This window comes from Thalassophryne amazonica, chromosome 18 (assembly GCF_902500255.1).
Source record: "Thalassophryne amazonica chromosome 18, fThaAma1.1, whole genome shotgun sequence".
Classification (NCBI taxonomy): domain Eukaryota; kingdom Metazoa; phylum Chordata; class Actinopteri; order Batrachoidiformes; family Batrachoididae; genus Thalassophryne; species Thalassophryne amazonica.
Genome location: NC_047120.1, coordinates 74,228,295 through 74,490,794, shown reverse-complemented (window position 1 = coordinate 74,490,794; position 262,500 = coordinate 74,228,295). Strand labels below are relative to the sequence as shown.

Sequence of the window (262,500 nt, the reverse complement as noted above, 5' to 3'; positions counted from 1 at the left end):
GTTAAATGACTCTGTTTTTGAGCCGCACCACACCATGCAGTAGAGAACAGAGCGCACTTCCATAGAGGCAGAAAATAGCACTGAACCGGTGCAGCATGGCACACGCGACTGTGTGCAAGCATTAAAACGCAAACACATGCAGTTGCAAGTATGAATGAACACTGTTAACGGCTGAGTACGCGCGTATTTAAATGAAACACAACACTGCAATGAGCAGCTCTACGAATACGCCACTGTGACAGGGGCTTTAGGGTGAATTTTGTCCAAAAGAACAAAATTGTGAGTACAAGCGGCCGAGATGAGTTTCCTAGGCAGGGTGGCTGGACGCTCCCTTAGAGATAGGGTGAGGAGCTCTGTCACTCAGGAGGAGCTCGGAGTCGAGCTGCTGCTCCTCCACATCGAAAGGAGCCAGTTGAGGTGGCTCGGGCATCTTTTCCAGATGCCCCCTGGACGCCTCGCTGGAGAGGTATTCCGGGCACATCCCATCAGGAGGAGGCCCCGGGGAAGACCCAGATCACACTGGAGGGACTACGTCTCTCAGCTGGCTTGGGAATGCCTCGGGGTTCCCCCGGAGGAGCTGGGGGAGGTGTGTGTGGATCGGGAGGTCTGGGCGGCTTTGCTTGAGCTGCTGCCCCCGCGACCAGACCTCGGATGAAGCGGAAGAAAATGGATGGATGGATGGAGTTTTTCCATATATCTGTTTGAGTGACTTTGCCCATATGTACATTTTTGTAAATGGCACGACTGAATGAAATGGTCTCAAAAGTGGGTAGTTAGCAGTGGTGGACACAGCTAACCAAAAGGTTAGCTTCGATAACAGTTAATCCACTAACTGAAAAGTTATCTCTTTAAAAGCTAAACCGATAAATCCCTAAAAAAAAAAATTGCGGATGTTACAGATAAAAGATAAACCAATACCTTTCAGTATTGATTTCAGTACACTAGCAGCTACTGACACAACAAAAAGTCAGCACTTCTGTGTCAGATCAGCCTTCTCTCAGCAAAAGAGACCTGGTGACCAAGGAGGAGGAGGGAGAATAAAGACAATTTATCTTTATACCATACAGACTCGCCAGCGTATCACGCAAGACATCCACAGGCATACAGTTTTAACTTATGGTTAAAATTTAGCCAAACTAATTCCAGACAAGTTATTTAAATTAACGTCACGTCTGAGTTTTATAAAGTGAAAATATCAGCTATATCATTTAGTTTTAAAGTAATGCACTAATTTTGAACATTTTAGCATTTGCACACATATTCAGCAGTGCATTATGGGTGAAGTTTCACGACAAATGTATTGTAGCTGACAGACAGCTCCTCTGCCTGAAGAGGATAGAGCTGTCTGTCAGCTACAATACATTTAACAAGAAGGCACTAAAATCTTTGATTTCAGACTTCACAAATGTTTTTAACTGTTAAGCTTTATTCACTATGCCTGCCAAAATATGTTGGCGGTCTAAAACGTATCTGACCTACATTTATCGGAAGTTAATTGGTCTGCTGATGGTTTTCAAAGTTATCAGAAAAGCTAATCCGCTAATGAGAACGTTAGCTTTGATAATTAGCGGTTAGCGGATTAGTGGAACTGTGCCCACCACTGGTATTTAGCCACTGGAATCAAGACCCTTCCCTCTAAGTGAGCATCAGTAACATTGCTTTTTTTTTTCATCTGTGTTCTGACAGACTTGAAGAGTCCAGCATGGCTCTGTGCACCCAGTTGGAGCGTTTGGAACAAGAGATGGAGCAGGAAAGGAAGAAGCAATGCATGCTGGAAATCAAACTGCGAAACTCTGAACGAGCGCGGGAGGATGCCGAGAACCGTAACCGGCTTTTAGAGGAAGAAATGGAGGATTTCTTTTCCACGTTGGGAGATCTGGCACTTGACACAAGGACTAGTGACATTTAACAGTTGTTGACATCAGGGTTTTATATTTCAGGGTAGCTGCTTTTTTTATATCCATTCTCCTTAGTGCATTACAGCATTCTGTTACAAGAAAATGAAAAAGGAACAGGCCATATCTGTACAATCAGGACAAGTGCAGTAGAACGGTGGCTTAGTGGTGAGCATTGGTTCCCTCACAGCAAGAAGGACCTATGTCCTTTCTGTGTGGAGTTTGCATGTTCTTCCCGTGTTTATGTGGGTTTCATCCGAGTGCTCCGGTTTCCTCCCACATTTAAAGACATGCAGGTTAGGTGAATTGGAAACTTTAGAATTGTTCTGGTCTCCCTTGAAAAAGAGGTCTTGATCTCAGTAGAACTAACCTGGTTAAATTACAGGACATGTCGCACTGAAAGGGGAGGTGATGGTCTAGTGGTTAAGGTGTTGGGCTTGAGTCCAGAAGATCATGGGTTCAAATCCCTGCCTGACTGGAAAATCACTAAAGGCCCTTGGGCAAGGTCTTTAATCCCCTATTGCTCCCGGTGTGTAATGAGCACCTTGTATGGAAGCACCCTGACATTGGGGTGAATGTGAGGCATAATTGTAAAGCTCTTTGAGCGTCTGATGCAGATGGAAAAGCGCTATATAAATGCAGTCCATTTACCATTCATAACAATTTACATTTAGGTTGTTAGTGACCATCCGATGATCCACCAGGATTACTTTGTGCACTTCCGTGACCGGTTTCAAAGTGTACGGCATTTGCAGCAAACAGCTATGGAGACGTCTGAAAACAAAGTACTCGTGAGTACAAGGGTGTTTCCGACAAGTGATGTTGCTACTAGAAGTGTCCCAGCGTGCGCTTCAATGGAATGTAGCTGCTAACGCTAAGAAGGGAGGCACAGAATAATTACAAAGTTGACATAAGTGTGCTATTGTGTTATGACGACTCATTTTTAAGTGAAAACTGCTCATTTTGATGCAGTCATGGTAGAAGCTGCAGCTCCAAGAAGGTTTAGTGCACCTGCACGACCACGAGTCATAAACGCAACCTGTCAATAACCATCTCTGCTCCAGGATCAGTTTTGTGCATGATTAATTATGAGTGTTGTTATCAATAAAATGTAAAAAAATACATCTGCTGCTGGGGGAAAACTAGTGTCTCAACAGCTGCACAGCACGCGCCCGCACACACATACAGAGTGAGCTTCGCAGCACACACACATTCCAGCTCAAAATGTACACTCTGTCAAAGTAAAATAAAAAAAATCTTGCCCCAAAACACAAAAAGTGTAAAATCCTGAACATGCCAGACTCACAGTTGTTACTGATTTATTTCCAAATGTAAACTCCACACAATCAAAAACATTCGCGCGAATGAGATTGTTGCCTGCAGCTCCCTTTAGTTCTCTAACGGTTGAGGCATGTAAAATAACGGCCATTAACTCATGGAAATAATGTATAGTGACTTTTTCCAATGTAACAAATCCATCTCCATGTCCAGGAAGTCTGTTAAAAATAGTGTCAGATGTCTCCCCGTCCATGTCCACAGCTTCAGTGAACCAGCATCCACACAAACAGCGCGTCAATACACTTTAGGTTACAAAGTCCGACTCTGAAAAAATTACGAGTTCCGGGGTGAAGCGTGTCGTCTCCTGTCTGTAAATCTGAGCTATCACTTTGAAACGGTAGCTCAGAAGCTTTGTTTTTGGACAGAGCAGGTTCTTTCCCTCTGTTAGTCAGTCATCGGGATGTTTCTGTTTTGCTAATAAGTGCGTCACACACTAAAAAAATGCAAAGAATTGGCGAGTGAGACGTTTTCTGGAAATGCACCTGCTAACGCTCAGAGTGAAAGGAATAAAATACATAAGAGATCACTAAGTATTAAGCAATATCCGGTTTGACGGTGGCTGGAGAGGACGGTGGTGCTGACCTGACCTGGTCTGGGCAAACTGAGCTAACGCTGCTGCTGGCTGCTATTCCAGTGGCTCTGCGATGTCCGCTCATCCTCCACAGACACCGTGGCTCCTCCACATTTAACTGGATGAGTACACATGGTCTGCCGGTCTGCCATCCCTGTGGAAGCTGTGGATCATCCTCCTGGCAGGTCTAGCCATCATCGATTGCTACTCGCCGGCTAACAACAATTAGCACCAGTGCTACCTCTCTCATCATGCTGACCGACACATGACGCAGACTTGGTGGCTATATGACGGCGAATCACCGCTACCACCAACACTGGATTTACCGCACAGCCCTCGCTATATCCACAGGGGATTGGGCTGCCGGTTTACTTTACTGAAACACAGCGGTGAGAGCTCCATCTCGTTCCTCTGGTCTGCAGCACGTCCCGTCGCACGACATCTGCATCATCATCCGTGACGTCATCAGAGCACTGCCACACTGGGTACTGATATTGCAGGGAAATGCCGGAATGTCAGAAAACCCAGAGAATGTCAGAAAACTACAGTGTTCTTTGCCCAATAAACAAGCTGGACTCTCAAAAACCGATCACACTTGAACAACTAAATGTTCAATCACTGTCTAACAAAGCTGGACTCATCCACGACCACATTTTGGAAAAGAGGATAGATATTATGTGCCTCAGTGAGACATGGCAACAGCCTGATGTTTACTCTGCCCTCAATGAGGCCTGCCCCCTGGGTATTCGTACCTAGAAAAGGCCCGCACAACTGGCCCTGGGGGGCCCTTGCTGTTTAATATCGCAGCAACATCAATCTATCTCCTCTACCTGTCCCCTCTGTTTGCTCATTTGAAAGCCTGGTTTTCAACTGCAAACACCCATTCTCTGCCACAATAGCCCTCATCTATCGCCCCCCCAAACCACAGCCATCTTTCATTTCAGCTCCCCGTTCACCTCCGTATCGAATACAAGGTCCTTCTGCAAACCCACCACTGTCTCTATGGTGATGCCCCCACCTACTTCACAGACCTGCTCACTCTACACATCTCAGGTAGAACCCAGTCAGGCCAACAGTACCGTCTTCTCCTGCCCAGGACACGGCTTAAGACCATGGGGGACTGAGCCTTCGAGGCTGCTGCTCTCCATCCGTGGAATGCTCTACCAGACCACCTCAGGGCCCCACAGATGGTCGATGCTTTAAAGAAAGGACTAAAAACGTATCTTTTTAGGAAAGCTTACACCCAATGTTATTAACTGATCTGTATATTTTATGATGTTTTTAATGTTATTTTTTTTGTCTCTGTAGCACTTGGAGACTTGGAATCAGATGTAAAGTGCACTATAAATATTTTTTATTATTATTGTTATTAAGTATTAGCATATGTGTGCGGAGAGACTTACATGAGTACTTTTATGTTGTCTTGCTAAATGGGATGTTAAAAACTGTGTGACATGAATCCAGTGAATACAGTGAATCCGGAATGTATTGACAGCGCTTCACTTTATCCACATATTTTATTGGGGGGGGGTCTTTTTTTTTAGGGTTTTTGCAAATTTATTAAAAATAAAAAACTAAGACATCTCATGGACATAAGTTTTCACAGTCTTTGCTATGAAGCTCAAAATTGAGCTCAGGTGTCTCCTGTTTCCACTGATCATCCTTGAGATGTTTCTACAGCTTAATTGCTACAGCGTAATAACATATAAGGTCCCACAGTTGACAATCAGAGCACAAACCAAGCATGAAGTCAAAGGAATTGTCTGTAGACCTCAGAGACAGGATTGTCTGGAGACACAAATCTGGGGAAGGGAACAGAAACATTTCTGCTGCTTTGAAGATCCCAATGAGCACAGTGGCCTCCATCATCTGTAAATGGAAGAAGTTCAGATCTACCAGGACTCCTCCTAGAGCTGGCCGCCTGTCTAAACTGATCAATTGGGAGAAGGGCCTTTGACAGAGTAACCATCGGGTTCTCGGTCACCTCCATGACTGAGCTCCAATATTCCTCTGTGGAGAGAGGAGAACCTTCCAGAAGCACAACCATCTCTGCAGCAATCCACCAATCAGGCCTGTATGGTAGAGTGGCCACAGTGGCCATAGACACATGACAGCCCACCTGGAGTTTGACAAAAGGCACCTGAAGGACTCTCAGACCAGGAGAAACAAACTTCTCTGGTCTGATGAGACAAAGATTGAACTGTTTGGCGTCATGTTTGGAGGAAACCAGGCACCATCCCTACAGTGAAGCGTGGTGGCAGCGCGCTCTTGACCTCAGACTGGGGCGACGGTTCATCTTTCAGCAGGACAATGACCCTAAGCACACAGCCAAGATATCAAAGGAGTGGCTTCAGGACAACTCTGTGAATGGCCTTGAGTGGCCCAGCCAGAGCCCAGACCTGAATCTGACTGAACATCTCTGGAGAGATCTGAAAATGTCTGTGCACCGACGCTCCCTGTCCAACCCGATGGAGCTTGAGAGGTGCTGCAAAGAGGAATGGACAAAACTGGCCAAAGACAGGTGCACCAAGCTTGTGGCATCATATTCAAGAAGACTTGAGGCTGGACTTGCTGCCAAAGGTGCATCAACAAAGTACTGCGCAAAGGCTGTGAATACTTATGTACACATGACTTCTTATTTTTTTTTTATTTTGAATAAATTTGCAAAAAAAAAAAAAAACTTTCATGTTGTCATTATGGGGTGTTGTGAGTAGAATTTTGAGGGGAAAAAAAATAATTTACTCCATTTTGGAATAAGGCTGTAACATAACAAAATGTAGAAATGTTTATCACAGTCCAGCATTAGGGCTCTCCAATTGGTTCAAAATGCTGCAGCCAGACTTTTGACACGAAGCAGAAAGTTTGACCACATTACACCTATTTTGGCGTCTCTTCACTGGCTTCCTGTCCCAGTGAGATCAGATTTTAAGGTTCTACTACTAACCTATAAAATTATTCATGGACTGGCACCTCCCTACCTAGCTGACCTAATTAAACCTTATGTACCGGCCCGGGCTTTATGTTCTCAGGGTGCAGGACTACTTTGTGTCCCTAAGGTGAATAAGAAGTCTGCGGGTCACAGAGCTTTCTCTTATTGTGTCCCTGTTCTGTGGAATGATCTCCCTGCATCAATAAAACAGTCAGATTCTGTGGAGACTTTCAAGTCCAGACTTAAGACGCACTTATTTTCCCTTTCATATGGCTAGCATACTGGTACAGTTTTGTTTTACGCTTTTACTCTTTTAATTCATTTATTAGTAATTGGGTCTTTTAGTGAAGTTTAGGGCTAGTGGCCGGCGATCACCTTAGTATCTCTCTGTGTTTCTTGTTGTTTAATGCTGACAAATTATACTGTATTTTTTTGTCTTTCTGATGCCTGATTCTGTTTTTTCTCTCTGTTTAAGGTGCAGCTCCATCCAGAGATGGGAGTTGTATTTGTGTTGGCGATCCTCCTGTCCTGTGCGCCAATAGCATTTCCTGTATATTCGTTTTGTGAATTGTTCTGTGAATTGTTCTGTAATTTGTGTCTGTATCATGGCCCAAGCAGAGGGTCACCCCTTTGAGTCTGGTCTGCTTGAGGTTTCTTCCTCAGAGGGAGTTTTTTCTTTCCACTGTTGCTCTGGGGGTTAGTAAGGTTAGACCTTACCAGTGTGAAGTGCCTTGAGGCAACTCTGTTGTGATTTGGTGCTATATAAATGAAAATAAATTGAATTGAATTGTAAAATAGAAAAACAATAAAGCACTGTGATTACTTTCCGGATGCAGTGTGACTCCAAAAAAATAAAATCAACAAAGTATGTGGCAATAGAAATTAACAGGGAAGCATTTATCTTGTTGTTGGTGACATGATCTTGGTCAGAATTATGTCCAGTAGGTGCTGCTGTGATATAGACCTTTCCTAATGTACGTGCTTGAATATTGACAAGAAGAAGATACCATGAGAAGCTTTCAACACTTATGCAGTGGTGGGCACGGTTCCGCTAACCGCTAATTTGCGAAGCTAACTCTTTTGTTAACTGATTAGCTTTTCACCTAATTTTGAAAACCGTCAGCGGACTACTTAGCTTCTGCTAAATTTAGTTCTGCTAACTTTCAGTATGCTAACTTTTTTTTTTTTTTTTTTGCTGGCATAGTGAACAAAAGTTAATGGTTAAAACCATACATATTAGTACCTATCTGTTGCGTGTTTTGCAATAGTCAGACAGCTGTGAGCTCAGTCCTCCCCCAGCAAAAGAGAGCAGGCCAGCGGGCTGACTGGTGCTGCCACAAAAAAAAGTCATTACATTCCACATGCAAAAAGACAGACAGCAGGCAGGAGACATGAAACCTAACACTTTTCACTCATGGTCTAACTCATAAACAACTAATTCCAGACAGTTTATTGATATTAACAGTACATGCCATTTTTACAGAGAAAATATCACACATATGACATATATTTTAAAGGAATGCACTAAATTCCTAAGGTTTGAGCTTTTAACAGACACTTGCCAAAAGTCATGATGGGAAATGCAAATGTCACCCCACCCCCTGTCAAATAAATAAACCAACCAACCAGTGAAGGAGACCCATTTTTCCCATAATGACTTTCGGCAAGTGTGTTTGTTAAAGCTCAAACCTTCAGAATTTAGTGCATTACTTTAAAAGATATGTCATATGTGTGATATTTTCTCTGTAAAAATGGCAGCCAGCCCACTCTGCTCTTTTCTGCTGAGGGAGGTCTGAGCTCACAGCCGTCTGACTGCGTCAGACAGAAGCTCTCGCTCGTTCTTCATTTTTGGGTTTGTGGTTGCTTTTGATTTTACTCAGAAGCTTCAGAAGCCTCAGCTTAAACTCAAAACTGGCTTATCAGTAGCTGACAATACTAAAAGTTAGCAGTTAGCTTTAATTTTCTTTTTGCGGTTTATCGGTCTAGCGTCATAAAAGTTAACTTTTCAGTTAGTGGATTAGCATTTATCGAATCTAATTTTTTGGTTAGCTGTGTCCACCCCTGCTCTTATGAAACTTTGAACAGGTGAGGTACCTGTGGGCAGTTGTTGAAGATGTCTTACTGACTCTGAACTGGAGATGAGACTGATGATGAAGGGGCATTTTGTAATGGATTTCAGTTGATCTATATTATAATAGCCAAGTGGCATCTGTGTGCGTGGCATCTGTGTGCGTGTATGGTTTCGATCACAGAGAAACCAGGGAGAGCTGACATTTGCCGTTTGGCATGCTTATGTATTTTGGGACAAGGATAAACACTGTGAAAACGGACAGTTCATAGGACAAATGTTTTTCGAGAAATTAACAATTTTAGCTAACCAATAAACAATGGATGCTGCGCTGCAATGCGCCATGGGAGTTTTGGGTTTGTGGTTTTAAATGTTGCTATTGTGGTTTGTGAAAACAATTATTTCCATTGTGGACCATTTAAAAATCAAATGACAAAATATAAGTAATAAAACAAAAATAAAAATAATTATAATAATAATAATCAATCAATCAATTTTTTTTAATATAGCGCCAAATCACAACAAACAGTTGCCCCAAGGCGCCTTATATTGTAAGGCAAGGCCATACAATAATTATGTAAAACCCCAACGGTCAAAACGACCCCCTGTGAGCAAGCACTTGGCTACAGTGGGAAGGAAAAACTCCCTTTTAACAGGAAGAAACCTCCAGCAGAACCAGGCTCAGGGAGGGGCAGTCTTCTGCTGGGACTGGTTGGGGCTGAGGGAGAGAACCAGGAAAAAGACATGCTGTGGAGGGGAGCAGAGATCGATCACTAATGATTAAATGCAGAGTGGTGCATACAGAGCAAAAAGAGAAAGAAACAGTGCATCATGGGAACCCCCAAGCAGTCTACGTCTATAGCAGCATAACTAAGGGATGGTTCAGGGTCACCTGATCCAGCCCTAACTATAAGCTTTCGCAAAAAGGAAAGTTTTAAGCCTAATCTTAAAAGTAGAGAGGGTGTCTGTCTCCCTGATCTGAATTGGGAGCTGGTTCCACAGGAGAGGAGCCTGAAAGCTGAAGGCTCTGCCTCCCATTCTACTCTTACAAACCCTAGGAACTACAAGTAAGCCTGCAGTCTGAGATATGCTCTCTCCTTCTAGTCCCCGCTAGTACTCTAGCTGCAGCATTTTGAATGAACTGAAGGCTTTTTAGGGAACTTTTAGGACAACCTGATAATAATGAATTACAATAGTCCAGCCTAGAGGAAATAAATGCATGAATTAGTTTTTCAGCATCACTCTGAGACAAGACCTTTCTAATTTTAGAGATATTGCGTAAATGCAAAAAAGCAGTCCTACATATTTGTTTAATATGCGCTTTGAATGACATATCCTGATCAAAAATGACTCCAAGATTTCTCACAGTATTACTAGAGGTCAGGGTAATGCCATCCAGAGTAAGGATCTGGTTAGACACCATGTTTCTAAGATTTGTGGGGCCAAGTACAATAACTTCAGTTTTATCTGAGTTTAAAAGCAGGAAATTAGAGGTCATCCATGTCTTTATGTCTGTAAGACAATCCTGCAGTTTAGCTAATTGGTGTGTGTCCTCTGGCTTCATGGATAGATAAAGCTGGGTATCATCTGCGTAACAATGAAAATTTAAGCAGTACCGTCTAATAATACTGCCTAAGGGAAGCATGTATAAAGTGAATAAAATTGGTCCTAGCACAGAACCTTGTGGAACTCCATAATTAACTTTAGTCTGTGAAGAAGATTCCCCATTTACATGAACAAATTGTAATCTATTAGACAAATATGATTCAAACCACCACAGCGCAGTGCCTTTAATACCTATGGCATGCTCTAATCTCTGTAATAAAAGTTTATGGTCAACAGTATCAAAAGCAGCACTGAGGTCTAACAGAACAAGCACAGAGATGAGTCCACTGTCCGAGGCCATAAGAAGATCATTTGTAACCTTCACTAATGCTGTTTCTGTACTATGATGAATTCTAAAACCTGACTGAAACTCTTCAAATAGACCATTCCTCTGCAGATGATCAGTTAGCTGTTTTACAACTACCCTTTCAAGAATTTTTGAGAGAAAAGGAAGGTTGGAGATTGGCCTATAATTAGCTAAGATAGCTGGGTCAAGTGATGGCTTTTTAAGTAATGGTTTAATTACTGCCACCTTAAAAGCCTGTGGTACATAGCCAACTAACAAAGATAGATTGATCATATTTAAGATCGAAGCATTAAATAATGGTAGGGCTTCCTTGAGCAGCCTGGTAGGAATGGGGTCTAATAAACATGTTGATGGTTTGGATGAAGTAACTAATGAAAATAACTCAGACAGAACAATCGGAGAGAAAGAGTCTAACCAAATACCGGCATCACTGAAAGCAGCCAAAGATAACGATACGTCTTTGGGATGGTTATGAGTAATTTTTTCTCTAATAGTTAAAATTTTGTTAGCAAAGAAAGTCATGAAGTCATTACTAGTTAAAGTTAATGGAATACTCAGCTCAATAGAGCTCTGACTCTTTGTCAGCCTGGCTACAGTGCTGAAAAGAAACCTGGGGTTGTTCTTATTTTCTTCAATTAGTGATGAGTAGAAAGATGTCCTAGCTTTACGGAGGGCTTTTTTATAGAGCAACAGACTCTTTTTCCAGGCTAAGTGAAGATCTTCTAAATTAGTGAGACGCCATTTCCTCTCCAACTTACGGGTTATCTGCTTTAAGCTACGAGTTTGTGAGTTATACCACGGAGTCAGGCACTTCTGATTTAAAGCTCTCTTTTTCAGAGGAGCTACAGCATCCAAAGTTGTCTTCAATGAGGATGTAAAACTATTGACGAGATGCTCTATCTCACTTACAGAGTTTAGGTAGCTACTCTGCACTGTGTTGGTATATGGCATTAGAGAACATAAAGAAGGAATCATATCCTTAAACCTAGTTACAGCGCTTTCTGAAAGACTTCTAGTGTAATGAAACTTATTCCCCACTGCTGGGTAGTCCATCAGAGTAAATGTAAATGTTATTAAGAAATGATCAGACAGAAGGGAGTTTTCAGGGAATACTGTTAAGTCTTCTATTTCCATACCATAAGTCAGAACAAGATCTAAGATATGATTAAAGTGGTGGGTGGACTCATTTACTTTTTGAGCAAAGCCAATAGAGTCTAATAATAGATTAAATGCAGTGTTGAGGCTGTCATTCTCAGCATCTGTGTGGATGTTAAAATCGCCCACTATAATTATCTTATCTGAGCTAAGCACTAAGTCAGACAAAAGGTCTGAAAATTCACAGAGAAACTCACAATTACGACCAGGTGGACGATAGATAATAACAAATAAAACTGGTTTTTGGGACTTCCAATTTGGATGGACAAGACTAAGAGTCAAGCTTTCAAATGAATTAAAGCTCTGTCTGGGTTTTTGATTAATTAATAAGCTGGAATGGAAGATTGCTGCTAATCCTCCGCCTCGGCCCGTGCTACGAGCATTCTGACAGTTAGTGTGACTCGGGGGTGTTGACTCATTTAAACTAACATATTCATCCTGCTGTAACCAGGTTTCTGTAAGGCAGAATAAATCAATATGTTGATCAATTATTATATCATTTACCAACAGGGACTTAGAAGAGAGAGACCTAATGTTTAATAGACCACATTTAACTGTTTTAGTCTGTGGTGCAGTTGAAGGTGCTATATTATTTTTTCTTTTTGAATTTTTATGCTTAAATAGATTTTTGCTGGTTATTGGTGGTCTAGGAGCAGGCACCGTCTCTACGGGGATGGGGTAATGAGGGGATGGCAGGGGGAGAGAAGCTGCAGAGAGGTGTGTAAGACTACAACTCTGCTTCCTGGTCCCAACCCTGGATAGTCACGGTTTGGAGGATCTAAGAAAATTGGCCAGATTTCTAGAAATGAGAGCTGCTCTCATTTCTAGAAATGAGAGCAGTCTCTCCTAACAAGACCAGGTTTTCCCCAGAAGCTTTGCCAATTATCTATGAAGCCCACCTCATTTTTTGGACACCACTCAGACAGCCAGCAATTCAAGGAGAACATGCGGCTAATGATGATAATGTTAATGATAATAATAGTGTGTATATGATAACAACAACCTAAACAATTTAGAAATACATTAACACAGTAAATTAACAAACAAGTACATAATTAACAGGAAATAAAAGGGTTGGGTTTCTCTTCTAAAAGTGGTTGAGGTCTAAGGTTCTAACATTTTGGACTCACACACCATTCCAACTCATTGCTTCATTTATTACCACTCTTGAAAAATGTCAGCTACTGATTTTTATAAACACGACCCAATCTAGAGTCCGTGGATCCCCATGGGCAACATGCTAGTTTTTCTGTAATTTGCCGCAATCTGTGAATTTGCATACTGTAGCATTTCGCAAGGAGGTGATATACTCACTCAAGTAGCCTGAGCTGACAGTACATGTTGAATTCAATACAAACTTTGAGTTGCTGGTTTCTGTTAATGCCTTATAAAAAGCCCTCCAACTTTTAAATACATGCAAGGAGACTGAACCCAAAATGGCCAAAGTTGTTGTTATATTGGCTAGCTGGTTTGCATAATTAAAAATAAAAAAAAACTGCCAAAGTGTAGGGATACTTCTCGCAACATCATGAATCTGCTCATGTGAGTTTGTTGACTTCTGCGGTTGGCAGAAAGCCGGAGCTCACCATAGTTTTTTTCCAGTGTCACAGGGTTGTGTCATAATGCCAGTCAGTTGCTGCATTATTAACTGCACCAATCATTTCCTGAAGGCTTCAGGGATACGTTTCTTGACATGTCCTGACTGGGAACCAAAAAGATCTGCATGGATTGTTGCAGTTTGATGCAACAACTAGGTGCGGTTGGCTCACTCCTGTTTGTGAGATCCACTTCCTGTCAGATAAGTTGTGAGTACATTTAAATCATCTGAAATGTCAAAGGAATAATTCTCTGTTTTAGTTTGGCGCATCAGTTCAATAAAAGTTCCTCACTTTCCACCGAGCAGTAACTTATTTACACCATATATTTGCATCCATTGTTGGAAAATGTATGTGGTCTGTTCAAGGGGATGATGAGCTCGCCTGTCTGTTCAGACAATTACATTTCTGTCCAACTTTAAATTTACACTTAAATCCATCAAAAGCCCAGATATCCCAGTTTTACACCATCTTTCTTTAACTTCTGGATCTGTTCTTAAATGTTTCAAATCTGCAGTGATTAAACCATTACTTAAGAAACTTAATCTTGACCCTAGTGTATTGAAAAACTATCGGCTGAAAATATCATTCCACAGAGACGGCTCTCACTAAAGTGGTGAATGATCTTCTGCTTACAATGGATTCGGACACCACTACAGTTTTGGTGCTGTTAGATCTCAGTGCTGCATTTGATACAGTGGATCATCATATTCTACTTGATAGGCTGGAAAATCATTTTGGGGTTACCTTTCACTGCTATGCTGATGATTACCAGCAGTTATATATGCTGATAACTGCTGCTAATCTCATCCACATAAAATCCTTAGAAGATTGCCTTGCAGCAGTGAGAAGCTGGATGTCTAGAAACTTCCTACTTTTAAACTCTGATAAGACTGAAATGGTGGTTCTTGGTCCAATGAGACATCGGCATCAATTTGACCGGTTAATGCTCAGCCTCGGCTCATGTGTCATACATCACACTGACAAAGTGAGGAACCTTGGGGTAATTTTTGATCCTACGTTGTCCTTTGACCTCCACATTAGAAATATTACGAGGACTGCTTTCTTCCACCTGCGAAATATAGCAAAGATTTGTCCCATCCTGCCTATGGCTGATGCTGAGACTCTGATCAATGCGTTTACCTCTTGGACAACTACTGGATTGGACGACTGCAATGTTCTATTTTCTGGTTTACCGCAGTCCAGCATTAGGGCTCTCCAATTGGTTCAAAATGCTGAGCCAGAAAGTACAACCACATTACACTCATTTTGGCGTCCCTTCACTGGCTTCCTGTCCCAGTGAGATCAGATTTTAAGGTTCTGCTATTAGTCTGTAAAATTGTTCATGGACTGGCACCTCCCTACCTAGCTGACCTAATTACACCTTACGTACCGGCCCGGGCTTTGCGTTCTCAGGGTGCAGGACTATTTTGTGTCCCTAGGGTAAAGACGTCTGCAAGTCATAGAGCTTTCTCTTATCGTGCCCCTGTTCTGTGGATTGGTCTCCTTGTGTCAATAAAACAGTCAGATTCTATGGAGACTTTCAAGTCCAGACTTAAGACGCACTTATTTTCCCTTTTGTGTGGCTAGCATACTGGTACAGTTTTGTTTTACACTTTTTACTCTTTTAATTCATTTTATTAGTAAATGGAGCGGGCCGCGACCTCAACTGTACCTAATTCTGGGTCTTTTAGTGAAGCTTAGGGCTAGTGGCCGGTGATCACCTTAGTATTTCCTGTTTTTCTTGTTGTTTAATGCTGACAAATTAAAGATAAAGATAAACTTTATTGATCTCACAGATAGGCGATGGGCCAGGACCTGAATTTTTGGCCATTTGGCCCAACTGAGGGGACGATGTCTCACTATGATTTTTTGGTAGCTATATATCCCTAGTTTTGGAAAATATATGAAGCAGTGCTAGAGCGGTAGCTTTCAGTGTGATATCGCAAGAAGTTTAGACCCCCCTTAAAAATGTCAAAATTTTCATGTGACATGTTCCTTGCCTAACCTTCACATAATCTTATATTGCTTTCATTTCTGACATTTTTAAAAGGGCAAATAACTAAATAATTGTGTTTTACAAGAAAATAATTTACATAATTAAGCAAACAAATGGGTAATAAATGATAAAAGTGGTGAAGATACATTTATTTTAATGCAATATAGTGAATGCAATATTCACATTTTGTCTGTGTGGCTATATTTAGTTTGTTATTGAAACTTGTACAATCTAATTGCAAAGTTAAAAATACCAAATAGAATATTTAGGTAAAGAGAATTCTTACTTATAAACAATATATTGCAAGATATCATGTTATTGTACATTTGCTTAAAGCTTATAACTAATTAACAGTATAGTCATAATGGTACCAATTACTACCAAAGTGTCATGTTTTAATAAACTTTTTTTTAGAGACTTTAGTGATAACTTGAAATTTAACACAAAGATTTGGTGCCATGTTTTTTATTAAGGCTTGAACATATGTTACCAGAACAAAAACAATAATACATACATACATACACAATACTTCACTTTTGTATGTAAAATTCCCCAGAAGTTTTTGCCTTAATTATATCAACTATACAACCACAATAAGGATAAATTGGACTGGTGATCAAAAAGTCTTTCATCAATATATTGTATAACTGTTGTGAAAGTGTAGGAACACGGACCCACAACAGGGGGCGCAATGAACGGACAATGGAGAAGGTAAATAACAAGATTTACTTCTGTGAAACAAGCACAATTAATATAACAAACACAATTTGGGGTCGAATCCGCTGGTGTCGTGTGGGCAGGCTCGAAGGTAGGAGACGTCCGTCTCAGTCGAACCGGAACCACCCAGATCTCCTCTGCCACCGAACCCTGGAAATACTGGAACCGCCAAGTCCCGAATTCCCAGGTGGCCACTGCCTCCGCTCGTCGGATCCGGTACTGCTGGCAGGAGAGAGCAACAACACACAGGCGTGGATGACCGCACCCAGTAACGGAGAGGGGAGAAGCCGCCTCCACCTCTTGTCAAAGAACAGCAGGAAGGTGAGTACTTATCCAAACAATGAAGCTATCTGTAGTCACCAGTCCTGAAAAGGTTGAACAGGTTTAGCTGGTTATGCAATATATAAATGCAGAGAATACTACCTTAGTCTTAGGCGATATCTCGGCACTGAGGTGGAGACGCCGTCCTCCTGATATACCTCTGTGCTGAGTGGAACAGCTGTGTCTGGTGATGGGTGACAGCTGTCACCCAGGCTACTCCCATGATGCGGCAGCGCCCTCTGGTGCCTGGAGCCCGCACTCCAGGCAGGGCGCCCTCTGGTGGTGGTGGGCCAGCAGTACCTCCTCTTCAGCGGCCCACACAACAATAACTAGTCCTCCTCTGTGTCTTCATCAGAGTCAGCATCAGAAATTTCACTATCATCCACAGAACATATAGCCTGGTTTGTACAGTCCACTAGTCTACACATATCTGTGCATCTGAGTCCACTTTTCATGCACTCACATTGAGGGAGCTCACATTTTCTTTTGCAGGTACACACAAGAAGGTCAAGAACTGCTTTTGGAGCAGGCTGGCCTTCCATCCGCTGGACAAGGAGTTCATCTTTCCCTTCAATCTTTTCTTTCCTCCATCCTTTTCCTGTTGGGCATGGTGTTTCTGGGTTGTTCTCAAGGCACCTGAAAACACACAGAAAATACGTTTAGTTGTTTGTACAATTATTTATAGAATTTATTTTAATGCCACTGTTTCCATTTATAAATTTTAATAAATCACCTTTTCCATATGGCAGCTTGATAATTTGCTCTTTTGGCATGCTGAGTCAAGCAATCTTTGCACGGTGGAAGCTGATGACTTTCTATCTCTCCCTTCTTTGCACAGAACAAATTGTATCTCAGTGTATTAACTGAATCTGTGTCAGTTCCAGCAGCATAAAGGTTGCATGTGAATGTCTCTAGCTGTGTCATTAGTGATGGTGATAGTGTTGTGTGGCTGGGGGGCCTGGCTGCCTTTTGTTTCTGTTTTCTGTCCTGTCTTTTGTTTTTCCTTCCAAGTGGTGCACATTTGGGACTGAGTGGCTGTGTAGCTGAGTTTATCAGGACCTCACCCTGATCACCTGCGGCTCGTCAGGACTCACAGCTGTGGTGCATCTACATGGATTGGAACACGGTGGCATTTAAGACTGGAGTACACAGTGTGTATTTGCCAGAGACTCGACCTTGTGACCAGACAGGTGAGATCGTCGCCTCAAGAGCCATCTCATCATCAGTGGATCAATCAATCAATCAATCAATTTTTTTATATAGCGCCAAATCACAACAAACAGTTGCCCCAAGGCGCTTTATATTGTAAGGCAAGGCCATACAATAATTATGTAAAACCCCAACGGTCAAAACGACCCCCTGTGAGCAAGCACTTGGCTACAGTGGGAAGGAAAAACTCCCTTTTAACAGGAAGAAACCTCCAGCAGAACCAGGCTCAGGGAGGGGCAGTCTTCTGCTGGGACTGGTTGGGGCTGAGGGAGAGAACCAGGAAAAAGACATGCTGTGGAGGGGAGCAGAGATCGATCACTAATGATTAAATGCAGAGTGGTGCATACAGAGCAAAAAGAGAAAGAAACAGTGCATCATGGGAACCCCCCAGCAGTTTACGTCTATAGCAGCATAACTAAGGGATGGTTCAGGGTCACCTGATCCAGCCCTAACTATAAGCTTTAGCAAAAAGGAAAGTTTTAAGCCTAATCTTAAAAGTAGAGAGGGTGTCTGTCTCCCTGATCTGAATTGGGAGCTGGTTCCACAGGAGAGGAGCCTGAAAGCTGAAGGCTCTGCCTCCCATTCTACTCTTACAAACCCTAGGAACTACAAGTAAGCCTGCAGTCTGAGAGCGAAGCGCTCTATTGGGGTGATATGGTACTACGAGGTCCCTAAGATAAGATGGGACCTGATTATTCAAAACCTTATAAGTAAGAAGAAGAATTTTAAATTCTATTCTAGAATTAACAGGAAGCCAATGAAGAGAGGCCAATATGGGTGAGATATGCTCTCTCCTTCTAGTCCCCGTCAGTACTCTAGCTGCAGCATTTTGAATTAACTGAAGGCTTTTTAGGGAACTTTTAGGACAACCTGATAATAATGAATTGCAATAGTCCAGCCTAGAGGAAATAAATGCATGAATTAGTTTTTCAGCATCACTCTGAGACAAGACCTTTCTGATTTTAGAGATATTGCGTAAATGCAAAAAAGCAGTCCTACATATTTGTTTAATATGCGCTTTGAATGACATATCCTGATCAAAAATGACTCCAAGATTTCTCACAGTATTACTAGAGGTCAGGGTAATGCCATCCAGAGTAAGGATCTGGTTAGACACCATGTTTCTAAGATTTGTGGGGCCAAGTACAATAACTTCAGTTTTATCTGAGTTTAAAAACAGGAAATTAGAGGTCATCCATGTCTTTATGTCTGTAAGACAATCCTGCAGTTTAGCTAATTGGTGTGTGTCCTCTGGCTTCATGGATAGATAAAGCTGGGTATCATCTGCGTAACAATGAAAATTTAAGCAATACCGTCTAATAATACTGCCTAAGGGAAGCATGTATAAAGTGAATAAAATTGGTCCTAGCACAGAACCTTGTGGAACTCCATAATTAACTTTAGTCTGTGAAGAAGATTCCCCATTTACATGAACAAATTGTAATCTATTAGACAAATATGATTCAAACCACCGCAGCGCAGTGCCTTTAATACCTATGGCATGCTCTAATCTCTGTAATAAAATTTTATGGTCAACAGTATCAAAAGCAGCACTGAGGTCCAACAGAACAAGCACAGAGACAAGTCCACTGTCCGAGGCCATAAGAAGATCATTTGTAACCTTCACTAATGCTGTTTCTGTACTATGATGAATTCTAAAACCTGACTGAAACTCTTCAAATAGACCATTCCTCTGCAGATGATCAGTTAGCTGTTTTACAACTACCCTTTAAAGAATTTTTGAGAGAAAAGGAAGGTTGGAGATTGGCCTATAATTAGCTAAGATAGCTGGGTCAAGTGATGGCTTTTTAAGTAATGGTTTAATTACTGCCACCTTAAAAGCCTGTAGTACATAGCCAACTAACAAAGATAGATTGATCATATTTAAGATCGAAGCATTAAATAATGGTAGGGCTTCCTTGAGCAGCCTGGTAGGAATGGGGTCTAATAAACATGTTGATGGTTTGGATGAAGTAACTAATGAAAATAACTCAGACAGAACAATCGGAGAGAAAGAGTCTAACCAAATACCGGCATCACTGAAAGCAGCCAAAGATAACGATACATCTTTGGGATGGTTATGAGTAATTTTTTCTCTAATAGTTAAAATTTTGTTAGCAAAGAAAGTCATGAAGTCATTACTAGTTAAAGTTAATGGAATACTCAGCTCAATAGAGCTCTGACTCTTTGTCAGCCTGGCTACAGTGCTGAAAAGAAACCTGGGGTTGTTCTTATTTTCTTCAATTAGTGATGAGTAGAAAGATGTCCTAGCTTTACGGAGGGCTTTTTTATAGAGCAACAGACTCTTTTTCCAGGCTAAGTGAAGATCTTCTAAATTAGTGAGACACCATTTCCTCTCCAACTTACGGATTATCTGCTTTAAGCTGCGAGTTTGTGAGTTATACCACGGAGTCAGGCACTTCTGATTTAAAGCTCTCTTTTTCAGAGGAGCTACAGCATCCAGTTGTCTTCAATGAGGATGTAAAACTATTGACGAGATACTCTATCTCCCTTACAGAGTTTAGGTAGCTACTCTGCACTGTGTTGGTATATGGCATTAGAGAACATAAAGAAGGAATCATATCCTTAAACCTAGTTACAGCGCTTTCTGAAAGACTTCTAGTGTAATGAAACTTATTCCCCACTGCTGGGTAGTCCATCAGAGTAAATGTAAATGTTATTAAGAAATGATCAGACAGAAGGGAGTTTTCAGGGAATACTGTTAAGTCTTCTATTTCCATACCATAAGTCAGAACAAGATCTAAGATATGATTAAAGTGGTGGGTGGACTCATTTACTTTTTGAGCAAAGCCAATAGAGTCTAATAATAGATTAAATGCAGTGTTGAGGCTGTCATTCTCAGCATCTGTGTGGATGTTAAAATCGCCCACTATAATTATCTTATCTGAGCTAAGCACTAAGTCAGACAAAAGGTCTGAAAATTCACAGAGAAACTCACAGTAACGACCTTGAGCGCCTTGGGGCAACTGTTTGTTGTGATTTGGCGCTATACAAGAAAAAAGTTGATTGATTGATTGCAGGTGGACGATAGATAATAACAAATAAAACTGGTTTTTGGGACTTCCAATTTGGATGGACAAGACTAATAGACAAGCTTTCAAATGAATTAAAGCTCTGTCTGGGTTTTTGATTAATTAATAAGCTGGAATGGAAGATTGCTGCTAATCCTCCGCCCCGGCCCGTGCTACGAGCATTCTGACAGTTAGTGTGACTCGGGGGTGTTGACTCATTTAAACTAACATATTCATCCTGCTGTAACCAGGTTTCTGTTAGGCAGAATAAATCAATATGTTGATCAATTATTATATCATTTACCAACAGGGACTTAGAAGAGAGAGACCTAATGTTTAATAGACCACATTTAACTGTTTTAGTCTGTGGTGCAGTTGAAGGTGCTATATTATTTTTTCTTTTTGAATTTTTATGCTTAAATAGATTTTTGCTGGTTGTTGGTGGTCTGGGAGCAGGCACCGTCTCTACGGGGATGGGGTAATGAGGGGATGGCAGGGGGAGAGAAGCTGCAGAGAGGTGTGTAAGACTACAACTCTGCTTCCTGGTCCCAACCCTGGATAGTCACGGTTTGGAGGATTTAAGAAAATTGGCCAGATTTCTAGAAATGAGAGCTGCTCCATCCAAAGTGGGATGGATGCCGTCTCTCCTAACAAGACCAGGTTTTCCCCAGAAGCTTTGCCAATTATCTATGAAGCCCACCTCATTTTTTGGACACCACTCAGACAGCCAGCAATTCAAGGAGAACAGGCGGCTAAACATGTCACTCCCGGTCTGATTGGGGAGGGGCCCAGAGAAAACTACAGAGTCCGACATTGTTTTTGCAAAGTTAAACACCGATTTAATGTTAATTTTAGTGACCTCCAATTGGCGTAACCGGGTGTCATTACTGCCGACGTGAATTACAATCTTACCAAATTTACGCTTAGCCTTAGCCAGCAGTTTCAAATTTCCTTCAATGTCGCCTGCTCTGGCCCCCGGAAGACAATTGACTATGGTTGCTGGTGTCGCTAACTTCACATTTCTCAAAATAGAGTCGCCAATAACCAGAGTTTGATCCTTGGCGGGTGTGTCGTCGAGTGGGGAAAAACGGTTAGAAATGTGAACGGGTTGGCGGTGTACACGGGGCTTCTGTTTAGAACTACGCTTCCTCCTCACAGTCACCCAGTCAGCCTGCTTGGGATCTGCCAGGGGGGAACTAACGGCGGCTAAGCTACCTTGGTCCGCACCGACTACAGGGGCCTGGCTAGCTGTAGAATTTTCCACGGTGCGGAGCCGAGTCTCCAATTCGCCCAGCCTGGCCTCCAAAGCTACGAATAAGCTACACTTATTACAAGTACCATTACTGCTAAAGGAGGCCGAGGAACAACTAAACATTTCACACCCAGAGCAGAAAAGTGTGGGAGAGACAGGAGAAGCCGCCCTGCTAAATCGGCTAAGAGCTAGTAGCTACGCTAACCTAGCGGATTCCTAAAAACACGCAAAGTGAATAATTTAGAGGTGATTCAGCAGAAGGAGTGCTTTAGTTAAGGCACGTAAAGATTACACTGGGAAACAAATCGTAATCTAGATAACTAGATCAATCTAACTGCGCAGATTAAACAGCTAACAGATACAGAAAAACACCGCTGTGCTCCGGAACAGGAAGTGATACAATACCGCAGTGAGAGCCAACCACCAGTAGAGGATGGATGCAGAGAACGTCCAGGTTTGATGCATGGTCTGTGAAAGAGGAGGGGGTGAGGTCTCACGCTCATCAGCACACTTCCTGAGGTACGTTAGATTTTGTGACTAACATTTATACAGTCAGTAAATGTGGTGTCCCTCACACCTTATTATATTGAGCTGTATGTTGGTCGTTTAAATCAGCTTCCACTGCAGTGGAGTTTTGTGAACAGGGTGTTCTATGCCTGCAGGGTGGGAAGCTGATTTGCAATTAAGTCAGGAAGTGTTTGCTGTTTGTACACCTTTGAGTGGTCTCTCTGTGTGTTGAGTGTGGACTCCCATAATGATTTCTTCTTTCACAGACTCGGTTTGTCGCGGCCACCTGGGGGGTGTCGGCGGGGTCCTTGGGTCCGAATCGGTTCTGGCTCCGGACCGTTAGCGCTGCTGGGAGCGCACCGCAATCCACCACGCCAGACCGCACACTTTTACATTTTTCACATCACTGTTATGTTTATTAAACTCTGTTATCCTTTGTACCGTGCTCTGCTTATTTTATACTGGGTCCTTCAAACGCTGGTCAGTTCTCCGGGCTGCATCCGACTCATAACAGTAGTCTCTGGCCAAACATCACGGACCCAGCGGTAGCAGAGACGGTAACGCGCCGGGAAGGCGGCAGCAGACGTTCAGAAGTTATCCGGATCAGTTGCGGGTGCTCTCCGCCCGGATGGTGCGCGTTGGAGAACCCATTACTGAATACTGATTTGAGCGCTCATGCAGCCGTGTTCCTGTGTGTGCCTTATCCGTGGGTCATGGTGGAGTGTGACTGGCGACGGCTTCGCGTCACACTTCGACCGGATAAGAGGTTTGAACGGGAGCTGCAGGAGTGGGTCTGTAATGGGTGAACGCGCACGGCGGAGCTCTGTGGCACGGGTCGCGGTGCTTCGTGTGTTACAGTCGTAGCCCCGTTTCCCCGGGTAATGATAGCTACTGCGTCTGTTGTGTCAGCTCCGGTGTTATTTAGTTGAATCACATTTTTGGTTGTGTGTTGCACACAGCTGTGCACAGAAAAGCAGCTCGTTTGTTTTCTCTGTCACCAAAGAGGGTTTTTCATTTTTAGCACTCTGGCTCCCTCTTGTGGTGACTGAGTCACATTACCGTTAAGCTCTTAAGTTGGAACAGGTGTGTTCGATTTGTTTGAGCTTGACGGTATAAACCACTGATTAGTTTTGTGTTGGTTCATTTCTTGTGGGTGTTTTTTGAGTTGGTTTTTGTGTGGGATTTTACTTTTTTGTTTTCCACTATTAGTGTCTGGGGTTGTGACCCTGTAGCCTGTTTGGAGCAACAAAAAAGGACCCAAGCAACTTTATGTTAGTCTGTTAGTCTTTCTTTTTATTTCTTTTAGTTTCACCTCCCCAGGGTTTGATGGGACGGTCCCCTGGGGGGTGATGGGGGGTAATTGGGTTGTTTTTTCTTTTTTCTTTTTTTTTGTTTTGTTTTTTGTTATGCCCTCTCTTCTCCTCTGACTCCAGCCGGGTGAGCCGTAGAGTCGGCGTTGCTGGAGTGGTGCAGTTTGGTTATGCTGGGCGTTTCCCAGGTAACCTCTGCACCCGGGAGGGGAGGGGGGGTTTGGGGTATTTTCTTTTTGTTCCCTCTCTTCTCCTCTGGCTCCAGCCGTGTGAGCCGTAGTGTCGGCATTGCTGGAGTGGTGCAGTTTGGTTATGCTGGGCATTTCCCAGGTAACCTCTGCACCTGGGGGGGGGGGGGGGTGTTTTTGTTTGTTGATTCCCTGTCCCACCTCCGGCTTCAGCGCGCCTTTGAGCTGTCTGCCATCGGCGTGGCTGAGGTTTGGGGCAGTGGGATATACCCGCAGCTGGTGGCTGGTTTAGAAGTCAGAGGAGTGGTGCCGTTTTGTGCCGTCTGCCATAACCGCTGTTCCACTCCTCCCGGTTGGCTTCTGGGGTATAGTCACGGTTGGTGACACTGGACGTGCTTCCAGTTTCCACTGCGCCAAGGGGGTGGGGTTGGGGTTGTTTTGTTTGTATGTTTTTTTTTTTCTCCTTTTGTTTTTCCCCCCAGTTTCCGCCCTCAGGGTTTGACTGTGGTGTCCTCTGGGGGGTAAAGGGCTGTGGGTCCATCTAGCCATAGACGGCCGGGGCTGGGTCCGTTGGTCATGAGGGGAGGCGTCTCTTGGGGTTGATGGAATGGTCCTCTGGGAGGCGCTGGGAGTCCCCGTGGGTGACATTGGATCCCAGAGGGACCTCGGCTGTGGTTATTACTCCTGGAGCTGGCGGGATGTCCTCTGGGGGGTGTTGGTCCCTACATGTCGTTGGGGGGGGGGGGTTAGTGTTTTTATTTGCTAGCTTAAGTTTGGGTTGTTTTTCTTTTCTCCCCTTCCCGGGGTTTGATGGAACGGTCCTCTGGGGAGGGGGGGGGGGGTGTTAGCATTTTTGTTTGTAAGCTTAAGCTTAAGTTTGGGTTTTTCTTTTCTCCCCTTCCCGGGGTTTGATGGAACGGTCCCCTGGGGAGGGGGGGGTGGTTTGGTTGTTTATGTTTGTCTTTTTTGTTTTATGACTAATCAGACTGAACATGGTTGGACAAAGGCTGACCGCACAGGTTTAAGAACTCCTGGCCACACCTGTGCTAAGTGACTGACAGAAACAAAGGCAAAGATGCAGCCAGAGGAGAAGACATCAACCATTCTGTTGGAAGACGAATGCAGATATGGTTTCCAGCCATGGCCCCTGGAGGGGGGTGTTTCTCCTGGGCCGGGTTTGTGTGGTCGCCGGGAGGCTTCCCGTGAGGGTGGGGTGCTGTTGTGTGGCTGGGGGGGCCTGGCTGCCTTTTGTTTCTGTTTTCTGTCCTGTCTTTTGTTTTTCCTTCCAGGTGGTGCGCATTTGGGACTGAGTGGCTGTGTAGCTGAGTTTATCAGGACCTCACCCTGATCACCTGCGGCTCGTCAGGACTCACAGCTGTGGTGCATCTACATGGATTGGAACATGGTGGCATTTAAGACTGGAGTACACAGTGTGTATTTGCCAGAGACTCGACCTTGTGACCAGACGGGTGAGATCGTCGTCTCAAGGGCCATCTCATCATCAGTGGATGCAGAGAACGTCCAGGTTTGATGCATGGTCTGTGAAAGAGGAGGGGGTGAGGTCTCACGCTCGTCAGCACACTTCCTGAGGTACGTTAGATTTTGTGACTAACATTTATACAGTCAGTAAATGTGGTGTCCCTCACACCTTATTATATTGAGCTGTATGTTGGTCGTTTAAATCAGCTTCCACTGCAGTGGAGTTTTGTGAACAGGGTGTTCTATGCCTGCAGGGTGGGAAGCTGATTTGCAATTAAGCCAGGAAGTGTTTGCTGTTTGTACACCTTTGAGTGGTCTCTCTGTGTGTTGAGTGTGGACTCCCATAATGATTTCTTCTTTCACAGACTCGGTTTGTCGCGGCCACCTGGGGGGTGTCGGCGGGGTCCTTGGGTCCGAACCGGTTCTGGCTCCGGACCGTTAGCGCTGCTGGGAGCGCACCGCAATCCACCACGCCAGACCGCGCACTTTTATATTTTTCACATCACTGTTATGTTTATTAAACTCTGTTATCCTTTGTACCGTGCTCTGCTTATTTTATACTGGGTCCTTCAAACGCTGGTCGGTTCTCCGGGCTGCGTCCGACTCATAACAGATAGTTCCCATTCATCTGCAAGTTGTGCTTTGTGTACTCTTGTTTCTTCTCAACAACCTGAGTGCACTTGCTTTTCCTTTTCCTGCAAAGGCGCTCACAGTACCACAGCCAGTAAAAGCATGAAGGCCAATTAGTGCCTTGCAGACATCGCTACCTTCTGTTTCTGCTATGCTTTTAATGTTCCATACATGAACTTGTGTCCCTGCTGCACACCTTTGGAATAGTGGCTTTGGAATCTGGTCCTGAACAGCCAAGGCCATAATGAAGACATCTGTATCTTCAGCACACAGAATTACTGCTTGATAGCCTTCTCTGGCAGCATGAGCTGCATGCAAAAGGAGTCTTCCATCAGCCTCTTCCTGGTTGCAACATAAATCTTGAACTTCTTCATTTGGAGCAAATGTCCTGATCTTAAAGCACTTATCTCTGACTGTAGCAAAGAATTGCCTGCCTCTGAGTTTTGCTTCATAATGAGGTTTGCCCCATTCATCGACCAAGAATGCAATCAGACTGGTCTTGTTTGACACCTTGCTTAGAAATGCTTTCCATTGCCGAACTATTTGTGATGATGAAATGCTCTGTAACTGATGACTTTCTTGGTCTTCACCTCTTTGGCAACGCTCTGTGTTCTTTATAGATAGCTCTCTGTAGGTGTCAAACACCACATCAATCCTAGTACTTGTGCCAGATACATGCAGAGCCATAGACATGACAGATTTTGCAACGTCGCCAAAGGTTTCCTCATTGCCTTTCACTTTTTGAACAAGGCTCATTCCATCAATCACAGATGCTGAATTGTCAGGAATTCTGTTTGCTGGAGCAGTGTTCTTCTGAAGATTAGCTGCTAGTTTGGCTTTGTTTGTTTTCCTTAAGCCCCGTTTACACATGGACGGTAAGAGCTCCCGGAAGCGTCCCGGAAGAGTTTTTGGCCGTCTTAAGGATCAAACGCCGTTGTGAACGCCGGCACTACGGGGTGTGGCTTAGTTCCGGCTTTACCGGGAATCGGCGAAAAAATTATTCAACATGTCGAATAATTCCGGGATCGCTCCCGGAGAATTTGCGTGACAACGGAGACAACGCGAACAACGGCATTTGATACTTTTTAATCGCTGTTTCATCCTGCTCCTTCCTGTAGTGCCGCAGTTTACACCGCCGTAATTGGCGGCCGGCGTTGTATCCCTAACCAACGGCGTGTAAAACGGCGATAGAACCCACATCGGCGTCCTCAAAGGCGTTTTAACCGGCGACAGAGGCAGACAAAACGGCGGCGCTAGCAGACAGTACGCCGTTCTAAATGCCACCTCCTGGTTAACGGTGTTCCAAACGGCCGATAGGCGGCGGACAGTATAAAAACACTAGCGCGCTGCATGCAGGCCTCTCACTCACGGCCAGCTCCAGATGTTTTTGCATACTCTTTTAGGAGTATGTCTCCTAAAAGAAAATTGGCAGCGGCAAGGACTTACCAAGAGGTCTGGTTCAGAAGCAGAGGGTAGCCCTGTGGTGGAGATGAGCAACACATTGAGGAGGGGGAAAAAGGAAGGAGAAGAAAAGGTTGAGAGATGAGCTCCCTCCCCTGCAGTGACAGCTACTTCAGCCTATTATACTCTGGGGGCAGTGCCTATATACAAAAGTTCCTGGAGTAGTGCAGGATTTGCCTGGATAAATCCAGCGGTACACAGGGCATTATCGGCGGCAGCAGAACACCGCCGTTCTCACGTGCGTCTTAACCTGCGATTGTAAAGGATAGAACTGGGTATTAACCCCCGTTGCCTGACGTGTGCCGGCTGCTACGGCGTCAAAATGGCACTTTATTCGGCGGATTTAGCGACATTTTATCTGCGTATTTGTGGCTAGTACGGTGCTCAAAACGCCGGCGAAATACTCCGCCCCTTTACACAGCGAAAACAGCCGGAACTACCGCGAACTTCGGTCTGCGTACTACCCGCCGACAAAACTGTCTATGTGTAACCTGGGCTTTAGGGTGCCATCTGGTGGGCCCAAGGCAATGGCTCAAGTGGGTGACTGAAAATATCCATCATGTGCAGGTCCCTGTTCTGTGCCATTACTATTATCCGTCCGAACAGAGTCCTGTCAGCCTTTAGAATAATTGTCCTACCATTGCTTTTGACTTCCTTCTTCTTCACCAAGCTGCTGAATGTTTTGAGCTTCAACATTTTCATAGGAACGTGAAAATTCTTGGCAGGGGAGGCATTCTCAAGTCTCTCTTCTTTGAATTTGGCATAATTCTCTTCAACTTTCTCATAAGCTGTCTTCAGATGAACAGTAACATCATCTGGTGCTAGTTTTGCAGTTGAGATACACATGATGTCTTGTCGTTCAGTGAAAGGATTTTTCCAGTTTTTGAACAAGTTCATCACATTTGCTACTGCCTCTTCATCTTTTTGAAGTCTTGGAGTTCTGCATGCTAAACAGAATCAGACTGGGAAGGCCGGGTCATTTCTCTTAGCTGCCTCAAGAATGCGCTCCTGTGCTCTGCTGTAATATAGTATCGCTTTACAGCAGATGACTTGAGGCTAAACCTTGAAGTTCCTCCAGGGGTTTGTGTGTCCTTGTTAATGGTAACTTCGGTAGTTTAGTCCACTGGCAGTCTACCAAAGGGGTTGCTTCCAGACAGCTGCACAGAAATGTACCCCTTCAAGAATTCTTCATGGACTTCTGGGTGTTGTTGAGGAAGGTCCATCATCTCTGCATAATAGACTGGTAGGTATCTTGCATAATTTAACCTATCGTATGCAAAACAGTGGCCAGTTGTCCTCTCTTGATGCACGAATGAGTCCAAGCAAAATGTCTTCTACAAAATCCACATAAGACATCCAGTAGCTGGATAAGTCTCCATTGTTGTAACGGAGATGTTCAAGGAAGGCATTCCATAGTTTTTGCATGGCCTCAAACTCTTCACTTTGAAGAACCTTGTCAAGCATCTTTTTTGATGAGTCATCAACAAGCTCATTAATAATTTCTGTTACCTTGTTCACACATTCCACCTTGTCTGTATGGTTCTCTGTAATCCAAATGAGAAATTAATTCCATGCCAATCTCATCAGACTTTCATACACACACTTGTGAATGCGAACAGCTCGGTTGTACATTTTTCCATCGAGTACACCAGCAACAGAACCTTCAGCTACTATTCCTGATTCTATGAGGATATCCCAAAACCCTGCATCCTAGAACCTTTTCCCTAATATAGCAAGAGCATTGCATACTGTATGGAATGCACCCATGCGAAGAACTATGTTAGTGTATTGTGCTTTGTTCCTCCACACAATATCTGCAGCTTTGGAGTAGAGAGCTTGATCCATGACAACAACAATTGTCTGTAAATGTAGTGTTTCTCATATAAGTTCTGACTGGTTTAAGATCTCAAAAACAGTGGTCATATCTGTGGCAGGGCTGTTTATTGTTGGAAGGTATCCAACAGTATTCTCTGTCACTGGAACAGTGTCTCTAGTTTTGATGTTGAAACCAGTCCAACTGGCAATGGTTTGTTTGTCCTCATCAGATTGCCTTGCTAGTACCCATACCAATGTTTTGCCCCTTGCAATGGCAGCCTCTTCTTTAGATTGTTCCAAGCCAACATTTGATGTATACAGTGGGTGAGGGCCAGTTCTTTCTCCTGAAATGTATGTCCTAAGGTTAGGGTCTTCCAGACTCACAGATCTTTGTTTTGTTTTCTTTATACCTGGCAGGGATACTTGTGGCAGATCTGGTCCATAGACTTTAGGCTGAACAAATCAAATCAAATCAATTTTATTTATATAGCACCAAATCACAACAAACAGTTGCCCCAAGGCGCTTTATATTGTAAGGCAAAGCCATACAATAATTACAGAAAAACCCCAACGGTAAAAACGACCCCCTGTGAGCAAGCACTTGGCGACAGTGGGAAGGAAAAACTCCCTCTTAACAGGAAGAAACCTCCAGCAGAACCAGGCTCAGGGAGGGGCAGTCTTCTGCTGGGACTGGTTGGGACTGAGGGAGAGAACCAGGAAAAAGACATGCTGTGGAGGGGAGCAGAGATCAATCACTAATGATTAAATGCAGAGTGGTGCATACAGAGCAAAAAGAGAAAGAAACACTCAGTGCATCATGGGAACCCCCCAGCAGTCTAAGTCTATAGCAGCATAACTAAGGGATGGTTAAGGGTCACCTGATCCAGCCCTAATTATAAGCTTTAGCAAAAAGGAAACTTTTAAGCCTAATCTTAAAAGTAGAGAGGGTGTCTGTCTCCCTGATCCGAATTGGGAGCTGGTTCCACAGGAGAGGAGCCTGAAAGCTGAAGGCTCTGCCTCCCATTCTACTCTTAAAAACCCTAGGAACTACAAGTAAGCCTGCAGTCTGAGAGGGAAGCGCTCTATTGGGGTGATATGGTACTATGAGGTCCCTAAGACCTAAGATAAGATGGGACCTGATTATTCAAAACCTTATAAGTAAGAAGAAGAATTTTAAATTCTATTCTAGAATTAACAGGACGCCAATGAAGAGAGGCCAATATGGGTGAAATATGCTCTCTCCTTCTAGTCCCCATCAGTACTCTAGCTGCAGCATTTTGAATTAACTGAAGGCTTTTCAGGGAACTTTTAGGACAACCTGATAATAATGAATTACAATAGTCCAGCCTAGAGGAAATAAATGCATGAATTAGTTTTTCAGCATCACTCTGAGACAAGACCTTTCTAATTTTAGAGATATTGCGCAAATGCAAAAAAGCAGTCCTACATATTTGCTTAATATGCACATTGAAGGACATATCCTGATCAAAAATGACTCCAAGATTTCCCACAGTATTACTAGAGGTCAGGGTAATGCCATCCAGAGTAAGGATCTGGTAAGACACCATGTTTCTAAGATATGTGGGGCCAAGTACAATAACTTCAGTTTTATCTGAGTTTAAAAGCAGGAAATTAGAGGTCATCCATGTCTTTATATCTGTAAGACAATCCTGCAGTTTAGCTAATTAGTGTGTGTCCTCTGGCTTCATGGATAGATAAAGCTGGGTATCATCTGCGTAACAATGAAAATTTAAGCAATGCTTTCTAATAATACTGCCTAAGGGAAGCATGTATAAAGTGAATAAAATTGGTCCTAGCACAGAACCTTGTGGAACTCCATAATTAACCTTAGTCTGTGAAGAAGATTCCCCATTTACATGAACAAATTGTAATCTATTAGATAAATATGATTCAAACCACCTCAGCACAGTGCCTTTAATACCTATGGTGTTGTGAAAGTGTCGTGACACGGACCCACAACAGGGGGCGTTAATGAACGGACAATGGATAAGCCAAAAAGTAACAATTTAATGTTGTGAATCGCACAACGAAGTACAGACAATAACAATATGGTGGAATGTCAATTACACACAAGGTGACATGTGGGCAGGCTCGACGATAGAAGACGTCTGGCGAGAGAAGAGCCGGATCCCACACAGCTTCCACCACCAACGGAGCTGAAGAACACCGGAGCCACCAAGCCCTGCGCCCCAGGTGGCCACTGTCTTCAGCAGTCAGACCCGGTACTGCTGGCAGAGAACAGAGACAGTACTGATGAGTGTGAGTTTGCACACTCAGTAATCCCACAGTCAGTGTTTAGTTAGGAGGGAGAACCTCCACCTCCGAATCACACACTCGTGCAGCTCCTGAGACAACCACTTATCTGGGTGGGGTGGGAGGCGAAGCCGTCGCAGTCCACACCAAACGCCAACTCAACAGACAGGGTATCCGTCCCAGGAAAACGGCTGCAAAAGAGATCAGACTAATGCTCAAATTAAGGATCAGCAGAGAATTACCTGAATGGTAGCTGATTTCTCGGCGGGGAGGTGGAGTTGCAGTCCGGCCTTTATGGTGGTGGTGATGTGTAGTGGATGAGTGACAGCTGGTACGGATGATGAGTGACAGCTGTCACTCCCGGTCGCTCTGACGCCCTCTCGTGCTTGAAGCCCGCACTTCAAGCAGGGCGCCATCTTGTGGTGGTGGGCCAGCAGTACCTCCTCTTCAGCAGCCCACACAACAGGACCCCCCCTCAACGGGCGCCTCCTGGCGCCCGACCAGGCTTGTCCGGGTGACGGGTGTAGAAGTCGGCCAGGAGGGCCGGGTCCAGGATGAAGCTCCTCTTCACCCAGGAGCGCTCATCGGGGCCATAACCCTCCCAGTCCACCAGATACTGGAACCCCCGGCCCTTTCGACGGACGTCCAGGAGCCGGCGTACTGTCCACGCGGGCTCCCCGTCGATGATCCAGGCAGGAGGCGGCGCTGGTCCCGGGGCACACAGTGGTGAGGTATGGCAGGGCTTGAGTCTGGACACATGAAAAACGGGGTGTATCCACAGTGAAGTTATTGTACTTGCCCCCACAAATCTTAGAAACATGGTGTCTAACCAGATCCTTACTCTGGATGGCATTACCCTGACCTCTAGTAATACTGTTAGAAATCTTGGAGTCATTTTTGATCAGGATATGTCATTCAAAGCGCATATTAAACAAATATGTAAGACTGCTTTTTTGCATTTACGCAATATCTCTAAAATTAGAAAGGTCTTGTCTCAGAGTGATGCTGAAAAACTAATTCATGCATTTATTTCCTCTAGGCTGGACTATTGTAATTCATTATTATCAGGTTGTCCTAAATGTTCCCTGAAAAGCCTTCAGTTAATTCAAAATGCTGCAGCTGGAGTACTGACGGGGACTAGAAGGAGAGAGCATATCTCACCCATATTGGCCTCTCTTCATTGGCTTCCTGTTAATTCTAGAATAGAATTTAAAATTCTTCTTCTTACTTATAAGGTTTTGAATAATCAGGTCCCATCTTATCTTAGGGACCTCATAATACCATATCACCCCAATAGAGCGCTTCGCTCTCAGACTGCAGGCTTACTTGTAGTTCCTAGGGTTTGTAAGAGTAGAATGGGAGGCAGAGCCTTCAACTTTCAGGCTCCTCTCCTGTGGAACCACCTCCCAATTCGGATCAGGGAGACAGACACCCTCTCTACTTTTAAGATTAGGCTTAAAACTTTCCTTTTTGCTAAAGCTTATAGTTAGGGCTGGATCAGGTGACCCTGAACCATCCCTTAGTTATGCTGCTATAGACGTAGACTGCTGGGGGGTTCCCATGATGCACTGTTTCTTTCTCTTTTTGCTCTGTATGCACCACTCTGCATTTAATCATTAGTGATCGATCTCTGCTCCCCTCCACAGCATGTCTTTTTCCTGGTTCTCTCCCTCAGCCCCAACCAGTCCCAGCAGAAGACTGCCCCTCCCTGAGCCTGGTTCTGCTGGAGGTTTCTTCCTGTTAAAAGGGAGTTTTTCCTTCCCACTGTAGCCAAGTGCTTGCTCACAGGGGGTCGTTTTGACCGTTGGGGTTTTACATCATTATTGTATGGCCTTGCCTTACAATATAAAGCGCCTTGGGGCAACTGTTTGTTGTGATTTGGTGCTATATAAAAAAAAAAATTGATTGATTGATTGAATTGATACAGAAACATTGGATTGGATTGCCTACAGGCACATTGGAAGAAACACATACACACTGCTGTCATGCAGAAGAAGTCTTAAAGCAGAAAAAGACAAGAAACAGCGACAAAGGAGTGTATGTAGCACATGGAGATGATGAAATATATTACCAGCAGGGTAACTTAAGACAGCAGAAGCAGTGCAAACGCCCCAAAAAGCCATGGCAAAATAGACAAGGTGGACAGCCACAACGTCAAGGACCATGGCAACCACAACAGCAGCACAGACAGGGAGGGCCACCACGTGGTCCCCTGATTTGTTGGAACTGTGGAAGAGAGGGACATATGTATAGAAATTGTCCGAATCCACCTACTGAGGGAGCAGCAGGGAGAATTCCACAACGGAATAATCCTCCGCAGCCACAGTATCCACAATGACTAGAATCCATAATCCATGATTCCACATCAGATAGGCAGTCTGATTGTGATATGGATCTGTGTGCCTTGCTGGGAAATCCGGTACCAAAACCAGAAGTGACTTTGTTGGTAAATGGACGACCAGTGACATTCCTTTGTGATACAGGAGCATGTAGAACCACATGTAATGACAACATACCTGTCCATCAATTAAGCAACGAAATCTTTAGGGTTCGCTCTGCAAATGGACAAACATCAGACGTCCCTATCACCAAACCCATAACGTTGACAGATCCACTTGGCCTGACGTGTACTATGTCAGTGTTGAGCATGCCACAATGTCCAGTTAACCTCCTAGGACGAGACGGATTGACTGCATTGGGCTTGTCCATAATTGTGGAACAAGGGAAATTAGTTGTTGAACGCACAGGAGGCATTAACATGGTAAGAGAAGAAAGCGCTGACCCCACATTCCACTATTACTATACATTTGACATTTCAGAAGAAGATGCTGCAGGATGGGGTAAAGATGTCGTCTTGCAAGCGACAGCCCTACTAAAAAATCCTGAACAACAGATGTCACCACCTGACCTGCATGTCACAATGTGGCATAAAGATCCTCCAGGTCCGGATGGTGACTATGAAACTAAATTGAAAAATGTTTCACCTGTGAAACTGACAATGACCGATTTGATTCATGATGGCAACTCAACAGCTGTCATAACAGTAACAGGTGCCACTGAAGATGTTTTAAAATTGAGATTCACAGGTATGCCATTACATATGTCACTTTGTAAGCCATATTCGACAGAATGGCAAGAATTGGGACTGACAGTCATAACAGCTTTGTCAGCCTCTGATTGGAGTAGAGTTGGCCCACGAACGGAGTTCAGTCCATCAACCAAGTTGTATAAAGTGCCAGTTAATGTCTCATTGGTGCTGACAGCTGGAACACACATTGATGCGTCCACTTCACAATCCTGAGTGTTTCAGTTGAGTCCTGAAGAGGATGCTCTTCTCTCTTCAGTACCGTCAGGATTGTGGACAACAGGTCCTTCAGACGTAGGACTGATTAAAAATGCACAACCTGTAGTTATAAGGCCAAAAACAGAATACAGACCATGTGTAAGACAGTATCCATTGAAACCTGATGCAATTGACGGAATCAGGCCAGTAATAGAGGATTTATTAACAGCAGGAGTAATAGTGCCATGTCCAGATTCACCAAGTAACACACCCATATTTCCGGTAAAAAAGGCTCCGCCCTCAGTGGGGTGGAGAATGATTCAAGATCTGCAGGCAGTAAATGCTGCTGTGATTAAAAGAGCACCATGTGTCCCAGATCCACACACCTTGTTAAATTCGCTGAGACCAAATTCTAATAGTTTCTCAGTAATTGACATAAGTAATGCATTTTTCTCTGTGCCAGTACATCCAGATAGTCAATTCTGGTTTGCTTTTACCTTTAAAGGACAACGATATACATTCACCAGATTACCGCAGGGTTACGCAGAGAGCCCAACTATTTATTCTCAAGTCATGTCAGCATGTTTAGCCAATTTCGTTCCACCGGCAGATAGCCAACTGTTAGTGTATGTTGATGACATTTTGATTGCCTCTGACACACGAGAAAACTGCATAACTGACACAGTAGCATTATTATGTTTCTTATTTGACAATGGCCACAGAGTGAGTAGAAACAAAGTTCAGTTGTGTAGGGATAAAGTAAAATATTTAGGACATGAGTTATCAGCCACAGGGCGCACGATCCTGTCTGACAGGAAGGAAGCAATTTTGCACGCTCCAAAACCACAAACCAAAAAGCAGATGATGTCATTTCTTGGATTGACAAATTACTGCAGGGCATGGATTCCTTGCTATGCAGAGTTGACTAGTCCACTTTCTGATTTGATGTACAAAGATGATATTTCAATGTCAACCGTGTTGGAATGGAACAAAGATGCTGAGGAAGCTTTTGTAAAAGTAAAACAAACATTAGTGTCATCCACAGTTTTGGCACTACCAGATTATAGTAAACCATTCATTCAAACAGTTGATTGTAAGAATAAGTTCATGACTAGTGTTTTGGTTCAAGTGTATGGCTCAAAATTGAGGCCAGTTGCCTACTACTCATCTAAATTGGATGCAGTAGCAAGTGCTCTACCACCATGCGTACAGGCTGTTGTTGCAGCCTCTATGGCTGTTCAAAGTAGCAGTAATGTTGTTCTATTCCATCAGTTGACACTGAAAGTTCCACATGCAGTCTCTGCACTTCTGTTGCAGACAAACATGAGCCTTCTGTCCCCAGCAAGACATCTTTCGTGTATGTCCTTGCTATTATCACAACCACATCTTACGGTAGAGCGCTGTACAACATTGAATCCATCCACATTGATACCCTTACCTGAGGATGGTGAGCCGCACAATTGTCTTGATGTAGCTACGGTCTGTACGAAAGCACGCCCAGACCTCTGGGACACACCCATCCCAAACAGTACAATTGTGTATGTGGATGGTTCTTCCACTAAAAACGCTTATGGACAAACACAATCTGGATATGCTGTTGTCACAAATTCAGAAGTATTGGATTCTGCTTCATTGCCATCCTCATTTTCAGCACAAGCAGCTGAATTAGTTGCTTTAACTGCAGCTTGCTATCTGTTTAAAGGTACGGCTGTAACAATTTATACAGACAGCCAGTACGCTTTCAGCACAGTGCATGTGTTTGCAAAACTGTGGGAAGAGCGTGGAATGGTGACATCATCTGGAAAGCCAGTGACTCATGCCACTCTCCTAACTGCACTACTGAAAGCTGTGAAATTGCCTAAACAAATTGCTATATGCAAATGTGCGGCTCACACCAAAGGCTCTGACAGTATTTCAAAAGGAAATGATTTTGCTGACAGAGCAGCAAAAGAGGCAGCAGCAGCTTCTTCTATTTTTGTTGTACAGGAAACTACTCCAGATTTGCATTTAGGTCATACACTGCTTGCTGACATGCAACAGCAGGCAACTGACAGAGAAAAACAAATGTGGATAGCTAAAGGAGCTACGTATGCAAATGATTTGTACGTATGACCACAAAAGAAACCCATATGGCCAAAAAATATGTTTAAATGGGCAGCTATTATGAGCCATGGCGTGACGCATGTCTCATCAGGGGGTATGATATCGCAATTGCAATCTATTTTTTGTCTTTATGGGTTCGATGCATATGCAAAACAGCATTGTAGAGCATGCATGACATGTGCAAAACACAATTCACAAGGCAATTTGAGACCCCAAAGAGGCAAATTTCCAACACCACAATATCCCTTTCAATTGATTCATATGGATTATATACAGCTGAGTAAACATGAAGGGAAGGAATTTTGTTTAGTCATAATTGATGCCTTCTCAAAATGGGTAGAATTGTTCCCTACAAAACATGCAGATGCACTTACAGTGGCTAAAGCACTGTGCAAAGACATCATTCCACGATTTGGAATACCAGAAACAGTCTATTCAGATAATGGAGCGCATTTTGTTAATACAATAGTGCAATACGTAGGAGAAGCGCTACAGGTCAATCTCAAAAATCATTGTGCTTATCAACCACACAGTGCCGGATTAGTGGAAAGGACAAAGGGCACAATAAAAATAAGATTAAGGAAATGTATAGAAGAGACAAAACGAACCTGGATTGAATGTTGGACCTAGTAAAATTGTATATGAGAATAACACCAACACCATCAGGGTTAACACCATTTGAGATACTTTATGGACGACCATATCGTCTACCAATTTTGACATGGATACTAAAACAGCAGATGAGGAACAAACATTAGCAAATTTTATGAAAAAGACATTAACACAGAAAGAGATAACTTAAACACATTTACTGCCGAATAATTTTGATCTTCCACAGGACGGCCTTCCAGTAGTCTAGCCAGGAGACTGGGTGTTCATCAGAGTGATTAAGAGGAAGAACTGGTCCAGTCCTCGTTGGGAAGGTCTATACCAAGTGCTGTTAACAACACCAACTGCAGTAAAGATAGCGGAGAGATCAACGTGGATACATCACTGTAAGATACAGCGTGTGTTGGCGGCCTCCACAGTGTAAGGGGAAGTCTGGCTACAAAGGGAGTCTATTTAATTAGCAATAGATTGTCTCAATGCCAGTGAAGCAGGGAGATCCTTGCACTATTAGGTGAGGTGGTTAACAACACTGTATCCTAGCAATCATGACTGAACTACAGCAGACCCCGGAGCGGCGTGCTCAGCGCCGCCGCTGCCGGACTGTTGGTAGGGCAGCCGGTTGCGTTGTGATCTTAGTGTGTTTCGTGCTCCTCGGATTCCTGGCCTGGTGGTTGACCCAAGAATTGCAGCTCACTGTGGACCGAGCCAGAGAACAACGCAAGCAACGTCAGAAGAGGTTTATTCATAATGTGAATGAGACAGATGGACACCCTCATATATACCATACTAATATGTGGTACAGATATGTTCATTTATTGGCTATGGAATTACGTTACTAATTGTTATGTTTGTTCGCAAATACCTATATCCTCAACACACCCAGCTCTGACGGCTAAACCGTACCCTGCTAGGGTGACAGAATGTCTTATCATACGGATGCATAATCAAACTGTATTTCGGGGGCAGCAGTTCTCAGCAAATCTGATAAGATGTAACACCACTTGCCTCAGTGCAACCACTTATATGATAGGGATTTCAACAGAGGACGTACAAGCGTGCCCAAGTGCTGCTCCATTGACTAGACTGAAGGGAAACGCAAAATATCATCACGTTAAATTGTCATCACAACGGCCATTCCCAATTTGCTTTTACGGGACAGGGAATAAAAATGTAGGTAAAATTAAGAAACGTCTGTGTACCCAAACGTATGTTTTATCAAATAATTTAAGCCTAACCAAAACATAATATGTGGATGGTACTTATCTTCATCACATTGGACGGGGATGTAATTATACAGGCTCCTGTCCATGGGGAACGGATGAATCATGTGCTTATGTTAGTAAGTTTTTGCTACCACCTGTAAATGGTACTCCGGTGTATGATGACATCTATTGGCTTTGTGGTTCCAGACTGTACATGAGTCTCCCACCAAATTGGGGTGGTGTGTGTGCACCTACCCAGGTGACTGACCATACATATGTGGACCTCCACAGAGAAGAATGGCAGCACCAGACGGAGGAGATTGATATACCCAGATGTGTTACCACATAATCACATGTGGGGCTCGGATGTACTAAAGGACCAAAAAATTGTGGTCTGTAGGAGATAAAATAGCACATTCATTGTTCCCCTGGATAGGAGTGGAAAAAAATTCATTAATGATTGAAACTCTGAATTATCGATTGGGTCTGTTTATGAATGTAACTAAAAAAATAGTAGCAGCTCAAAACACTGAAATAGATGCTTTACGTACCATGGTGATGCAAAATCGCATGGTTTTAGACTTGCTTACTGGTTCACAGGGAGGAATTTGTGTTCTGCTGAACACAACATGCTGTACTTTCATCCCAGACTCCATTCATTCAGTGGATATGCAGGACGCATTGGAAGAGCTGAATAAACTTCGTGATGCAATGCATAAAGATACCCTAGCCGTGAACCGGTGGGATCCCTGGTCCTGGTTGACTTCAGGACCATGTTGGCAGTTACTATTGAAAATGGTGACACCAGTTATTATAGTCCTAATTCTGATTGGACTTTGCATGTGTTGTGTGATCCCTTATATCAAAACAATGGTTGGCAAAATGGTGTCAAATACATTTGTACAGTGTAATCTGGCCTTCCAACAAACTATGCCAAAATATCAAGCATTGAAACAGTCAGACCTTAGTGGAGAAAACTGTAATGACTGTACTGAGAATTATGATGATATTGAAAAGCTCACAACTCCAGTTCAAGCTTGAACTGTTGATGTGATGAGTTAACACACTCTTAGCCTATGAAGCTTTAGCTGAAAAAGTAATAAGACAAGTGGTGTAGTCGAATAATACAGAAAAACGGTTCATTTATACCAGTCAGCCGAAGTGATGTATGGTGGTGGTGTGGTGATAACAGAATCTTTGACAGACTGCCACGAAATGTGTCAGGTTATTGTGCATTAATATCATTATTGTTACCCATGACCCCTGAAGACGTTACGACATATGCAGCCTCTCTTATTCCTGAGGATTGGCACAAAGGCATAGCCAGACATAGAGTAAAAAGAGATTGGAAAGGAGTAGGAAATCCAACATATATTGACGCAATAGGAGTCCCCAGAGGAGTGCCTGACGAGTATAAACTGGTTGATCAAATAGCAGCTGGATTCGAATCTTCCATCTGTTGGTGGTGTTCAATTAATAAAAACGTGGACAGAATAAACTAAGTTAATAAACTAACTAACTAAGCTGGGTGATGCCTACTATATGTTTAACAGGTGATAAACAGGTGGGAAATGTTAAGGATTTTATATATATATATATATATGTTATCACTGTTAAACATTTGTACCTTCGTCTTCTTTCTTATGAAAACGGTGTTGTGCTGTTTGCACCTAACATCGAGAATGTATGTGTTATTCAACCTTGTTTTAGCATGCTGGGGTCAATCTGAACTGGGAATGAAGAGCTGGATATACTTATTATTATTATTATACAACTTGTTTTTGTAGCCGCTAACGACTGGGAGTGAAGCATGACGGGGTCAGTCATGAACTGGGAGTAATAGACCTGAAGGTTGTTTTTGACTGTTGTGACGTAATGCTTAGTGTGAAGACCAGGACACTCCAGGCAGATGCACAACAGCTGATAACTGCAACAGACGAACGAGATGTGCTGACCTCCGACGATAAGAGTAAAAGAAAGAAACTGTTTGTCCTTACAGCTGCGCTTATTGACGTATGTGTTTATGTTACGGGAAGAAACTTGTCTCGCGTTGTCCCCCCCCCCCCTTAGGACAAGTTTTATGATGTAATGAGGGCATCTCTAATAAAAAGAGCGGGAGCACAGGCCAGACTTGAGTGTAGCTTTGGTGTACAGCCTGGCCGCACTCCGCGCGTGATTAATTTGACTTTCTGTCTCACTGGTGTTTCTTGACTCTGTTTGTCTTATCAAAGGTTTTAAGAATGTTTGGAGGAGAAAATACCCAACACCCTTCCCAGTAGGCATGGTCTAGCGTGACCCGCGCCTCCGAAGCCATTACTTCTTCTGCCCTCCAGCCGCCGCTGTAGCTTGGCGGACTTCCTGGAGGGCTTTCCTTTGTTCTGGAGTTAATTTGTCATACTCCTCTTTAGGGAGATAGCCACCACTACGAGGTGCAGGTGTAGGTCGCGATTGTGGTGGTGGAGGTGGTGGACCTCTCGGCCGAGAGCTCCATTGTCCAACTGGAGGCCTTTGATTATTCCTCTGTGGTGTTTGATGTGACTGAGGAGGTGGTGGTTTAGGCACTGAATTTCTTTTCTCCACTCCCACCGGTTTTTGTCCTGATCTCGGTGTGCTCTCCTTCTTCCTCTTTTCTTCATAGAACTGCTGCTCCAGATCCCAGCTCTTTACCACCGCGTCCATTTGTGGGACTGTAGTGCCGTCTATGGGCATTTTTACAAAAGTTATCTCCCCTCTTCTTCCTTTAGCTACCTCTCTCAGTGCCCTAACATAGCGTTGTGGCAAAATCGTCTGTTTCAGCCCATGCCAAACTTGAACCAATGTTTGACCTTTGTCTAGTCCAGCTTTAGCTCGAGCAACATGGGAATCTTCATCGTTGGGATCTTCCAACACTAACCTGGCATAATGGTTTCGTGCTGGTTCACCCCGACTGATGGGTTGACTGGTAACTTGGGCTAGCCGCATAGATTTACCCTCTTCACTGTTCGATGCTCTGTCAATAAGGGGCCACACTTCTTTCAAATAGTCCTTTAGGTCTTCATTTGGTTCTTTCTCTCTCACCAGCATTTTTAATTTCTTGAATTCACGGAATTCCCTGCCCTCTGCTTGAATTTCTGTGCCTTGATGTTGCACTCCTTTTGTTTTTTAATCACTTCACGCACTTGCTTCCATTTTCTTTGCACTTCAGGAGAGTAGTCCTGGTCAAAATAAACTCTGTTCCCCTGAAACTGTATGTCTCGTTGATTCCATACCTGCTGGAGCACCGCTGCTTGTTTGATATTGAAGTCCAGAAAGAGAACTATTATGGATCTCGGAGGCTGTCGGCCTTGGTTTTGGGATTGTTGCTCTGTGAACCCTCTCAATGCGAATGTCTAAGTCATCAGGCAACTTTAGAGAAGATCTGAAAAAGCCAGTGATGAACGGGATCATCTCTCTTCCTTTAGACTCCTCACCTATCCTGTATAGTCTGATGTTGTTTCTGCGCATTCTGTTCTCGAGATCATCTTGTTTGCCAGTTAGCTTTGCTTCTTTTTTAAGTAAGTATGCTAACACTCTCTGTTGCCGTATACCTCGGTCTTCAGTGTTACTCACTCTGGTTTCTGCAGTGGTCAGTGTCTCCTCGAGCAAGTCAATTCTTCTCTTAATTTCCCCAACTAAAGCCTCCATCCGTGTCTGAGACTCAGTTATCCCTCATTGTGCTTTTCCAGGTTCTTCTCAAAACGTACAGAGCTCCGTTAGCATTAGCATCTCACTTCCAGCGTCACTTTGAACTAAGTTAGCATCTAGCGTTAGCTGTTTTTGAACAGTCTTCATATTGTCACATATTGTCATTGTGTTCTTAATTGACCCAGTGACCCACTTTTGGGTTGTGGGCGGGGCCACACACCGGTGCGCAAGTTACAATAAATGGCCGCCTCTCATTGAGAAAATCTGTTGCATGCAGGCCAAACGCAATGACTGTGTGTTGAGTTTTTCCTCCGTGTTTACTGGCATGGTTATGGGCCCAGTAAAGACTTTGGGAGCTGATGCAACCATTTATGTTTTGAAAGCCATCACTTGACCCAGCTATTTTAGCTAATTATAGGCCAATCTCCAACCTTCCTTTTCTCTCATAAATTCTTGAAAGGGTAGTTGTAAAACAGCTAACTGATCATCTGCAGAGGAATGGTCTATTTGAAGAGTTTCAGTCAGGTTTTAGAATTCATCATAGTACAGAAACAGCATTAGTGAAGGTTACAAATGATCTTCTTATGGCCTCAGACAGTGGACTCATCTCTGTGCTTGTTCTGTTAGACAACAGTGCTGCTTTTGATACTGTTGACCATAAAATTTTATTACAGAGATTAGAGCATGCCATAGGTATTAAAGGCACTGCACTGCGGTGGTTTGAATCATATTTATCTAATAGATTACAATTTGTTCATGTAAATGGGGAATCTTCTTCACAGACTAAGGTTAATTATGGAGTTCCACAAGGTTCTGTGCTAGGACCAATTTTATTCACTTTATACACGCTTCCCTTAGGCAGTATTATTAGACGGCATTGCTTAAATTTTCATTGTTACGCAGATGATACCCAGCTTTATCTATCCATGAAGCCAGAGGACACACACCAATTAGCTAAACTGCAGGATTGTCTTACAGACATAAAGACATGGATGACCTCTAATTTCCTGCTTTTAAACTCAGATAAAACTGAAGTTATTGTACTTGGCCCCACAAATCTTAGAAACATGGTGTCTAACCAGATCCTTACTCTGTATGGCATTACCCTGACCTCTAGTAATACTGTGAGAAATCTTGGAGTCATTTTTGATCAGGATATGTCATTCAAAGCGCATATTAAACAAATATGTAGGACTGCTTTTTTGCATTTACGCAATATCTCTAAAATTAGAAAGGTCTTGTCTCAGAGTGATGCTGAAAAACTAATTCATGCATTTATTTCCTCTAGGCTGGACTATTGTAATTCATTATTATCAGGTTGTCCTAAAAGTTCCCTGAAAAGCCTTCAGTTAATTCAAAATGCTGCAGCTAGAGTACTAGCGGGGACTAGAAGGAGAGAGCATATTTCACCCATATTGGCCTCTCTTCATTGGTTTCCTGCTAATTCTAGAATAGAATTTAAAATTCTTCTTCTTACTTATAAGGTTTTGAATAATCAGGTCCCATCTTATCTTAGGGACCTCATAGTACCATATCACCCCAATAGAGCGCTTCGCTCTCAGACTGCAGGCTTACTTGTAGTTCCTAGGGTTTGTAAGAGTAGAATGGGAGGCAGAGCCTTCAGCTTTCAGGCTCCTCTCCTGTGGAACCAGCTCCCAATTCAGATCAGGGAGACAGACACCCTCTCTACTTTTAAGATTAGGCTTAAAACATTCCTTTTTGCTAAAGCTTATAGTTAGGGCTGGATCAGGTGTCCCTGAACCCTGAGCCTGGTTCTGCTGGAGGTTTCTTCCTGTTAAAAGGGAGTTTTTCCTTCCCACTGTAGCCAAGTGCTTGCTCACAGGGGGTCGTTTTGACCGTTGGGGTTTTACATAATTATTGTATGGCCTTGCCTTACAATATAAAGCGCCTTGGGGCAACTGTTTGTTGTGATTTGGCGCTATATAAAAAAATTGATTGATTGATTGATTGATTGATTGATTGATTGATTGATTGATCTCTGCTCCCCTCCACAGCATGTCTTTTTCCTGGTTCTCTCACTCAGCCCCAACCAGTCCCAGCAGAAGACTGCCCCTCCCTGAGCCTGGTTCTGCTGGAGGTTTCTTCCTGTTAAAAGGGAGTTTTTCCTTCCCACTGTCTCCAAGTGCTTGCTCACAGGGGGTCGTTTTGACCGTTGGGGTTTTTACGTAATTATTGTATGGCTTTGCCTTACAATATAAAGCGCCTTGGGGCAACTGTTTGTTGTGATTTGGCGCTATATAAATAAAATTGATTGATTGATTGATTGATGGAGACGAAAAGAATTATGAACTGTGGTAAACCAAGTTCCTGGCACATTTGCGTCTGCTTGACTTAAAGACTACCATCCTAAGTGAAGCCCCCGATCCAGACGCTGAAGGTGCTGAGGCTGACACCAGTAAAAATGAAGAGGCGTATGCAGTTCTAATTTAGGTGTTGGATGATAAAAGTTTGTCCTTTGAGAGACGCTGCTGATGATGGCAGGAGGGCACTCCAGATCCTGCGCAATCATTATGCAGGGAAGAGGAAGCCACGCGCAATCAGTCTGTACATCGAGTTGACTTCTCTCCAAAAAGGTGTGAATGAGAGCGTCACATACTATATTATTCGTGCAGAGACTGCCATCACAGCGCTGTGTAATGCAGGAGAGACACTGAGTGATGGTTTATTGACCTGCTTCACCTGCGGTCAGAAAGGCCACAAAGCTGCAGAGTGCACGTCCGGTGGAGAGCGCATGAACACACCAGGTGCAGAGCACATGGAGCAGAGACAGTGGTGTAATTTTTGTAAAAGCGCCACGTGCAAAGATGCAAACTGTCGGCGGAGAAAGCAGGACAAGGTGAAACAAGCTGTGGATGAAGAGGAACACATGTTCACATTCAAGGTGCAGGTGGATGTTGCCGCGCTCAGCACAGTGAAAGTGAAAGGCCTCATGGTTGACTCCGGAGCCACAAAACACATCATCACAGACATTGGGAGATTCACGGAGTTTGATTCAGGCTTTAAACCACAGAGCCATGTTTTGGAATTGGCTGATGGAGAACGGGACAGCCAGAGTGCGCATGAGAGACAGTAAATGATGTGGACATGATGCTGAAAGAGGCGCTCTATGTCCCGTCATTTTCCCAGGACATCTTTTCGGTGAAAGCGGCTACAGCGCAAGGAGCAACTGTCATCTTCAAAGAAGGACAGAATCGACTTAGCCACAAAAATGGTACGACTTTTGATATTAACACACAAGACAGACTATTTTATGTAAGTACTCTTCAAAGTGAGACTGATGACTGCAATGTGTGTTATGACGACCAAACATGGCATGACATTTTAGGTCATTGTAATTATGACGACGTGTTAAAATTAGAAAATGTGACAAAAGGTCTGAAAATTAAAGGGAAAAGTGACAAGTCTAATCTAAAATGTGAAGTGTGTATCAAAGGAAAATTTGCACAGAGCAGAAATACTGATCCAGATGGAAAAGCTAAAGATGTATTGGATCTTGTTCATGTAGATCACCTGGGGCATAGCGCTTAATGATGGCCTATAAGAGACACTGGAGTTTAGTAAAGATGCGGGCGGCATCCTGAGATGTGAGGCTGGAGAACAGGAGCTACACCGACATCGACACCACTGGGCCCAGCTGCATTACTGTCCGGGAAGAGCACCACAATGTGGATCACACGCAGCGGCAGCGGAGAACCCTGCCGTGTCCATGAGTACACGTTATGTGTTTGTGTAGTGGTGCTCGCAAAGTTAGAGTCTTTAGCTCGAGGGACGGTTTGCAGGGAGGTGGTGGCGTAACAGCTTGCACGTTGGACTGGGATGCCAGCAACTCGGGTTCGCTTCCCGATGGCAACCACGCTCCCGACTGGCACTCTTAACATCAGTGCTGGGGGGAGGAGTGACACATGTCGTGGGCCCTTCTGGAAGTCGTAGACGTTCGTTGGCTACCCACGTTAAATAAGCTCTTCTCTTCTTCTTCTTGCTGTTCGTTCGCTGGCCTTGGTGTGCGTGTGTGTGTGTGTCTGACAGGTGTACGGGAAAAGAGACGCTGGAGATGAGCGCTGCAAAGTTAATGACTCGCAGTGGCAGGGGAGGGACCCTGCCCCGCTCGTCAGTCTTGGTGAATGAAGTGCGTCTGGTGTTGGCGACGTTGTACTGGCTTTGCTTTTTGTGTTCCTCAGGGAAGATGCACACATGCTGGATGTTAGGAGGACCCTCCCCAAACAAGCTGACACCTTGAGGACGCCCACGGACTGGCCTGATTGGCAGATGCTTAGCCGGAGCCGGCCTGCTTGCTCCCTGCCCACTGGCGTGATTACTTTATTTTAGAGCAGTGGTGTCCAAACTATTCCAGAAAGGGCCGAGAGGGTGCAGGTTTTCTTTGCAGCCACTGACTCCAGCAGGTGATTTCACTGATGAACTCATCCCACCTGTTCAAAGGGATGTTAATCAATGAAATCACCTGCTAGAGTCAGTGGCTGCAAAGAAAACCTGCACCCTCTCGGCCCTTTCTGGAATAGTTTGGACATCTCTGTTTTAGAGACTCTGCGTCTTAATTTTTGTTCTGAGTATTTTAATAGTTGTTAATAAACTGAGTGTTTTTGCCTTGTTTGGTCGCTCCAGCTACTCCTGTTAAATTGGTCACTTCATTTATTAAATCCATTTTCCCAAAAATTACAATATCTACTCAAAATCGTCCTTGCATATTTTTGGCGTTGTCAACAGGATTCATTTTTCTGAGAGTTGGTGTTTCCAAACAAGAGCAAATATGATACACACAAGCAAAATACTGACACACCTTGGATCACTAAGGGACTGCTGAATACATGTAAAAAGAAAAAGTTTGTACAAGCAATTGAGGCTGAGTGTAAATGTAACACATATAACTAGAGACATTCATCATGAAATGCCCCGCACGCAGTATTATTTTCCATGCAAAGTGCAGTGATATGTACTTGTATGGGGAGGATATTTGGTTGAAGCCTTATGTGTTTGATGTAAACTGGGATATACAATGAAAAAGTTGGAGATTGGCATAATATTTATTTAGAGGACGTGACAAACAGTGACCACAAAAAGTCAGTCAGCAGCCTTCAAAACAAATGCAACCACTGATGACCTTGAAATGGAGGTCAAGGTCACCAGCCATCAAATCCATGCATGTACCCACCAAGTATGAAGTTTTTGCTAGCAATACAGTAATGTTCAGCATAATAGTAGTGCTCTGTGACTAAAAAGATTAATCCAGGTTTTGAGTATATTTCTTATTGTTACATGGGAAACAAGGTACCAGTAGATTCAGTAGATTCTCACAAATCCAACAAGACCAAGCATTCATGATATGCACACTCTTAAGGCTATGAAATTGGGCTATTAGTAAAAAAAGTAGAAAAGGGGGTGTTCACAATAATAGTAGCATCTGCTGTTGACGCTACAAACTCAAAACTATTATGTTCAAACTGCTTTTTTAGCAATCCTGTGAATCACTAGAATCAGAATCAGAATGCCTTTTATTGTCATTATACATTGGTACAACGAGATTAGGGCCATCCAGTTGCAGTGCAATAAAATAGAATAAAAATAGTGCAAGAAATAAAATAGTGCAAGAATATATACCAAAAAGATAAAAAAGAAAATCAACAATGTAAGGAAAAATATATATACAATTGACACTAATGGAAGGTGCGGCTTAGGATATAAATATATAAATATATTGCACAGAAATGTATGTTGTCCATGGTTGATTGGGTTATTGCACATGGTTAGGATTGCACGAGGAGGATCAGTGCATATAAGAGTTCAATGTGGTTATGGCTTTGGGGAAGAAACTGTTTTTCAGTCTGTTTGTTTTTGAAGAATTTAAAATTCTTCTTCTTACTTATAAGGTTTTGAATAATCAGGTCCCATCTTATCTTAGGGACCTCATAGTACCATATCACCCCAATAGAGCGCTTCGCTCTCAGACTGCAGGCTTATTTGTAGTTCCTAGGGTTTGTAAGAGTAGAATGGGAGGCAGAGCCTTCAGCTTTCAGGCTCCTCTCCTGTGGAACCAGCTCCCAATTCAGATCAGGGAGACAGACACCCTCTCTACTTTTAAGATTAGGCTTAAAACTTTCCTTTTTGCTAAAGCTTATAGTTAGGGCTGGATCAGGTGACCCTGAACCATCCCTTAGTTATGCTGCTATAGACTTAGACTGCTGGGGGGTTCCCATGATGCACTGAGTGTTTCTTTCTCTTTTTGCTCTGTATGCACCACTCTGCATTTAATCATTAGTGATTGATCTCTGCTCCCCTCCACAGCATGTCTTTTTCCTGGTTCTCTCCCTCAGCCCCAACCAGTCCCAGCAGAAGACTGCCCCTCCCTGAGCCTGGTTCTGCTGGAGGTTTCTTCCTGTTAAAAGGGAGTTTTTCCTTCCCACTGTCGCCAAGTGCTTGCTCACAGGGTGTCGTTTTGACCGTTGGGGTTTTTCCGTAATTATTGTATGGCTTTGCCTTGCAATATAAAGCGCCTTGGGGCAACTGTTTGTTGTGATTTGGCGCTATATAAATAAAATTGATTTGATTTGATTTGTCCTAGTGAGCCTGTAGCGCCTCCATGAGGGCATCAGGTCAAACAGGGCAGAGCCAGGGTGAGAGCAGTCTTTGGAGATCGCTTTGGCTCTACTGAGGCAGCGGGCAGTGTAAATGTCCATCAGGGAGGGGAGAGGGCGGCCGATGATCTTCTGTGCTGCCTTAACAACCCTCTGCATTCTCTCCCTGTCAGCAGCGGTGGAACTGCCAAACCATACTGTGATGCAGTATGTCAACAGGCTCTCGATGGATGAGTGGTAGAAGGCCAGCAGCAGGTCGGTGTTGAGGTTGTACTTCCTGAGGACTCTCAGGAAGTGTAGCCACTGCTGAGCCTTCTTGAGGACAGAGGAGATGTTGTCGGACTAGGAGATGCAGTCTGAGAGGAGAACGCCGAGATACCTGAAGGTGTGGACCCTTTCAACACGCTCGCCGTTGATGAGAAGGGGGGCAGGGTCGGTGCAGTGTTTCCTGAAGTCAATGATGATCTCTCTGGTCTTCCTAGTGTTCAGAGCGAGGTTGTTCTCTGAGCACCAGGCTGACAGCTGCCGGATCTCCTCTCTGTAGGCAGCCTCATCACCTCCGGAGATGAGACCGACCACTGTGGTATCGTCTGCAAACTTGACGATAAGGTTGTTCTTGTGGGCCAGTCTGCAGTCGTAGGTGTAGAGGCAGTAGAGGAGGGGCTCAGCACGCAGCCCTGTGGAGAGCCGATGCTCAGCGTGTGGGTGGAGGAGAGGTGGGGGCCGAGTCTCACAGTCTGGGGACGGTTGGAAAGAAAGTCTTTAATCCAGGCGCATGTGAGAGAGTGGAAGCCGAGAGTGTCCAGTTTTATGGTGAGTCTGTCCGGGATTATTGTGTTAAAGGCAGAACTATAATCAATCAATCAATCAATCAATCAATTTTTTTTTTATATAGCGCCAAATCACAACAAACAGTTGCCCCAAGGCGCTTTATATTGTAAGGCAAGGCCATACAATAATGATGTAAAACCCCAACGGTCAAAACGACCCCCTGTGAGCAAGCACTTGGCTACAGTGGGAAGGAAAAACTCCCTTTTAACAGGAAGAAACCTCCAGCAGAACCAGGCTCAGGGAGGGGCAGTCTTCTGCTGGGACTGGTTGGGGCTGAGGGAGAGAACCAGGAAAAAGACATGCTGTGGAGGGGAGCAGAGATCGATCACTAATGATTAAATGCAGAGTGGTGCATACAGAGCAAAAAGAGAAAGAAACAGTGCATCATGGGAACCCCCCAGCAGTCTACGTCTATAGCAGCATAACTAAGGGATGGTTCAGGGTCACCTGATCCAGCCCTAACTATAAGCTTTAGCAAAAAGGAAAGTTTTAAGCCTAATCTTAAAAGTAGAGAGGGTGTCTGTCTCCATGATCTGAATTGGGAGCTGGTTCCACAGGAGAGGAGCCTGAAAGCTGAAGGCTCTGCCTCCCATTCTACTCTTACAAACCCTAGGAACTACAAGTAAGCCTGCAGTCTGAGAGCGAAGCGCTCTATTGGGGTGATATGGTACTACGAGGTCCCTAAGATAAGATGGGACCTGATTATTCAAAACCTTATAAGTAAGAAGAAGAATTTTAAATTCTATTCTAGAATTAACAGGAAGCCAATGAAGAGAGGCCAATATGGGTGAGATATGCTCTCTCCTTCTAGTCCCCGTCAGCACTCTAGCTGCAGCATTTTGAATTAACTGAAGGCTTTTTAGGGAACTTTTAGGACAACCTGATAATAATGAATTACAATAGTCCAGCCTAGAGGAAATAAATGCATGAATTAGTTTTTCAGCATCACTCTGAGACAAGACCTTTCTGATTTTAGAGATATTGCGTAAATGCAAAAAAGCAGTCCTACATATTTGTTTAATATGCGCTTTGAATGACATATCCTGATCAAAAATGACTCCAAGATTTCTCACAGTATTACTAGAGGTCAGGGTAATGCCATCCAGAGTAAGGATCTGGTTAGACACCATGTTTCTAAGATTTGTGGGGCCAAGTACAATAACTTCAGTTTTATCTGAGTTTAAAAGCAGGAAATTAGAGGTCATCCATGTCTTTATGTCTGTAAGACAATCCTGCAGTTTAACTAATTGGTGTGTGTCGTCTGGCTTCATGGATAGATAAAGCTGGGTATCATCTGCATAACAATGAAAATTTAAGCAATACCGTCTAATAATACTGCCTAAGGGAAGCATATATAAAGTGAATAAAATTGGTCCTAGCACAGAACCTTGTGGAACTCCATAATTAACTTTAGTCTGTGAAGAAGATTCCCCATTTACATGAACAAATTGTAATCTATTAGACAAATATGATTCAAACCACCGCAGCGCAGAGCCTTTAATACCTATGGCATGCTCTAATCTCTGTAATAAAATTTTATGGTCAACAGTATCAAAAGCAGCACTGAGGTCTAACAGAACAAGCACAGAGATGAGTCCACTGTCCGAGGCCATAAGAAGATCATTTGTAACCTTCACTAATGCTGTTTCTGTACTATGATGAATTCTAAAACCTGACTGAAACTCTTCAAATAGACCATTCCTCTGCAGATGATCAGTTAGCTGTTTTACAACTACCCTTTCAAGAATTTTTGAGAGAAAAGGAAGGTTGGAGATTGGCCTATAATTAGCTAAGATAGCTGGGTCAAGTGATGGCTTTTTAAGTAATGGTTTAATTACTGCCACCTTAAAAGCCTGTGGTACATAGCCAACTAACAAAGATAGATTGATCATATTTAAGATCGAAGCATTAAATAATGGTAGGGCTTCCTTGAGCAGCCTGGTAGGAATGGGGTCTAATAAACATGTTGATGGTTTGGATGAAGTAACTAATGAAAATAACTCAGACAGAACAATCGGAGAGAAAGAGTCTAACCAAATACCGGCATCACTGAAAGCAGCCAAAGATAACGATACGTCTTTGGGATGGTTATGAGTAATTTTTTCTCTAATAGTTAAAATTTTGTTAGCAAAGAAAGTCATGAACTCATTACTAGTTAAAGTTAATGGAATACTCAGCTCAATAGAGCTCTGACTCTTTGTCAGCCTGGCTACAGTGCTGAAAAGAAACCTGGGGTTGTTCTTATTTTCTTCAATTAGTGATGAGTAGAAAGATGTCCTAGCTTTACGGAGGGCTTTTTTATAGAGCAACAGACTCTTTTTCCAGGCTAAGTGAAGATCTTCTAAATTAGTGAGACACCATTTCCTCTCCAACTTACGGGTTATCTGCTTTAAGCTACGAGTTTGAGAGTTATACCATGGAGTCAGACACTTCTGATTTAAAGCTCTCTTTTTCAGAGGAGCTACAGCATCCAAAGCTGTCTTCAATGAGGATGTAAAACTATTGACAAGATACTCTATCTCCCTTACAGAGTTTAGGTAGCTACTCTGCACTGTGTTGTTATATGGCATTAGAGAACATAAAGAAGGAATCATATCCTTAAACCTAGTTACAGCGCTTTCTGAAAGACTTCTAGTGTAATGAAACTTATTCCCTACTGCTGGGTAGTCCATCAGAGTAAATGTAAATGTTATTAAAAAATGATCAGACAGAAGGGAGTTTTCAGGGAATACTGTTAAGTCTTCTATTTCCATACCATAAGTCAGAACAAGATCTAAGATATGATTAAAGTGGTGGGTGGACTCATTTACTTTTTGAGCAAAGCCAACAGAGTCTAATAATAGATTAAATGCAGTGTTGAGGCTGTCATTCTCAGCATCTGTGTGGATGTTAAAATCGCCCACTATAATTATCTTATCTGAGCTAAGCACTAAGTCAGACAAAAGGTCTGAAAATTCACAGAGAAACTCACAGTAACGACCAGGTGGACGATAGATAATAACAAATAAAACTGGTTTTTGGGACTTCCAATTTGGATGGACAAGACTAAGAGACAAGCTTTCAAATGAATTAAAGCTCTGTCTGGGTTTTTGATTAATTAATAAGCTGGAATGGAAGATTGCTGCTAATCCACCGCCCCGGCCCGTGCTACGAGCATTCTGACAGTTAGTGTGACTCGGGGGTGTTGACTCATTTAAACTAACATATTCATCCTGCTGTAACCAGGTTTCTGTTAGGCAGAATAAATCAATATGTTGATCAATTATTATATCATTTACCAACAGGGACTTAGAAGAGAGAGACCTAATGTTTAATAGACCACATTTAACTGTTTTAGTCTGTGGTGCAGTTGAAGGTGCTATATTATTTTTTCTTTTTGAATTTTTATGCTTAAATAGATTTTTGCTGGTTATTGGTAGTCTGGGAGCAGGCACCGTCTCTACGGGGATGGGGTAATGAGGGGATGGCAGGGGGAGAGAAGCTGCAGAGAGGTGTGTAAGACTACAACTCTGCTTCCTGGTCCCAACCCTGGATAGTCACGGTTTGGAGGATTTAAGAAAATTGGCCAGATTTCTAGAAATGAGAGCTGCTCCATCCAAAGTGGGATGGATGCCGTCTCTCCTAACAAGACCAGGTTTTCCCCAGAAGCTTTGCCAATTATCTATGAAGCCCACCTCATTTTTTGGACACCACTCAGACAGCCAGCAATTCAAGGAGAACATGCGGCTAAACATGTCACTCCCGGTCTGATTGGGGAGGGGCCCAGAGAAAACTACAGAGTCCGACATTGTTTTTGCAAAGTTACACACCGATTTAATGTTAATTTTAGTGACCTCCGATTGGCGTAACCGGGTGTCATTACTGCCGACGTGAATTACAATCTTACCAAATTTACGCTTAGCCTTAACCAGCAGTTTCAAATTTCCTTCAATGTCGCCTGCTCTGGCCCCCGGAAGACAATTGACTATGGTTGCTGGTGTCGCTAACTTCACATTTCTCAAAACAGAGTCGCCAATAACCAGAGTTTGATCCTCGGCGGGTGTGTCGTCGAGTGGGGAAAAACGGTTAGAAATGTGAACGGGTTGGCGGTGTACACGGGGCTTCTGTTTAGGGCTACGCTTCCTCCTCACAGTCACCCAGTCAGCCTGCTTTCCCGGCTGCTCGGGATCTGCCAGGGGGGAACTAACGGCGGCTAAGCTACCTTGGTCCGCACCGACTACAGGGGCCTGGCTAGCTGTAGAATTTTCCACGGTGCGGAGCCGAGTCTCCAATTCGCCCAGCCTGGCCTCCAAAGCTACGAATAAGCTACACTTATTACAAGTACCATTACTGCTAAAGGAGGCCGAGGAACAACTAAACATTTCACACCCAGAGCAGAAAAGTGCGGGAGAGACAGGAGAAGCCGCCATGCTAAATCGGCTAAGAGCTAGTAGCTACGCTAAGCTAGCGAATTCCTAAAAACACGCAAAGTGAATAATGTGTAAATAATTTAGAGGTGATTCAGCAGAAGGAGTGCTTTAGTTAAGGCACGTAAAGATTACACTGGGAAACAAATCGTAATCTAGATAACTAGATCAATCTAACTGCGCAGATTAAACAGCTAACAGATACAGAAAAACACCGCTGTGCTCCGGAACAGGAAGTGATACAATACCGCAGTGAGAGCCAACCACCAGTAGAGGCCAATCCACAAAGAGCATTCGGACGTAGCTCTGCGGCTGCTCCAGGTGGTTTAGAGCAGAGTGGAGAGCTACGGCGATGGCGTCGTCTGTGGATCTGTTTGCCTTGTATGCAAACTGGTCAGGGTCGAGGTCTGGGGAGAGGTGGTCCTTAATGTGCTGAAGAACCAGTCTCTCAAAGCACTTCATGATTACTGGAGTGAGGGCCACCGGGCGGTAATCATTCAGGCTGGTGATGGGAGACCGGGATTATGGTGGAGGTTTTCAGGCAGGACGGGATGACTGCTTGGTCCAGGGAGAGGTTGAAGATCCTGGTGAAGGTGCAGGCGAGCTGGTTGGCACACGCTCTGAGCACCTTGCCAGGTACTCCGTCTGGGCCAGCAGCTTTCCTGGGGTTCACTGCGAGGAGCACTCGCCTGACATGCTCCTTTACAGTGAGTGGAGTGGTGCGGGGACCAGGTGGGGGCAGGGGGAGGGCAGGAGCAGATGAGTGCAGCTGGGAAGATCCAAACCGAGCAAAGAAACTGTTTAGCTTCTCTACCAGTGGTGCACTCAGGTCTGCTGTTGGAGTATCACAACCCCAGAAGTTTGTGATGTCATGTATTCCCTGCCACACCCTCCGTGCGTTGTTGCTAGACAGATGGGACTCTATCTGCATCCTGTGGTCCACCTTTGCTCTTTTTACTCCTCTCTTCAGGTCAGCTCTGGCAGCACTATACCAAGCTCTGTCTCCTGACCTGAAGGCAGTGTCACGGGCCCTGAGGAGTGAGCGGACCTGGCTGGTCATCCAGGGTTTCTGATTTGGGAAACTAGTATTTAGTTGTATAACCACAGTTTTTTATGATTTCTTCACATCTGCGAGGCATTCATTTTGTTGGTTTGGAACCAAGATTTGCTGGTTTACTAGTGTGCTTGGGGTCATTGTCTTGTTGAAACACCCATTTCAAGGGCATGTCCTCTTCAGCATAAGGCAACATGACCTCTTCAAGTATTTTGACATATCCAAACTGATCCATGATACCTGGTATGCGATATATAGGCCCAACACCATAGTAGGAGAAACATGCCCATATCATGATGCTTGCACCACCATGCTTCAGTGTCTTCACTGTGAACTGTGGCTTGAATTCAGAGTTTGGGGGTTGTCTCACAAACTGTCTGCGGCCCTTGGACCCAAAAAGAACTATTTTACTCACATCGGTCCACAAAATATTCCTCCATTTCTCTTTAGGCCAGTTGATGTGTTCTTTGGCAAATTGTAACCTCTTCTGCACGTCTTTTATTTAACAGAGGGACTTTGCGGGGGATTCTTGCAAATAAATTAGCTTCACACAGGCCTCTTCTAACTGTCACAGCACTTACAGGTAACTCCAGACTGTCTTTGATCATCCTGGAGCTGATCAATGGGTGAGCCTTTGCCATTCTGGTTATTCTTCTATCCATTTTGATGGTTGTTTTCCGTTTTCTTCCACGTCTCTGTTTTTTTTCTTTTTGTCCATTTTAAAGCATTGGAGATCATTGTAGATGAACAGCCTATAATTTTTTGCACCTGCGTGTAAGTTTTCCCCTCTCCAATCAACTTTTTAATCAAACTATGCTGTTCTTCTAAACAATGTCTTGAACGTCCCATTTTCAGGCTTTCAAAGAGAAAAGCATGTTCAACAGGTGCTGGCTTCATTCTTAAATAGGGGACACCTGATTCACACCTGTTTGTTCCACAAAACTGACGAACTCACTGAGTGAATGCCACACTACTGTTATTGTGAACACCCACTTTTCTACTTTTTTTTACTAATAGCCCAATTTCATAGCCTTAAGAGTGTGCATATCATGAATGCTTGGTCATGTTGGAGTTGTGAGAATCTACTGGTACCTTGTTTCCCATGTAACAATAAGAAATATACTCAAAACCTGGATTAATCTTTTTAGTCACATAGCACTACTATTATTCTGAACACTACTGTACTCGTATGTGCTGAGCTATGTTGCGGCGAATGAATTGCAGCCGGACAGACAGACGGACGGACGGACAACCCGGGTGCTATATGCCTATAAGTTGACTAATATGTGATCTTGCAAAAGGTAATATTATAGTGATTTGTTGGGAAAAACAAAACAAATATCAAGGGTACTTGAAAGCTCTTAAATGAAATCAAAAATAAAAAAGTAATCAAAGATTATTTAATATGCATATATGTCGCGAACATGAATGAGCGAAGCTCGTCAACATCTCACCATGTCATTTACAGTTGTGCTCAAAAGTTACCCTGGCAGAATTTTTGCTTTTTTGGCCATTTTTCAGATAATATGAATGATAACACAAAAACTTTTTTCACTCATGGTTAGTGGTTGGGTGAAGATATTTATTGTGAAAAAACTGTTTCCTCTTTTTAAATCAAAATGACAAAACAACTACCCAAATGGCCCTGATCAAAGTTTACATACGCCTTTTCTTAATACTGTGTGTTGCCCCCTTTAACATCACTGACAGTTTGGAGTCTTTTGTGGTAGTTTTGGACGAGGCTCTCTGATGGTGAAGCTGCCACTGAATATGTTTCAGACTTTATTTACATCAATTACAAAGAAATACAAACAGTATGACACTTTATGGTAAATCTGCATGGAGTAGATAGTTCTCAAAAACTCAGTGACTGTGCAAGAAGGAGAAGAGTGAGGAAAGCCACAAAGACACCCAGACAACCCAGAAGTTACAGGCTTACGTGGCTGTGATTGGAGAAATTGTGCACAGTGCAAGCTTTGCATTTTGTATCACCAGTTATCCATCTTCATGATGAAGTGGTATAGAGGAGGATTTTCTTAAAAAGAAGACCTGAAAGTTTAGCTACAAATTGCCAGAAGGTACATCTGAGCTGCAAGCCTGGATTTGATCTGTTTTGGTGAAAGAAAATCCTTCTCTGCTCTACTCCACTATGAAGCTAAGACTAGTGATGCAAAAGGAATCTATGGCCGATGAAAACATCGCCGAGCTCAATACAAATACATGTAATTTGGTCACTTTTCAAAGGAGTCAGACTCGTCAATAAAGTCAATTTAATGTACAATGGTTCATTTCAGGTCAGCTTGGTGTATAAATCTCATTGTTTCAGGCAGTGAGAGCCATCAACTGGCTGTTAGAAGCAAGTTAGAGACAAAAGAAAACCAGCAATGCAGCCCGAGGTGGTTTTCGTCGGGCGGCCAGTCACGCAAGTACGAATTCTCGCCTTTGAATTGGCCACATCGCTGGAAGTAACATGGCTCAGCGGCAACCCATAACCCTGTTGTGTCTGATGATAGGCGGACGTTCATGCTGGGTTATACGGTTGAACATACAGCATGTCACCAGTAAGTAGTAGTTTTACGGCAACGCGTTAGCGGAGCCATAAAACGGGTATGTTCGACTGTATATCAGCATAAACATCCGCACATCATCAGACACAAGGGGGTTATTCCCATTCTAATCCAATTACATCATTTGCACTTTTTATTTTTCTGTCCATCAAACATGAAACAGTAATTCTGTATCAGAATCCACTTCAATACTTTCGTATGGTAGCTTAAATTCACCCATTTCAGTGGTGGCATGCGACTTTCTCTCACTGGGCTAACAGCAAGCAGCGCGCACGGCCGGTGTTCTGCAGAATTGCGCCTTGAAAGTTCCGCGTCCTGACAATACTCCACATGCACGCACAACTGCACAGTTGCATGTGGAGGACAGGAATGTCATTCCACAGGAATCACATCTCGTCAAAAGTAAAACATCTTTTGCCACCATTGTTGCAAAAACTGCACGTTATATAAGATATTATATGGTCTGCGCTCTCACACGATTAACCAGTCAGATTCGTGGAAAAAAATGTAATTGGATTAGAATTAAATTTATACCAAGTTGTAGCGATTTGCTATCAGTTTGAGTTTAAGATTCAAGAGAATTTTATTGTCATATGCACATAGGAACATGTTCCCTGCACAATGAAATGTGTCTTCTGCACTTAACACATCCTAATTGCCAGTTAGGAGCAGAAGTCGCCTTTAGGCGCCCGGGGACCAGCTCCAGATGTACATCCCTGCCTTGGTCAACAGCAGGGCTGAGCAAACCATGACCGGCCTCATGACAACAGACGATACACACGTAACACATAACACACATAAGCCGGCCTGGTACATGAACATATATAAAACCACACACAAGGTAAACTTGGGCGAGAAAAGCCTTCATAGCTGCTGCGTTGCACCACACAGCAGCGATGAAGGAAAAAAAAAACATTCAGCACAATAAACAATGATCACACAACAACAACAAGATGAGAGACGACGACCGAGATTTGGATGAGTCCAGTTATCAAACAGAACACTCCGGAGGCAGCCTTAGGCGTCCGTCCATCCTGGAGGGAGGAGGGGCCCAGCCCTGAACAGTCCACTGTCCACAGTCAACGTCAGAGCTGGAGAAGCTGAGGGCGGGGGAGAGACCAGGGAGTGAGGCATGAGTTTTGTTCTTCTTCAGGAGGTTTTTATCACAGCGGCCTTGAAGTGCAGCTGTGTTTGGAGAGTCGAATAGATATCCAGATTAGCAGACGCCTGAAAGATTCCACAGTCTGAAACAGAGTGGCTTTCAATACATCTGAATAGAGGAGATGTGGTCAATACTGACGATCAAAGCGGTTTTCCAGTGCAGCCATTCTCCCAGAATTGGTTTCCAACGTGCGGTTAACACCCGCCGACTGAGCTGACACTGCCCTTCCAATCGAATCAATCGTGGGGCAGCCTGGACGGGCCAATTATTGCTGCTTCCACCTTCTTAATTTTCCGGTAAACCAGCGCTATGCCCGCTCCACACAGCAGAAACCCGGTCACCACCGTGCCGAATATATAAACATCTTCAACGTCCTCCACAGACAGCGTGTACAGGCACATGACCTCCCATTTCCTCCAACTGTCCATCACGTAACCCATCACGTGTCCCGGCAGGACAGGTCGGGTCCTCCGCTCCCGAGTGTCTTGTAGAAAAAAGTGTCAATTGTGTTCAGAGACCACTTGATCAGATCCATTTTTGCTGTTTCCAGAAGAGCAAAGCTGGCAGCCTCACAGACGTCCTCCACGGTTGTTTACTCACCAATATAACTAGGAATTCATGGTTCAGATGATGTGTTCAGCTTCAAATTTGAAACATTCTTTTTCTACTAAGGTGGATTAGAACTTTTTTGTGGAACACAGTGCCAACTACTGTACAGGAGGGACCAAGAAGTCTGTGTCACTGATTTCAAAATGGCTCTTTTCAACTCGACGTGTGGTGCTGTGACATGTCAATCATCCGGGTGGCATCTGGGTGACCAATCAGATTTTAGGGGAGTCCAGTACAACCCAGCTACACTCATGACAGGAAGTGTTCAACATTTGAAATTTCCTGTTTCACTGTGGGCTCAAGATTTGGCACTTCCTGTTTCAGTCTCAACTTGTCATTAAATTCCCACAATGTCCCACAAGATAAGTGTTCAACATTTTAAAAAAATTATTATTATGTAATCACAAAAAGTTACACAGAAACCAGAGGATTAAATATAACAGCAAAAACAACATACCAAAGAACAGGTTAATTTAAAAAAGCAGATCAAAACTAGGGGGGAATTATAAAACAACAAAAAACTTTCCAAAGTTATTTGACATTTCCTGTTTCACTGTGGGCTCAAAATTTGGCACTTCCTGTTTCAGTGTTAACTTGCCACTGTATTCCCACGAGATCTCGTCTGTCAATCCAGGAAGTGTAGATCCAGGAAGTGGTCAACATTTGACTTTTTCTGTTTCACCGTAGACTCAAAATTTGGCACTTCCTGTTTGGAACTAAGTGTACCATGAGCGAGCATTCTTTTGACATGACATGAAATTGCAAGCTAGCCAGGAAAGGAAGAGACAAAACAACCCAAAATCAAAGTGTATTTCTTTTATTTGCTGTACATACCAATTTTATTTTTTAAGAGGTGGCATCATCAGATCCCAGTGCATGTTTTCTCGTAGTGCACTTTGTTTACGGTTTTTGGGATGCGCAGATCCAGGAATTCTTAAAACTACTAGCATGGCTGATTCACTAGCAAACGTTACCAACCAGCACCATACATATGAGTTTTTGCAGCTATTTTGCCTTTTATGTTTATTAACAATGGTGTCCTTACCACGTCTCGAATGCTAAATCTGTTAGCCATTTGTTTGTTTCTGCATCAATCTCTGGCCAAAAGATTTGTGGAATACATGACATCATTACTATAAACAAGTCAAAGAAATAACAGATCTTATTCATTAAAAAAAGGAAAACATGGATTGACAGTACCAAACATCTTCTTTACCTTCAGGCGACAGCTAACCAAGGCTAGGCCCATCACATACTTACACAGTTTCTGAAGGTATTGCACATTTAATTTAAAACAAAACATATAACTCTTTTACTTCTAGGTGAAGTATGTATAATGTACAAAACTAGAAGTCTGTTGAAACCAACAAATAGTACACTTTCAAATAAATAAATAATGGAATCTGTTATTCACACATCCTCCATGGCTAATTCTGCAGGCGACTACGTATATGCAAGAACTGGCAGAAGTTCAGCGTGAGGTAGTTCATCAAAGCCGATGTAAATGAGAATGACAGCATTTTGCAGAAATAAAATTTATAAACCTAAAAAACAAACAAACAAACTATTAAGTCCCAAATGTGGAGTTAAGAAAATTAAGAGCACTTTTGACAAAGTGTTTGATCTGTATATTTAGAAACTAACTGATGAATAAAGCAGACTATGCACTGCTAATGTCTTCGCTTGCTAAAATACAATTGCACATTTACTATGGGATGTAAAACATTTTGCTCTTAGAAACCTTTTTAAACCTGTACTGATACAGCTCTGATTTATTTTAGTGTTGTAAGACAAACAAGGGCATAAACACATAAAATGCAGTGGTTGACTTTTGCATTCGTTATGGCTAATGCTTGCTTCAATTGCCCTGATGTTATATCATCTCAGACTGTCCCTTTGTGTCACAACAAAGCAGAACGACAATTCTGCTGAAAAACCACAGCAGTACTTAAAAAAAAAAAAAAAAAAAAAAAAAGATCAAACTGCTACACTACATTTTTGACCAACAGGGTGACTGATTATAAAACTGTGGCCTTTAATCAAAGAAAACAAGATCTCGCTGAAGTCACATTTCAATCTTGAATAATAAAACTGAATGAGTTTTGGCTGTTTATCTTGGACACATTTAAAATCAGAAAGTGAGTCACTTCTGAGAAAATGAACAATTCTCTGCTCCCTGTCACTTAAAAAAAAACTTCATGAACAAATGTTCTTACAGTTTGGGAAGAATGCAAGAAAATCCATTCATAAATATGTCACCACCGCCACCACATGGAATGGGACCCATAACACCATCTAAGCAAATCAGTAAGTTTTTGGTTGACATTTGGCATTTTGTGGGATAGGAGTTGGACCACCAAATTGTACACTGGGGTTCAAATCCAGGTGTGTCTCTCAAACCTGTCTCTCTGAACAAGACACTTCAACTGCATCATCCCAGTTCACCAGTAAATGGGTACCGCTCCCCTCTCATCCTCTTCGCACTACAGTATTCAGGGATCAGCACTGGCCGGATGGATTTCAGGGCCTGTAAAGAATTCACTTCTTTTCTCCATTGCAAAGATTTGGGTATCTTCCGGAGATGCATCCCTGCAGTAATCTGCATGAGCTTGCAGAGTGCTGATGCTTTTTGGAGAAAAGAAAGAACAGTCAAAACTACAGAGGCCTTCTGCAAGTGATGCACATCTTGTGATGCTCCTGGACTCTTTATCAGTAGGTTTACTTGGGAGCTTCAGAGATCTATCAACTAGCACTCAGGTGACCCAACTGCAAACCTAAGCCTGTGTCCAGAAGGTACATTCTACCATGGGCCTCCTCACTGTATCCACAACCACTGTGATGCTGCTTCAGCAGTATTCGTGATGGACTTCTGATTGGGTGACCTATTAGGCCCAATCCCAACACTTATTTAGGTGAAGGTTGGGTATCGGGATTAGGCCTTGATATCCAGTTTGTAGGAGTGACCAGTGAGTCCTCTACAGCCCACTTCAACTGGCACCTTACAGACCATCCATTTCTCTGGCACAGATCTACACACTCTATGTTTTTGTCCTTTTCATCTGACTAGCAGCCACAATCCTTTCCTGTTATGGCTCGGCCCCAAGGACAGCCTGCTTCAAGTAAAGTGATGGCAGAATGCAGACGTACTCCATATGGACATTATGGATAAGTACTGAAGTATCACCATGGTCTATTCTGCCAAAGAGACTCCGTGTCAAACTCAAGATCTGAGGTGGGAAGCCAACAAGAGAAGCTTTTTTGGGTGGAACAAAGCTGCAATCTGTAGGTCCACAGTCGATACTCTTTGCCAGGAAGGAGGACTGATTCAAATTCACCAAAGATCTGATTTGGCACCTTTGGCCATCTGTTCCCCAACACTAAAGAGCACAGACATCAATATTCTGCAATTACTGGGATCGTCAGTGATCCTGTGCAACTTTCTGGATCCACGAGGGCAATTTAACACAGAAGAGCAAGCACCAAGTGTAAGCTCAAAAAGTAGAGTTGCACATAAATGTCAAACATTGTGTGCTGCTCTCTGGGCAAATTACAAAGGGGGACTGATGAGCTAAGCTAAAGATTTTACACAGAGACAGAAATCCAAAAAGTTACATTGATGTAGTCTGCAAAGGGTGTCGTCATGCAAACAGTTTTGTGGTGCAAAAAATTAACTGCACATAGCATCACAAAGAGTAGCAAAAATTAAAACCACTTAAAATACAAATAGTTTTCTTGTGCGCATGTACGATCTTGCTGCTTGGTTAAACAGTAACAACCAATGAAGTTTGAACTTGGATAATAATAATCATAATCTAGGATAATGAGCTCCAAAGGCTTTGTCAGTTTGTCTAATGAATGTTTGCTGGTGTTATATTTACTGTCTTCTCTGTTAACTGGATCTTAGCCTGAATGACTCTATCTCCACTGAGATGTCAATGTTTTTTTTCTGTACATTCCTGGAAAAAAAAAATCTGCCCAGCTTCTGATGCTTGGTATTCTCCAATATTACCAAAAAGTACTGACAGTAATGCAAATGCATATTTTATTTTCCACAGTTTTCTTAGACCCACTATTTAAATCCTGTTTGTTCTCCTGCCAAACAGTTAATTCAAAGCAAAAAAGCTAAATTAATCTTTATCCTGTTTCAGTTGCTGTTGCTTTTTTGACTTTGATGAAAGACCTTTAAAAAAAAAAAAACTGCCTGAAGCACCTCAAAGTTCCACATCATGACCTTCATACACTGCCAGTCTCCTGCTAAGAGCTCAGAATCCAAATCAAAATAAGTAGAAAAATATACATTTGTGAAAAGCGACACTCCAGCATACGTTATTGGTTTGATATTGTTAAAAACCGACATGTGACGAATACACGGCTGTTCACATACTCAGGAATGAATGCATGACACCAACAGGCACTTTTCCTTTCAATATAAAACCAAAAACACTCAAAAAAATTAAAAAAAGGGCACTATTATTGCATACGTTAAGAATCAATATTACGTGACTCACGGGGCGTTTGTGCTGTTTTCAATTTTTGATGCAACTGCGGGTGTATTTCAATCAATCAATTTTATTTATATAGCGCCAAATCACAACAAACAGTTGCCCCAAGGCGCTTTATATTGTAAGGCAAGGCCATACAATAATTACGTAAAAACCTGACCTAACCTAAAAAACGTGTATTTGCTACACCTGAGTTTGGCCAGCTCTTAGAAAATCACTTTCAAACATCCAACTATACAAATGTACTTTGTTACATTACTAATCACAGGATTTGTTTGAAAAACTAACAAAAAACCTTACTGTTCCACCAGGCTACACAATCCCTGCAACACACCAAACCAGCACATTCACATGCGTCCTTAATGTCACAATTTCCTACTTGACCGAAGCACGTTCTACTTACAACCTTGTACGATCACACATCCCAAAAACCTGTCAAAGCATTAAAAAACATAGCTTTAAGTGTCAAGACCTCACTGCAATGGAGAACATGCACGAGCTACGTGCTGTTCCACGTCCGACCTCCAGGCTCCACCAAAGTAACTCCACCAGTCTGCTTCCTTAATGTCACAAATCCTGTTACACAGAGAAGAACTTCCAGAACTGTGCAAGTTTTAATTCCTGCATCTTAACTTAATGTGGAGGAGAAGCGTGAAGAAGAAGAAGAAAAAAATCCCAGAGTTTGGAAATCACATCGTAACTTCACAGCAACTGAAGGAAGAGCAAATCATGATGCTTTGGTGAAGCTGAAATATTACAAAGGAAAATGTAGCAGTGACTGTTTTTTTATATATTATACAAATAAATCTAGATGATTTCAGTTCAAATAAATGGATTTCATATGCACTTAATAAAATTAAAAGAGACATGTAGTAGTAGTGGAATACTAAGACCAGACATTATTATGTTATAAAATTATGTTTCAATGGCTCACTGCAAGTCTGTACTGCAGGTATAACTATCTCTACAATAAAATCTGTACAGACTTGTTCTACATTTATATGGCAAATTGGGAAAGCAGTCGCTTACAAATGAAAAAACGTACTTTAAAACATAACCCAAACAACAACAACAAAAAAAGCTTTTTTGATCACATAAAATTTTATACGGGTATTTGTTTAAATTCTCACCGCTGGTGAATATAAACCGAAACAGAAATCATTTTAAAAAATCTCATCTTAGGTTTCCAAAAATTAAGAAATGCCAGAATAAATTACAGAGGACTCAGACACAACTAAAGAAGAAAACAAGTTACTGTAAAAAACAAAGCAAAACAACAACAAAAAAAAGTCCTTTCAGAAAGAAAAAAAAAATCCTCAAACAGCTAGCTGGCTAAATGCTACGCCACTGAAGACAAGCACAGAGAGGAGGGGGGGGGGGGGGGGGGGGGGGGGAGAAGAGAAATGCAGGAGGCAGAGCCAAGAGCCAGTGTTGGGCTTTTGGTCTTGATTCTGACCAGGGGGCGTGACCCAGCCCACGACCAGAGCAAGTTGTCCATGATAGTCATCTGCAGCAACCCAGACAGCCACTGCTCGGACCAGCAGTGGCGGAGGTGATGGCAGCATTGCTGGCCATCTTCAGGCTGCTGTCTGTGTCAGTCAGGGTCGGGGTCAGTGGACATGGAGGAGACGTCCTTGACGGAGGCGGAGGATGACGTGGAGGGGTGGTGCTGGTGCTGCATGCTGCTGCTCACTGTTGCACCTGTGCTATGGGAAACAAGAAAATGTGTGTGGTCAGCCATCGCACCACAAGCTGCAGCAGGAGGTTTTATTGTTGATTGTTGTGTTGTCAGCCTGACTGACCAATAAACAAAAGAGGTCTGCATGGATATCAGTCAGGTACAAAATTTGTCTTTTTGGTTGCTAAAATTACTTTTCTCTCTCTCTCTCTCTTTTTTTAAGACTGTGAAAAATCTGCCAGAAACATTTTGCTGGTTTTAGACACACGGGGAGCTCCACTAACCTATGGAGGCTGGCTGACCCCTGATGACTCCATTCTTCGTCCTTTCTTCCCAATCCAACACTTCTTTGTATATCAACTCTGCAAAAAGAAGACTAAAGTAAGACAGGATGAGAGAGAAGATGGTATAAAATGACACGGTGAAACTAAAGGACATCACGTAACTGCTTTTATGTATGTGGTGTTTATGACCGACTTGTCAATATTCAAAGCCTACACTAAGAACTTTCATCATTTTTTTAAGTTAAAATTGTAAAATATGGGCATCTTTCAGGCACATTTTTATTATGGTTCCACCCAGCAGCCCGTTTGGCCATGGTTTATGGTTTCATCATATGTTTGGGTGAATTCTCTAAGTATTACTATATTCTGTTTGTATTCAGTTGTTTCATTCTTTACGTATTATTATTTTGTGTATGTGTTCATTTACTCGTATTTTCTGTTCGGGTTCATCTGGTCATCCCTGTCTATGTCCTGGTGGTTTGGGTCCCTTTTTTTTCACCCATGTGGACTCAAAACGTGGCACTTCCTGTTTCAGTGTGACCCTGCCACTGAGTTTCCTGAGATTCCATGGGATCTCGTCTGTCAATCCAGGAAGCGTCGATCGAGGAAGTGTTTGACATTTGACATGTCCTGTTTCACTGTGGATTCAAAATTTGGCACTTCCGCTTTGGGACTCCCTGTACCATAGAGCAAGCTTTGCAGCGCTTCGCTCATATTATTAGTCTTTTGAGTGTTGTTCACTTCCTTATATCATTATATTACTTCTTTCACTCTTGCACTTTATTAACTCCTGAGTTCTATGTTGGTTTGCGGTTTTATGATTTCTCCTCTTGTTCCATGATGGTTGATTATTGTAGTTTATTTTATTTCCCTCCTGTTGTTCTTTTATTGTCATGATTATTTGCACCGGGTCTGGTTTGTTCAGTGATTATTTCCCTGCACATTGTTTCACCCTGTGAGTTTAAGTCCCACCTCCTTGTTTGCGACTCACATGTTGTCAATGTCACCCAGGTTATTTAAGCACTTCATTGTCTTTCAGTCAGTACCGGTTCATTGTCTATGTTACTCTCTGGTTGACCTTTGTTCTTGCTCACTGAGTTTGATTCCCTCTGTGATGGGTTAATTCAATTCAATTCAATTTTATTTATATAGCGCCAAATCACAACAAACAGTTGCCCCAAGGCGCTTTCTATTGTAAGGCAAGGCCATACAATAATTACATAAAAACCCCAATGGTCAAAACGACCCCCTGTGAGCAAGCACTTGGCGACAGTGGGAAGGAAAAACTCCCTTTTAACAGGAAGAAACCTCCAGCAGAACCAGGCTCAGGGAGGGGCAGTCTTCTGCTGGGACTGGTTGGGGCTAAGGGAGAGAACCAGGAAAAAGACATGCTGTGGAGGGGAGCAGAGATCAATCACTAATGATTAAATGCAGAGTGGTGCATACAGAGCAAAAAGAGAAAGAAACACTCAGTGCATTATGTGAACCCCCCAGCAGTCTACGTCTATAGCAGCATAACTAAGGGATGGTTCAGGGTCACCTGATCCAGCCCCTAACTATAAGCTTTAGCAAAAAGGAAAATTTTAAGCCTAATCTTAAAAGTAGAGAGGGTGTCTGTCTCCCTGATCCAAATTGGGAGCTGGTTCCACAGGAGAGGAGCCTAAAAGCTGAAGGCTCTGCCTCCCATTCTACTCTTACAAACCCTAGGAACTACAAGTAAGCCTGCAGTCTGAGAGCGAAGCGCTCTATTGGGGTAATATGGTACTATGAGGTCCCTAAGATAAGATGGGACATGATTATTCAAAACCTTATAAGTAAGAAGAAGAATTTTAAATTATATTCTAGAATTAACAGGAAGCCAATGAAGAGAGGCCAATATGAGTGAGATATGCTCTCTCCTTCTAGTCCCCGTCAGTACTCTAGCTGCAGCAACCTGATAATAATGAATTACAATAGTCCAGCCTAGAGGAAATAAATGCATGAATTAGTTTTTCAGCATCACTCTGAGACAAGACCTTTCTAATTTTAGAGATATTGCGTAAATGCAAAAAAGCAGTCTTACATATTTGTTTAATATGCGCTTTGAATGACATATCCTGATCAAAAATGACTCCAAGATTTCTCACAGTATTACTAGAGGTCAGGGTAATGCCATCCAGAGTAAGGATCTGGTTAGACACCACGTTTCTAAGATTTGTGGGGCCAAGTACAATAACTTCAGTTTTATCTGAGTTTAAAAGCAGGAAATTAGAGGTCATCCATGTCCTTATGTCTGTAAGACAATCCTGCAGTTTAGCTAATTGGTGTGTGTCCTCTGGCTTCATGGATAGATAAAGCTGGGTATCATCTGCGTAACAATGAAAATTTAAGCAATGCCGTCTAATAATACTGCCTAAGGGAAGAATGTATAAAGTGAATAAAATTGGTCCTAGCACAGAACCTTGTGGAACTCCATAATTAACCTTAGTCTGTGAAGAAGATTCCCCATTTACATGAACAAATTGTAATCTATTAGATAAATATGATTCAAACCACTGCAGCGCAGTGCCTTTAATACCTATGGCATGCTCTAATCTCTGTAATAAAATTTTATGGTCAACAGTATCAAAAGCAGCACTGTTGTCTAACAGAACAAGCACAGAGATGAGTCCACTGTCTGAGGCCATAAGAAGATCATTTGTAACCTTCATTAATGCTGTTTCTGTACTATGATGAATTCTAAAACCTGACTGAAACTCTTCAAATAGACCATTCCTCTGCAGATGATCAGTTAGCTGTTTTACAACTACCCTTTCAAGAATTTTTGAGAGAAAAGGAAGGTTGGAGATTGGCCTATAATTAGCTAAGATAGCTGGGTCAAGTGATGGCTTTTTAAGTAATGGTTTAATTACTGCCACCTTAAAAGCCTGTGGTACATAGCCAACTAATAAAGATAGATTGATCATATTTAAGATTGAAGCATTAAATAATGGTAGGGCTTCCTTGAGCAGCCTGGTAGGAATGGGGTCTAATAGACATGTTGATGGTTTGGATGAAGTAACTAATGAAAATAACTCAGACAGAACAATCTGAGAGAAAGAGTCTAACCAAATACCGGCATCACTGAAAGCAGCCAAAGATAACGATACGTCTTTGGGATGGTTATGAGTAATTTTTTCTCTAATAGTTAAAATTTTTTTAGCAAAGAAAGTCATGAAGTCATTACTAGTTAAAGTTAAAGGAATACTCGGCTCAATAGAGCTCTGACTCTTTGTCAGCCTGGCTACAGTGCTGAAAAGAAACCTGGGGTTGTTCTTATTTTCTTCAATTAGTGATGAGTAGTAAGATGTCCTAGCTTTACGGAGGGCTTTTTTTATAGAGCAACAGACTCTTTTTCCAGGCTAAGTGAAGATCTTCTAAATTAGTGAGACGCCATTTCCTCTCCAACTTACGGGTTATCTGCTTTAAGCTGCGAGTTTGTGAGTTATACCACGGAGTCAGGCACTTCTGATTTAAAGCTCTCTTTTTCAGAGGAGCTACAGCATCCAAAGTTGTCTTCAATGAGGATGTATGAATGAATGAATGAATGAATGAATGAATGAAAACTGTTTATTTCGAACATTTGATACAACAACAATTACAAGATAGATCAGTAAAGACAACAACAAAAAAGTTCCTACTGTGTACCCAACATGTCCGAAAAGGGGTAGGGTGAAGCATCAGCTTATTTATCCCTACCCCTTCTTCCCCACAACCAGTAATACCCTTTGCCACATATACACATAGATTCCTACACACCTAAACCGATATCAATATATATATATATATACATATATATACACATACACATACATATATACATACACACATCAACATACATACATATATACACATATACACATATATATACACAAACATAAATATACACCTACACATACCTACTTACATACAAAATACTATATATTTACAAGCCGAAGCAAAAAACAAAAACACCCTAACCCTCATTACCCTTCCTCCTCCCTATACCTAGAAAAAACCATATTTTTGTACCGCTGTTTGAACTGGTTCATGCTTGGACATTGCTTGAGCCCCACTCCCAATCTGTTCCACATCCTCACCCCACAGACAGAAATACAGAAACCTTTTAATGTTGTTCGTGCCCACTGATGCTTTAAATTAAATTTCCCCCTCAGACTGTAATCCCCTGATCTGTTAAAAAACATATTTTTAATATTTGCTGGAAGTAAATTGTTTATTGCTTTATACACAATTTGTACTGTTTGAAAATGAACCAAGTCTGTGAATTTTAAGAATTTGGATTGTAAAAATAGTGGATTTGTATGATCTCTATAGCCAGTATTATGAAAAATTCTTATAGCTCTTTTCTGCATTACTGATAGTGATTGTGTTGTACCTTTATAAGTATTACCCCATACCTCTGCACAGTACTGTAAATATGGTAAAACCAGTGAGCAGTAAAGAATGCGGAGTGAGTTGTGGTCCAGAATATGTTTCGCTTTGTTTAGAACTGAAATGCTTCTTGACAGTTTACTTTGTATATGTTTTATATGAGTCTTCCAGTTTATCTTATCATCTATTATCACCCCCAGAAACTTATTTTCATGTACCCTTTCAATATCTACCCCCTCGACTTGTAACTGAACCTGTATGTCTGTATTACAATAGCCAAATAACATGTATTTTGTTTTACTTAAGTTTAATGATAATTTGTTTCTGTCAAACCATATTTTCAATTTTCCCATTTCTATACTGATCCTCCTCAGTAACTCCTGCAAATCCCCCCCTGAACAAAAAATGCTTGTGTCATCTGCAAATAATACTAATTTTAATATTTTGGAAACATTGACAATATCATTTCTATAAATTAGAAACAGTTTTGGACCCAATACTGACCCCTGTGGGACGCCACAAGCATTGTCCAAGCATGATGATGTATATTCCCCCAACTTCACAAACTGTTTTCTGTTACTTAAGTAGCTTCTCACCCAGTGCAACACCAACCCCCTAATCCCATACTGTTCAAGTTTATTGATTAATATGTCATAATTAATTGTATCAAAAGCCTTTTTAAGGTCTATAAATATTCCAACTGAATGTAATTTGTGGTCTATGGCGTTTGTAATCTCCTCAACTGATTCTATTAATGCAAGTGATGTTGAACTATGTGCTCTGAATCCATATTGACTATCAGTAAGTAATTTATGTTTATTTATGAATTTGTCTAATCTATTATTGAATAACTTTTCTAATAATTTGGAAAATTGTGGAAGCAAAGAAACAGGTCTATAATTTGTGAAGTGGTGTCTATCCCCAGTCTTATACAGCGGCACAACCTTAGCTATTTTCATTTGATTGGGAAATTTACCGGTTTGAAATGATAAGTTACAGATGTATGTTAATGGTTCTACAATCCATTCAATGACCTGTTTTACCACCACCATATCAATTTCATTTAAATCGGTAGATGTTTTATATTTACAATTATTCACAATGTCTATAATTTCATTTCCATCCACTGCTGTGGGGAACATTGAACAGGGATTTCTTTCTATGAGATTATTATCCCAATCCTCAGGTTGGGAATCGGGAATTTTTTCTGCCAAGCTTGGTCCAATATTTACAAAAAAATTATTAAAACCGTTGACTACCTCATCCTTATTTTCCTTCTTGACATTATTATCAATGAAATACTGAGGGTAACTCTGTTTTTTATTACCATTTTTGATAATGCTATTTAATATATCCCATATTCCTTTAATATTGTTTTTGTTATTATATAATATGTTACTATAATATTCCTTCCTACATACCCGTATAATATTAGTTAATCTATTTTTGTATTTCTTATATCTATTTTCTGCCTCTTTAGTCTTTAGTTTTATGAATTCTCTATACAGTGTATTTTTCTTACTACATGCATTTCGTAACCCTTTCGTCATCCATGGTCGAGCTTGGATTTTTTGTTTTCTGTAGTCTTGTTTAATTGGACAATTTTTATCATATAATGATGTAAATATTTGTAAAAAAGTTTCATATGCACTATCAACATCACTTTCACTGTATACCTTTTCCCAGTTTTGCTCCTGTAAATCCTTCTTTAGTGTGTTCATGTTTTCCTCTGTCCGCACTCGCCTGTATTTTATTTTCTCCTCTGGCTGATTCCGCCGATGGTTTCTATTATAAACAATGAAAACTGGTAGATGATCACTAATGTCATTGATTAATAATCCACTCACAGTGTTATTCTCAATATCATTGCTGAATATATTATCAATTAAGGTGGCACTATGGGATGTAATTCTGCTTGGCCTGGTGATTTTTGGATATAAACTCATACTGTACATTATACTGATAAATTCATCTGTTATTTTATGCTTATTTGGATTGAGCAGATCAATATTTAAGTCACCACAAATGAACACAGTTTTTTGATTAGTTTTTGAGAACATTTTTCCCATACAGTCAGTGAATGTTTCAATACTAGATCCTGGTGCTCTATATATACAGCTGACTAATACATTTTTGCTTTTTTCTTCACATATTTCAATAGTTATACATTCTAATAAGTTGTCAATCACAGTTGTCATATTGTCTACTATTTTATAATCCATGTTCTTATCCACATACACAGCCACTTCTCCTCCACTCTTATTTTTTCTGTTTACACAGTTAAATTCATATCCATCCAGTTCAAAATCCATTCCTTTATCTTCATTGATCCATGTTTCTGATATAGCAATTATGTTAAATATTTTTTTAAACTGACTTAAATATTCTTTAATGTTGTTAAAGTTTGCATATAGACTTCTGCTGTTGAAATGGATTATTGATAATTTGTTATCCGTTTTAATGATCCGATTAAACTGTTCATCTGTATAATAGCAACAACTGTCATTGATATTTGAGAAGAAATTATTGTCCGGGTCTATATCGTGCTCCAAGTCCAGTACATTGTGGTCTGTGTATTTAAATGTTCTCAGTTCTACTTTTCCATGATCAGCAATCCTTTGAGTTATATCCTTCTTGTCTCCAGATGTAGATGAATAGGTAGTAGATGAATAGGTTCCTCTGGTCTGTGTCATGGTGTTGTGATGTGTTTGTGTCCTCATACCTTATTGGTCATATTTGTCCAGATCCTCGCTTTAAGAAACACTATTGTTCATATTTGTCCAGCTCCTCGATGTTCCTTATTGCCATGACTTTTGCTTGTTCTGGTGATCCGTTCAGTTTGATGAATATTTTACAGTTTGAAGTCCATGTGTGCTGGATTTTTCCCTGTTTCTTCAAGAAGCGTGCTTTCCTGGCGATGTCGACATTCCGTTTGGTGAGATGTTCATTGATGAATACGTTTGTCCCTTTCAGTTTTCTTCCTTGTTTTAACAGTGCTGTTTTGTGTTTTCTGTTGATGAATCTCATGATGACGGTTCGTTTATCACCGTCATTTCTCCGGGGCAGAGGGTGGCACGCTTCAATGTTATTTAAATCCATTTCTATACCTTTAGATAGGAGGAAATCAGCAACCTGTTTTTCCACAGAGCTGACCTCCTGTTCACTGGGCTCCCCTCCGCTCTCATCTGTTACCGCCCGTGCGTAGGACCGTGGTTTGATGTGAAGACCTGTGATGATGACGTCGTTAATTCTGGTGTACTGCTCCAATTCAGCCACTCTATTTTCCAGCTGCACCAGATGCCGGTCTTTCTCGGCGTTCTGGAGCCGTAATGCCTTCACCTCCTCCACCAGATCCATGATTGATTTCTGTTGCTGCTTCACAACAGAAATCTCCTCTGATAGAAAGTCCAGAGATTTTTTAATATCGTCACCTTCCTCCGCTGTCAGAACCTTCTTAGGCCCCATGGTCGGCTTATGAGCAGCTTGTCGATCGCCGATGTTAACAGCCTGCGTTGTTTGTCACCGGGATGGATCTGCACTGCGCTGGTGCCGCGCGGCCTCGGTGTTTCCGCGCTGATGGATCCGCGGTGGCTGCACGAGGCCTCGGGGAAGCGGCACTCGTGACGCGCGGCTCTAATGACGCAGCGCGCGGCCTCAGTGAATTCACCACGTTGGGCCGCGGACTTTGTTGCTGTCCAGTCGTGGGGCTAAGTTGCCGGTTGAGGTGGTATTCCCACTGTCCGGGTTGGCAAACACCGGCGTGGCAGATGGCAACTACAAACACCACCTCTGAAAACTCAGGTACAAACTTTTTGCAGCTCGCTTTGACGACACGCAGCTCTGACTGACTGTGACTGACGCAGCTCTGACTCTCAGATAATTACAACTGTAGTGTTCTCATTCCCTTCCCTATTGACGAGATACTCTATCTCACTTACAGAGTTTAGGCAGCTACTCTGCACTGTGTTGGTATATGGCATTAGGGAACATAAAGAAGGAAACATATCCTTAAACCTAGTTACAGCGCTTTCTGAAAGACTTCTAGTGTAATGAAACCTATTCCCCACTGCTGGGTAGTCCATCAGAGTAAATGTAAATGTTATTAAGAAATGATCAGACAGAAGGGAGTTTTCAGGGAATACTGTTAAGTCTTCAATTTCCATACCATAAGTCAGAACAAGATCTAAGATATGATTAAAGTGGTGGGTGGACTCATTTACCTCTACTGGTGGTTGGCTCTCACTGCGGTATTGTATCACTTCCTGTTCCGGAGCACAGCGGTGTTTTGCTGTATCTGTTAGCTGTTTAATTCTGCGCAGTTAGATTGATCTAGTTATCTAGATATGGATTTGTTTCACAGTGTAATCTTGACGTGCCTTAACTAAAGCACTCCTTCTGCTGAATCACCTCTAAATTATTTACACATTATTCACTTTGCGTGTTTTTAGGAATCGCAGCTACTAGCTCTTAGCCGGTTTAGCATGGCGGCTTCTCTTGTCTCTCCCGCACTTTTCTGCTCTGGGTGTGAAATGTTTAGTTATTCCTCAGCCTCCTTTAGCAGTAACGGTACTTGTAATAAGTGTAGCTTATTCATAGCTTTGGAGGCCAGGCTGGGCGAATTGGAGACTCGGCTCAGCACCGTGGAAAATTCTACAGCTAGCCAGGCCCCTGTAGTCGGTGCGGACCAAGGTAGCTTAGCCGCCGTTAGTTCCCCTCTGGCAGATCCCAAGCAGCCGGGAAAGCAGGCCGACTGGGTGACTGTGAGGAAGAAGCGTAGTTCTAAACAGAAGCCCCGTGTACACCGCCAACCCGTTCACATTTCTAACCGTTTTTCCCCACTCGGCGACACACCCGCTGAGGATCAAACTCTGGTTATTGGCGACTCTGTTTTGAGAAATGTGAAGTTAGCGACACCAGCAACCATAGTCAATTGTCTTCCGGGGGCCAGAGCAGGCGACATTGAAGGAAATTTGAAACTGCTGGCTAAGGCTAAGCGTAAATTTGGTAAGATTGTAATTCACGTCGGCAGTAATGACACCCGGTTACGCCAATCGGAGGTCACTAAAATTAACATTAAATCGGTGTGTAACTTTGCAAAAACAATGTCGGACTCTGTAGTTTTCTCTGGGCCCCTCCCCAATCGGACCGGGAGTGACGTGTTTAGCCGCTTGTTCTCCTTGAATTGCTGGCTGTCTGAGTGGTGTCCAAAAAATGAGGTGGGCTTCATAGATAATTGGCAAAGCTTCTGGGGAAAACCTGGTCTTGTTAGGAGAGACGGCATCCATCCCACTTTGGATGGAGCAGCTCTCATTTCTAGAAATCTGGCCAATTTTCTTAAATCCTCCAAACCGTGACTATCCAGGGTTGGGACCAGGAAGCAGAGTTGTAGTCTTACACACCTCTCTGCAGCTTCTCTCCCCCTGCCATCCCCTCATTACCCCATCCCCGTAGAGACGGTGTCTGCTCCCAGACCACCAATAACCAGCAAAAATCTATTTAAGCATAAAAATTCAAAAAGAAAAAATAATATAGCACCTTCAACTGCACCACAGACTAAAACAGTTAAATGTGGTCTATTAAACATTAGGTCTCTCTCTTCTAAGTCCCTGTTGGTAAATGATATAATAATTGATCAACATATTGATTTATTCTGCCTTACAGAAACCTGGTTACAGCAGGATGAATATGTTAGTTTAAATGAGTCAACACCCCCGAGTCACACTAACTGTCAGAATGCTCGTAGCACGGGCCGAGGCGGAGGATTAGCAGCAATCTTCCATTCCAGCTTATTAATTAATCAAAAACCCAGACAGAGCTTTAATTAATTTGAAAGCTTGACTCTTAGTCTTGTCCATCCAAATTGGAAGTCCCAAAAACCAGTTTTATTTGTTATTATCTATCGTTCACCTGGTCGTTACTGTGAGTTTCTCTGTGAATTTTCAGACCTTTTGTCTGACTTAGTGCTTAGCTCAGATAAGATAATTATAGTGGGCGATTTTAACATCCACACAGATGCTGAGAATGACAGCCTCAACACTGCATTTAATCTATTATTAGACTCTATTGGCTTTGCTCAAAATGTAAATGAGTCCACCCACTACTTTAATCATATCTTAGATCTTGTTCTGACTTATGGTATGGAAATAGAAGACTTAACAGTATTCCCTGAAAACTCCCTTCTGTCTGATCATTTCTTAATAATATTTACATTTACTCTGATGGACTACTCAGCAGTGGGGAATAAGTTTCATTACACTAGAAGTCTTTCAGAAAGCGCTGTAACTAGGTTTAAGGATATGATTCCTTCTTTATGTTCTCTAATGCCATATACCAACACAGTGCAGAGTAGCTACCTAAACTCTGTAAGTGAGATAGAGTATCTCGTCAATAGTTTTACATCCTCATTGAAGACAACTTTGGATGCTGTAGCTCCTCTGAAAAAGAGAGCTTTAAATCAGAAGTGCCTGACTCCGTGGTATAACTCACAAACTCGTAGCTTAAAGCAGATAACCCGTAAGTTGGAGAGGAAATGGCGTCTCACTAATTTAGAAGATCTTCACTTAGCCTGGAAAAAGAGTCTGTTGCTCTATAAAAAAGCCCTCCGTAAAGCTAGGACATCTTTCTACTCATCACTAATTGAAGAAAATAAGAACCCCAGGTTTCTTTTCAGCACTGTAGCCAGGCTGACAAAGAGTCAGAGCTCTATGAGCTGAGTATTCCATTAACTTTAACTAGTAATGACTTCATGACTTTCTTTGCTAACAAAATTTTAACTATTAGAGAAAAAATTACTCATAACCATCCCAAAGACGTATCGTTATCTTTGGCTGCTTTCAGTGATGCCGGTATTTGGTTAGACTCTTTCTCTCCGATTGTCCTGTCTGAGTTATTTTCATTAGTTACTTCATCCAAACCATCAACATGTTTATTAGACCCCATTCCTACCAGGCTGCTCAAGGAAGCCCTACCATTATTTAATGCTTCGATCTTAAATATGATCAATCTATCTTTGTTAGTTGGCTATGTACCACAGGCTTTTAAGGTGGCAGTAATTAAACCATTACTTAAAAAGCCATCACTTGACCCAGCTATCTTAGCTAATTATAGGCCAATCTCCAACCTTCCTTTTCTCTCAAAAATTCTTTAAAGGGTAGTTGTAAAACAGCTAACTGATCATCTGCAGAGGAATGGTCTATTTGAAGAGTTTCAGTCAGGTTTTAGAATTCATCATAGTACAGAAACAGCATTAGTGAAGGTTACAAATTATCTTCTTATGGCCTCGGACAGTGGACTCATCTCTGTGCTTGTTCTGTTAGACCTCAGTGCTGCTTTTGATACTGTTGACCATAAAATTTTATTACAGAGATTAGAGCATGCCATAGGTATTAAAGGCACTGCGCTGCGGTGGTTTGAATCATATTTGTCTAATAGATTACAATTTGTTCATGTAAATGGTGTTGGGAAAGTGTAGGTACAAGGACCGACAACAGGGGGCGCAAATGAACGGACAATGGAGTAGGTCAAATAACAACACTTTACTGTTGTGAATGTGCACAATAAATACAACAGATTACAACAATAGACAAGTGTCAATTCACAAAGGTGTCGTGTGGGCAGGCTCGAAGATAGGAGACGCCTGTCCAAAGCAGAACCGGAACCACACGATTTCCTCCGCCACCAGACCCCAGGAATACTGGAGCCGCCAAGTCCCGAACTCCCAGGTGGCCACTGCCTCCGCGTGTCGGACCTGGTACTGCTGGCGAGGAACAAAAAGCAATTAAAGGAGGGCGCGTTTGCACCCAGGAATCCGTACGGCAGGAAAAGCTACCTCCACCTCTCGTTGGAAAAGTAGTCCACACTACAACGCACAAAGTCACAAAAAGAATACTGTTAATCAGTCAGCTGAGGTACGTTACCTTCCAGGTAGAACGATATCTCGGCAAAGAGGTGGAGACGTCGTCCTGCTGATGTACCCCTGCCGATCAGATGATTGGTAACAGCTGTTGCAGGTGATGCGTGACAGCTGTCACCCTGGCTGCTCCTGTGAGACGGCTGCGCCCTGTGGTGCCTGGAGCCCGCACTCCAGACAGGGCGCCCTCTGGTGGTGGGCCAGCAGTACCTCCTCTTCTGGCGGCCCACACAACAAATGGGGAATCTTCTTCACAGACTAAAGTTAATTATGGAGTTCCACAAGGTTCTGAGCTAGGACCAATTTTATTCACTTTATACATGCTTCCCTTAGGCAGTATTATTAGACGGTATTGCTTAAATTTTCATTGTTACGCAGATGATACCCAGCTTTATCTATCCATGAAGCCAGAGGACACACACCAATTAGCTAAACTGCAGGATTGTCTTACAGACATAAATACATGGATGACCTCTAATTTCCTGCTTTTAAACTCAGATAAAACTGAAGTTATTGTACTTGGCCCCACAAATCTTAGAAACATGGTGTCTAACCAGATCCTTACTCTGGATGGCATTACCCTGACTTCTAGTAATACTGTGAGAAATCTTGGAGTCATTTTTGATCAGAATATGTCATTCAAAGCGCATATTAAACAAATATGTAGGACTGCTTTTTTGCATTTACGCAATATCTCTAAAATTAGAAAGGTCTTGTCTCAGAGTGATGCTGAAAAACTAATTCATGCATTTATTTCCTCTAGGCTGGACTATTGTAATTCATTATCATCAGGTTGTCCTAAAAGTTCCCTAAAAAGCCTTCAGTTAATTCAAAATGCTGCAGCTAGAGTACTAACGGGGACTAGAAGGAGAGAGCATATCTCACCCATATTGGCCTCTCTTCATTGGCTTCCTGTTAATTCTAGAATAGAATTTAAAATTCTTCTTCTTACTTATAAGGTTTTGAATAATCAGGTCCCATCTTATCTTAGGGACCTCGTAGTACCATATCACCCCAATAGAGTGCTTCGCTCTCAGACTGCAGGCTTACTTGTAGTTCCTAGGGTTTGTAAGAGTAGAATGGGAGGCAGAGCCTTCAGCTTTCAGGCTCCTCTCCTGTGGAACCAGCTCCCAATTCAGATCAGGGAGACAGACACCCTCTCTACTTTTAAGATTAGGCTTAAAACTTTCCTTTTTGCTAAAGCTTATAGTTAGGGCTGGATCAGGTGACCCTGAACCATCCCTTAGTTATGCTGCTATAGACGTAGACTGCTGGGGGGTTCCCATGATGCACTGTTTCTTTCTCTTTTTGCTCTGTATGCACCACTCTGCATTTAATCATTAGTGATCGATCTCTGCTTCCCTCCACAGCATGTCTTTTTCCTGGTTCTCTCCCTCAGCCCCAACCAGTCCCAGCAGAAGACTGCCCCTCCCTGAGCCTGGTTCTGCTGGAGGTTTCTTCCTGTTAAAAGGGAGTTTTTCCTTCCCACTGTAGCCAAGTGCTTGCTCACAGGGGGTCGTTTTGACCATTGGGGTTTTACATAATTATTGTATGGCCTTGCCTTACAATATAAAGCACCTTGTGTTGTGTGTTGGGGGGTGTGGCTGGATGTTTTGGTGTTCTTTTCTTTTCTTTGCTCTTCAGGTGGCATGGAAACTGATTCTTCTGTGGAGAAGGTGCTGGCTGAAGAGTCCTCACCCTCATCAACATCATGTGAAGCACCTGTGACTGGTGCTCACATGCAACCTTAAAGACTTTCAGCTGAAGCAGATAATTGGATGGTGTTCTGCATTTAAGGCATGTGTGATTCAAGCAGAACTGCCGGGAACTCGACCTTGTGATGTTCGTTTGTGAGACGCTGAGGACCGCGCCTGGGTTTGACACATCGAGCCCGTGAAGCAAGGAAGGGTGAGGACACATGCTGTCAGCACACATCAAAGGTGATTAAGTGTTTGTCTAATTGTTGATAGTAACTTGGTGTTTTGTTACACAGTATACTTGAATTGTGATGAGAATTGTGCAGCTTGCTTCTCACTGCTGTGGCATGCGGATAAGTGATCCTCCACCTGTTGTGAGAAGCTGCTCATTTGCATAAAGTTAAAAAGATACAGACCTGAATGTGTTGCTGATAGCGTGTGTCTTTTGAAAGTTATTGTTGTAACTGCTGACTTCTGTCTTGACTCTCTCATTCTTCTCTACAAGAGTCACGACAGAAGTCAGACTACCAGAGCAAGAATCTTAGCTGAGGAAGCTTCTGTGATTTGAAGCGAAACGTCCTCACGTCAAGCAACCCAGTCCAGTCGAAGATTCAAGCTTCTCTACTATGGAAACCACCTGGACAACTGAGAGCCTACACAGAAACACCTCTGAGCGGGTTTTCCCGAGGCATTCCTAGGCCAGTGTGGAAATATAATCTCTCCACCTAGTCCTGGGTCTTCCCCGGGGTCTCCTCCCAGATGGACGTGCCTGGAACACCTCCCTAGGGAGGCGCCCAGGAGGCATCCTTACCAGATGCTCGAACCACTTCAGCTGGTTCCTTTCAACATGAAGGAGCAGCGGCTCTACTTCCCCACAGATGACTGAACTTCTCACCATATCGCTAAGGGAGACACCAGCCACCCTCCTAAGGAAGCCCATTTTGGCCGCTTGTATCAGTGATCTAGTTCTTTCAGTCATAACCCAACCCTCATGCCCATAGGTGAGAGTAGGAACAAAGACTAACCAGTAGATCCAGACAAAGTTTATTCTATTTTATCTACTTTTGTACAGCACTTTGGCCAGTGGAAGCTGTGTTGAAATGTGCTTTATAAATTAAATTTACTTCCTAAACTAAACATAGTCTTTCAACTAATTAACATTTATTGATGTCACCCTTTACAACAGCCAGACGGTGTCCAAAGGGCTTTACAATAAAATCAAAGTTCAAGAATTCACAAAAATAAAACAAACATACAATAGAGTTAAAAAAAAGGCACATACAAACATAATGTGTCACAGCGCCACCAGGTGTTAAAAGCCAGTTTAAATAAGTAAGTCTTACATTTTAATTTAAAAAGTGTTGGGTCAGAAATAGTGTGCAAATCAGGAGGTAACTTGTTCCACAGTCTGGGCTCAGCGACCACAAAAACACGATCACCCCAGAGTTTGTATTTTGACCTCGGAACATCTCAGTAAAGTCGACCAGATGCCCGTAATATCCTACTGTAAGTGAAGAGAGTTAAAACTTCAGACAAGTAAGAGGGTGCAAGGCCATTAATAGCTTTAAAAACAAACAATGAAATCTTAAAATCAATTCTAAAATGAACTGCAAGCCAGTTGAGTGAGTCAAGTACAGGCCTAATATGCTCACTTCTGGAAGTGTTCATTAAAAGATGAGCAGCAGTATTTTGTAGGCATGCAAGAGAAGACTGGTTAACACCACCATAAAGCGCATTACCGTCATCAAGCCTGAACTTTAACAAATGCACAACAGCAGCTGACACTTTGCTGTTTAAATGGAGAACTCTGAAGAGAGAGGGTTTCTGGCAAGGAAACTATTCTATGATCAAAGTGTGTGAGTGTAGTCTGACGCACCAACGTGCATCGCTGGGTCTACATTCAAGCAGAGTGTGCATGTGTTGTGAACCCATCAACATAATACTATACCATGTAAATGGCAGAGAAACTCCGTGGTCAACTCCAGACCAGGTTTCTGATGGTCTGCGGTACTATCAGTTACTGCTTTGTCACAATAGCAACCAAACTCCTATGTGTACACAGATGAGCAGAATTACACTTGCTATTTAAAGAAGGTGGGCCTTCTGGTTGTGAACATAACAGTTTGGTGCACATGTAGGACAGGACCCACACAGTCGGGGAGAATGCACAAAGGAAAACATGAAAGACAACAAAAGCACTTATGGCAGGTGGACAGCATACAGTAGACAGACGTGAAGATCTTTCGTACCTTTCCACTCCTCCACTGTGTGCTCTCTCTCATCCAGTTGCTTGTCTGTGATCTCAGGTGGAGGCTGGAAAAAAGATATTTTTTATTTCATTTTAACAGAAATTAAAAACAAAACAAAAAAACAAACTCCAAATCCTACGACATAGTTCTGGAGGTACTCAGTGAGCTGAGTAACACGTTCACATTTTCCTTTATTACATTAGTCAGGATTCTAGCTGCATCATAACTATTATTTTACTTTACAAATGACAGAGATTCTTACCGCTTCCACTTCAGTGGGGTCATACCACACATTGATATACGGGTGCTGCAGAGCCTCGTCAACAGAGATCCGTTTTGACGCATCGATTACCAGCATCTTGGCTAATAAGTCACGTGCTTGGCTCGCTGAAAAGCAAATGTCAGGAAAAAAAAAAGCGAAATGCAGCATTCCAATTGATATCAGAATGATAAACCACCTGAAATGAATTGTGTAGAGGCTGACCGATATAGATGTTTGAGGGCTGACACTAAATACTGATACTGGAGAATTAAAAAAAAATTAAGATACCAATACGCTGATATACATTATAAAAATGGCAATAATTCCTTCCAAACCCTTCTGACAAAGAAATGTCACTGAGGCTTGATGTTTTACCATTTAAACATGAACTTTATTATAACGATTAATCAAACAACCAGTGCATCCGGAAAGCATTCAGTGCTTCACTTTTTACACATTTTGTTACATTACAGCCTTATTCCAAAATGGAGTAAATTCATGTTTTCTGTCAAAATTCTACTCACATCACCCCACAAAGACATGAAAAGTTTTTTTTTCCTGAAATTTTGGCAAATTAATTAAGAAATCACATTTACATACGTATTCACTGCTTTTGCTCAATAAGATTAAGATAAACTATTTGTTGTGTGTTGGGGGGGCGTGGCTGGATGTTTTGGTGTTCTTTTCTTTTCTTTGCTCTCCAGGTGGCATGAGGGCTGATTTGTCTGTGAAGAAGGTGCTGGCTGAAGAGTCTTCACCCTCATCAACATCATGGAAAGCACCTGTGATTGGTGCTCACGTGCAACCTGGACGACTTGCAGCTGAAGCAGATAATTGGATGGCGTTCTGCATTTAAGTCATGTGTGATTTGAGCAGAACTGCCGGGAACTCGACCTTGTGACGTTCGTTTGTGAGACGCTGAGGACCGCGCCTGGGTTTTGACACATCGAGCCCGTGAAGCAGGGAGGGGTGAGGACACATGCTGTCAGCACACACTAAAGGTAATTAAGTGTTTAAGTAATTGTTGATAGTAACTTGGTGTTTTGTTACACAGTATACTGGAATTGTGAAGAGAATTGTGCAGTTTGCTTCTCACTGCTGTGGCGTGAAGGATAAGTGATCCTCCACTTGTTGTGAGAAGCTGCTCATTTGCATAAAGTAAAAAAAAGGACACTGACCTGAGTGTGTTGCTGATAGCGTGTGTTTATTGGAAGATATAGTTGTATCTGTTGACTTACCTCACCTTCTCTTTGCTTCACAGAGAATCAGTTTGTCGTGTCCACCTGGGGGGTGTTTGGTGGTGGTAGGAAGTCCAGGAGCGCCGGCTTTAATCCTTGCGGGCGCTGGAGAGCAAGCCACGAATCACTCCACCAGAGGGACGTTGTTTTTATGTTTTTACACTTTTAAGCACAGGTGAATAATAAATAGTTTGTTTGGAACCGCTTTCTGGTTATTTTTAGCGCTGGGTCCTGTCTGACGCAGGTCCGCTCCTCAACCCGCGTCGACACATAACACTATTGATCTCACAGAGCAGAAATTCACAATACTGTTTATGCACCTTTGGCAGCAATTCCAGCCTCATGTCTTCTTGAATATGATGCCACAAGCTTGGTGCACCTATCTTTGGGCCGTTTGGTCCATTCCTCTTTGCAGCACCTCTCAAGCTCCATCAGGTTGGATGGGGAGTGTCAGTGCACAGACATTTTCAGATCTCTCCAGAGATGTTCAGTTGGATTCAGGTCTGGGCTCTGGCTGGGCCACTCAAGGACATTCACAGAGTTGTCCTGAAGCCACTCCTTTGATATCTTGGCTGTGTGCTTAGGGTCACTGTCCAGCTGAAAGATGAACCGTCGCCCCAGTCTGAGGTCAAGAGCGCTCTGAAGCAGGTTTTCATCCAGGATGTCTCTGTACATTGCTGCATTCATTTTTCTCCAAACATGACATCTGACATTATTGTCAAAGAGTTCAATCTTTGTCTCATCAGACCAGAGAATTTTGTTTCTTATGGTCTGAGAGTCCTTAAGGTGCCTTTTGTCAAACTCCAGGTGGGCTGCCATGTGCCTTTTACTAAGGAGTGGCTTCTGTTTGGCCACTCTACCATACAGGCCTGATAGCTGGATTGCTGCAGAAATGGTTGTCCTTCTGGACGGTTCTCCTCTCTCCACGATGGTTACTCTGTCAAAGACCCTTCTCTCCCAATCGCTCAGTTTAGATGGGCGGCCAGCTCTAAGAAGAGTCCTGGTGGATCTGAACTTCTTCCAGTTACAGATGGAGGCCACTATGCTCATTGGGACCTTCAAAGCAGCAGAAATGTTTCTGTACCCTTCTCCAGTTTTGTGCCTTCAGACAATCCTGTCTCGTAGGTCTACAGACAATTCCTTTGACTTCATGCTTGGTTTGTGCTCTGTCAACTGTGGGACCTTATATTTGGATAGGTGTGAGTCTTTCAAAATCATGTCCAATCAGCTGAATTTACCCCAGGTGGACTCCAATTAAGCTGTAGAAACATCTCAAGGATGATCAGTGGAAACAGGAGGGACCTGAGCTCAATTTTGAGATTCATGGCAAAGTCCTGAGTCCTCCATGTCTGACTGAGTGTTCCTGGCGCTTGAGTTCCTGCATGGCGCATCGTACTGATCACGTTTTCTTTTGCCCCCCAGTTAGCACTGTGTTCTCTTATGTTCTGTGTTGATTTTGTACTTCGGTTCTGTTCGCATCCCCTTTTCCTGTAGATTCACTGCGGTACCTGCGTTGAGTATTCCATTGTTGCCAGTTACTTCCATTGTTCCATGTTCTTCCTGTCATGTGTGTTGCTCAGTAGCTTCCTGCTGCTGCTGGTGTGTTTGTGTCATTTTCTTTCCATTTAAGCCTGCAGACATGCTTAAGGTGAATTCCTCACTGTGAACTGTCAGTTTATGACATAAGTGCTTAACCTAAATCTCAGCGGAAGTTTGTAAGACTGAAACACAAATTGATGGTGTACAGAGTAAATATAACTGTTCTCTAAATATGAGCAAAACTGGTCCTCTGATCTATGGATAAAACCAAAGCTGAAAACGTATGTGTTGATCATTGATACAGTCTCGCCTGAAAAATATGTAACGCTACCTCTTACACGGCCCCAGAGGTCTCTGTGTGCCCAGGTTAGAGCTGGGATTCTACCTTTGTCTATTGAAACGGGCCGATACCGTGCTATTCCAGAAGAAGACAGAATTTGCTTGTGTGACTAACATGAAATAGAGAAATAGGCTCACTTTATATTTTACTGCCCATTCTATGATAACCTATGTCACACTCGTTTTGTTAAAATGTAAAATAAGAGACCAGATATCATCTGGGAAAGAGATGAAATTAAAGTTAAATGGTTATTTATAGAGGGTGTGTTTGAAATTGTGTCATTTTTACAGCAGGCGTGGAAAAGACGTAAATATTCCAATTATGTATAAGAGAAAGTGATTCTATATTGTGGAAATATGTAATGTTTCTCCAATCATCACGAATGACAGTTTGTTCAAGCAAAGACATTAAAAAGAACTTTGTTTCAATTTAAAGTGATAAAATGTAACTTAGGGCCTGTCCCACTGGGGAGAGGATTAATTGCGCATGAACTGAGTACACAAATTACGGGCGTCCGTTGTCGTCCGTAACAAAAATGGCCAAAAATGACAAATGTCCCAGTATGAATTACGGATATATTAATAATATATAGCGAATATATGATGAACAATCACGGTTATATAACGCATGTACTGAGGAAACTGATCCGACACATTGAGATTATCACGGCAGTATTACGGGTGTATTATGAATGCATCGCGCATGTGTTGCGCGTGCATGGCATCTGCATTGCGGTCATAAAAGAAGCGCACTCACTCCTTTCAGCATCACTATTCACACCAACAATACAGTCTCTGGAGCATTTGCTGGACTTGGACAAGTTGATCACAGAGTTAATGTTCATGTTGTCATGCGAGGGTTAACTGTTCATTAGTTTGGGGAGCAGAAGGGGGGAAGCCGCTCGGGTGTGAGACGTTTTTTTTTTTTTGTTTTGTTTTTTGAGAGTGTCACAGAAAACAGACTTCAGAGTGAGTTGTGGCTAAATAGCAACTCTTCCTTTTGTTGGTGTTAAATAAAAGTCCTGGATTGCAGCAGCTATTATGTCTTTGTGGATCTACACAGCCGGACCGGCACTGACTGGCAGATATGTCGCTTTCTGCCCTATATAGTACTTTGGGTTAACATGACGTGTTTGTTATGCATTCACAGATTGTCCGCAAATCAGCTGCAAAGCAGATGTAATAAAAACACTTTATTCGTGGCCAATCTGTATGCATTCGCTACAACATATTTTAGTTTGTGATGTGGACATGATGGGCACAATATATATCTGTTTTACACACTGTCCCGGTTCGCTGCCAAGCCGCAAATCCCCAACAGTTGCGGATATCAGCGGTTAACGGCAGATATACAGCGCATAGAGTGAGTATGTATTGTGTATGAATTGAGTATGTATATGGAGTATGTAAGGCGGATGTTATCCACATCCAGATTTTTGAGCAGCTCAAAAATCCTGGCTGTGGATATGCGTGCCTCTGCAGATGATCACGGGCGTGTTCGGATGACGGCCGACTCATACAGGCATGTTACACGGATACTGTGGATGTTTGCCAAATATGGGCCAATTTTGTGCGCAATCCATACGCAAATCCTCCTAAACGCCAGTGGGACAGGGCCCTTAAGCAAACCCTTACACACAGTTTTCATACAGCAGACAAGAAGAGAAATTGTTATTTTTTACCTTTGAGTTTGTTGTGTTCAGAGTCTGCAGGGAACAAGACATCAGGGAAAAGCTTTTCAAAGCTGTAGCCAGCGTAACGTGGCCGGTTTTCCACATAGGTCCTCACCGACTGGTTGAGCTTTATGAGGAACTCCTGAGATGGCGTTCCCAACTGCTCGATCACCTTATTCCACTGATCGATATCTTCATGTGACATTAATTAAGAAAAGCACAGGGCTGATTTTGGACAAAAGGAGTTAGCTGGACTTTTAACTCCATGAATTAAAACTCCCCAAAAAACTGCAAAAATGATTTCACAAGTGGAAGTGTGTGAACACTGAATATAAAATGAAGTGTGTCGTGCTCGCAGGTACATGCTGACAATATGTATGTGAATTGTTTTTATAGGTGTTTCTCCCATCTATGGGGCATCAAACTCTGACATACGAGGTCTGTTAGAAAACTACCCGAGCTTTTTATTTTTTGCAATAACCTTATGGATTTGAATCACGTGTGATTGCATCAGCCAAGCTTGAACCTTCGTGCGCATGCGTGAGTTTTTTCACGCCTGTCGGTTGCGTCATTCGCCTGTGAGCAGGCTTTGTGTGAGCAGTGGTCCACCCCCCTTGTCGGATTTTTATTGCGAGTAAAATGTCTGAACGATTTGGAGCTTTGCTGCATCAAATTTTTCCAGAAACTGTGAGAGACCTCCAGGTGGACACCATTCGGAAAATTCAGATGGCTTTCAGGGATGATTTTATGGGGATCACACAGATTAAGGAGTGTTACAGCCGGTTTAAAGACCGCTGGACATGCCAGAACATGTCCTGTGAGGCTTCATCACGGCGTTGCTTTGCGCCATGCGTCTCCGTCCCGACGCGCAAATTCCTTCGCACGTCTGTCTCAATGCGCCGAAAAAGTACTGATGTCCACGTCTTCTGCAATTTCTCTGGTAGTCAGACGACGTCCCGGATCAACACAGCGTTCAGTTTGGAAATGAACGCCACATTCCACTGTTACAGGAGTTTTTGTCATGGAAAGAGGAGCGGAGGAATTCGCACGTCGGGACGGAGCCGCATGGTGCAAAGCAACGCCGTGATGAAGCCTCACAGGACATGGTGTGGCATGTCCAGCTCATCCACAATTTCTCGGATAGTCACACGACTGAAAAGCCACCGAAAGCCGTCTGAAAGCCATCCTGTGAGACCAACACGGAGGTGCTTTTGTCCCGCGCCATTCGCGGCTCTGTGGCGCATTCCTCCGCTCCTCTTTCCATGACAAAAACTCCTGTAACAGTGGAATGTGCCGAAAAAGTGCTGATGTCCACGTCTTCTGCCATTTCTCTGGTAGTCAGACGACGTCCCGGATCAACACAGCCTTCACTTTGGAAATGATCTGTTCGTTTCAGCCTGTCGATCGCCGCTCGGAGTGCGGCGCGCTCTCTGCCGCTGTGGGCGGTCTTTAAACCAGCTGTAACACTCCTTAATCTGTGTGATCACCATAAAATCGTCCCTGAAAGCCACCCTGCTGAGGAAACTCATCTCGGCCGCTTGTACTCGCGATCTCGTTCTTTTGGTCATAAGCAAAATCTCATGACCATAGGTGAGGATCGGAATGTAGATCGATCGGTAAATCGAGAGCTTTGCCCCCCTACTCAGCTCTCTCTTCACCACGACGGTCCGATACAGCGACCGCATCACTGCAGATGCTGCACCGATCCATCTATCGATCTCACGCTCCATCCGTCCCTCACTCGTGAACAAGACCCCGAGATACTTAAACTCCTCCACTTGAGGCAAGGACACTCCACCAACCTGAAGAGGGCAAAGCACCTTTTTCCAGTCGAGAACCATGGCCTCGGATTTGGAGGTGCTGATTTTCATCCCGGACGCTTCACACTCTGCTGCAAACCGCCCCAGCGCACGCTGAAGGTCCTGATTTGACGAAGCCAACAGAACCACATCGTCCGCAAACAGCAGAGACGAGATTCTGTGGTTCCCAAACCAGACCCCCTCTACACCTTGGCTGCACCTAGAAATTCTGTCCATAAAATAATGACAAAGGGTAGCCCTGACTGAGGCCAACATGCACTGGAAACAGGTTTGACTTACTACCGGCAATGCGAACCAAGCTCCTGCTGCGGTTGTACAGGGACCGGACAGCCCTTACTAAAGGACCCCGGACCCCATACTCCCAGAGCACCCCCCACAGGGTGCCCCGAGGGACACGGTCGAACGCCTTCTCCAGATCCACGAAACACGTGGACTGGTTGGGTGAACTCCCATGAACCCTCGAGCACCCCCGATGGAGCATGTAGAGCTGGTCCAGTGTGCCGCGACCAGGACGAAAACCACACTGCTCCTCCTGAATCCGAGGTTCAACCATCGGTCAAATTCTCCTCTCCAGTACTCTGGAATAGACCTTACCGGGGAGGCTGAGGAGTGTGATCCCCCTATAGTTGGAACATACTCTCCGGTCCCCCTTCTTAAACAGAGGGACCACCACCCCAGTCTGCCAATCCAGAGGCATTGTCCCCGATCGCCACGCGATGTTGCAGAGGAGTGTCAGCCAAGACAGTCCCACAACATCCAGAGACTTAAGGTACTCAGGACGGATTTCATCCACCCCAGGAGCCTTGCCACCGAGGAGCTTTCTAACCACCTCTGTGACTTCGGCCTGGGTAATAGATGAGTCCGCCTCTGAGTCCCCAGTCTCTGCTTCCTCTTTGGAAGACGTGACAATGGGATTGAGGAGATCCTCGAAGTATTCCTTCCACCGCCCGACAACATCCCCAGTCAGGGTCAACAGCTCCCCACCCGCACCGTAAACAGTGCCGGTGGAGAGCTGCTTCCGCCTCCTGAGGCGCCGGACGGTTTGCCAGAATCTCTTCGAGGCTGACCAATAGTTCTCCTCCATGGCCTCCCCGAACTCCTCCCAGACCCGCATTTTTGCCTCTGCGACCGCACGGGCTGCAGCACGCTTGGCCTGCCGGTACCTGTCAGCTGCCTGCAGGGTCCCACCTACCAACAAAGATAAGTAGGACTCTTTCTTCAGCTTGACGGCATCCCTTACTTCCGGCGTCCACCACCGGGTTCAAGGACAATGAAGGTGGAGAACATGGTCCACTCGGACTCCATGTCTCCAACCTCCCCCGGGATCTGGTAGAAGCTCTCCCGGAGGTGGGAGTTGAAGACCTCGCTGACAGAAGGTTCCGCTAGTCGTTCCCAGCAGACCCTCACAATACGTTTGGGCCTGCCAAGTCTTCCTCCACTCCCAGCGGATCCAACTCACCACCAGGTGGTGATCGGTCGACAGCTCTGCCCCTCTCTTCACTCGAGTGTCCGAGACGCGTGGCCAAAGGTCAGATGATACGACTACAAAGTCGATCATCGACCTCCGGCTCAGGGTGTCCTGGTACCACGTGCACTTATGGAAACCCTTGTGCTTGAACATGGTGTTCGTGATGGACAAACTGTGACTAGCACAGACGTCCAACAACTGAACACCACTCGGGTTCAGATCGGGGAGGCCGTGCTTCCCGATCACCTCCCTCCAGGTCTCACTGTCGCCGTCCAAGTGGGCATTGAAATCCCCCAGGACAACAATGGAGTCCCCAGTCGGAGCGCTATCTAGTACCCCTCCCAGGGACTCCAAGAAGGTCGGGTACTCTGCACTGCCACTCGGCCCATAGGCCGAGACAACGGTGAGAGACCTGTCCCTGACCCGAAGGCGTACGGACGCAACCCCCTCGTTCAATGGAGTAAACTCCAACACACGGCGACTGAGCTGGGGAGCAATAAGCAATGCGACCCCAGTTCTCCGCCTCTCCCCGTGGGCAATGCCAGAAAAATGAAGCGTCCAGCCCCTCTCCAGGAGCTGGGTACCAGAGCCCAAGCTGTGAGTGGAGGTGAGCCCGACTATCTCTAGTCAGTATCTCTCAACCTCCCGCACAAGCTCAGGCTCCTTCCTCCCCAGCGAGGTGACATTCCACGTCCCAACAGCCAGGGGCTGTGAGCACGGACCGGGCCGCCGGGCCACCCGCCCTCGACCGCCACCCAATCCTCTCTGCACCCAACCCCCATGGCCCCCTCTGCAGGTGGTGAACCCACAGGAGGGCGGGCCCACGTCGCTCTTTCGGGCTGAGCCCAGCTGTGCCCCATGGGCTAAGGCCCGACCACCAGGCGCTCGCTCGCCCCAACCCCAGGCCTGGCTCCAGGGTGGGGCCCCGGCTCCACCATACCGGACGCCGTCTCGGTCCTTGATTTTTTACTGGTCATGGAGGTTCTGAACTGCGCTTAGTCTGACCCGTCACCTAGGACCCATTTGCCTTGGGAGACCCTACAAGGGGGCACAAAGCCCCCGACAACATAGCTCCTAGGATCATCCGGGTACGCAAACTCCCCCACCACGATAAGGTGGCAGCTAGAGTCCCAGCAGAAGACTGCCCCTCCCTGAGCCTGGTTCTGCTGGAGGTTTCTTCCTGTTAAAAGGGAGTTTTTCCTTCCCACTGTAGCCAAGTGCTTGCTCACAGGGGGTCGTTTTGACCGTTGGGGTTTTACATCATTATTGTATGGCCTTGCCTTACAATATAAAGCGCCTTGGGGCAACTGTTTGTTGTGATTTAGCGCTATATAAAAAAAAAATTGATTGATTGATTGATAGAGGGAGAGGAATGTGAATTTTTTTTGTTATATAATTCACACCAAAGTATAAGTCGCAGGACCTCCCAAACTAGTAAAAATATGTGACTTATACTCTGGAAAATATAGTATTCACACTGAAGTTATTACTTACATAAGCATAAAAATAAAAATTCAGTTTAAATGTCCCAAACAGTACAATAGGAATGGATATTATGAAAATGTGCAGATGAGGTTTTCACAAGCCGTGTTTTGAACATCCTTCTCTCAATTTCAATGACTGAACTGAAACTCCACCAAAGATGAGACCAATGCATTCTTCTCTGTTGTCGATAGGGGATGGAGGAAACTGGCAGAAACAGGTGCAGGTGCTCTTTCCCCAGACACTGCAGCATTTGTGCAGCAGATAAGAGAAAATTTACAGAGATATCCTTCAAATGGTGATGCAAGCACCAAATTTGGCACAAATACTCCTTAGACGTTACTCTTTTGAAAAAGCAGTGTGTCCACATGAATTTTCAATAGGCAGCCAGGTAGGGGTTAATTGAAGAATTACACAGGGGTCAAAATTTAAAAATGCGCCAACCATATATTATTTGTCTGATCATAAAGATTCCAAAAAGGTATAGTTTAAACTATCTATGACTGGAGTTATGAGGTAAAAATATCAAAAATGGTGAGAAAGGTCAATTTCAGTTTGAACTGGGGTCAAAAGTTAAAGTTGCTAAATCTTCGTAAAACAAGTGGTGAAAATTATTAGTTGAGCTAACAGGGTTGATAAATGGAATAGTTTTGACTGTGTTCAGTGCTTGTTTTGCAAGGTAAAGGCCCCATCACACATGGCAAGAATCAAGCCAACCCAGGAGGAATGTCAAAAAAAAAATTGTGCCACATCTGGGAGGCAATAAGGATTGTGGAAGACAGCCGTTCGACCACTCAGACTGTGCCTTGACCCTCCCTGAATGATTTGTACACATGCCGTGTGCATCAAGCCTCCGAACACAGGACAAATGTATGTGGAACACATTAAGATGACCTAGACAGTTGTCAGAATGCAGTAAGATTCTAACGAATGCTCTTACATTGCCGTACAAGTGAGGTCCAATTTTGGATGGAGGAAATATATTCCAGCAGTACTCATGATGTGTTCATGTACAGTCAGGACATTCGGTGCATGGCGGATCATGTCGAACTACCACACAAACGCAATCAGACTGCTTCAAATGCCATTTTTATGGTGTACAAATATTTAGATTCCAGTCAGATTGTTCAATATATTTCCACCTCGACATGGGCAGAACTAGAGGGGAGGCCAAGGTGGCACTGGACGCCCTGAAATCTGACTGGACACCCCAGGTGCCACCTTGGGTGATTGACATGTCAAGGTACAGCATGTCTGACTGAAAAGAGCCAGCTGCATTTTGTAACTGGTGACACATATTGCCTGCTAGGTCCCTCCTTTACAGTAGTTGGCACTGTGTACTATAAAAGGTTCTAATCCACCTTAGTAGAAGAAAAATCTTCAGGCCAGATCTGAACCTGAGTAGTGAACATGTCATCCGAGCCGTGGACTCTTAATGACACCAACGTTATATCGGTGAGCAAACGACCGTATTTTAAGCCATAAATGAGGTCCAGGTTGTGAAAAGAGGCATTTCTCCTTTAATTCAGGTTTCTTTATATATACGTTTCTCCGGTGATTTTAGATTAATGAAACTAACAGACAGCTAGCTGATTCATGCTCTGTTGGCTTATATGAACTGTAACCTGAAGATGCTCGGGCTGAATGAAATACAGCTACTTTATTCCTCCTCTGTTCTGTATAAAAGCTCTGGACTTCACCACGGTGCTGTTGTGTAGCTGTGGTGGAGCGAGGTGAGAGCTGTGACCACAAGAAAGCCGGTGAATTACATCAATAACACCTCAACTGTTTAACAGCGGTTATGTTCAACAGCACAACACATCTAGAAGCTGAGTCTTTTACTGATGAGTAAAGACAGTAAGTTTAGTAATTTGAGGAAACCACAGACTAAAACAGTTAAATGTGGTCTATTAAACATTAGGTCTCTCTCTTCTAAGTCCCTGTTGGTAAATGATATAATAATTGATCAACATATTGATTTATTCTGCCTTACAGAAACCTGGTTACAGCAGGATGAATATGTTAGTTTAAATGAGTCAACACCCCCGAGTCACACTAACTGTCAGAATGCTCGTAGCACGGGCCGGGGCGGAGGATTAGCAGCAATCTTCCATTCCAGCTTATTAATTAATCAAAAACCCAGACAGAGCTTTAATTCATTTGAAAGCTTGACTCTTAGTCTTGTCCATCCAAATTGGAAGTCCCAAAAACCAGTTTTATTTGTTATTATCTATCGTCCACCTGGTCGTTACTGTGAGTTTCTCTGTGAATTTTCAGACCTTTTGTCTGACTTAGTGCTTAGCTCAGATAAGATAATTATAGTGGGCGATTTTAACATCCACACAGATGCTGAGAATGACAGCCTCAACACTGCATTTAATCTATTATTAGACTCTATTGGCTTTGCTCAAAAAGTAAATGAGTCCACCCACCACTTTAATCATATCTTAGATCTTGTTCTGACTTATGGTATGGAAATAGAAGACTTAACAGTATTCCCTGAAAACTCCCTTCTGTCTGATCATTTCTTAATAACATTTACATTTACTCTGATGGACTACCCAGCAGTGGGGAATAAGTTTCATTACACTAGAAGTCTTTCAGAAAGCGCTGTAACTAGGTTTAAGGATATGATTCCTTCTTTATGTTCTCTAATGCCATATACCAACACAGTGCAGAGTAGCTACCTAAACTCTGTAAGTGAGATAGAGTATCTCGTCAATAGTTTTACATCCTCATTGAAGACAACTTTGGATGCTGTAGCTCCTCTGAAAAAGAGAGCTTTAAATCAGAAGTGCCTGACTCCGTGGTATAACTCACAAACTCGTAGCTTAAAGCAGATAACCCGTAAGTTGGAGAGGAAATGGCGTCTCACTAATTTAGAAGATCTTCACTTAGCCTGGAAAAAGAGTCTGTTGCTCTATAAAAAAGCCCTCCGTAAAGCTAGGACATCTTTCTACTCATCACTAATTTAAGAAAATAAGAACAACCCCAGGTTTCTTTTCAGCACTGTAGCCAGGCTGACAAAGAGTCAGAGCTCTATTGAGCTGAGTATTCCATTAACTTTAACTAGTAATGACTTCATGACTTTCTTTGCTAACAAAATTTTAACTATTAGAGAAAAAATTACTCATAACCATCCCAAAGACGTATCGTTATCTTTGGCTGCTTTCAGTGATGCCGGTATTTGGTTAGACTCTTTCTCTCCGATTGTTCTGTCTGAGTTATTTTCATTAGTTACTTCATCCAAACCATCAACATGTTTATTAGACCCCATTCCTACCAGGCTGCTCAAGGAAGCCCTACCATTATTTAATGCTTCGATCTTAAATATGATCAATCTATCTTTGTTAGTTGGCTATGTACCACAGGCTTTTAAGGTGGCAGTAATTAAACCATTACTTAAAAAGCCATCACTTGACCCAGCTATCTTAGCTAATTATAGGCCAATCTCCAACCTTCCTTTTCTCTCAAAAATTCTTTAAAGGGTAGTTGTAAAACAGCTAACTGATCATCTGCAGAGGAATGGTCTATTTGAAGAGTTTCAGTCAGGTTTTAGAATTCATCATAGTACAGAAACAGCATTAGTGAAGGTTACAAATGATCTTATGGCCTCAGACAGTGGACTCATCTCTGTGCTTGTTCTGTTAGACCTCAGTGCTGCTTTTGATACTGTTGACCATAAAATTTTATTACAGGGATTAGAGCATGCCATAGGTACTAAAGGCACTGCGCTGCGGTGGTTTGAATCATATTTGTCTAATAGATTACAATTTGTTCATGTAAATGGGGAATCTTCTTCACAGACTAAAGTTAATTATGGAGTTCCACAAGGTTCTGTGCTAGGACCAATTTTATTCACTTTATACATGCTTCCCTTAGGCAGTATTATTAGACGGTATTGCTTAAACTTTCATTGTTACGCAGATGATACCCAGCTTTATCTATCCATGAAGCCAGAGGACACACACCAATCAGCTAAACTGCAGGATTGTCTTACAGACATAAGGACATGGATGACCTCTAATTTCCTGCTTTTAAACTCAGATAAAACTGAAGTTATTGTACTTGGCCCCACAAATCTTAGAAACATGGTGTCTAACCAGATCCTTACTCTGGATGGCATTACCCTGACCTCTAGTAATACTGTGAGAAATCTTGGAGTCATTTTTGATCAGGATATGTCATTCAAAGTGCATATTAAACAAATATGTAGGACTGCTTTTTTGCATTTACGCAATATCTCTAAAATCAGAATGGTCTTGTCTCAGAGTGATGCTGAAAAACTAATTCATGCATTTATTTCCTCTAGGCTGGACTATTGTAATTCATTATTATCAGGTTGTCCTAAAAGTTCCCTAAAAAGCCTTCAGTTAATTCAAAATGCTGCAGCTAGAGTACTGACGGGGACTAGAAGGAGAGAGCATATCTCACCCATATTGGCCTCTCTTCATTGGCTTCCTGTTAATTCTAGAATAGAATTTAAAATTCTTCTTCTTACTTATAAGGTTTTGAATAATCAGGTCCCATCTTATCTTAGGGACCTCGTAGTACCATATCACCCCAATAGAGCGCTTCGCTCTCAGACTACAGGCTTACTTGTAGTTCCTAGGGTTTGTAAGAGTAGAATGGGAGGCAGAGCCTTCAGCTTTCAGGCTCCTCTCCTGTGGAACCAGCTCCCAATTCAGATCAGGGAGACAGACACCCTCTCTACTTTTAAGATTAGGCTTAAAACTTTCCTTTTTGCTAAAGCTTATAGTTAGGGCTGGATCAGGTGACCCTGAACCATCCCTTAGTTATGCTGCTATAGACGTAGACTGCTGGGGGGTTCCCATGATGCATTGTTTCTTTCTCTTTTTGCTCTGTATGCACCACTCTGCATTTAATCATTAGTGATCGATCTCTGCTCCCCTCCACAGCATGTCTTTTTCCTGGTTCTCTCCCTCAGCCCCAACCAGTCCCAGCAGAAGACTGCCCCTCCCTGAGCCTGGTTCTGCTGGAGGTTTCTTCCTGTTAAAAGGGAGTTTTTCCTTCCCACTGTAGCCAAGTGCTTGCTCACAGGGGGTCGTTTTGACCGTTGGGGTTTTACATAATTATTGTATGGCCTTGCCTTACAATATAAAGCGCCTTGGGGCAACTGTTTGTTGTGATTTGGCGCTATATAAAAAAATTGATTGATTGATTGATTGAAACAAGATCTAGAATAATATGTTTAGTGTAATAAGTCCAATAAGCAGTGATGAAATTGGGCCATGTAAAAAAAACCCTGAAAATGTTTGGCAAAGGCTGAAGGCCTGAAGCCCCTGGCAGGGGATCTGTGTGTTCTCCTCCATAAAAATTTGAAATCTCAGATGCATTCTGGTGTCAAAAAATAAATAAATAAAAACCCTCCAAAAAAAGTCATTTTTTGTTGGGTCAGGTCAATTTTTCTACCTGTCTTTTCACACAACTTGTGTTGTGCTACCAGCCTTTAATCCAAAAAAAAAAAAAAACATACATTGTGGCTCAAAAAAGAAATTACAATTCAAGGATCTCAAAAATAAAAACAACAAGTCTCAGTATGGATTCAAATGGAACAATACAAGTATTTATATCAACTTGTTAAACCTTCACTCACTTCTGAGTTTTCCTAGTTTTGGCAGGGGCTTTGGAACTATTGATGATCTTTCTTTTCAAATTTTTGGCCAACTTATGTACAGATGGCTGGGTTTCCAGTTGTTTTCACTGGGACAATCACAGTTCCTGGCTGCGATCATCTTTCTTTTTTTTTTTTAAATACAAATATTCTTATATTGAAAGGTACTAAAGTCATTTATTCTTTTCACTTCATGTAAAAAATAGAGGTGAGGGCTCTAGGAAAATCACTGCTTGTCTGTCTAGAACCTGACAACAAATATTATAAAAAGTACATTAATGCCAACATTTTTTATGTTATGCATAATGATGGCAATAATAAAATAAAAATATCTTCTTACTTTCCTGTTTGTTTTCCTGAGAGTTAAACTCTCATCTGTATGCTCATGCCCTTAGCATTGTCAGCAGCACTGGGTTACTGAACGTTTTAAAATGCAGCTCACAACTTTTAATGTTCACACCAAAGTAAACCATTAGGAGGACCACCGCGCAGTCCGCAAAAATATGTTTTAATAAACATTGAAATAACCCTTCTTTCGAGATTTATCAGCAGCTATCAAACCAACACGGCGCACTACCACCACCAACTGTTTGGGCGTGGAACTGAATGTAACTGTATAAATGGATTCTGACATATATCAAAAATAATGCAGAAACATTCACCACATTAGTAAAACCCCATATTTCCAGATGCATTTCACTTAAAAATACACCTGCCCCTGAGTGTTTCTCAATTGCCCTCAAAAGTATTGGAACACTTGGTATTTCACACATTTTAATTTGTTTATGCCATTTCAAACACAAACAAGAATTCTAAAATGATCTAAACTCAAACTGAAAGCAAATCACTACAATTCGATCTAAATTGATTAAAAATATAAAATACAGCTTCCTGATGAAGTGGTGTTGAGGAGGATTTTCTCAAAAAGAAGACCTGAAAGGTCAGCTACAATTTACCAGAAAGTACATCTGAGATGCAAGCCTAGATTTTGGTGAAAGAAAATTTTACCAAATGGTGCTCCGACGATGACTGGGGAATGCAAAGGAATGGCACTGATGTTGTGCACCAAGATAAAAGACAGCTGAGGTGAGGCTGTTCGAATGCACTGTACGAGTATAATCCACTAAGAAGCACTGTGTGCCAAGACTGTCCAGCTGGACAGCAAGCAGTCCCCTCTAAAAATTGGTCCGCCCTGCCTGAATGTTCTGGAGTTATGGGGTAAAAACTGGAAGAATGGTGACAAAGGTCAATTTCAGTTTGTACAGCAGTCAAAAGTTAAAGTTGATAAAGTTGTTAAAGTTGGAAAAAATGAATGCAAAATATTGGTTGAGTTACTAGGGTTTTAAAAATTAGTATTTTGCATTATATGTCATGCTTGGTTATCATGTTAAAGCGTAACATATGTCACATGTTGTAGAATCGAATGGATGTCATGTCGACACTGTTTAACCCAGGGGTGTCCAAAGTTTTTACAGTGAGGGCCAAATACAGAAAAATAAACAAAGGGCCAGTGTCGCCAACCAAACGGTCCCCCCTAAAAAATCAGTCCGCATTGCTTTCACAGCGCATGCGTCACTTCTGAGCATCAGCAGTGTCATTTCGGAGCGTCAGCAGCAATTCACCGATTATCACTTTTCAATATGACTGGAGTATCTTTTAATTTTGACCCCTGTGTAATTCTTCAATTGACCTTGACCTGGCTGCCTATTGAAAATTGAAGTGGACACCCTGCCTTTTCAAAAAGGTAATGTCTAAGGTGTATTTGTGCCAAATTTGATGCTTGCATCACCATTTGAAGGATTTTTTTTTTCCAGTTATCTGCTGCACTACATGAAGTGCATGAGAGTTTACAGCTTCACCTGAATGGGATGCCAGCCCATCACAACTTACTTCCCCTGCTACGACCAGTCCCCATTTACAGCTGGGTGGATTGGAACAATGCAGATGGAGTGTCTGTCTTAATCACCTGTGGGTCAATAAATGAGTTCCTTACCACTGTCGCAAGTGTTCTTGCTCTGGGGGTTGGTAAAGTTAGACCTTACTTGTGTGAAGCGCCTTGAGGCAGCTTTGCTGCTATATAAAATTTAAATGAATTGAAACTGAGTTTGTTGCTACCATCACATGAGGGATTTTCATTTGGATTCTTTACTCATGTAGGAGGATCAGGTTCACTGTTTTGGCATATCAGGCTATACATCAGTGTGGTGTCTTGCAGATAAACCACAGGTTTAGATAGTGACATATATTGAATGAATTTTGCTTACTGCTGGGGAGTTCCTATAAATGGGAATCGAATTGTGGAACATGAAACCACAACCACAGACTAAAAACCTGAAGCGACTTCTGGTCTCTGATGGTGTACAGCGATATGGATAAGATGTTTAGACAAAAGATGCAAGAAGATGAGGTTTAGGCTTTGGATGGCGGTTTGACTTAAGGATACGATCAGTGCCTGGAAACAACACACTACCCCGGACCATTTCAGCCATGATGCAGCCAACAGACCAGACATCAACTGAAAAAAATGAAATGACAGTCACCAAATTAGCATGCAGGACATGAAGAAACAAAGCAAAAAAGGTGATAAACAGAAAACATGACATGCACAGAGAGTGAGTGAGACCAAAAAGAACTATAAAAGAAAAGAAAATACGTGCATGCATTGGAGAGGATCCTCAAACCTGGTTCAGCAATAAAAGGTATTGGCTAAACATTTCAGCCAAATTACGATCCAAAAAAAGAACAGTTAAAATTATTTCTGCTTCTGAGCATCAGAAACATAAGGCAAATTTTGAAGTTACATTTACAAAACTGGATTATAATGATCTTCAGGGACAAAATTTGACACTTCTGGATTCTGGTTTGCCTCATTCTTATGTGTGACACTGTAGATTAAGAAATGTTGAAACAGTTTTAATATTTCTGTGACTTATTCAGTAATTATTCTGCAGCAAACCCTAGTGATTTGTCTTTATATAGCTGCAGCTCTGCAGGCTCCAAGCACATGTGGCTGTGCAGTTAGAGGACAGAGGACAGCAGTTTGTGCACTTCAGTTCCCAGCAAAATAACAGAAAAACTCTATTTTTTCATGTGTTTGAAATGGTGAGCAGCATGAGGATGTGCGGAGCTGTGCGTGACTGGAGGACACACAGGTGGGTTGGTGTCAAACACCTCAAATAAACAGAATTTCTACAGTTGCTCATTGAAGATAAGTTTCAAGGCAATGCACAGACTTGTTTTTTTTGCAAAATGCAGGACACCGCTGTAAGCAGCTCAAGGATACAATCCCTTCCTGGAAAAAGGATTTTGTGGCGAACCATTTCTGCCATAATGCAGCCCACAGCCCAAATGTCCACTACGCATGTGCAGCGTAAAAGGAAAGAGAAGAGAATAAGCAAAAAAAAAAAAAAAAAAAAGCAACAACTCAGCAAGGGGGAGGAGGAGGATCAGGTTCACTGTTTTAGACAAGATCAGAGCAAGACTGCATGAAGCATTATATTTTCTGAAGTAACAGGAGCTTTGTCTTTAAAGTCTGAATTCAGTAAGGTGGTGTATGATAAATGCAACTAGTGAGGGAAGCCACCAAGACCTTTCTGAAGGAGTTATAGGCTGCTATGGCTGTGATTGGAAAAACTTTGTATAGAGCAACTTTTGAGTGTTACATCACCAATCAGTTTCACAGCACACCATGTTTTTTTTTTTAAAACATGGCATTTTAGATACAGTTTGCTACAAGGCACAAGTGAGACACAAGTCTAGCTATCATGTGCTTTGTTGTGTTAAAATCCTTCTCTGCTCCACTCTACCATGAAGCTGACTGATGATACAACAGGTAAAAGTTGCACTAGTGCTGGATAAAAAAAATATCCATACTCACAATATTTAATTTTACAATATGTAAATCGATTTTTAAGTCCAGAATCAATACATTTCAAATTCAATTGCTGTGTTACTCTGGTATTGCATAAATTAAAATTGGAACAACACAGAGAAGATGAGCATGGTCCCTTACGCAAAGATGACATGCAAATTCAACTAATGGTTGAAATAAGGTGGAAATGCCGTACTGTATGCATTCACAATATATTGTAATACAAAACTGCAATACTTTTTCAAGTCATATTTCTTATGTACCATGATAAGTGTTGAATCCGGCTACCAAGTCTTGTGATACAAATTGTATTGTCCCAGCCCCACCATGCAGTTTCTTAAATTACTTTCACAGAAGCGTAACTCCTTGAAAGATGTACAGGTGTCTTGGTGGCTTCCCTCACTAGTCTACTTCTTACTAAGTTTTGGAGAACTACCTACTCCTGACAGATTTTTCCATACACGTGATGATTTGCATCTAAAATAATACTTATATGTAGTTTGTCCAATTATGTGCAGCCTCTGAAAATGGAGCACCTGTAGTTAAAAATGGCTGTAAATGGTTAAAAAAAAGTATTTCTGATACACCTCATCAATCAAAGCTAAAAATGCCCACTACAAGAACACCTTAACTGTTTCATTTAGACTCCACTGTGGTCATGTACAGGGACAAAATAAAAAAGTCTTACTATCCAAATACCTATCTGGCTGCACATGGAGAGATAATCGACAGCAAGGAAATACAAAGTTAACATTAATTCTAACATCCAAATTTCATGTTGACTTTTCCAGAGACCAACTGGTTATTTAAACAGCAGCTCTGAACTGCAGATTAACATCAGCTGCATTGAAGCTTTTGTTTCAGTGTTTATCCTGTCAAGTAATCAATCTGCAAGGCTCAAGTCAGCTTGCAAACAATTGGTGGTCATTATGACTTGAGACTTGACTTGAGACTTGCTAATTCATGACTTGAGAGTGACTTGATGGTGACTTTGTCCCGCCTCTGGTGTTTATATCTTAAACTCTACTGAAATGATATAATAATGAACATCTCATCACGTCTCCATTAAGATCTTCCTGAAGATACTGCAGGATGTTGAAACATGTACACATTTGAACTGAAACAAATCTGTCCTGCCCATGCTGTTGGAAAGTCCTGAAACAGGAAGTTTCCTAGAAAGCACCATAGCCAGATACGCCTACTTCATCCCGATTGTAACTTTGAGAGGAGCAGTGAGGGAAGAGCAAGCATGTGTGTGTGGGGGAGGTACTGTGGAAACATCCCAGTGGGGAGGTTCATGCAGGCAAAAGCTAGCAGTGCCTCACTGGCCTGTCGCTCTCTGCACTCACCGTTGGCCTGGTAGCCCATGCCTAGAATGACTTCAGGTGCACGGTAGTAGCGTGTCACCACATAGGGTGTCATGAGAAGGCCGGTCGCAGCAGTCCTGGCCAGGCCAAAGTCCAGGATCTTCAGAGTGCAGTCAGACTTCACCACAATGTTACTGGGCTTCAGGTCCTGCAGGAAAAATCACAGCAGTTGTTATCATGATCCAGGCAGTGCAGGCGGGTTAACGCAACTTCAGCCGGTCGAAATATCGGTTGGTTGATAATATCGGCTGATATGAGCCTTTTTCAAACATATCTGTAGTAGAATTATTTTTGCGAACATGAAAACATTTTAATGAAAAAACAAAGCAGAAAAATTGGCAGTTGGAAAATAGTATCATTACATCAGGGATGAGAATGGGCAAAGAAAAAACTGATAATCAGAGGGGTAGGCCATAGGCTCCCAGCAGGGTCCAGTGGTAGTGCACTGGTTGGGGCCCACAGGTTTTGAGCATTTTAGAGGCATTTCGGGGTCACTAGAGAGACCTAATTTCCTGAATTTCCATTTGACATTTTTTGTATGTTGGGGTATGTGGAAACCTGACTGTAATAAAAGAATCTGTCTATGTAGACCTTCTTTCAATGATACCAGCCTAGTGCCATAGTACTTACTATAAATGCAATAGCACTGGACAGATATCACAGAACTTGGCAAAAGTTTCTTTAACCTTGTAAACCCTAGAGTCCCCAAATTTGGGGACTTGCCCTGTTTTAGAACATTTGATCACTCATAACTAACCAATGCTGACACCAACTTACACTTATTATACATCAAAATGTCTTTCCTTAACTTGCAATGAACTCTGAAATATACTGAAACTTCATGCAAGTATGTGTAAACCATTTTAAGAGATTAAAACCTATCAAAACATTTGTGGTATAAAACAGTGACTTTATTAATACTTACACGTGAAATGTATGCTTACAAATTATTGCCCTATAATAAATTCTGAAACCACACTAGGGATGGGTATTGATAAGATTTTATCAGTATCGAGCCCATTATCGATTCCGCTTATCAACCCGATTCCTTATCGATTCCCTAATAACTGCTGTGAATTTTCTGTGTACTAAAAGTAGGCTTTACAGGTTTTCTATGTCAACAACACTGAATCTTAAAGTAAATAAATATGAAATAAATAAATATGAAATAAATATGAAATTGGTCACTGGATTCTTGATCTACTCTACATGGTGGATCTTTGATCTCTGAAAGGAAATGCTTTTGACAAAAAAGTACAGATTTTGTTTATGTCTATTTATGTCCAGACATTTTGGCATGAACGTCACCCCATACCTCTGAGCTGAGCTCAGCCGGCTGCTGCATGTTAGCACAGGACGTCTCATTTTGGAAAAAAACAAAAGAGGTGTTATTTGATTTAAATGGCGATTTACTTTGAAGTTATTAATTCCGACCGGACTCTATCTTTCTAACTTGACTAGGCAGAGAGCCGTGCAGCGTTTGAAGCTGTGCGAACGGAACAGAGGACGAATCTGATTTCTTTCTTGCAACAAGACAAGAGTCCCAGTTAGTGACTTTAATCCGCACAAAAGTGGCTCACGATTGACATATTTTAGTGGCTTTGAGAGGAGTTAAGAAGCGGATTTGCCACTTCTGTAAAGCAGCAAAGCAAAGAACCAACGAAGCAATGGGTCGGAGCACTGCCTCACTGCTTCAAGCTTCAAAGCAGAGCTGCGCTGCAGAAGCAGTTGATTACAAACCCGCTGCAGGGTCTGCAATCACCGTAGAGAAATGATCATTTTCCCAACAAACACCTTCAAAAACAATGACCGCTCTGAAGGACCAATAAGGGAATCGTTAAGCATTAAGGCTATTGATGTCGGTGGATCGAATCAGTTCTTAACAATTCTCGAAAAGAACCGGTTCCCGATACCCAACCCTAAATCACACCATGTGAATTTGCACCAGACTACTTATGCCAGTCACTAGAAAAACCCCAAAAGCACATACAGCATAGTATCATTAAAAAGCACACATCTTGTGCACCAGCTGTACCGCAGTCTATGAAATTCACCAAAATAAAAATAAAATTGATGCAGGCTGATTTCGGCATGCAAGCAAAATTTATTTAGTCATTTTGAATGGTTTATCTATTACAGAGTAAAAACTGAAGGAATTCAATTGGAAGGCCTGAAAGAAGCTTCTGTCGAAAGTATTTTAGCCACAAGGTCAAGTGAGAGGGGAAGTTTTGACTTTTAAATACTTGAAAGACACTGGACTCATCAAGAGGATTTAGTGCTGCTATAATGGACTGATGCAGAAGGTGGCAGTAATGTAACAATAAGGACGCTGGCTGCCTTGTAATCTGAAATTTACTATGGTATATGATGCACATAAAATGAACTTTCTTGATATTCTGGTCTCTAGACAAGGTAATAGACTGAGCTCTACCCTGTATAGGAAGAGCACTGATCGGAATTCTATTCTGCATGGAAAGTCATTTCATCCAGTGTCTCTTAAGAAAAGTTCACCTATTTCACAATTTAATCCTATACGTCGTATTTGTAGTTCAGATTCTGATTATCAAGTGCAAGCGGATGACCTTGCTCATCGTTTTCAACAGACCGAATATAATCCTACAGTATGTGGATCACTGAAGCCTGTAATATATTTAATATCATCACTCAAAATGAATGTTTGCACTACAAATGAAATAAAACTTTGACTACTAGTATGAACTGCATCACACAATATTCGCCGCTGAATAGGGAATTTGACAAAGTTTTAAAAAACATTGGCATATTATCAAAACTGACCCACATTTGAAAGATTTAAAAGCATTTTCTTCACCACCCAGGATTGTACACAAGAGATCACCTAATTTGAACAGTATGTTGGTACCCTCTAATCTGTTGCCTTTCACTGATTCATGCCCCTCACCCAAGATACCGGATGGTAACTACAGATGTGGTCATTGCAGTCAATGAAATATCAAACAGAAATTTTTCAACACCCCAGGATGGGCAAGATGTTTAAAATCAAGGGAGTTATCACATGTGAGACTTCCAATGTCATTTGCATGTTGAAATGTCCGTGTGAACTAGCCTATATTGGAAAAACTACAAGGCCTTTAAAAACAAGAATTTCAGAGCATAGATCCAAAATTCGTAATCATGATAAAGTCATGTAGCTGTTCACTTTTCTGTAAAACAGCATAATGTGAGTGACTTCAGATGACTTTATTGATCCCAAAAAAAAGGGCAATTACCTCAGACAAGATACAGCAATTAATCCACAATTATTACTTGTTTACCGTAATAATGGCACACATCAAAATTAAAGACAACACATATACATTTGACATTGTTTATATGTGTACTACGACTTGAAGCAGTCCGTCATCCGAATTGAGGTAAAGTGGGTGAAGGCTGCTGCAACTGGAGTCGCACCGGCACCGGCTTTGGGGGGAACGGGGACCTGCCGCAGCTAAAAAAAATGCGCAGCCCCTGGAGGGGGGAAGGGGTGGCGTGAGCGGTGGCCGGGATGGGGTGTGGGATGGGGGAGCAGGAAGAGAGGTAACAGGGAGAAAACTGGAGCATGCTTCAGTCTTTTGTCCATGTGTAAATCTGTCAGTTTATTGTTCTTGTGGGTTGAGATAGAATGGAGCCGAATTATCTCACCAGAGCCTGGATAAATTCCTCTGGAGGGTAAACAGTGGGCAATTGACCTTGATGCTAGATAGCCTGTAGTGTTGCGGCCGTGCAGTAAAAAACACTTTTCAGTTCCACTCGCACAGCCAAATCCCAATTATGAATTAAGAATATTCCCAATTAAGAATTAAGTGCACTTGGGCATTGAGCATGTACAACGTAACAATCGTGGTGGTGATATTAATAGGGAGGGGTGTTATTTCAAAGAATTTGGAAATCTATATATGTTTGCACGAAATATGGAAATATACACGGAATAAACCGTAGCAGGATAAATTTTGGGTGATTTGGTTCCAAAAACCCATATGGATGGAGCCAGTGAAGATATTGGGTTCAAAAATTGCCAAAAATATCGACAAAAGTGTCATATCTTGAGAACTGCTGCACCTAGAGACTTGAAATTTGGCTCCAAATATTGCTTGACCCCAAGTTTATATTCAGCTTCTAAAGTAACAATAAGCCTATCTGGTGTTTTTTTAAGAGTAATTGACAAAAACAAACCTAATTTCAGTATATATGTTACGATCAATTGTAACAAACAAAATCTATGTAGTTTTTATTTCAGGAACATCAGATGAGTATAATAATCACATGTAAAGAATGATATGGCCACAATAAACTAATTATAAGCAACAGAGTGGTTTTCTACGTCAACAGCACATATACGATACACGCGTTACTTGAATTTTTGAAGTGCTCCGTCCATATGGGTTTTTGGAACCAAATGGCCCAAAATGAATCCTGCTATGGTTTATTCCGTGTATATTTCCATATTCCATGCAAACATTTAAAATGAAATAACACCCCTCCCTAATATTAACAATGTGCTTCTGAAAAGGGAGACTTTTGGATTTATGCTCTCAGTACACTTTCTCCCTGCGGCTTAAATAAGGATTTCAATCTTAGACCATTTTTATAATATATTTCTTTATGATTCTTTGTCCACCATGTAATTTTTTTATGGAATTTGTTTTCAATTATGAAGTTGTTTTATGATGTATTTTTCTCTGCAGGACGTGTCTTCTCTGTACTTTTGCCATTACTTTCGTCATCTTGTTTTTTATTTAGATATTTGGCCTGTATTTATATTAGGGTCTTTGTTTTGCTTGATGTCTTTGTCAGCTGGGGTGCTTATTTATCTGTTTGTGAGTTTGATTGTACCCGATAAGATGTTTTTAATTTTGGTTTGATTAGTCTTCAGGTGAGTTTGTATTTAGAAAGGTGTTTCACATTGAGCATGCTGTCTGATGAAGGGCTGGTAACCCCAAACTTTACATTTATGTCTTGTTAAATAAAGTGTTTTTTGTATTGGAGCGCTGTGGCTGTGCAGATCATTCAGTTTCAATCTCATGTCAAAATAAAGCCATAAAATACACATGTATATATTTTTTTAAGTTAGCGGTTTTATATGATGAAATAAATGGAACATGGAAACAAATTTTGACAAAAATTCATATACAAATGCTGGTTCTGCAGCACTGAATTGCACTTCAGTATGTGCACAGTAAAAATAACTGCACCACACTTAAAAATTTAATTGACTGCAAACACATTTTAATTGCATGACTAGAATTATTGGACACATATGATAAACAGAACCCAGTAATTTCAATACTTGAATTGAGGCATTAATATAAATGGGGTCACCACAATCCAGAATGGGTAAAAAATGTTGCAGCTACAAGTTTCTTTTTTGCATTGAAGGAAAAACATAGCCTATTTCTGAAGTAAAAACCAATTTTCAGCCTCAATTTCCTAACCAAACATGTTTAACATGTCCTTTAAAGCTAAGATTGTCATCAATTAAAATACCTAAATATTTTTAAAAAATTAACTCTTTCGATTTCTGCCCCTTGAAGAGTGACAATTGGAGGACGTATGTGCAGACTGCTCTTTGTTTTTGAAAATAACATCAACTTGCTCTTATTTGCATTTAAAGAAAGATCCAGTTGTAGAAACATGTTTTGAACTATGTTAAAAGCATTTTGTAATGTAAAGACACTAGCACTAAGAGTTTTTGCAAAACTATTGATAACCGTATCATCAGCATAAAAATGGTAATTGGTGTCCACAAGATCCTGGCCAACATTGTTCACATAGATAGTGAATAGGAGTGGCCCCAAAACAGAGCCTTGGGGCACTCCTTTAGTTAATGAAAGAATATTAGAACAAATATTATCTGATTTAACACACTGGGACCTGTCAGTGAGATAATTACAGATCCCATGCATATGAGGAAATATTTGACCTGTGATGCAAAAAAAAAAAAAAAAAAAAAAAAATCTTAATGGATTTAGACTGATCTCAGAAATGGCCCAGAAACCAAGAAAAACTCTGAAATTCGCAGATCCACGGAAAATTCTCATCCCCCGCTACATAGCTTGTCCAGCAGAGAGCGGTCTGATGGCAGTGTTTACAAAGCTGTCAAGCATGGCTGAGACTCCACCCACCCCCTTGGTCACATTTACTACAAAAGAGAAAGTGGACAGCTGCTATTCATTTTCAATCAGAGTGGGTATTTTACAGCAACAACAGACAGGAAATCACTATGCCGCCAGCTAGGTGGGGCCAAAATACATCAGAAGTCTGTTTCATGCAAATGCTGAGGATTCGACACACATTAGTGGAAATACCCTGGATTTGGTTCTTGTACGCCTCTTGCATCAGTGGTCACTGAGCCTCGGAGGATGTTCATTCAGTTTGTTTTTTGTAGAAAAAAAGCAGATCACAGACATGACACAAAACTAAAGTCATTTCAAATGGCAACTTTCTGGCTTTAAGAAACACTATAAGAAATCAGGAAAAAAAAATTGTGGCAGTCAGTAACGGTTACTTTTTTAGACCAAGCAGAGGGAAAAAAAAATATGGAATCACTCAATTCTGAGGAAAAAATTATGGAATCATGAAAAACAAATCTGTTGCCAGATCAGCTTTGCAGGTTGGAGCCTTGTCATGGACCATTTTCTTCAACTTCCACCAAAGATTTTCAATTGGATTAAGATCCGGACTTGCAGGCCATGACATTGACCCTATGTATCTTTTTGCAAGGAATGTTTTCACAGTTTTTGCTCTATGGCAAGATGCATTATCATCTTGCAAAATGATTTCATCATCCCCAAACATCCTTTCAATTGATGGGATAAGAAAAGTGGCCAAAATATCAACGTAAACTTGTGCATTTATTGATGATGTAATGACAGCCATCTCCCCAGTGCCTTTACCTGACATGCAGCCCCATATCATCAATGACTGTGGAAATTTACATGTTCTCTTCAGGCAGTCATCTTTATAAATCTCATTGGAACGGCACCAAACAATAGTTCCAGCATCATCACCTTGCCCAATGCAGATTCGAGATTCATCACTGAATATGACTTTCATCCAGTCATCCACAGTCCACGATTGCTTTTCCTTAGCCCACTGTAACATTGTTTTTTTCTGTTTAGCAGTTAATGATGGCTTTCGTTTAGCTTTTCTGTATGTAAATCCCATTTCCTTTAGGTGGTTTCTTACAGTTCGGTCACAGACGTTGACTCCAGTTTCCTCCCATTCATTCCTCATGTGTTTTGTTGTGCATTTTCGATTTTTGAGACATACTGCTTTAAGTTTTCTGTCTTGACGCTTGGATGTCTTCCTTGGTCTACCAGTATGTTTGCCTTTAACAACCTTCCCATGTTGTTTGTATTTGGTCCAGAGTTTAGACACAGCTGACTGTGAACAACCAACATCTTTTGCAACATTGCGTGATGATTTACCCTCTTTTAAGAGTTTGATAATCCTCTCCTTTGTTTCAATTGACATCTCTCGTGTTGGAGCCATGATTCATGTCAGTCCACTTGGTGCAACAGCTCTCCAAGGTGTGATCACTCCTTTTTAGATGCAGACTAATGAGCAGATCTGATTTGATGCAGGTGTTAGTTTTGGGAATGAAAATTTACAGGGTGATTCCATAATTTATTCCTCAGAATTGAGTGAGTCCATATTTTTTTCCCTCTGCTTGGTCTAAAAAAGTAACTGTTACTGACTGCCACAATTTTTTTTTCTTGATTTCTTATAGTGTTTCTTAAAGCCAGAAAGTTGCCATTTGAAATGACTTTAGTTTTGTGTCATGTCTGTGATCTGCTTTTTTTCTACAAAATTAAACAACTGAATGAATATCCTCCGAGGCCGGTGATTCCATAATTATTGCCAGGGGTTGTATAAGCATGCACTACTGGCTACAAAGCGGACCTACTACTCTGATTTGATCAACAAAAACAAGTTTCTGTGTAGGCTCTCAGTTGTCCAGGTGGTTTCCATAGTAGAGAAGCTTGAATCTTCGACTGGACTGGGTTGCTTGACTCGAGGACGTTTCGCTTCAAATCGCAGAAGCTTCCTCAGCTAAAATTCTTGCCTTGGTAGTCTGACTTCTGTCTTGACTCTTGTAGAGAAGAACAAACAGAAGCCACAAAAGCTGGAGTTTTAAACCTAACAATACCCCTCCTACCGAGAGGCAGACTGCTACTGGCTAGTGACTAACAATAGCTTTAATTAGCACCCATTGTGCTCTAGTTAGCACCCTCCTAATGACAGGGCAGCTGTCCCTCCTAATGATGGGAATGATTTAGTCAAAATGAATGTCATCCATTTTGAAATAAGGCTATAACAACAAAATATGTAAAACGTGAAGTGCTGTGAATACATTCCGGATGCACTGTATTTTTTGGCGTTGCACAAGTTGCACCTGTTCTAAAATGCCTCTTGAAGAGGAACAACTCATATATAAGTTGCACCTTTTTTCTGTATTATCAGCTCTTTTATTTGGGATTTTTATGGATTATTGTACTGTACTTTTATTTATTTATTATTAGACTTTATTTTGTTTAGTGCTTTGATTCCTGGGAAAGTTCATTCATTCATCTGCTACCGCTTAGTCCAATCAAGGGTCGCGGGGGGCTGGAGCCTATCCCAGCAGTCATAGAGCGTAAGGCGGGGTACACCCAGGACAGGACACCAGTCTGTCGCAGGGCCACAAATAGACAAACAAACACAGACACACCCACACACACACACCTACGGACAATTTTAAAGAGTCCAATCCACCTAACCCGCATGTCTTTGGATGTGGGAGGAAACCGGAGCACCCGGAGGAAACCCACACAAACACGGGGAGAACATGCAAACTCCACACAGAAAGGCCCCGGGAATTGAATCCACGACCTTCTCACTGTGAGGCAACAGTGCTAACCACTAAGCCACCGTGTTGATTCCTGGGAAAGTCTGATATAAATTTTCATCATTATTATTATTATTATTAATAACACACGTGATTTTTCAGTATATATGGACGATTTGTATATAGTGCTTTTCCTTTTTCATCTATATCAAGCTCAAAGTGCTTTACACTGATGCCTTGCATTCAGCCATTCACGCACACACTCACACACTGATGTCAGGGTGCTGCCATGCAAAGGCGCTCACTACACACAGGGGCAACTTGGGGATCAAGGACCTTGTCGAAGGGCCCTTAGTGATTTTCCAGCCAGATGGGGGTTTGAACGGAGGATCCCCTGGTCTCAAGCCATTTGCTTAACCACTAGACCATCACCCCCCCCCCCCCCCCCCCAAAAAAAAAACACAACTTATACACCAGAAAATACGGTCTATATATTATTGTCAACTATTTGCTGTTCACCCAATTTGGAAATAAACACACTCAAAATAAACTTAGACTTTAAGCTCATGTTATTAATTTGCCTTCAACTAACATACTGTGGTTAACAGCTGATATAATAAGTTTGCCGGTGGTCAAATATTTGTGCACTTGTCCACGCCTCATATAAACAAAGCCCCACACAGTACAGCTTGCATGCCAAACTGGCCCAATGCGGCTCTGCTGGCTGGTTAGTTCTGGGTGGCCAAGCAAGAAGAGCCTGTGCTGCTTCTTTCAGCCCATGTGACTGACACAGTGCCACCAATACATGAGTGAGTGACTCCATGTCTGAGTCTGCATACATTGGATTGTACTGCTGCTGCAGCAGGGTGTGAGTTTGTCAACTTGTCAGGTGCATAAAAGCACTTTAAAGCTACAGTGTGCAGGATTTAGGGGTGTTTGCTAGCAGAAATAGAATATAGCTTTCATAACCACCTTTTCATAATGACCTGCAACAGTGAATCAATGTTTTTGTGAGCTCAGACTGAGGCCTTCATATCTACAAGGGTTCGAACCCCTCATGGAGGGCGCCATGTTGCAGTGCCACACTCACACAGGATCGCAAATGGGACTTACTCCTTCTTTCACATTTTCCAGCATGGGGGCAGAAGACTGAAGAACAAAGCAGAAGAAGAAACATTGGTTGCTCCACTATCCACTGTCTACTAGTTGCTAGTGCAGACTAACAAGTTTGACAAGTACGTCGGGATGGTATGTATTGTTTATCACAAGAGAAGGCACTGGAACATGACTCCCGCCGCCAAAAAAGCAAAAACATAAATGGAAACAATGCTGTGACCAGTGTCACCGACCGAATGGCCCCCCTTAAAAATCAGTCCCCCATGCCTTCACTGCGCATGCGACAACGCATGCGCAGTGATGTGCATGCGACAACGTTCCTGTGCCGCATGCGCATCCTGCTTAAAACTGCACTCCAGTCATCATCTATCTCAGCAACAGATATCTGAAGCTTTTGTACAACAATCATTTCCACATCAAAGATGGGAGAGCGACCACAGTGCAACAGCAGCACGTCTGAGTCTGACTCTCTGAGTCTGACTCTCTACACCCAAAGTGATCAAACTGAACAATGTGATTATTAACCATCAGATGACAAAGTTAAACCTTTTAAATCATTCTAAAGTCAATTTAAAGAAGAAACTAGGCGATAATCGCTGAATCGCTGCTGACACTCCGAAATGACACATGCGCAGTGAAGGCAGGGGAGACTGATTTTTAGGGGTGGACCGTCGCAACATCGGCACGGCACAATTCAATGTGCAACCTCACCACCACATGACACTAAACCCTAAACACGGTTGCTGTAAATTAATAATTTTTGTTTTTTTTTACATGAGTACAGTAAATGTACCTCAAGAATCTCAATCTCAAAAATCTGATTATTCAAATGTAGGCTGCAACTGATCTCATACATCCCAACTTCACCTCGTGGGCCGAGGGACAACTACAGCTGTGGCTTCTGATTGTCAAGGTATCCTTTGGCAAGATAATGTGCTGCAAAACAGCTCAAACTTTGGTCACACATCTCGTACAAAAACACGGGAAAAGATGCACAGACAGAAGATGGTGTCCATGCAGACTGCCCCCCCGAAAAAAATGTGCTTAGTCTAATGTGCTAATGACGAACTTGTAATGTAATAAATAAGTAAATTTGATACTGAAACCAATTTACACAGACTAAAAAGTACTTATGCCTTCCTTCTTGCAAGAATGGAAAAATGGGATTGAAAAACCCAAAAAATGATTCTTTAGATCTAAAAAATAAGCCACAAACAAGTACAAAAACAAGGACATGTCACACGTTATTTAACATCACAGGTAGCAACACAACATCAAGGAGCAGGCTGCAGCCTCAACTTTACCTAAATTCTGGGTCTTTTAGTGAAGTTTAGGGCTAGTGGCCGGCGATCACCTTAGTATTTCTCTGTTTTTTGTTGTGTGGGCCGCTGAAGAGGAGGTACTGCTGGCCCACCACCACCAGAGGGCGCCCTGCTTGGAGTGCGGGCTCCAAGCACGAGAGGGCGCCAGACCCAGAAGAAGTGACAGCTGTCACTCATCCTCTGCACCAGCTGTCACTCGTTCATCATCACCACCATAAAAGCCGGACTGCAACTCCACCTCCCCGCCGAGAAATCGACTACCATTACCAAGGTAATTTCTCTGTGAACTTAAGACTGTGTATCTGTCTAAACTCTTCTTTGCAGCCGTTTTCCTGTCGGTGAGACTCGTCTGTGGAGGTAGGTTTGAGGTGTTCAGCGACGGCTTCGCAACACCTCCCACCCAGATAAGTGCTCAAACAGGAGCTGCACGAGTGTGTGCTTGGAGGTGGAGGCGCTTCCTCCCTCGTTAACTGTGGATTTACTGAGTGTGCGGACTCACACTCACTCATCATATTTCTGCTTTCTGCCAGCAGTACCAGGGTCGACAGCCGAAGAGGCCACCTGGGGACTCGGGACTTGGCGGCTCCGGTGTTCTTCAGACCGTTGGTGGTGGAAGCCGTGTGGGACGCAGCTTCTCTCTCGTCGGGGGTCTTCTATCTTCGAGCCTGCCCACACGTCACCTGGTGTTAAATTGACTGTGCAGATTACAGTACGTTTCGTTGTGTATTATCGCAACATTAAATTGTTACCTTTTTGGCTTATTCATTGTCCGTTCATTTGTGCCCCCTGTTGTGGGTCCGTGCTACGACACCTTCCCAACATTTTTCTTGTTGTTTAATGCTGACAAATTATACAGTATTTTTTGTCTTTCTGATGCCTGATTCTGTTTTTTCTCTCTGTTTAAGGTGCAGCTCCATCTAGAGATGGGAGTTGTATTCGTGTTGGCGATCCTGTGCGCCAATAGCATTTCTTGTATGTTCGTCCGTGAATTGTTCTGTGAATTGTTCTGTAATTTATGTTTGTAGCATGGCCCAAGCAGAGGGTCACCCCTTTGAGTCTGGTCTACTTGAGGTTTCTTCCTCAGAGGGAGTTTTTCCTTACCACTGTTGCGCTGGGGGTTGGTAAGATTAGACCTTACCTGTGTGAAGCACTTTGAGGCAACTCTGTTGTGATTTGGCGCTATATAAATGAAAATAAACTGAAATAAATTGAAGGTATTCATGATTGTAAGTCCCTTCGTGCAAGTGTGTTAATTAGTGGTCACTGATGATCACATTATCCCTCTCGCTCAGCCAATCAGCAGGTGCATTTCTGGAAAATGTCTTCCTCAGCATTTCTTGGCATGTGACGTACATTTTAGGAAAAGCAGAAACATCTTGATGGCCGTCAGACAGAGTGAAACGAATGCTGCTATGTCCAATAACGAAGCTTCTGAGCTTTCATTTGAAAGTGATGGCTTGGATTTACAAAGAATGTACAGACAGGAGGCGACAGACTTCACCCTGAAACTCTTAACCTTTTCAGTGTCTATCGGATTTTGGATGGTAATGTGTGCTGATGCTGCTGTGTTTTACCGCTGCAGTGAATGCACACGTGGAAAGTGTCCATGATGCTATTTTTTACAGGCGGCCTGAATATGCAGATGTATTTCTTATGCTGTATTTACACATAACGACAAGTCACGAATGTCACGAAGTATACATTCTTGGCCACCGAGCACAAATGTGATGATTCAGGGCAGAGGCGTCTGGAGTCCTCAGTAACTGTCGCGGCCTGTTACAATGCATTACGATTAATGGTGATTAATTATGTTCACAGTGGTGAGCATATATAAAAGATCATACAGTCAAATACATATAAAATGCAGCAACACAGCACGGGGTCAGTTTGGACGAGAATGCTTGATGAAACATCCACTGAGGCCAGAGAGCATAGGTCTAAAGGAAGTGCGTTCCAAAGGTGGGGCGCGGTGGCTTTGAAGGATTGGTCTTATCGACTTTTAAAGCATGTTCGTGGAGCCATCAGGAGGATCTGCCCAGATGATGCCCTCTCTCACTGTGCCTCTACTGGTGGTTGGCTCTCACTTCCTGTTCACGGAGCACAGCGATATTTTGCTGTATCTGTTAGCTGTTTAATCTACGTAGTTGATTGATCTAGATAACTAGATAACGATTTATTTTACAGTGCAATCTTCACATGCCTTAATTAAAGTACCCTCTCTGCTGAATCACCTCTAAATTATTCACATATTATTCACTTTGTGTGTTTTTAGGAATCCGCTAGCTTAGCGCAGCTACTAGCTCTTAGCCAGTTTAGCATGGCGGCTTCTCCCGTCTCTCCCGCACTTTTCTGCGCTGGGTGTGAAATGTTTAGTTATTCCTCAGCCTCCTTTAGCAGTAACGGTACTTGTAATAAGTGTAGCTTGTTCGTAGCTTTGGAGGCCAGGCTGGGCGAATTGGAAAATCCTACAGCTAGCCAGGCCCCTGTAGTTGGTGCGGACCAAGGTAGCTTAGCCGCCGTTAGCTGTCCCCCAGCAGATTCCGAGCAGCCGGGAAAGCAGGCCGGCTGGGTGACTGTGAGGAAGAAGCATAGTCCTAAACAGAAGCCCCCTGTACACCACCAACCCGTTCACATCTCTAATCGTTTTTCCCCACTCGGCGACACACCCGACGAGGAACAAACTCTGGTTATTGGCGACTCTGTTTTGAGAAATGTGAAGTTAGCGACACCAGCAACCACAGTCAAATGTCTTCCGGGGGCCAGAGCAGGCGACACTGAAGGAAATTTGAAACTGCTGGCTAAGGCTAAGTGTAAATTTGGTAAGATTGTAATGGTAATGACAGCAGTAATGACACCCGGTTACGCCAATTGGAGGTCACTAAAATTATTATTGAATCGGTATGTAACTTTGCACATGTCAGACTCTGTAGTTTTCTCTGGGCCCCTCCCCAATCGGACCGGGAGTGAGATGTTTAGCCGCATGTTCTCCTTGAATTGCTGGCTGTCTGAGTGGTGTCCAAAAAATGAGGTGGGCTTCATAGATAATTGGCAAAGCTTCTTTGGAAAACCTGGTCTTGTTAGGAGAGACGGCATCCATCCCACTTTGGATGGAGCAGCTCTCATCTCTAGAAATCTGGCCAATTTTATTAAACCCTCCAAATTGTGACTATCCAGGGTTGGGACCAGGAAGCAGAGTTGTAGTCTTACACACCTCTCTGCAGCTTCTCTCCCCTTGCCATCCCCTCAATACCCCATCCCGCTAGAGACGGTGCCTGCTCCCAGACCACCAATAACCAGTAAAAATCTATTTAAGCATAAAAATTCAAAAAGAAAAAATAATATAGCACCTTCAACTGCACCACAGACTAAAACAGTTAAATGTGGTTTATTAAACATTAGGTCTCTCTCTTCTAAGTCCCTGTTAGTAAGTGATATAATAATTGATCAACATATTGATTTATTCTGCCTTACAGAAACCTGGTTACAGCAGGATGATTATGTTAGTTTAAATGAGTCAACACCCCCGAGTCACACTAACTGTCAGAAAGCTCGAAGCACGGGCCGAGGAGGAGGATTAGCAGCAATCTTCCACTCCAGCTTATTAATTAATCAAAGACCCAGACAGAGCTTTAATTCATTTGAAAGTTTGACTCTTAGTCTTGTCCATCCAAATTGGAAGTCTCAAAAACCAGTTTTATTTGTTATTATCTATCGTCCACCTGGTCGTTACTGTGAGTTTCTCTGTGAATTTTCAGACCATTTGTCTGACTTAGTGCTTAGCTCAGATAAGATAATTATAGTGGGTGATTTTAACATCCACATAGATGCTGAGAATGACAGCCTCAACACTGCATTTAATCTATTATTAGATTCAGTTGGCTTCGCTCAAAATGTAAATGAGCCCACCCACCATTTTAACCGCACTTTAGCTCTTGTTCTGACATATGGCATAAAAATTGAAGACTTAACAGTATTCCCTGAAAACCCCTTTTTGTCTTATCATTTCTTAATAACATTGACATTTACTTTAATGGACTACCCAGCAGTGGGGAATAAGTTTCATTACAGTAGAAGTCTTTCTGAAAGCGCTGTAGCTAGGTTTAAGGATATGATTCCTTCTTTATGTTCTTCAATGCCATATACCAACACAGTACAGAGTAGCTACCTAAACTCTGTGAGTGAGATAGATTATCTCATCAATAGCTTTACATCCTCACTGAGCACAACTTTGGATGCTGTAGCTCCTCTGAAAAAGAGAGCCTTAAATCCGTGGTATAACCCACAAACTCGCAGCTTAAAGCAGATAACCCGTAAGCTGGAGAGGAAATGGCGTCTCACTAATTTAGAAGATCTTCATTTAGCCTGGAAAAAGAGTCTGTTGCTCTATAAAAAAGCCCTCCGTAAAGCTAGGACATCTTACTATTCATCACTAATTGAAGAAAATAAGAACAACCCCAGGTTTCTTTTCAGCACTGTAGCCAGGCTGGCAAAGAGTCAGAACTCTATTGAGCCGAGTATTCCTTTAACTTTAACTAGTAATGACTTCATGACTTTGTTTGCAAATAAAATTTTAACTATTAGAGAAAAAATTATTCATAACCATCCCAAAGACATATCTTTATGTTCAGCTGCCTTCAGTAATGCTGGTATTTGGCTAGACTCTTTCTCTCCGATTGTTCTGTCTGAGTTATTTTCATTAGTCACTTCCTCCAAACCATCAAAATGTCTATTAGACCCCATTCCTACCAGGCTGCTCAAGGAAGCCCAACCATTAATTAATGCTTCGATCTTAAATATGATCAATCTATCTTTATTAGTTGGCTATGTACCACAGGTTTTTAAGGTGGCAGTAATTAAACCATTACTTAAAAAGCCATCACTTGACCCAGCTATCTTAGCTAATTATAGGCCAATCTCCAACCTTCCTTTTCTCTCAAACATTCTTGAAAGGGTAGTTGTAAAACAGCTAACTGATCATCTGCAGAGGAATGGTCTATTTGAAGAGTTTCAGTCAGGTTTCAGAATTCATCATAGTACAGAAACAGCATTAGTGAAGGTTACAAATGATCTTCTTATGGCCTCAGACAGTGGACTCATCTCTGTGCTTGTCCTGTTAAACCTCAGTGCAGCTTTTGATACTGTTGACCATAAAATTTTATTACAGAGATTAGAGCATGCCATAGGTATTAAAGGCACTGCACTGCAGTGCTTTGAATCATATTTATCTAATAGATTACAATTTGTTCATGTAAATGGGGAGTCTTCTTCACAGACTAAGGTTAATTACGGAGTTCCACAAGGTTCTGTGCTAGGACCAATTTTATTCACTTTATACATGCTTCCCTTAGGCAGTATTATTAGAAAGCAATGCTTAAATTTTCATTGTTACGCAGATGATACCCAGCTTTATCTATCCATGAAGCCAGAGGACACACGCCAATTAGTTAAACTGCAGGAATGTCTTACAGACATAAAAACATGGATGACCTCTAATTTCCTGATTTTAAATTCAGATAAAACTGAAGTTATTGTACTTGGCCCCACAAATCTTAGAAACATGGTGTCTAACCAGATCCTTACTCTGGATGGCATTACCCTGACCTCTAGTAATACTGTGAGAAATCTTGGAGTCATTTTGATCAGGATATGTCCTTCAATGCGCATATTAAGCAAATATGTAGGAGCTTTTTTGCATTTGCGCAATATCTCTAAAATTAGAAAGGTCTTGTCTCAGAGTGATGCTGAAAAGCTAATTCATGCATTTATTTCTTCTAGGCTGGACTATTGTAATTCATTATTATCAGGTTGTCCTAAAAGTTCCCTGAAAAGCCTTCAGTTAATTCAAAATGCTGCAGCTAGAGTACTGACAGGGACTAGAAGGAGAGAGCATATTTCACCCATATTGGCCTCTCTTCATTGGCTCCCTGTTAATTCCAGAATAGAATTTCTTCTTACTTATAAGGTTTTGAATAATCAGGTCCCATCTTATCTTAGGGACCTCTTAGTACCATATCACCCCAATAGAGCGCTTCGCTCTCAGACTGCAGGCTTACATGTAGTTCCTAGGGTTTGTAAGAGTAGAATGGGAGGCAGAGCCTTCAGCTTTCAGGCTCCTCTCCTGTGGAACCAGCTCCCAATTCGGATTAGGGAGACAGACACCCTCTCTACTTTTAAGATTAAGCTTAAAACTTTCCTTTTTGCTAAAGCTTATAGTTAGGGCTGGATCGGGTGACCCTGAACCATCCCTTAGTTATGCTGCTATAGACTTAGACTGCCTGGGGGGTTACCCATGATGCACCCAGTGTTTCTTTTTATTCACCTCTTTTTGCTCTGTATGCACCACTCTGCTTTTAATCATTGGTAATTGATCACTGCTCTATTCCACAGCATGTCTTTTTCCTGATTCTCTCCCCTCTGCCCCAACCAGTCCCAGCAGAAGACTGCCCCTCCCTGAGACTGGTTCTGCTGGAGGTTACTTCCTATTAAAAGGGAGTTTTTCCTTCCCACTGTCGCCAAGTGCTTGCTCATAGGGGGTCGTTTGACCGTTGGGGTTTTTCTGTAATTATTGTATGGCTTTTGCCTTACAATATAAAGCGCCTTGGGGCAACTGTTTGTTGTAAGTGCTGCTTGATGGTGGGAATGGCACTATCCAGGGCAATAATGAGCATCTCTGTTTTTTCTGGGTTGAGTTTAAGGCTGTTGTTACTTAACTACTGCTTAGTTTCTGTCAAGCAGTTGGTCAAGGAACTCAGTTTGTGAACTCCAGAAGCCTTAATCAAACAGTACAACTGAAGGTCATCAGCAAATAGATGGTAGGACACTTCACTGAACTGCTGAATTATCCAACCAAGAGGAAGAACATACAGCAAAAACAGGAGGGAACCCAGAACAGAGCCCTGGGGCATGCCACACAGCGGGTTTCCTGGCTTGGACATAATGTGGTTGATAAACATACTAAAACTCGTACCAGCCAGGTATGAGGAGAACCACTGGAGCAATGGACAGGACAACCCAATCAGATCCCGCAGCTTGTTTATCAGGATCTGGTGGTTGACCGTGTCGAAGGCCGAGGACAGATCCAACAACACCAACACTGTTCTTCTCCCTGAATCGGTAGACATCATGATGTCACTGTACACTTTCAATAGCACAGTTTCCGTGGAATGGTGTTTACGGAATCCTGATTGAAACGTGTTGCAGATGTTGTGTGACTCAGAGACCACTTTTTCCAACATTCTGGCCAAGAAGGGAAGTTTAGATATTAAATGGACTGCATTTATATAGCGCTTTTCCATCTGCATCAGACGCTCAACAATGCCTCACATTCACTCCAATGTCAGGGTGCTGCCATACAAGGCGCTCACTACACACCAGGAGCAATAGGGGATTAAAGGCCTTGCCCAAGGGCCCTTAGTAATTTTCCAGTCAGGCGGGGATTTGAACCCATGATATTGTGGACTCAAGCCCAACACCTTAACCACTAGACCATCACCTCCCCTATATTAGCCTAAAGTTCTTAAGTTCTGTTTAGTCCAAGTTTAGTTTCTTAAGTTTTGGTTCTACAACTGCATGTTTGAAGGTGTTACAACCCCAATTCCAATGAAGTTGGGACATTGTGTGAAATGTAAATAAAAACAGAATACAATGATTTTCAAATCCTCTTCCACCTATATTCAATTGAATACACCACAAAGAGAAGATATTTAATGTTCAAACTGATAAACTTTGATGTTTTTGTGCAAATATTTGCTCATTTTGTAATGGATGGTTTCAAAAAAGCTGGGACAGTGGTATGTTTACCACTGTGTTACATCACCTTTCCTTCTAACAACACTCAATAAGCGTTTGGGAACTGAGGACACTAATTGTTGAAGCTTTGTAGGTGGAATTCTTTCCCATTCTTGCTTGATGTACGACTGCAGTTGTTCAACAGTCTGGGGTCTCCGTTGTCGCATTTTGCGCTTCATAATGCGCCACACATTTTCAATGGGCAACAGGTCTGGACTGCAGGCAGGCCAGTCTAGTTCCCAAACTCTTTTACTACGAAGCCATGCTGTTGTAACACGTGCAGAATGTGGCTTGGCACTGTCTTGCTGAAATAAGCAGGGCCACCTGGGGGTGGGCTGAGTGTAGGCTTAAAGAGCAGTCTAACCTTAATGTTGGGGCTCTTGTACACAACAGTGCATGTGACATTTTGTTCCAAGATTGTAGCACTGTCATAGTTGACTCTGTTATTCGGTGTAAGCATCTTTTTAATACATCTGTTTTTGAAGTCCGTCTCCTGTCAGTCTTTGAGTTCGCTCACCACATAAAACTCTCTTTGACTCTTTATCCACATTTTATGCTCATTTGACATAGAAACTCTGACTTGGTCAAATTTACTTGATTAGTTTCATTACTGTTACCCTCAGTTCTGGACAGAGTGGATTACTCATTTTAACACTGATCACACTCATTGTAAGCAGTTTAGCAAGTTTTCAGGGTTAGAGTTAGGGTTCGTTTCTTATTAACACGAAAGGCATAGTATAATGTTCATTTGCAACTGTCGTCTTGTGGTTTCTCAATGTTGTTTAGATTGCAGCGACTTTCGCACGCAAGGGATTATGGGATATCTCAATAGGGCAAATACATACAGTCGTGTTCAGAATAATAGTAGGGCTATGTGACTAAAAAGATTAATCCAGGTTTTGAGTATATTTCTTATTGTTATGTGAGAAACAAGGTACCAGGAGATTCAGTAGATTCTCACAAATCCAACAAAACCAAGCATTCATGATATGCACACTCTTAAGGCTATGAAATTGGGCTATTAGTAAAAAAAAAAAGTAGAAAAGGGGGTGTTCACAATAATAGTAGCATCTGCTGTTGACGCTACAAACTCAAAACTATTATGTTCAAACTGCTTTTTTAGCAATCCTGTGAATCACTAAACTAGTATTTAGTTGTATAACCACAGTTTTTCAGGATTTCTTCACATCTGCGAGGCATTAATTTTGTTGGTTTGGAACCAAGATTTTGCTGGTTTACTTGTGTGCTTGGAGTCATTGTCTTGTTGAAACACCCATTTCAAGGGCATGACCTCTTCAGCATAAGGGAACATGACCTCTTCAAGTATTTTGACATATCCAAACTGATACATGATACCTGGTATGCGATATACGAGGTCTATTAGAAAAGTATCCAACCTTATTATTTTTTTCAAAAACCATATGGATTTGAATCACGTGTGATTACATCAGACATGCTTGAACCCTCGTGGGCATGAGAGAGTTTTTTCACGCCTGTCGGTTACGTCATTCGCCTGTGGGCCCACCCTCTCGTCATTTTTTCATTGTTTAGGAATGGCTCAGAGACTGCTGCTTTGTTTGATCAAATTTTTTTCAAAACTGTAAGGCACAACTGAGTGGACACCATTTGATAAATTCAGCTGGTTTTCGGTAAAAATTTTAACGGCTGATGAGAGATTTTGGTCTGGTAGTGTCGCCGTAAGGATGGCCCACGGTGCCTGACGGCGATCTGCGCTTCGAGGCGGCAGCGTCTCGCCGTTTCAAGTTGAAAACTTCCACATTTCAGGCTCTGTTGACCCTGTAAGTCGTCAGAGAACAGAGAACTTTCAGAAGTCGGCATGAGGAGTTTATTCGTACATTCCATTGTTAACGGACATTTTGTAATGAAAGAACGTGCGGGCAGAGTCGCATGTCGGGCCGGACCCGACCGCAGGGGGTCGCGACAGGAAAAACACCTCCGTTGGAAACCTTAACGGGCAAGATGGAACATGCCCAAGCTGTTAAACAATTTCTCAGTTACTCACTTGTTGAAAGCCATCAAAAGCCGCCTGAATTTTACAAATGGTTTTCAACACGGAGGTGTTTTTCCTGTCGCAGCGCACACAGATTTGCCGAGTCGTCACGGAAATGACTCGGCGAATTTGCGCGCACGTCTTTCATTAAAAAATGTCCTTAAACAGTGGAATGTCCGCATAAAGTCCTCATGCCGGCCTCTTCTGAATCTTCTCTGTTCTCTCACGACGTCCTGGGTGAATTAAGCCTTAAATTAGGATGTTTTCAGGTCGAAACAGGCCGACGACGGCGCCTGGAAGCGCTGCACGACGTCCTGCTCTGTGGGAAGTCCTTACAGCGACAGAAACACCCCATAATCTCTCATCAGCCGTTAAACTTTTCACCGAAAACCAGCTTAATTTCTCGAATAGTGTCCACTCGGATATTCCTCACAGGTCCAGAAAAAATGTTGATAAAGCAACGCGCGCCGTCTCGAGCAGCGTGTGAAACAAAGGAATTCAGCCGAGAGGGCGGGACCACATCTCACTCAAGGCCTGCCCACAGGGAAATGACGTCACCGACACGCGTGAAAAAACCCACGCATGCGCACGAGGGTTCAAGCATGATTGGTGTAATCGCATGTCATTCAAATCCATATAGTTAAAAAATAAATAAATAAAAGGGTCGGTTTATTATCTAATAGACCTCGTATAGGCCCAGCACCATAGTAGGAGAAACATGCCCATATCATGATGCTTGCACCACGATGCTACACTGTCTTCACTGTGAACTGTGGCTTGAATTCAGAGTTTGGGGGTCGTCTCACAAACTGTCTGCGGCCCTTGGACCCAAAAAGAACAATTTTACTCTCATCAGTCCACAAAATATTCCTCCATTTCTCTTTAGGCCAGTTGATGTGTTCTTTGGCAAATTGTAACCTCTTCTGCACGTCTTTTATTTAACAGAGGGACTTTGCGGGGAATTCTTGCAAATAAATTAGCTTCACACAGGCGTCTTCTAACTGTCACAGCACTTACAGGTAACTCCAGACTGTCTTTGATCATCCTGGAGCTGATCAATGGGTGAGCCTTTGCCATTCTGGTTATTCTTCTAGCCATTTTGATGGTTGTTTTCCGTTTTCTTGTCCATTTTAAAGCATTGGAGATCACTGTAGATGAACAGCCTATAATTTTTTGCACCTGCATATAGATTTTCCCCTCTCCAATCAACTTTTTAATCAAACTACGCTGTTCTTCTGAACAATGTCTTGAACGTCCCATTTTCCTCAGGCTTTCAAAGAGAAAAGCATGTTCAATAGGTGCTGGCTTCATCCTTAAATAGGGGACACCTGATTCACACCTGTTTGTTCCACAAAACTGACAAACTCACTGACTGAATGCCACACTACTATTATTGTGAACACCCCCTTTTCTACTTTTTTTTTTTTACTAATAGCCCAATTTCATAGCCTTAAGAGTGTGCATATCATGAATGCTTGGTCTTGTTGGATTTGTGAGAATCTACTGAATCTACTGGTACCTTGTTTCCCATGTAACATAAGAGAAATATACTCAAAACCTGGATTAATCTTTTTTGTCACATAGCACTACTATTATTCTGAACACTACTGTAATCATAACCATGCATTGATTTAACACTGGACTTCAGTTTTACGAGCCAAAGCCTGGCAGAAATTTAAGAAAAGGTTTTCTGCTTACCTTGGTTGTGGCCACGGAGTCCAGCCTCAGAGAATTAACCATCAGATTTGGTAAAAACGTAGTGGAGTTTGCAGAATTTTGCTCAAAACCACATCAGGATCACGGCGCCATATTTGTTGGGGTTTTTCTGCCTGTGTGACATTATTCTCCAGCGGGTTATTGATCTCACAGTGGAGAAATTATGTTTATGTTGATAGCGTGTGCTCTGTGCATTACGTCTTGTTGAAGTGGACCTGGACCTTGTTCTGTGTCTGACGATCACTCGTGAGGACTTCTTTGATGGTGTGGACTTTACATATTTAATCTTGGAAATCAGTCTACATGTGGGTAAGTGCCCTGTTCAGTTTTTCCCTCCTCAGTGGAGCTGGCAGGCTTTGTTATTTTTATTTTACTTTGAGAGAGTCTGTCGGATTTCAGATCTTGATGTGTGCGGAGTCTGTTCTCTGCTGTTTTAAGCCCGTTATAGCTCCCACCGTGAATGTGCACGTGTAACTCTCCGCTGTTTTTCAGGCTGTCTGATCACACAGATGTATTTTAGATTTTTCAGTTCCATCGATGACAACACATATAAGCATGCACAAAGCTGAGCCTCAAGCAGAGACTGTTTTAACAGGCTCTGTTCATGATGGACGTGAGAGAGAAAGCTGACCCACCTTTTGTCAAAAAGTGATTAATGACCCTGTCAGCCAATCAGAATCGACTACGTCACTAAGCCCCGCCCCCTTATGACATCACAGCCAATCAGAATCGATGGCGCCACTATGTCCCTCCCCTAAGCCCCGCCCCTAACCTTCCCCTAATCCCGCCCCTTATGACGTCACATCCAGAGTCGATGACGTCAGTATGTCCCGCCCCTAAGCCCCGCCTCCAAGCCCCCGCCCCTTATGACGTCACATCCAATCAGAGTCGATGACGTCAGTATGTCCCGCCCCTAAGCCCCGCCCCCTCCAAGCCATACCTCCCCTCCCACCCGGGGTCTAATATTTTAATGTCATTTTATTTCATGAATTAAAGAATGATTAAAAATACCTGGATCTTTTTAATGTATTAAAGAATTAACTAATTCTGAAATAATTAAACATAAATCAGTGTCTATTATTTAATGACCCTTTAATATTTTTAATTCTTAAATTAAAGCGCCTCCTTTTATGGTTTTTTAATGCCTCAATTAAAGAAGGAATAAAAAATACCGTATCTTATGCATAATTATGGGAGGTTTTCTTCAATTTAGTGATTAAACACGAATATTTTAATACGCCTTTAATATTTCTTAATTCTTAAATTATTACGTTTCCTTTTCTGTTTTTTAATTCGTAAATTAAAGAAGGGAAACAAATAGCCGTCTCTCGGCTGTAAGTCTTTGCAGCAAGACGGTCAAATACCCACGCATAGAGCTGCTCGCGGAAACATGACCCCACGGCTGTAATACCTGTTGCAGACGCTAGCTGTGTCTGTGTGTGTGTGCTCGCGTGTGTGTGTGTGTGGCAGGACACCCGCTGAGCAGAGATGCTGCCCCGAGGTGATGAACCCAGACAATCAACAAAGCTCCTTCTCACTCACGCCAGATGCAATTTATTTTAAGATATTAGCCGATCGATCATGGTGCGCGGGACACCCGCTGAGCCGAGATGCTGCCCCGAGGTGATGAACCCGGACAATCAACAAACTCTGGGCTCGCTCACGTCCCTGGGAACGAGTCAGCGAGCATTTCCACTACGACCGGTGAAGAGTGAAGATGCCTGGACCCCCAGCTATGGGTATAAAATAGAATAAATTTGCGGAAAAAATCCTGAAAAACCATGTTGTTTAATTAAGTTTTCTTGTCTTCGAGCAGAGTGCGAAAACCGCATCAGCTTTCAGGGTAAGTGATTTAAGTAATCTGTTTTGATAGAAATGAGTGTTTTTAAATGATGCACGCCGTCTGAAACTGTCTTTTTTTTTTTTTTTTTTTAGACAAAACCACGCAGACGGTCCAGAGCGCGTTCGGACCCGTCCTCGGTAATATATTTGAAATATTACAGAATATCCGCTTGCGAGGGTGCTGCTTTGTATTCATTTATTTATGTTAATTCTAGAAATCAAGTCAGAGCCCCCTGAAGAAGTTCGAAGGCTGGAAGCCCCGACTTCACCACGCAGATGTAAGTACAGCGATCGAGATTAAATCACGGTTAAAACTCTGGAATAACCCGATTTTTTCTGTCACAGCCCATGGAGAAGCGGGTCAGCGGGAGAGACCCGTAAAACGATCCGCGGATGTACACGGTAAGGAGTCGGAGTTTATGTATTTATTTATTTTAAATATTTAATAACTAACGATTTTCTCTTTTTTCAGCACGCGGTGGAGGGAGACCGTCTATTTTCCACCGACACGCAAGGCTCGAAGATATTCTGAGCTGGGATTAACCTCATCTCGCAACTTTCTTGAAAATGTGTAGTCTGTTTTTATTTTTTTATTTTTTCTCTTATTCCGATGGAACGGGAGAATTCATTTTGAAGAGGTATATTAATTGAATTTCTTGAGGTAGATTCTTCCTGCTACAGATTTTAAAAGATGGAAGGAGAGAATTCACATCGGGAAAATAACTTCGGACGTGTATTGGATTTAAACGCTTCAATAATCGACTCAGCGGGGAGCGCTCCTGGAGCAGATGGCCCATTACCCGAGGCGTTAAATTCGCTGCCTCGAAATAACATCGACTCCGGAGAGAGATTTTTAAGCCGTGTTCGTTTAACACCGTTAAATGAGGCTCTTAACAATTTGGCGGCTGAACGAAAATCGGAAGAAATTAACCCCTACATCATTTCTGCGCTTAACGCTATAAATTCGATGGTCCAGTCTGATACTGAAGAGCCCCCTGACCCCCCGCACACCCGCCTCCAGACGAGTCCGGTCCCGCGGCGTTGAACCAGGTACGCCTGACTCCGCTAAATAATGCCGTAAACCTCCTCGCGTGTGAAGTTAATCCTCACGTCCAATCCGCGGTGGATGAATTAAATCAAACGCCTAACGACGCTCACGCTTTTTCACCTTTAAGAAGTCCCTCCCCGCGCAATACCCCCGGAGAAGATATTTTAAACAGAGCTCGTTTAACCCCAATAAACGCGGCGATCTCTGTTTTGATGGAAGACGGGGATGATGCACGCCCGGGGCCCAGCCGACACTCTCCCATGACGGGTGGTGGGGCTGCTAACGTCATCAGGAGACCTGCTTTTAACAATATCGAAATCAGGCTGCCTCTAAATTTCCAGCGCGCCGACGAAATTCCCGACTACGCGGAATTTTACCGTAACGTCGTAGGGGCTCTTCATAACTCGGTCAAAAAGGCTTTAACACACGCCAGGGCCGGGGACTTTATCCAAATGGAGATTCGTGGGGACTCAGTCTACAACGAGGCCGCTTTGACCAGCTCATATAACGACGCTGGCGATGTGACGGGCTTCCAAAATCTGTTAGAACGATTGATACAATCGAATTCCAACGTTTTATCCGACGAGTCTCTGGAATTAGTGGTCCAAGTCATCTGCAACCAGAACGGCGCAGGGAAGCGCAGAATAGATGACCTCCTCCATCACGAGGTTCTGAGGAAAAAATCCAAATGCCTTAATATCGTGTATAATCCTGACAACAGTTTATGTTTCGCGATAAACCTCGTTCAGTTATTGAATCCTCATCTGAGTACGCACGAGGCGGAGCAGCGCGGACTGGTGTTACAAAATAGCGTCGGATTAACGGAAGCTACGCCGGTATCGTTAGAGCAGGTGGGAAAATTTGAAAACGCTCTGGGTTGTAAAATTGTGGTGTTTTTCAGAGCCGAAGGGGAGAGAAAGCTGACAAAATTCCAGACAGGAATACCGGCGCAGCAGAAAACTCTTTTCGTTTTTCTGTTTAATAATCATTTTTACGGAATCATCGATTTAAAGAGATTTTTGGGAGTGAAATATGTATGTAAGTTTTGCTTTGAGGGCTACAATAACCATGCCTCCCATAATTGTCCGTCATATTGTAAAATTTGTGAATCCACGCAGTGTTACGAGAAAAATAACCCTGTATTCTGCAGCGAATGTAACAAGAAGTGTCGCTCTCCCACCTGTTACAGCCTGCATAAACAGCCGAAGTATCGTCCTTCCGCCGGTAAGTTCGTTAATGTGTGTGATAACAGAAAACAATGCTCTCGATGTAAACGCAAGTATTACATAGCGTTTTCTAAAAACAGCGCTCCGCACGTGTGTAAACAGAAGAGGTGTCATATATGCGGCGAGGCTCTCCAGGAGCCGAGCGAGGGTCACCTCTGCTATATGACCCCGCTCAAAGCTGAAGAGACGCATTCAGAGAAATATGTTTTTTATGATTTTGAAACGTATTTCGATAATAACGGGGAACACGTACCGTTTTACGTCAGCGCTGTAACAAAGACGGGTGATTTTTGGAGCGCATGGGGGACAGACTGCGTAGCCCGCTTCTTTAAACATTTTAGAACGAGAAAATTCAAAGAATACGTGTTCATCGCTCACAACTCAAAAGGTTTTGACGGCTATTTGCTTCTAAAGTATTTAGTCCAGCAGGGCGTAACCCCCGCTGTGATTATGACCGGGAGTAAACTATTACTCATGACAGACGCCGCCTTTAAACAGAAATATATAGATTCGTTATCTTTCCTTATAATGCTCTTATCTCAGATGCCTAAAGCCCTGGGAATCCGGCTGAAAGACGAAATCGTCCGCAAAGGCTACTTTCCGCACCTGTTCAGTTCAGAAAAAAATCTGAACTATGTCGGCCCGTACCCTGACTCAGCGGCTTACGGGGTCGCAAATATGTCAGAGGGAGAAAGAGAGGAATTTAACGCGTGGTACGTGCGGAAAAAAAACGCAATTTTCGATTTTAAAGCCGAGGCCGTTATGTATTGTGATAACGATACAAAAATCCTGGCTGCAGCCTGCTCCAAATTTATGTCTGAATTCATCGCTGAAACACGCGTGGATCCTTTTACCTGCGTTACAATCGCCTCGGCGTGTATGAAAGTCTTCCAAACTAACTTTCTTGCTCCAAAAACGCTGGCGATCCCCTCCGCCGACAATTATAGAACGAAGCATAAAAAATATTCGGATGTGGCCGTGCAGTGGTTAGAATGGGTTGCTGAGACGCAAAACATTATCATCAATCACGCTCTAAACAGGGGCGACAAAAAAATAGGAGGTTATTATGTTGATGGGTATGCCCAGATTGACGGCCGGATAAAAGTGTGGGAGTTTCTCGGGTGTTTTTACCACGGGTGTGCAAGGTGTTTTACACAGCACGAAATAAACCCTCTCACAAACACCTCATTTGGAGAGCTCCACGCAGCGTGTCAGAAAAAAATAGCCTTTCTGCGGGCTATGCCGGGCGTCACCCTCAGCGTAATTTGGGAGCATCAATGGCTTGAAATGAGGCTGAGGGATGAGAGCGTTCGGTGTTTCCTCGCCCGCAGGGGGTTACCGGCGTCCCTTGAACCTCGCGATGCTTTATACGGCGGTCGGACTTGCGCGGCCCGTCTGAGGTACACGGCTAAGCAAGATGAGAGGGTCTATTACGTCGACGTGACCTCGCTGTATCCTTACGTTAACGTAAATTTCACATATCCCACGGGGCATCCGGAAATTATCGAGAGAAATTTCTGAGACCCCAGGACTTATTTCGGGCTCATCAAAGCCATTGTGTACCCGCCCCGGGGGCTAAAATTCCCTGTCCTCCCACACAGAACTCCTCACGGTAAACTGGTGTTTACTCTGTGTCGCACCTGCGCTGATGAAAATAATCAAGCTGGAGCGTGCACACACAGTCAGCAGCAGAGAGCTCTGTCTGGGACTTGGACGACCCCGGAATTCCACAAAGGTCTGGATACAGGCTATGCTGTAGCTAAGATTTTTGAAGTCTGGCATTTTGAGGAAAAAAGTGATAAAATCTTTGAGGGGTACATAAACACCTTCTTAAAACACAAGCAGGAAGCCTCTGGTTTCCCTCCCGAATTTGATAAAGACCCCGAGAGCAGAGAAAAATATATCACGGACTACTGGCTGAATCAGAAGATTCGTTTAGACCCAGAAAAAATCAGTCACAATCCGGCAAAACGACAGATGGCTAAGATCTGCCTCAACTCCTTCTGGGGGAAATTCGCCCAGAGGGCAAATCTGACGCAGACCGCGCTCGTTAAAAACGCTGACGATCTGTTCAGGTATCTGTTTTCTGAAGAGTACAAGGTCGCATATCTAACATTCCTCAGCAGTCAGGTGGCTATGGTTCAATGGAGGTACGCCCCGCGGTACGTCAACCGACCGGGTAAAGCCGTCAATATTTTCATCGCAGCGTTTACAACGGCGTACGCGCGTTTGACCTTGTACGGTTTTATGGAGGCTGTGGCAAATCCTGTATTATGATACCGATAGCCTGATTTACGTTTGTAGGCAGGGAGAAACCCCGGTGCCTACCGGTAATTATCTGGGGCAGCTCACCGACGAGTTGAATGGCGACGTCATCACAGAGTTTGCAGCAGCGGGGCCTAAAAGTTACGCATATAAAACCGCACAAGGTAAAACGGTCATGCGTGTGAAGGGGATCACTCAAACCCACGAAAGCTGTCAGAAAATAAACTTTGACAGCGTCAAAGATCTGGTCGAGGGTTATATAAAAGATCCCGCCCTCGCTGCATCTATCAAAACGCCGCAGCAGGGAATTAAACGTCATAAAAGCAGTTTCAGTTTGACAAACGTGTCATTTCAAAAATCCTTCAGGGTGGTGTATGACAAGCGGGGTCTTTTAAAGGACGGGGAAACCGAACCGTTCGGATTTTGAAGCATGTCTCACTCGGGAAATACGGTGGAGTTTGACCCCAGACTTCAGCCCCCATTCTCCTGTCTCATCGTTGGACCGAGTGGTTCGGGAAAGACTGTGTTTGTGAAAACATTGCTGGAAAATTGTAGCCACGCTATGAGACGTGTGCCTGACAACATTGTATGGCTGTATACGTCTGAACAACCTCTGTATTCTGAACTGAAGAATAAAAATATTAAATTTGTAAGAGGACTCCCTGACTCATTTCTGGACGACAGCCTTTTCCCTGAAGGTCAGAGCCATATGGTTATTTTGGACGATCTCATCTTTCAAGCAGCGGATCATCCTGAAGTTGTAAGAATTTTCACCCAGTACAGACATCACTGGAATATGAGCGTCATCATGATCACACAGAATGTGTTTCATAAAGGGAAATACAGTCGAACCATCAGTTTGAATTGTAATTATATGGTGCTGTTTAAAAACCCCAGAGACAAGTTACAGATGAACATTCTGGCTCAGCAAATGTTTCCCGGCAGAAAACAATTTTTTATGGAGGCTCTTGATGATGCTACGAGCGTACCTTACGGGTATTTATTACTGGATTGCACGCAGGAGTGTCCAGATCAGTTCAGACTGAGATCGGGATTACTCCCGCACGAGTGGCCCACAGTTTATTTGCAGAAAGATAAACGGACATGAGCTCTCTTTTAAAAACGAACGCCCCCGCTCTTAAAGCGCTAATCAGAGCCGGCGCGAGGGAGCGTCACCACAGCCTGAGGACCTGCAGGCCGGAGCTTCTGAAAACTTTATCCGAGATCGCTTTGAATATATTAAAGGGGAATATCGCCTTGAGCGACTCTCAATTCCGGGCCTTGAAAAAACGAAAAAGAGTTTTACGTCTTCTGGCTGACAGAAAAACCAGTTATAAAAAGAAGCGGGGAGCGTTGATTCAGACGGGTGGCTTTCTCCTGCCTCTGCTCGCCGCGGCCCTGCCCGTTATAACGAGTCTAATAGTACCCAGAGGATAATGGCGTTCAAAGCGGCGCAAAAGATGTTTTTACTCACTCCACAGCAGATGCTTCAACTCGATCATTCCGTTCCGCCGAGCGGAAATAACATCAGACAAACGGCGGAAAATGATTTAGACTCGCGAATGCGAGGTATACTGGAAGACCGTACTCACTCTCCTTATGAAAAAATTAAAAAGTATGAGGCTCTGCTACAGCGCTATTTAACCCTGATCAAACAGGGGGAACTCGAATCACGTGTTTCACCCCCGCAAGAGACTCGCGTCGCTAAGCAACCTGAGGAGGAGGGGGTGGGGGAGGAGGAGGAGGTAGATGAGACTGTCACAGAGGTCCTGAAGAATATCCCCTCCAGAGAGTGTAGAAACGCTGAATATATTATGACGAAATTATCGAAGGGTGATACGCGCTGGAGTCCGTCGGGGGAATTTATTTACAAGGGGAAAGTCGTGAGGGGGTCTCACGCCATAGATCTTATGAAACATCTCGGATCCTCGTTCAAGAAATCGAGCCCCCCTACAGGTTGGTTGAAGTTCCTCAATATTTTACAGGAGCGGAACATTCCGGTGGCGTGCGTATCAAACCCGCAAGCCCGCGAGCAGTTTCAGAAGCTTAAAAAAGGCCGGAGCAGCTCGCCGGATGAATCCCTTCTTTTAACCGATTCGCCAGCCAGGAAGAAACTTAAGAAAAAAAAAAGACTTCCAACGCTGGGAAGGTTTCTCACCATAAAAGGAGGGTATCGAATTAAAAACTGACTGGATATTATGATCAAGAGTCTTTAAAAATACATCGCAGTCAGTCACGTTTTTGTATATTGGTACTAATAAAACACCGACTGAAACTCATCTCCGGTCTTCATCACTTTTATTCAGCATATGGTTTAAAAACAACTTTCAACACTTCTTTACTTAATAACAACGATGCAAAAAAAAAAAAAAAAAAGAAAAACATTAAAGGTATGATCGGGGTGCATTTTCTACACATCCGGAACATTTTTCACAAAAAAAAAAACAAAGGTCAAAGGTCAAAGCTTCTTTCTACGTTTAAAAACGGGGGTTTACATTATGCAAACGCGATAAAACTTTAAAGGTATGATCGGAAGGCCGCTCTCACACATCCATCCCATTTTCAGGCGAAAAAAACACACAAAAAAAATCAAAGGTCAAAGCTTCTTTCTACGTTTAAAAACGGGGGTTTACATTATGCAAACGCGATAAAACTTTAAAGGTATGATCGGAAGGCCGCTTTCACACATCCATCCCGTTTTCAGGCGAAAAAAACACATAAAAAAATCAAAGGTCAAAGCTTCTTTCTACGTTTAAAAACGGGGGTTTACATTATGCAAACGCGATAAAACTTTAAAGGTATGATCGGAAGGCCGCTCTCACACATCCATCCTGTTTTCAGGCGAAAAAAAACACATAAAAAAAATCAAAGGTCAAAGCTTCTTTCTACGTTTAAAAACGGGGGTTTACATTATGCAAACGCGATAAAACTTTAAAGGTATGATCGGAAGGCCGCTCTCACACATCCATCCCGTTTTCAGGCGAAAAAAACACATAAAAAAATCAAAGGTCAAAGCTTCTTTCTACGTTTAAAAACGGGGGTTTACATTATGCAAACGCGATAAAACTTTAAAGGTATGATCGGAAGGCCGCTCTCACACATCCATCCTGTTTTCAGGCGAAAAAAACACATAAAAAAAATCAAAGGTCAAAGGTCAAAGCTTCTTTCTACGTTTAAAAACGGGGGTTTACATTATGCAAACGCGATAAAACTTTAAAGGTATGATCGGAAGGCCGCTCTCACACATCCATCCCGTTTTCAGGCGAAAAAAAACCATAAAAAAATCAAAGGTCAAAGCTTCTTTCTACGTTTAAAAACGGGGGTTTAAATTATGCAAACGCGATAAAACTTTAAAGGTATGATCGGGAGAGCGTTCTAAGACGGGGGTTACATTTTCACACGGAAAAACATAAAAAAAATAGGAACGCCGGTTAACACAAGCCGTGACAATATTTAAACTCATGCAGAGGCCCTGCTAGCTGGTTACAGGAGGTACTGCAGCTTTTCTTAAGGCAATAACGATATCTTTTCACAAAATCAGAAACCAAATCATCGTTCGCGATAGTATTTTCGGAGTATAAAGACACCACGTCCTGGTACGACTTCCCACTGGCTCTGTTATACAGATAATACACGCAGTGTTGTCCGCATACGTCGGATAACTCGTGCTGAAGCTGCTTGTTGTGATACAGAATGTTTTTAACATCTGGGAGATTCTCCAGATATCGCAGGATGCTTTTAGGGTAGTAATCAAAGTCAGGGCTGAGGCCGAACGAGTCAAAAAATGTGGCTCGACCATTTTTTTCAACGGTGAGCGCTAACCAGTGTTCCTCCGGTAAATGTCTAGGGTGGGTGTTTACAATGAAATATATGGGAGGGCCCGGCTTGATCCGGAATAACTCGTCAGACGCAAAAACACAGGCAAACAGGTCTCCTATTAAGCCCCTCATAACAGCGTCCAATTCCAGGGTGTTCATCAGTAAAAATCCACAAGGACCTGTCGCTTGGAATTAATCTCCAGGAGAGAATCGTAACACGCGCACACTATCAGCGTGGTGGTATGCGGAGTCGCGACTCTGAATCTCATCTCAAGTCGCAGGGTGCCTGTGGAGACGGGGCTCAGAGCGCCGCTGTCCTCCTCCAGGTTTAAATTGAAGACGTACAGCGCGTAGCCGTGCGCAAAATCCTCCCGGTCTATACAAAGAGGCTGGTCTTTGAGGTGTCGTCCGGTCGCGGTGTAGAGATTGTAAAACTCCCTGACAGAGAGTTCGTTGTTAAATTCAGGCTGGAAAGCTTTAGCCGGCAGCTGTCTCCCGTTTTGACTGAGTGCGAGGTACTCCAGGTCATAGTGTGCAAATTCAAACGGGGACAGATCTCTTCTCCCACTGAATGCATTGTGATTCACCATACCCAGAACCACATATTTGGGCATGGTTCCTAAAAACAGGTTCTCCTGGTTGCATATCCTGGAATGGCTGGGGATCACGTAAGTCTTAACGTTGATTCGTGATAACGGGTACACAGCGTTCCCTTTCATGAGAGCCGCGGAGTGACCCAATCTCACTGCAGGGGATACGGTGACTTTCTTAACGAATAGGGACGCACCCAGAATTTTCAGCTTGAAAGTGGAGGCCGCCAGCCCCATCAGGCAGAAAGCATCGCTGGCTCGAATTAATTTAACTCTTAGATCAACGTTATTCAGAAGAAGCCTCTCGCAGAAAAATATGTCCGCGTGCAGCGGACCCTGAACTTGAAATTCACGCGATTCGGCGCTAAAGCGCGCTCTGCTCACGAGGCCTTTATTCGGGCCCGCGTCATCCACAGCGGTCGAATTGTGCTGACCCGGGGTGTCCTTGTAAAACAAACCGCCCGTGAACTGCGATTTCAATGAAGCGGGGGAAAAGTTCAGCAGCGTCTCAATCAGCGCCCTGTACGGGTGCGTCGCGCTGGACTGGGAAATCAGCCGGTCACCCAGAGTCACGTCGACTTGCGAGAAAATCGTATTGAGAGGATAATTTATGACGCCCACGCGGGCGTCATTAGCCAGGTCAGTCCCGTCGGCATTTGTAATTTTCATTCGCAGATAAAGCAGCGTATTATTGAGGTCTAAATACCTCTCACCGTCTCCGGGGATAAAAAACTCGATAGGGCCCATGTCCGTCAGGGCTGATAACGGGCTGACTTCAATGTATTGGCTTTGCTCGATGGACAACTGGGTCCCGGGGACGGCGAATAAATCCAATTCGCTCATGGTGCATTCGGGGGAATTATTTCGCAAAAGAGACATTGTTTAAGAGAAAATATCCCCGGACAACCTCCTCTTCTTATGCTTCCTTCGAACTGTTCTGCTTTTTCCGGGGGTCTTTCGCTTTTTAACCATTTTGACCCGTTTCCCCGGGGGGCGTTTCCGGGGCCTTCTTGAGAGCACCATGATCCCGGACCCCTGCTGCTGCTCGGGTTCCTGACTCCGTCCGGCCCTCTCAACAACGCGGCTCACTACGTCGGAAGCGATGCTTCAGGCCGCGTTTTTCAGGTGAGGTTTGCGATCGTGTATCCTTGTTTAATCAGCGGCGACACAAATTTGAACAGTTTCGAAAATATGTTCCCGAGCCCGTGTCCGTACATAACAGGAGCGCCGTGGAAGCCGTGAAGGCCGTTCCCGACTTGATTTTCATAGTAAGGCACAAATCTATAAATGTCGGCTTTGTGCGCTGCCCCAGCCATTTTTTTTATCCCGCCGGTTTAAAATGTAATGTCACAACCACTTTACCGTATCTGAAATCCACTGATCGATCTTGATCGCTTTTGATTTCGATGCGTATTGTCTCAATATGTCTTTTGGAGACCGGGATGTAATAAGCGGGGTTGAATTTCTTTGTAATTATTTCCCCAAAACGACCCTCAATTTCGAACGCTCGGAGGAGAGGAGCAAAAGCGTCGCCCACCGCCTGAGGCTGTACAACGTCTGTATAACAGAACAGGTGATACATGCCCGCTTTTATATCGGGGTAGCGGGGACAGCTCGTGACCCCGGGTCCGCATCTCAGCCATTGATTAGGCTGCATCCCCAGCATGTACGCTGTCGGGGCTTCAAAATATACCTGGCTGGTACCGTCTCCTTCCCACAGAAACTTTTTCTGGATACCGTCATATTTTAAAGTCAGATTCGGTTCTATAGTCTTCAAACGAGGGTTTATCAGCCCTGCAATAACCTCAAAGTTATCATAATATCCCGTGTCAAAATATCGCGAGTGAACGGCGAGTTTGTTCTTGCCCGTAATTTTCATCACCTGGAACGTACAGGAAGGCTTTTCCGGGATATTTAACCAGGTGTGCGGATAAGAAATTTCCGTCAGCGCCACATCCCAGTCACCCTCTAGATCCAGGTGTCGAGCCAAGTCCACCTGGTAGCATGAAATTGTGTTGTCCGGGAATACTTTTAGGCTGGCGTTTTAAGAGCGAGGCAAAGGCCTGTGAGACTTCGCGCCCTTGCTTTGACTTCAGTGGTCTGGCATACGCTTTTTTTGAGAAGATATCGATAACAGTCAGCAGGTACTTGTACCCGTCGTTAAAATCTGATAACCCCTGCATGTCGCATAAATCCGCCTGAAATTGGTTAAGCGGGTTTGTGACAAATACTCTATTTCTTGGAAAATGCGTCCTGGCAGGTTTGTGTAATGTGTATGCATGTTCCCCCGACAGGAAATCTCTGATATGCTTCATACGAATTTTAGAGCCGTGTTGATCGGTCATAGCCCTGCGTAAACGCTCCGGCCCTCCAAAACTCCCCGGATTTACCGGACTATAATATATATCCTTCATTAAACCCTCATCACCCGTCTTTTAAGACGGAATGATGAACCGGATAGTCCTTTTGCATTTTTATATGTTTTAGCGACCATAAATATTAGTCTTTTGTTTTAAATAGGCGCTCTTGGAAACGTTAAATTGAACTCTGATTCAGCACCGCGGAGAGCGCTCACAGAGCAGCCTCGAGCTTTTAATAAGACCGTGTTAAAACCCCTCATTAATTCATACGAGCACCTTTTTTTTTCCACCAAAACCTCGTTTGTATGACTCTGTCTTGCTATATGAAGCGCCTTGGGGCAACTGTTTTGTTGTGGTTTTGGCGCTATAGAAATTTGATTTGTAAAACATTTCACCCTTTTTCAACAATATTATAGGAAAGAACACTGACCGTATGAGTTTTAGAATGCATGCTTTATTACATTCATTAAAGTCACACACAGAGAAAAAAGCAATTGTTCATGTTTATTAAACACAACATGCATGAAGGAAAAAAGTATACATTCACGTACAAAACTGGAAAACTCTCAGTAATACATCTCCCCCGCATTTACGGTTTATTTCAGTATTCAGCTGTAAAAGTGGAGGAACAATCACTTCTCTGGAGAGCCCCATCTGTTTCACCCGGCACGCTATCACATCCACAAACAGAGTGTATAATGTAAGCAGATGCATCGGATTACACCGTGTAAAATCGTCAGTGGTCAAAACAGAGATTTTCAGTAATACGTTGTACAGAGATTTTTCAGATGAATGGAGAGCCGCGCTGTAGATATGATCTGTCCAGACTCTGGGCCCGGGGCGACGTCTGATAACGTCGAAGACCCTCTCCAAAGCGCATGAAGGCGGGGCGTCTGGGATCTCCAGCCTGCGAATGACTACCCGCTCCAGCTTATACGAGAGTCCACGTATAATATAAACTTCCCGCAAGCTTTGAAAGAGAGTCATCACACAATTACCCATGACTGTAAAACAATATAATGATATTTAAAAAAAAAAAAAAAGCAGGTTTTTTTCTTCAGTCGTCTGGGTTATAGACGGCTACCATCCCCTCCAGGTCGAGATCTGCGTCTTCACCGAAACATGTGTACAGTTCGTTGATCTTTGCTTCAAAATTATCAGTGTATTTCAGCTCAGTGAGGATGTTTTCTACCGCCCCCTGCACCCTTGCAGCCGATGGGTTGAGGAAGCGCTGGGCTAGGAGCTTTACCACAGCCGGGATGAAGGTCGGTGTCCAGAGTCTCACCATTAATCTCTCAAAATGCCCGGTAAAGAAATATTCATTTAACAGGTCCAGGCACTCGTGCTGGCGCTGGCTGGGGTGATCGATCTCACACCCGTAACAGAGTTTTTGTCTGTAACTTTTGATCACAGCCAAAAGTAAGTGGGCCACGCCGACTTTCACCGTTTTCAGGAATTCCTCTGACAGGAACCCGTCTGGCCGGTCAGATGCGAAAGATGTGGCGTATTTCTCAGCCGGCTCGAGGTCTTGTACCTCCCGCGGACTCGCGGCCTCCGTGACAGCGGGAAGAGACCCCACGCCTCCCGGGCTGGAAAGCGCGTGAGAAGGACGGATCTCGCCCCAGACCGGCTCGAGCTGAACTCCCCACAGGCTCTCGTACCCGCCGCGGGTCCGTGAAGTCTGCCCCAGGGATGCCGGCTCTCTTCCACAGTCGAGCGCGCAGTCACAAGCGATGTCGTCGGTCACTGCAATGGGAGAGGTTGAGGAGCTCATGCTGGTTCGTTGTCCGATGCTTGAATGAGATGGGGTCCCCTGGTTTTTATAGAAATCCCCGTGCATGCGGGGAGGAGCTACGTCAGAGTTTTTTTTTTTGTTGTTTTTTTTTTTAAGTAAAAAGAGGGGCCAAGTTTTTTCGGACTTCGATAACGTCCCTCCAGGCCAGGGACCTTGTAAAGAGGCCCGTAATCCTGTCGTTGCAGGTGTTGAACAACTCATGCCAGCTCTCAGCCGCAGCTGTGACGCTTCTGACGCGGCCGCTGGCACTAAGCCGCTCCAACTTAATTTCACCCTCAGAGACAGTGTCAGGAGGTCCCCGCTGAAATATCACCCTATAGCGCGGCCCCTGGGTGCTGAGCCAGGTGAGTTGGAAGCGTGTCTTCTTCTTTTCCGGCGTCCGATCTCCTGGAGGTTCAGGGTTGACTGTGTCGCGAATCATCGAACCCGCAGCCGCGGAGAAGACACCCCAATCGGCGGAAGTAAGCGCCACCCGTGGGGTTCCTCGAGTGGCAGTCTCACCCTCAGCCAGAGTGAAGAAACTCACTTGGGCATAATACGGGTTGAACGTGTAAGTTAAACGTTCGCACCCCTCCAGGCTGTACGTCAGATCTTCCTCCGGTATCGACTGGCTCAGACGGCTGACGTACATCCTCGCTTTTTTTGGAGCGAGCGAGCCTTCTGTTGTCATGGTGATGTTAACCGGGGTCTCGCAGATGTAGCGGAGGATCGGAGTTCGTCTCGCCATGGTGAATGCTGTATGTCACTCTGTCGTCGGAAAGGGGATTTTTAAACCCTTCTTCGTCCGCGGGGCGTAATTCCTCACCTTTTGCTCTGAAAAACATCATTTCACGTGAGTGAGAAGGAGCTTTGTTGATTGTCCGGGTTCATCACCTCGGGGCAGCATCTCGGCTCAGCGGGTGTCCCGCGCACCATGATCGATCGGCTAATATCTTAAAATAAATTGCATCTGGCGTGAGTGAGAAGGAGCTTTGTTGATTGTCCGGGTTCATCACCTCGGGGCAGCATCTCCGCTCAGCGGGTGTCCTGCCACACACACACACACACACACACACACACACACACGCGAGCACACACGCAAGCACACACACGCAAGCACACACACACACACACAGCTAGCGTCTGCAACAGGTATTACAGCCGTGGGGTCATGTTTCCGCGAGCAGCTCTATGCGTGGGTATTTGACCGTCTTGCTGCAAAGACTTACAGCCGAGAGACGGCTATTTGTTTCCCTTCTTTAATCTACGAATTAAAAAACAGAAAAGGAAACATAATAATTTAAGAATTAAGAAATATTAAAGGCGTATTAAAATATTCGTGTTTAATCACTAAATTGAAGAAACCCTCCCATAATTATGCATAAGATACGGTATTTTTTATTCCTTCTTTAATTGAGGCATTAAAAAACCATAAAAGGAGGCGCTTTAATTTAAGAATTAAAAATATTAAAGGGTCATTAAATAACAGACACTGATTTATGTTTAATTATTTCAGAATTAGTTAATTCTTTAATACATTAAAAAGATCTAGGTATTTTTAATCATTCTTTAATTCATGAAATAAAATGACATTAAAATATTAGACCCTGGGTGGGAGGGGAGGTATGGCTTGGAGGAGCCGGGGGCGGGGCTTAAAGGCGGGACATACTGACGTCATTGACTCTGATTGGATGTGGCGTCATAAGGGGCGGGGGCTTGGAGGCGGGACTAGGGGCGGGGCTTAGGGGCGGGACATACTGACGTCATCGACTCTGATTGGATGTGACGTCATAAGGGGCGGGATTGGGGGAGGGTTAGGGCGGGGCTTAGGGGCGGGACATAGTGACATCATCGATTCTGATTGGCTGTGATGTCATAAGGGGCGGGGCTTAGTGACGTAGTCGATTCTGATTGGCTGACAGGGTCATTAATCACTTTTTGACAAAAGGTGGGTCAGCTTTCTCTCTGACGTGCATGAGCACCAAGTCTTCTCACAGTGGAGTGCGGTTGCTGCTTTTACCGTGACTGCATCAAAATGAAGTTATCACTTAAAAAGTTGTCTTACAAGTACTTTGTTTTCGGCAGTCCCCGTAGCTGTTTATTGCGAATGCTGTATGCTTTCAGACTGGTGAGGGAAGTGTACAAAGTAATCATCAGATGGTCACTAACAGCCTAAATTTAAGTTGTTATGATTTTGGTGCGACATGCCCTTTAAAACATAGAAGAATGGAAATAATGCATGCTGCTATCCAGCACCAAAATCTCAAAGAATGAATGTATGTCTCAATACCTCAAGAATTTCGATTTCCGTTCAGCCTCCCTGTTCACTGTCACAGGGGTCACAGCATTGCTGTTAGCCTTCAATCTGGTTGATCCCGCAGCAGACAGTGTCAATCGAGTCAGTTGTCGGCCTCTGTGACGCCCAGCGCCGACGTACCCCCCCTCCCCGGACGGACCCTCGATTGCAGCACCCCACACCTTGGGACGTTTTTCTAGCTGCTCCTCCTCGGCTACACGGGCTGTGGTCACGGCCAAAGACAAAAAAAAAAAAAAAATACAGAGATCGCTCTCTGATCTTCAGGCTTAGTGTAACACTTGCGTTTTATCATGGTTTGTGTCATCTGCATGTAAACAAGGATGAAGAGGATAAAATATAGTGCCAAAGTTGTTTATGTGAAATTTCACCACAAAAATGGGTTTGCGTGCGATCAGATTCCCACAAGTCTCGTGTTGAAAAATTGCAAGATGACGCCACTCAGTATAATGGTGCTGCAATAGCAGTATAGCGGCATGGAGCCGTTATTCCACTGCAAGTGGATGTTTGCACACCCTCAGACACACAAATGAGAAGTTGGATGTACCAAGTCAACAATTAGATTCATTCAGACAAGCTGCACTGCACCTGACACCCTAATGTGTGAAAAGAGAAGGCTGACCTGGTGCTCAAACACTTAAATGACCCATTTAGCTGTTTTTCACTGCTAGCCACGAGGATACAGTGCAGATATCAGAGTTTGTGCTAGACTGCTGTACCACCACAATGACAGCGATTTGACCTGTGTAGTATTTTCCATTGATGGATTACATATGCATTTTTATTGGCTGAACTCTGTTAACCAATCAGCAGCTTTACAGTTATGCAACAACATCAACTCTAGTAAACGTTTTGTAGAAAGTTGGTTAGTGGCTCCAAAATGGTTTGGAGCTACTGTTTGTGTTCATACTCGTGTGGAAGCTGACTGGGATGATTTTCCTGAACCACATAGTTGGTTACTGGCTCCATCCCAACTATGTATTTTTTTTTTGTGTGGGTGTGTGTGTGTGTCACGAAAATCTGCCAAATCTTCTTACCTAGATTCAACAAGTAAATGGCTACAATATCTGTCAACCAACATAGGAAGGGATAAGGTTTTGAGATCACCACTGTCTGTTTAAACAGTTTGCAGCACGATGGTGCGACTCACCCTGTGAATAATGCCAGCAGCATGCAGGTGTTTGATGCCACATAGCATCTGGTAAAGCAGGTAGGACAGCCTCTCGTGGTCCAGCTCCATCTGAATCACCTGACAGAGGTTGGCATCCATCAGCTCCATCACCAGATACCTGCAGGAACAGAACGTGCCTCAGATGGAAACACTGACACATCAGGTGAAGACTGTAAAAATGACAGCACTTTTTGTGCCTGGCTCATTTGGACAATTGGTGTCTTCAGAGATCCCCATTTCTCTAATGACGAAGGACTTAAAAACAGACTCAATTTTAACCAGAACTTTGGACTTGCTTCACCCTTACTACACACATGAAAGGATGTTTTCTTGAATCTGGTATGCAGCAATTTGTTCTTTTGCCATTATAAACCATACAATGTGGCGCTATGCCACACCACAAGTGCACACACTCACTGAAGAGTTTCAGCTCATATACTATACGGAGACACATTTTTTTTATCACTATTATTACAGGAGCTTTCACTGCTCTGACAACCCTAAAATCTGCAGAGATTAGGGGATGATCAGCAAACTGCATCTGACATTAAGATTGTTCAGTGGGTTTTTACTTGAATACTCAGGGAAAGTACAAGCAACCTGGAGTGAATAGACATATTGTTAAAACATGACAATTCATAGGTACGTATATAATGCACTTCATTCAGAGCTATATATGATGACTGACTTTCATCTGTGTGCTCCTGCGTGTGTGCACCATAGTGTAGCATCACACTGCATCCAGTGCAATGCGAAAACATTGAATAATACAGTGTTTTAGCTTGTAACCCAGACAGTAGGGTCTTGTTGCCGTGGCAAGCAGAAAAACAGGAACATATTGACTTTTTTTAGTGCTGCATGTGGTGTGTGGCTGCTGCTCCCACAGTCATTGGTGGTGGAATTTTCCATTGTAGTCTGTTTAAAAACATCTAGTTTACAGTCTACCTACATGTGAGTGAAGTGTCAGAAGTACTTTCTGAGGATCGTCTGTATCATATTTACAGAAAGTAGAGCTACACGAATAAGGTATCAAACCTAACAATGATGATGAGCAGGGCATTTCATTTCCTCCATCCGAACCTACCAGCGGGTTTTCAGAAGATGCTAAATGGCTGAGTACCTGTTTCACAGCAAAGAATGTGTTATTACCTCTGCTGACCTACAGAGAGGACATGTGTTCAACCCCATCAGACAGTACATATTAACTCAAGAAGCACAAAAAAAAGTTGAGGGTTCCAGTGACGTCACCACACCGAATGGCAGCCTAAAGTAACCTCTCCACAAGGAATCATTAATCTCGCCTCATATAATAGCCAAATAGGACATTTTCGACAAATACTAGAAAGTGTTGGCGAGGTGAAGATGGGGGAAAAGGATGGACAAAAGAAAAACCCGGCTGCCGAGTCTAACAACGGACAAAATACAGTGAGCAGCTCCCCTGCACAGGTACACAATAAAGAAGCTAATGCCAAGTCACACGTGGCTAGTTTAGCAAAGGTTTTGGAAGAGATACAGAACTTTCGTAAAGACGTGAGACAGCAACTGGACGAAATCAAATCTGAACTCACCAACGTCAGTGTTAAAATAGCAGAGGTGGAGATGCGAACTGAAAATGTGGAAGACTGTGTTCAAAATATTGAACAAGTACTAAGCAAGGTAATAAAGGTGATGAATCAGCAAGAAGATAAACTGCTCGAACATGAAGGAAGATCCAGGCGGGAGAATATACGACTGTATAATGTTCCTGAGGGAGCTGAGGGGCCGTCGATGGTGGACTATGTTGAGAAGATATTATGAGAGACCCTGGAGGTCCCCGCCACCACGGAGCATGGCATTGAGAGCCCACTGGGCGCTTGCCCGAGACCCTCTGGAGATACGCATAATCCGCGGTCAATAATAATCAAGTTTCTCCGCTACACAACTAAAGAGGACATTCTGCAGAAGGCATGGGGGAAAAGGTGTTTTTGAATGGGAGTCAGCTATATTTTGATCAGGATTACGCCCCAGCAGTTCTGCAGAACCGAGGCAAAGTGAGTGTTAAAGCATAAAAACATCCACTTCCAGACCCGCGTTCCCTGCTAAACTACGAGTATTCTATGAGGACGAGACAAGACTATACCAGACAGCGGTGGAAGCAACCAAGGCCATGAAGGACAGAGGACTGCCCGTCTCTTTCGTCACACCGAGAGAGACCCTGGCCGAGCAGCTGTCCCGCACTGTGTGGGACACAGTGGAAGTCACGAACAGAGGGAGACGGGGGAGGAGCGTGAGAAGAATATCAGAGAGAAACTGCGTGCCTTCAGGAGACAAGTCCCACCCTCATAGGAGAAAAATCATAAACTCTGATTTAAGTGGGTGGAAAATTATAAGCTCTGAGTAAGAGGGTGAGCTGGACAGAATCAGATTTAGACTGTATTAAGTTAAACTTGCTAAAATGCATGGATCAGTGTGAACTGTATTATTGGTACATCTATCCCTCATCCAAATGAGAATATATACAGGGGCCAAATATAATATAATTATAATAAATAATATTATAATATATATTCTTTTCATGTGTGTTTTTTTTTCTGAACTGTTCAGGGAGTAGACTTATTAATTTTTGTTTTGATAATATTAACGTTACATAGGCAGATGAACTTATATGACTACTGACACAGTGAAATTCATCTCATATAATGTCAATGGGCTGTTGAATCCAATTAAACGTAGTAAAATTCTGTCAAAAATGAAGAAGGAACAAGCCCATGTAGTATACCTACAGGAAACTCACTTAAATGACAATGAACATAGAAAACTGACACGCATGGGTTTCACTAATTTATTTTTGTAATTTATTTTTATTTTCCTTGTAGGAAAGTCCCTTCATAAAAAAAGGTAAAGGCACTGTTCGAGGATGTTGGACTAATAAATATATGGAGAAACTTCTTCCCCATCAGAAGAGACTACCACACATTATTCTGCCCCACACTTTTCACATACAAGAATACATTATTTTCTAACATTTGGAAAAGATAAAGATAAGATAAAAGCTCGTGGAATTGGGACAATGGATCTAAGTGACCAGCACCTATTTACTTAAATGTTGACTTTAGCCTGCATGTGAATAATACTACATGGAAACTAAATTAAAGTTTATTAAACGATTCTCAGTTTAAGGAAAAAATCAAAAAGGAAATCAGCCTATATTTGGAATACAATGATAATAGTGAGGTCTCGCCACCCCCAAAAATCGAAAATGCACAACAAAACAAATGAGGAACGAATGGGAGGAAACTGGAGTCAACGTCTGTGACCGAACTGTAAGAAACTGCCTAAAGGAAATGGGATTTACATACAGAAAAGCTACATGAAAGCCACCATTAACACCTAAACAGAAAAAACAAGGTTACAATGGGCTAAGGAAAAGCAATCGTGGACTGTGGATGACTGGATGAAAGTCATATTCAGTGATGAATCTCGACTCTGCATTGGGCAAGGTGATGATGCTGGAACTTTTGTTTGGTGTCGTTCCAATGAGATTTATAAAGATGACTGCCTGAAGAGAACATGTAAATTTCCACAGTCATTGTAGAGAAGCTTGAATCTTCGAATGGACTGGGTTGCTTCACGCGAGGACGTTTCGCTTCAAATCGCAGAAGCTTCCTCAGCTAAAATTCTTGCTCTGGTGGTCTGACTTCTGTCTTGACTCTTGTAGAGAAGAATAATACTTAATAACATTCCTTGCAAAAAGACACATAGGGTTAATGTCATGGCCTGCAAATAGTCCGGATCTTAATCCAATTGAAAATCTTTGGTGGAACTTGAAGAAAATGGTCCATGACAAGGCTCCAACCTGCAAAGCTGATCTGGCAACAGCAATCAGAGAAAGTTGGAGCCAGATTCTCTGCTTGATCTAAAAAAGTAACCGTTACTGACTGCCACAATTTTTTTTCCTGATTTCTTATAGTGTTTCTTAAAGCCAGAAAGTTGCCATTTGAAATGACTTTAGTTTTGTGTCATGCCTGTGATCTGCTTTTTTTCTACAAAATTAAACAACTGAATGAACATCCTCCGAGGCCAGTGATTCCATAATTTTTGCCAGGGGTTGTACTTACCACATTGAATTGGGTTTTAAAAAAGGCTGAAACACTGCCCAGTTGGAAAGAGGCAATCATATCGGCTATACCAAAAGAAGGAAAAGATAAAATGGAGTGTGGATCCTATCGACCAATATCCGTTCTTAACACAGATTATCGATTATTCACCTCTATTATGGCCAGACGAGTAGAGAAGTTCCTACCTACAATAATATATAATGACCAGACAGGTTTTATACGTCAAATACAAGATAAATAAATGGATATTTATCAAAGAGCTTTACTCTGGAAAGAGGCTCCAGACAGGGCTGTGCATGGTCACCTCTACTTTTTGAATTATATTTGTAACCGTTGGCTTAGCACATTAGACAAAACAATAATATTAAGGGAATATTTATAAAAGGTGAAGGGAATATTTTGAAGAGCTGATGAATAAAGAAAATGAGCGAGAGAAAAGGCTGGGAGTAAATCAGGAAGCACAAGAGATTAGTAAGGAAGAAGTGAGGGCTGCTATGAAGTGGATGAAGAGTGGAAAGGCAGTTGGTCCAGATGACATTCCAGTGGAGGCATGGAAATGTCTAGGAGAGATGGCAGTAGAGTTTCTAACCAGGAGTGACGGCAGTGGCGTGTCTAACCAGATTGTTTAATAAAATCTTGGAAAGTGAGTGGATGCCCGAGGAGTGGAGATGAAGTGTGCTGGTTCCTATTTTCAAGAACAAGGGTGATGTGCAGAGCTGCAGTAACTACAGAGGCATAAAGCTGATCAGCCACAGCACGAAGTTATGGGAAAGAGTAGTAGAAGTTAGGCTTAGAAAACAGGTGAAGATCTGTGAGCAGCAATATGGTTTCATGCCGAGAAAGAGGACTACAGATCCAATGTTTGCTCTGAGAATACTGTTGGAGAAGTACAGAGAAGGCCAGAAAGAGTTACATTGTGTGTTTGTGGACTTAGAAAAAGCTTATGACAGGGTGCCAAGAGAAGAGCTGTGGTATTGTATGAGGAAGTCTGGAGTGGCAGAGAAGTATGTTAGGGTAGTGCAGGACATGTACAAGAATAGTGTGACAGCGGTGAGATGTGCAGTCGGAATGACAGACTCATTCAAGGTGGAGGTGGGATTACACCAAGGATCAGCTCTGAGTCCTTTCTTATTTGCAGTGGTGATGGACAGGTTGACAGATGAGATCAGACAGGAGTCCCCATGGACTATGATGTTTGCAGATGACATTGTGATCTGGAGTGAGAGTAGAGAGCAAGTTGAGTCTAGTCTGGAGAGGTGGAGATATGCTTTGGAGAGAAGGGGAATGAAAGTCAGTAGAAGCAAGACTGAGTACATGTGTGTGAATGGGAGGGAGCCCAGTGGAATAGTGCAGTTACAAGGAGTAGAAGTGGTGAAAGTAGATGAGTTTAAATATTTGGGGTCAACTGTTCAAAGTAATGGAGAGTGTGGTAGAGAGGTGAAGAAGAGAGTGCAGGCAGGGTGGAGTGGATGGATAAAGGTGGCAGGAGTGATTTGTGACGAAGAATATCAGCAAGAGTGAAGGGGAAAGTTTACAAGACAGCAGTGAGACCAGCTATGTTGTACGGTTTAGAGACGGTGGCACTAACAAAAAGACAGGAGGCAGAGCTGAAGATGTTGAGATTCTCTTTGGGAGTGACAGGAATGGACAAGATTAGGAATGAACATATCAGAGGGACAGCTCAGGTGGGACGGTTTGGAGACAAAGTCACAGAGGCGAGATTGAGATGGTTTGGACATGTGCAGAGGAGGGACCCAGGGTATATAGGGAGAAGGATGCTGAGGATGGAGCCACCAGGCAGGAGGAGAAGAGGGAGGACATGCAGGTGGTTGGTGTGACAGAGGAAGATACAGAGGACAGGGTGAGATGGAAACGAATGATCTGCTGTGGCGCCCCCTAACGGGAACAGCCGAAAGAGAAAGAAGAAGAGCATAAATTGGCCTGCTATGCGGATGATATTTTAGTGTACTTAGGACAACCAACATATGCTTTACCTGAATAGAACAAATCATTTGAGCAATATGAAAATTATCAGGATACAAAGTTAATATAGGTAAGACTCAATTACTTGCATATAATTTCAACCCACCAGATGTAATTAAGAATGAATACCCATTGATATGGCAAACAAAATCCATCAGATATTTAGCCATAAACATCCCACAAGATTTATCAAAATTATTTGAATGCAATTATGTTCCTGTATACAAACAAAAATAAGGAAGATATAACCAAGTGGAGCCTAACTTCTTTTCTCAATTTTTCTTCAAGAATTTAATCTATTAAAATGAATATTTTACTTCGATTTTTATATTTATTCCACACCCAACCAATATAAATCAATCAATGACATTTTATTGAATGGGAAAAAATGTTATCAAGACATATATGGCGAGGCAAGAGACCAAGGGTCCATCTCAAAACTTTACAGCTGACCAAGGGGGGGGGGGGGGGGGTGTCTACCTTCTCTCGGAGATTATTTTCTCGCAACACAGATAAGAACAATTATATGCTGGTGCAATCCATCATATAATTGTTATATATATATTTATAATGTAATATATATTTATAATATAATTCCATTGAGGATTATATAATCCTCAATGGAAAAGTATAGAAGAGAAAATATGTTCCACTCCCATACAGGCAATTATAGCTGACAATAATCTACAAAATTATATAAAAAGTATTGACAATCCACGGGTGAAATGTACTCTTAAAATGTATAAAACTATCATAAAAGAACATAAATTAGCGTCTGCAGTGATGCGGTCGCTGTATCGGACCGTCGTGGTGAAGAGAGAGCTGAGTGGGGGGGAAAAGCTCTCGATTTACCGATCGATCTACGTTCCGATCCTCACCTATGGTCATGAGATTTGACTCATGACCGAAAGAACGAGAACGCGAGTACAAGCGGCCGAGATGAGTTTCCTCCGCAGGGTGGCTGGGCGCTCCCTTAGAGATAGGGTGAGGAGCTCTGTCACTCGGGAGGAGCTCGGAGTCAAGCCGCTGCTCCTCCACGTCGAAAGGAGCCAGTTGAGGTGGCTCGGGCATCTTTTCCGGATGCCCCCTGGACGCCTCGCTGGAGAGGTGTTCTGGGCACGTCCCATTGGGAGGAGGCCCCGGGGAAGACCCAGGACACGCTGGAGGGACTATGTCTCTCGGCTGGCTTGGGAACGCCTCGGGGTTCCCCCGGAGGAGCTGGGGGAGGTGTGCGTGGATTGGGAGGTCTGGGCGGCTTTGCATGAGCTGCTGCCCCCGCGACCCGACTCCGGATAAAGCGGAAGAAAATGGATGGATGGATGGATGGTGTGCATATGACTCAGACTTCATTCCTAATAGATTGGATACTAGGTTTAAGGACTGGACATTTAAGGGTTTGATAGCTTTATGTAAACTACTGAAAGGGGGAACAATGCTTAGTTTTGATACAATTAAAGAAAGATACCTTTTAGAAAAACAGGATTTCTACCGCTATCTGCAGATATGACACTATAATAATATGAAAATGAAAAATGTCTCAGAAGCAAAGGTGAGTTTTATAGAAATGTTTAGGAAAGCATAATTCTGATACTAATGGTAGAATTATATCATGTGCATACAAAGGCTTGTCCAATCTTAAAACACAGTCAACTACATACAGTGGGGAAAATAAGTATTTGACCCCCTGTCAGTTTTGCAGGTTTTCTCACCTACAAAGAATGGAGAGGTCTGTAATTTTTATTATAGGTTCACTTCAACTGTGAGAGACAGAATCTAAAAAAAATCCAGAAAATCACTTATAATTTTTTAAATAATTAATTTGCATTTTATTGCATAAAATAAGTATTTGACCCCCTAGAAAAACAGAGCTTTACAAATGGTACAGAAACATTTGTCTGCCGTTAGAGAGGTCAGACATTTCCTGTAGTTTTTTTTTTACCAGGTTTTCACACATTGCAGCAGGGATTTTGGTCCACTCCTCCATACAGATCTTCTCTAGATCTTTCAGGTTTGGAGTTTCAGCTCCCTCCAAAGATTTTCTATTGAGGTCAGGTCTGGAGACTGGCCAGGCCACTCCAGGACCTTGAAATGCTTCTTATGGAGCCCCTCCTTAGTTGCACTGGCTGTGTGTTTGGGGTCATTGTCATGCTGGAAGACCCAGCCATGACCCATCTTCAATGCTTTTACTGAGGGAAGGAGGTTGTTTGCCAAAATCTCGCAATACATGACCCCATCCATCCTCCCTTCAATACGGTGCAGTCGTCCTGTCCCCTTTGCAGAAGAGCACCCCCAGAGTATGATGTTTCCACCCCCATGCTTCACGGTTGGGATGGTTTTCTTGGGGTTGTTCTCTTCTTCTAAACATGGTAAGTGGAGTTGATTCCAAAAAGCTCTATTCTGGTCTCATCTGACCACATGACCTTCTCCCATGCCTCCTCTGGATCATCCAGATGGTCACTGGTGAACTTCAAACGGGCCTGGACATGTGCTGGCTTGAGCAGGGGGACCTTGCTGCCCTGCAGGATTTCAAACTATGACAGCATCATGTGTTACTAATGTAATCTTTGTGACTGTGGTCCCAGCTCTCTTCAGGTCATTGACCAGGTCCTCCTGTGTAGTTCTGAGCTTTCTCAGAATCATCCTTACCCCACAAAGTGAGATCTTGCATGGAATCCCAGACCGAGGGAGACTGACAGTCATCTTGTGTTTTTTCCACTTTCTAATAAATAATCATAACAGATGTTGTCTTCTACCACGCTGCTTGCCTGTTGTCCTGTAGTCCATCCCAGCCTTGTGCAGGTCTACAGTTTTGTCCCTGGTGTCCTTAGACAGCTCTTTGGTCTTGGCTATGGTGGACAGGTTGGAGTGTGATTGATTGAGTGTGTGAACAGTTATCTTTTATACAGGTAACAAGTTCAAACAGGTGCAATTAATACAGGTAAAGAGTGCAGAATATGAGGGCTTCTTAAAGAAAAATTAACAGGTCTGTGTGAGCCAGAATTCTTGCTGGTCAAATACTTATTTTATGCAATAAAATGCAAATTAATTATTTAAAAATAATACAATGTGATTTTCTGGATTTTTTTTTAGATTCTGTCTCTCACAGTTGAAGTATACATATGATAAAAATTACAGACCTCAACATTCTTTGTAGGTGGGAAAACCTGCAAAACTGACAGGGGATCAAATACTTATTTTCCCCACTGTATTCGACACAAAATGCTAATTAAAAAATAAATTACAAAAAAAGAAGCACATAAAGTTGATGTGTATCTGACTCAAGAATGCTTTTTCATTTTTTTCATTCCTAGAATTCCATTAAAAAAAAAATGCTTTTAAGTTCTTGCATAATCCTGCCACGCACATACACAAACAAAGAGGACGTGTTTTACTCGACATTTAGGAACTGGTATGGAGGGTTTCCCTGATTTATTATCTGAAAGCTGTTACATCAGACGCTACAGTGAAGCAACATCTGAGACATTCTGGAGGATTTCGATTGTGTAACACTGAAGTTTTTAATACCTCTAAATTAACGTTTTACTCAAAAAATGAAATCAGATTGAAATGGGGCAGTCAGAACGTTTTTGTGCAAGAACATCCACATGTTAACCTTTTGAGAAATGCTTGAAATAATCACTGTAATATGACACTGTCATAAAAGTATCCACATACGTGCCGAGACACGGAAAATTAATGTCCTCTTTTATCCTGCAAGTGTGTTTTGTCCCTCAAGCCTCTGGCTACGATTTGTCCATTTTCTTTTTTAGCTTAAATCAGGCAGGCACAGCACTCCATGCACACACATGTGCACACAAACACACCCCCTGAGATTGTAGAGGACAGCATTATTCAGGCTCGTTCCTGTCATATACTAAGATGGTAAATGGACTGCATTTATATAGCGCTTTTCCATCTGCATAAGACGCTCAAAGCGCTCAAAGACGTACAAAGCCATCACTTCTTCCGCATCTTACGCCACGTTCACACCGGGCGCGATCAGACGCCAAAGATTCATGGGGGTCGCATGGCGACGGACGCGCCACCATCGCCCGGTGTGTAGCTCTGCTTTTGCTGCGAAAATTCGCCCAGTACGTCATCAAATAGGAGGAGCTTCCATTCCGCTCGCCGGCTCCGGTTGTCAGTTAAGTTAACATGACAGACCTTGATCACATGGAGCGAGTTGTTGTGGAAAGCTGACAAATCATTATTTGCTGCAGGAGCTGCGTCTGGATGACGGCTGCTTTCAGCGGCCCTTCCGCCTCTGCGGGACCCAGTCTGAGGACGTCCTGTCCCGTTCACACGCGCACATGTAAACAATTAAAAAAAAAGAAAAAAAAGAAAAAGTAAAAAAGAAACTCCACTGCTTGCTGCGGGGCTGCAGCTCGCTCTTCCCCAAAAAACTCTGTCATAATTCTGTTTAGAAATCAGTCACCATTTGTTTTATTATACATCTGTGTAGTTAATTAATAAAATAATCTCCACAGACGATTCGCTCACGTGCACGTAAAAAAAAAAAAAAAAAAAAAGAAACTCCGCTCCCCCTCCTGCGGGGCTGCAGCTCACTCCAAAAACTCTCTAATTGTGAAATAAAGGCCAAAAGAGACATAAGTCCTGCTCACAGGCTGGTTTCCAGAGACAGGACATGTTCACATCTTCAGTCAAACTCCAGACATCTCCACGTCACTACATATTCAGTCCCTGATTGGTCATCGCGGCTTGACAAGATGAAAAAGTTCAGATTTTTCAACTTGGGGAGGAGGGCAACGCGACGTGATGCCACGCAACATCACGCCACAAACGCACCAAACGCTCAAAATCGCTTCACTCGCATTGCTTCACTCACGTCCATCGCGTCGTGCTGCGCGGCTTGGCCCCAAAACGCGTCCTTACATAGGGATTACATGGCAACCTGTCGCTGCTGTCGCTCGCATCGCGCCCGGTGTGAACGCCCCTTTACTACAATATTTTCCCCCTGCATGATCTACAGCCAGTTTCCACTCTTGGGGGCAACTTGTCAACTTCGACACTCATCCAGGATGCTACAGAAAGGATGAAAGTTTTTTATGCCAAGAAATGGGACTCGGTATTACAAAAGAATTGTGTGTCTACCAGCAGTGATCGGTTATTTTTTTATTCAATGCTACTGTTCATGCTGCAATTTAAAACAACAGTTAAGTATTTTATTTTCATTACTCATTAATTTATTTTGTAAAGAAAAAACAAAGCTTTTTTAGCTGGTCTGAAAAACGATCCAATCCATGGCTTTAAAAAAAAAAACAGTATCCGATCCAAACTCTGGCTTTTGTGAACTATAATTGATTACTGTATTGCAGATTTTTTACTAATTTATAGGGGTGTAACGATACACAAAAATCACAGTTCGATACGTACCTCGGTTTTTAGGTCACGGTTCAGTTCATTTTCGGTACAATATGGGAACAAAATGCAAAACGTAAATTTGCTTGTTGTTTAAACCAACAATTTATTGTAACATTATACAAACAGGAAAATAAAATAATTGCAAAGTGCTACCTGGTAATAAGTTAAATAAAATGTTCTCAAATAAACAACAAATATGTCAATTGATGCTGTCAACTGATTTCTCTTCATGCTGTGTGAATTCACACAGACAGTGTAAATATAAAGTCTTACCTGTGTGATTTAGTGAAGAAAAGTCGCTCTGCGGCACTTTGCGCCGTCAGATCAGTCAGCGGAGCGGAGCCCCCCCCCACCAGTTCTCTGTCTTTTCAAAAGTTGAAAAAGTCAAAGCGTCTCAATAATGTCTCATCTACCACAGCCTCCATCCAATCCTGGCTGACACGTGATGAAATCTCAAGAAAAAATTATAAAATTACTCAGTTCTCCATGTGGAGCAGGGACACCGAAAAAAAAAAAAAAACATTTACAGTACATATTTAATTAAAAGTAAAATAACATCTTTCTGTCTAAATATCTCATGTTACAACGTGGAGACCCGCGGCTTATAGACAAGTGTGGCTTATTTATGTATAATTTCTTTTTCTTTTTAAAATTGGTGGGTGCGACAAATATTCAGGTGCGCTCTATCGTCCAGAAATTACAGTAAACACACGCAACGCCAACTCACCCGTGCACAGCCCTGTACCAAACCGAACGTCCCATACCAAAACGGTTCAATACAAATACATGTATCATTACACCTTCACTAGTTTAGGAGGCCCTGTGACTTATGCTCCGTTGCAACTTATATCTGGCCTTTTCCTCTTCAAGAGGCCTTTTTTTAAACAGGTGGGACTTACATGCTGAAAAATACGGTATGATTGCATATCTTATTAAGATGCGTGACTTTGATTTATCAGGCGGCTTGAGCTACATTTTCCACTTTCTGAATGGCTGATTGATTTGTAAAATGATGAATACACTTCAAACGTATGCCCACATACTGTGGACATACTGAAAAACAAGATTCAGGTTTCCCTATTGTCTTCATCTTTTCAAGCAGTTCAACATTCAAAGTTAACATCACACCAAGTTGGCAGATTATTTGTGCACCCAGAAATCCATATCCTGTATTGATTTTACAAATACAGTGACGTTTGGTAATACTCACACGTCTTGAAATTCTTCCAGCGTCTTCTGAGGTGTGAATACATTCAATAAGCCAATAATCTGCAACAGTAAAAAGCAAGCATTATGCGAGACCAGAGAAGAAATGAAGAGCTGTAACGGACAACAGTGCTGTCAACATCGGCACCTCTGCATCCCTGAAACAATAACGAGGAACAGCAGGACGTCCGCTAAGTCAAAAAATATTCATACAGCAGAGACAAGCACTGTGGGAATCCACAACATTTATTTTTTACTTCAGAAAACACTCCTTGCCATGTTGTACGGTATAACTTTTTTTCAGAGAAAAGTATGTTTTTTTTAAGTATGTTTTTCTTAAATTTTCACTTTGTGTTTGCTCGGCAATGTTGACCATTGCTGCTGAAGCCAGCACCAAATTTTGGCTTCCTCATTCTCAAATGGAACAGCAAAACATCAGTTTGGGTGTCAGATAATTCATGTTTTGAACAGCAAATAAATTTTTTAAAAAGTGCTGTAAACATTTTGCTTTTGAGATGGCTAAAATGGCAAGATAGTGGCAGGCTGCAGAAGATGAAAACAGCATGGATGAAGGTAGAAAAGGAGATGTGTTCACCCTTCCAACCTATAGAAGTATTATCACAAAGGTCGTCTAACATTACAAACCCAATACTTTTACATTCAAGGGATGTTTGGACCAAAGTACATAAAATGTTTAAACTCACACACACTCTACAAAGATATTCATCATTGTGGAATAATCCAGATGTTTGTCTTGAGAAGAAGCCTGTGTATTGGAAACACTGACATGCTAAGGGTTTGAGCACCATTAAAGATCTATTTGAAGATGGGGTGTTTTTCTCATATGACAAGCTGTTGCAGAAATTTGATCTGGTGGGAGAAGAAAATTTTTGGAAATTCTTGCAAATGAGGAGTTGCATTACCTCAAAGCCATGTAATATTACTGATAATGTGATAATTGATTATATGAAACTTCCACTTGGTAAATGAAAAGCCTCACAATGTTATAAAAGTGCTAATTCTTCCCTCAGTACTGACTCTGATCAGTTAAAGATGATTTGGCAGAGGTTAACGGTGATAGATGGGCAGTAATTGTGGCTGATTGTGGTAAATATGTGAGAGAGGCGAGGCGTAAACTCACACAATATAAAGTATTACATAGATACTATTACACACCATCCAGACTGTACAGGATGAAATTTTTGGGTGATGATTTGTGTTGGAAATGCAAGAAAGAAACTGGTGCCTTCCTCCACTGTGTGTGGGAATGTGTCTTGATTAGACCCTTCTGGACTCAGGTTCTAAATATTTTAAGTGACTGGCTTGGAGAGATTCCCTCAAGTCCAGAGCTCTGTTTGCTGGGGGATAGGTCCCAGTTACCCAATATAACCAAATGTAACTTTTCTGTAATTTCGGTGGGTACAACAGCAGCTTGTCGAGTCATCTTAAGACATTGGAAGGCACCAGAAACTCCACAAGTGGAAGAATGGGTGTGTGCAATGACTGCAACTGCATCCTATGAATGTATGCTTAGTAGATTGAGTGATGACAGGGAGGAGGGGGTGACCCTTTGGGACAGGTTTTGGAATTACATAAAGGTGAAGAATGACCCCCACTAGGATTTTGGTTCTGGTGTGTTTCCCCCAAGTTGGATTCTGTAATATGGTATACCTTAGCAACATGTCTAGATGATGTACATAGAGGTATTTTAGGTATGGGGGGGTTGTGCAGGTAAGTATATGTGACGGTGGGTCAAATGTGTGGAGTCTCTTACTGGAGCCAATTTTTTAAGCATATACTACTCGTTCCTGTATGACAAAACTTGTTTAATTTGCCATGCACCAAGCCTAAGAAAAGTTCAATAAAAACTTGAATTATAAAAAAAAAAAGTGCTGTAAACTTGATATATTCTGGATCATTACTAATCCTGTGCTAAAAAATTTGCATCCCAAATCAACTGTGTGCATAAAAATCAGCAATGAGACGTGCAGAAACGTCCACAGCACACCAAAAAGAATAGAAAATAGTGGAAAACTGGAGTGCTTACATTCTTGTGGTTGACACATTTCATAAGAACCAGTTCTCTGTAGGCCCGTTTTGCATGGGTCTGATTCTGAAATGGACGGCTCAGCTTCTTAATGGCGACGTTCCGCTCCAAGTTGTGGTCATACGCTGAACTGGAGTGAAGAACAAAAACAATGAGGCGATCAAAACTAATTAATGTAACACACGTCTGACTCGGTTCATCATCTGAGTTTTTCACACATACAGTTGAACGCTGACAGTTAACCCCTTGTACCCTTTAGAGAGTGAAAAGTATATCCCAGAGTCATTTCAGTCACAGAGTGAAGACTGTGCACAGCATTCACAGCTTCCACCAACATTTCCACCTGTTTTTATAAGTTTTGGTCCATCTTAATTACTCACTTTACCTTTTCATAAACACCAAGAACGTGACTGCTCTGCTTTTCCATCCAAGCATGATGGATTCTGACTTTATCTATGGCTGCAGAGCCACATCTACACTGTAAAAAATAAATACATTCTGTACAATTTACTGTACAAAATACTGGCAGCTGTAGTTCTTAGAAGTTCACCATAAAAAAGAAATGATGGCAATGTATCAGGCATTATAATGTACTTTTTTGGAACCCATAAATTTGGAACTGTTGCTTGTTTATGGTAAGTTCAATTTAATTGAATTTATTTCATTTATATAGTGGCAAATCACAACAAAGTTGCCTCAAGGCGCTTCACACAATTAAGGTCTAACCTGAGCAAGCACACAGCCGACAGTGGTACGGAAGAACTCTCTGATGATTTGAGGAAGAAACCTCAAGCAGACCAGACACAAAGGCGCGACCCTCTGCTTGGGCCATGCTACTGACACAAATCAATCAATCAATTTTTTTATATAGCGCCAAATCACAACAAACAGTTGCCCCAAGGCGCTTTATATTGTAAGGCAAGGCCATACAATAATTATGTAAAACCCCAACGGTCAAAAACGACCCCCTGTGAGCAAGCACTTGGCTACAGTGGGAAGGAAAAACACCCTTTTAACAGGAAGAAACCTCCAGCAGAACCAGGCCCAGGGAGGGGCAGTCCTCTGCTGGGACTGGTTGGGGCTGAGGGAGAGAACCAGGAAAAAGACATGCTGTAGAGGGGAGCAGAGATCGATCACTAATGATTAAATGCAGAGTGGTGCATACAGAGCAAAAAGAGAAAGAAACAGTGCATCATGGGAACCCCCCAGCAGTCTACGTCTATAGCAGCATAACTAAGGGATGGTTCAGGGTCACCTGATCCAGCCCTAACTATAAGCTTTAGCAAAAAGGAAAGTTTTAAGCCTAATCTTAAAAGTAGAGAGGGTGTCTGTCTCCCTGATCTGAATTGGGAGCTGGTTCCACAGGAGAGGAGCCTGAAAGCTGAAGGCTCTGCCTCCCATTCTACTCTTACAAACCCTAGGAACTACAAGTAAGCCTGCAGTCTGAGAGCGAAGCGCTCTATTGGGGTGATATGGTACTACGAGGTCCCTAAGATAAGATGGGACCTGATTATTCAAAACCTTATAAGTAAGAAGAAGAATTTTAAATTCTATTCTAGAATTAACAGGAAGCCAATGAAGAGAGGCCAATATGGGTGAGATATGCTCTCTCCTTCTAGTCCCCGTCAGTACTCTAGCTGCAGCATTTTGAATTAACTGAAGGCTTTTTAGGGAACTTTTAGGACAACCTGATAATAATGAATTACAATAGTCCAGCCTAGAGGAAATAAATGCATGAATTAGTTTTTCAGCATCACTCTGAGACAAGACCTTTCTGATTTTAGAGATATTGCGTAAATGCAAAAAAGCAGTCCTACATATTTGTTTAATATGCGCTTTGAATGACATATCCTGATCAAAAATGACTCCAAGATTTCTCACAGTATTACTAGAGGTCAGGGTAATGCCATCCACAGTAAGGATCTGGTTAGACACCATGTTTCTAAGATTTGTGGGGCCAAGTACAATAACTTCAGTTTTATCTGAGTTTAAAAGCAGGAAATTAGAGGTCATCCATGTCTTTATGTCTGTAAGACAATCCTGCAGTTTAGTTAATTGGTGTGTGTCCTCTGGCTTCATGGATAGATAAAGCTGGGTATCATCTGCGTAACAATGAAAATTTAAGCAATACCGTCTAATAATACTGCCTAAGGGAAGCATGTATAAAGTGAATAAAATTGGTCCTAGCACAGAACCTTGTGGAACTCCATAATTAACTTTAGTCTGTGAAGAAGATTCCCCATTTACATGAACAAATTGTAATCTATTAGACAGTTAGCTGTTTTACAACTACCCTTTCAAGAATTTTTGAGAGAAAAGGAAGGTTGGAGATTGGCCTATAATTAGCTAAGATAGCTGGGTCAAGTGACGGCTTTTTAAGTAATGGTTTAATTACTGCCACCTTAAAAGCCTGTGGTACATAGCCAACTAACAAAGATAGATTGATCATATTTAAGATCGAAGCATTAAATAATGGTAGGGCTTCCTTGAGCAGCCTGGTAGGAATGGGGTCTAATAAACATGTTGATGGTTTGGATGAAGTAACTAATGAAAATAACTCAGACAGAACAATCTGAGAGAAAGAGTCTAACCAAATACCGGCATCACTGAAAGCAGCCAAAGATAACGATACGTCTTTGGGATGGTTATGAGTAATTTTTTCTCTAATAGTTAAAATTTTGTTAGCAAAGAAAGTCATGAAGTCATTACTAGTTAAAGTTAATGGAATACTCAGCTCAATAGAGCTCTGACTCTTTGTCAGCCTGGCTACAGTGCTGAAAAGAAACCTGGGGTTGTTCTTATTTTCTTCAATTAGTGATGAGTAGAAAGATGTCCTAGCTTTACGGAGGGCTTTTTTATAGAGCAACAGACTCTTTTTCCAGGCTAAGTGAAGATCTTCTAAGTTAGTGAGACGCCATTTCCTCTCCAACTTACGGGTTATCTGCTTTAAGCTACGAGTTTGTGAGTTATACCACGGAGTCAGGCACTTCTGATTTAAAGCTCTCTTTTTTAGAGGAGCTACAGCATCCAAAGTTGTCTTCAATGAGGATGTAAAACTATTGACGAGATACTCTATCTCCCTTACAGAGTTTAGGTAGCTACTCTGCACTGTGTTGGTATATGGCATTAGAGAACATAAAGAAGGAATCATATCCTTAAACCTAGTTACAGCGCTTTCTGAAAGACTTCTAGTGTAATGAAACTTATTCCCCACTGCTGGGTAGTCCATCAGAGTAAATGTAAATGTTATTAAGAAATGATCAGACAGAAGGGAGTTTTCAGGGAATACTGTTAAGTCTTCTATTTCCATACCATAAGTCAGAACAAGATCTAAGATATGATTAAAGTGGTGGGTGGACTCATTTACTTTTTGAGCAAAGCCAATAGAGTCTAATAATAGATTAAATGCAGTGTTGAGGCTGTCATTCTCAGCATCTGTGTGGATGTTAAAATCGCCCACTATAATTATCTTATCTGAGCTAAGCACTAAGTCAGACAAAAGGTCTGAAAATTCACAGAGAAACTCACAGTAACGACCAGGTGGACGATAGATAATAACAAATAAAACTGTTTTTTGGGACTTCCAATTTGGATGGACAAGACTAAGAGTCAAGCTTTCAAATGAATTAAAGCTCTGTCTGGGTTTTTGATTAATTAATAAGCTGGAATGGAAGATTGCTGCTAATCCTCCGCCCCGGCCCGTGCTACGAGCATTCTGACAGTTAGTGTGACTCGGGGGTGTTGACTCATTTAAACTAACATATTCATCCTGCTGTAACCAGGTTTCTGTAAGGCAGAATAAATCAATATGTTGATCAATTATTATATCATTTACCAACAGGGACTTAGAAGAGAGAGACCTAATGTTTAATAGACCACATTTAACTGTTTTAGTCTGTGGTGCAGTTGAAGGTGCTATATTATTTTTTCTTTTTGAATTTTTATGCTTAAATAGATTTTTGCTGGTTATTGGTGGTCTGGGAGCAGGCACCCTCTCTACGGGGATGGGGTAATGAGGGAATGGCAGGGGGAGAGAAGCTGCAGAGAGGTGTGTAAGACTACAACTCTGCTTCCTGGTCCCAACCCTGGATAGTCACGGTTTGGAGGATTTAAGAAAATTGGTCAGATTTCTAGAAATGAGAGCTGCTCCATCCAAAGTGGGATGGATGCCGTCTCTCCTAACAAGACCAGGTTTTCCCCAGAAGCTTTGCCAATTATCTATGAAGCCCACCTCATTTTTTGGACACCACTCAGACAGCCAGCAATTCAAGGAGAACATGCGGCTAAACATGTCACTCCCGGTCTGATTGGGGAGGGGCCCAGAGAAAACTACAGAGTCCGACATTGTTTTTGCAAAGTTACACACCGATTTAATGTTAATTTTAGTGACCTCCGATTGGCGTAACCGGGTGTCATTACTGCCGACGTGAATTACAATCTTACCAAATTTACGCTTAGCCTTAGCCAGCAGTTTCAAATTTCCTTCAATGTCGCCTGCTCTGGCCCCCGGAAGACAACTGACTATGGTTGCTGGTGTCGCTAACTTCACATTTCGCAAAACAGAGTCGCCAATAACCAGAGTTTGATCCTCGGCGGGTGTGTCGTCGAGTGGGGAAAAACGGTTAGAGATGTGAACGGGTTGGCGGTGTACACGGGGCTTCTGTTTAGGGCTACGCTTCCTCCTCACAGTCACCCAGCTGCTCGGGATCTGCCAGGGGGGAACTAACGGCGGCTAAGCTACCTTGGTCCGCACCGACTACAGGGGCCTGGCTAGCTGTAGAATTTTCCACGGTGCGGAGCCGAGTCTCCAATTCGCCCAGCCTGGCCTCCAAAGCTACGAATAAGCTACACTTATTACAAGTACCGTTACTGCTAAAGGAGGCCGAGGAATAACTAAACATTTCACACCCAGAGCAGAAAAGTGCGGGAGAGACAGGAGAAGCCGCCATGCTAAATCGGCTAAGAGCTAGTAGCTACGCTAAGCTAGCGGATTCCTAAAAACACGCAAAGTGAATAATGTGTAAATAATTTAGAGGTGATTCAGCAGAAGGAGTGCTTTAGTTAAGGCACGTAAAGATTACACTGGGAAACAAATCGTAATCTAGATAACTAGATCAATCTAACTGCGCAGATTAAACAGCTAACAGATACAGAAAAACACCGCTGTGCTCCGGAACAGGAAGTGATACAATACCGCAGTGAGAGCCAACCACCATGATAACACAATTTACAAAACAAATATACAGGAAATTTTTGCTGGGGCACAGGACAGGAGGCGTGCAGCAGAAGACGCCCACTCCCACTTCTGGATGGAGCCACACCTCAAACAGAAAGAAAAAACAGAATCAGGCATCAGAAAGACAACAAATACAGCATAATGTCTCAGCATTAAGTAACAAGAAAAATAAAAGAAATACTAAGGTGATCGCCGGGCACTAGCCATAAGCTTCACTAAAAGACCCAGAATTTAGATAAAGTTGAGGCCGCGGCACGCTCCATTTACTAATAAAATGAATTAAGAGTAAAAAGCATAGTAACATACTATGCCAGTATGCTAGCCATACGAAAGGGAAAATAAGTGCGTCTTAAGTCTGGACTTGAAAGTCTCTACAGAATCTGACTGTTTTATTGACGCAGGGAAATCATTCCACAGAACAGGGGCATGATAAGAGAAAGCTCTATGACCCACAGACTTTTTATTCACCCTAGGGACAGGGTTAGGGTTAGAGACACTCGTGTTGGTACGGACGAGATGCCAGTACTGCTGCTGCTAATTTGGTTTTTATATCACTCCCGGGCAAAATTATCCAAACCCTCTGAATAGCTGAAGGCCACACTAAGGTCCCAACAAAGCAATATAATGAAATTAAAACAAATAATTACTTAAATCTGGAATTGAAGAGCAAATACCACTCCCACATATACAATGTATCTCTATGGTAAAACGTGCCGACAGCCGCGGTGGTTCACACTAGCACAGTGACGTGGCCACGATCAAGTCAATTGACACATTCTGGCACACTGTGGCATATTTACGATGTTTTACGTCAAAAGAAGCTCAGCTGATGCAGACGACCAACGACCACAAACAGCTGAGAAAGCGCACATTTTTTTTGTTTGGACTCGGAAGCTGAAAATCACGTGACGCATTACATTACACTTAACAACTGAATAACTGAGTGTCATCAGCATAGGGGGAGGTGATGGTCTAGTAGTTGTAGCATTAGGATTGAGACCAGAGGATCCTTGGTTCAAATCCCAGCCTGAGCAGAAAATGACTAAGGGCCCTTGGGCAAGGTCCTTAATCCCCTAGTTGCTCTCGGTGTGTAGCGTGTACCTTGTATGGCAGCAGCCTGACATCGGGTGATTGTGAGGCATTATTTGTAAAGTGCTTTGAGCGTCTGATGCAGATGCAGTCCATTTACCATTCAGCATAGCAGTGAAAGGTAATCCCAAAATAACACAATATGTGCCCAAGGAGTGCTATGTAAAGGAAGAAAAGCAGGGGTCCAAGACGGACTCCTGTGGAACCCCAAATTTCATGTCACTAAGGTTAGTAGTGTTGTTGTACAAAACACAGTGAGGACGACTGGTCAGGTATGATGTCAACCACGCAAGGGCACTCCCAGTAATCCCAAAATGATTCTCCAGCCTATGTAGTAAAATATCGTGTATCAAACTGAAATCGAAACCGAAATGTATCGAACGTAGTGGTGTCCCAATTCCATTGTAAGCAGAAGATCATTCACCACTTTAGTGAGAGCCGTCTCTGTGGAATGATATTTTGTAAAAAGCAGACTGCAAGGCTCAAAGAGATTATGTAAGATAGTCTACGAGCTGCCGTGACACCACTTTTTCCAGAATTTTAGAGAAAAATGATAGATTTGATATCGGTTGATAGTTTTTCAATGCACTAGGGTCAAGATCAGTGTTGTGGAAAGTAACTTTGACAAGTTACTTTTTTAGTTGCTTTATACAGGTGCTTTATGCAGTTACTTCATTAGCAGCTTTATGCAATTACTTTATTAGAATCTGCAGAAAACCTGCAACTAATAAGTAATGTAACCTATAAGGTAACGAGTAATCTAACTTGCTTACTCGTAAGATTGAGCAATCAGAAAAGTAACTAATCAGCAAAGTAACTAATAGTTACTTTTCTGAGTACTAAATCTTAAAAATAACCAAATTAGATTATGAGTAACTTTATTAATTACATTCAGCAGCTGCCGACAAGGTGTCCGCAGCTGCAAATGAAGTAAATGTAAGAAGTAACTGTAAAATATAACTGTATAGATTAACTAATGAAGTAACTTTCCAAAGTTACTTTCCCCAACACTGGTCAAGATTAGGTTTCTTAAATAATGGCTTAATCACTGGAGATTTGAGACATTTAGGAACAGATCCAGAGGTTAATGACAGATTAATAATTTCCAGCACAGTCAGCAACATGTCCTTAACAGTTTTGTTGGTTTGTGGTCAAATAAGCAGGTTGTGCTTTTTGTAGATGTTACAGGTTTGGCAGCAGGCCTAGTGTGAGACTATCAAATGCTGTAAATCTAGGTAATACCTCAGTAATGGCACCCACCTCAAAAGCAGGGAGTAGTTGCTGGGTTAAGGCATGCTGGGATATACACTCAACAAAAATATAAACGCAACACTTTTGGTTTTGCTCCCATTTTGTATGAGATGAACTCAAAGATCTAAAACTTTTTCCACATACACAATATCACCATTTCCCTCACATATTGTTCACAAACCAGTCTAAATCTGTGATAGTGAGCACTTCTCCTTTGCTGAGATAATCCATCCCACCTCACAGGTGTGCCATATCAAGATGCTGATTAGACACCATGATTAGTGCACAGGTGTGCCTTAGACTGCCCACAATAAAAGGCCACTCTGAAAGATGCAGTTTTATCACACAGCACAATGCCACAGATGTCGCAAGATTTGAGGGAGCGTGCAATTGGCATGCTGACAGCAGGAATGTCAACCAGAGCTATTACTCGTGTATTGAATGTTCATCTCTCTACCATAAGCCGTCTCCAAAGGCGTTTCAGAGAATTTGGCAGTACATCCAACCAGCCTCACAACCGCAGACCACGTGTAACCACACCAGCCCAGGACCTCCACATCCAGCATGTTCACCTCCAAGATCGTCTGAGACCAGCCACTCGGACAGCTGCTGAAACAATCGGTTTGCATAACCAAAGAATTTCTGCACAAACTGTCAGAAACCGTCTCAGGGAAGCTCATCTGCATGCTTGTCGTCCTCATCGGGGTCTCGACCTGACTCCAGTTCGTCGTCGTAACCGACTTGAGTGGGCAAATGCTCACATTCACTGGCGTTTGGCACGTTGGAGAGTTGTTCTCTTCACGGATGAATCCCGGTTCACACTGTCCAGGGCAGATGGCAGACAGCGTGTGTGGCGTCGTGTGGGTGAGCGGTTTTCTGATGTCAATGTTGTGGATCGAGAACCCCATGGTGGCGCTGGGGTTATGGTATGGGCAGGCGTCTGTTATGGACGAAGAACACAGGTGCATTTTATTGATGGCATTTTGAATGCACAGAGATACCGTGACGAGATCCTGAGGTCCATTGTTGTGCCATACATCCAAGAACATCACCTCATGTTGCAGCAGGATAATGCACGGCCCCATGTTGCAAGGATCTGTACACAATTCTTGGAAGCTGAAAATGTCCCAGTTCTTGCATGGCCGGCATACTCACCGGACATGTCACCCATTGAGCATGTTTGGGATGCTCTGGACCGGCGTATACGACAGCGTGTACCGGTCCTGCCAATATCCAGCAACTTTGCACAGCCATTGAAGAGGAGTGGACCAACATTCCACAGGCCACAATTGACAACCTGATCAACTCTATGCGAAGGAGATGTGTTGCACTGCATGAGGCAAATGGTGGTCACACCAGATACTGACTGGTATCCCCCCCAATAAAACAAAACTGCACCTTTCAGAGTGGCCTTTTATTGTGGGCAGTCTAAGGCACACCTGTGCACTAATCATGGTGTCTAATCAGCATCTTGATATGGCACACCTGTGAGGTGGGATGGATTATCTCAGCAAAGGAGAAGTGCTCACTATCACAGATTTAGACTGGTTTGTGAACAATATTTGAGGGAAATGGTGATATTGTGTATGTGGAAAAAGTTTTAGATCTTTGAGTTCATCTCACACAAAATGGGAGTAAAACCAAAAGTGTTGCATGTATATTTTTGTTGAGTGTATTTAACCATCATCTATTTTCTTCTCAAAGTAATCCAAGTTACTGTTAAAATATATATTGTGAAGCAGTTTATACTAATTTGCCTGAACAATAGGGATCATGTGAACCTCTTCACAGCAAACCATTGTAACACAGATATACACTGTAAAAAATAATCTGAATAATTTACAGTATAATATTGATATCTGTCATTCCCAGAATTTTTTTTTTTTTTTTTTTTTACAGAAATAGCACATAAGACATAACGGTATAGTTTTTGGCAACCAGAAATTTCACTGTAGCTAAAACTAAAATTTTTAAAAAACAATGGTACTTTAATTTAGCGATAATTAAAATGTGTACAGGGAGTCCCAAACAGGAAGTCCCAAATTTTGAGTCCACAGTGAAACAGGAAATGTCAAATGTCAAACCGTTCCTGGATTGACAGACGAGATCCCACTGAATCTCAGGAAACTCAGTGGCAAGGTCACACTGAAACAGAAAGTGCCAAATTTTGAGTCCACAGTGAAACAGGAAATGTCAAATGTTGAACACTTCCTGGCATGGGCGGAGCTAGAGCGGAGGCCAGGGTTGCACTGGACTCCCCTGAAATCTGATGGGATACAAATGATTGACATGTCATGGCACCGGATGTCTGGTTGAAAAGAGCTGCATTTTGCAATCAGTGGGTCATACTGACTACTAGGTTCCTCCTGTCCAGTAGCTGGTGCTGTGTACCACAGAAAGTTCTAATCAGCCTTAGTCGAAGAAGAAAAATGTTTGCCTCAGATTTGAACTGAACATGTCGTTTGAACCAGAGACTAATAATGACACCAAAGTTACACTGGTGAGTAAACGACAGCATTTTATGCCAGAAATGAGGTCCAGGTTGTTAAAAGCACAATTTCTCCTTTAATTCAGGTTGACATATATCCCAGACAGCAAATGGATCCGGGCCGGATGTAGTCCAACATCCGGTACCAATCCTGAAAACAGATCTGGTCCAGACAATTTCTGCACCCTGGCACAGATCCGGCACGGCTCCACTTTACAGTTCTGGAACAGATCTGGACCAGATTTGAACCGGATCCGCAAAAGACCAGCCGTTTACAGCCCATATCTGGCACAGATCTGGGACAGATGTGGTCCGCATCATGGCACCATGGCAGAAACATTGGGTTAGTACAACGATAAGCAATTTTATCTGCACTTGAATAGAAACTATCCTTTAGCGGTTATAAACTCACGGCTGTGAAATCTGCGGCATGCACGGATTTCATCATGGGATCAAGTTTTATAAGTCAGCGGACACTGATCCGTGTGTTACAGATCCAAATCAGTTTCCTTGGATCCGCGGAATTTTCCCCCATAAGACTTGCTTGTCATAAAGAAAAAAGTGCTTTGCGATAAGCATTTTAAAAACCTCAGTGATGATCACGATTACAGAGTACACACTAACACCCCCACCCCCATGATGAAATCTGCGCATCCCACGGAGTTTTCACAGCCCTGAGTTTATAACCGCTAAAATGGTAAATGGACTGCATTTATATAGCGCTTTTCCATCTGCATCAGACGCTCAAAGCGCTTTACAATTATGCCTCACATTCACCCCGATGTCAGGGTGCTGCCATACAAGACGCTCACTACACACCGGGAGCAATAGGGGATTAAAGGCCTTGCCCAAGGGCTCTTAGTAATTTTCCAGTCAAGCGGGGATTTGAACCCATCATCTTCTGGACTCAAGCCCAACACCTTAACCACTAGACCATCACCTCCCCTAATGGATAGTTTCTGCCGAGTGCAGATAAAATTGCTTATTGTTATGCTAACCCCATGTTCCTACCACGGTGTCATGATACGGACCACATCTGTCTCATATCCGTGCCAGATATGGGCTGTAAACCGTTGGTCTTTTGCGATCCGGTTCAGATATGGTCCTGATCTGTTCCAGCCAGGGTGCATAAAATTGTCTGGACCGGATCCGTTTTCAGGAATGGTACTGGATGTTGGACTACATCCGGCCCGCATCCATTTGCTGTCTGGGATGCGTGTCTCTCCAGTGATTTTTAAACAAGCAGGCAGCTGTTGATTAAATAACCTCTTAATTTTGCTGTCTGAGTGACACACCAGTGACACAACTTTAGATAAATAAATCTAAAGTTATCTTCCTTAATCTCAAACTGAAAGCAAATCTCTACAACTTTATATAAATTAATTAAAAATATAAAATCCAGCTTCCTGATGAAGTGGTGTAGAGGAGGATTTTCGTAAAAAGAAGACCTGGAAGTTCACCTACAATTTCACAGAAAGTACATTTGAGATGCAAGTCTAGATTTGATATTTTGGTGAAAGAAACTTTTGCATTTCTTCATAATTGATGTAAATGAAGTCCAAGACATATTCAGTGACTTGGAAATGTTCATGTTTCCATCCCGACTTGTTGAAAGAAAACTGGCAATAAAACTGATTATTATTTACAGGTTTTATCAAGTTTTAGAGATTTGATTTCAGTTAGAGTTTGAGGAAGATAATTTTAGAAATTTTTATTCTTTGTATTTTTTATATTTCTTGTATTTGAAATGGCATAAACAAATTAAAATGTGTAAAATACCAAGTGTTCCAATACTTTTGGAAGGTACAGTATCCTAACCTTATGATGAGTGCAAAATGACTGTGGTATTATTACTGTTTGGTTTAAGAAGGTTTAATTTTCAATGTTGCTGCACTTTGTGTCAAATCATAGTCATATCGTATATCATATCTCATAATGCCATGTTTTCATGACTATTTAAGACTAAAATTAAACAACAGTTTGAAATTCATCCTTAACTGGGCGCAGTTCTTGAAGAGATAAATATTCAGATTTTGAATTGTGCGCCACTAAAAGCCCAGGAACTTCCCAGCATGCCGACATTGGACAAGAAGAATGAGGAAGTGGCGTCAGCTCGGGAGCCATTATCTTAATTGTCCCATTAATTTATGGATGTTTACAGGCTACTGACAGCACTATGGTTCGGGTTGGAGCTGCACCATGTTTTTGGTGTCAGAACGATTACTTTCGCCGACAGAATGGCAGGTGGAACACTTATATTGACAAGCACGCACTTGCATGGAGTCCCTAGCTTCTCCACTCCACACTGGGACCAAACTGAGGATCTTCAGATTATTGTGTATTCTGGATCATGGGATAATGTCGTCGCTTGCAGACTGAGACATTATGAGCAGATGAGGCGCGCCGAGTCTTCTTTCTGCAGCGCAAAGCAGCTCGTTAACAACACAGACTGGATTGATCAGCCACAATAACTGATTACACAAATCCCGTGTGTCAAATGGAGTTTTCTTCAACCACAACAGAAGTAATGAAATTATTTTTCAAATGTGGTTTTGTAAAGGTGGATAAGTTTAAAGATGAGCTCACTGAAACATACAGGTAAGACTATATATTTACTTCTTGTGTGAATGGTTTTAGTATTTAATAATAACGTATTCAAGAAGGAAAACAATATTTATTTTAAAAATAGCTGATATTTTCAGTCCCTCATGTCATTTTTCAGATATGAAATTGTTTCTAAGCAAAAAAAAAAAAAAAATTAAAAAAATTAAAAAATCCACACTTCCTCATCCCTTTTTTCTAATGTCACAGATCGTAAAACTTTTTTTTTTAACAACTGATTACGACCTGGCAAAGAAGAAAAAAAAAAAACGTTTATCACCTCCACCCGGCGGAACCCCCCAGAAGCTGAAAGGTTTTACCCATGCCAATGCTCCCCTTTTTACTCAAAAAAATCTGAAGGACCTAAATGATATGGTGAGATGCTGAAGAGCTTGTCTTGTTCATGTCTGCAACATATACAACAAATGTGTTAGTAACATTAGACCTTACTTGTGTGAAGAGCCTTGAGACAACTCTGTTGTGATTTGGCACTATATAAACTAAATAAATTGAAATTGAACAAATGTGATGCATACTCTATATAATTAACAAAATAAGACATCTTTTATCACAGATTTGTGTGATACACATCTAAGTGCACGTTTTGAAACTTCCATAAGAAAACGGTATGAGTAAAACAGAAGTTATTTCTGAAAGAATTCTAACATTTATCACATCACATTGTTGAACATTTTATTAATTCTGACTCACCAGACAATTCCTTGTGCTCCGGATCCAATGGGTCTGAGGTTCTGGTAGCGCTTTAAAACCATAAATGTTGAATCGCCCACATCTATACTGTAATACTCCTTTTCACGCTTCATCCGGTTCATGGTGAAACCCTGAATAACAAGTGTAACCAAGCATCCAAATGGAGCTTTTCTCCCAAAATCTAAAAATTGAAAAACAGAGACACCTGTAAACAGTTTCCTTATCACCTTTGATTAAAAAAAAATAACACTTCAATTACATGGAGGCCAACTTTACACTCAATAAAAGTGTTATGTTCTTGTCAGGTTCCATGAGATGATTTGACAAAAATGTTTCTCTTTTTGCAGTTCAGACAGAGAGCTTTTACCTTACATTTAATAAATAATACTAAAATTTCAGCAGCATTTGTTTGTTTATTCCACAGCTCTGTTGTTGATTTCCACTAAACTTAGTGTATTAATAAAGGTCAACCCCAAAGTTTTCTCTAAAGGGTTTGTTTTGGCAAAGGTTAAGATCAATGTGCTCAAAAAATAGATGTCCACCAAACATCAGCAAAGCTCTCCCTAGAAATTTAGAGCATGATAGCACACAGGTGCGGGTGCTGGGGGGTTGCAGGTTTGTTCAGGAGAAGCGCTTTGGCTTTTTCAAATACCAATGGAAGCCACTTCCTGCAACTTCAGATGCAGAAGAGTAGGAAAAACATCTAGACAAAAGAGATTCTGCATGGTTGCCCACAAATTGAAATAAAATAAAAAATAAATGAATAATAAAAAAAAACTTACATGTAAGTGGCAATCTTGCTTATTTATTTTATTCTTGCATTTTTTATGATGTGTACTTTTTTATACTTTATGTAATTTTTTTTACACACTAATAGATGAATTTTGAGCAATAAAAACAAAGCAGAAAAAATTGAGCAATCTGCTGAAATCTTTCAATAACCTTTTGCTTAAAGCCATCATAGGTTTGAAAATCTGCAACAGAAATTTTTTACTCTCATCATATAACATTATTCATTTGATCAGTCTTATGGAACAAAATTTGAATTTTGATCTTCGTTCCGCTGTTTTCTCAACTACAGCATCTTTATTCACGGGGAGCGTTTCTTCCGTCTCTGCACCGCTCGGTGCGCCCTGCTCCATACTGTGGCTGTTGACTGCAGTGCCCTGTCGGTTCCAATGGTTGTGTTTAATGGACGGTGGGTACCGCCAGAGATGGCACAAAAAAAACCCTACAAAATGGTCCTCTGATCCGTAAGCTTTCTGTACTGCTTGCTGTTCATCGTGATTCACATAAACAGAAAGTCAGCTGATGATGTCTGTGAACTTTCCCAGCTGAAATTGTGCTCTTAAACCTTTGTGTAATGTCAGATATTCCACCATTAACAACGCTTTATTTTTTGAGTGACAGTTAACCAGACTAAAGACATGCGAGTGTTGCACACTGAGGCATCACAAGATGCCTACTTTAGGAGTGTTAATGACTACATTTAGCTATTTTTTTCTATTAAACTATAAGTTTCAGGCCTGCTTTCCCAATGAGGTTACAGTAGTGTTGAGAATAACAGCAATGCTATGTGACTAAAAAGATTAATCCAGGTTTTGAGTATATTTCTTATTGTTACATGGGAAACAAGGTACCAGTAGATTCAGTAGATTCTCACAAATCCAACAAGACTAAGCATTCATGATATGCACACTCTTAAGGCTATGAAATTGGGCTATTAGTAAAAAGTAGAAAAGGGGGTGTTCACAATAATAGTAGCATCTGCTGTTGACGCTACAAACTCAAAACTACTATGTTCAAACTGCTTTTTTAGCAATCCTGTGAATCACTAAACTAGTATTTAGTTGTATAACCACAGTTTTTCATGATTTCTTCACATCTGCGAGGCATTAATTTTGTTGGTTTGGAACCAAGATTTTGCTGGTTTACTACTACTACTAATAATAATAATAAAAATAATAATACATTTTATTTGTATAGCGCTTTTCTAGAAACTCAAAGATGCTTCACAGACACATTAATAAATAACAATATAGGGTTAAAATGCAAAAAAACAAGTTAAAACAGGTTAAACGTTAAAAGCAGTCTTGAATAAGTGGGTCATGAGGAGTGATTTAAAGGTGGAAAGTTCGGAGCAGTCACGGAGTTGTTGTGGGAGGGAGTTCCAGAGGGTGGGGGCAGCGATGGAGAAGGCTCTGTCACCCCAGGTTCGGAGCTTGGCCCTACAGGGGAGGGACAGGAGGTTAGCGTTGGAGGAACGGAGGGATCGTGATGGAGTATGGGGCAGGAGCAGGTCAGAGGTAAGAAGGTGCCAGGTTGTGGAGGGCTTTGAAGGTGATAAGGAGAACTTTAAACTGTATGCGCTGAGGGATGGGGAGCCAGTGGAGATCTTGTAGGACAGGGGTGATGTGTTGGAGGGACCGGGTTTGTGTGAGCAGTCGAGCAGCAGAGTTCTGGATATACTGAAGTTTCTTGAGAGTTTTGGATGGTGTACCATAGAGAATACTATTGCAGTAGTCGATTCTGGCTGTAATGAATGCGTGGATTAAGGTTTCAGCAGCTGAAAAGTTCAGAGATGGGTGGAGACGGGCAATATTTTTAAGGTGGAAGAAAGCAGACCGGGATATTTGTTTAACATGGGATTCAAATGAGAGGGTGGGGTCAAAGAGGATACCAAGGTTACGGACAAGAGAGGAAGGAGTAAGTGTGGTGCTGTCACAATTTAGGGTGAAGTTTGAAGCAGATTTTGTGATGTTTTTTGGACCAATGATTATTATGTCTGTTTTGTCGCTGTTGAGTTTGAGAAAATTGTGTGACATCCAAGTTTTTATGGCACTGAGACAGGTAGTGAGGGTGGACTGGGTTTGGGGGTTGACAGATGAAGTGGAGATGTAAAGCTGAATGTCGTCGGCATAACAGTGGAAGCGGAGACAAAAACGACGAATGATGTCGCCAAGTGGGAGGATGTACAGAATAAATAAGAGGACCAAGCACTAGTGTGCTTGGGGTCATTGTCTTGTTGAAACACCCATTTCAAGGGCATGTCCTCTTCAGCATAAGGCAACATGACCTCTTCAAGTATTTTGACATATCCAAACTGATCCATGATACCTGGTATGCGATATATAGGCCCAACACCATAGTAGGAGAAACATGCCCATATCATGATGCTTGCACCACCATGCTTCACTGTGAACTGTGGCTTGAATTCAGAGTTTGGGGGTCGTCTCACAAACTGTCTGCGGCCATTGGACCCAAAAAGAACAATTTTACTCTCATCAGTCCACAAAATATTCCTCCATTTCTCTTTAGGCCAGTTGATGTGTTCTTTGGCAAATTGTAACCTCTTCTGCATGTCTTTTATTTAACAGAGGGACTTTGTGGGGGATTCTTGCAAATAAATTAGCTTCACACAAGCGTCTTCTAACTGTCACAGCACTTACAGGTAACTCCAGACTGTCTTTGATCATCCTGGAGCTGATCAGTGGGTGAGCCTTTGCCATTCTGGTTATTCTTCTATCCATTTTGATGGTTGTTTTCTGTTTTCTTCCATGTGTCTCTGGTTTTTTTTTTGTCCATTTTAAAACACTGGAGATCATTATAGATGAACAGCCTATAATTTTTTGCACCTGCGTATAAGTTTTCCCCTCTCCAATCAACTTTTTTATCAAACTATGCTGTTCTTCTGAACAATGTCTTGAATGTCCCATTTTCCTCAGGCTTTCAAAGAGAAAAGCATGTTCAACAGGTGTTGGCTTCATCCTTAAATAGGGGACACCTGATTCACACCTGTTTGTTCCACAAAATTGACAAACTCACTGATTCTGTGTAGGCTCTCAGTTGTCCAGGTGGTTTCCATAGTAGAGAAGCTTGAATCTTCGACTGGACTGGGTTGCTTGACGTGAGGACGTTTCGCTTCAAATCGCAGAAGCTTCCTCAGCTAAAATTCTTGCTCTGGTAGTCTGACTTCTGTCTTGACTCTTGTATAGAAGAATAAACAGAAGCCAACAAAACCTGGAGTTTTTTAAACCTAACCAGACCCCTCCTACCGAGAGGCCAACAAAAAACTCCAAAAAACTCAAAAAACAAAAAAATGACCAAAAAAACTCCTCTAACAGTGGAATGTGCCGTTCATTTTCAAAGTAAACGCTTTGTTGATCTGGGACGTCGTCTGACTACCACAGAAATGGCAGAAGAGTTTGACATCAGCACTTTTTCGGCATGAAAAGACGTGCGGAGAAATTCGCGCGTTGGGACGGAGGCGCAGGGCACAGAACAAAAAGCAACGCCACGATGAAGCCTCACAGGACATGTTGTGGCATGTCTAGCTCATCCACAATTTCTCGGATAGTCACACGACTGAAAAGCCATTGAAAGCCGTCTGAATTTTCCGAATGGTGCAAGAGCTGGGCATGTTAGGGCTTGTCCTGTGAGACCAACACGGAGGTGCTTTCGTCCCGCGCCATGAGCGGCTCCGTGGTGAATTTTTCCGTTCCTCTTTCCATTACAAAAACTCCTGTAACAGTGGAATGTGCCAAAAAAGTGCTATGTCCAGCTGTCTTGCCATTTCTCTGGTAGTCAGACGACGTACCGAAACAAAGCGTTCACTTTGGAAATGATCTGGTCGTTTGAGCCTGTCGATCGCCGCTCGGTGCGCGCCGCGCCATCCGCCGCTGTGGGCCGTCTTTAATCCAGTTGTAATTGTCCTTAATCTGTGTGATCCCCATAAGATCTTCACCGAAAGCCATCTGAATTTTCCAAATGGTTTCCACTTGGCTGTCTCTCACACTTTCTGAAAAACTTTTGATGAAGCAAAATGGCAGTCGATCAGCCAATTTCCTGACAATGAAAATCCGACGAGGGGGCTGGACCACTCCTCTCACAAGGCGTGCTCACAGACGAATGACGCAACCGACAGGCGTGAAAAAACTCACGCATGCGCACGAAGGTTCAAGCTTGGCTGATGCAATCACACGATTCAAATCCATATAGTTTTTGCAAAAAATAAAAAGGTCCGTTACTTTTCTAACAGACCTCGTACATCTAATAAATTAATGCAGCTGTCACACCTTGACGACTTAACCAGCATATACTGACAGGCCCCTTTGCACTGAGTGGTTCAAGTCGGTGCTGCACAGTATCATATGTGTCAGAACGGTTAAGTCTGGCTTGGTTTGTGTTTCCACCACCAGCAGAACCCTTATGTTTGGCAGATGGAACAATTAAATATTGACAAGCATGGCATCGAGCACGCACAGTGTCGCGTGGCATCTCCGTTCCACACAGAGGCAAAATGAGTAATTTCAACATTTTTTTTCTTTGTGGATCATGGGTTTTTAATTTCATAGCTAGGGATGGGTATCAACAACCAGTTCTTTTCGAAAATCGTTAAGAAATGATTCGATCCACCGACATCAATAGCCTTTTTGCTTAATGATTCCTTATCGATCCTTCAGCACGGCCGCTGTTTTTGAGGGTGTTTGTCGGGAAAATGATCATTTCTCTACGTTGACTGCCGACCCTGCAGCAGGTCGGCAATCAACCGCTTCTGTAACAGCTCTGCTTTGAAGCTTGAAGCAATAAAGCAGTGCTCCGATCCGCTGCTTTGTTGGTTCTTTGCTTCACTGCTTTTCAGAAGCAGCAAGTCTGCTTCTTAACCCCTCTCAAAGCTATTAAAATATGTCAATCATGAGTCACTTTTTTGCAGATTAAATTGTGAGTCACTTTTTTGCAGATTAAAGTCACTAACTGGGACTCTTGTTGCAGGCAAGAAATGAGAAAGATAACACTTTATTGATCTCACAGTGGAGAAATTCACATTACATCAGCTCTTAATAAACACACAAGATGAGTGCAAGTAGAAGAAAATGTGCATCAAACAGCGTTTGCAAAGATAAGCAATAATAATAATACTTGTAACAATACAATAAAATAAGAAAATGAGGTAGAAATAATATATATATATATATATATATATATATATATATATATATAAGTATATATGCATATATAAACATGATTGGAATTAAAAATAGGAGCATCTTATTTACAATATGTGGAGTTTAGATGTGATAATGTGACACTAGTGCTGGGATTTGTAAATGAGTTGTTATTGCACATGATTTGTGGACATATTAATATTGCACGTGATTTGTGGACATATTATTGCATGTGGTCATTTCACAGTGTTATTGTACAGTCTGACAGCAGCAAGGATGAACGACCTGCGGTATCGTTCCTTCTTGCACTGAGGGTGCCTCAGTCTGTCACTGAACGAGCTGCTCAGCTCCACTACAGTCCAGTGCAGAGGGTGAGAGGAGTTGTCCATGATGGATTTGAACTTGGTTAACACCCTCCTCTCAGCCACCTCCTCCAGAGAGTCCAGAGGACAGCCCAGGACAGAGCTGGACTTCCTGACCAGCTTGTTCAGTCTCTTTCTCTCCTGCTCTGTGCTGCCCGGGGCCCAACAGACGACAGCATAGAGGAGAGCAGAGGCTACAACAGAGTTGTAGAAGGTCTTAAGCTGAGGCCTGCTCACTCCAAAGGATCTCAGTCAACTCAGGAGGTGGAGGCGACTCTGGTCTTTTTTGTACAGGGCGTGGGTGTTGTGAGTCCAGTCCAGTTTGCTGTTGAGGTGAACATCCAGGTATTTGAAACTGTCCATAGTCTTTATGTTCTACCCCTGGATGTTCACCGGTGGATGAGGTGGTGGTTTCCTCCTGAAGTCAATCACCATCTCCTTCGTCTTACTGGTGTTGAGACACAAGTGGTTGCGCTCACACCAGTCCACAAAGTCTGTGAAGACCAACTGGTACTCCAGCTCGTTCCCCTCAGACACACGACCCACAATGGCGGAGTCATCAGAGAACTTCTGGAGATGGCAGCTGTCCGTGTTGTACGTGAAGCCCGAGGTGTAAAGGGTGAAGAGGAAAGACGAGAGGACTGTGCCCTGGGGGGCCCCAGTGCTCCCCAGAGAATTGTCCTCCGTTCCCTTCACACAGCTCTAAACGTTGCGCCGCTCTCTGCCGAGTCACGTTAGAGTCAGGTCAGAATTAACTTCAAAGCGAATCGCTTTAAATCAAACGACACCTCTTTCCAAATGTAATACAAACAATAAACTACAATCGACCAAAACATTTTTTTCCTCCCAATTGAGACGTCCTGCGTTCTGTATGAATTACATTGATGCTGACATGCAGCACAGTCGTCTGAGCTCAGCTCAGAGGCTATGGAGTGACATTTACGCCATTAATGTCTGAAAGGAAATGCTTTTGACAAAAATTACAGATTTTTTTATTTCTATTTACGTTCAGAGATCAAGGATCCACCATGTAGAGTTTATTTAAGTCCAGAGATCTAGGGTCCAATCACCAATTTCATATTTATTTTCTTTAAGACTCAACAAAACGTTGTTGACATAGAAAACCTGTAAAGCCTACTTTCAATACACAAAAAATTCACAAGAGATATTGATGAGGGAATCAATAAGGATTCGGATCGATAAGCAGAATCGATAATGGCAACGATATTGATAAAATCTTATCAATACTGTTGGGAAAGTGTAGTGACACGGACCCACAACAGGGGGCGTAAATGAACGGACAATGGAAGGAGTCAAATTAGAACACTACTGTTGTGAATGACACAACCAAACACAGCAGATTACAGAATGTGCAAAAGTCAATCAATAAAGGTGTCGTGTGGGCAGGCTTGACGATAAGAGAAGCCCGTCTGGAAATGAACCGGAACCACACGATTTCCACTACCACCGAACCCGAGGAATACTGGAGCCGCCAAGTCCCGAAGTCCCCAGGTGGCCACCGTCTCAGCGTGTCGGATCTGGTACTGCTGGCAGAAAGCAAAGACAGTCAAGTGTGGGTGTGTGAACACCCAGCAACAATCCTGGTGGGAATTCCACCTCCACCTCTCACTCAATACTTGCAGCGCGTCCTCAGAGGAAAAAGAGTGCAGTATTGCACAGCCTCCACAAAAGGACCGGTACTCCTGCAAACACTCACAATAAACAGATTTTCAGTATTACCACAAAGGCTGAGGATATTACCTCTAGATGAAGATGATATCTCGGCAGTGTGGTGGAGGTGTCTTCCTGCTTTTATTCCAGATGTGGGTTGGTTGATTAGTGACAGCTGTCACGGATGATGGGTGACAGCTGTCACCACGGCTTGTTCCTGAGGCGGCGCCCTCTCGTGCCTGAAGCCCGCACTTCAGGCAGGGCGCCCTCTGGTGGTGGGCCAGCAGTACCTCCTCTTCTGGCGGCCCACACAACAAATACCCAGCCCTATTCATTGCATGCAGACAGAATCAACTGATGCCTTTAATGAATGAGGCGCTTTGACTTGTGGTGCAAAGAGAGGCCCGGTGGGGTGGGGAGGATCTAGGCTCCGTTGACAGCGGACAGCAACGGATTCACCTGTAGCAGCTGTAGCAGATGGGACACCGGTCCCGTATTGGCCCAGCCACACCAGGCGCTGCAACTTAACAACTTGATGGACAACCTCCAGCACAGAAACCATGATCTAATCTATAAAATTAATCAGCATTTATCTAAATACCAATGTTAAATGAATGAATAACAAGATGCTTAATATCTGTAGCTGACAACCTTAGTTCTTGTGGCAGATTAGCATTAACAGGGCTAGGCGTGTTAGCATGAGATCAGGTATGTTTGCTAGCTCATAAAACTCATCTTTCCATTTGAAGGGAAATCATATAATTTGGCAAAATACTATTTATCTATAAATCAAAATGAGCACATTTACCTCTTATTTGACATAATGTTACCAAAGATGTGGCTGAAATTTGATGAAAATGAATGAAATCTGACAGGTTCCAAAACACCAAAGTTTTTGGTTGTCTTCTAGTCAGGGGTCCCGAGACCATGTACTCTGGGGTGGGTATAACTCAACAATGGAAAATGGGATTTGTATGCAAAAAAAAATGTCAAAGAAGTTAACAAACCATTTGATTGGATGAAGTAACGGATGGCAAAATATATTTTTTCTTTTTTTGTAAATTGACATCAAAGTTGAAAGTGGGCTTAAAGGGTACAATTATCCTAGCACAAGGATGTGCCTCACAACAGACATCTTTGCATTCGAGAAAACCCAAACTTCATGATCCAAACCCTGATGATGTGTTGACAGTGCTGACTTTTTACATTATTCAAAATAACTGCAAAATGATACATAGGACTGGAATTCTCACTTCACCAATACTACCGTAAAGAAGAACGATTACCAAAATATTTCTACAGAGTAGCTCAGGGAGCGAATCCTCCAAAGATGCCTGAAATAGATCATATACACCAGAAGAGCTGCACTTACAGCAGGAAGTGGCACAAAGCTGAGCTACAAAGACGAAGTATCATTAGTGGAATTTAGGACACTGTGCTGAGGAGGTTGGCTTTTCGATGATAGCTGTCCAGTTCCCAGACCATAACCTGACATCTGGATGTAGCCTCCTCCTACCCTCTATCAGGACTCATACAAGCAAGGTTTATTCAGGCAACATGAGAACCACGGAAAGAGCAGAAACCACAGATTCATCCAGCAAAATGTGACACAAATGTAAAGCAGTACAATCTGAACCAATGCTGTTACGATTATTATTATTGTTATGATTATATGCACATCAAAGTGAAAACAGGAGAATATGTCAAAATGGTAGGTACCTGTGAGTGTTTCTGTGATGATATTTGGCTCAATGTGAAAATAGGGCTGAGCGATGTGACAAAATGTGTCAAACCATCAACACCCTCTTATTTAATTTAAACCATTTTGTGGAGAGATTTGTTTTGTCTGGTTAAGATTAAAGAACACAATTTTAACATTTTTTTGTATGAACAGGCCAGATTCATTAATTTCAATTTGATGTAAAAATAAATAAATAAAACAAATGTTGGTTTGTATCGTAACACATTGAACTGTATGTGTCGTAACATATGTGAGTAAACGGTGAATCAGTGAATCAACTGTATCACATTTCACTGCTGCACATTACCATATGCTAATTAAAGAAAACGAACACGAAATCTTTTATTTCATAAAATCGCAGCGAATTGGTACGTTTAATAGGATGAAGTGACTCCATGTGTCATTACATTTTAAAATCATTTTTTCATCATTTGAGTTGTCCTTATCTAGGGATGCACCGATACCACTTTTCCCAGACCGAGTACAAGTACGAGTACTTACATTTGGGTACTCGTCAATACCGAGTATCGATATGAACACTTAATGATACCATTATAGTTTTATGATGACTTTGAAAATGTTTTATCCATCAGTTGTTCCTTACTTTTTGACTGAACTGCTACCAATATTATTAGCTTTGTTTTTATGTACAAACGTTTCACTTAAATCACGTTCACTTTTTGACTACAACAAATTGTGCTCTAACATTAACCGTGTGTTTAACAAACATGACACTGACAAATATCTCACTGAAATGTAACCTGTGGACTTCAGCACTACAAAATATACACCACCAATAACTAAACTGAAACTGTCCAGTGGCGGCTGGCCCATAGGGGGCGCTGCCCTCCTAGATGTGGAGGGGAAATATATATATATATATATATATAAAGTAATATCAATGTCAGTTTTACTTAATAGTATGTGCCTACATGTAATATGGATGATTAAAACAACACTTCCTCCAACTGACTCTCATTCAACAGTGCATTTCCACCAACAGAATGTATCATTTCTCTTCTGGGGCGGTCATTCAAAGTGCCCTTGAAGTGCAGTGAAATAACAAATTGTATGTAGTTGCCTGGGAAAATGAATAAATATTTGGCAAATCAGCATTGCCAAAATGAATGGTTTTGGGGCACCAGAATATTAGCCCCTGCTACAAAAATGCGGGAACGTTAGATTGCTACAGTAGTGATACACTGTAAAACCGAACAGTACATGTTATTAAATTAATAAAGTTAACTCAACTCAAACTTTGAAAAAAGTTATAGTCACTCATTTCTATTAATTAAACAAACTCAAAAATGAAATATTCTTGTAACAACTCAAATGTTTTGAGTGCACTTAAAGTTTTAGTTTTTTAAATAGAGTTTATACCAATTTTAAAAAATGTGAGTCTTATTCATGGGCTGCAAATTAGCATTTTTATTCTATTGTTGTCATTTTTGTTTTATTTAATTATTTTTAATTAAATTTGTCATATTTTTAATACAGTAGTTTGAACCTCTGTGACATGAATTCTAAGTCCTTTGCATGGGCTGCCATTTAACATTTTTATTCTTTTGTTGTCATTTTAGTGTTTTGTTGCTGTTGTTTTTATATTGATTTTAACACAACATAAGTCACCCAGAGCGCTTAACAGGGAAAGGGTTGCTGCTGCTGCCCTTAGTAGTTTGACAAAAGCACTGTTGCACACTTGAGCCAGCGGACCCTCCAAACACCACAGGCTCCCGGTATTCGCTCATGGTCTCCCATCCAGGTACTGACCAGGCCCTTCTCCACTTAGTGTCCACGATCTGACAAGATCAGGTGTTCACAAGACAGTACAGCCTGTTTAAAAATGTGAGGTGAAGAGAAATGGCATCTGCTTTTGAGATATATGCTGGTATGATGTATATAGCAGTTGTATTAAAGGTCAAAAAGTACTTTTTGCAATTTGAATACATTTGATTTCTGAAATGTATTTTATGAAATAAGATAAAAAAAATATTAAATAATTTATCAACATGTCCTTTTATTAGTAAGAGTAATTATCTCTATTTTAATTCAGGCAATTGATTTTTTATACACTTGATAAAACAAAAAATGCATGTAACTTTAAAGTTTGTAGTTTTCTATAATGTACCTTGTATGGTAAATTCATGAAAATGTATAAATTAGTTTACAATTTGAGATCGATTCTACAGTATATTTACGTCATAGGCCACGTAATATAAATAAAAGACCTGATGAGATCATTTAAACATTGACACATCCAGTACAGTAGGTGGCAGTATGGACTTAAGTTGATGGTTGCCACCCGCCATTCAAAGGAGGGAAGAAGAAGATAATTAAAATGTATACAATTAGTTGGTTATATTGAAAACAACAGTTGCGTCGTAGCCTTTGGCTGTGTGGAGGATAGATTTTCCTCACCGTTGATAGCAGTTTGCCAGACGGTTCTGTGGCCTACAGCTGTCCAGCAACTTGGATTTGTCAGTTGACACAGGCCACGCGAAGGCGGACTATCCCCAAGGAGAAACAAAGCAGATACTTGAGACCCAGAGGCTTGCAATGGTCGAGCATTTCAAGAGGACATCGTTGGAAAGAGACATGATTTCCATCAATCAACATATGCAATGCACCTTTGTATTCAGACATGATGAAATTGTGGATTTAGCTCCTCCAGTTGCCGAACTGAAGGACCGATGGCCTGCACTTTTTTGTAAAGCCCAAGTGAGTAAAAATGTACACATAGTACCGAAAGCTATGCATGTGTATCATCAAAGTCATTTTTTTGTTTTTCATGCAGCTCTACAGTGAATTCCACAGGATCACAAATGTAAACCTTCCGTCGACATTCTATGCTGCTCTTGACAATTACACACCTCAACTGCTACAGCTCTACAAAAAGAGGAAGACTGGCACTTTTGGACAGAGGATGGAAGCAATTATGATGGCATTTAAACAACAGGTAAATATTTTTTTCATCTTTCATGCATTAAATTGTTGAATGTGAACCGTGAACACTAACATCTGCTCGTATATATGGTGTCTTTCTGTAACAGGACAAAAATGATATCTGCGCAGCTCGTACAGCAGCTCTGGCCGGCTTGCCGCTCTACTTGAAGGAGGATTCATCAGAAATCTTAAGAACATGCAAGGTAATCATGTGTTCAGCTGTAGCTCTTTTCTGCATTGTTTAGGAGTGGAATTGTTGATACAGAAATTTGAATTATTGCTCTCGTCCCCGAGTCTGGCTGGCTGACTAAAAGTTGCCTCTGCCTGCTTCATAATGACTTGCTATGGGCATTCACTATAGCTGGGGTATGTTCATGCTGACCATGTGGCTATTCTATGCCCAGTCCATTGATAATGTAGGAGCATTGACTAAGAAAAAGAAAGAAAGAAAAAAAAAAATCTTATTTCCAATTAATGTGAGCCTACAGAAATGAAGTATTTGACTAAGGCCCAATCTCAATTGCACCCATCAGCCCTTGCTCTCGCCCCTTCACCTTAGGGAAAAAAAAAAACGGGCTAAGGGCTGAAAGACTGCCCTAAGAAATGAGACAGCTCTGATCTTTCTGCATTCTTTGCACAAGCACAAATATAGGGGTGATAATAATCTTCATATGTTCGAGACAATTATTCATTTGTGAAACATGTTACAAATTAAGCCTTTCAAGGATGTCTATAGCCTACTACATCAGTAATTTGACAGACTGATGTTGTGACCCGCTGCATCTATTTAATGTCAAAACTAGAGACCCTGGAGCTCACAGTGTCAGCCCAAATACTCCACAACTATCTAAGCTTTTCTGTTCTTTTACAGCTACTCATCCAGAGGCAGCTCTGAGGAGGTCTACTCTCTGGCTGTCCCCACCCTCTGGCTCTCCCCGCTCTCTGACCATCTCCGTTCTGAGTGCACTGTGGGTGGGAGCGTAGCGCTAAGCTCCGCTCTTCCAGCGCAATGCACTGAACCTGGAAATCCAGACACTAGCAACATATCGAGCTTTTAAATGAAATGTAACCTGCAAATGTCACATTTATAACCACACGGGGAAGTATGTAAACTCAGAAATCAGCCTAGATACATGTTCACTTATATTTGTGAGTTTATTTCGCCAGAATGTGTCAGTGTTTAGTGAAGCTCCTCCTATCCCTTCGCTGTTAGGGGGTATGTGAATTTGCTCCATTTGGAGGGGTACAAACCCCTTTGCCTTCACCCTTAGCCTCCCTAGAAGAGAGGATTGAGAAAGCCCTTAATTTCTAAGGCCCAATCTCAATTCTCCCCCTTACCCCTTTGCCTCAGCCCCTTACCTCAGTTTTGCACGTTCACAAGAAACCAAGGGGCATACCATTCCTCTCTTCTCGAGAGGGTAAGGATGAAGGCAAGCATAACGGATCAAATTCTCATGCCACCTTACAGCGAAGGGGTAGGAGGAACTTCACTGAACACCGACACATTCTGGTGAAATAAACTCACAAATATAACGTGAACATGTATCTGGACTGATTTCTGAGTTTACACAATTTCCCACATGGATATAAACAAGACATTTGTGGGTCACATTTCATTCAAAAGCTCTATGTCACTAGTGAATTTCCAGGTTCAGTGCATCACACTGGGAGAGCGGAGCTCAGCGCTACGCTCCCGCCCACAGTGCAGTCAAGGGGGTGGGGACAGTCGAGAGTAGACCCCCTCAGAGCTGCCTCTGGATGAGTAGCTGTAAAAGAACAGAAAAGCTTAGATCATTGTGGAGTATTTGGGCAGGCACTATGAGCTCCAGGGTCTCTCATTTTGACATTAAATAGATGCACTGGGTCACAGTATCAGTCTGTCAAATTACTGATGTACAGTAGTAGGCTATAGACATCCTTGAAAGGCTTAATTTGTAACATGTCTCTCAAATGAATCTTTCAAAATTGTCCCAAACCTGTGAAGACTATAATTCCCCTATATTTGTGTTTGTGCAAAGAATGCAGAAAGATCAGAGCTGTCTCATTTCTTAGGGCAGTCTTTCAGCCCTTAGCCCTCATGCCTTTTTTTTTTCAAGACATAGGCAAAGGGGCAAGGGCTGAAGGGAAGGCAAAGGGCTGATGGGTGGAATTGAGATTGAGCCAAAGGTTTGAACCCGTTATCATGTTTCAATCAGCGGTGGAAAGTAATAACTATTAGTTCAACTTTTATGTAACTCGTTTAAACTGGTTTAAAAGTAATATTTGAGTCCTGGTCGATTCCTGTTTTAATTTTAATTTATATCTGGTTAGATTTGGTTTAGTGTGTGTTTTCTGGTTTAGTCTTGCACATTTACTTTATTAATTATTTAAGTAAATTTGTTGCTCCTTTATCTGTACTGCAGGAAAAATTTGTACTTCTTCCACCACTGGTTTCAAGACACGTCAAGTTATTGGATTGCCATTTTACACCTTTAAGTGCCTTTTTTTTTTTTTTTTTTTTTACTTTTTGATTGGCCCTGCGGGCCGTCCAGAAAAACAAAACAAAAAAAAAAAAATAACTAATGGTATGCTGGATGTTCAGTAATAGCCCATGCCTAAGCAGCATGGTCCCCCGACATGCACCATGCATTTTTTTTTTTTTCAACAGCACCCCAGTCATTTGCTGTGAAGTGTGTGTGGAGGTGGTGGGACAGGCCTTTCCCTTGTCCTTTAACAGTTGAAAAAAATGCATAGGGCATGGTGGGGACGTGGTGCTTACACTTGGCCTACTATTGAACATTTAGCTATCCAATATTTTTACTTTTTTTTTCCCCAAGGGCCCTGCCAATTAGAAAGATTGGCACCTAAAGGGTTAAAAGACAGTTAAAGGCCTGGCCTGCTGTTTGGCATTTGATTTGTAAAATTTATCATTGGACTTTTTTTTTGGCCCTTCTTTAGGATGACTTGGAAGGTCCCCAGGAGGGAGCAGTAGCTCTGATGGCAGTGATTAATGACGAGGAGGATGAGATGCTGCAAGTTCCCTTTTCAAACCCAGCATGTATCCATTGTTCTTGAAGATATTGTTGTCATGTCACACACATCATGGCCTGATGCACTGATGAATTTGTTTGTATTGGTGTATGCACTGCATTTGAAGAACCCGGAGAAGGTTAGTGGCTTCTTTGAGTTCATTCAGGTAATTCTCCTTGACCTGGATGATGGTAGGAAGCAGCTCAAGCCTAAACTACTGGCCTTAAAAAATGAGCTGGGGTAAAGTTTTATGGTAAAATTGCATTGTAAAGCAGTTGTCTGCAGTTTCTAAATATCTGTTTATTGTAGTTCTGGTTAACAATTTTTCTATGCACATGTATTGTATCACCAGTTTTAATTTAGCACCAGAGAGGCAAGTCTGTTCTGACTTAAAATTATTAATCATTAACGTTTTGTTATGCTTGTAAGGCATTACCAGTTTTGATACTGATTGATCTGAGTCCAAGAGCAGCGAGACTGTTCTGATTTCGGATGCTAACTTGACATTTTGTCAAAGCTTTAACACTGTTAAACTTTCATATGCATGAAATGTGTTACCGGTTTCGTCATTGATTAATTTGAGCCCTAGAGAGGCATGTCAGTTTTATTGTATTTTGGATGTTGAGCATTCAATTAAATAAAACTGTCAAGTTATGACACACACTAAGTTTGTGCTTTGTTAGAAGTCATTGTTTAAGGCAGTGTTTTTACTCAAACTCAGTTGTCAGAACTAGAATGTAATAATTTGATGATAGTAAACTGAGTAGATACAACTCAAGGAGTAACAATTATGTACAAAAGAATTTAAGTTACTGGTATTTAATTCTCCTCAGTTCATGTAAACATTTTGAATAAGTCTGTGGAACTGTAAAAAACAAGTACACTATACTTAATAGGTTTAAGTTAATTGAAATGAATGAAATAGTACTTTAAACTTAATTTAACCAAGTTTAATTAACAAGAAGTAATTGAGTAAGAGTAACTTGAACAATTCAACTGTAGAATATTAATTGATTTAAGTTAATAAACTTAAATGGTTTAAGGTAATTGGTTACATCAAATGGTTTGAGTTCAACTAACTCATCAGGTTTTACAGTGTATACGTGACGCTGCAGCTGCTGCTGTTTTTGGCGGAAACGGAAACCCCACTGACATTTGGGTTATATTTATTTATTTTGTCTCCGTGTGTTTTGCTGGAGTAAGTTGAAGAACTCTGGGACTCCTCCTGCTCGTTATGTCTTCGGAGGTTTTCAGCTGCGGACTGACTCCTCTGGATCCACTTCAGCTCAGGTGAGCTGACGAGCTGTTCGGATTTATTCCCAAATGTTGCTCCTGGTGTGGAAACGAGGATGAAAATTTAAGATAAAACAAATGAGTGTTTTTTTGTTTGTTTTAGGGGGTCAAAGCTGTGATCTTTATTGGGACAGCAAACCAGTTATAATGGTAATAGGGGAGGCTGGGGCTGTTTGTAACAGTGTTCAAAGCTGCAGCCATGCTGGGATTTTGATTTCACTTTACACGTTATGAGGATCAGTTCACAGAAGTGAAATATTCTTTGGAGTATTCCACACTCTAAAAGAAATTATTTGCTCAGTTTAAAAACAAAAAACTGTAAAATAGCAATTTACATGTTTTTTAAAGAAATTCTAACTCAGCCACTGAGTTCACACAAGACACTTATAGTCAGACAAACCCAAGTTTAGCAACGCATTTAATTAAGTGGTTTTGTAAACTTCATTTGCTTTGTCCTCTACACTGTTAATTAATTTTAACCCTAATTAATGTAAAGGTTTTGGTGTTATTAGTTAGTCAAGTTATTTAAGTTTTTCAAGCTTCTTTAGTTTGCCTCCATTCCACTCAGTAATGTTCATGCAAAATATTACCTTAATTTTCTCTCGCTCTCTCTCAACACACACACACACACACACACACACACACACACACACACACACACACACACACACACACACACACACACACTTTCTCTCTCTCTCTCTCTCTCACACACACAAACACTCTCTCACTCACTCTCACACACACAAACACTCTCTCACTCACACACTCACACACAAACACTCTCTCTCTCACTCACACACACTCTCACACACAAACACTCTCTCTCTCACTCACACACACTCTCACACACAAACACTCTCTCTCTCACTCACACACTCTCTCACACACAAACACTCTCTCTCACTCACACACTCTCTCACACACAAACACTCTCTCACTCACACACTCTCTCACACACAAACACTCTCACTCACACACTCTCTCTCACACTCACACACACACTCTCTCTCACACTCACACACACTCTCTCTCACACTCACACACTCACTCTCTCACACTCTCTCTCTTCCACACACACACACACACACACACACACACAAACACTTTCTCTCTCTTTCTCTCTCACACATGCTCTCTCGCTCGGAAGGTGGTGTGAACATTGTAGTATGTAGGAGGTCTGTCCGAAAAGTAACGGACCTTTTTATTTTTTTCAAAAACTATATGGATTTGAATCATGTGCGCTTGCATCAGCCAAGCTTGAACCTTCGTGCATATGCGTGAGTTTTTTCACGCCTGTCGGTTGCGTCATTTGCCTGTGGGCAGGCTTTGAGTGAGCACTGGTCCAGCCCCCTCGTTGGATTTTCATTGTCAGGGAAATGGCTGAGTGATTGCCACTTTGCTCCATGAAAATTTTGTGAGACAGCCAGGTGGAAACCATTTGGAAAATTCAGATGACTTTCGGTGAAGATTCTATCGGTGTCATACAGATTAAGGACCATTACACCCGGATTAAAGACGGCCCACTGTTCCTTTCCAAAGTAGAAATGAGGCCTAATATAGCTGTAAATGGTTAACTTTATCTGTAAAACTGCTGATTTTAAGGAGGACATGAAATGATTATTGTGGAATTGTAGTAATTTTCCGACTGTTCACTTGAATGCCTGTACTGGACAAGGCAGGAAATCTATTGGCACAGCAGCCCCACCAAGACTGTTTTTCACCAGCCGCCACTGAAACTGTCCATCACAAACTTTACTGATATCTTCAAATCCCACCCCTGCCACATTTCTCCATGTAATGTGGAGTTGCGTCAGGAAGGGCATCCGGCGTAAAACCTGTGCCGATTCAACATGCAGATCCACCTTGGATTGGCTGTGGCGACCCTGAGTGCAAACATGGGAGCAGCTGAAGGGACTTACAAATGGTTAAATTTTACAAGTTGGGGGGGAAAAAAAAAAACAAAAAACAAAAAACAGAAAGCCACATCCCATCGCCATTTCAGCAAGATGCCAAGACTTTGGCTCGACTTTGGCTGAGCTCCTGCCACCAGGAAAGATCCAAAACTTGTAAAGATGTGAAAATAAATTATTACCCAGGAAAACAGAAAAGGATACACTAAATTTGACAATCTCCACGATGACGCAGCAACATTGTACCAATGCTTAGGGAGAGCCTGGACTGTTGATGTTGTTAAAAACCCAAAAGTACTTTTTATCCGATTACTTGATTAATCGCCAGAATAATCAATAGAATACTCTATTACTAAAATAATTGATAGCTGCAGCCCTAATCTGAACATTAAATATCTTGTCTTTGTGGTGTATTCAATTGAATATACAACCCCTGGCAAAAATTATGGAATCACCGGCCTCGGAGGATGTTCATTCAGTTGTTTAATTTTGTAGAAAAAAAGCAGATCACAGACATGACACAAAACTAAAGTCATTTCAAATAGCAACTTTCTGGCTTTAAGAAACACTATAAGAAATCAGGAAAAAAAATTGTGGCAGTCAGTAACGGTTACTTTTTTAGACCAAGCAGAGGGAAAAATATATGGAATCACTCAATTCTGAGGAAAAAATTATGGAATCATGAAAAACAAAAGAATGCTCCAACACATCACTAGTATTTTATTGCACTACCTCTGGCTTTTATAACAGCTTGCAGTCTCTGAGACATGGACTTAATGAGTGACAAACAGTACTCTTCATCAATCTGGCTCCAACTTTCTCTGATTGCTGTTGCCAGATCAGCTTTGCAGGTTGGAGCCTTGTCATGGACCATTTTTTTTTCAACTTCCACCAAAGATTTTCAATTGGATTAAGATCCGGACTATTTGCAGGCCATGACATTGACCCTATGTGTTTTTTTGCAAGGAATGTTTTCAGTTTTTGCTCTATGGCAAGATGCATTATCATCTTGAAAAATGATTTCATCATCCCCAAACATCCTTTCAATTGATGGGATAAGAAAAGTGTCCAAATTATCAACGTAAACTTGTGCATTTATTGATGATGTAATGACAGCCATCTCCCCAGTGCCTTTACCTGACATGCAGCCCCATATCATCAATGACTGTGGAAATTTACATGTTCTCTTCAGGCAGCCATCTTTATAAATCTCATTGGAACAGCACCAAACAAAAGTTCCAGCATCATCACCTTGCCCAATGCAGATTCAAGATTTCAAATCAATTCAAATCAATTTTATTTATATAGCGCCAAATCACAACAAACAGTTGCCCCAAGGCGCTTTATATTGTAAGGCAAAGCCATACAATAATTACAGAAAAACCCCAATGGTCAAAACGACCCCCGGTGAGCAAGCACTTGGTGACAGTGGGAAGGAAAAACTCCCTTTTAACAGGAAGAAACCTCCAGCAGAACCAGGCTCAGGGAGGGGCAGTCTCCTGCTGGGACTGGTTGGGGCTGAGGGAGAGAACCAGGAAAAAGACATGCTGTGGAGGGGAGCAGAAATCAATCACTAATGATTAAATGCAGAGTGGTGCATACAGAGCAAAAAGAGAAAGAAATTTCTTATTAGATTACTTACTAGACCTAGATTTATCACTGAATATGACTTTCATCCAGTCATCCACAGTCCACGATTGCTTTTCCTTAGCCCATTGTAACCTTGTTTTTTTTCTGTTTAGGTGTTAATGATGGCTTTCGTTTAGCTTTTCTGTATGGAAATCCCATTTGCTTTAGGCGGTTTCTTACAGTTCGGTCACAGACGTTGACTCCAGTTTCCTCCCATTCGTTCCTCATTTGTTTTGTTGTGCATTTTCGATTTTTGAGACATATTGCTTTAAGTTTTCTGTCTTGACGCTTTGATGTCTTCCTTGGTCTACCAGTATGTTTGCCTTTAACAACCTTCCCATGTTGTTTGTATTTGGTCCAGAGTTTAGACACAGCTGACTGTGAACACCCAACATCTTTTGCAACATTGCGTGATGATTTACCCTCTTTTAAGAGTTTGATAATCCTCTCCTTTGTTTCAATTGACATCTCTCGTGTTGGAGCCATGATTCATGTCAGTCCACTTGGTGCAACAGCTCTCCAAGGTGTGATCACTCCTTTTTAGATGCAGACTAACAAGCAGATCTGATTTGATGCAGGTGTTAGTTTTGGGGATGAAAATTTACAGGGTGATTCCATAATTTATTCTTCAGAATTGAGTGATTCCATATTTGTTTCCCTCTGCTTGGTCTAAAAAAGTAACCGTTACTGACTGCCACAATTTTTTTTCCTGATTTCTTATAGTTTCTTAAAGCCAGAAAGTTGCCATTTGAAATGACTTTAGTTTTGTGTCATGTCTGTGATCTGCTTTTTTTCTACAAAATTAAACAACGGAATGAACATCCTCTGAGGCCGGTGATTCCATAATTTTTGTTGTGTGGGCCGCCAGAAGAGGAGGTACTGCTGGCCCACCACCAGAGGGCGCCCTGCCTGAAGTGCGGGCTTCAGGCACGAGAGGGCGCTGCCGCCACGGACACAGCCGGGAGTGACAGCTGTTACTCATTACTTCCTGACAGCTGTCACTCATTCTTCATCATCTCACTCCATAAAACCCAGACGTCATCTCCACCTCATCGCCGAGATATCATACTTCATTGGAGGTAATATCCTCAGCCATTTGTGTTTCCTTATAAGCTGTATATTGTGAGTGTTTGCAGGAGTACCGGTCCCTCTTCCTGTGGAGGCTGAGTGAGTGCAGGATGGCACTCTTTTCCTCTGAGGGATTACTGTAAATACATCAGCATTCTGAGTGAGAGGTGGAGGTGGCATTCCCACCGTTGTTGTTACTGGGTGTACACACACCCACACTTGACTGTCTTTGTTCTCGCCAGCAGTACCAGATCCGACAGTCGGGGACGGTGATCACCTGGGAATTCGGGACTTGGCGGCTCCAGTATTCACCAGGTTCTGTGGCGGCGGAAATCGTGTGGTTCCGGCTCTTCTCAGGACAGACGTCTTCTATCCTCGAGCCTGCCCACACGTCACCTTTGTGGATTGACTGTAATTATATTCTGAGATTGTCTGTATATTCGTTGTGCACATTTCACAACATTAAATTGTTACTTTTTGGCTCATCTATTGGCCGTTCATTTGCGTCCCCTGTTGTGGGTCCGTGTCACTACACTTTCACAACAATTTTTGCCAGGGGTTGTAGGTTGAAGAGGATTTGCAGATCATTCTGTTTTTATTTACATTTCACACAACGTCCCAACTTCATTGGAATTGGGGTTGTAAAATAATTCCAGTCAGTAACAATTATGACTTAGCCTTTATGAGATATATCTTACTATTCAGTAATTACGACTTAGTAACCCCTGACTGTGTCCTAGTATCTCAGTATTAGGACTTAGGATATTATTGGAAACTTAGTATTTCGTAATTCAGATTTATCATCAAATAATTCCAGTCACTACCAATTATGATTTAGCATTGAGAAGATATATCTTACTATCGAGTAAATATGACTTAGTAACCACTAACTGACTGTGACTTATTATTAATGAGAAAAGGTTTCCTGTAGAATAAATATGACTTAGTGATTGCCAATAGTGTCACAGCATTATTATTATGACTTAGTATATAATTCATAACTCACCACCTTGTAACTGTGATTTAATATGACATAGCTCCAAGTTATTAACAATATGGCTTAGCAATTACGAGATATTATCAGTTATCAAGTTGTTCACCAATGAATATGGCTTTATACACCCTGAAGAAAACCATACGACCTTCGGCCTCAGGGTGTAAAAAGCCATATTCATTGGTGAACAACTTCATAACGATTTTATCATATACAGTGGTATTATTAGCAAAAAATGAGTTGCGTTCTTTACACAAGTCCCTTTGGTTCTGCTGCGGTAGTCAAGTTAAGCATAGACTGTTAGCAAGGGGGACTCGCACACAAAATAAACTCAAACAGAGTTATTTCAGAAATGCTATTTACTTAAAGGAGCCTTACCCAGAAGGGTGCAAGAAAGAAAATAAAAGAAAGGTGCAAACGTTTCAGTCCCCCTGGACTTTCCTCAGTGCAAACCGGGTGTGACATTGGAGCCATCTTTTACAGAGTTCATCAGGTGTCATGAATTAATGGCCAATCAGCCACATACCAATCACAGACTAAGACCAGTTACAAAAAACTATTATTAACAAACATTACAAAGCACAATAGATTACAAAAAACAGGATATATCCAGCTCTTCATTCATTCCATTTGGATAGAGTTTTTAAGTAGCAAATATATCTACATTCACAATGGAGTAAACATTTATCAATGCTACCACCTCGTCTGCTTGGAGTAATCAAGTCAATGCCACAAAAGTCCAAATCTGTAATTGAATAATTGCCATCAGCAAAATGCCTAGCCACTGCAGATTTGGGGTCTTCTCTGCGGATGGTGTTCTTGTGTTCATTAATCCTACATTGCAATTGTCTGGTGGTTTTACCAACATATTGAATACCACATTTAATGCACACCAAAAGGTAGACAACATTAGTTGATCTACATGTAATGAATTTTCTGATCCTATATTCCTTTTTTGTAACAAAGCTAAAAAACACTAACTTTTTTAGTGTTAGAGCAGGTAGCACAATTGCGACATGAGAAAAAACCTGTGGCATTGTCCAAACGTTCCGTACGGCTGGCCCCTCTATAAGTGTCTGCATAAACAAGACAATCCCAGATGTTTTTTGCCCTGGAAAAGGAGAAGAGTGGCAGTGTATTAAAAATGTCTTTCCCAATGTCATCAGCAGACAGAATATGGCAATGTTTTTTAACCACATCGCAAATAGCGCGGCCAAGTGGTCATGCTTTGTAATGTTTGTTAATAATAGTTTTTGTAACTGGTCTTAGTCTGTGATTGGTATGTGGCTGATTGGCCATTAATTCATGACACCTGATGAACTCTGTAAAAGATGGCTCCAATGTCACACCCAGTTTGCACTGAGGAAAGTCCAGGGGGACTGAAACGTTTGCACCTTTCTTTTCTTTTCTTTCTTGCACCCTTCTGGGTAAGGCTCCTTTAAGTAAATAACATTTCTGAAATAACTCTGTTTGAGTTTGTTATTTTGTGTGCGAGTCCCCCTTGCAAACAATCATATACAGTGGTCCCTTGTTTATCACGGGAGTTATGTTCTAAAAATAACCCGCGACAGGTAAAATCCGCAAAGTAGTCAGTGTTATTTTTTACAATTATTATAGATGTTTTAAGGCTGTAAAACCCCTCACTACACACTTCATAAACATTTCTCAAACAGGCATTAACATTTTCTCACTTTTCTCTCCTGTGTAAACACTCAAAGTTCAAACCTTAGTAGAAAAAAATAGAATGTTTTCCTATAAATAATTATGATGACTTTTAAAACTAACAAATTTAATTTTAACGCTCAACCTACAAGGTTGGACACGTAAGAAATTATTAATAGTGACTCACCAGTATTTCACAGTTCCTCTGACCGCGCCTCTTCGTCGTGGCGTCGCTCCGCCGTCTGGATTGGCAGATGACTCGGGTGGTATGAAAAATATTACCCGTCTGCGAAAAAGGTGTATTCCTATTTATTCTTTCGTGTTTTATCCAATCATATTGGCATATCATTTATAGGTATATGATAAGACTTATCTCAGAATTATGACTTAGTGGTTGCTAATTGGTGCAACTAAATACCAACAGGAGCCAATAGGAGGCCTAGAATCAATAGTTGTACATGTATTATACTGTAAACAAGAGCTTTCTGATGTCTGCCTATTGAGATCCGGAATACCTCCAAAATTCAGTGGATTCTTCCATCCCCTAATATCCATCTGTGGTGGAAATTTGGTGAGAATCCGTTAAGTAGTTTTGAAGAAATTCTTCAAAGCCTATATAAGGGGAAATCTTGATCCAGATTCCAGATATGGATCCAAATCACCTCCAAAATTCAGTGGAGTCGTCCATGCCCTAATATCCATTTGTGGTGCAAATGTGGTGAGAATCTGTGAAGTAGTTTTGACATAATCCTTCAAAGTGTATATAAAATGAAACCTTGTTCCAGAATCTGGATACGGATCTGGATCACCTCCAACATTTAATGGAGTATCCCATGGCCTAATATGTATCCATAGTGAAAATTTGGTGAAAATCCACAAAGTAGTTTTGATGTAATCCTTCAAAGCGCATATAAAGTGAAATCTCAATCCAGAATCTGGATTCGGATCCAGATCACCTCCAAAATTACTGGCACCTCCCATTACTGGCACACAATCTGGCATGCCAGTCAGGGGATCAAATTTGTGCAAGTGTCAAGGCACCTTAATTTCAATACCAGTTCAGAGATTGGGGGATGTACAGCTGAATTTTCATTAAAAATGCAAAATTCTTCATGTGCGCTGGAATTGTGAGAAGCACACACAAAGACTTGCAATTGTTCATTAAGGCATTGGTAGTAGACAGATGTCTGATTTAAGGGGAAACCATTATGTACATGCTTTGTAGACTTTACAAAGGTTACAAATCGGTATGCTCTATATTTATTATTATAAGCTGATTAATGGTAAACTACTAGTGAAGCCAGTACCGACCTGGGACTCAAAAGCCACCGTTAAAAAGCAATTTACATCATTTTACAGCAGTAATAAGGGATATTTCGGACTGTTGTACATGGAGAATGTTGACTTCCATGAGAATTTAAGTGTTATTCATACACAGTTAAAAGTAATTAGGCTTCCTGTCGGTGTTTAGTCGCACCCGATGCTAATTACGTCCTAGCATAGCATTATTACTATATAATTACCGCCTACCTGTAATTCTCAATTTGATCTCACATGACTAAGTTATGAACAATATGAGTTAGCATGTGACAAACACTATAGTGGGGACAAAGTGTTGTAAATAAGAACATGACTGCTTCCAGTCTGGTTGCCTTTTACCAGTTAGGCCCCGCTGTGCTGGTCACCGTGGACATTTTACTCTAACGCCTATTTCCACTAACGTTTGCGATACCATCCCACCCAAAACTTTGACAAGAAGAAGTCTGACAGGTAAATCAAATAAAAAGGCACATTTGGAGCTCACCCGCTCTCCGGTTAATCCCGACAGCCGCCGTCCGCTGCCCGCAGGGCGTTTTGGAGAAAAATCTGCTCTGTAATCCTTTATTCCCGATGATACACAGCCGCTGTGATTACTCTGTCACAATCTCGTCACCGCCAAATATACATGAACTAAAACCTAATCTTTGTGCTTCCGTGACACAGATTTCTGCCATTTTACAGGGACGTCGTCGAAAGCAGCGATGTTGCTACACAATGAGGAGCAGGGGGACGTTCAAGAACGCTTGCGCGTTCCCGGAATCCTCTGTGGAATGCGGAAGACGCCATTTGGCAACGGTTTACAACAACAACGCAAATAGTTCTGGGGCTGATTCTGAAAATCGGACCTATACTCCACCTCGAGTCAATCATAAGTTTGATTGTATTTTCTATTTATTGGGTCCCTAAGCTCCAAAATTCAAAACATTACCCCTCACAAAAAGTGTCCAAAAGAGCCTATATGAGCCATTTAAAAAAGGCCATCGCTCGCGTGGCGTCCGGTGTGAACGCGGCATTAGAATACGACCTGTTGCCCTCAGGAGGGTCTTACAGAGTTTGCAAATACAAGAGTAACTAGTATAAATTTTATTTCATTTCCATTTCTTTCCTCAACAAACAGTGAAGTACATCCCAGTCCTTGTGGCCCTTACAGGTCTGTTTGTGGTGTGTGTGGTAGCTTCCTGTGCTTCGACAATGAAGTTGATCTTATCTTATGATAATGTTAGCTGTTAGCCGGGTGGTTTCCTCCAAACATGACACCTGGCAGTTCAATCTTTGTCTCATCAGACTGGAGAATTTTGTTTCTCCTGGTCTGAGAGTCCTTCAGGTCCTTTTGGCAAACTGGGCTGCCATGTGCCTTTTACTGAGGAGTGGCTTCCAGACAGAAATGAAGTGTAGCAATATATTACAAAGAGAAAAAAGAAATAGAACACACTGTTAGCTGACATGCCAGGAGCCAAATGGATACATTTTTTTGTGTAAATCTATCAATGAGAAGACAGAGTTTGGGGCAACCAAAAAAGAAGAAGAGGATCTTGGTTTGCTCCTCTCCACAGTGCATCCCTGCATCAGCCGCCTGTGCGTGTCAAAGACCCAGAGTCACTGCTCGCACTAAAATAGAGGTGAGACTAAATATGTATACAAGTTGAATTCATATTATTTATGTTAAAATGTGTTAGTTGTGTCAAAGGTGTTTAAAAACACACAGATGTTTGAAAGTTAAAAAAATTAAATGTGTTTGAAATACGACAAAAGATAAAAATAGAGGAACAAAGAGTTTTTTAAAAAAAACATTTAAAATGTTTGAAAAGGGTGTAAAATGTGTGAAAGAATAGAAAGTTCTTTAAAAACCTGTTTAAAATATTTACAAAGGCTGTAAAATGTGTAAATGCAGAGACAGTTCCTTAAAAACAGAAATATACCGTATTTAAAATGTATTTAACATGTAAAAGAATAAAAAGAAATGCATGACGTTGAAATTGTGTGTATGTGTGTGGTGGGGGGGGCAGCTATTCATTTGTTCTTTGATGAACACTTTCGAGATATACACTATCGAAATGTACACTGTCGGGATGAACCGGCAGCGCTATTGGTCACGGTGGTTACAGTGGTTTGCTCACCAAAACGAGGAGACAAACATCGATCAGGAGACGTTATCACGAAGCACGATGGATGAGAACAGTCCTCAACATCAATGTATGGATTTCTCAGAAAATACAGCACAAAACAGAAGTGTTATTGGAGACGAGATGAACACTGTCGTGACAAACCGGCAGTGCTGGTGGTCACAGTGGTTACAGTGGTCATTGTGGTCACAGTGGTCATGGTGGTCAAGGAGGTCATGGTGGTTACTGTGGTTTGATCACCAAAACAAGGAGACAAACATGGATCAGGAGCAGAGCCACAAACAGTGACAAGAGATCCAGGAGTTAAGGCAGAAACCTAACTTCCCCAAAGTGATGTTATGGAAAAGCTGCAAAAAGAGATCAAGGGAGTCAAATCGCTCATTGCCTACGAGCGGTGGAGAACTCGTCAGGAGATGGAAACACTTCATAACGAAATTGAGACCCTCAGAAGGCAGTTGAATCTTCAGCAGGAAGAACATGAGATGAACAGTGATGAGACAAACCAGCAGCCCTGGTGGTCACGGTGGTTAAGGAGTGTACTGTGGTTACAGCGGTTGAGTTTACCGTGGTTACGGTGGTTATGGTGGTTACAGATCTTCCAGTGGTTAAGGAGTTTTCCGTGGTTACCGTGGTTACAGCGTTTACTGGTACAGTGGTTAAAGAGGTTACCATGTTTAGAGTGGTTACTGTTGTTACAGAGGTTACCGAGGATCCTGGGGTTACCGTGTTTAGAGTGGTTGCTGTGGTCACTGTGGTTATGGCAGCTGCGGCATTTATAATAATTAGGGTTAGGGTTAGGGACAGAACTATAACCATGTCGAAGACATGGTGATGGGCACTGGCACACGCGGTAATATTCTTATTCAGGAGTAAAGCCTCCCAAAAAATGTGTGTTAAAAGAAATAAAATTTAAAAAATTAAATAAATAAATAAATAAATAAAATAAAATTGCCTCCCCCCACTAGTTAAAACTGGACGTGCAGTCAACCAATCCCCTGTAGGGAGCACTGGCTTGGCCCCTTACAATAGCTGGGCTCCAAAAAAGATTGTTGAACACTTGTCCTTTGCCTCCATCTAGTGGCTTACAAAAAGCACTGCAGCCTGAAGACTAATCAACTACAGACAGGCAAAATTAAAGGCCAGTCCATTCTAGACCATATGCCATGCTTATGAGGATGTGTTAGAAAATACCTTTTTCAGAACACAAAGCACACCATCCAACAAACTCATCTCATAAAAAATAGATTGTAGCCCTTGGTATGTCCCAGCTGCAAATATCATATTGTATTATAAACTGGAGCCAAGTCCATCCTCCCCTTAAAATTATTAATAATCTACAAATAAGGGGACCGTGCTACACCACAACCAGAATAAAGGTTTAATTTTTTGGGCAAGCTCCTGTTTTCTCCAGCTGGAGCTCAGACTCGGATTGGATCTGATAAAGTTCAAAATAATAGATTTTTTTTTAAAATGCCCTTTTTACCTGAAAATACATTTTATTTTGATTTAATTGCCCTTATGAACCTTTTCTCACCAAATGCGCATGCTGTCATCAATCCCCCAACCACAAACTTCACATGCCATAGGTTATTCAATACAATTCTGTTGTTCGTAACTAAATGTTAAATATCAAACAATGTATACACACTTCAAGCCCAATACTCAATACCCTTGGTCGACGGTAAGAATAAATAGACCATACAAGACAATCATTTTAGTTGGAGAGTCATGACACCATGCACAATAATGCTTCAAATCATTCAGGGAGAAAAGGGTTCATCAAATATTGCTGGATAATTATCCCTTCATATTAAGGCCAAATGGGTCAACTGAAAATGGAAATCCAGTTTCTTTCAGCTCTTTTACGTTGCGATAGGAACCATGTTTTTCTACTCTCCAATCCAAAAACCTGTGCATCATCAATCGGGTGAGTTTGAAAATGAGTATAAAGGAGATTGCCCAAATCACCCTTCTTGATATGGTACAAGTGTTGTTTAAATCTCCATCAAATTTTTTGTTTCCCCAATATACATTCATCCACATGTACTGCACTGTACGCAATAAACCACATTAGTGGTTTCTGGCATAATTTCAAGCCAGATTGGTGCACTTGTCCCTGCTAAAGGGTTTTGAATGAATTTGGGGAAAACAAAATTTAGGTTTGAGGATGATTTTCTGCCATTAAATTTGGCATGCACCAATATATCCCGTAGGTTTTTATTTCATCTATATGCTGAAATCACTTTAAATTTCCTCAGGGCTGGAATCTCCTCCTGTGCCCGTGAGAAGTGCATTTTCAGCCAGGAACTGAGACTCACCGTCGCCTGTGAAAAGGTACAAACAAAAGGGATTAAATGTCTATCCTCCCCGGCCCTCCAACAGGCCTCTGTATTGGAAAACAATTTTGTCACTTCTGTTTTAATTTTCCTAAGGAAGCATTTAGTATAACCCCTAGGTCTAAGTGCTGTAAAAAGCGTTTCAGTGGCTTTGTCCACGTCTTCCTGGAACGTACAAATTCTATGAAATCGAATTAATTGGGACTTTATAATACCTCTAAATGTATGTTTTGGATGATAGTTGGATTTATGTAATAAAGCATGTCTATTTGTTTCTTTAAACCAAACCTTTGTGCCCAGTGTTTTAAAATCTGCCTCATTATCAATAAAAAAGACCTGCGTATCCAGGAACTCTAATTCCCTATTCTGGACATTGTGAGTGATCTTTATGGCTTCATGATGTGCGCCCAAAATCTTAAAGAAGGCATCAAATTCTTCTCTCGATCCTCCCCATATGCCAAAAATATCATCTAAGTATCTAAGATATAGAAGAGGCAGAACACTGCATCTGGCAAAGGCGGTTTCTTCCCACATGCACATATAAAGGTTTGCATATGCAGGCGCAAACTTTTTGCCCATAGCGGTCCCGTGTATCTGCAAGTAAAATTTGCTGTTAAATTCAAAATCATTGCGGGTGAGGCTCAGTTCCAGAATTTGTAGAAGGGCCTGGTCCGGACGTTGAGGATCTGGGAATTTCTGAAAGGCCTGTCTTACAGCCTGTAGACCCAATTGATTATCAATGTTAGTATATAAGGAGGCTATATCAATTGAAAATAAAAAAGCCTCCTTTGGTGCCCTTATCGTCCCCAGCCTGGAAACAAAATCATAAGTATCTTTTACATAACTACGGTGCTTTTGTAAAAGTGGATTAATATACTCAACAAAAATATAAACGCAACACTTTTGGTTTTGCTCCCATTTTGTATGAGATGAACTCAAAGATCTAAAACTTTTTCCACATACACAATATCACCATTTCCCTCAAATATTGTTCACAAACCAGTCTAAATCTGTGATAGTGAGCACTTCTCCTTTGCTGAGATAATCCATCCCACCTCACAGGTGTGCCATATCAAGATGCTGATTAGTGCACAGGTGTGCCTTAGACTGCCCACAATAAAAGGCCACTCTGAAAGGTGCAGTTTTATCAAACAGCACAATGCCACAGATGTCGCAAGATTTGAGGGAGCGTGCAATTGGCATGCTGACAGCAGGAATGTCAACCAGAGCTGTTGCTCGTGTATTGAATGTTCATTTCTCTACCATAAGCCGTCTCCAAAGGCGTTTCAGAGAATATGGCAGTACATCCAACCAACCTCACAACCACAGACCACGTGTAACCACACCGGCCCAGGATCTCCACATCCAGCATGTTCACCTCCAAGATCGTCTGAGACCAACCACTCGGACAGCTGCTGAAACAATTGGTTTGCATAACCAACGAATTTCTGCACAAACTGTCAGAAACCGTCTCAGGGAAGCTCATCTGCATGCTCGTCGTCCTCATCGGGGTCTCGACCTGACTCCAGTTCGTCGTCGTAACCGACTTGAGTGGGCAAATGCTCACATTCGCTGGCGTTTGGCATGTTGGAGAGGTGTTCTCTTCACGGATGAATCCCGGTTCACACCGTTCAGGGCAGATGGCAGACGGCGTCGTGTGGGTGAGCGGTTTTCTGATGTCAATGTTGTGGATCGAGTGGCCGGCCCATGGTGGCGGTGGGGTTATGGTATGGGCAGGCGTCTGTTATGGACGAAGAACACAGGTGCATTTTATTGATGGCATTTTGAATGCACAGATATACCGTGACGAGATCCTGAGGCCCATTGTTGTGCCATACATCCAAGAACATCACCTCATGTTGCAGCAGGATAATGCACAGCCCCATGTTGCAAGGATCTGTACACAATTCTTGGAAGCTGAAAATGTCCCAGTTCTTGCATGGCCGGCATACTCCCCGGACATGTCACCCATTGAGCATGTTTGGGATGCTCTGGACCGGCGTATACGACAGCGTGTACCAGTTCCTGCCAATATCCAGCAACTTCGCACAGCCATTGAAGAGGAGTGGACCAACATTCCACAGGCCACAATTGACAACCTGATCAACTCTATGCGAAGGAGATGTGTTGCACTGCATGAGGCAAATGGTGGTCACACCAGATACTGACTGGTATCCCCCCCCCCAATAAAACAAAACTGCACCTTTCAGAGTGGCCTTTTATTGTGGACAGTCTAAGGCACACCTGTGCACTAATCATGGTGTCTAATCAGCATCTTGATATGGCACACCTGTGAGGTGGGATGGATTATCTCAGCAAAGGAGAAGTGCTCACTATCACAGATTTAGACTGGTTTGTGAACAATATTTGAGGGAAGTGGTGAAATTGTGTATGTGGAAAAAGTTTTAGATCTTTGAGTTCATCTCATACAAAATGGGAGCAAAACCAAAAGTGTTGCATTTATATTTTTGTTGAGTGTATAATGATCGGTATATGCAGCTAGTCTGTAAGACTCTGAGCCACATTCACTAACAATACGGCGGCCCGTCGGGACTTGAAAGGGGACCGTCCAACTTTCTGGGGCCTTATGGATTTTAGGCAAAAGATAGAATTGTCTGGATCTTGGATTATCTGGTCCCTTGAGATAAATATACTGTTTAAGAGTTATAGATTTCTGATCCAGTAAGTTCTGTAGAATTTCTTGAATCATAGACTGTGTAGACTCTTGAATAGAGTGAGATAAAAGGGCATAATGTAACTTATTATTCAGCTGTCTGTTAGCCTCCAATAAATACTTGGATTTATCCATGATTACAATTTGTGAGCCCTTATCTGCAGGTTTAATCACAATTTGATCATTCTTGCTTAATACTTTCAGGGCATCATTTTCTTCTTTAGTCAAATTATAAGATTTAGGGCGCTGAGGCTTATACTCTGTCACTATTTCCAAGTCTCTATTCATCAGAGTTTTAATACTATCAGAAGCTGCTTCTAAAGCAGGAGCCCAGGTGGACGGACCCATAAAAGGTAAGTAAATGTCGTTGATCTCATAATTAAAATGATCCAAAATCCCAAGTTTTCTATGATATCTAGAAAGGTCCCGACGAAGTTCCTCCCAATCTTGTGAATGAGGGGTGGGGATAAAAGTGAGACCTCGCTCCAAAACCTCCATCTGAGTAGCAGTTAGGACAAAGGAGGAGGAGAGGTTAGTGATATTACAAAGAGGGGGAGTTGTACTTAGACAATACTCTCCAGAGAAAAATTTATGTTATCCAACCAAAGTTTTATCATTTTTGATGCTGTCACCCCAGTCCAGTGTACTGGATCATGTGGTTCTGTTTGAAAATCCATTTTACTCAAGGCTGGTAAATACTGACATTTTTGTTTAATAATGTTATTAAGGGAGAGCAGACGTTCGATTTGAGTCAAGGTGAGACTCTCTGAATAATTGATTAGAGGAACGAAAACCATTGCATTTGGAAATACTTCCTCACAGGTTTTCAACAGCTGCTGTAATTGTTTCCAAATAGTAGTACTGTTTTGTACACTTAGACAGTTATTAAGGCCCAATGATAAGATTACTCTTTCTGGTTTCAACATTGGGGAATTTTTCCTCAAAATTTCCCTAATATGTTGAAAATTAGCACCCGGGTAACTATCCACCTGTACAAGGTCTGTTAGAAAAGTATCTGACCTTTTTATTTTTTCCAAAAACTATATGGATTTGAATCATGTGCGCTTAGGGTTAGGGTTAGGGTTGGGGCTGAGGGGAGAGAATCAGGAAAAAGACATGCTGTGGAGGACAGCAGAGATCAATCACTAATAATTAAATGCAGAGTGGTGCATACAGAGCAAAAAGAGAAAGAAACACTCAGTGCATCATGGGAATGCCCCAGCAGTCTAAGTCTATAGCAGCATAACTAAGGGATGGTTCAGGGTCACCTGATCCAGCCCTAACTATAAGCTTTAGCAAAAAGGAAAGTTTTAAGCCTAATCTTAAAAGTAGAGAGGGTGTCTGTCTCCCTGATCCGAACTGGGAGCTGGTTCCAGAGGAGAGGAGCCTGAAAGCTGAAGGCTCTGCCTCCCATTCTACTCTTACAAACCTTAGGAACTACAAGTAAGCCTGCAGTCTGAGAGCGAAGCGCTCTATTGGGTTGATATGGTACTATGAGGTCCCCAAGATAAGATGGGACCTGATTATTCAAAACCTTATAAGTAAGAAGAAGAATTTTAAATTCTATTCTAGAATTAACAGGAAGCCAATGAAGAGAAGCCAATATGGGTGAAATATGCTCTCTCCTTCTAGTCCCCGTCAGTACTCTAGCTGCAGCATTTTGAATTAACTGAAGGCTTTTCAGGGAACTTTTAGGACAACCTGAAAATAATGAATTACAATAGTCCAGCCTAGAGGAAATAAATGCATGAATTAGTTTTTCAGCATCACTCTGAGACAAGACCTTTCTAATTTTAGAGATATTGCACAAATGTAAAAAAGCAGTCATACATATTTGCTTAATATGCGCATTGAAGGACATACCCTGATCAAAAATGACTCCAAGATTTCTCACAGTATTACTAGAGGTCAGGGTAATGCCATCCAGAGTAAGGATCTGGTTAGACACCATGTTTCTAAGATTTGTGGGGCCAAGTACAATAACTTCAGTTTTATCTGAATTTAAAAGCAGGAAATTAGAGGTCATCCATGTCCTTATGTCTGTAAGACAATCCTGCAGTTTAGCTAATTGGTGTGTGTCCTCTGGCCTCATGGATAGATAAAGCTGGGTATCATCTGCGTAACAATGAAAATTTAAGCAATACCGTCTAATAATACTGCCTAAGGGAAGCATGTATAAAGTGAATAAAATTGGTCCTAGCACAGAACCTTGTGGAACTCCATAATTAACCTTAGTCTGTGAAGAAGATTCCCCATTTACATGAACAAATTGTAATCTATTAGATAAATATGATTCAAACCACCGCAGCGCAGTGCCTTTAAAGACTAAGATCGAAGCATTAATTAATGGTAGGGCTTCCTTGAGCAGCCTGGTAGGAATGGGGTCTAATAGACATGTTGATGGTTTGGAGGAAGTGACTAATGAAAATAACTCAGACAGAACAATCGGAGAGAAAGAGTCTAACCAAATACCGGCATTACTGAAAGCAGCCAAAGATAACGATATGTCTTTGGGATGGTTATGAGTAATTTTTTCTCTAATAGTTAAAATTTTATTAGCAAAGAAAGTCATGAAGTCATTACTAGTTAAAGTTAAAGGAATACTCGGCTCAATAGAGCTCTGACTCTTTGTCAGCCTGGCTACAGTGCTGAAAAGAAACCTGGGGTTGTTCTTATTTTCTTCAATTAGTGATGAGTAGTAAGATGTCCTAGCTTTATGGAGGGCTTTTTTATAGAGCAACAGACTCTTTTTCCAGGCTAAGTAAAGATCTTCTAAATTAGTGAGACGCTATTTCCTCTCCAACTTACGGGTTATCTGCTTTAAGCTGCGAGTTTGTGAGTTATACCACAGAGTCAGGCACTTCTGATTTAAGGCTCTCTTTTTCAGAGGAGCTACAGCATCCAAAGTTGTGCTTAATGAGGATGTAAAACTATTGACGAGATAATCTATCTCACTCACAGAGTTTAGGTAGCTACTCTGCACTGTGTTGGTATATGGCATTGGAGAACATAAAGAAGGAATCATATCCTTAAACCTAGTTACAGCACTTTCCAAAAGACTTCTACTGTAATGAAACTTATTCCCCACTGCTGGGTAGTCCATCAGAGTAAATGTAAATGTTATTAAGAAATGATCAGACAGAAGGGGGTTTTCAGGGAATACTGTTAAGTCTTCAATTTCCATACCATAAGTCAAAACAAGATCTAAAGTATGATTAAAGTGGTGGGTGGACTCATTTACATTTTGAACAAAGCCAATTGAGTTTAATAATAGATTAAATGCAGTGTTGAGGCTGTCATTCTCAGCATCTATGTGGATGTTAAAATCGCCCACTATAATTATCTTATCTGAGCTAAGCAAATCCACAGAGAAACTCACAGTAATGACCAGGTGGACGATAGATAACAAATAAAACTGGTTTTTGGGACTTCCAATTTGGATGGACAAGACTAAGAGTCAAGCTTTCAAATGAATTAAAGCTCTGTCTGGGTTTTTGAATAATTAATAAGCTGGAGTGGAAGATTGCTGCTAATCCTCCCCCTCGGCCCGTGCTACGAGTATTCTGACAGTTAGTGTGACTCGGGGGTGTTGACTCATTTAAACTAACATATTCATCCTGCTGTAACCAGGTTTCTGTAAGGCAGAATAAATCAATATATTGATCAATTATTATATCATTTACTAACAGGGACTTAGAAGAGAGAGACCTAATGTTTAATAGACCACATTTAACTGTTTGTCTGTGGTGCAGTTGAAGGTGCTATATTATTTTTTCTTTTTGAATTTTTATGCTTAAATAGATTTTTACTGGTTGTTGGTGGTCTGGGAGCAGGCACCCTCTCTACGGGGATGGGGTATTGGGGGGATGGCAGGGGGAGAGAAGCTGCAGAGAGGTGTGTAAGACTACAACTCTGCTTCCTGGTCCCAACCCTCGGTAGTCACGGTTTGGAGGGTTTCATAAAATTGGCCAGATTTCTAGAAATGAGAGCTGCTCCATCCAAAGTGGGATGGATGCCGTCTCTCCTAACAAGACCAGGTTTTCCCCAGAAGCTTTGCCAATTATCTATGAAGCCCACCTCATTTTTTGGACACCACTCAGACAGCCAGCAATTCAAGGAGAACATGCGGCTAAACATGTCACTCCCGGTCCGATTGGGGAGGGGCCCAGAGAAAACTACAGAGTCCGACATTGTTTTTGCAAAGTTACACACCGATTCAATGTTAATTTTAGTGACCTCCGTTTGGCATAACCGGGTGTCATTACTGCCGACGTGAATTACAATCTTACCGAATTTACGCTTAGCCTTAGCCAGCAGTTTCAAATTTCCTTCAATGTCGCCTGCTCTGGCTCCCGGAAGACAATTGACTATGGTTGCTGGTGTCGTTAACTTCACATTTCTCAAAACAGAGTCGCCAATAACCAGAGTTTGTTCCTCGGCGGGTGTGTCGCCGAGTGGGGAAAAACGATTAGAGATGTGAACAGGTTGGTGGTGTACAGGGGGCTTGTGCTTAGGACTACGCTTCCTCCTCACAGTCACCCAGCCGGCCTGCTTTCCCGGCTGCTCGGGATCTGCTGGGGGACAGCTAACGGCGGCTAAGCTACCTTGGTCCGCACCGACTACAGGGGCCTGACTAGCTGTAGGATTTTCCAAGGTGCAGAGCAGAGTCTCCAATTCGCCCAGCCTGGCCTCCAAAGCTACGAATAAGCTACACTTATTACAAGTACCATTACTGCTAAAGGAGGCCGAGGAATAACTAAACATTTCACACCCAGAGCAGAGAAGTGCGGGAGAGACAGGAGAAGCCGCCATGCTAAACCGGCTAAGAGCTAGTAGCTGCGCTAAGCTAGCGGATTCCTAAAAACACACAAAGTGAATAATGTGTAAATAATTTAGAAGTGATTCAGCAGAGGGAGTGCTTTAGTTAAGGCACGTGAAGATTACACTGTGAAACAAATCATTATCTAGTTATCTAGATCAATCTAACTACGCAGATTAAACAGCTAACAGATACAGCAAAACACAGCTGTGCTCCGGAACAGGAAGTGATACAATACCGCAGTGAGAGCCAACCACCAGTAGAGGCCATCCACATTTACACAATTCAGGTCAGGTTGCTGCCGGCTTTGCCTGGGCAAAGCCGGCAAGTTACCAAGGAAAAGGGGAATGCCTGATGAGAAAAATATTTGACTGTTATAACAACTTGTTATAAAGTATCAGTAACACAAACAAAGCTGAGTGAACAAACCTGTTCTGTAGGAGAGATTTAGAGGATTAAAAACAGCATCCAGCCCTTTACCTCTTTTGTTCTCTTCTTTTAAATGACACATTTCTTCTTTCTGGTCTGTGATCATTCCTTCATCAGTAGGTGTTTGCTGTAGTTTCAACATGTACCTCAGCTGCTGGACTCCAGAGATGTTTGTAGAAAGACTTTAAAACACACAAAAGAGAGTCAACAACCACGTGGAGGAAAGACTAAAAACAGGCCGATTTAATCATCTGCTGCTGCTCTGCTGCCCAATCACAAGTCAGAGACAACACCGAAGTCCTAAAGCAGGAGACTCCAACCCTGATCCCAGAGATCACCTGACATCCAGATATTCCTTACGTACCTGCTGCAACCAGCTGATTAGTGACAGAGAGAGATGATATTAATGCCTATACGATGTTTGTTTAAATCAAACTAAGATGGTGTTAAAATAAAATTAAGTGTTCTGAACTTAGACAGTCATCAGGAGGAGAAATGAAGACAATGAGACATTGTTCCCATTTCGTGGCAAAGTAATGGGACAGTTTCAGTTACAATGAGACATTATAAATGTTTCCAAATTCAAATGTTGCATAAGACGTAGAAAGTTTGATTTTATATTCACCATCTCCAGGGATGAAAGTGGTGAAAAATGAAAACAGCTGAAACCAAAAATTACCAGGGGGCATGTTCCCCCAGAAAAAGTTTGAATTCTGGAAGCTCTGAGATGCAATCTGGTGCTATTCCAGATAGTAAATTAAATTACAGTAAGCGCAGCTCCCATTTTGGTGAGAAAACAACAACAACAACAACAACAACAACAAAAGACTCAAATGACACTCTCCTTCAAAATCACTCATCTAGTAGTTTTCTCACAAGAACTTACAAATATATCTTTTCAACATGAAGTAAAAACTAATCATACCTGATGCTCTGCAGGAGCCGGGGTCTAGGGGCCTGTGGGGCCCCATAATTAAATTTTATCTAATGATACTTTTTCAGCATCTCCTGGAAGAACAAATCTCAAAATTAGTGCATATTTAAATGATCCTATATTCAACCTTTTATTTGAACCGTCAATGATGATGTTGAATTAACAGAATATGACGTGGAAGTAGGACCTGGAATGATTTTCCTTTTAATTGTAAACCAAATTATGCATTAACTCAGAACAATTAAACTACATGAAATTTATGAAGACTGAAAAGACTGTTACAGCATTTCAAAAACAGAGCTAAAGATTGGAGAATATTTGGAAAATCATGGTAAAATATCAATAACATACCTTATAGTAAAAAGTTACTTATATTCTTGTGTAAATTCATGCAGCCAAATCCATTCAAAGCCACAATGTCTTTTTTACAATGAAAAAGTCTAGATTAGTGAAAAAAGTCACATAATCTTGTCTCAAATCCTGTTTGAACAGCAGAATGTTTATTTTCCAGGGAGAGAAAAATTCTTACTGTGTTTCCTGATGGCACAGTTCACTTTTCCCGTTTCTTTTATCTTTCAGGTGTGTTGATGAAGCCTGCGACAATGCCACAGATTTTTGTCCTTATAAGACTTTTTCAAACAGTTTTTCTCGCCATCTTCTCTCTGTGCGACATCGCTCCATGACACAGACATGCTGCACAAATCTTTTAAAAACTTGAAAGCTCAAAGTTTGGGATGTCCACATGCTACATTTAGCTTAAGTGCCGCACAGGAGCCACACAGCGTTGCCGCAGCAACCAACCAGTCCTGCTTTACAACAAATGTAACAGCTACACTTTAAGTGCCATTTTTCCTCCGCGAAACTCCGCGGAGCCGAGGAAACTGATTTGTATCTATAACACACAGATCAGTGTCCGTGGACTTATAAAACTTACATGATGTCGTAAAAAAGAGAACGCTTTGCGATAAGCATTTTAAAAACTCAGTGATGTTCACGATTAAAGAGTACATCACTTACACCTCACCCCTCTCCCCATGATGAAATCCTCGGAATTCTGCGGATCCACTGAGTTTTCACAGCCCTGCACATGGGTTGCCGCAGAGACGGTCACTTCCAGCAAAGTAGCCAATCCAAAGGTGAGAATTCGTACCTCCGCAACTGGTCGCCTGATGAAAACAAGCTCAGGCTGCATTGATTGTCTATTGAAATCAGCTGGTTTTGTTTGGTCTCTAACAGCCAGAATTTTGCTCTTTTGTTATTTCTCAAGAAGGCTTCTAGTAAAAAAGGAGCCCATTGGGAGGTGATGGTCTAGCGGTTAAGGTGCTGGGCTTGAGACCAGAAGATCCTGGGTTCAAATCCCCGCCTGACTGGAAAATCACTAAGGGCCCCTATTGCTCCCGGTGTGTATTGAGCGCCTTGTATGGCAGCACCCTGACATCGGGGTGAATGTGAGGCATAATTGTAAAGCGCTTTGAGCATCTGATGCAGATGGAAAAGCGCTATATAAATGCAGTCCATTTACCATTTAGCTCTCACTGCCTGAAACGACGAGATTTATACACCAAGCTGACCTGAAATGAACCACCGCACATTAAATTGACTTTATTGACGAGTTTAACCCATGTGAAAAGTGAACATATTACATGTGTTTGTATTGAGCTTGGCAATGTTTTCATCGACCAAAAATGGCCACCAGAGGGCAGAGGGCGCTCGGTGTAAAGTCCACGGCAATCCATATACTGCCCTCATTTTTTCTCAGCGGTGTTGGGAATGTAATATGTAAAGAATTGATCATTTGCTGATCTACTTTATCCACCACAGAACTCTGGTCAGAGAGTAGACATGGACACACAGGAACAGTTCCGAGCCTTTATATGCAGATTTGTTGCTTAACAGATGAACTTGAATGGCTCCGTTTAACATGCAGGGAGCACAGGAGTTGGAATTAATGTGCCTTGATAGAGAGGGATTCTATGCCGTTTTGGGTTCCATGAAGTCGTTTGAATCGGAACAGAAAATCACCTACTGCCAGAGGGATTCTCGGACACTAAAAGCAGCTCGAAAACATGGCATAACCATGCCCGAAATTATTTCTATTGTGCCAGAAATTATTTCCATCTGCGCTTTTCGCCACATGGTGGAAATAATTTTTGCAGTCTTGGTAATTTTCTGTGTAGGGCGGGGATGATAAACAAAACCTGCAAATTCAAGACAGAATAAAAACAAAAATACAGAAGTCCACGTCGGCACATGTGTTTATCCTGTTTTTTCTCTGTTAGTGTCATGTCTGCAAAAACCTTCGATCACTCCACCCCTGAAAATAGTGAATGGTAAAATATGCCAATTTTCAATAATGAAAATCACCAATATCAAGCTACTATCATGAATGTGAAATAAGATCTTAAACTCCGATCACCTTTAAGTTCCTGTCTAACCGCAGCCGTTCCGTTCCGTCGTGACTTAATTTAGACGTCCGGCAAAACAGCGCAACCCACTGTTTTGCCGGTGCCGCGTACGGCGCAATATCATCCAGTTCCACTTTGCAGAGGGCGCCGCCATGTTGAAATAAACTCTACGATGATGTCATTTGAACGAGCCAATCAACGAGGAGATCCGGTCAAATATCACTAGGTGCCCGTTTGCCATATCCGGCAAAATATAACCTGCTTATCTTTTGTTGTGTAAACATCACTTTTTTAATGAAATCATCAACCCATGAAGAAAATTATTAAAATACTGTCCAATTGAATGTTCGCTTTTTTTTTTACAGTATTTCAATCAAACAACTATTTTTCCATAGAGAAAAACGCTGCTCGGTCAAAGGCTTTGCCTCCATTATATTAACTGTTGGCTGAACTTATTTAACATAATATCCAAATATCGTCTAAACAAACCACATAGCGGCTAGTTAACTTAGCCCTTAGCCAATAATACCAAATAACTTAAAACATCCCCACTCGGCAGGAATCACTATCAACACCACGGAACATCCTTCCCCGATAAAACAGAAAACCCTCTGCAAATAGATAAACTCACCCTCTTCACAAAGGAAGTCTACTTTAAAAGCAGTGTGGTATCAAAAATAACTGGCCCTAACGCGACCGAAGTTAACAGCGCATTGGGGCTGTCCAAATCGATGCCTGACCTAAATAACAACTAATACAACTAAAGGGAATTTACAACACAACGGATTTGCACTGATCTGAAAAATGACCCAGGCGACTGGCAAAAAAAAGCTGAAATCCACCAAAAAGATAAGTTTCAGCAAAAGCTAGATGATGATGATCAGATGCTAGATGATGATGTTTGAGTCATAAATACATACCAATACTAATTATTGTATTAAAAAATTGCATAACAAGTTTGTTTAGTTGAGTAGCACTGCGTTGATTTACAAATTTATGCACAGAAATGCAGGGATGAAAAATCTCTGCATTTTGGTGGATTTTAGCTTTTTTGCCAGTCGCCTGGGTCATTTTTTATATCAATGCAAATCCGCTGTGTTGTAAATTCCCTTTAGTTGTATTAGTTGTTATTTAGGTCAGGCATCGATTTGGACAGCCCCAATGCGTTGTTAGCTTCGGTCGCGTTAGGACCAGTTATTTTTGACTCCAACAATGTTACTTTTAAAGTCGAATTCCTTCGTGAAGAGGGTGAGTTACTTATTTGCAGAGGGTTTTCTGTTTTATCGAGGATGGATGTGGCGTGGTTTTGATAGTGATTCCTGCCGAGTGGCGATGTTTTAAGTTGTTTGGCGTTAAGCCGCTGTGTGGCCTGTTTAAACGATTCAGCCAACAGTTAATATAATGGAGGCAAAAGCCTTTGACCGAGTAGTGTTTTTCTCTATGGAAAAATATTGAAGTTGTTTCATTGAAATACTGTAAAAAAATTTGAAGATTCAACTGGACAATATTATTTTAATAATTTTCTTCATGGGTTGATGATTTCATTTAAAAAGTGATGTTTACACAACAAAAGATATTTATTCTCCTGACTTATGTGGCACTGACACCTCGAGCTGAGTATCGATTCAAATTTTAAAATATCGATTCGATTCCGATTCTTACGATTCAGAATTGATTATTTTGAATCGATTTGGGGTTAGTGTTATTAAAATTGTTTTGGAGCTGTTACCAACTTATCTAGTTATTCAACATATTAATACTAGTATTATATTGACATTTGACAGCAAATTAATGAAGTATTGGTAGTAAATAATGATGGCTATAAGACTGATGGCACAGACCACTCCCTCCCAGAATGATAGGGTAGTATTTTATTTTACAAACAGGCTGAATGGCAGCCAAAAGAGGGCGCCAGAGGTACCTGGTTCATTGGCCCTGATACAGGTACATTTCTACAGGCTTCCATGTTTTGCCTGATGCCTTGTTTCTTTTGGGTTTAAAGTAAGGCTGTAACAATGATTAAAAAAAAAAAACTATGGCTTTACTTCACAAAATGTGGCCCTCAGAATGCAGGCAGCAGTGCTTCAGGGAGTTATAAATTTAAATTAAATTTATAATTTAAATTTTCCCACGGCCACGCAAGACTCACTGTGGTTCAGTCTTTTCCACTAGCACTCCAGAAAAGTCGGTCCACACCACAGAACCTTCGCTCTCTCTCCCACGGAAAAGGCACGTTATGAGGAACGAACGCAAAAAAAAAAAAGCCATTGTGTGATTAAACGGCAGACATTTCTTTTTTCTTGCCCGCAACAGACAAGAGTCCAGGTCATCATGATTGACATCTTTAAATAGCTTTGACAGAGGTTGATGAATAAATTGTGTACCTGCTTCGAAATCAGAACCACCTGGGCCACAATCAATGTAGAGAAATGATAATTTTTTTCACACCTTCAGATACAGCGCAACGGAACAACTGCAGCTTAATTTTTTTCAGCAATGCTGCTCCAACGCCGTGTGACGTGTGTGTGTGTGTGTGTATATATATATATATATATATATATATATATATATATATATATATATATATATTATACAAATAATGGATGGTAAGTCGTACAACATAGAGAAATATTGGATGGAGAAAAGTCCAATAGCTTATTTCGACAGGCAAAATATACATATACATACATTTATGCTCCTAATGTAAAATACAGAAAATGTTTTACTTACTAGGCTATAAATACACTGAATACAATTAACAAAAAAAAAAAAAAACTTTGACTCCTCTTAACTCCGGGTGGTTTATTTTTACAGGCAAATTATTTTACAAATGTAAGAACTCCTGCCGTAGTAGGTCTATATATTCTAGGTAAAGTGCCCAGAATAAAAAGGCTAAATAAGAATTTATCATTGAATGATCAGTGTTATACGTAGTTAATGTAGGCTATGCTATATATTTACTGAGTAGGGTGTATTGTCACATACACATAAATATACAGAATTGATTTTGTCTCTTCATTTAAAGTACTAGATAGGAGTTATATTCAACTTGGTATATACTAGGAATGGGACAATATACAACATCGTTTATCGCAATAAAAATCGTGGCTATTTTTTTATTATCGTGATAATTGTTTGTCACAACAATCATTTATTTGCACCTTAATCCTTTTGGAATTTATTGTGGAAAGATAATTTACTATATTTATTACAAGTTCAGTTGATATTGGCTCATAGGAAAAACTATACAGTAAAAACAGTGATTCCAGCATTTTAAGGTCTTTTTAAACTTGTACACATTTATTAATCATTGTGATATTTTCATTAATCACAATTGCTATGGCCAAGACAATTGTGACTGAAAAAAATCTGTATTATCCCACGTCTAGTATAGAGATAGATAAATTACAGCGTACACTTTTCATAACTGTATCTTTTAAAACAAATAAGACATTTTGTACAAAGTCAGCTTTATTTATACAGCATATTTACAACAACTCAAGAGACCCAAAGTGCTTTACAGAAAATAAACAATGAATAACACAGAACACAATATACTAATAAGCTACAAAAATAACAACAATAAATTCAACGGAAACAAATCAAAAACAAACTAAAACTATTCAATTCAATTTATTTAATTTATATAGCGCCAAATCACAACAAAGCTGCCTCAAGGCGCTTCACACAAGTAAGGTCTAAGCTTACCAACCCCTAGAGCAAGAACACAGGTGACAGTGGTAAAAGGAAAAACTCTCTCTGATGATATTGAGGAAGAAACCTCAAGCAGACCAGGCTCAAAGAGATGACCCACTGCTTAGGCCATTCTAACAAAAAGATTTACAATACAGAACAGAACACAACAAGAGTCCATGCAGGTGTCCAGTACACTGTCAGGGGTGGGGTCATTGAGCAACTTGTTGAATCTGTTCCTACAGCAGACTCCATCCCGCAATAGCAAAGCTGGGTGCCTAAGATGGCGAGACACTGGAGGCAAGTGCAGAGCTGGGGGTTTTTGATGGAGTGTGGACCTGGTTAATTTTAATTTTGTTCTGGTACACCTCCTCTCTCCAGTAGAGAACAAGCCACTTTTAAACATGCCTCCGCTATGGCTTGCTGGTGGGTTTGAACATTCTAATTTTTGCAGTTTGCTTCGGCAAACTGCAAAAACAAAAGGCATTCCGCATATTTAGATAATAGTACAGCTTAGTACAAAAATGGTCAAAAGAAACCTCCTGAAGATGTTTACCATTAACACTAAAATTCCACAGCTGTATCCATCCTCCTGCTTCCTGTGCCTCAGTGTTGTGGCAGCCCACATCTCTGTATCGCCACTGCCAGTCCTTCTCAAAAAATTCCTAATGGCTGTTAAAACAGCAACAAAAGGATGAGGTAAATACTTTGGATTTAAAAACCAGGCAGCTGAAGGTCAACCAAAGAAACTGAGATTATTAAAAAATTCACCTCCAATTTTGCAGAATCTTGGGCTCATAAATGTCCTAATTTGAGAGGGGATCAACAAGCACCAGCTGCTTCTCTGAATGGTTGACAGTCTAAAATGTATTTATATTAATACAACAAAGAACAAGGACTGATGTATCAGCAGTCAACTGAAATGTTTATGTATGAAGCTCTGTGATGAGATGCTACATACCAGTAAAATCCAGTGGGCGCCGACGTTCAGAGGACAGATCCACATTTTCTCTTGTGAAAATACCTCATCTGAGGTATGTATTTGATAATTATCTACTTTATTAATGATGTGCATAGTTATCCAATGTTATCCAGAGTATTACTGGATCAAAAAGTATCAAAATGACCTTTCCGAGTGCCTGAAATCTGCCATTTACAAGCAGAGTGGATCCTACCACAGCATTCAGATGACGAACAGGGTTCTGTTAAAATAAGATTATATTACAAAAATGTTAGACCTAAAGGAGTATAAAGTAACACAGAGGAAGAAAACAAAAAGCAATGTGGCAACAGCTAGAGACATCGACTTAGACGTAGCATAGCAATGACAGAATAATGTTAGTGTTTTCAGACTTGAATGAACAGCGTCTTACATTATCAGCCAGCCACTGTGACACCTGCAGTGTCCGAAAGAATGTGTCATGCAATCGGTAAGGGCCAACAACTGCTTCAGCATTTCCCTTATCTGAAGCCCAAATCTTTTTGACTGCAGTAAAAAATAAATCAATCAACAACAGATTTGGGTGATATACCATTATGTGCCATTACTGTTACTAAACACGTACAGTACATGGACACCAGAATGTAATGTGCATTATGGGCCAGGAGCCTGTTTCAGGAAGGAGGTTCACACAACTATAACCGAGTTTTCTTCAAGGACATCTCTGAGTTTAGACAGCGTGTGTGCACTGTGACTGAAAGAAGTACTCAATGGGGCCCTGGTATTATGAAACAAAAATGCTAAATGAGATTTTCATCCAGTAAGTGTGTAATCCATTAAGTGGATCTGATTTTTATCTCATTGTAAGATGTAAAACTATAGTATTACTCATTTTGGGTGACACAAACACACACAGAGCAAACCTGCTTCTTGAATTGGACCAGCAGTAAAATCAAATACCAAGATGACAGAAGAAAATTGGTTCATTGTACTGAACTTGTACAGGAAAAGAAAGAACAAAAGAATAAGCTAGCAGACAGTTTGAACAGGCCAAACCCTCAACATGAACTCAGGTAGGCGAACAAATGACCGACCGGTCGGAACCCTATTGCTATAGTACAACCTCGATCTTCTGTGCTGTCCTTTTTCTGGCTTGTATCTTGTGAGTGCTGGAGATTCATTATTACAGAAACAATTATACCATGTTTATGTAAAATGTAAATTGACTTACAACTTGAATACTGTATGTATTGCATCTGAATAAAGGCTAAAATTAGAAAACTATGAATATGAAAATTATGGAACAATCTTAATAAAGAAATTAAAGAATTAAGGTCGCTTAAATTATTTAAAAAACATATTAGATGTATTAAATAAGTATGAAACTATGAAATAAGTCAGTGGGCTGCAAGAAAGTAAAAAAAAAAAGGTAATCTGTTAATAATGTTTGGAGTGTCTTAAGTTTAAATGTAACCTGTCAGAGATGTAATCTATTAATTAATGGTCATAATTATGAAATGGGTCAGTGGTATGTGACAAGTTAAAGAAATGCAATCTGTTAATGTTGACTATGATGCTGGATATTGAAAGATTGTATTGTTAAAAGGGGCAGAAATCATAAGACTTGTTCTTCTTTCTGCTCCTTTTCATTCTGGTATTGTGGTGCTTTGTTTTTGCTTTTCTGTTTTTCTTTTAAATGAATGAAATAAATATTAAAGAAGATGAAATAATGATAAATTGGGGGATATAGAACATTAAATACATTTTAATTACAACATATGTATTTAATCTACATAACACAACATCATAGGCAGAAAAGGGTCCTGTAGTAAATGCAATTTTACGATTTCTTCTTCGGGAAGGGCATAGGCAATAACTGTAGGCCTTTTTTGTGGTTCTTCAATTGGGGTTTGCAAGTGTGGGCTAAAGGGAAAAATAGGAAAGACGGATTAAGTTGACTGATTGAAATGCAGACGAGAGTGGTTCAAAAACTGCGGTACCAATGGCTGTAACACATAAAGATTAATTAACCATGAAACAGATTGTTGTTTTTCACTTCTCTTTTTTGGGGGGGTATTGCACTAATGGCAGTTCAAATTTGTACATATCTTAAACATGGTTTAGGTTTTACTCTGTTGGGTTTGAGTTGGATAAAAACCACACTGACATACCGTTTCGTAGGAATTGGGCTGTCTTCCTGTTCCAAACTCCTTTTATAAGGTTTTATGTGATCCATGCTGTATTTAGTTTTTAGTGGTAGACCCTCTGTACTTGACAAAGTCACTAGCTTTCCTTGAATTTCCTGGATCGTGTATGGGCCGTTGAAATCGGGCTCAATTCATCCTATAATAATAAGATATATTTTACTTGAAGCAAGTTTAAAAGTGGACAGAAGATCATACGCGAGTTATCTAAAAAGTAATAGCAGCTTACCCCCTTTCCTTCCTCGCTTTCTCATGTTGAAAAGAAGAACCTCTTGTCCAACAGTGTACACCACATCCTTGTTGTGCTTCTTTAGAACTCTTTTCTCATAAGCAAGTCTCTGTTTTAATTGGCCCTTGGAGATGTTCTCATGAGCACTTTCGTTTGCCTTCTCCATTGCTTGTCTTTTTCACTCATAAATGTTTTGTATGTGTCCTCCTCAGGAAGACTTAATGAAAGCTGAAATTAAATGTAGATTATTCAGCAAATAATCTGCTCGTACAAGCGTAGATTTTCTTTTCATTTAAATGTGATGTCCCCTTTATTTATTTATTTATTTTTTTGAGTAGCGCATAGGGTATCCTTTAGATACAGACCCACAAGCCGTCATCCCAAACTTACCGGCACATCCACAGGAACCTCTGAGGTTCTGTCTCCCTTCCATACATCAACATGAAAGGGGTGTGTTTGGTGGAGGTGTGGACTTTTGATCTGAGTGAGAACAGTGCACATCCCAGTTGTTTTGTTTTGGTAAAGAAGAAGCAGGTGTGTCCCCAGGAGTGTAGCAGGTGTGTGGAGACTTGAAGCTGTCAGTGTAAACAAATGATCTGACAAAGACTGGAATATTGATAGGTGATAGAGAAACAACTTGCCATTTTATGTTGTCATTTGTCTTTTCATCTAGGCCATTTGTCCGAGGATAGTAAGCAGTTGTTACACTCCTCTCTATACCCAGAAGGCCACAGAGGTTGTGGTTGAGCTGAAGAAAAAGAACACACAAACACACACACACAATATATACTTCCTTAAATCTAGTAAACACCAAAGTACTTTAAAAATGCACATACCTCGTTCATAAATTCTCGCCCCTGATCAGACAAAATCCGCTTTGGGCAACCATGTCGATAAATCATTTGGCAGATCTTCTGAGCTACTTCCGATGCTGATTTTGTTTTTAAAGGGAAGGCTTCAACCCACTTGGAAAAATAATCCGTGGCTGTAAAAATGTATTGATAGCCATCTGCAGTTTTCGGGAGAGGTCCAGTGAGATCAACTCCCAGCAACTCCCAGACAGCCGACACCTACAAAAAACAAAAAGTTATTAGTTGGAAAAAAATGTGTAGTAAAAAGTAAACATCTATGTTTTGTAAGGGTTGTGCAGCTGCCAAAGCCTTTCCTGATCGCTGGCAACTGTCACATTCTGAGACCTTGAAGAAAAACTATTATTGACATGGCCAGGTGATTTTTGTGCAAAACACATAAGCTCAAGATACATACCCATGTGTCAATATTAACACTCATGCCTTGCCAGTAGAACCTGGAGCACATGGCAGAGCGTGTTTTTACTGTCCCTGTGTGGCCACCAATGGGAGAGAAGTGGAACTCAAATTGTTAAAAGTAAATTTTTAAGCATATCTTTTTAGAGCTCCTTTTTGACCTCTGGAATACCCTCCTGGGTATTTTCCCAAGGAGATGTAGTTCAAAATTTCTTCATATTTACCCTCCATAATAACTGTAACTGTAAAAGATGAGCATATTTTGTTGTGGAGATAAATAACCTCACCTTGTAACACAAAAAAGTGTGCAATAAAGTGACTAACCAGACAAACCAATAAGGACTGGGCAAAAGGCATCTGTCGGGTGGGCGGGCAGAGTTTGGATACCTGGACAGCAGTCAGTGGGGCAGACAAACCAGTAAGGACTTGGTAAAAGGCATCGGTCGTGTTACGGTCTGGACTGGACTGGTAGAATGGCTGAACCTAAATGCAGGGAGCAGAGAAGAGAATGGTTTAAATGAAAACCAAGGTTTATTAACAGCTGAATGTGCAACAAAGAAATAAACAGAAATGCTGGAGGGCTGGCGGTGGAACTAGGGCACTGCAGATGGGGCTGGTGGAATATGGAGCAGGGTTCTCGCCAGAGCACTTGAGCATAAGGAGCCCCTGTGCTGTGATTTGGATCCCCTACGCTGTGATTTGGGCCCCTGTGCTGTGATTTAACCAGGATGGGGGCGTTTCTAATTTTTGTTTTTATTTGTTTGTTTTTCTTTTTTTACAGGACATGTCGTACGTTATTTAATGTCCCAGTTAGCAACACAAAGTCGCCCTCAAAATGCAAGAAATAGTGTTTGAAAGGGTTATAAATTTCAAACTTTTCTGGGGGGCATGCCCCCAGACTCTCCTACAATACGCGCGCCTGCAACGCTCGTCGCGCAGCTATGCCCCCCTTTGCTGTACAAAAATCCTGGTGAGAACCCTGTGGAGGAGTGTAACCAAAACCAGGGAATGACAGGACAGCGCCAGGTGGCTGCTCGCGGGACTGAGAAGTGACTGAGGAACAGAGGAAACAGAGTGGTAAGTGACGTGCACTTATAATCTCAGGCTGAGGAAATACGAGGCAAAAAGCAGTTCCAAAAAAAAGGTAGATTATTGTCTGTACTGTACAAAAGAAGGCAGGCAAGAGACAGGCAGGAACCAGGGCAGCCCACAGCAGGTGAGGTGGGCAGGCAGAGGTTGGATGCCTGGACAGCAGTCAGCGGGGCAGACAAACCACTAAGGACTGGGCAAAGGCATCGGTCGGGTGGGCAGGCAGAGGTCACACACAAAGCTGAGGTCCAAAAGAGAATGATGGCTGGAGAGCTTCGCAAAAGCACAAGACAATCTAGCACTGGGGTGGAAAAAGAGAGGAGATAGAGTTTACTGTACACTATATACCATAGAGCTAAATACAAAATCTAAACACGTAATGAGCTTCTGATGACTTCAATGAGCACCCACTGTCATAAATGTAAAATAGGCTAAAATGAGGTTTACGTTAACAACTGGACAACATTTCAGGCCAACATTGTAAATAACAAACTGTTCTTAATGTTTTGCCTGGTGAAATATATGTTTAATCAAAAATAGACTTAATTGTGATACTACTAATTATTAATTTATATATAATTATACCTAACAATTTATTATACCTACTTTGAAAACATTGTACTGAGTTGAAAAACAGAACAGATACATCTGCTCAAGTGGCAAATAAGTTGTTTAACCATTAATAGGGTTTGTGTGCCTAAATTTTTTTATTGGCGCAAAAATCGTGTTAACCGTTATTGGCATCTGTAAAAATGCACACAGACTGTTGTAAAGATTCGCATTTTGCGTTTCACAATTTTTGTTGATAATATAGATATAATATTATTATAATTTTTAGCAGCGTGTAAAACATGTTATAAACTTGTATAATCGTTTTATGTGCCTACATGAGTTCGAACCACGATGCCAGTATGTAGTTTTCATCCAAACAAATTTTGACATCACGTTGCTAAAGTCATCCAACGGCAAAATTTTACTTTAAAGGCAGTGTGTGCATGCAAACCGTTACTTTTTTAAATTGAAAAGACACTTAATACTGTATTTTCAAGCAAAGAAGAAACTTACATGAATTCTTCTCGGTGGTGGGTAGAGAAAAAAAAAACAACAAAATGCGCATGCGCAGTTGCGCGTGAAGTGAGTTACATCATATCCACATGTGCAGTTGCGCGAGGCACCTCATCTCGATGGGTGACGTCTTCAAGTCCGGGGTAGAGCGATGTGCGCATGCATGCGCAGTAGCACAGCACACCTCATCTTGACGTTCGTCTCATCTCGACAGGACACCTGCTACCTCGCTCAGAATACACTGAGCGAGCCGCATTACGGCTTCCATCAACAAAGTAGTTGTGAAAAATTAATTAATATGTTTGTGTACTAATTAAAAGTCAGGAAACGCATAGAAATGGCATTAACTGGTTACCGCATTCACTGCATCTCGACGGGACACCGGCAGTAATTCGGCTCACGCAGTGTATTCCTACGCCAGCCTTTTGCTGGTGTCTGACGGGACGGCCGCCACGACGACAGGGGTAATGGAGTAACAGCGTTCTCCCATCATGGTTAATGTGTACTTCCTGTTTTAACTTCCTGTTTGCGGTGATGAAAGTGTGCTTCCAGTTTGAGGTCATGGCGGAAACTGAGTCGGATGGACTATGACGCCGCCGCCTTGCGCTGCTCGGTATTAGTGTTTCTCTGTTATAACCACTGTGTGTTAGGATTTGGAATGAAAATCACATTGCTTTATGTGTGTTTCTTGCAGAAACCATGAATTCATCCAAACTGTTAAATCAGACCATTCAGTGGTTGATGGATGTTTCATTCCAACTCGCGTGCCTTGATTGAGACAGTAACGTCAACTCGGAACATGATGTAATTTTGGTTCCAACTGTGCTGAACTACTGAATGAACCTTGAATGTTTTAAATATATTTTTAAATCATTTAACAACATACAGCAACTAGTGATGGGATGATGATACCTCAAGGAGTGTATTAACACACTACACAAACTGTCTGCACTGTGTTGGTCACTTAGTAGTGACCCCTGCAGTAGTTCTAAAATCATTGCAGGTAAACAAAATGAAAATAAGATGGAAAAGCTAACATACTGCAAACCCAACATCAGCCTGTGAAATAGTTAATCGCCAGTAAAATATGATCTCATCATTGCATAATCTCATGTGCTCAATTTGTGTGTCGAGTTAAGCTGTTCATGAGAAGAGTTTAAAATTTGCTTAAAACCCTGTTTGTGTAAATGCTAAACTGAGTTGGTTTGTAAAATATAGCAAATTTGTCTGTAATAAAATTCAGAGTTAAAAATTGTAACTTATGTATGGAAATTTGTTAACATAAGTGTTAAAGCATATGAAATAAAAGACTAAAAATAGATTCATTTATGCATTTTTTTTGAGGAACAAAGGTTTCTGAAGGCGATTTGTCCTCTTACACACCTGTTCCCCTGCCTTAGAAAAAACTCTTTCCCAGGGTACAGATGAAGATGGTAAGCATAAAAATTTCAGTGCGAGGTGATAAAGGTGTGGATATGTTTTCTGGTTATTCTTCCAGTATTGTAAAGGAGTACAAACATATCTAATTGGAAAAATAACAGTAAACAAAGATTTACCTTATTTGGTGTCAAAAGATCAAAATTATTCCAGACTGGGGAAATATCTTTGAACAAGGGCAAGCAAAAATCCAACAGCAAAACTCCATCCAACAAATCCGCAACATGTCGATACAGTTTGTTTCCTTATAAACACAATTTGGCACAACGCAGTCGAACGACACAGTTCCTGTATTGGTTACATGATTTTTTTCTTAAAGCGATACACGAACCAATACAGGGTTTAACTCTTGTGTGCTCGCACAGTGCTGACGCACCAGTGTTGTTCATCCCATCACTAACAGCAACACACTCAGGTTCAGGTACTGTTAAAATAAATATAAAAATATTTAAGCTATCAAATTTACATGAATTTACATTTTATGATGATTTATTTAATTAATTTAAAGTCTGATTTATGCAGCTGCAGCTCTGTAACTCCGTGCTATGCAGTGACGTGCGTGACAGTTTTAAAGTTCTCCATCTCTGGATTTTGCTTTATTATGGACTAATTTGACCCTCAACAAGTTTTTCTTTCTACAGTCATCACCTCCAGTTCAAAGGTTAGCTGTACATTTTCCTCTTTTACTGACTTCGTGCTGTAAAATGTGTGGACTTTTCTGATCCATTTATCAGTGTGCGCGCTATATAATATGATGATTGTTGGAAAGGCAGTAAGTTCATTGAGTGAGAGATGTTCTAGTTATATCAAGGTGTAGTGAGACCTCTAGGGCGAGTACTGGTAAGTGCGGTCTTTAGCTCAGTCTTACACAACACTGTAATTAGTTCAACATGTGGCCGGGGCATGGGCAGCCACACTGACAGCTCAAATTATGTGCGTAGCTGACAAATGTAAGTTTAATATCATGAGAGCTACATGAATGATGGATATGTGTTTGTCACTGTATGAGCAGTGTGTAGTTTGGGTTTCATAATATTTGTTCTTAGTTCTGTTGTATTTGAGACCATTTAGCAGTAGGAGCTACATGCTAATGCTAGTACCAGTGCAGTGCTAGCCGTATAGTCTTTGGATAAGTGTTAACAGTAGTTTATTATAATTCAGTTCTCCTATGTGAATGTTGTAGCTGTAGATATAAGCCATTGTATCAGCACTTAATAGAGTGCACTTCTAATTTTATTTTATTTCCCTTTTTATAGACCACATTTACACTGACAGTGCAAAGTTAGTGAGCTGCTGTATGACGATGATTAAAGGAGCCTAGAGAACGCTTGTAGCCAGAATGCTTGTAGCACGGGCCGAGGCGGAGGATTAGCAGCAATCTTCCATTCCAGCTTATTAATTAATCCAAAACCCAGACAGTTTTAATTCATTTGAAAGCTTGACTCTTAGTCTCGTCCATCCAAATTGGAAATCCCAAAAAACAGTTTTATTTGTTATTATCTATCGTCCACCTGGTCGTTACTGTGAGTTTCTCTGTGAATTTTCGGACCTTTTGTCTGACTTAGTGCTTAGCTCAGATAAGATAATTATAGTGGGCGATTTTAACATCTACACAGATGCTGAGAATGACACCCTCAACACTGCATTTAATCTATTATTAGACTCAATTGGCTTTGCTCAAAATGTAAATGAGTCCACCCGCCACTTTAATCATATCTTAGATCTTGTTCTGACTTATGGTATGGAAATTGAAGACTTAACAGTATTCCCTGAAAACTCCCTTCTGTCTGATCATTTCTTAATAACATTTACATTTACTCTGATGGACTACCCAGCAGTGGGGAATGTTTCATTACAGTAGACATCTTTCAGAAAGCGCTGTAACTAGGTTTAAGGATATGATTCCTTCTTTATGTTCTCCAATGCCATATACCAACACAGGGCAGAGTAGCTACCTAAACTCTGTAAGTGAGATAGATTATCTCGTCAGTAGTTTTATATCCTCTTTGAGGACAACTTTGGATGTTGTAGCTCCTCTGAAAAAGAGAACCTTAAATAAGAAGTGCCTGACTCCGTGGTATAACTCACAAACTCGCAGCTTAAAGCAGATAACCCATAAGTTGGAGAGGAAATGGCGTCTCACTAATTTAGAAGATCTTCACTTAGCCTGGAAAAAGAGTCTGTTGCTCTATAAAAAAAGCCCTCCGTAAAGCTAGGACATCTTACTACTCATCACTAATTGAAGAAAATAAGAACAACCCCAGGTTTCTTTTCAGCACTGTAGCCAGGCTGACAAAGAATCAGAGCTCTATTGAGCCGAGTATTCCTTTAACTTTAACTAGTAATGACTTCATGACTTTCTTTGCTAATAAAAGTTTAACTATTAGAGAAAAAAATACTCATAACCATCCCAAAGACATATCGTTCTCTTTGGCTGCTTTCAGTGATGCTGGTATTTGGTTAGACTCTTTCTCTCCGATTGTTCTGTCTGAGATATTTTCATTAGTTACTTCTTCCAAACCATCAACATGTCTATTAGACCCCATTCCTACCAGGCTGCTCAAGGAAGCCCTACCATTAATTAATGCTTCGGTCTTAAATATGATCAATCTATCTTTATTAGTTGGCTATGTACCACAGGCTTTTAAGGTGGCAGTAATTAAACCATTACTTAAAAAGCCATCACTTGACCCAGCTATCTTAGCTAATTATAGGCCAATCTCCAACCTTCCTTTTCTCTCAAACATTCTTGAAAGGGTAGTTGTAAAACAGCTAACTGATCATCTGCAGAGGAATGGTCTATTTGAAGAGTTTCAGTCAGAGTTTAGAATTCATCATAGTACAGAAACAGCATTAGTGAAGGTTACAAATGATCTTCTTATGGCCTCAGACAGTGGACTCATCTCTGTACTTGTTCTGTTAGACCTTAGTGCTGCTTTTGATACTGTTGACCATAAAATTTTATTACAGAGATTAGAGCATGCTATAGGTATTAAAGGCACTGCGCTGCAGTGGTTTGAATCATATTTATCTAATAGATTACAATTTGTTCATGTAAAATGGGGAATCGTCTTCACAGACTAAGGTTAATTATGGAGTTCCACAAGGTTCTGTGCTAGGACCAATTTTATTCACTTTATACATGCTTCCCTTAGGCAGTATTATTAGACAGCATTGCTTAAATTTTCACTGTTACGCAGATGATACCCAGCTTTATTTATCCATGAAGCCAGAGGACACACACCAATTAGCTAAACTGCAGGATTGTCTTACAGACATAAAGACATGGATGACCTCTAATTTCCTGCTTTTAAACTCAGATAAAACTGAAGTTATTGTACTTGGCCCCACAAATCTTAGAAACATGGTGTCTAACCAGATCCCTACTCTGGATGGCATTACCCTGACCTCTAGTAATACTGTGAGAAATCTTGGAGTCATTTTTGATCGGGATATGTCATTTAGTGCGCATATTAAACAAATATGTAGGACTGCTTTTTTGCATTTGCGCAATATCTCTAAAATTAGAAAGGTCTTGTCTCAGAGTGATGCTGAAAAACTAATTCATGCATTTATTTCCTCTAGGCTGGACTACTGTAATTCATTATTATCAGGTTGTCCTAAAAGTTCCCTGAAAAGCCTTCAGTTAATTCAAAATGCTGCAGCTAGAGTACTGACAGGGACTAGAAGGAGAGAGCATATTTCATACTTCCTGTTAATTCTAGAATAGAATTTAAAATTCTTCTTCTTACTTATAAGGTTTTGAATAATCAGGTCCCATCTTATCTTAGGGACCTCATAGTACCATATCACCCCAATAGAGCGCTTCGCTCTCAGACTGCAGGCTTACTTGTAGTTCCTAGGGTTTTTAAGAGTAGAATGGGAGGCAGAGCCTTCAGCTTTCAGGCTCCTCTCCTCTGGAACCAGCTCCCAGTTCGGATCACGGAGACAGACACCCTCTCTACTTTTAAGATTAGGCTTAAAACTTTCCTTTTTGCTAAAGCTTGTAGTTAGGGCTGGATCAGGTGACCCTGAACCATCCCTTAGTTATGCTGCTATAGACTTAGACTGCTGGGGGTTCCCATGATGCACTGTGTGTTTCTTTCTCTTTTTGCTCTGTATGCACCACTCTGCATTTAATCATTAGTGACTGATCTCTGCTCCCCTCCACAGCATGTCTTTTTCATGATTCTCTCCCTCAGCCCCAACCAGTCCCAGCAGAAGACTGCCCCTCCCTGAGCCTGGTTCTGCTGGAGGTTTCTTCCTGTTAAAAGGGAGTTTTTCCTTCCCACTGTCGCCAAGTGCTTGCTCACAGGGGTCGTTTTGACCGTTGGGGTTTTTCCGTAATTATTGTATGGCTTTGCCTTGCAATATAAAGCGCCTTGGGGCGACTGTTTGTTGTGATTTGGCGCTATATAAATAAAATTGATTTGATTTGATTACTGTCAATTGGTGCTGACCACCCTCATCTTCTGTGCCCTATAGAGAGAGTATGGCTTGGTCCACCAGGGGGCCCAGCAGCCATTCATACATGACTAGGGTGGACATTACAAGGGCCAGCAAGAATGTTCGAGTCATAGTTACTGCCTCAACAGTGCCTATTCACATCTCTTACCCCAGAGGCCATAGAGTTGAAGAGGAATGTGGAAAGGTTGTGGCAAGTTGACATTCTCCCCTTCAGAAATGAGAAAGAGGTCACCAGATCGAGAGAGGACATTGAGGCATTGACTCTTCTCAAGTCAAAGACTAAAAGGGTGGAAATAAATGGCATGCTCAGGTACCAAACACCACTCCTGAGAAAGAAAGATTCTCCACTTTTCCAGGCCCCTAAAGAAGCAGTAATGCCATGCCTCAGGAGTCTGGAGAGATGCCTGGCAAACGATCCTGATAAAGCCACTGCCTACAACACTGAAATGGAGACGCTTGAGACCTGTGGAGCTGTGGCCAAACTTGAATCTGATGTTCAACATAAAAACAGTGAGAGCTGGTTCATACCCCCATCATATGGTCCAGCACAATGGGGAAAAACAGAATAGTGTTCAACTGCTCATTCTGCTACAAAGGACTGAACCTAAATGAGTCACTGTTACCTGGACCTATCAATCAATCAATCAAGTTTTATTTCTATAGCACTTTACAACAGTTTTCACTGAACCAAAGTGCTTTCCAATAGCACCAGCTAGAGATAAAATAAAAAGAACAGTACAAAAAAACACAATAAGAGCATCCAAAATAGAATAAAAATAGACAAAAAAATGTCAAAGCAATTATGTGCAAAAAGCTGCCCTGAACAAGTATGTTTTTAACTTAGCTTTAAACAGAGGCAAGCTATTAATGGACCTCAGTTCAGGAGGTAATGCATTCCACAACTTAGGACCTGCTACTGCAAAAGAACGGTCACCCCATTGTTTGGACCTGGACCTGGGAACCTCTAGAAAGCCCTGGATCACCAGCGATGTCGAGAATCTTCTAAACCAAAAGAAGAGGGCGTTCAAAGACGGAGATGGGACAGAGCTTAGGCGTGTACAGCAGGAACTAAAGGCTCGCCTTAAAGAGGCCAAGGAGTCCTACAGGAAGAAGGTGGAGAGAAAGCTGCAAGACAACAACATGAAGGAGGTCTGGGATGCAATGAAAACCATCACAGGCTGCAAAAGCAGCAGCCGCAGCCCAGTAGATGGGGGTGTGGACAGAGCAAACCAGTTTAACGACTTTTTTAACAGGTTTGATTGTTCTACCTCTGCAAACCCCCCATCAACCCCTCCCGCAGCAATTATCACTTCATCACCATCAAAACCCCCAGCAGATCAGCCCTCACCCTCACCATCATCACCGTCAGCACCAAAACCCACAGTGGATCAGCCATCCTCCTCACCCTCACCATCCTTACCACCATCATCATCGTCACAGTCAGCCGGAACAAGTACCCACTCTCACCGTCCTCCCTCCTTCACGGCAGACCAGGTCAGGAGAGAGCTAAGGAGACTCCACCCCAGGAAGGCAGCAGGCCCGGATAAAGTGTGTCCCAGAATGCTTAAGGCCTGCGCCAACCAACTGGGGGAGCCCCTCCAACATGTTTTCAACCTGAGCCTGCGTCTCAGAAAGGCCCCAGTCACATGGAAGGCATCCTGTGTCATTCCAGTTCCTAAGAAGGCACACCCGAAGGAGCTGAATGACTACAGGCCAGTCGCTTTGACATCCCACGTGATGAAGACCATGGAGCGACTGCTGCTGAGCATCCTCAGACCTCAGGTCAGACATGCTGAGGACCCACTGCAGTTTGCATACAGGGAGAAGGTGGGAGTGGAGGACGCCATCCTCTACCTCCTTCACAGGGCCCACTCTCATCTGGACAGGGGTAACAGCGCTGTGAGGGTCATGTTTTTTGACTTCTCCAGTGCCTTCAACACCATCCAGCCCCTGCTACTGAGAGACAAGCTCATGGAGATGGAGGTGGACGCTCATCTGGTCACCTGGATCACTGATTATCTAACTGGAAGACCACAATACGTCAGACTCAGTAACTGCACCTCGGACACAGTGATCAGCAGCACTGGAGCACCACAAGGAACTGTGCTCTCTCCAGTTCTGTTCACTCTGTACACATCAGACTTCAATTACAACTCGGAGTCGTGCCACATGCAGAAGTTTTCAGACGACACTGCTATTGTGGGATGTGTGCGAGAGGGACAGCAAAGAGAGTACAGGGACCTGATACAGGACTTTGTGGAGTGGTGCAAATCAAACCACCTGCAGCTGAACATTGCCAAAACAAAGGAGATGGTAGTGGACTTCAGAAGGTCCGGGCCCACTCTGCAGCCAGTCTCCATTGAGGTGGTCGATGTGGAGGTGGTCCAGACTTACAAATATCTGGGGACACTTATGGATGATAGGTTGGATTGGTCAGCCAATACTGACACCCTCTACAGGAAGGGACAGAGCAGACTGTACTTCCTGAGGAGGTTAGGGTCCTTCAGGATCTGCCATAAACTCCTGCGAATGTTCTACCAGTCTGTGGTAGCCAGTGTCCTCTTCTCTGTGGTGGTCTGCTGGGGGAGCAGCATGAAGAGGAGGGACGCCAGGCGACTGGACAGGCTGGTGAGGAAAGCTGGTTTAGTGCTGGGAACAGAGCTGGAGACACTAACATCAGCGGCAGAGAGAAGGACCCTCGGTAAACTGCTGGCCATCATGGACAATGTTGAGCACCCTCTGCACAGCGCCATCATCAGGCAGAGGAGCTCATTCAGCGGCAGACTGCTGTCCCAGTCCTGCCACACGGACAGATTCAGGAAGTCTTTTGTCCCTCAGGCCATCAGACTGTTCAACTCTTCCCATCTCAGTAAGAAATGATCCTATGACACATCTGTTTGACCTTTTATTGCTTTCTTTTGCACTACCAACACTGTTTACACTGCTTACTTCTTTGCACAACCTACACTGTTCACATTGTGTACTGTTTACATCTGTGCTATCTCCTCACTACTGCACTACTACATTTACTCCTCCGTCATATTCTCTGAGACTGGATGCTGCACTTGCACACAAATTTATTTTATTTTTAGTTAGTAGCTTTTATTGATTAGTCCATTTTTCTTTTATTTACTTAACTCTATTTTTTGTGTCTGGTGCAATGTGTGTGTCTTGTCTAATGTGTAAGCTGCTGGATGCCTTGAATTTCCCTCTGGGATCAATAAAGTATCTATCTATCGATCCATCCTCTTACTCCTTCAGATTCACTTCAAGATCTATCAGAGCTGAAGCGGTCTGCTGTTTGTGGTATTGTAGTTACCAGGCTGGAATCTTGTACCCCAGAGCAGTCCAAAGCCAAGACCTTGCAGGAGCTACTAGAGATCACAGTCAAGGAGCTTCATGGGGTGGCAGTACAACAACAGGACCCTTCAGTGCCTGATCCACCACTGGCTGATATGTACAGAAAGGCGGAGCTTAATATTTTCTGATTAATACAGAAAAACAGCTTTGCAGAAGAGTACCACCTGCTTCAAGCCGGTAAAACAATCTTACCTAACACTTGCCTCTCCTGCCTCAACCCACAGTATGACAGAGACTTGGACCTTGTCCGAGTAGGACGCAGTTTGCGTCAAACAGACCATATTGACCTAACAATTGCAAATCCAATTGTTCTAGACCCTAGCAGCTCTTACACAAAGTTACTCATCAAAGACTTTGATGTTCGTCTCTGCCATCCCGGACCCGAACGAGTGTTTGCAGAACTCCGTCGCTCCGTTTGAATTCTACGGGGACGACAAGCTGTGAGACGCCACCAGCATAACTGTATTGAGTGTAGAAGATGGAGGGCTAAACCCACTTCCCAGCAAATGGCTGATTTGCCTGTAGCCAGACTGCAGCTGTTTAAACCTGCCTTTTATTCCACTGGCATGGATTGTTTCGGGCCTTTCCTGGTTAAACTGGGACGGCGCCAAAAGAAACGGTGGGGGATTTTATTCAAGTGCCTCACCACTAGGGCCGTCCACATAGATATCTTATCATCAATAAACACAGATTCTTTCTTAATGGCCTTCAGGAGATTCATTGCCAGGCGAGGTAAACCAACAGAAGTCTACTCACACCAGGGGACAAACTTTAAAGGAGGAGACAGAGAACTGAGAGAGGCTTTCGCCCAAATGGGTCCAGTTCTTCAACAACAACTCGCAACAGATCAGTTTCAAATTCAATCCCCCAGCAGCACCACACTTTGGAGGCTCATGGGAGAGAGAAATACGCTCCATTAAGACTGCCTTATACACCACCATCTCACAAAGTGTCACAGAACAAGTGCTCCGAACAGTGCTTGTAGAAGTTGAGAGCATACAAAACCATTAGGATATGTCTCCTCTGATGTATCTGATGTAGGTCCTGTCACACCTACTTGCTTATGGGGCGGCCTGATAGCTCTCTGCCACAAGTAGTCTACTCTAACAGTGAGATGTTGGGACGCAGACGATGGCGACATTCACAGATCCTAGCAGATCATTTCTGGTCTTCATTTGTCAGAAACTACCTTCCCAACTTGCAAACACGGAGCAAATGGAGGACACCCACAGACAGCATGCAAGAGGGAGCTGTAATTCTGCTGGCAGATCCCCAGATTCCTCGCGGACAGTGGAAAATGGGACAAGTTGTCAAAGTTATGCCTGGACCAGATGGCCTTATCAGGACTGCAGAGGTGAAGATTGAAGGCAAGACCTACATTCGGCCTATCACGAAATTGATTGTCCTGCAGGAGCTAAAAGATGAAGAACCACAACCAGACTCCTCTTAAGTTGTCTGCCTTTCCATTGTTCCAATTCATCCTACAAATTGGGGGGGTGGCTATGTTGGAAAGGCAGTAAGTTCATTGAGTGAGAGATGTTCTAGTTATAGCAAGGTGTAGTGAGACCTCTAGTGGCGAGTACTGGTAGGTGCGGTCTTTAGCTCAGTCTTACACAACACTGTAATTAGTTCGACATGTGGCCGGGGCATGGGCAGACACAGTGACAGCTCAAATTATGTGCGTAGCTGACAAATGTAAGTTTAATATCATGAGAGCTACATGAATGATTGATATGTGTTTGTCACTGTATGAGCAGTGTGTAGTTTGGGTTTCATAATATTTGTTCTTAGTTCTGTTGTATTTGAGACCATTTAGCAGTAGGAGCTACATGCTAATGCTAGTACCAGTGCAGTGCTAGCCATATAGTCTTTGGATAAGTGTTAACAGTAGTTTATTATAATTCAGTTCTCCTATGTGAATGTTGTAGCTGTAGATATAAGACATTGTATCAGCACTTAATAGAGTGCACTTCTAATTTTATTTTATTTCCCTTTTTATAGACCACATTTACTCTGACAATGCAAAGTTAGTGAGCTGCTGTGTGACGATGATTAAAGGAGCCTAGAGTTATTCCAGCATCCTGTTTGTGTTCCTTACCGACACCCCGGGGCAGATATCAATATCAGAGCTAGAACCTATACAGTCCTTGAGCCCAAGTCCTTGCTATTGAACAATGATAGACGAAAGATTGAAAGCAGAAAAGTGTCAAATCACAGCATTTTGTGTCTGATTTAACAGGTGCATGTCAAGCTTCAGGTTCCAGTCTGAACACTGTTTGAAAAAACTAAATGGTCAGACTTTTAATCACAGAAATGACTCCGGTCCCACATGTGAGGGTTTTAATGGAAATACATTGCGATCAGACGGGACGTTTTATCTGATGTGAGTGAAAAATCCGTTGTACAAAATCTGTTATATACGGTGTTTATTACATGGAAAACAATACAAAAACTTTGGGACTTTTGGTGTCCGGTGACTGTGAATATCTGGGTTATACGATGACGGTTTAGGTGAGTTTTGCTTTACATGGGACTGAACAATAAATTTACCTCTCAAAGTTTTGATGATGAAGTCTTTCCATCCCACACAACTGACTTTATTTTCCCAAATTTTTCTTCTGTTTGGATCTGAAGTGAATCTGTACATCTTGAAGCCCTTGGTGTGTCTATTTGTGCCTCCAAATGTAGAGCAACTTGACATTTTCAGTGAATAAATGAATAAAATAGCTGGATTTATATGCAGACACATTAACAGCGAACAATATTTTGAACCCAAGATGGCACCATGAGTCACGTGACTGATTTTTTTTTTTTTTTTTTTATACACTCCTTTGCACAGACTTTACACCGAGCGCCCTCTGGTGTCCATATATATGGTCGATGAAAACATCGCCGAGCTCAATACAAAATATGTTCACTTTTCAAAGGGGTCAGACTCGTCAATAAAGTCAATTGAATGTACAGTGGTTCATTTCAGGTCAGCTTGGTGTATAAATCTCGTTTCAGGCAGTGAGAGCTGTCAGCTGGCTGTTAGAGACAAAACAAAACCAGCTGATGTCAATAGACGATGCAGCGTGAGCTTGTTTTCATTGGGCGGCCAGTCACAGAGGTACGAATTCTCACCTTCGGATTGGCCACTTTGCCAGAAGTGACTGTCTCCACGGCAACCCATATGTATAATGTGTTGCCAGTCTGACAGCATCGTATGGTGTCCATCCACTTTTCAAAGACGTAAAGACAAGACCAAAGGTGACCAAACCGATTGTATCTGTGGATGACAGGTAGAAAGACTTAGAAGTAGATCGAAGTATATTTATGTAGTACAGTTAGACGTCAAGTGGTTGTGCATTACTTTACAGGTATGGCTCATTTTTGTTACTTCATGTTGAAAATATATATTTTTAAGTTCTTGTGAGAAAACTACGGGACGAGTGATTTTGAAGAAGGAAAGTTGTTTCTTTTTTCTCACCAAAATGGGAGCTGCACTCACTGCAATTTATTATCTGGAATAGCACCAGATTGCATCTCACAGCTTCTAGAATTCAAACTTTTTCTGGGGGGACATGCCCCCTAGTAATTTTTGGTTTCAGCTTTTTTCATTTTTCACCACTTTCATCCCTGGAGATAGTGAATATAAAATCAAACTTTTTACATTTTATACAACATTTGAATTTGGAAACATTTACAATGTCTCATTGTAAATGAAACTGTCTTTTTGCTTTGCCACAAAATGGGGACAATGTCTCATTGTCTTCATTTCTCTTCCAGATCACTGTCTAAGTTCAGAACACTTAATTTTAACACTGTCTTAGTTTGATTTAAACAAACATGGACCTTAATATCATCTCTCTCAGGTGTGGAAGGAAAACATGGATGTCAGGTGATCTCTGGGATCAGGGTTGGAGTGTCCTGCTGTAGGACATCGGTGTTGTCTCTGACTTGTGATTGGTCAGCCTGGGCAGCAGAGCAGCAGCAGATGATTAAATTGGCCCGTTTTTAGTCTTTCCTCCACTTGGTTGTTGACTTTCTTTCTTTTGTGTGTTTTAAAGTCTTTCTACAAAAATGTCTGAAGTCCAGCAGCTGAGGGACATGTTGAAACTACAGCGAACACCTGCTGATGAAGGAATGATGACAGACCAGAAAGAAGAAATGTGTCATTTAAAAGTAGAGAACAAAAGAGGTAAAGGGCTGGATGCTGTTTTTAATCCTCCAAATCTCTTCTACAGAACAGGTTTGTTCACTCAGCTTTGTTTGTGTTACTGATACTTTATAACATGTTGTAACAGTCAAATATTTTTCTCATCGGGTATTCCTTCTTTTCCTTGGTAACTTGCCAGCTTTGCTGTCAGGCGTGACATGTCAACCTGACTTGTGTAAATGTGGAAGTGTGCAGAATTGTGGGTTTGCAAAAGAGAGACACAGAGAGAAAGAGAGGCTGTAAGGAAGTCTGGTCCTATAAACAGTCTTTGTTAATAGAACCATCTTTGGTTTTGTGATAGCAGTCAGTTTAGCCTGTTAGCAAGAGTGGAGCTAGCAAACATCTTCAGGTCAGGCCGGGAAACATCGCCGGTTTAGAACTGATGCACGTAACTATAGTTACAGGCAGGCCATCAAGGCGGGATGTAGCACAGGTAAGCTAACATCTGGTTTTTGTTTTTGTCTTGCAAATAACATTTTATAACACTAAACTGTACTTTCATCAAATGTTTAGACACGGGCCTTTTCGTAAAGTCGAGTAAACAACTGTACAAGATATGTAATCTGGAAATTTCACATTTTATTTTCCACTAAAAAAGAAGACAGTTTGAGGGAGTCTGCAACTGAACTAGTGTGGTGAATGAAATTCTCTGTTTGGTGCATATAAGGTGACTGTTACACAGGATGAGGGCAGTTGTGCATCTTAAAACGTGTCTGATGAGGGGATGCAAAAACACTTTTCTGTGTAACAGCTTCAGTTGCACCATGTAGGTGGGGCGCCACAGATGATGTTACATTTCCCCGGGGATGTGCTACTTTTTTGACATGCGGTATGTGCTGACTTTGAGCGGTGTGTGTATATATATATATATTTAGGGTGGCCCAAAAAATCTTGTTGAATTTCAAGTCGCACACCCCTTCATTTTGTGCAGTGCAGCAAACGTCACATTTTACTTTTATATTATTCTCACCTTGATAAAGCTGCAGAACTAAACTCTGTTGGGCAAACTGGGACTTTGGATATATCCAAAACGTGGGAGATTTCGGACTGAGTGGGTTTGCTCCATCCCCCCGGCTGCCTGCCTCGCTCTGCCCAGGGATGATGCCTGAAGGCCGGGTTCTCTGTGCATGTCGGCCTGCTGTTGCCGGTTCGATCGATATCCCACCAAGTCGTCAGTCCTCCCTCGGTCGGCGTCACTCTGAAAAGTGGCTGAAAAAAAAGCTTCTCCCAGCAGAATCGTTCTGCTGTTTTTTAAAGCTTTTTTGTGGTTCAGGCGACGCAAATTCAAGATGGCGATCACTGAACTTTTTTCAGGTTGTGGAAGCAGCCAGAGTGTGACGTAGCAATCTCCGCCCTCTTGCCGCTTCCGACGTCATGATGCGTTGGGAAGCGTTGACGCATCGCACTGATGCCTCCGATGTGAAAGGTCCTAACAGAGGAGTGGAGGACGCCACACTCACTCTGCTTAATCTACTTTTTAGACGTCTGGAGGGACTTGGGTGTCACGCCCGGCTTTTATTTATTGACTTCTCCTCAGCTTTTAACACAGTTCAACCTTGTATTTTAACCCAAAGGCTTTTAGAACATTTTAAACTAAGCAACAATCTTGTGGCCTGGATTTTAGACTTTTAAACAAACAGAACACAGAAAGTCAGAGTGAACGGGATTTTATCAAACACAGTGTGTTCTTCTCCTGGCTCACCAATAGGATGTGTGCTCTCACCTTTATTTATTCTTTAGACCAGTATGTGTAAGATCACTTTTATAAACAGATTCATTTTAAAATACGCAAATGACACAGTGATGGTCAGTCTGCTGCGTGACAGTGAGAGCAGCCGCGGCCCTGTAGTTGACCATTTTGTTAAATGGTGTGAGGACTCATTAAAACCCGAAGATATGGTCATTGATTTTTAGGAAGCCTGCTTGCACACCTAACAACACAATTAATGGTCAACCAGTTGAAATTGTGCAAACTTATAAATACCTTGGGACTATAATGATAATTCACTGAAGTTTGAGGCAAACTGTGAGGCGGTGTGCAGGAAGGGACACCAGCCAGGGGTCAAAATACATTTTTTAACCTACTTGCACTGGTGCTAGTAACAAAAAAATTACTTGCACCAAAAAAAAAGTTACTTGCACAACCAAACGTCAGTCTTATCTCAACCTTAAAACTCCTCCTCTGATGTGTCAGACTCTTCTTGTCTGGGGAGAGTTTGAGGGGAGAGCAGCAGCGGCGGCAGACAGTTTTTTTTTTTCTTTTTTCACGTGCGCGCGAACAAATTGTCCGTGAAGATTATTTTATTTATTAACTACACAGATATAGTATAATAAAACAAAAGGTGACTGGTTTATAACACAATTATGACAGAGTTTCAGGGGAGAGAGAGCAAGGAACTCAAAATGTTTTGCTTGTGGAGAGAATATGCACACGTTTTAAGCATCGTTTGAGTAAAACAAGGGCACAATCTACTTAAACGTGGCCACAGTTTGTAAAACGTGCACTCAATATTGTCTTGACACATAAATGTTGGCTATTAGTCAACAAACCAGCAGACTGTGTGATACATTTCCCCATTAGAAATGGATCTGGTCAGAGTGTATCATCATGGTTTGGGTGCACAAGGACATACAGAGAACTCCAGCTGCTCAGCATGACATCATCTGGAGTTTAAGCACATTAAACTCTTTCGACTGGTTTGCTCTTGCTTGCCTCTACTGGTGGTTGGCTGTTACTGCGGTATTGTATCACTTCCTGTTCCGGAGCACAGCAGTGTTTTTCTGTATCTGTTAGCTGTTTAATCTGCGCAGTTAGATTGATCTAGTTATCTAGATAACGATTTGTTTCAGTGTAATCTTCACATGCCTTAACTAAAGCACTCCCTCTGCTGAATCACCTCTAAATTATTTACACATTATTCACTTTGCGTGTTTTTAGGAATCCGCTAGCTTAGCGCAGCTACTAGCTCTTAGCCGATTTAGCATGGCGGCTTCTCCTGTCTCTCCCGCACTTTTCTGCTCTGGGTGTGAAATGTTTAGTTATTCCTCGGCCTCCTTTAGCAGTAATGGTACTTGTAATAAGTGTAGCTTATTCGTAGCTTTGGAGGCCAGGCTGGGCGAATTGGAGACTCGGCTCCGCACCGTGGAAAATTCTACAGCTAGCCAGGCCCCTGTAGTCGGTGCGGACCAAGGTAGCTTAGCCGCCGTTAGTTCCCCTCTGGCAGATCCCGAGCAGCCGGGAAAGCAGGCCGACTGGGTGACTGTGAGGAGGAAGCGTAGTTCTAAACAGAAGCCCCGTGTACACCGCCAATCCGTTCACATTTCTAACCGTTTTTCCCCACTCGACGACACACCCGCCGAGGATCAAACTCTGGTTATTGGCGACTCTGTTTTGAGAAATGTGAAGTTAGCGACACCAGCAACCATAGTCAATTGTCTTCCGGGGGCCAGAGCAGGCGACATTGAAGGAAATTTGAAACTGCTGGCTAAGGCTAAGCGTAAATTTGGTAAGATTGTAATTCACGTCGGCAGTAATGACACCCGGTTACGCCAATCGGAGGTCACTAAAATTAACATTGAATCGGTGTGTAACTTTGCAAAAACAATGTCGGACTCTGTAGTTTTCTCTGGGCCCCTCCCCAATCGGACCGGGAGTGACATGTTTAGCCGCATGTTCTCCTTGAATTGCTGGCTGTCTGAGTGGTGTCCAAAAAATGAGGTGGGCTTCATAGATAATTGGCAAAGCTTCTGGGGAAAACCTGGTCTTGTTAGGAGAGACGGCATCCATCCCACTTTGGATGGAGCAGCTCTCATTTCTAGAAATCTGGCCAATTTTCTTAAATCCTCCAAACCGTGACTATCCAGGGTTGGGACCAGGAAGCAGAGTTGTAGTCTTACACACCTCTCTGCAGCTTCTCTCCCCCTGCCATCCCCTCATTACCCCATCCCCGTAGAGACGGTGCCTGCTCCCAGACCACCAATAACCAGTAAAAATCTATTTAAGCATAAAAATTCAAAAAGAAAAAATAATATAGCACCTTCAACTGCACCACAGACTAAAACAGTTAAATGTGGTCTATTAAACATTAGGTCTCTCTCTTCTAAGTCCCTGTTGGTAAATGATATAATAATTGATCAACATATTGATTTATTCTGCCTTACAGAAACCTGGTTACAGCAGGATGAATATGTTAGTTTAAATGAGTCAACACCCCCGAGTCACACTAACTGTCAGAATGCTCGTAGCACGGGCCGAGGCGGAGGATTAGCAGCAATCTTCCATTTCAGCTTATTAATTAATCAAAAACCCAGACAGAGCTTTAATTCATTTGAAAGCTTGACTCTTTGTCTTGTCCATCCAAATTGGAAGTCCCAAAAACCAGTTTTATTTGTTGTTATCTATCGTCCACCTGGTCGTTACTGTGAGTTTCTCTGTGAATTTTCAGACCTTTTGTGTGACTTAGTGCTTAGCTCAGATAAGATAATTATAGTGGGCGATTTTAACATCCACACAGATGCTGAGAATGACAGCCTCAACACTGCATTTAATCTATTATTAGACTCTATTGGCTTTGCTCAAAATGTAAATGAGTCCACCCACCACTTTAATCATATCTTAGATCTTGTTCTGACTTATGGTATGGAAATAGAAGACTTAACAGTATTCCCTGAAAACTCCCTTCTGTCTGATCATTTCTTAACATTTACATTTACTCTGATGGACTACCCAGCAGTAGGGAATACGTTTCATTACACTAGAAGTCTTTCAGAAAGCGCTGTAACTAGGTTTAAGGATATGATTCCTTCTTTATGTTCTCTAATGCCATATACCAACACAGTGCAGAGTAGCTACCTAAACTCTGTAAGTGAGATAGAGTATCTCGTCAATAGTTTTACATCCTCATTGAAGACAACTTTGGATGCTGTAGCTCCTCTGAAAAAGAGAGCTTTAAATCAGAACTGCCTGACTCCGTGGTATAACTCAAACTCGTAGCTTAAAGCAGATAACCCGTAAGTTGGAGAGGAAATGGCGTCTCACTAATTTAGAAGATCTTCACTTAGCCTGGAAAAAGAGTCTGTTGCTCTATAAAAAAGCCCTCCGTAAAGCTAGGACATCTTTCTACTCATCACTAATTGAAGAAAATAAGAACAACCCCAGGTTTCTTTTCAGCACTGTAGCCAGGCTGACAAAGAGTCAGAGCTCTATTGAGCTGAGTATTCCATTAACTTTAACTAGTAATGACTTCATGACTTTCTTTGCTAACAAAATTTTAACTATTAGAGAAAAAATTACTCATAACCATCCCAAAGATGTATCGTTAGCTTTGGCTGCTTTCAGTGATGCCGGTATTTGGTTAGACTCTTTCTCTCCGATTGTTCTGTCTGAGTTATTTTCATTAGTTACTTCATCCAAACCATCAACATGTCTATTAGACCCCATTCCTACCATGCTGCTCAAGGAAGCCCTACCATTATTTAATGCTTCGATCTTAAATATGATCAATCTATCTTTGTTAGTTGGCTATGTACCACAGGCTTTTAAGGTGGCAGTAATTAAACCATTACTTAAAAAGCCATCACTTGACCCAGCTATCTTAGCTAATTATAGGCCAATCTCCAACCTTCCTTTTCTCTCAAAAATTCTTGAAAGGGTAGTTGTAAAACAGCTAACTGATCATCTGCAGAGGAATGGTCTATTTGAAGAGTTTCAGTCAGGTTTTAGAATTCATCATAGTACAGAAACAGCATTAGTGAAGGTTACAAATGATCTTATGGCCTCGGACAGTGGACTCATCTCTGTGCTTGTTCTGTTAGACCTCAGTGCTGCTTTTGATACTGTTGACCATAAAATTTTATTACAGAGATTAGGCACTGCACTGCGGTGGTTTGAATCATATTTGTCTAATAGATTACAATTTGTTCATGTAAATGGGGAATCTTCTTCACAGACTAAAGTTAATTATGGAGTTCCACAAGGTTCTGTGCTAGGACCAATTTTATTCACTTTATACATGCTTCCCTTAGGCAGTATTATTAGACGGTATTGCTTAAATTTTCATTGTTACGCAGATGATACCCAGCTTTATCTATCCATGAAGCCAGAGGACGCACACCAATTAGCTAAACTGCAGGATTGTCTTACAGACATAAAGACATGGATGACCATTAATTTCCTGCTTTTAAACTCAGATAAAACTGAAGTTATTGTACTTGGCCCCACAAATCTTAGAAACATGGTGTCTAACCAGATCCTTACTCTAGATGGCATTACCCTGACCTCTAGTAATACTGTGAGAAATCTTGGAGTCATTTTTGATCAGGATATGTCATTCAAAGCGCATATTAAACAAATATGTAGGACTGCTTTTTTGCATTTACGCAGTATCTCTAAAATTAGAAAGGTCTTGTCTCAGAGTGATGCTGAAAAACTAATTCATGCATTTATTTCCTCTAGGCTGGACTATTGTAATTCATTATTATCAGGTTGTCCTAAAAGTTCCCTAAAAAGCCTTCAGTTAATTCAAAATGCTGCAGCTAGAGTACTGACGGGGACTAGAAGGAGAGAGCATATCTCACCCATATTGGCCTCTCTTCATTGGCTTCCTGTTAATTCTAGAATAGAATTTAAAATTGTTCTTCTTACTTATAAGGTTTTGAATAATCAGGTCCCATCTTATCTTAGGGACCTCGTAGTACCATATCACCCCAATAGAGCGCTTCGCTCTCAGACTGCAGGCTTACTTGTAGTTCCTAGGGTTTGTAAGAGTAGAATGGGAGGCAGAGCCTTCAGCTTTCAGGCTCCTCTCCTGTGGAACCAGCTCCCAATTCAGATCAGGGAGACAGACACCCTCTCTACTTTTAAGATTAGGCTTAAAACTTTCCTTTTTGTTAAAGCTTATAGTTAGGGCTGGATCGGGTGACCCTGAACCATCCCTTAGTTATGCTGCTATAGACGTAGACTGCTGGGGGGTTCCCATGATGCACTGTTTCTTTCTCTTTTTGCTCTGTATGCACCACTCTGCATTTAATCATTAGTGATCGATCTCTGCTCCCCTCCACAGCATGTCTTTTTCCTGGTTCTCTCCCTCAGCCCCAACCAGTCCCAGCAGAAGACTGCCCCTCCCTGAGCCTGGTTCTGCTGGAGGTTTCTTCCTGTTAAAAGGGAGTTTTTCCTTCCCACTGTAGCCAAGTGCTTGCTCACAGAGGGTCGTTTTGACCGTTGGGGATTTACATAATTATTGTATGGCCTTGCCTTACAATGTAAAGCGCCTTGGGGCAACTGTTTGATTGATTAAAAAGGATGCTGAGGGCGAAGCGTCTCCCCGTCGTGAGGATGACAGTTTAGGTCATATTATGGAGTTCATTTTGAACGAAAGGAAAACGTGCACACGTTTTATTAATTCGAGAGCTCAATTAAAGGAAAACATGATCACGAATTACCACGGCCAGGAAAACGTGCACACGTTTTATTAATTTGAGGGCTCAATTAAAGGAAAACGTGCACCCAAATTATCATGGCCAGAAAAAAAATATCACTTTAAGTGAACTCTCCCGGGTTCTGTAAAGGAACTGCAGCCAGACAGTTTTTTTTTCATATGCGCATGCGAACTAATCGTCTGTTAAGATAATTTTATTAACTACACAGATGTATAATAAAACAAATGGTGTCTGGTTTATAACACAATGATGACAGAGTTTGAGGGGGAGACGGAAAGAGGAACCGCAGCCAGTTTTTTTCTTTTCTTTGTTTACATGTGCATGCGCGAACACAACAAATAGAGCACAGCAACTCGCTCCATGTGTGAGAGTCATAAAACACAGAGAAGATGAAGACAGCACACTGGAAATTGTTTTCTTTTCCTTATTTATTCCTTTATTGGTTCATTCTGCTGGTGCTTATAGTTGATAAAACTGGGATAAAGTTACTTGCACCAGTGCAAGTGCAGTATGAAATTACGTGCACCGCTTGAATAATACGTGTACAAAGTAGCACATGCACGTACTATTTCAAGCCCTTCCAGCACTTGTTCTGCCACAGGAAGCTGTCCTGCTTCTGTATCGGTCAAACCATGTTAACACTATCTTATTGTTTTTTTGTTTTGTTTTTTTTTATTAAATCTGTTATATCTTTCTCTTTGTTGGCCTGGTTTGGCAGTCTGACACTGAAGGACAGGAACAGACTGGGTCAGATTATTAAATGGTCCAGTCGGCTGATTGGTGAATCACAGCTGAGTTTAGAGTCCCTGTACACCAAACAAGCGGATAACCAGCTGCATCACAATTGATGACTCCCACCCTCTGGCTAACGAAATTCAGTTCCTACCTTCTGGCCGTAGGTTCAAAGTCCCAAGGTGCAGGACAAAACACTACAGGAGTAGTTTTCTTCCAGCGGCAATTGTGCATTTGAACAAATCTTAGCAGGGTTTGCACATATTTATATATTTATCTATTTATTTATTTATTTGCCTTTTGCACATCAATTTTTATGCTCGCTGTCTTTTAGTGGTTTCTCCTGATGCTTGTTTTTAGTGGTTTAGTTTGCTTGTGAGTGCCCTGTTGTGTTTATGTTATACTTTTGTTTTGCATATGTTCTTCGTTAGTGTTTTCAGTGTTTTCATTGTTATTGTTGTGCCCGACGAACATGGACACCCTTTTCTGTTTGCTGCAAGTCAGATCTACCTACGGATACAAATAGTCACCTGAATCTGATATATAAATGTATCGTAATGGTTTTAGGAGCCGTGCTGTGCCTGACACAGCAGCAGCTCGGCAGCTTGGAACAGATCAGATCCGTGTAACTTTCAACACTAATATTTTGTATTGTGTGGGTGTCAGAGTAAGTTTAATACTTTCCTGACATGATTTAATGTTAATTAATTTTAGTGGCTTGATATCCAGGTCAGAATGGCATTTTAACACGTATTTTGCAAGCGTTTTTCTGAGTGTGTTCAGTCGTGAATCCCCATTGAAAATGGATTAACATCTGGGAACGTCATCAATATTTTGTCCGGTTAGGAGGCGTCATGTCGCTGTCCATGAAGGGACATTCATGTTTAGTGGTGTGGACTCTAGTTCTCATATACGAGGTCTGTCCAAAAAGTATCCGACCTTTTTATTTTTTTAAAAAACTATATGGATTGAATTACGTGTGATTGCATCAGCCAAGCTTGAACCTTCGTGCGCATGTGAGTTTTTTTCACGCTGTCGGTTGTCATTCGCCTGTGGGCAGGCTTTGAGTGACCACTGGTCCACCCCCCACTTCGAATTTTCATTGTCAGGGAAATGTCTTCATGATTTGGAGCTTTGCTGCATCAAATTTTTCCAGAAACTGTGAGACACAGCCAGGTGGACACCGTTCGCTAAATTCAGATGACTTTCAGGGACGTTTTTATGGGGATCACACAGATTGAGGAGTATTACAGCCGGTTTAAAGACCGCCCACAGCGGCTGAGAGCGCACCGCGTTCTGAGCGGCGATCGACAGGCTGAAACGACCAAATCATTTCCAAACTGAACGCTGTGTTGATCCGGGACGTCGTCTGACTAGCACAGAAATGGCAGAAGACGTGGACATCGAGACTTTTTCGGCACATTCCACTGTTACAGGAGTTTTTGTCATGGAAAGAGAAGCGGAGGGATGTGCCGCGAATGGCGCGGCACAAAACCACCTCTGTGTTGGTCTCACAGGATGGCTTTCAGAGGCTTTTCAGTCTTGTGACTATCCGAGATAGTCCTGGCGCGAATGGCGCGGGACAAAACCACAGGAATTCGCGCGTCGGGACGGAGCCGCATGGCGCAAAGCAACGCCGTGATGAAGCCTCACACGACATGTACTGGCATGTCCAGCTAATCCACAATTTCTCGGATAGTCACACGACTGAAAAGCCACTGAAAGCCATCTGAAAGCCGTCCTGTGAGACCAACACGGAGGTGGTTTTGTGCCGCGCCATTCGTGGCACGGTGGCGCATCCCACCGCTTCTCTTTCCATGACAAAAACTCCTCTAACAGTGGAATGTGCCGAAAAAGTCTCGATGTCCACGTCTTCTGCCATTTCTGTGGTAGTCAGACGACGCCCCGGATCATTTCCGTTCAGTTTGGAAATGATCTGGTCGTTTGAGCCTGTCGATCACCGCTCAGAACGCGGCGCGCTCTCAGCCGCTGTGGGCGGTCTTTAAACCAGCTGTAACACTCCTCAATTTGTGTGATCCCCATAAAATCGTCCCTGAAACCCATCTGAATTTAGCGAATGGTGTCCACCTGGCTGTCTCTCACAGTTTCTGGAAATATTTGATGCAGCAAAGCTCCAAATCCTTCAGACATTTCCCTGACAATGAAAATCCGACGAGGGGGGTGGACCAGTGCTCACTCAAAGCCTGCCCACAGGCGAATGATGCAACCGACAGGCGTGGAAAAAAAATCATGCATGCGCACGAAGGTTCAAGCTTGGCTGATGCAAGCGCACATGATTCAAATCCATATAGTTTTTGAAAAAATAAAAAAGTTTGTTACTTTTTGGACAGACCTCGTATAACCTCTTTGGTTGGAACATAACTAACAAGGCTACTTTGTGTTGCTAGTTTCAACAAAAAAAAAAAACTTATGATCATGAATTGAGCCTTAAAAAAGAAGTATTTTAACACTGAATAAGTGTTTAATGAAATGGTTATAATAAAAAAATGTTGAAAAAGGTTTGAAAGTTTATTCAACGTCTAGACGTTGAATCAAATGGCCAAATGCTCTTTGAACATGTGTATCAGATGGTAAAAAGTGCTGTAGAAATTCAGTCCATTAACGTTATGTTTTTGCAAACAGCAACTTTACAAACTATGAATTAAATTATTTGGCTTATATATTTTTAATGAGTTATAATGTCACTATAGACGTACTCATATCATATTTGATGACTTCTGACATCTTGTTTGAGTGCCACGTAAGTAGTAATAACAGTATGTAACAAATTTTTATTTTTGTTTTGTTCCTGGGTACACAGTGTGTTTTCCTAACCTGTTATGCTTTAAATAAATAGAAAATAGCTGTTATTCCACAGAAACTTTGCTTCTGTGATCAGGACAATGATATTTTGAAATTTGTCTGTTTTCAAGAATATTCTCGATTCACCTTCACTAATACTGAGTAGTCTTCTAGAATATTCTTTAACTGCTAGAACTGTCCAGAATTTTCCAGAAGTTTCCAGAATTATCTAGAAATTTCAAGAAACTTTTAGAACGTTAGAAAAAATAAAATCAAAGTTTGTGCTGAATGTAGTCATTTTTCCATAGACTTTAGACATAAGCAGTTGAAATATAACACTTAGAAGCCAGGAACAAAAATTGTGTTACATAGTGAATCCATCTTCTATACCCGCTTACTCCAATTAAGGGTCACGAGGGGCCGGAGCCCATTCCAGCTGTCATGGAGCGTGAGGCGGGTTACACCCTGGACAGGACGACAATCTGTCACAGGGCCACATATAAACACACACATTCTCTCTCACACACCCCAAGGGTCAATTTAAAGTTTTCAGTTCACCTAACATGCCGGTCTTTACATGTGGGAGGAAGCTGCAGCACCCGGAGAGAACCCACACAAACACAGGGAGAACATGCAAACTCCACACAGAAAGGCCACAGGTGGGAATCGATCCCATGACCTTCTTGCTTTGAGGCAGCAGTGTTAACCACTAATCCACTGTGCCGCCTTAAGTAATAATAATGCATTTGTAAAGCATTTTAAATAAAGGAAAAAAAAACTCAACAAAGTGCTGAACATAGCTGCAGACAAACATGAAACAAAGATCCCCATATCCCAAAATAAAAACAAAAACAGAAAAGAATTAAATACAAAAAAAAAATGAAAGATGAAAAACCTTCAAACTAATTACAGTCAAAAATATGTACAGCAAGATAGTTCATGACCGTTTAGAGCCTGAAATGTCTAACAAAATCTTGATATCTAGTCCTCGAGTCGGTGAAGGGAAGCCAGAATGTCTGTGATCAAACCTCCTGGTTTTCATCAGAACTCGAGCAACAGTAATTCTGTACCATCTGTAGACATCCTACACTATTTTATAGCAATCCAGAAAATAAAACACTGCAATAGTCAATTGTGGAAAACAAGGACGTAAATTAGACTGCTTCCTGTTTGGCGCTGCTCTGCTGGCGACTCGGGCTCTCGCTGTTGTGACCGAAACAAAATTGTTTGTCTATCGTTTATTGTCTTAAGTTCCTTTTTGTCATATATTGTTTGTGGCTTGTTGGTGCTCCAAGCAGTGGTTCTCCAGGAACTGCCAGCGTTTTTCTGCGCAGGGATTGGCGTTGCCAGTGTCGACCTACAGGGCACGACAGGGCACCCAGTTCCGTATTCTTCCTCCTCACTTTGCTTCTGATATATCTGGTAACTTCTTGTCAACAGTTAGTATGTGGCACAACTGCAGTATCACCGCTAACATACACGAGAGATATCCTTTTGTCCCTGCGGTTCTCAAATATCTCCGCTGCTCCGGACCTGCCTAATGAAATTAGAGCCCAGTTCACAGGCGGAGGCCGCAGAGGAGGCGTCAGACAGCGGGTTCGCCGGCGTCGATACAAACCACCCTTGCCGTCAATGATCCTGTCTAACATAAGGTCACTGCAGCACAAAATCACCGAACTTCGGATTAACGCCAAAGCCTACTATGAGTACCGTGAAGCAGGCGTTATGGTGTTTACTGAGACCTGGTTGCATTCGGACATCGCGGATTCCCTGGTTGAAGTGGGAGGATTTTCACTTTTTCGGGCGGACAGAACATCAGCCTCAGGAAAGAGCAGAGGCGGAGGCATTGTGGTCTACGTGAATGACAAATGGTGTCGACAGGTTACGGCGAGAGCAATGGTATGTACTCCTGACGCTGAACTTCTTTGCTTATCTTTGAGGCCCTGGTATTTACCTAGGGAGTTTGGGAATATTATCCTGTGTGCAGCATACGTCCCCCCCAGTGCGAACGCAGCAAGGGCTGCGCGTCTTACAGCTGACTGTATACACGATCAACTGCAACGCACACCGGGTGCGCCGGTTTTTATTCTGGGTGACTTTAATCACTGTAAATTGGAACTATTGCTACCGGATTATGAACAATATGTGAGATGTGCTACACGAAATAACAGCATATTAGACAAATGCTACGGAAATATTAAAAATGCCTATACTGCCACCTTGAGGCCCCCTGTAGCCAACTCGGACCATAGCACTGTTCACTTATCTTCATACAGGTCTGTATTAAAGAGCTCTAACCAAAGACAGAACGGGTAACATTATGGTCTAATGACAGCATTGAGACTCTAAAAGGTTGTTTTCTCAGTACAGACTGGAACATATTTCACAGCCAGGACCTTGACTCTGCCACAGAGGCAATTACAGACTATATTCATTTCTGTATTGAAAGTGTTGTCATAAAAAAGGATGTTGTTATATATCCAAATAACAAACCCTTCATTACTAAGCAAATCAAAGACTGTATTAACAGAAAGAAAATTGCTTTTAAAACTCATGATAAGGCTGCACTGATATCAGCACAAAAAGAACTTAATCAGCAATTGCTGATTTAATTTTAATATTTCAGACACCAAGAGAGTCTGGGATTCTATGAAGGCTATCACAAACATGAACCCATGAACATTTTATATCACTTGATGACTCCAAAATGGCCAATGAGTTAAATGATTTTTATTTGAGACATGATTTCTCTGAAAAGTGTAACAAGGAGCTGGACTCCCTACCCCACTTTGATAATGCGTCACATAGACTGTGGATTGATCCACAACAGGTCGAACGTCTCTTTCAGCGTGCTCCGTTAAAAAAGGCTGCAGGGCCAGATGGGATTTCATCATTTTTGTTAAAAACATTTGCACAGGAGCTTACTGCAGCTTGGTGTCCTGTTTTTCAACAGTCTATAGACACCCATACAGTCCCTGCCCTGTGGAAATGTTCTGTGATCATCCCGGTGCCCAAGAAGGCAAACCCCAGCGAAGACAATGATTTTAGGCCTATAGCATTGACATCAGTTGTGATGAAATGTTTCGAGAAATACATTGTGAGCAGGCTGAAAATAGATGTAGATGGCAAATTAGATCCATTTCAGTTTGCTTACAGACGAGGGCGATGCACAGATGATGCGATTTCCACCATCATGCATCTTGTTTTAAAACATCTTGATGACAAGTCATCATATGCCCGATTACTTTTTATTGACTTCAGCTCCGCCTTTAATACGCTTCAGCCATACTTACTAATTCAGAAACTTAAAGCATTGGATGTCAACCCGTCACTTATACGGTGGTTTCAGTCTTTTTTGACAAACAGAACACAGCAGGTTAAGGTAAATTCTAGCCTGTCCCAAATCAAAGACATCAGTACTGGAGCACCACAGGGATGTGTGAGCTCACCTGTCCTTTTTACTTTATATACTAATGAGTGTTCAGCCAAGCACCCTGGGAACTATATTTTTAAATATTCAGACGACTCAGCACTTCTGTGCTTACTTCAACAGAATGATGATTTGAATATCTATCATTCAGAGGTGAGGCAGTTTGTTGAGTGGTGTGATTCCAGTTACCTTACTTTAAATGTTAAAAAGACAGAGGAAGTCATTTTTGACCCAAAGTTAGTTGGCAATCACAACCCTGTAATTATACACCAGCAACCAATCACACAGGTGCAATCGTACAAATATCTTGGTGTCTGTATAGACAGTTCCCTTACATGGAACACTCATGTTGACTGGTTATGTTCCCGCTTGAATCAACGACTATTTTCTATGGCGTTTGCGTTTTCATGGAGTCGACCAAAAAATTATGTTACTGTTTTATCAGGCAGTTCTTGAAAGCATTCTAAGATATGCCATAACCACTTGGTTTGGGAACCTTCCTGTGTCCCTAAGATCAAAATTAAACTACCTTGTTCTCACAGCAATGAAAATCATTGGTTTGAAACAGTATAACAATCCTCAGTCAATTTTTGATCAGTGCGTGATGAAGCAAGCGGACAGAATTCTTTCTGACTCCTCCCATGTTCTGCACACGCAATACGAGTTGCTACCATCGGGCCGGCGTTTCAGAGTCCCCCATTGCAGACTGAATAGATATAGGAACTCTTTTGTTCCTATATCAATCATAGCCCTTAATATAATAAACACCACTAACAATCAGGCACATTAGGAGGTTTTAGTACTTGTATGTTTTTTTATTTATTTTTATTCTTTATTTATGTATTTATTTGTTATGAACTGTTTGTCTTGTTCTGTATCTTTGTATGGGTAATGATTTTTGAGAAGTCCAAGACAAATTTCCCCATGGGGACATTAAAAGTATATATCTATATCTATCTATCTATCTAATTACAATTTGTGGAATTTAAAACAAATGCTGATGTACATTTCCACTTTATCAGTTCCATCAGTGCAATAATTCAATTCAATTCAATTTTTTTTTTATATAGCGCCAAATCACAACAAACAGTTGCCCCAAGGCGCTTTATATTGTAAGGCAAGGCCATACAATAATGATGTAAAACCCCAACGGTCAAAACGACCCCCTGTGAGCAAGCACTTGGCTACAGTGGGAAGGAAAAACTCCCTTTTAACAGGAAGAAACCTCCTCCAATAACTTAACTGTCATCAGGTCAAACTCACCACTAATACTTCATTTTAATGTGGTGTTCTCACATTGTTAATTTGTTTCTTTGCAGACATGCAGCCGTTGTTGGTGATTAAAGAAGAAACTGTCCCTGAACACCAGGAATGGAATCTGAGTGTTGACCAGGAAGACATTAAAGAAGAAGAGAAGCTGTGGATAAGTCAGCAGGGAGAGCAGCTTCAGCAGCTGGAGGAGGCAGATCTCACCAAGTTTGGTTTCACTGCCGTCCCTGTGAAGAGTGAAAATGATGAAAAACCAGAGTCATCACAGCTTCATCAAAGCCCAAGTGATGAGAGCACAGAGGCTGAGCCTGTAGCCAGCAGCTCATCTGTACACAGAACACTGACAGCAGAAGCTGATGGAGAGGACGATGGAGGACCACAACCAGCCAGCAACTCAGGTCCAAACAGTCATTTACAACCAGATACCAGTGGCAGGAGTTCAGACAGTTCTGGAACTGAGACTGATGACAGTGATGACTGGAAACAGACCAGAGAAACTCAGTCAAGTTTTAACTGTCGGAAAAATACCAATATTGTTCGTTCAGGCAACACTGATGAGAAACAATGTAAAGGCTCTATATATGGAAAAGCATCTGGTCACATGAACAACTCAGAGCAACAAAAGGGGAGGAAATCAAGAAGAAAACCATTTAGCTGTTCTGATCAAAGTAAAAGACAGAAACAAAAGGGCACTCTGAACAAAGACATTAGAATTCAGACAGGACAAAAAACATTTGACTGTTCTGAGTGTGGTCAAAGATTTGGACTAAAGGTCACCCTGAAGAGACACATGATAATTCATACTGGACAAAAAGCATTTGTCTGTTCTGAGTGTGGTCAAAGATTTGGACAAAAGGGCCACCTGAAAACACACATGATAATTCATACAGGACAAAAAGCATTTGTCTGTTCTGAGTGTGATAAAAGGTTTGGAGAAAAGGGCACCCTGAACAGACACATGATAATTCATACAGGACAAAAAGCATTTGTCTGTTCTGAGTGTGGTAAAAGGTTTGGACAAAAGGGCACCCTGAACACACACATGATAATTCATACAGGACAAAAAGCATTTGTCTGTTCTGAGTGTGGCAAAAGGTTTGGAGAAAAGGGCACCCTGAAAACACACATGATAATTCATACAGGACAAAAAGCTTTTGTCTGTTCTGAGTGTGGCAAAAGATTTGGAGAAAAGGGCACCCTGAACAGACACATGATAATTCATACAGGACAAAAAGCATTTGGCTGTTCTGAGTGTGGTCAAAGGTTTGGACGAAAGGGCACCCTGAACAGACACATGATAATTCATAACAGACACACCATTTAGCTGTTCTGATCTCAGTAAAAGACAAAAACAGAAGGGCACGCTGAACAAACACGTGATAATTCAGTCATTCACTGCCCCCCCCCCCCCCCAAAAAAAAGAGCCATTCACCAGCTCATCTACAAAACAATATACAGGTGCACACAGATGCAGTACAGCAGGAACAAGAAGAGGAATTGGCAAATAAGACTGAAGAAACAAGAAAAATGGACATGAAAGAGCGTCCAAAACTGACTAAATTAAAGGAGAATAAAAAAATTCAAAACTATCCTGCAAAAAGTTAACCTGGGACTGACTAAACTGGTCCCAGAAGGAACCACATTGACAGATTTAAACTCTGTAAATTATGGAGCGGCATGGTACATACAAAGTAAATTAGCCCCACAAGATTTGGAGAGAAAAGGAACCGCAATTAAGAAAAAGAATACCATGCTACAATGGAAAAAGAAATAACAAAAAATCAGCCCCCTAAGAGCAGAGATCTCCCAAATGGCAACATTTTTGGGAAGCCAAAACCATAAAAGGAATCTCCTTAAAGTAAATTGCATTAAAAGAACATACAATGTTGAAGATCAACAGCTGGGTGGGAGGCTGGCTGAACATCAAGCCTTAGTGAAAGCTTTTGCAGCACAGATTAGGAACAAAGACAAGAAAATACAAGCAAAACATAAACAATTTGCAAAGAACCCCAGGTGTTATGGGGTTCTGTTTGGTTTTTGTCATGGGGCGAGGGGGGACAAAACTGTATTTTTGTACCTTAAGACTGACTTGCATTTAAAATAAAAATATATATACGAGGTCTATTAGAAAAGTATTGGACCTTTTTATTTTTTGCAAAAACCTGATGGATTTGAATCACGTGCTTGCATGAGCCAACTTTGAACCTTTGTGCGCATGCGTGAACTTTTTCACGCCTGTCAATTGCGTCATTAGCTGGTAAGCAGCCTTTGTGTGAGGACGTGTAGTGCGCTCGGCGGATTTTCATTACAAGGAAAATGGCGGAACGACTGGAGCAGTGCCGCATCAAATTTTGCTAGAAACTGGGCGACAGCCAGGTGGAAACCATTCGGAAGATTCAGAAGGCTTTCGGTGATGATCCTCTGGGCATCACACAGATTAAGGAGCAGTACAACCGGTTTAAAGACGTCCGCACAATGGTGGACAGCGAGCTGCACTCCGGTCGGCCATCAACATGGTGAAACGACCAGGTCATTTCTAAAGTGAACGCTGTGGTGATCTGGGACCGTCGTGTGACTATCCGAGAAATTGCGGAAGAGGTGGACATCAGCACTTTTTCGGCACATTCCACTGTGACAAAAGATTTGGCCATGAAAAGAGTGGCGATGAAATTCGTCGGCACGAAGCTGCTGACAGCGGAGCAAAAGCACCTCCGTGTTGAAGTCTCACAGGACATGCTGGACTCCGAAAAATGATGCCCACCTCTTCCACCATGCGGAAGATTCAGATGGCTTTTGGTGGCTTTTCAGTCGTGTGACTATCCGAGAAATTGTGGAAGAGGTGGGCATGTCACAGCATGTCCTGTGAGACTTCAACACGGAGGTGCTTTTGGTCCGCCATTAGCAGCTTTGTGCTGCCTGTTGATGGCCGACCAGAGCGTGGCTCGTGTACAGGAAGCTGGCAAATGACACAATAGAAGTACAACAACCACCTGAGAGAGAAGAAATTGAAAAGTTCTGGAGACCACTCTTTGAAGACCCAAAACAACACCAAGAGGCCGAGTGGATTGAAAAAATAAACACAAAACAGAACAGAAAAACAAAGACAAACAGCAAATGCCAGCAGTTGTAATCACCGAAGAGGACATCAGAAATTAAATGAGTGAATACAGTAACTTCAAGGCACCTGGCATCGACAAAATCCCAAATTTTTTTGCTGAAAAGACTGACAGTATTGCACCACCATTATGCTGTGGCTTTCACAAAAATATTGAATGGAGAAGAGGACACACCAGACTGATTAACAACTGGGAACACAAGCCTACTACCAAAGACCAAGGAAACACAGCTTCCCAACAAGTACAGACCCATCTGCTGCCTAACAACAATGTACAAATGACTGACAGGAATCATAACTGATGCCATTTATGAACATCTGGACACTGGTGGCTACCTGGAAAATGAACAGAAAGGTTGTTCCAGAAGAAGATTAGGAGCTAAACACCAGTTACTGGTAGACAAATCTATCCTGGAGGACTGCAAAAAAAAAAAAGTAGTAACCTCAGCAGGGCTTGTATTGATTACAAAAAGGCATTTGACAGCGTGCCACACTCCTGGATCATGAGGTGCTTAGAACTTTACAACATCAATGAGGAAATAAGATCTTTCCTGAAAGCACAAATGAACAAGTGGAACACCACCATCACCCTCAATCACACAGAGGGACAAATAATAAGCCCAGACATACGAGTTCAGAGAGGAATATTTCAGGGAGACAGACTCACCACTTTTATTCTGTTTAATCATAGACCTGCTCAGCAAGATCCTGAAGGAGCATGACATCGAGTATGACTTAAGAAGAGGCAGAGGAAAGAAAAATCAAAAAATTGTGAACCATCTGCTGTTAATGAATGATTTGAAAATCTCTGCCAACACAAAAAAGGGACTCAGTCAGCTTGTGGAAACTGTTCATAAGTTCTTCAAAGACATTGGTATGGAATTTGGACTGGATAAATGCTCAAAATACACAATCAAAAAGGTAAAAAGACAAAAACTGAAAACATACAGTTGGATGAAGGGAGCTACATTGAAGATACATTGGGATACTTTCTGTTTTTGGCATGACATCTTTGCGCGCACAGTTAATATCTACGCGTGTGAAATAATATAATACGCCTGAATGCATTTTTTTTTTTTTTTTTTTTTTTTTTTACATGAGAGTGGTTTTGGCACCAATCTGACACCATATCAGTTTCTGAGTGTAATAATGTCTTAATGTTGGAATTGTAAGTTTTTAGGAAAATATGGACATTTTAGGGTGAAAACTGAAATTCAACCCAAAGTTTTTCCTTCAGTTCTTGATGGATTTTGATGAATGGTTTTGTTTGTTTCATATAAACACTGATTTACAATCCTTCCTCACACAATATTGAACTTTTGAAGTGTTTTGGAAATTGTACATATTTTTTATGGTGAAAATAGTGAAATTCACCAAAACACTTTTTTCTCTTTCAATTTCTGATATATTTTAATTCTGTTGGTTTTGCTTGATTCTTCTAAACACTGTTCATAATTCATTGTTATAGATATATGAAATAATACATTTTAGTAAAAAATTGATTAAATTAAGGTGAAATTCATGCAAAAGTTTTCATTTGGATTCATATTCAGTTGATTTATTTAGGGTTAGGGTTAGGGGTTAGGGTAGGGGAACTGATCCCTTCTCCAACGAGAGAAGGGAGAAGCACGGGCCATCCCCCCTGCCCGCCCGTAATCCCAATCTGTTGGAGGAGCACGTGTGCGCTGGCGTCTCCTGACGCACCACGTGCCACCCATCCTCCATGTTTTGTTTTTTTTAAAAAACAACTTTTTTAAGTACTTTTTTAAAAAAAAAAAGGGAAAAAAATGTTAACTAAGGAAGGGTGTGCAAAAGAAAAAAGAAAAAGAGAAAGAAAGCTACGTTTCGAGCCTGTATGGCTCTTCTTCAGGCTAGCACACCAAAAAACTGCAAGCTGGCTGGCTAAAACTGGCTATCCCAAGCTGTGCAACTGCTCTAATTAAGAGTGTAAAACAACTGCTCTGGTCGAGAGTCTGAAGCAAAATGAGCTCCCCGGTCTGTTTGCCTTTTTATAAACTCTCCAGAATAACTTTTTATCTTTGTTAGTTTAAATTTGTTCTTATTAATTTGTATCCTTCTTTTTCATGTTTTGCAACATTTAAAGTAAGTATTTTAAAGTTAATGTTATAATATAAAGTTTAATGTTCTTCTTTTTCAGGTTTTCCACATTTAGGTAAGTATTTTTAAAGGTAATGTTATAAAATAAATTTTAATCTTTTTCAGGTTTTGCATTATTTTATCTGTAATTGTTCAGGATCCCCAATTTATAATTTGTAATATTTTTTTTATTTACTTGTTTATTTCCTCGTTTGGCTTCTAAATAAATGGCAATTTGATCCCCTCTGTACCAGTGTCTGATTTTTTTTTTAATGTCTCCAATCACCCTTACATCCAAATACACCCACACAGGGATTAGGGTTAGGGTTTAGGTTAGAATAAAAAACTTGATCGGCGTCCTGGAGTATATGGAAAAGCATACAAACACGGCGCGCTTTTCATCGTGTCCGCTTGCGCTCAGTGACGACCATTTTATTTCCTATGGTCCGGACGCTCCGTTTGGGCCCGGTTTGCTCACTCTCACTCCCATTGGCATAATCATTGTTTTTATTTTAGAGACTGCTCACTTGAATTCCTGTTGTTATCTTTTTAAACAGTTTAATTGTTTGTTAAATAAATTGTTAATTATTGAGAGTACTTGCCTTGTTTGGTTGCTCCAGCTTCTCCTTTTAAAATCAGTTAAATTGGCCACTTCATTCATTAAATACATCTTTTTCCAAAAATCACAATATATTTACTCAAAACCCTCACTGCACATGCCTGCCTGTCGGCGCGATGTTTCGTGGTGCTCTCATATGAGCTCTGCCACCGTGAGTCGCCCTGAGTTCTACGTATTCACACTATGTGTGAAGGGGTCCTTAAGTAGAATTTTGACGTATCTGCACTTTACTTCATTATTTACATTTCTGGTGACTTTCACTTTATACTCTACTACATTTGCTCATTAAAATGTATACTTTTACTCCGATACATTTCCCCTAAACATCTTCGTTACTTCAATATAAAAGTAGAAGAAATTTGATTGGCACCTTTAACTGCAGATAAAGCATAAGTGTGGACATTAGATTTTTAGTTTCTTAAGGAATGCTAATTAACTAGGTAAAGTGTGTTTAACATCAGCAGGTTCTGTAAGGTTTTTCTGGTTTTACGAAAGTAACACATCCCTTTGGATCTACTGTACGGATCACTAAAACTTTTTCTAGCAATTTCCAAGAGCTTCTAGCAAGGAGAGCTGCTGTGAATGGGTGTGGCTGGCTTTGTATCCTGGCTCCAGGGCTGTTCGGCCAGGGTGCGAGGTCTGCGCTAGCGGGGATGGACGTCTGGATGGAGGCAGTGAGCAGCTAAAGGAGTCTCCTCGCCACCAGCTTAAACAGCCCTCAATCTAAATCCTCCCAGGTGATACCAGAAGGGGATTGAGGGTCGGACCCTTTAGAAAGAGAGCTGGTCCGGTGCCTCCTGTAACAGGGGTGGCACTTGGGTCGGATCTGACAGTAATGGCTGTGGTGAAAAGTCAGCCGAAGTGCAGCGGGAAAAGATACAGTCCTCTTCGGTCAGACCACAGCGCCTTCCGCCGCTGCTGCATCATTTTTGTGTCTGACATAAAATAAGTTTAAAACACAAATAATATAAAAAGATGCCTGGCTGTGCCTCCACTGAGGAAGAGGAAGACTGTGGAGGGTGAAAACCATCTGCGCTTTGGACTCCAAACATGTACACGGTGACACACACACACACAGACCGGGTTTTTTTGTTCCTCATAACGAACCATTTCCGTGGCACAGCACACGGAGAACTTTTCTCAGCCGTGTTCTCCTGCTGCGGGAGAAAAGTTCTCTTATGTTCTCCTGCAACAGGAGAACATAAGAGAACTTCCCCCGCTGCTCCTGCAGTGTGCCGTGCAGCGCGCTGCAGGCTCAAGTTTTGTCGTGGAAACCAGGAACATTTTCCCCCTGTAAATTTTTTAATTTATAAATTTCTGAAACACTACTGCCTGCACTTTGAGAGCCAAATTTTGTGAAGGAGTATTAATATGTTGCATAACTAGACAATCACTCAAAAAATGGTTTTAAAATGGTTTATCAAAAAACCCACATCAATATTGGATTGATCTAATTGAAATAATCGATTCTGAATCTTAAGAATCGGAATCGATACCCAGCCCTACGTTGCAGTGGTTGGTGGTGGTTAGGCTTGCATTTTTAAAAAACTTTTCCTTAAATTTGTCACAACTGCATAGCTATAAATGACTGTTCTGTTTCACAAGAGCCTGGCTGTTGTGTTTAACAGAAAAATGTGTGTGGGTCTTCCAGGAAAAAGACTGCGTCTTCAGAAAAAGAACGGCAACTCTATTTACAGCTACCCGCCACCAACACCAACTGCTCTACCAGAGGCGGATCCAGCCTTTTCTTGGGGCTGAGGCCCCTCCTGGTTTCTCCAGATAACACACTGACTTTATTTTCCTGTCGCCGTTCACTTTCCACTCGTTTTGGATTTTACTTTTCAATACTTTTAAAGTACATTTTATATGAGAAATATACTTTTGATACTTAACTCATTGAGTGCCATTGACACTTAAACGCATCTTTTCAGATAGTAACGCTCAGCGCCAAAGACGCGTTATCGCGCCAATTACATTTTTTTTTATGGGCGGGGTAATCAGCTGATCTAGCTTGTGTAAAAAAATTAGAGTTGTAATCACAAGGGAACCCATTCTGTGCGTGGTAGCAGTGAGTGTGGACCGGAGCGCGGCTCGCTCTCCACCATTGTGCGGACGTCATACGGTTGTACCGCTCCTAATCTGACTGGTTTCCACCTGGCTTTGTCAAACTGTGATGCAGTCGCGTTGCTCCAGTCGTTCCATCTTTTTCCTTGGAATGAAAAAACGCCGAGCGCACGACACATACTTCACACAAAGGCTGCTTACAAGCAAATTACGCAATCGACAGGCTCATGCAAGCACACGTGATTCAAATCCATCAGGTTTTTGAAAAAAATAAAAAGGTCCGATACGCGGGAGCCAGAGGGAAAAGACGCGCTGCCGAGAGGAAAAGACCGACGGAGTCCCTCCCCTGATCACTTTTCATAATGTTTGAGATGTCACTGAAGACATTTTCTCCTTGAAATGTTGCTTGTCACAAAAAGCCAATTTTCTCAGTTTTTTGTCAGAAATCAGCATTTTTAGTGATATCCACCATGTTCTGCAGACAATTACTAAAGAATGGAAAGAGGTACAAACAAACAGGTTTTTTTCTGATGATAAAGGAAAGTCTGAAGTTTCTTTTGGTATGTTTGTTGTTGACATGGACATAGAACTCAATTTTCTATGGGTCTTGGAAAAAAAACACTCAAATGCTGAAAAATCCTGGCACTGGGATGTTCTGAACTTTGAAAATGGAAGGCACTCAGTGAGTTAAGTACAGTAAATGTCAGATACGTTAAGACTTTTACTCAAGTAAAAATTCTAAAGGAGACTTTAACTTTTACCACTTTAACTTTTACCAAAGTAATTTTATGGTAAGATACTAGTACTTTCACTCAGCTATCACTATGAGGTACTTTATACAAGACTGCATGGCCCAAGCAGAGGGTGACCCCTTTGAGTTTGGTCTGCTTGAGGTTTCTTCCTCAAATCATCAGAGGGAGTTTTTCCTTATCACTTTCACCTGTGTTCTTGCTCTAAGGTTAGATCTTACTTGTGTGAAGCACCTTGAGGCAACTTTGTTGTGATTTGGAGTTATATAAATGAATATAAGTGGAAAAAAAAAAAAATCACCTTTGAGTCACCAAAAATCAGAAAAGTCTCCAGTGATGCCAGGAAAATTAGCTAGATTTGTCACTATTTGCTTTTGATAAAAAAAAAAAAAGTCATCAAGAGGGTTTGTAAAGTCACCAGGTTTAGTGAGAAAGTCACCACGTTGGCAATGCTGCTTTATGCAACTTAGTTTATTCCGACAGAATGCCAGGTCAGAAAACTGCCCATTTGGACTT

General features: G+C 42.0%; 2 protein-coding genes, 2 long non-coding RNA genes and 1 other non-coding gene across 5 annotated transcripts in view; 2 read left to right on the top strand and 3 right to left on the bottom strand.

Annotated features, from left to right (window-relative positions):
- The window catches only part of si:dkey-191m6.4 (rho GTPase-activating protein 22), a 177,503-nt gene extending 175,498 nt beyond the window's left edge, over positions 1-2,005 (top strand). The window contains exon 10 of the mRNA XM_034193578.1: positions 1,687-2,005. Coding sequence (XP_034049469.1) covers positions 1,687-1,909 — 223 coding nt within the window. The 3' untranslated portion in view covers positions 1,910-2,005. The remainder of the gene's footprint in view (positions 1-1,686) is intronic.
- Positions 2,006-65,049: 63,044 nt separating this feature from the next.
- Positions 65,050-198,740, bottom strand: LOC117530695 (mitogen-activated protein kinase 8-like). Its single transcript, XM_034193579.1, is given in 14 exon segments — positions 65,050-65,616; positions 65,647-65,864; positions 65,866-65,957; positions 66,219-66,296; positions 82,463-82,526; positions 82,725-82,849; positions 87,523-87,705; positions 101,202-101,273; positions 103,139-103,304; positions 144,342-144,480; positions 157,035-157,093; positions 159,078-159,207; positions 172,454-172,633; positions 198,488-198,740. Coding segments are annotated over 12 exon segments (1,335 nt in total). The 5' UTR covers positions 172,576-172,633; positions 198,488-198,740; the 3' UTR covers positions 65,050-65,616; positions 65,647-65,759.
- LOC117531668 lies at positions 101,867-101,971 on the top strand. The gene has a single exon (XR_004566699.1). It is a non-coding gene; the product is annotated as a U6 spliceosomal RNA (small nuclear RNA).
- A 19,012-nt stretch (positions 198,741-217,752) lies between the features above and the next one.
- LOC117530697 lies at positions 217,753-218,410 on the bottom strand. Its single transcript, XR_004566424.1, has 3 exons — positions 218,378-218,410; positions 218,188-218,276; positions 217,753-218,081 (listed from the first exon to the last, which is right to left on the bottom strand). It is a non-coding gene; the product is annotated as an uncharacterized LOC117530697 (long non-coding RNA).
- Positions 218,411-220,040: 1,630 nt separating this feature from the next.
- LOC117530696 lies at positions 220,041-221,155 on the bottom strand. Its single transcript, XR_004566423.1, has 3 exons — positions 220,790-221,155; positions 220,528-220,699; positions 220,041-220,279 (listed from the first exon to the last, which is right to left on the bottom strand). It is a non-coding gene; the product is annotated as an uncharacterized LOC117530696 (long non-coding RNA).
- Positions 221,156-262,500: the final 41,345 nt, after the last annotated feature.